This window comes from Zalophus californianus, chromosome 15 (genome assembly GCF_009762305.2).
Source record: "Zalophus californianus isolate mZalCal1 chromosome 15, mZalCal1.pri.v2, whole genome shotgun sequence".
Taxonomy (NCBI): domain Eukaryota; kingdom Metazoa; phylum Chordata; class Mammalia; order Carnivora; family Otariidae; genus Zalophus; species Zalophus californianus.
Window position 1 is genome coordinate 23,184,755 of NC_045609.1, and position 288,358 is coordinate 23,473,112.

The 288,358-nt window shown below is 38.3% G+C and overlaps 1 protein-coding gene across 2 annotated transcripts; it reads left to right on the top strand.

Moving 5' to 3' along the window:
• The first annotated feature begins 53,529 nt into the window (after nucleotides 1-53,529).
• Nucleotides 53,530-188,440, top strand: CABCOCO1 (ciliary associated calcium binding coiled-coil 1). Of its 2 annotated transcripts, XM_027597036.2 has the most exons (9): nucleotides 53,599-53,736; nucleotides 62,563-62,741; nucleotides 66,696-66,799; nucleotides 71,658-71,827; nucleotides 86,608-86,752; nucleotides 91,063-91,135; nucleotides 181,762-181,884; nucleotides 182,292-182,432; nucleotides 188,047-188,440. In XM_027597036.2, exons 3-9 carry the CDS (start codon nucleotides 66,768-66,770, stop codon nucleotides 188,119-188,121), a joined length of 759 nt encoding a protein of 252 aa, XP_027452837.2. In that variant the 5' UTR covers nucleotides 53,599-53,736; nucleotides 62,563-62,741; nucleotides 66,696-66,767; the 3' UTR covers nucleotides 188,122-188,440. The 2 variants fall into 2 exon arrangements, with proteins under 2 accessions (XP_027452836.2, XP_027452837.2); XM_027597035.2 differs by lacking the exon at nucleotides 62,563-62,741 and having other exon boundaries at nucleotides 53,530-53,736.
• Nucleotides 188,441-288,358: the final 99,918 nt, after the last annotated feature.

Genomic DNA, 288,358 nt, shown 5'->3' on the forward strand with positions numbered 1-288,358 from the left:
ATGATCATTATAAATGTTTAATTTCACAAAGATTATGCTCTAGTAAGAAATGTATTTTATTCTTCCTTCCATTGGTATAAAGCTTAAATATTCTTTTCATAAGTCTGACTCCTTGTCATCAGATAATCTATTTTAAATGAATTTTCCTTTTCTTGGTTCCAAAATGCAAATTGAGGCGGGCACTCAGGAAAGATTATTCCTTTGTTTTTAAACTGCTTTTTTCAAATAAGATGTAGCTCTATCTTGCCACCCATCAGGGCCTTTAAGAACACTGGTCACTTCTCCGATAAGTATTGTGACCAAATGCTGACAGTCTAGTGAAGGAAAACTACAGTGTGGTTTGAATTCATCTTGTCTTCCTGCCCAAATCTGTAGTTACATGTTCTCTCAGGATTGTGTTGTGGATCATAGCACCTCTGTGACTGGGTGAACTGCCTCATCAACATGCCAGACATCCTGGGCACAATGTTTTTTATAAATAGTAAAGGGATTAAGGTTGAGAAACATTCTCAGTGTCAATGTGAAAAGTCCAGTCAATCCCCTGAGATGACCAGGGTTAATCTCTTGATATTATCTATATTCTACTGTCTTTAATGGCATCACACTCTGGTTTGGGGGGACAGAAACTCCTGTCCTCCTAATGAGTTAAGAGAAGAATTAAGCACAGAATTACACAAATAACAACAATCTCAGAGAAAATGCTCACTCCAGAATTTGACTCTATTCTGAGTTTCTCCAAACAATCCACCTTACCAGATCACAAAATACTCTGCATTTGCAATAGTTCCTCTCTCTGAGAAGGTTAATGGAGGGTGGATAGGTGGGTCCAAGTTCCAGCCCGCCAAACACACCTTCTTTTCATGTGAATTTAAATTATCTCTAGCGTTTTCCTCAGCTATGGATACAGAGCCACACAACTGCATCCTTAAGAGTAACTCTAAAATCTATCCATTAAATCTTAAGCACTTCCACATTAGTGATGGTCTACAAGGACATGGGACCTCTGGAGTGTTGAGTCCCATAAGGGTCATATAGTCTTCTCCTTATACTTATGCCTCCTATTGAACACTGAAGGTATTATTGGGGTCCTCAGTAGAGCAATTAATAAATAATCATTATTTGATTTGACCCAAATCTGAGAGAGAGTAAATTAAGGGAAGTAGGCATTTGTTTACTTTATTCATTTATTCATCCAACAAATAGTCATCCATGCCTGGCCTTTTAAAGTTTCTGACCAGATAAAAACATATGAAAAAAAAAAAAACATTTTCAAAGAACTTCACTGGCTTCTCTTGTCAAACCCTTAAATCACTGGTTTGTAACATTATAGAGGAGAAGTCTCACAGATTCCTTAGAGACATTGTTGAAAGCTATGGACTTTCCAAAAAACAAAACTAAACAAAATACCTAAGTCCAGACAAACACACAAAAGTTTATTTCCAAGGTTTTCAGTTGTCCCTAAAATTTACCAAAAGATACATGCCTAAAAATCACTGCTCTAGGTCAAAATCCTCCCAATTAATAAACTGCTGATAGTCTGTATCCAGTCAGTGTCATAGCTTCCCTGTCCTATGTAATCGCTTTAACACACACACACACACACAACATTCAATAAATTTACCACTAGTTAGGCACATTGCTCTATTGCAGGACAAAGTATACATCCTCAGTTACTATAACCATTCAGTACAAAAAGTAAGAGAAGAGTAGTTCCTTTATTTGTATAGGTTAGATAAACACAAATTTTTGTGTGTTGAATTATAGAGGCCTTTACAAACTATTTTAAAGACTAAGTTATGATTTCAGTGACAAATAGTACAATTTTTCTACGTAAAGTTAAGAAGGAAACATCAACATAAGTGTATATTGAGAAAAATCAATCAGTCCCCATTTTCTGCCTGAAAAAGCAGATTATAGCCTACCTGGAGCATTTGATTTCATTAATTTCCCCCATCTAATCTAGTATACTGCTCTTCCACTTCCATGGCTGTGGCTCAGGCCCAGACTATGTTCCATTACCTGGATATACAAATAGGAGTCCTGGCTGACAGATGATTGTTTCTACAGCAGATCAATATCCCATTGCTCCAGTTCATGGAGACTTAGCCCAGTTTGTCTCTGTCAGACCTCAGCATTTCTCATCTCTGAGATCTTGGTTTGGGTGCCTCTAAACCTGGGGAAGGGCCTTTGGGGGACCTGGGAGTGACAAGCAGGAGCAGATTCTGCATGTGCTAACTCTAACCATGGAAAGTATTCATGTCTTGCAATTCCAAAGAAAGGAGCAGCATTTTCCTCTAGCACAGTAAATGATCCTAAATATAAATCAGTTGGCTTTGACAAATTTCAATATCCACTAAGTAAATCAAATCTAATGTATGAAGACAAGCATCTTGATGAACATTAAGGTATTAGTGAAACATATATTTGATAGTCTTAAGGAATTATTATATTTTTAAGAATGATAATGGTGATTTTTTAAAAGGTATTCTTAACATTGACAAACACATACTAAAACATTTATGAATGAAATGTTGTGATGTCTAGGGCTTGCTTTAAATAACCTAGAGAGCAAGGGAATGCTGAAATATAGACAGATGAAACCAGGTGGGTCAGAAGTTGATAACACGAAAACTATGAGATGCTACTTGGCAGTTGATCACATTATTCTCTCTCTTTTTACATGTTTGAAATTGTTCATAATAAAAAAGAGTTTTTTAAATAAAAAGGAAATCACAAAGAAGTAGAAACAACCCAAATTTCCCTCACCTGGTGCATGGATGAATAATATGTGGTCTAACCACACAATGGAATACTATTCAGTCATAAAAAAGAATGAAGTCCCAACACATGCTACAACAAGGATGAACCTTGAAAGCATCATGCTACATGAAAGAATCCAGGCACAAAAAACCACATATTATATGATTCCCTATGTGTGAAACATCCAGAATAGGTAAAAATCTCTGAAACAAAAATTAGATTAGTAATTGCTGTAGACCGAGGAAGATGTGGAGACTTACTTGGGTGTGATGGCTAAGGAAACTAGGGAGTTTTGGGCAGTTAATGACAATATTCTTAAATTTATTGTGGTAGTGGATGCACAACTCTATTGATTTAATAAAAGCCATTGAATTGTACACTTCATAATGAAGACATATGGGGAACAATTTAGAAAAAAATTAATATCAACTGTGTGTTTGATAACATTGAAGAAGTAGTATTAATTTTATTAGAAGGGATAATGGCATGGTAGATATGTATGAACGTTTCTTATTTATTTATTGTTTGTTTGTTTGTTTTTAATAGCATACCAAAGTATTTAAGGATGTCATATTATGATGTCTGGGATTTGCTTTAAAAATAATCTCAAAAAATAGGTGAAGCAATGTGGTCAAATCTAAATAGTTGTTATATCAAAGTGATAGGTATGTAGACTCCATTATACATTTCTTCTTCTTCTTTTTTTCTTCTTATGTATGTTTAAAAGATCACAGGATAAAAAATTAGAAAACAAAAAGAAATTAATGAGATGTGGGAAAGGAGACTTTTTGTACCAGAGTGGCTATTCTCATGTGAAGATTGTCATCTTCCACAGAATACTAGTTCTGTTAATAATGATTACTTAAATGTTAATAATGATTACTTAAAATGGGAACATGTGGCCAAATAAGCTTGAGAAACACTGTTTTACAAGACAGTAAAACTTTTTAGCATCTTTACCGTGTGAAGAAACAAGGTGAATCTCCAAAGATTGAAGATATACTATGTTATCCCAAAAGTTATTTTCCATGTACATGCTGTTTATTAGATAATAAAAACAGCAAGGCAAGATCATTCTGTAAAACACAGCCTATCATATTTTATACAGTGATGTGTCTTCCTGCAGGCAACCCAATCTCCTACTGGTACCTATCCTTCCATTTAGAGGCAAGGGACTAATAATAAACTAGTTCAGTTTCTTCAAATATCTCAAATTCCCATTTGTTTGAAAATGTGTCTACGGCCTAGAACCAGCCATAGTCCAGACCAATGGTGCAAGGTCAGAATCATACATTGGATATTGCCAAGCTTTACCCTCACTGAATTCCTAAAATTTTGTCTTGTTACATGTGTTCAATGAGCTGATGTTTTATGATGTTGGAGGAGTACCTGGTTTTGGCTGACCAAATCAGCAATGCATGCCTCACAACTCCAGTGTTCCAAGTAATTCCAGTCCTTCAGAATATAGTATATCCCATGGCACTGATTCATGGAACAAACCCCCTAGAAATTTCATCATCAACTCATGGCAGAAACTCTCCTGTCAATAAAGAGATGAGAACCTTGAGGTGCTATTCTATGAACTACCGTTTTGCTTTCAGCTTCTTCCATCTTTTGGTAACCCCCTTAATATTCAAGCCTTTTGGAAGAAGAATCACAAAATTTGAATTGCAAATTAATGCTGCAGTTAGTACAGATGTAATAAAATACATCTAAAAGACACTAAATCTTGGGTACATTAACATTTGCTTCAAGGTGATTCCAAGAATGGATATCAACAATTCACCTTTCACATTAAAATTTAGCATCAACTAAACTGACTAATCATAGAAAATAATTGTTGAGGCCCTCTAGACACACTGTTGAGTTACAGAGTTGAAAGTATCAGGTCTAAAATCAAACTGCATTTGAAGTTCAGCTTCACTGTAGTTTAGCTATCTAGAATGCCTTAGCTAAACTTTTTAATCTTCAATGATACTCTGAAAAAGAATATAATAGTACCTACTTTTATGACTTTCATGAGGACTAAATGAAATGATATGGGAAATATAAAGTGTTTAATGTAGTATTTGCACATGGTATATCTAAATGTTAGCTGTCATTATTGGTTTTTTTTTAGATTCCCACACTTATTTTTCTCAAAAAATTAGTATTCTAGGGGCGCCTGGGTGGCTCAGTTGGTTAAGCATCTGTCTTTGGTTCAGATCATGATCCCAGGCCCCTGGGATGGAGCCCGAAGTCAAGCTCCTTGCTCAGTGGGGAGTCCGCTTCTCCCTCTCCCTTTGCACTTCCCCCTCCACTTGTGCTCTGTCTCTCACTCTCTCTCTCTCAAATAAATAAATAAAATCTTAAAAAAATGGTATTCTATTAAACACATTAGGGGATAACATTGATTTAAATAGAATCAACTTCTGTTCTCCATATCAAGCACAGTACCCTTACATGTGAGTATTCAAAAGTTTATTACTGAAGATGATGGATGAATGATTAAATCAGGGTCTTCTAAGCCTATAGAGGAAAGTTTGGTAGACTTTTTGAGCTGGTGGCAGGAAAGAAACCTCGCCTCTTTTCACTGAGGATCCGTAGCGTATCCTGCTAAACAGAATTGGAATATGTTTCTCTAAATAAAGTTTAATATGTTACTGAAAAGAGTATCACGACCAAATTCCATGCTACCTTGGCATCAGAATTTCTTTGAATCTGATTATTATCTTAAGCCACATTCTAATGAGCCCAAGGTGTCCTGTGGGGAAAATAATTACTCAATTCTAGTAGTTGGCAGATATCCCACTTAAAAAAAAACAACACTTTAAACTTGCCTTTGCATTCCTCATTTCAATACCAGTTAAATCAAAGGTGGATTGTGATTAAAATGAAGGCATTTTTATGCACTAGCATTTACTGTATGCATTTCCTAAATTATATTCTTTTTGGTCTTGTTTAAGAAAAGGTTTGGTTCTTTAAGGTTTTCCTTTCCACATGAATTAAATTTTAAGCCTTTCTTTTCCTAGTGAGAAAAGTATGAAAGCTCTACATATGACCCTTGATGACATATGATCTAGCAATGACTTCATTTCTCTTCATTTGCAGACTTTACATTCAAGAAACTACTTAAATGGAGACTTATTGCTTAAAAACTGACCTCTTTGTTTAAAATGTTCAAAAAATACACAAATTTAAGAAGTACAAGTTTGTTTCAAATTCAGAGGCACCAACATAATGATTTGTTTTTAAGTTACATTTTTTAAGAGAAGTCACAATATAACATCTTTAATTTGCAGTTATTCTCAGGGATTTCTAAACATCTTTCTGGGTTAAATTTAGAATAGAGTATATAAGCGAAAGAATTTTTTTTAAAAAGCTCAAAATATTTTGGTGGTCAACCATGTATTCAAGCTTGGAGGGGCCTGGAGAAAATGAGATCTGCGGTTTCTCCCTAGATTTGCCACATATTAGTTATATTAGTAGCATTGGTCACAGGGTCTCGCAAAGGTTCAGTTTCCTTATTTCTAACACAGGGGGACTGGACATTTATGACCTCTATAGTTCCTTTCAGGGCTATGACCCTATGTTGGAACCAAATAGATTATGGGAAAATCTAAATCATTGTGAGCTGAAAGAAATGTGAAGGAAGTTTTTGATAGTAAAATATTGTGAAATACCCAAACTTTATTGAAACAGAATCAGACTATAATGCAAACAACATCTGGATGTTATTTTTAGGAACCAAGTGCAAAAGGGGAAATCCAAATTATGTTAATGTTACACTGGCTAACATCAGAACCTTGGGAAAAGAAACACTTTAAAGAAAAAACAAGACAGAAATGACCCATAAGAATAGTGTAGTAACTATAAACCAGAGTATATTCAAAATAGGGGAAATGAAGATACTCAAGTCGAGGAAACTGACAAAACTCTATCAATATAACCCTTTATATCAATGCTGGCCTAATTGACTTTATAATGTTGTATCTTAACTATAATACAAATTTATATCTTTATGAAAGTCTACGTGATAGTCATTTCCCAGACAAGAGTTCTGCCTTAAAAAATATTAAATTAGATTTACAGCTGTATTTCTCAGTCAGTTGAACATTTTTATCTACCCTTTCCAGTAGAAACATTTTTAGTGGTTGTGGCTACTAAATGTTCCCAAATTAGCTGGGAACATTCTCACTGATGGGGCTTAAATTTTTGCTAAAATTTTCTTTGCTCTCATTTGACTACATTGAAAATCTCTCTGGGGCTATTTTCATCCACACATCACTCGAAGTACCACCACAGCAGAATCTTGTGAAGCATATACCAAGGCAAAACCTCAAGGTTATGTGAAAGCATAGTAATAATAAAAATAGTGATGGCTAGTACTCCTATCATTTATTGAGAACCCAAAATATAAGCCCACCATAAGCCCACATACCAAGATGTACCAGGATGGATGTTATCTCTGTATTTGAGCTGAGGAAACTAAATTGAAGCTCAAAGATGTTAAGTAACTTACATAAAGTCAGGGACCTGGCAAGTAGCAGGGCTAGGATTTCAACCCAGGTCTAGGAGCAGCTGGGTGGCTCAGTCATTGAGCGTCTGTCTTCGGCTCAGGTCATGATCCCAGGGTCCTGGGATTGCGCCCTGCATGGGGCTACCTGCTCAGCGGGAAGCCTGCTTCGCTTCTCCCTCTCCCACTCTGCCTGCTTGTGTTCCGTCTCTCGTGGGGTCTCTCTCTATGTCAAATAAATAAATAAAATCTTTAAAAATAAATAAAAAATAAATAAACCCAGGTCTACTAGCCTCTAGAGTCCACAAGTAGGCAAAAGATGCCTGCTGAAGCATCTTCTGCTTGGAGTTGCTCTGCCTCCCTTCCTCCATCTATCCTATGGTGCAGAGCGGTGACATTTGCCTGGGGGAAAACATTCAGGTTTGTGGTCCTATGAAGGTTATGACCATCTGCATACTTTTCTATTTGTTCTATAGCCAATTTGAGCAATTAAATCTCGATAGCCCTGCTAGGGTCATCTGAAAACCAATGATCAAAGACACTGCCTCTAGTCCACTGCACATTCCAAAACATCAAACTCTTCCAAAAGCTGCCATTCCAGGTTTCCATCTTAAGAAGACAGAAAGATCAGCTCTTGAGTGGCAAGCCCATAATCAGGGCTTCCCCCTTGTCAACATGTCAGAAACATGATGTGGGATATCTGTTTGGCACAGCATCCACCCATGACCACTAAACATTTTCACTGGGGGAATGTGACTCTTAGATTCATGGCTTTTACAGACTCTTGGGCATGCCCTTAATTGGTTTAATTGGTTCTCTTTAAATAAGTGAAAATCAAAGCAGACTAATTTAAATTTGAAAAAAAATCCCAATTATTACTTCTTAATAACCAGACTTTGTCTTTAAGCTCTCACTTAAGGTGGTACCTCTAATCTCCTTCAATCATGCCCCCTTCTATAGCCCTCTCACTCAAATGCATCATTCATTTTCCTGTATAAACTTCCCTAGTTCCTGTCACTTGTTCCTGGGCTGTTTACAAAAACAGATAAAGGAAATGACTCCTTACTTTGTTCTTTTACCCATATGGCATAGATGTGTCTAAGAATGGAAGTCACAGGTCCCATGGGCAGAGAATAGAGGAAGGGAGAAAAATGATTTATGATGGTTAAAGTGTGGGATGGTGCAGGAAGATAAGAGAATAAAGCAATCTCTTGCATGAGCCTTGTTCCCAAGGATGATTAAAAATAAATGGCTAATCTTTCCTTCTGCTTGAGTGAAAGTCTTGTACTGACATGTGGGTGGACGAGGCCATTCCTTCTGTAAGCATCTTGAAATAAAGTCAGTCAAAACAAATGTTTATCGAATATTTACTATGATCAAGACTCTATGAATAATTTCACCTTCTGTACTTCAATTAGTTCAGTTTTAACTAACGCTTAGCTAAATTTTGCCTTTCTTCTTATCCCTCCTGGATCTTGTAACCTAGAATCTTGCTCAGCTCCTATTTTCCCATTTAATTCTAAGATAATATGAGGTTATTTTAAGCATCTGCTGTTAGTCATCAAAACTTCTTTCTCACCCATATGTACATTGGGGAGTTATTTTGGCATGTGTTTACCAAGCTATACACTATGGTTCCTGGCACATCGTTTTTACCAGAAAGCTGATTAAATATGTTTTTTGTGCAAGCCTCAAAGGACAGGAGATTCATTGCCCAAAAGATTTTTCTCAAGAATGGCCATGATTCTACAACTTCAAAAATTGTAAACTTCTTAATAATATGACTGTGTTTGGAATTTCACTTCTATTCTTCACAAGCACAGGGATATAGATAAACTAGAAGCTCAATAGATATGTATTAAATAGACTTTATTCATTCTTCTTCTAGATGTTATTCTTTCTCAGAAACTGACTTAATTTTCTCCCTTTCTTAGCTGGTATATAAAAGTGATTTCAATTCAGCCTCATGGCTGGTATTATCTGAGATTTGTCCAACTAGAGTAGCCCAGCTTCACGAGAGAAAGGATAACTCTCACTGCGGTGTGTGTATTATATATTTACATTATATATTACATAAAAATATATGTGTATCATAAATAAGCAAACAATCAAGAATAAATAAACAATAGCTTTGTGGTGGGCTTGCTAAAGAAAACACATTGAAATGGCAGACAGTGGAGCTATAAGACAAGGAATGAAAAGAATTGTGATGGACAAAAGAACCCACATAGAGCATGTTCACTACCTCCCTCAGTATAATCGGAGCAGAGACTCATGGGAAGAGTTAAATGAGATAATACATGGGAAATGTTTGGAACAGCACCTAGCACATAGTAAGCACTCAATAAAGCTTTTTTATTACTATTGGTTTTGGTGTGCGTACTATATGCTTGGCATTATGACGTGGTGTTAGGGATACAATGGGGGACCAGTACCACAGAGCTCATAGTGTAATGAACAGAATAAACATGAAACAAATATACAAGTATTCCCTGCTTTCCAAAAGTAGAACATTCCTCTGAAACATTTCTTAAGCTGAAATGGCATAAAGCAAAGAAACAATTACCATTAATTTATGTGGAAAAAAATGTTGAGCATTCTCAAACCCCAAAAATAACCTTTCTTGGGCTTTTCAGATACTGTAGAACACATTTTGCTAAAAGATACACAAAATAAGTCAAGGTAAAGCACAGATGCTCAGAGATAGTTCAAAGCTATGGTGGCTTGATGCTGAGATGCTGAGTGTAGTTCCCAGGGAAGGAGCTTGGTGGGGCCACCCTTGCTGCTCGGGGTGTGTGGCCTCTAGAACAGCTTGCTGCAAAACAAACACTGATTGTTATTTTCACTTTTTGCCTTTTTTCATAAAAGTGAAAATCCTTGGGGTGTCTAGGTGACTCAGTCAATTAAATACCTGACTCTTAATTTTGGCCCAGGTCATGATCTCAGGGTCATGAGATGGAGCCCTGCATGGGGTTCTACGCTGGGCATGGAGCCTGCTTGAGATTCTCTCTCATTCTCCCTCTGGCCCTTCCTACCCCTCCCCCCAACTCTGCCCCGCTGCTGTCAAATAAATAAGTAAGTAAGTAAGTAAATAAATAAGTAAATAAGTAAATAAAGTGAAAATCCTCTTCAGATTCCTTTAGCTAGTGAAAACAGGTACTAATGTAGATTTTTTTTTGTAACAGTGAAGTGGTGTAACATGAACTTTATAAATGCTGGGGCAGAGGGATTCCTGTATATATAAATGAAAATTTTCAAATTCTGACAGGTCATATGATAGGAGCAGAATGCTAGGAGAAAAAATAATGAGCAGATGCTCCTTTCAATAAAGAGGCAAAGGAAGGTCTGAAGAGGAGACATTTACACTGGTTTGGGGACCTCAGCTGGGAAGGTATCTTCCACTCATGATCTCTTTGTGGTCCTTCTCCAAAGAAAAGAAAAATACTGTCTTCTCTATTTTAATTATATCATCAATGTTACCCGTGAGCTCTTTTCCCTTAGTTATACTTCTGCATAAAGCAAGCTTAGTTCTCAGTCATCCCTGTATTTTTTTCTAACTCGTGATTAAGTGCTACAGCTTTTGGCATCAGACAAATCTGGGTTAAAATCCCACTTATGAGCTGTATGCCTCTGGCCATTTTCCTCATCTGTAAAAATGTGGAAAGTAAAATTGCCTCCTTCAGAGAGATGGAGTGAGATAAATAAAATACTTTTGTAATGCCATTATCACAGTTCCTGACATAGGCTAAGTGCTCAATAAATAGAGACTATAATAAGATTTCCAAATTTTGGATTATTCATAACATTTTAGTGGGTTTGTTATTGAACAACCAGGGTCCCATCACCCTCTGCATTATTCTTGATTATATCTAGTTCACCTTCATCAATCTAACCTCCTCCAAAAAAAAAAAAAAAGAAAGAAAGAAAAAGAAAGGAAGAAAGAAAGAAAAAGCTCAAAACTCATATAAGTAAACATTCCTCAATTTGCTTAGCTATAAACTTAATTTGTGGACACCTCAAGGAGCTATGTAAATCTCATCTGTTTTTTGTTTTTGTTTTTGTTTTTGTTTTTAATGTGGATGTCAATCTCCCCAATATCACCAAGTAGTTGCTGGTCACTAGAACAATCCATGCCTTATTCACAGAAATGCTAAAGTTTCCCAAAGCAAAGACTGTAAAAAGCAGGGGAAAGAGATCATTCTCTCTGCCAACTCCTTTCCAGCTTCTTCCATTTTGTTAGAATGACAACTAACGTACTCCTTCTTTTACGTTATTTTCTTAAAAAACATGGATAAGCATTTGCATTTTAAAAAAGTGGCAATTATCACTGTGAGGCATTTGGATTCCATGCCAACATCCACTGCTGCCATATTTCACAGTGTGCCTGAAGGCCTTCACTCCCCTTTTACAGTGCATATAGATTCACCCTCAGACAGTTCCATCTACAATGACTGTAACAAATTAAATTTTTATGAATAGTTGAAAATACTGTCCAGTATTATGACTCCCAAAAGATCAGAACAATACCCTTACCAACAAGAGTTCTTTAGCTCTCTGAACTTATCTAGGCTTTTTGGTTCTACTTCCTTATTCAGCCTTCCCAGTTCTGTGGAGAATGGCAACTGTCATAGTCCCAATTTACAGATGGAGAGAAACCAAATTCTAGAGTGTTTAGAGATTTCCAAAAGCCACTATCAATAATATTTATTATTTACAAGTCGCTCATTAACAGGCCATCTGAAAGAGTTTAGCCTGGAAAGGTCTCCTCATTTTGATGAAATAGGAAGCAAATGTTTTCAATCAATATTCAATTAGGATATGTGCTTACAAAGCAAAACAAAACAAAACAAAACAAAAACACCAAAACACCAAAATTTATGGCATATACACCAGTGTAGTCCTCAGAACTGTTGGTGTTGTCTGGTCTGGACACCCCATTGGTTTAAAGTATGGAGATAAAAAGCCTGCATCACAGTTGTGATACTCTCCCGAGTGAGGTACATTCTCCCAGTGCAAGATGTCTCCCTTCTAGAAAGTTCCACCCCTTGGGACCACCTGGCTGTTTCATAAATCCATGTTTCTCATCATAGGAGTAGCTAGGTGAAACAGTGAGACCACTTCAAAGCAAGCACATCACTTCCGGACGTCTCTAAACGCATGCCCTTTTGCCTCTTGGCCATAGGTAGGGGCAGAAATTTTCAAATACACCAGAAGAGAATGTAAAATCTTTATTCACAGAAGCCTTCCCTTAAAAATAGAAACTTGTAGTTCTTTTCCATCACCATGAATGGGGGCCATTTAAAAAACGCTGTAGAACAACAAACCACAGCCTGCCATCTATTTTTGTAAATAAAGTTTTATTAGAACATGGTCATTCCATTGATATATGGTTCCTCTATGACCTTCATGTTACAATAGTGGAGAATGTATGGCCCACAAAGCCTAAAATATTTACTACCTGGACTTTTATGGAAAAAAGTTTGCTGATCCCTACTATATAATGTGGTCCCACAGTTTGAGGCAGAATAATGCCCTGGTTTAAAACTCAGGCTCCGAAGTTGGTATTCTGTTTAAAGCCTGGTTCTGCTGTTGAGTAACTGAAACCTTATGTAAACTATCCAACTTCTCTGGGCCTCAGTGTCCTCATCTGTAAAACAGGAAGATTAATAGCATCTACCTAAGAGAAGTGTGGAAAAGATTAATTGAGATAATACATCTAAAGGTTTCAAATATTGCTTGGCATAAAACATCTTTATTAATATCACATTGGCAACAGCTGTATAAACTGAACTCCAACAGGAAAGCTTCAGCTGAGTTGTAAATGGCACTTAAACATGCTTGTAAGAATTTCCAAGATTCATCACTGTGTTATACAAAGGGGATTCTCAGCTTATTTCCACTGACAAGCAACAGGCTGACATAAATGACAGCTTAGGAACACAGCCATTTTATATCCTTCCCTCACTCTATCCCCAAACCATTGCTTTTGATTTCAATAGCTTATGTCTACATATGTCATACATTAGTCTGTAGTCAGACATTCAGACTTCAAATTATTTGATCTTCAAACTTGTCATTCTTCATGTATTTTGTCTTCATCCCATCTCCCTTGGCTTTTTTTTTAATGCCTAGCATTCATTCCTTAATACTGATTTTACAACACCCACAAATTCTAGAGGTTATGGAGGATGATGGGAGGAGAACCCCCACACTTCCACTTAAGCCAATGAGACTCACAAGATAGTGTACCAAAATCCCTAGGGAGTATTTAAAATGCAGGTCCAGCCCCCACAGAATCTTATTTTATAGGGCTTGGATGGTTCTAGAAAACTGCTTTAGTAGGACATGACACAAATGATTCTTACATTGGATAGTACTTTGAAAAGCATTAACCTACTCCTCCTCTTTCTTTCTTCTACTTTATCAAGAGATCGGCTTTTTGAAATCAGTACATGCATCACCATGTCCCCTTTCTCTCTGAAAAACTGGCTTGTATATTGGGGGCTGGCAAGGGTGGGAGTGGGGTTAATATTTTTATGGGCCTACATTGGTCCCAGTAGGATAGCGTGAATGGACTTATTGAAAAGAAAACAGAATTTTATGTCTGCATGTAAGAACAGTATAGATTTTTTGAGATGCGTAATGATGCATACCATGTACCAGAGGGTAAAATTAAGCTCATAAGACTTTTCAGCTATATTTGATACTTCGGAACATGAGGGTCCTTATAGATCAATTTAAACTATCTGGTTGAACTATCTGCTTTAGTAATTACATGATTTTTTTCTGACTTTGCCAGTTTTGATTTGTAACTCCAAGTTTGGGAAAACCATCTCAAGTTAAATGTTGATTTTTAAAATCATTCTGTTCATCCCTACCCGCCCCACCCCCAGCAATGGGATGAATTATTAGTAATATGTTGAGGGTGTACAGCTCTGCCAAGATTTACTTCCTGTTTCTACTTGGGCTGGTTTAGTATTATTTTCCAATGTTCTGAAATTGCATGTCAGAATTTATTTGAAAACATAATAATTTGGAAATGGGTATCTTGCTAATTGGAGCATCTGTCTCTAGCTACAGCTCTTTTCTTCTCTTTGTAACATTCTGATTTATAATGATCATCTCACCTTTGCAGATATTGCAGTATTTAGGAATAATGTTCAACCCTGTTCTGTCTCTGGAATAACATAAAGTCATCCCGGGTTATGCTATTATTCTACCACCTACGAATTATCTCTGTGCTTCATTCCCTATCGGTTTGGTTTGTTGCCAAAGTAGTGATTTATGTTTGCTTGCTTCTGGACTATATTATTGCAATGCTTTCATATACAGACTAACTGATTAGACTCTGCACAGAAAGAAAGGAATACAGTTCACTTAATCGAGTGTGTTACACACAACTCCCTGCTTCCTTAGACTTCCTCATGGTTTCCTTTTCTGAGGTGGGATACGGAAGCCATGCCACCAAAGCCAAGACCCTGACAATTTCCATTAATGTCTTCGAAGCCTATAGATCTTAGTTTTCTAGAATTGCAAGTACCACTTACAACTGGTATAGCAAAAGAGGGGCTGGTATTTTGATAATTGGAAGTTTTATCCAAATAGATGTATAAACCGGAGCTGATTCTGCTTTTGCTCTTAGTTTTCTTTCAGATGTCATTTAGTTTCAACATGATGTATACAAACAACCTTATCCTTATGGAGTTGGGCCCTTTTGTATTGCCTGGCATGAAGGAATGATGGTTCTGGAGAAGAAGGAGTTTCTCACATAGTCTGACATTTCTCCCCATATAGCTAACCTTTATCCAGCATCCCCGGCCAATAACCATTCAGCATCCCTTTGGTCACCTTCAGTGGTTGGGGCTTCAGGATTTTAAACACAGCTGGTAGCACTGCTGCATATTTCTAGTTGCTGGTTCCTTCTTCCTTTTCAGTAGGATCCCAAACCTCCTTTGAGGGAATCACCTTGGAGCCTCGTTTTGTTTTTCTTTCTTTTCTATAGCACTTGCTATGGACTGGTTGTTTGTGTCCCCCCCCAGATTCGTATGTTGAAACTCTTATCCCTAGTGTGATGGTATTTGGAGATGGGGACTTTGCAAGGTAATTAGGTCATGAGGAGGGAACCCTTATGATGGGACCCTTGGGCTGGCCCTTATGAGAAGACACAGGAGAGAGTTTGCTTCCTTTCTCTCTCTCTACCAAATAAGGGTACAAGATGGACTTCTATAAACCAGGAAGAGAGGCTTCACCAGGAACCCACCATGTTGGCACTGTGGTCTCTGAATTCCAGCTTCCAGAGCTGTGAGAAAGAACTGCTTCTTGTTTAAATCACCCAGTTGATGCTATTTTTATGATAGCAGCCCAAATGGAGCAAACCAGCAGTCATGAAGTATATTCCATAGGGCTACTATGCAGATAAAAAGACAGTTATCCAATTTGTCTTAAGCCCCTTCACCAACTAAACATACCAAATTTCTTTTGCTATCCCTCACCTCGCTGGTTTTCAAATATTTCACCTTTCTGTTCAAGCTTGTAGGAAATACTTCTCTTTGTCAATTTCTCTCTGTGACCAGCCCATGTGGTCCTGATAATATAACAAACCACTTGTACTACAACAGACATGCATAGGCCATATCTTCCTACTCAAAAACTTGAAATTCTAAGAAACTCACAGAAGAAACCCAATGCAAAGAAAAAGACTTATCAAACAAAGTACTCTGCACAACTCTATGGGAGAGAAAAATATTAAATTAAATCTTATATATATATCTCCACAATGACTAATGGATCAAGTTTCCCATTTACTTCCTGAAAGAATGGACATAATATTAATTTTTAAAGTTTGAAAGGATATAATCCAAACGATAATAATACTAATTCTTTTGGAGTATAAGTATTACAGATACCTTTTGTTGCTTTTGCTTATTTGATACTTCTAATTTTTTTCTACAAGGAGCCAGCATTGTTTCTGTAACTCTTTTTAAGACAGCCAGCATTGTTTATGGAACTCTTTTTACACTCAATATTCTAAAACAATTTGCCAATTAATTATCATGGTATAGATGACTTCCAAATGTTTAAACTCTGGGCATTAAAAAAACGTGGAAATTATATTTTAACATCTGTCAGTATAAAACAATTATAGTTTTATAATTAATTGAGACAGAATCATGAGAAATTATCCATGACCCTAAAGTAGAGGCAAGGATTCTGAACAAAGAATTCATTGGAAACATTCAAGCAAAAGCACTGCCTCCAGGCACATTGTTTTAAATCCATTTCTTTTGGAACCTTATTGTGGAAGATACACATGCAATGATGTTAGCCCAGGGTAACACACAACAGAAAATGTATTATTAAACTTGGAATACTTATAAGCATCCTTAGACAAAAATGCCCAAAGTAGCTGCCTGAATTGAGACATCTGGAAAATGGAGGCATTATGTGTTGACCTAGGATAATTTGCTATGATGCTGGTGATTTTCTATTCATTTTCTTCAGTACTTTTCAAAAGACTATTGTATTTAAAAACCAAATTGCTGGCACTACGCAATTTGAAAAAAAAATACATCAAGTACACAAATTACTGGAGAAAAATGCTGCCTGTAGTTTCCAACCAAGTTAGATCCACAGAAAATGTCATGTCAAAATCCTACAGGGTCATCCTTTATACATTTGAGGATGAATTTATTACCTTACTACCCAGACACATCCCAGCATTATAGAGCAAAAGCTGCCTGTGTAATAGAAGCTTATGCAAACAGTGATTTCTTGTGGTTAACTTCCAAACGTCTTCAGATTATTCTTGTGCACTCTTGGAGCTTATCTCTTCACCCAGCAGCAGACAAGTGAGTTAATATGTGGTGCGTGTGTGTCCATTTCTGTTGACACAATGCACAGGCTATCAGTCGCTATTAATTCCAGGAGAGTAAGGGCAGGGCAGAGGGCAGGCAAAGCGGAATCCCAACAAAACAGAAAAAGAGAATATGCGCTGTCGGATCTCTTTTTGTTGAACAGTTCAGTTGGGCACCACTGATCTTTTAAAGTCTGTGTGCTACCTTCAATTACTTGCTGAAAGCAGCACAGATTGGCTCATACATGTCATTGTTTGGATAGCACAGAAACATGAATTAAATCTGTCAGTCTTTTGATCTGCATGCCAAGTCAACAGTGTAGTCATTGTAAGTACTTATCCAAAAAAACCCACCCCCCCAAAAAAACCCCACTTTGTATTCGGCCATGAAGAAGAGAGGGAACAGTTTTTGCCCTTTTGCCTATTTTTATCACTCTTCCAGTAATACTCCTTTTTAAAATGACATTTTTTTTTGTCAGTAGGAAAAAAACTCTTGTTAGATACAGTTCTTAATTACAGATTTTGAGATCTGTGAAGGCTTGCATTACCTCCTTCCATTCAGGACATAACCACACGAGCAATAGAGAGAGAAAGGTAAATAGTAACTCAAGGAAAATACTGTTTTGCATTGGTCCCGGTACAATGGTGTACAATTCCTTCCCTTAGTACTTTTCATAAAATTGAATACTCTGGAAGTAGAGAGCACATAAAACAACCTTTCAGGAAGAAAGGGGAGGAGACACTGAGTTTCATTCAAGCTGAAGTTCAACGTTAAAAAACATAATCGTCTCCTGGAAGAAATGAGGTTGGCACTCTCCTTTTGTTTAATCACCCAAAATAAACATTCTTATCATGTAGAGTGCTTCAAGAAAGAAGGAAATGCTTTCCAAATCATGTCATTAAAAGCACAAAATTTGAGAACCAAGATTAAAAGCTCCATAATTTTTTATTTAGCTTGTGTTATGGTTAATATTAATAGAAAAAAGTGCAAAAGTTTACATTTGAATAGCCACAAATAATTAGAAGGAGATGGATAGCACTGATGGTTGAACAATCCCTAAATCTCAGAGTAGTAACTGTTTCTTAGGCATCTAATAAGTAGGAGATTGACCCCATCTAGCCATTTGATGTGGAAAGCAATAGGGCAAGCTTTAAGGAAGACAAGCGAGGTAGAGCAAAGGATCTCAGTAATAACCTATGTGATCAAACTCTGAACAATAGAGCAACTCTTTCTGATTGAAAATCATTTTGAATTCATATCCCCACAAAGCAATCTGGAGGTAAACCAATCAGTCTCCAGCATGGAGAGTTAAGTCTCTGGAGCTTCTGGGTTAACACCTTTTATGAAAACTACATTTATTTTATTTGAGGAGCTTAAAAGAACTCCCCTATCTGACCAACAATTAATATCCAAACCAATGATGGGCTGAAAAATTGCGTTGACCATAATTGGGAGTCACTACAAGTTCCTTTTTCTAGACGGAGAGGAGAACAAAGATGCTACTGAATGTGTTGTCTTGGGTCTTTTTGTCTGGCTGACCTCTCTGTAGATGAAAAATCGGTGACAGCTGTAGCTGTGTGCGGCACAAACATCGCTCTCAGTATTCTGTGTAACACACACACTTCAGCTCGCTTTGCTTTGTTTCCAGAGGCGTTTTATTCTCGAGTTTCAAAGCTGAGACGCAAGAAAAAGTGCCAATTGGAAGTCAAAAACAAAACAGTGAGGAGATACACTTTAATAGATTCATCTGCATCGCTTTGTTAGCAATCTGTGGTTCAGACTTTCACTTCTCCATCACTCGAATGAAGCACGTCTGAGTCACATAAAGACATAGTCTCTGAATAGCAAATTGTCATAGGAGAGGGAATCATTTTTGGCCCCTCATTCCTGCAAATAAAGTTTGCAAGGAGCAATGGAAGAATTGCAGGTTGTGTTTGGACTGGTTCTAGTGTCAGCTTCCAATGTTTGATTATCTGCATAAACCCAATATTTCATCCTGCTAAAGTGGGAGTAGAAATCTCCTGAGATCATGCCTTTAAACAGTATTTCTAGTACTTCCTGCTTTCAAATGTGTTCTTTCTCCCCACACCCTCTGTCTCTGCTCTCTTTGTCTTTTCTCTCTCTCTCTCTCTCATCTCTCTCTCTCTCTCTCTCTCTCTCTCTCTCTCTCTCTCTCTCTCTCGTGTGTGTGTGTGTGTGTGTGTGTGTGTGTGTGCATGTGTGGTTTTCCTTCACAAATTCTGGCCGGATCTTAAAGCAACAGGAAACTGAAAAATAGTTTTTTGTGCTTTTGTCCATCAACAATGCCTCTGTTTGAACTTACTTGCTAAATATCATGTGTCTGAACTCTGTCATATAAGGACAGGAAGTATTACAAGTATTCAGTATGACTGAGATGTGGGGCCATGTAAAATTTCAGAGTTAATAATCTTGCACTGTTTTTTAGTGAATGAATACCAATGGGTTAAAGGTGCATTTTTACCAAAAAAAAGAAAAAAAAAAAAGCCTATCCAGAGAAAATCAGGGTACTTTGAGTCTGAAAATGAAGGTGATGCTCTTTTCCATGCCTTGATAAAAGGCCAAAAATATAACAAACAGATCCTTCTATGTAAGTAACAAGGAAAACCTGGCCTTTAATTAAGACAGCAGCTGTCATGTTTGTGGTAATGTTCTCCAAGCTTCATGGTCAGCATCACAGTGGAGATTTAGTAATCAGCCAAGATTCTGGGGAGTCTTGCTGTAACAGCCCCTTCCTCAAAGTTTTAGGTGGAGTGAGGCCCTATAGCTTAGCAGTTATAAATTTGGAACATGGAGCCAGACAAACCTGAGTTGAAGTCCCAATTCTGTCATTTACTGGCTGGGCGGCCTTGGGCAAATTACTTTACTCTCTGAGCCTGTGTATTCAACCTTTAGAAGTGGAAAATAAAAGAGCCTTACAGGTTTGTACAAGAGAGCTTCTAAATTTGCTGGAAGGATTAAGAGAGAGAATTCCTATAAAGCCCTGGCAGGTAGTATGTGCTCAATGGAGGGCAATGACTTTATTTTATTATTATTGAATTAAAGGTTCTATCAGCTGTCAGTTAGCCCCGGGGGCATTGGCTCATTGATTCATCCCAGAATAGAGTTCTTCACACTGAGTGAAACTTCCAGTGGATCCCAGAGGGGAGAACACAGCAGAGGGAAGCAGGGAGAACAGTGAAGGAAGAAGGAGGTGGAGGCAGGAGAGAAAGTTCTGCTCATCAATTAATGTGCTGTTGTCTCTGAACCTCCCCACTGAAGGGAGAAAATTAAGCATCAGCCTTTGAACTCTAAACTGTGAGCTAAAACTATAGGAGTGTCTTGGACACCTTCCCACTTGCCACTCCAGAGATACTGAAGAAGACTGGTGGGAGTCTACGTGGTTTCAGAACATAAAGCTGCAATGAGGGAACCAGAGATGGACAAAGTCTAAGCTTCATGAAGATTATGCAGAGTGGAGGATGGTACGGGTGAAGTAAGGGGCGACTTCGAGGTCCCTCTTGAAAATTCTAGGCTCTGCCCTTGAATGTCAGTCCTGCAAGCAGAGCTCGGTAGCCTAAAGAACCCACTCTGTGTGAACAAGACATTCACACTTGCATGCACACACACACACAAACCCAAGTGCCCTTCTGATTTCAGAAATGCTTCCAGCATAAGTATTTAATTACCTAATAGACAATTTAAGACTTAAACCTAAGAGTTGGACCCCAAACTAGCACTTAGCCCACAGTCACTTTAATATCAGTAATTAGCCCAGAAATGCCTTCTGATATAATACCTAACAGCTCACCAAATGGCTTCTCAGAAAAAATTATTATAATAAAATATCAGTAAATGTCAAGGCAGTAAATAGCACCTAGTTGTTTAAGCCGAAAGACAACTTATCTTTCCCTTGCCACATCCAAACTATTGGCAGCCCTGTTTTCTCGGCTCCAAATAGATCCCAAGTCTGGCCCAGTTTCACCATCTCTCATTCCCACCCCTCGTCCAAGCACCATCACTTCTCACCTGTTGCTTCTCTCACCCTTGGGAATCCACACTTTACACAGAAGTCAAATAAATGGTTCTAAAAGTCAATCAGAGCACATTGTTCCCTGCTCACCTTCCTCCAGTGTCCTCCCCCACGGCAGATGAGTAGCCCTGCTGCTCTGCTTTCCAGATGCACACCCCACTTGTCTCCCCAGCCTTTGGTCCCTTCACTAGAACCTTGCTCCTTCTTTGGCTCCTTTGCACATTCTGTCCCCTTTGCCAGGAACATTGGTCTCCATCATTTCCTGTGGCTATCTCCTTAATATTATCCATGCCTGGTTTGAAGTGACACTTCACAGGATTCTTCGCTGACCGCTCAGGGAAATGGCCACCATTCTCGTGGCCACACACTCACATCCTGGCTTCATAGTTCTTACTGCTATTTGACTGTGTCTTGGTCATTTCTTTGTCGACTTGCTTGGTGTCTGCCTTGCCCAGTCTGAAGGATAAGCTCTGTGAGGCAGATGCTTTCTCTTATGTACCACTGATTCTCCTATTCCTAGAACGCTGTCTGATGCAGACTTTTGTTGAATAAGCATATGTTGAGTACTTCCTATGAACAAGTATGATAGTAAGCTCTTTATATGGTGTATTTTATTTGATGCTCCCCAACATTTTGAGGTGGGCACAATTAGTGTCCCCATTTTCACAGAGGAGTATGAGACATATAGATTAATAACTTGCAAATGAATGATGGCAACTGTCTTTCAAAATCAAGTGTATTGAGACATAATTTATCAAGAGTAAAATATTCCCATTTTAGGTATAGAGATTAATGAGCTCTGATACATGTATACATCTGTGCAATCAGCACTATAATTAAGATATAGAATATTGCCATCACCCCAAAGTGTTCCCTTATGTCTTTTCTAAGCTACCCCTAATGAACTCTGGCCCCTGGTGATTTGCTTTCTAATTGCTATCGATTAACTATAGCATAGACTCCCTTGTGGCATCTATATTTAAAGCCAGTTTAGAAACCACGCTCAGAGCAATGTCCACAATAACCAAACTATGGAAAAAGCCAAGATGTCCATCGACAGATGAATGGATAAAAAAGATGTGGTATACACACACACACACACACACACACACACACACACACACACACACAATGGAATATTATACAGCCATCAAAAGGAATGAAATCTTGCCTTTTGCAATGATGTGGATGGAACTGGAGGGTATAATGCTGAGCGAAATAAGTCAATCAGAGAAAGACATGTATCATATGATCTCACTGATATGAGGAATTTTTAATCTCAGGAAACAAACTAAGGGTTGCTGGAGTGGTGGGGGGTGGGAGGGATGGGGTGGCTGGGTGATAGACATTGGGGAGGGTATGTGCTATGGTGAGCGCTGTGAATTGTGTGAGACTGTTGAATCACAGACCGGTACCTCTGAAACAAATAATATATTATATGTTAAAAAAAAGAAGACAATAGCAGGAAGGGAAAAATGAAGGGGGGGAAATTGGAGGGGGAGACGGACCATGAGAGACTATGGACTCTGAGAAACAGAGGGTTCTAGAGGGGAGGGGGATGGGGGGATGGGTTAGCCTGGTGATGGGTATTAAAGAGGGCACGTACTGCATGGAGCACTGGGTGTTATGCACAAAAAATGAATCATGGAACTCTACATCAAAAACTAAAGATGTAATGTATGGTGATTAACATAACATAATAAAATAATAATAAAAAAAGAAACCATGCTTAGCTACTTTATTTGGCCCTAAAGGCATTTTGAGCATTATCATCTTCTTTGATGCATGAACAGGTGACATTCAGAAATTTAGATCAGATTGCTATATATTCCAAAATTTTTATAATAAAAGTCAATTGTGCAAACATAGCTATAGATATGTATCCATAAATATAGATAACTAAATAGCCATCGTTTGTTAAGGTAAAAAAAATACTCAAAAACTAGGTTCAAATTCTGGTTTTGCCTCTTATTACAAGGTTTGTGACCTTGAATTAGTTTTTTACATACCGAGTTTTAGTTTCCTGATCTACATGTAAAAATGCACATAATTATACCCACATTGCAGAGACAGTACAAAGATGGTGAGAGAGCTTGTAATTAACACAAAGCTCAGGTACCTGCACCAAACAGAGCATGGGTAACCATTACTATTTCTATTCCGCAGCTGGGCCACACTGCCTTAAATTCTTAGTGGTGTTTGTCTTTTCAAAGTGTGACGTTTGCCTGTTGAGACTCGGGCATCTCTATGAAATGGGTAGAGAAAGGAATTATTACTCAGATCGTTCAGATGGAGAAGCCACAGCCAGAGTGATGGGCAGAGGCTGCAAACAGTGCTGTTGGCAGAGTGAGGTCAAGACCACAGATTTTCCCAAAGACTCTCAAAGTAATTCCTGTACATTATTTATTGCCACTATATTTTTGTTAAGCTGGCAGAAGAAAACTGCCCTCATGGCATTTGGTAAGTGGGAGATCTCAGGCAAGAGTGTGTTAAATGCCTTTTTGAATTGTTAGTGTTAAATGACAGAGCAAGGATTAAAAGTTTAGCCTGTGGACTTACCCTTTTCTTATCCCTGAGTGTGCCTATTCCACAAACTTTAAAACTGGAACTTTACGTAAATGAATTACTAATCAGAGAAAATGAAGAGAATAAAGAGACAGAGGGAAGTGGAAAGAACTCTTAAGAAATTTGACGGAATAAAGATAAACACTGAAAATGGTAGAAGTTGTGAATATGGTCCATATGTTCTTCTGAAGCCAGAAATTACCCAGACAAATAGGTGGGAATATATGCCTGCTAGACAGGCAATGTACCAGAAATATCCATTTAGGGATAGAGCAATCAATATGTTATCAAGAACTGTGTCTTCAGGATCACGGAGAATATGCTGTTTGAATGATGACTCAGAAATTTCAAAATTCTTGGTCTGTGGCTGCATAAAATGAGTTATTGGCTTGAACCAGAACAGAGAAGACAGACTTGTGATGCAGAAAAAAACTGTACTCCCTCTTAGCTAGCTCCTTGCAAAAAAATGTTGTGATAGCTGATGAAGAAGCACTTTCTAAAATAAGAATATCTGTTTTGGGTACAGAACAATTCTTAATATTTCAATGTTTAAAAGCAGTAGTTTGCAGCAGTGTTTAAAATTAATAGAGTATGATGTTCCAGAATTCTTGTGCCCCTTTTCTGAAGACACAGAGTGGGGAGGAGGGTTTTGCTGCTATGAAGTCATGAGCTACATAAGGCATACTTCTTGAATACTTGCTGGCACAGACCTAATTCTACTCCTTACGTTGCCAACCTACTTTTCCTACCCTTTAAGATATAGCAGAGTGAAGGTTATACTTTCATCTTTTTGATGGAGGTATAGAACTTCATTCTTTAAGAGAAAGATACTTTCTGAGTATTTGTAAGGAGATCTTATTCCCAGGAGGGCTTAATGAATACCACAGGTGCTCAGATGTCAAGAACACTTTAGGAACAGTCCTGCCTAGAGGCAGAATGACATATCTTAGTGGGAGGTGTTTGAATTATGCTGGAATTCAGAACACGAAATGACACACTATAGTATTTTATATCAGTTCATTCCTATCCCTGGCTCTTAAGTAATAAAAAGAGCAAAACAACACTCCATGTTTCTACATGCTGAGGCTGTGTGGGATGCATGTGCATATGTGGTTAGGTTTGGAGAGAGAATGTCTTTACTCCTTATTGAAGTGCCCCTCTCGGTGTTTGAGCCCCATACTTCAATTTTAACTGTCGATCTAAGAGAGAATATATAGCTAGGAAAAGATAGGCACTCAGCAAAACTGGTGAATCAGTAGAAGTTATCACCAATGTCTCTTTATAGGACCACAGTTACCTTTCTCCCCCACTGTGTGACTTTGTGATTCCCTTTATGTTCAGTTTTCCCATCCTTAACCACCGCACCCTACCATTACCCAAAAGCAGTATTGCCAGAACTTTCCTGAGCTCTTGTCAAAACATTGAATTGGACCCTTTCCCCTTCCAGGCACAATGACATGTGACTGCACGTGTGTCTGTCGTGGCTTACACAGCATCTTTTCAGATGTGATTTAGTGCCAGTCGTGAAAAACGAAGAGTGTTCACATACAAGTCTGAATTTTGTACTTCTCCAGAAGAACTGGAAGATCTAAAGATACTCGGCTCACCATCCTGCAACGCAACAATCCCCAGGCGCCGAGGGGCCGCTGCCCCCGCCCCCCTCAAACAGCATAGGCACGTTGCAGTTCCCCAAGCTCGCAGAGGGGGGCCTGAACCGTTTGTACTGTTTACCGTGGGGTAGGGTGTGTGGTTAGGGACTTCCGGCCACTGCTAGCCTCTGCCCTGTGCGAGCGTGGTGGGGAGGAGTTCTCCCTCCAGAAGCACAGAGGGGAGCTGAGAGGCTGGGGGAGGGGACTCTGTGGCCAGCAGGTCTGTCATTACGGGCTGTTCACCCATAGGCACCACTAAATCCACACAGATTTGGGGAAATCCTTTATGCCTGCTTTGCTATTTTACCTTAGAGCAAAAACTAAATTAAAATAACACAAAGAAGGAATCACAAAGACTAAAACTACCCACAGCCTCATCACCCAAACAAATCAGTGTGGTCTTTGAATGTGTTACCTGGAGACCTTTTTTGTAGGTACATTCAGTGATTACCCGTTTGAGGTAATGTTGTAGATTGAACTGCGTTATTCTATATGGTTCCTTTACATCACACTAGGAACCTACTTACCTTTTTGCCCTCCTTTTTTAAAAATCTCTTTCCAGTACCCAACGTAACTCTACAAACATGTAACAACATCTATAAACGTAGATCTAGGAGCGTTTTGTAAGGAAAAAATGGGATCGCGCTGTGCACATTTCTCTGCAACCTGCTTTTGTCATCTAACAATATACCATAGATACAGGGGAGGTTTGTGTGACTTAAAAACCTGTGGCAAATTCTCACGGAGTGTCCTAGGAAGTCTTTGTCTCTCCATAGAGGTTCTGTCCCCACCCACATGGCTGCCCCCAGTGACCCGCGGGTCTCCGTGAGTTACGCACACATGCGCTTAACCTCCCTCTTTCTGTCTCCTCCTCAAATCCCTTTACAGTGTTCTTGGTCGTTTTCGGCATCTTTGATACCCTGCTCTCCACGGCCAGTCTGAAAGCTCCTGGAGGGCAGGAACCGAATCCCTCCGTCCCCTAAGGTTTCTTGGACGGAAGACTTCTTGTAGCTTCTACTCACACACTGGGAGACACACAGCACAAGGGAACATGGGGAAAGAAAGCAGCTCCCCAGTACAGGTGCTGCAGGTGGTTACTGGCTTCATCGAGGGTGTGCTCCCTCTGGCCTCGTTTCCCTCTGTCCCTTCTCCCCGTGGTGCCTCTGGCTATTTTCTCTGCCTACAGTCTGCCTATCTTTTTCGGCTCGGGTGTTGGAGTACAAGTGTTAAATGCCTCCTTGGTACCTTATTGCTAGGGACTCGGGAGAGGAGATGCCCTGGAGTGGTTCCTAAGACTACAGACCCAGCTTGGGCTGTGGCAATGGGGCAGGGCTCTCAAGTGGACGCCAAAGCAAAGGATGTTGCAACTTTGTTTCCATCCCAGCTGTTGCACCTGCTTTCATTTGGGGCTTTACCCAGGTTCCTGATGCACAACCTGGCTGTGGCTTCTTTTCCTTTTAACGGGCCAAAGTGTATTCTTTATGCACTGTTTAAAAGAAAATACCGCCTTCAATACTCCATCGAGTATCTTTATAGCTTTGTAGTTACTGAAAATAAAATTAGGTAGCTGTGCAATGTGCAAAAAAAAGAGGTATAAGTATTTTAAGATTTAAAAAAAATTCATTGCTGTAATTTGTCTCCTAAATAATAACAATAGAATGAGCTATAGCCTCTTTTATCTGAATTTCTGCTGTCTTCGTTTACTCCATGACACAGGGCCCAAGACCTACATTATTGCATTAAGTTTGCAAAGCTATCGAGATGCCCTTGAGTAAGATTCATCATCTTGTCCTAAATTCTCCACACGCTCCACTAAAAGCCTAGTGGCAGACTGAAGGGATTGTCAGAAAGCATAAAAGACAAAATAAAAATTTTATGCTCTTTTAGGCAAGTGAAGATTTGCCCTCTAGCAATTTCTGATATTAACTCATTAATCCTCACAACCTATCTAGAGGATAGATTTCGGGCAGGAGCAGCCCCTGTCATCTCAATCGCCTTGAAACTTGCACCAAACAGAGCACTGACCATTTCCCAGGGCTTGGTCTGAACATCTCCTCAGAGCCCAGGAGGAGCCAACACTGGGACAGACAGGATTCAGGCGTGTCTCTCCTACTCTCCTGCTCTGTCACCAGGACTGGCAGTGGTACAGGACCTGTGCTTGGTTGAATGCACTGCTGCTGTCATCCTGAATTTTTCTTCAGATGAATGTTGATCAAGAAATCCTGCATTTTCATTTGGCGCTGGGCCCCCCAAATAGCCGATCCTGTTTCCCACACCTCCTAGAAGAAAAGACATGGGTTCTGTAGCATTTAGGTCAAGACATGTGTCCTTGATCTTCAGACTGATGCCAGGGATGCAAGAGCGAAGTCCACATGTCCTGTGCCTCATCCATACTCTAGTTTTGCTCTGCTTGTTCAAAACTAAATTGGGACATGTGCTGAGAATGGTATCTAATGCTGAAGTCTAGATATTTTCCTTCTCGATTCTATTTATGCCACATTGACTTTATGTTTTCTTGGTTTGAAATCCTGTTTACTTTACTTTGTAGTGTTTTTAATTGTTGCCATATAACACCATACCTTCTTTGCGTGTGGCATCTCAACAATGTGCAATTTCTAATAGTCAGCATGAAATCATAACTTAGGAAAACATTGCTGAGCTAATTACAGGGACTATCAAAATAAATCCAAATCTTTTCTGGGCCACAGTCCACATCTGAATCATAATAAGTGTGAAAATGTTTACAAATCATTACAAATTTTCCACATAGTTTCGCTCAATGTTAGGACCAATCGTGTTTTTTCAGTCATTTGAGTCGATGTGTTGGATCATCTCCAGTGAGAACACTGATTTTAGAAAAGAGCTTCTTAGAGATTGTAAAAATCAAAAGACAAAATTAAAATATCCCTTAAAACGCAAACCATAAGGAACATTATTCACAGAACTTTTTGAATACACCCATGAACATAATCTATTGTTTATTTTGGAAAACATTACACTGATGTTATAAAGGCAAGAAATGGAAGTAGGGTATCTAGATAGGTGCTTTAACTCTTTTGTATATTTTAATGAATTCACATATGAAGAAAATCCTATTTATAAAAATTAGGCAGTAGTGAAGCAGTTTGTTTTATGACAAAATAAAGAGAATTATTTTAATAAGTATTTACCTAACGTTACTTTTGTGACATTGGAATTGAGCTGCTACCTCGGCATAATTCTAAGACGGATTTTTTGTTATTTTATTCAAGATTCATTGTACCTACTATGTGCAAGGCATTGGAAGAATCCATTACTGTTCCACATTTGTTACTCTATTTACATGTTCTTAGTCCTACCAGGCTGAAAAATTAGAAATATATTTTGAGAAACAGTGAACTCAGTTCTTCCAAATCCCTACAGCTATGCCTGTAAAAAGTCAAATATTGTATTTCAAAATTCAAGGAAAGGGAGTTTAGCTTTTGTATTCTGATAAAAATAGTTTATGTGTGCTTGGGTCTAAAAATGAGTTTCAGGGAGTCCATGAACCTTTGAAACTGTATGTGAAACTCTGGGTGGAGGCACATTGTCCTGGTATGAGCATTTGTAGCTGTCACCTGATTCTTACAGAATCCATGACTCCAAGCACTGCCAGACAGCCCAAAGTATTGCCTTCTGCTAAGCTGCTCAGTTACTATCATGAGACCCTGGTGCACTCAAAAACCATGAAGTCCAAAATAAGTCATATTCTTTATTCTGAAAATTCTCTGGGATTCTATAGTTGCATCATTTTGTTGTACTTGGCATCATTTGGTTCTGTGATTATTTTTCCTGTAAGTGAGGTGTATATTCTCCAAGGGGATACAAACTAATTTTGAGCCATAATTATTTTTGGCTACTGCAGCTTAGATACATATCTTATCCTCAGATATTCATGCAGTGTGATCCATAGTGTTCTGAGAATGACAGAATTGAGAGCATAAATTTCTTTGCTAGAAACAGAAAAGAATTTCCAACTTGATTAGTATTTTGTTAAGCAATATGTGTGAAAATAAGAAGGATTACATGTTGATAACACTGTGAATTGCTAAAAGTGGAAATTGTGATTGTGGTCAAAATGATTCAAATGAATTCACTCCAATCTCATTTCTATCTTGCTTAATAATATTTTTTTCTAAAGAAGAAAATTTGGTTACATGGTAACACAAAATAAGACAACTACTCTGTTTTTGAGTAAAGCTTTAAATACCACCCTCCAGAGATTCTGCAGTGTGCTATATTTAATTTAATTGATCTACACCTCCTGTCCAGTGAGAGTAAACTTTCCATATGCCACTGTTTTGGGAGGAGATTGAGAAAATTTGAATAGAAGTAATTCTTTAAATATCTTCATGATGACATGCTTATGTCTATAATGATTACTAATCTGTGAAAAAGCAAAGAATTTGATGATATATAAAATAAAGAACTATGGTTATATCTAACATTTGATCTCAAACTTGGGATACACCACTAGCTTTGGGGACAGATAGCAGACATTTGGGTTTTCTCGTTATCCATTGTTTTTTCCTCTTAGTAAGCATACGCTAATTTCCTTTTGAGTATATTTTCCTCCCAAAACAACGTGTTTAGTAATAGAAAGCTGACTTATCTGCAACACCAGAGATGGATCCAGACTGGCTGAAATGAGTCAGTAAATCCACTCTCTGACATAATGACCAGAGCCCACTGAGGGTCAATGAAACACAAGATCTTTGCTGAGAGTTTCTGAAAAAATAAGTTTATACCCTTTTCTCTGAGAGTTACCAGAGGAGACCTTCTCTCTTTTACTGCTTAATGTGAATTAGGAAGCATTTAGTTCCCCAAAGCTGAGCCTTTCTTGGATGAAGCAGATACTTTGCAGCCAGAGAGGACAGTCAGAAAGAAAATGGGATTTTTGACAACATGGTTTAATTTCTTTGTAAAAATTTTTTATTGAGGTATAATTGACATATAACATTATATCAACTTTAGGTGTACGACATAATGATTCTGTATTTGTATATATTGCAAAATGATCACTGCAATAAATCTAATTAATATTCATCACCATACATAGTTGCAAAATTGTTTTTCTTGTGATGGCAACTTTTAAGATCTACTATCAAATATACTATGCAGTATTATCAACTGTAGTCACCATGCTACACATTACATCTTTGTGACTAATTTATTTTGTCTTTCTCTGTCTGACTTATTTCATTTAAACAGTGCTCTAAAAGTCCATCCATGTTTTTGCAAATGGCGAGATTTCCTTTTATATGGTTGAGTTCTATTCCATTGTATATATTCCACATTTTCTTTATCTGTTCATTCATGATGGACATTTAGGTTGTTTCCGTACCTTGCCTATTTTAAATAATGCTGTGATGAATATGGGAGTGTGTATATTCTTTGGGTTAGTGTTCCCATTTTCTTTGGATAAATATGCAGAAGTAGAACTGCTGGATCATATGGTAGTTTTATTTTTAATTTTTTGAGGGACCTCCATACTCTATCTTTCATTTATTTCTGAGTCAAAACTTGCTTGAACTCTGAGCTACTTTTGACTCCCCAGGTAGTCAGTAAGTTACCTTTTGGTTTGTTTTTCTGCATCATACAGATGAGGTTGTAAAGTCTACAAATCTAGAAATACCAACAAGGGACAGTTGAATACATCTGCAAATTTTGTCTCTAAATACTATCACTATCACTTTTTTCATAATATGGAATGAGAAATATTTTTAGATATAGTAATGAAGCCTCAGAAATGTTTCCTAGATTCCAGTGATGAATAAGCATTTACTGAATGATAATAATGAGAGCAATATTTATTGACTACACACTATGTTCACAATAATAAACAAAAGCTATTTTGTCTATGAGGAAACTGAAGCTTAGTTTAAGTAACTTGTCAGAAGTCACCAAGTACATGGCAGATCCAGGACCTGAATTCATGTCTGTCAGACAGCAAAGCTTATGCTCCGAACACCCACCATGTATCCAAACCTCAGTAGACTAAACGTAATTATTGCTTAAAAGTAGTTGGCATCCTCAAGGAGATACACGCTTTACTCACAAGAACAATACTCAAAAAGTCAAATGATACAAAGCACAACAAAATGATGGACCTGTAGAATCTTAGAGAGTTTTCAGAACCCCATGCCCTCAAGCACGTGGCAGAGGGGAACCAGGAAGAGCTGTGACCTACTTGCAGGAAGTTGAGTAATGCAGGAATGTAATGAGGAAATCCACCCTCTGGGTTTAAGGCTCCTCATCTTGCAAATGACCCGGTGAACTGAGTAATTTTTAAATTCCTTTCTATCTCATACAATCTTATAAGCCTTGTCAGAGGAAGATTTCAGAGCGACCGCATGTGAAGTTTCAGTTTTAGTCTTTAAATTCATCTTTCAGATGAATTTGGAGCTAAGTTCATCTTTTGGGTGATATTAGATACTCCTTTTATAACCTCATTAAAAGGATTCTGAATCATGGCTAGACAGTTTCAATCCCCAGATAAGTTAGTCCGTGGAATAACACAACCAGGAAAGATGAGATTCTGTTCAAAGAAATATGGCTGATGTTCTTCCATGTATATAACACTGTTTGGTCTAGCTCGGATTTTTCTGATCAATTGTTGGCTGATTCTGTTATATTACATTACGTAGATCTTTAAAATATGTTACTTATAACACTGGGAGTTTTCCTGCCAATAACTTTATGATTTTGAATTTCCAATAGGAAAATCAGGAAGAAGATGAGTACTTGTTGTTGAGTCTTGTGATTCTCATCTTAACACACTGTTTTCCAAATCGGCTCAAGAGCCTGAGGTCAGATTCAGATGTTAAAGGGAAACTCTACTTTGATTACTTTTCAAGGATCAGGGTTGGATAAATGTGTCAGTGTGCCTTTGACAATGATGTTTTAGATGAAAAACTAGTATCAAGTCACTGAATTAAGGCCTGATTTCACATTTTCAATAATAACACTCCATCTTTGTCAGACATCTACAGTTTGCGTACAAACCAGCAAACCTGTCTGCACCTTCTAGCCCCAGAGCTCTAGCCCTCACCCCATCACTTCTTAAAATTACTAATGCATGTGTATTTCACAGAAGCTATTTAGAAGAACACAGTCTTTCAGAAGAGAAAAAAAATCAGAAATATTTTGCAACATTACAAAGAATGACCCAATCTGACAAACTGGCATAAAATGTAGCAATGTAATATTGCCCCTAAGCAATAAATAAGCACAAGAAGTCTGTGGATGACTGGAAGCCACATGAACAATTTCAGGTCTCCTGGGTCCTATCTAGTGCACAGAAGAAGTAATTTATTAAATGGACCTCCAGCCATGTAAAATCTTTTTTTTTCAGCTATGTAAAATCTTATATGACTTTGAAGAGTAAATTACATCCTAAGAAAGTAAGGCTAATTGAACCCCTTTATAAATGGGGGTCCTATTCATATCAATGAACTTTGTAGAATTTGAAAATGACCCAGGGCCTGTGAGATTGCTAGTAATTTATAAATTTGGTATAATTCCTCCCTAAATTTGCACCACAGTGTGCCACATAACACAGAGACTTATTAAGGTGGTTAATAGTAAAAATTAGATTGACATGAATAGCATTCAAATCTCCATTAAAATAACATCCAAGTGGCCCAAAACACTCAGCATTAACACATTAAATGGCAGGTGCACATAGCAAATGATAGCTCACCTAAAGGCCTGAAAGAGTTAATGCAATTGCCTCAGTCACACTAAGGTAAGACTGAAAACTATGAGAATCTGATTCTTTAGCATTCATTCATTGATGAGAGGGCCAGCTGTCATTATTTCTAGAAGAACCAGATACAGTAGTCCTTACATCCTCCCACTTTCCAGGAACGTATTTGTCAAATAAAGTGCACATTGAGTAATATTTTTGCATTGACTTGCACTATTCTCCCATAAAAATGTTCTTTCCTAGACAGATTGTTCCTTGTTGTCTGCCAAATACATTTTACCTTTTTCTATCACTAACCATATTGCTTAGTATTCCGCACCTGGAACTATCTCTCCTCAACCTTTCTACCTTCTGCCAAGCCTTTTGACCCCCTCCAATGTTGCTACCAATACCCCACACACACATACACACACCCAACCAACATCCTCTCTTTCATTCTGTGATCTTTCTATGTATGTGGTCCTCTCCACAGTGAGTTCGTAGGCAGCTAGGAGATAGAAACCATGCCTTACCTCTCTGGGCATCTCCCACTATATATAAGACAATTTCTTTCTTACAGTCTAGGCTCACAATGTAGATACTGGGAGGCTGACTTAGAAAGAGGCAGCATCTTCTTTTTCTGACTGACACTCAATTTGCAATTGATCCTGGAGTTGCTGAACACACCACTAAAACCTTGTATTCATTCCACTATGCCATTCGTTGTTTTTCAAATTATGTGACATTAAGGAGATGGCTCTTTTAGGAAGTCTGGTTATGAAGGAAAGAATAAACTTAAGTCAATTGCATAAAGAGAAGGTGGGATCAGGAAAGGTATTGTTTTATGGATGGGGCTTGGAGGGAGACTGAGACTGTCCATAGGTTGCAGGCAAGAGGATGGTGGAACAAGAGAGCCTGAAGTGATGGCTGATGGTGCAACGTCTCAGAAATGGTGAGAGAGGATGGGATCAGGTGGAAGAGTTTCACATACTTAAAAAAGAAAATAGGGGTGCCTGCGTGGCTCAGTTGGTTAAGCATTTGACTCTTTTTTTTTTTTTAAAGATTTTTTATTTATTTATTTAACAGAGAGATAGAAGCACTAGTAGACAGAAAGGCAGGCAGAGGGAGAAGCAGGCTCCCTGCTCAGCAGGGAGCCCGATGCGGGACTCAACCCCAGGACGCTGGGATCATGACCTGAGCCAAAGGCAGACGCCCAACGACTGAGCCACCCAGGCGCCCAAGCATTTGACTCTTGATTTCAGTCCAGGTCATGATCTCAGGGTTGTGGGATGAAGCCCCACATTGGGCTCCATGCTGAGCGTGGAGCCTGCTTGAGAATCTCTCTCTCACTCTCCCTCTGATCCTCTCACCCCTGCCCCGGCTGGCTCTCGTGCATGCACATTCTCTCTCTAAAACAATAAATAAATACATAAAATAAAGTAAAATTTTACAATACACAAGGGAAGGCATATCCAAGTTTTCAAACAATACAGTTTAGGTGGATGTCCATTTGAATCTCAGTATATGATGTGGACATGGTCAATAGGCAGCATCACTGATGGATATTAGCACGTGCTGAGTGTTCACCACCTACCAGGCACTGTACCAAAGCTCTCACATACATTATCCCATTCAGTTACCACCCTGGCAATTTAGCATGCTAACACCATGAAATTAATAAATGCATCAAAAACTTCCACCAGGAATGTTTATCAAAAGGGTCATTTTGTTTTTTAACTGAGTGGTAGCCGAACGTCTTGGTGCCATTTACAGGAATTGAAGGAATGTGTTTATTTACATAGTGACTGCCTCCAGAATAACTCCCTCCACGAAAGTTCCCACGAGGCAGTTACAGTGCTGTTCTGGAGTTGTAATAAAGCAAATGATTCAGTAAGTTGAATCCTTCCATTGTGTGATTAACAAAGACACAGAACATTACACATATCACCAAACTGCAGTGTGCTCAGAGTGAAACAGCCTTAGTCTGAGAGCCTTGAGGACTGGATATATACTGGATGGAAACGGTTGTCCAGAGGAAAACCAGCCTTATCTGGACCTAGAGCTAAGCCCAGAAATGGGGTTTTCTTATTGTTTTGTTTTGTTTATTTACCTTTTTTTTAATTACACAGGTAAACCACGCATCACTTTAAGGCAATTTTTTAAAAAACAAGGTGCACAATTTTCAGACAACACTTTTACATTTTTCAATAATATTATGGAAGAATATCGCTGAGAAATACCACAAAAATATGAACTACCTGGATATCATCCACTTATGAGTCTCAATCATCACAGGTATTTATGTTCTGAAATCATGAGTTAATTTTTTTTTCCTAATCATCGGGATGAGTTAATATGTGGAAATACAGCAAAGCGGAAAATGTTACTACTACTACTAATAAGGCTAGGGAAGCTACGGAATATTTCAGACCATACAGAAAGAAGTAGAAACAAATTAAATTAAATTTTAAAAGATAGCCTAAAGCCAAGAAAGCAGGCTTAAGAAGCACAGCGTCTCATCAAGATTGCTTCACTCGTGACATCAATGTCCATGCAAACTGCCCTATATTCCCCTAGATTCTCCCAGAGAGCCTAGAGTTAAAAAGAACTAAACTTAAACTCAAGAGGACAGTCTCACCTGACCGCCAAGATACCACTTCTCTAATCAGTGCATGGGGATTCTTGAAACATAATCAAAACAGAGAGTCTGAGACATTAAAACACAAGGAATGAAATATGAGTCTCGACAATACCTATGGCATTCCAAAATCCTAAAGAAAAAAAGATTACATTGTGATGGGACTGACAAAAAAGAATATATATATTTATTTGTTGCTTTAACTCATACAGTAGAAAGATTATATTACAGCCAGATTTTATTATTCTATTCAACACGCATAGATTTTTGAGGTACTATATCTACCTCATATCAATAAATAACATTAAATGAAGTAGGACTGATTCATGGCTGGCATAAATTTTTTCAATATTACTACTTTCCACGGACATTGCTGCTTTAGTGTTTGCTCTCTGATACAGCACACACACACACACTGCAATCATAACCATGAACTAAATGACTACATACTCAGAATAGATGGCTGTTAGAAAATACTCACACTAATTGATAATGACATCATGCTGGTATGCACATTACAATGTAAATGAGGCTTCCAGACTCATTTATGGCTCTTTTATTCAAAGTTTAGTACTTAGTACTTTTTTTTCATGGTTTAGAAGGTTCTTCTTAAGGCTGTGGGATTACTTATTCCTGCTGGTTTTGCCCCTTGGAATTGGACCAAGAGTACCAATTTTTAACTGTATTTTAAAACAGATGCTTACCAGCAATGAAACAGAATTGAAATGTCTAATGGAAACCACATTACTGAAAGAAAACAAGCAAAGAGAAAAACTGATTAACAGATTTATCCAGGCAGCCATTTGGCTTTATTAAAATTTTGAATTATTCTCTGCATCAAAATATAATAGCAGTTTCCATGCTTCTGTCTGAGTGCCTGTGAAGAGAAAGCATCCAAATGAACACTCTTTGCTACTGATACATTTTGAAAGGTGGTTTAAAATCCATCTCAAACACATCTGTACACTTAAGTGACTTCTCAGGGTCATATGAAAGATCAAGGAATAAGATGTAGAACTCTAACCTTTCCCTGAAGTGTTTGTAAAACTTAGTCAGATTTAGCAAAACCTGGAAAGAAAACAATGCTGATATAGGGCCCAACTTTCCTTTGGCTCTCATTTGTGATGATTCACAGCAAGACCACATGGTTTCCCTATGTCTCAACTCCTTCTTCTAAGAACTCATGTTTCTAGAAGCCTCCATTATCCTCAACACTAGGAAGTAGAAAGGAATATTGGAGGAATGCAGAGTTGGAGTCCTAATGGAGATGTAGAAAATATTTTTTTTCTTTTTCCTTAAGTTGTGGAAAGCAAATCAATCACATCTTTTGGTAGTAAATTCTTAAGTGCAAGGAGGCTTATGTTTAATCCACTTATAAGAACATTCCTCCACGTTTAAAATAATTGCACTTGACATATATAAATCATAGCATGCAACTCCTTGACTAGATATTTTTTTACCAATTACATTCTTCACAATGAAGGTGGGAGAAAACTTCCTATGTTCTCATTTTCAAAGAGCTGAGTAAGTTTAAAAAAAATTAATATAAGGTCTACCAAAGTGAAGGGGGATCAAACACTTCATTACCAAAAATAAATTACTGAGACATACATCAGAAATGATGGAAACATTAAGAGAAGTAGACTGTGATGATCTCACCAAGTGATATCACTGCAGTCATTCTTCAGTGCAGTAGTCATTTGGCAGAGGGATGGTCTGACAGTAGCTCTGCATTTTGCTTAGCTGAGAGTTTCCCTTGTAGCATAATACATCACGGAATTGAAAGCATTCAGCTTTGTTTTGCAATTCACAATTCAGCCCAGGTGGGCCACTATTACACAATAACCGTGCAGCTGTTAGCATCATTGCCTAAATTGGCCTTCCTTTTTAAAATTTACAGTGTAATCTGCTCAACCAATAGATACTAATGTCCAAAAACTCAGCTCTTATTTACCATTTACTCCCTATAAAGGTCCAAAATAACTAACAAATCATTCTCAAAGGAATTCCAATTATGCTGCTTGTTCCCTTAAAGAGTATAAAGGAGTAAAATGTCAGCATTGTGTGTGAGAAATAAAGTGCTCACAACACCTGCTAACAATACATACTGTATAAAGCACTTACCCTGTAATGTGTTTCTGGAAATCATTTCAGAAATTTACAAACATAATTTTTGGCCTATCTTCCCACCATTGTAAAGACTCTTCCATATGCTGCAATTTTTATCTGAATTGCATGATTCTCCATTCCCAATGTTAACATGGAGGGAGTGTTTTACAGATATATAGGTTACGTCAACTACATAGATTTTTGTCAGTTAATGCTCATAAAAATTAACAGATTCTGCCAAAACTTCCTGATCCCAGTGAAGTTCATTTTTTAACTGGTCGTGTTTGTATTCATCCAAGAGCTGTTGAGCACATCCAAAGAGCTTTGTTCAGTTTGACAAAATGATAAGTAGAGCATGTGTTTACTCATTTGTTTTCAAGCCTTTAAAAACATTTTTTTTGATGTTCTAAGTGCCTTCAGAAAGGATAATAAATTAAACAAATTAGCAGGCTGAGGACTAAAGGGCCAAGCCCAGGTATAGTCCATAACTTGTCAATAGATGATAGCTAAAATAACAGACTAATAGTCTATATTTTACTGGTGATACTGATTACAGGCTAAAGAAGCTTTTAGCCAGTTTTGGCAATTTTTGTGGGATTTATCAGAAGGGGAAGATTTTTTTTCATCAATTTCTGTAACATCATATTTAAAATTAGCTCATATGCAAACAAACTTACTCAGGCTCTTGCCCCATACAAGCATCTGGCTTTATTGTTCACACTGTCCATGTGGCTTAGTATCTATTTTCTGGAGTAATGTTTCCCTCTGACATGGGTATTTCTACTCCAAAGTATTTTACTAACAAGCATTTGAATGAATACACCTGACACAGTTTATGACTATAATTTCCGTGAGCAATTTCTCAGTTTGTGTCGTTAAAAATGATCTGATCCTTATTCTGTTGTTTTCTTCTTCTCCAAAGTAGCTTTTATTCATTAATTATTTATTTTATATATATGAAATGTGTTCACTGCCCAAGGACTTCTGGGCTTGCGCATAAAATTTAAACTAAATCCAGCAGCTAAAATTCTTCTTAAACTATAATGAAATTACCAAGTTAATGGAGCGTTGTAATCAAACCAGAGTTAATAAATATGGTGTGGCCTTAATAGATGCCATAAGAACAAATGTCAATAGATATTGACAATTTGCCATGTGAAAACATGACATTTATTATGTTTATACTCATGTTGTCACACATTTATTATTTTTATGGTCCAGTTATACTGAGTGCATTGAAACCACAGTATTGGACCTTATGGAAATAAAAGAAACAATTTTCCACTCTCCAAAAGCAAGTTGTCCAGGATTTTTAAAAAATAGTGCACATTAAAGTTCGCCAAAGGGGTTAGTCCATCAAAATGCACATACTCCTGCTGACACACAGTGTGAAAAGGTGTCTTTAAATCTTGGTACAAAATCAAGACTCTAGAGAAAGGCTTTTAGTTGTAAACATACTGGATGGTGGTTTGATGCACCTCTTTGTATCTTTTACTCTTTGGTGGGGAAAATATTTCAACTCATGGGAGTCTGTTTTTTGCATGAGAACACATAATCCTTTGGAGCAAACATGGCTCTTCACTTCTCCTAGAAAACCCTGGTAAACATCTGCTTGCACAGCACGTTCTGTGTTTCAGCTTCTGAATTCAAGAATGAAAGTATGCCCCAAACTGATGGCAGAGTATAGAGACCCTTTAACTTAAATGTGCTTTACCAAATTTTGCCTCATCCCTAACTTAGAAGAAGAAACACATGGCAAGGACCACACACAAATGGCCACATCCCCTTTTGGATCTCATTGTTCACAGGCTCCTTGTTCATATATTCAAAGCAGCAATGATAAACCGCCAGAAAACAGAGATGTGTTTTTTACTTTGATAAAAAAAATAAGAAATCGTATTATTGATTTACTATTTTTGTTAACAACACTGAAATGCTTTTAGCTTTCCTTTACAAAAAAATTTGGTGACTAAGCCAATGTTTTGGAAACAGGATTTGGGCTGTGGAAACAAGTTATTTTTCAAGGGAAGATATGAGAAATTCTTTATGAAGAATCATAATTAATAAATAGCTCCAGGAGGTTTGAGCACAATGGTTTGTGGGTAATTTAACTTTTAAAAAAGTTATTTTAAAAGGACTTTGGTTGATAGCTGTTGAAATGGAGTAAGTAATGTAGATTCATTATACTATTCTCTCTTGTGCAAGTTCGAAATTTTCCATTAAAATAATGGAAAATGATCTTGCTTATTTACTATAGAAAATTTACAAAGTATATGTAAGCAAAAAAAAAGAAATTGCCAAAGGCACTAAATATTTTAATGAGCATTTCTCCAGTTCTTGTATTAAATACGTATGTATAGATTATATATGATTATTACGCTGTATTTCTTTGTACTATACTCTCTTTTAATTTATCATGAATAATTTCTGAAACATAATACTTCATAACCATATAAAATTTCATGTTATGGATTTAACTAGATTTATTTTATCTTTCCCCCATTATTAGACATTACATTATTTCTCCCCTCCACCCTCAGATTATAAACAATGTTACAGCAAAAAGTACAGATGGGATTTGCAGACATTTACGTTTATGTCCTTAGATTACATTTATAGAAATGTAATTTACAAGTAAAGGAGTGTGCAAACCTTTATACTTTTATGTATATTGTCATATGAACTTCCAGAAATTGTATTAATTCACATGTCCATAAAAAGTATGATATGTCCCCCCCTTATCCATGAAGCATACGTTCCAAGACTTCCAGTGGATGCCTGAGACCAGGGATAGTACCAAACCTTATATATACTATGTTTTCCCTATACATACATACCTATGATAAAGGTTAATTTATAAATTAGGATCAGTAAGAGGTTAACAATAACTAATAACAAAATAGAACAATTATAACAATATACTGTAATAAAAGTTATGTGGTCTCTCTCTCTCTCCCTCAAAATAACCATATACTGTACTCACCCTTCTTGTGATGGATATGAGACGACAAAATGCCTGTGTGATGAAATGAAGTAAAGTGAAGAATGTAGGTGCTGTGAGTGACATAACACCAAGCTACTAATGACCTTCTGATGATATGTCAGAAGGAGGATCATCTGCTTCCAGACCATGGTTGATGGAGGATAAACGAAACCACATGTGTAAGGGAAGACCACTGTACCTGAGAGTGTGCATTGTCCCAAACATTTGTGAATCTCGATAAGCAAGACATGTTACAATTGCTTTAACTGGTATTTCTTTCATCATTAGTGAGGTTGAACATCTTTCGTGTGTTTCTTTTCATTAATATTTCTTCATTTGAGATGTGCCTGTATACACCCTTGTCTAGTTTTCTTCCGGGGGTGGGGGGTGCATTTTTCTTTTTCATACTATTTCACATCCATTTCAATAATTCCACTAGTTCAAAACAAAATAAGTTTTGGGTTCATATTGTATGTCTTGATTTTTCCACATTAAAACATGGTTTCCAGATAAATGAAACCATTTTCAACTTCTTAATCAACCGCTGAAGACAGTTCACTCTAGTGACCAAAGTAATAATTATGGAAATGACATTATTAATGCCTACGTCTCATGTTAGAACTGGCGATAAACAGCTTACATTACACCTAAATAAGAAGGTGAACTTTAGGTTTAAGTCTGCAAGTGAGTTGAGGGGTGATGAGGTGAAATTATAGGGGTCTGTTGACATAGCAGTGGCAATCTTAAATTCAAGTGAATTATCTTGCCCCCAACATCCCAACAGTAATGTCCCTCCAAGTTCCGTCACCTAATAACTGAGTAATGAAATTGACTGAGTAATGAAATTATGAAGGTTTTTATACTATTCTACTTCCTTAATGGCATAATTATATAGATTAAAATAGGTGAGAGAAAAAAACTGTTTTGATCATTGAACTATTTATACTCACAAAAGGAGCAATATTTCCTAGTTTCATCTGGGCAACTATGGGCACAATCTATGCTATTTCCTAATTCCTTAGGTAGCTGCCCTTTTAGAATCATTTCCATGTTTACATCAATGGATTTCGACCTATGAATGCCCCTTCCCTTGATATTGTTAAAATTACACTTCAAAAACATAAACAGGTGAAAGTGTTATATTGTTTATATAAATATACTGCCTACAGTCTATTTTAACATATGATTATTATAACTATAAACATTTATTTGCTGATTATAACATATATTTGTTTATAACTATAAAAACTAGCATAATGAGACTATTCCAGCCATGTCACTCTTAATATTAAATGTATTTCAATATTCTAACTTGGTTTCATAGTGTTAAAACAAAAACAAAACCTTTATCTACATAAGAAATTTTAAACGGTAAGTTTAAAAGGCAAACAAAAAACAAGCTTCCCTATAGTCTCAGGATATTCTTCAATTAAGTAATTCAGAACTTCAGATAAACTCAAGGTTTAATCACTAATTATATCTCAGCTTTTCTCAAATATAAGTCAGGCAAAGAGCATCTAAACCTAACAAACAGTACTAAATTACCTTTCATATCATATTAGATAAACATGTTATGGGTTCCCTTGTTAATGAATTGTCAGCAATTCCATAATGGTGAGAACACATACCCAGCAGACATTTCTGATACTACCCTGTGTTACACATGAGCTATTTTACAGTTTTATGTTAAAGAGACATGCCAAGACATTATTTTTTCAAAAAATCATGCAAAATTTAAACATACCTAACCAATGAAACATTTATGCAGTGTTCAAATGTTTGCAGAGGTTGAAAAAAGTTTGCATGCAGCCATGCAAAAATTTCCTAACCAAATTTTCAGAGGTCAAGGATCCTCCAATATGTTAACATGTGGATTACAGTATTGTGAATACACATTTTAAAACACAGTTTTAAAGATATGGCTAATAATAGATGTTTTGAAGAACTAATGTCCCATCAAATTTCGGTGCAACCTCCAAACACAGTTTGTGAACCACTGCCTTGAGACACAACACAGTGTCGTGTAATTTAGGCTCTTAATCAGATAGTCCTGAGTTTAAGTTCTATCACCTTTACTAAACAGCTGTGTAATCCAGAGTACATAATTAACTTTTTTAAGCTTCAGTGACCACATCTGTGGTGAGATTCGAATAAGATATTATGCAGAAAGCAGTTAGGCAGAACACTAGTTATGATAACGGCGATGAAAAACTTTGCTCAGGTGTCATCTTTTCTGTACGGCCTATCCTGACCATCCTACTTAAAACTGCAACATGCCCAGATTCTTCCAGCCCCACCCTTTGGATCCCCCTTCACTCTGTTCTATTATTTTCCCATGGCACTTAACCACTTTCTAACAAACAATTAACCATCAGCCAGTAGGATATGATTTCCAGTTCAAGAAACATCTCCTATATCAGGCTCTTTGAAGATCTTAAATTCTCAGACTCACATAGACAAAAAGCTTTCCAAAATACTAATTAGTGGGTTCTTATATTTGAAATAGAATCTAGGTTTATTAACTCACTAGAGTGGAATTTGAGAGGAAAGAGGGCTTTTGTTCACCAAATGCTCACAATACTGCCTGCCCCTAGTCTGTAGTCAATAAACATTTGTTGAACAAATGGATGAATGAATGGTATAAAAATGCCATAGGCCACATTATCAGCAGTTTTAAACTGTCCTAAATTGTGGAGAAAATTCCTTTCACTCCATTTTCAGTTCTTACAACTCAGAATAATCATATAATTAAGCACTATTACTGGAGGTGGAGTTAGAAGCAGGACTCTAGCATTGTGTTTGTCTTTCCATGAATGGATACAACCCAAGCAGGTTTCATGGACACCCTCATCTAGGTTTCAGTAGGGAAGAAAGGGAAGCCTCCCTAGGCAAAGAAGAAAGTTAAAGTTTATAGTGGCTCACCAGGAAGAGCCTAGCACCTGATGCTGGAGAGGAGTAGATAGAATTTTTCCAGTAGCCTATGGAAAAACAGGACCTTTTCTGTCAAGAGAGAACAGTAATTCTGCCATTGGGTTCCAGAGGACATGACAACAATAAGAAACTAGAAGAATGTTCTGCCCTGTTGTCTTAAGGTGTTCTTGGACCCTGGACCTATGACCACTGGACTCTACCACTTATGAAATCCAGGGAGAAGTCCAGCTTCTCAGCTCTTCTTGAGTATGGCCAAGTGAGAAGGCTGTCACATAGAGGATGGCTAGGCATTCAGAAGTGGGTGGGCTTAGCCCACTGGCCCTTTCAAAATCTGCAGTTCAGTCATATTCCTAATAGTTACTCGAGCTGCTGAACTTTAACCAACTTGCATCAGTCAACTTAGCATTTATGCCCATGGTGGCAAATATTTTAAGAGAGAGTTTAATGGTAGAAAGAAAAAAATTATCTCATTTGCTTAGAGGATCTAGGTCCCAAAGATGGGATTGTCCTAGCAACACTTCTACCAGGGGAGGGTAATTCCAGAGAAAGCAGAACCTATCAAAAGACTCTGGCCAAATCTCCTATGAGCTCACTCCAAAAGACAGTAGTATGGTTCCGCATTGTGGTGGTTTCAAATAACTGTGTGTTTTTTGTTTGTTTGTGTTGTTTTGTTTTTTAATTTTTTTAATGTTATTATGTTATATTAATCACCATACATTATATTATTAGTTTTTGATGTTGTGTTCCATGATTCATTGTTTGCCTATGACACCCAGTGCCCTCTTTAATACCCATCACCAGGCTAACCCATCCCACCACGCCCCTCCCCTCTAGAACCCTCAGTTTGTTTCTCAGAGTCCATAGTCTCTCATTGTTTTTTTAAATAATTTTTTATTGTTATGTTAATCACCATACATTACATCATTAGTTTTTGATGTAGTGTTCCATGATTCATTGTTTGTGCATAACACCCAGTGCTCCACGCAGAATGTGCCCTCTTTAATACCCATCACCAGGCTAACCCATCCCCCTACCCTCCTCCCCTCTAGAACCCTCAGTTTGTTTTTCAGAGTCCATCGTCTCTAATGGTCCACCTCCCCCTCCGACTTACTCCCCTTCATTCTTCCCCTCCTGCTATCTTCTTCTTTTCCTTTTTTCTTAACATATGTTGCATTATTTGTTTCAGAAGTACAGATCTGTGATTCAACAGTCTTGCACAATTCACAGCGCTCGCCATAGCACATACCCTCCCCAATGTCTATCACCCAGCCACCCCATCCCTCCCACCCCCCACCACTCCAGCAACCCTCAGTTTGTTTCCTGAGATTAAGAATTCCTCATATCTTATACTCTCCTTTTTCTAGGCAAACATTCTAAGTTTAGATGACTTAGCATGAGGAAATATTTAATGATTTTCTAAGAAGAACCATTGATGTTACATGAAAATAAAGTCATTTTTCCTGAGGTTACCTAGCTGGTCAAAAGCCTCATTTGACAGGATTTACTGTACTACCCTGTAATCAAGCTGTCTACCAGGACATACTCGTGTCCATGAGTGGGCATGTGGAACTATTATCACAGTTAACAAGATGGAAGTTAACCAATAGTTACAAATAGCTGACACTGAGTTTGGGAACTACCACATATAATCTTCTCATACTCTTTACAGAACTAGCTTCCCAGCACATAGAGACAATCAGCTCTTTCAAAAAAAAGTTAATGACTTCTATTATAAAATAAAATAGAAAATGGCATAGAAAATTCTGTGATAGCTTAGTGTACTCCTCTGAAAGCTGCATGATGATATCATGAATTCCTGCAGTGTAAATGCTTAACCCAGCTTAGAGGCACACAAAGATGCATCTCATCTGAAAGGACACACTTGAGCCTTTTGGTGAAATAGAAAAATAATGTTTAATATTATACCATTTATTGCATTAGAATCAAGCATAGCTACAAGAATATTTTCTATTGATTTGTTTACATTTTCACCATCCTGCTCTACCTATTAATTGGATGCTTACCTGAGCACTGCAATAGATGCTGTGGAGTATAGAAGAAATCACAATATCTTATGACTATAGTAAATGTAACTAAGCTGTCTCTAGGTAAAGTCTAAGAAGACACCAGAAGAGACCTTCTGTTTCCAAAATATAAACTCCACAATTTGGCAATCCTTTATTAAAACCTCATGCATTTGAGTCACCAAAGAATTTTCTATCTGTAAGGAGTCTCCTAGTAAAATACAAATATACCTTAGTAGGTGCTAAGTCATATCACCTCACACTTTAGTTATGACTATATACCTTGGTTAATAACCTGCCAAGAATAAAACACTAATGAATTAGCAATTATTGTGAAGGTACTGGGGAAGCAGGGCAGGGATGAGAGGAGAACATGGAGGGGTAGGTGGAAAGTTTCCAGTGATGAAACTCATCAACCCACCCAGGCTCTTGAGTGCACAGCACAGCTGAGGTAGTGTGACGCAGTGGAGCAGAGTGAGTGGGATGTGCAATCACAGGAACTAGTTCATACTTGGGCCTGCCTGCTATATACTTAGCCACAGACATTAGGTCAGTTGGCTCTCTGAGCTTCGTGTCCTCATCTGTAAAACAAAATAATACCATTGTATTAGGGTTCTCCAGAGAAACAGGACTGATGGGATATGTATAAATACAGAGAGAGAGACAGAGAGACAGAGACAGTTATTATAAGGAATTGGCTCACATGACTATGGAGACCCAGAAGTCCGCCATCTGACATCTGCAAACTGAAGGCCTAGGAAAGCCATGGTCGAGTCCAACTCCAAAGACCTGGCAACCAGGGAGGCCAATGACATAACTCCTATTCTGAGTCCAAGGGCAAAAGAAGACTGTTTCAGCTCAACAGTCAGGCAGAGAAAGCAAATTCTTTTTTATTCTACCTTTTTGTTCTATTCAGACCCTCATGGGATTGGATGATGCCACACCCACATTAGGGACTACAATTCACTTTTGTTTCAGTCTACTGATTGAAATGCTAATCACATTCAGAAACACCCTCACAGACACACTCAGAAAATGTTCAGCCAAATATTTGGCTGTGACCCTGTGACCTCATTAAGCTGTCACATAAAATTAGCCTAGGGTGCCTGGGTGGCTCAGTTGGTTAAGTGTCCGACTCTTGGTTTCGGCTCATGTCATGATCTCAGGGTTGTGAGAAGAATCGCTCTCTCCCTCTCCCACTGCCCCCCCACTAGTGTTCACTCTCTCTCTCAAATAAATAAATAAATAAATATAAAAATTAGCCATCAAAAGTCCATACCTTGTCAGCTCGGCACCTGTGTGCATCTCCTTAAACCATACTTAATCTCCAAATAAAGAAAATAACATTGTCATAATTCTGCTTCACATGATACAACTATCCTGTGTGCAACTGAAAATGCACCAACCCCTTCCCCAGAAAAGAAGGTAAAGTCCTGGAGTGACATTTTGTCTTCTCCTCGATTTCCTGTAACTTAAATACCATGATGTAAAATTAATAATACATAAATACTATAATGTAAAGTCAACACATCCTATGTTACACAAGAGAGAAAGAGAGGAAAGAAAACATACATACACAAATGTATTCATAACAAAATAAAGAGAAAATACTCATGACAATTACAGTCTTTGTTTCTCTAACTGATCCTTGGTCATAGCTAGCATTTATAACTACTTTCTTCCACTAACTCATTATGTATTCCCTTTGCCTTCAGCAATTAACTTAGCTGGGTCATGGTTCTTTACCTGGTGGGATGACCTGAACCTTGATTCCTGAAGAGCTTGGGTCATTAGTAGTCCTCCCTGGTTAGGGTTGTTGTAGTTTTCCATTGACTTCAATCACAGGGCCTGGTAATACTAAGTGAGGACTTAGGGGTCTCCTGTATACCTGACATACTCTTCTTTACCTCCATTATGGAGTAGAAGCCCAATTTCCCCTTGGTGTTAAGTATCAGTCACCCCAGCCAACAGCATAACTCCCTTCTTTGCCTGTTGATTCAGGGACATGAGAAGCCCAAAGTAGTCAGGTGGCAATTTTAACTTCCAGTTCAATGGGATCTTTGTCTCCTGGGATGTTATGTCTCCTGGTAGAAGCCTTCCTCCCTTTGGAACTAATACCTATAGGCCAGCAGAGCAGAAGGTCATGGGAACAGGAAGCATGAATTTTGCTAGTGGCTTACTAGGGTAGTAATAGTGAATGTTGTCACTACCATTTCCACTCCTCGATTCCTGGACCCAGGAATCCTAGCTATGGAAGAAGAAAAACCATATACTGGATGCTCATCCAGAGCCTTTTGGAGAAACTTGCCTCAACCCTTTCGGGTATTGACACTTCTCTGATGTCTTCAGACTGAGTGACTGAGCTTTCAAGAGGCCATTCCACTGTTCCATCACATGCTCCACTTCAGGATGAGGGGGAGAATTGTGAAGACCAATGAGTGTGGGCCCATTGCCATGCTTCTTTTGCTGTGAAATAATTTCCTCGATCAAAAGCAATGCCATGTGGAATGCTGTAAATGTGGATTCAGATGATTAAATGACATAATGTATGTTATTTTACTTTCTTAGAATCATAAGCATGCATATACACCAGAAGTGTTTAATAACGGTAATATTGCCTATTTGCCAAAGTGAACATTTTAGACAATGAATGCTTTGGTAAATTATGTTGTAATAGCATTTTCAGAGATGAAGATTCCTTAGAGATTATCTAGTGACTTCCAAACTTTTTCAAGCTCACAATCCTTCCTTCTAACAAAATTTATAAGAAAGCTATTATGTAAAACAGGTAAAATTAGACTTGCTATATTTAAAAGTAGAATGGGGTGGGAGGTAGTGAGAGAAGGAGGCAATGCTTGCCTGCCCAGTCAAGGCACTTCCCAGAATCCCCCAGGAGAAGCTTTCTCAAAAATACATTGAAAGAGTAATGGGGTCCCCTGCCATTAATGGAGTGGAACCCAGTCACTTTTAGGCAGTTTTAGAAGGGAAAAACATCAATGCAACTATCCTGATCATACATATTTCACAAATGTAAAATATGGGATGAATTTTGATTTTTACAAAAATTCTTTATGGCTAACTCAAATCATGTGTTTAAAGATTTTGCTTGCACTTTAGGAATTTGGGTCAGGCTGCCTTGGCTAACATTCTGGAAACAGGATGCAGTTTTTGTCAGCTGAAGCATTTCACTTAATATGTATGCCATTGCCTGGGTTTAACTTGTGTTTTGGCATTAAATTACCAGTCCACAAATATGGATCGATGATTCAAAAGTAGTTCACTGAAGCATAAAAGGAATGATGAAACTATTAGCATAAACGCTACAATAAAGAACAATTTGTAAATGAAAATAATTAGTAGGACTTGTGTGCAAATACAGATTATAAATCTAAATGTGCTGGGAGGAGTGAAGCTGTGAACCACATGCATTCTCACAAGCCACTCCCCTGCCTGTTGTGGCCCTCCTGGTTTCCAGATGAATTCCATACCACATGGTATGGGAGGTTTTATTGGGAAAGGTCAAACATTCAGGGCCAGGATCAGCATGAAGAGAAGAAGGCACTGCTCCTCCCCCACACTTCCCACCATTCATGGAGAAAGCAGGACCTGGGCCAAGGCCCAGGTGATCTGTTATTTTGTGTTTTTATAGGACAAATTTTAAAGAAGTTTTGTCAACAGGGGAACTATATAGTCTGCTTGGCATCCAGAGGTTAGAATTTGGAGAGCCAGGAGTTTATACGGGCTGTCTGAGACAGACAGCTGCTTAGGACATGGATGACACAGGTCCCATGGGTAGTTACAACACTCCCCTGCTTGCCATCCATCTTGAGGGTAGTGGAACTTGGGTGCAACTGTTCCGGGTAGAGAATGGGTGAGGGTGGGATGCAGTCCTACCTAAATAATTGTTTAAGTTGTCTTGTAGATGATACTGCTCATTGCAAAACAACTAAATTGTGGACAACAGTGGTGTTGAGCAAGCCAGGCTTAGTCTTTTGTGTTAAATGTGCTGGAGTTAATTTTTGGTGATATCAGCCCAGATACCAGCAGGAAATAGATGGCAAAAGGTGGGAACTGAGGAAAATTTAGTAAAGGAGCTATTTATAAACATATGGGCAGACATAAGGGAAACCAGCAAGGGATGGGGAACCATCCTGGGGCTAGGAACAGGAGGGAGACATTATTGCTTCTAGGCCTGAAGGGGAAAGGGGAGAAGGTTACCAAAACCCAGAGAGAGCTATAGCTCTGGAGAAGCTAAGGGATGGGCTGTGGCCTTGAGAGCCTTTGGTGTAGGAACATAATACTTCCAGCCTACTATCCTGCAGGGAGGAAAGAAGGGAGAATAAATGACCCTCACCTCACTCTTCCTCCCTCCAACCCCCTGCTGGTTTTTCCATTGGCCAAAATGAACCATAGGTCAGAGGGCAAGGCATGTAGTAAATCCAGCTGTTGGAGTCCATAATGGTCAACCTTCCAGATCACAAGGCTGAGTGGAGAAGGAAAAGAATGGATATGAAGGGCAAATAGAGAATGTCCACACACCAAGGAAGATAGAGCCTAGTGGCAGCTCTTGAGGTGGGACAGCTTGAGGAGAGCAAAGGAAGTAAGGGCATGGAGTGGTTTAAAGAGAGGTGAGGAGTAAGATCCCACTTTTTCAATAAATTGATCAGGAAGAAAAAGAACAAGTTACAAAACTATCTTAAAGCTGTCTCTGGATTAGGAAAAGAGTATCTTCTGATTAGGGAAAGAGACTTGGAGTTTTCATTTGAAGAGCATAAGGATCTACTGTAACTGGAGAAAGAGAGAATAACAGATAAACCCACAATGGAGAGTATAGAGTTTTGAAGACAAGTTGCAGGTAATGAACAATGTCAAAACTGTATCAACTGTTTATTGAAAATCATTATCAGCCCCCATAGTTAGTCAGTCTTAGAACTACTTAAAACTAGTACAATAGGTTTACTATGCCATCTCCTAAACATGTTTTATTAGGCTTTAAAATGTTCTCACATATGACTTGAACAGATTAAGGCACTTGGTTGAAATAAGAAGGCCAGATTTGAAGATTAGGTAAAGGCAAGAAAACTGAATAGATTTCAAAATTGATTAGCTATTGGAATATTTTCTTGGCTAAAATTGAATATGTAACAGAGAATGAAGGCAATTACTCACAAATTAAATGCTTTTTATATTTTTTCTTTCTACATCTAACAATTTTAACATATTTCAAGGCTAAGATATAACATGTTATCTGAATTCCATCTACAGAATGTTGTGGTGTCTCAGAACCACTTAAAGGCCAAATTGGAATTTTCCAGCTTGATCCACTTAAGATCATCACGAGTGTTAAAAGATTGAAGACCTCAGGAATCACATTGTTTGAACTACTAGTATGTCATTAATCACATTAGTGACATTATTTCATTTGTTGTTAAAGAACTTCATTCATACTTAAAAGAAGCCAGTAACATGGGCACCATGTTATGTTTCCCTACCTAAGAAGTCAACTAACATCTCGCTGTCAGAGCTTATTGCCATATATTGCCACACTAGACCATCAACATCCATCATAGCATTGTCTAGTCCTTTCCTAAATGTTTCTCAGGTATGTAAACGTATGGTTTATTTTAAACACCCAATACTTGAATTGGCAAAATTGTGAAAATGCCTCTCTTCTAAAAAGCACAGGTTTACAGGTATATGGATGGGAATATTTTCATGAGAACAGGGCCAATCCAATGGATCAAAATAGCAGTATTGAGCTATCCTGTATTTCACTGTGATGTGGTAAAAGTCAAAGGTCTTTTCAAACAATAATTGTAAACTACAAGACCCATATGTTTCCTTTTCTCTTCCATGCTACAACAATAAGATAAAAAATGGAATTTTACAGCCTTTGGTTAGAAGCCTTTATCTTCAAAAGAGACCTGAGAAGGAAGACTTAACTGACCTTTCCATGTAAGAAAGCACATCACCTACTGAGATTTGTCTTCCTTGTTGGCACCTCCCTACAAAAGAAGTGGGAGGCTAAAATCAGCTTCAACTTGTGCAAATTAAAAGTAACCTTCAGGCTAATGGGCTTTCAACACCGCTCCTTACTGGGCAAAAAATTTTGTGTCCCATAAAATTAAATTACCTCCTCAAAAATGACTTCTCCAATAAATTACGCCATTAAATACAGTAAAACTGGAATTCCTACAAAACAATTCTCCCCTCTCTGAGGCAACTCTCCCATCACTGTGAAAATTGATTCCATCTTTAATGGAGTATCCATCAGGTCCAAAAAAGGGGCACAAAACCCCTAAAAACTGCCAAAGAAATAGCAGGACAATTAGAGGCCAGAAAAATAAATCAGACTTTTGAGGAAACAAGAACTGCAGCTTAGAGAGATCAATGCTTTAGCACTTTACCAAATGCTAAATTTAAAGAATGTGGAGAGTTGTCACCTAGCAGAAGGTGACTTGTTATTTTCAATTTCTTTGAAGTAGCTATCAGAAGGAAACAATCAAATAATTAAGCATTGTAATGAGTTTGTGAGGTGGTAGCTCTTGTATTAACTCTGGCGATCACTATAAATCGACTATATTTTCACTAATTGAGGAAGTTCTAATGTAGTTCTTTTTAAATGGGATTGGGAGTCATAGATACATTGTTAAATGACTACTCTGTATTAGGAACTCAACCAGTTTCTTTAAGAATGAAGATATCAAGGAAAGGACACTACAATTCACTTGAAAGATTGACCAAATATACACAAAACGGGAGAATTCACGAACACAAATTGACAGTACAAACTGTGCACATAATTGAGCTGGGAGGCAATTGGGCACAATTATGAGGTTATGTAAAGCTAAAGTGTTCAGTTTGACCTGAAAGGCACTGGGCAAATATAAGAGGTCCATGATGAAATATTACCCTGGCAGCTGTGTACAAGGTGGATAAAGGTCAGGAGAAGCATAACACAAACTAATACTAATCTTAATAACATCTAACACTTATAGGTGCTAGACACTGTTCTAAACAAAACTCATGTATTAACATATTAAATCCTCACACATGAAATCCTGTATATTAACATGTTAAGTCCTTTATGCTATGAGATGCTGTTACCATCTCATTTTATAGATGGGGAAACCGAAGCACTTTCATAACGTCTGATTTTTACAGTCAACTTTCTGCAGAGCAACCCCACGCAGGTAAATACAAGGTGAATTTTCAAAGCAGGTGTTGTCATACTAATACGGCCACTAGATATATTATTTTCAAAAGCTTTTATTATGGAAAATTTCAAACGTACCTAAAATAGAGAGTAATGTAATGACCCCGCCCCCTCCATGTACCCAATCTTGATTCACCTACCATAACTCCACTCAATAATCCAAACCCCTTCCCTCATTATTTTGGAGTAAATGCAAACATTATTATCACTTCATCATCACTAAATCTTTCAGTATTTATCTCTAAGAGGACACTTCTTTTTTTCTTCTCAACATGACAATAACATCATATCGCCTTAAAATTACAATAACATCAAAAATCAATGATCAAGTTCCAATAATATATCTCATTTTAATATTTATTGAGAACTTGCGATGTTAGCATTAGACACTTGCCCACATACTAATTCATTTAAATTGCTGTTATTTAAATTGCCTTTTTTTCCTTCTTGCTTTCACTCTTACTGAAAGGAACGAGTTTTTCTCTACCCGGTGATCCATAGCCCTGCTGCGGGGGATCTCCTCCGCAGAGGAGCCCCGCGGCGGCCCTGGCCCGCCCTCCACCCCTGCCCTCTCCCGGAGGGGCCCAAGTTCCAACCCGGAAGCCTCTTCGCGGAGGGATCCGTTCCCCAGACTCGCGCCCCCGGCCCCGCCCCTGTTGCCTAGGCGACGAAGGGCCGCGGCCCCGGGGCGAGATCTTGAGGATGTCGGTGGGGACCACTCCCGGGGGAACGACACCCGCGGCGACGACCCCGGCGGGAACCACACCCGAGTCGGAGGTACGCGGCCCCTTCCTGGCACCCGCGACCCTCGAGCGCACGCCCCGGCCTACGGGGCCTGCGGCTGAGGCCCGTCCCCGGGGAGGCATCCCGCTCCCGCCTTGGGAGCGCGGCGCGAGCTGGCGGCCCCGGCAGGGAACCGACCCGAGCGGCGCTGGGGTCCGGGAGGCGGGCGGGGGTCGCTGGGGCACCGCCCCGCGTTCCCCGAGCTCTGCCGCCGGCCGCGCCCCTGCCCAGGCATGCCTCCCGAGGTTCCCTGGAGTAGAAACTGTAGAAATTCCTCCCTTGGTCGGTTCCAGGTCCCAGCGACCTCACAACACTGTGCTTCTCCCAGATTCTCTGCACTTGAAAGGGGATCTTGGAAAGTACTACTAATTCTTTTGCAGTGATCATAGTTCCTATTGCTCAAAGGTGTCGTGGAATAATAACTCTTCATTGTTAGTAGATTGATTAATATTTGAAGGCCAGGGCTTGGTGTCTCCCTGATTATTTTACCACTTCTCTAAATACAGAGATACACGATAGGACAAAGGAGGGGCCTGGAAAATCCACCTTCTGGTTATGGCTTAGATGCTCATGGTCACCTTGTCTCTTTAGGAAAGTTATTTTTAACTTCCTTGGGCCCCAGTGGTTTCCTGTATGTGGAAAAGAAAAAGAAAGAAAGAAAAAAGGATTTATCTTTAGGCGCCTCCCAACACCAGCTCTCAATAATAAACGGGTTTTAGGTAACTTTAATTATTCATAAGCTTAGTACCCTGAGATTTTAATTAAGAACATATCTGCTATTCCAGATATAGCTAAAAGCAAATGTTTAAATCTTCACACAGAGTCCATCATGTTGTTCTAGGAAGTTTTGTCTTGAGTTTTTTTTAAGACTGAAGGTGAATAATAATGTTATAATTAACATTGCTATGCTCAACTCCCTTATTAGTCTAGATAACATTTTTTTTGTGCAGAAGCTAAGTATTAACTGCTATTTTCTAAATGTAGAAACACACAGCCAATAATCTAGTGCCTTGCTGCAGAGATATATACAAGTCGTTCCCAATCCAGATTCTTCCCAATACTGCAGACGGCTAAAGCAGGCTGACTGTCCTATGAGCCTTTTGAAATTAGCATACATTAAAAATACGTTTAATGTGATAAACTGGTTACTAAGCTAGTTAATCCCTTGTGATCTCTAATGTAAGTAATACAATTTCAAAAGTGGCAGAGAAAATTTCCCAACTAAGTCATGTTATTTAAATGTATACAAAAACTTACTTAAGAAAATGCTCAATTGTCAGTGTACACTTGCATATACTTACTTAGCCATGTAGATATAGATATGTCCTTTCTAAGAAGACTCTGATAATTTAGGTTTAACGAATCTGCACTTTAAAAAATAAAAAAGGGAAGAAAAGAAAAATACCCATAATTTTCTTTTGAAGATGTGAAGAAGTGCCATGCCCCAGGGGAAAAGAAAATCACTTGTTTTTTGGATGAGTCAGATGAATTGAGTTAGTTATAGACCTTCGGTGATTATCTGCCATCTTAGCACTGTCAGTGGGTACTTTTGTTAACTTCTTGGAGGAGCAGGTATTCCCTGTGACAAGCAATTCAGAAAATGCTCAGGCTTTTAGTTAGTAACAAACTGAAGAAATCAAGATGGAATTTGGACTCACTGAGCTATACTCACTTAGCCTGTCCTGAGATGAATAGGCTGATACACTGCATGTTAGAAACACCATTTTCCATTCTAATGAAAGCAGAGCTCCTGTAGGTCACAGAGAAGCCAGTGGATCCATAGGGCCTTCATTCATTAGAGTGATAAGGCCTCCTGGCCGCCCATTTGTGCCCACGATTGTTTTAGGGGTTAGATGGAAAAAATGGCAAAGACCCCTGTCTCAAAATCTATGCTCCCAAGGCTACTGATTTTCAGTTAGATACTGGAAGGTTCTTCTCAGATCAGAGTGTTTCCAGAGTTGATCCCCCAAGACCTAGTCCATATGGTGTCAGTTCTAATAAATTCTGTATCCAGATTGACTTAGCCAGTAGACCATCTAGTCATCCTGGCCAAGCAGTAGTGAAATTTTTTTTTTTCTTGCCAAGTCAATCAGAAATAAAGCATAAGCTTCCAGTACTCTGAGGTTTCCTGACTTATTTGTTGCCAGTACCTAGAACGAAAACAACCAATTATCCCAATCACATAGTAGGCACTTAGTAAAATATGATAACTAATTAAAATCACAGGTGGTCTGATGTATGCCAGGAAAGATAGTTATCATAGACCAAAAGTTATTGAGAAACTGTGAACAAACACACATGAGATGCAGATCCAGGAAGATATATTTTTTCTGTAGCATTGCATAAACTCTTTTTGCCAGCTTTCTGAATTTTACATTCCGGGTTCTTTAGTAACATGGGAGTTAATGCCTCCCTCTAAAAAGTAAGACTAAATGTTTGGGAGGTATCTGTATAAATGCATAAGACTAAACAAAAATGACAAAAATCTGAAAATATTTACTATGTATAGATCTGTAAATGAAAGGAATTTATAAATGTTTACAAATTAAATCATAAATGAATTTATAAATGAATACTTAGAATTTAATCATTAGTCTTTTATCAGTAGTTGGTTCATAAACTGACTTTCTTAGTGTCTTAAAAAATATTATTTGGGAAATATCATTTAAATAGCATATACAAAAGGACTATACTTAAACTTACATCAGAGACCTAAAAGAAAACGTAAATGATTATTGCCCAGTTGCTTCTTCTGAATAATGTCTCGAAGTGTTACCACATTCCCTAATAGATGACATTTACTCAGTGCCTTCGAGACTTTATCAGGATAAGAGGACACTTACATAATCTTGAGTAGAAAGGCGGTGTCTTGTCTTGGAGATCTTCAACATGTCCAGGAGGAGGCCACAGATGATTCTCTCTACATTAAGTGGTCTCCCTAACAAACCTTGAAAACAGCTCCCACCCCATCATCAACAGGTTGGAGAGAAACACTTAGGGCTCAACTTGAGCAGCAAGATGATCAGGGTCCTTCTGTTTCTATATCACTCAGATATTTATTGAAGCCATTTTCAGCACCTACTGTAGGAAAACCTGAGCAGGACCATGGGGAGGATGCCAAAAGTATTACATAAAATATTGTTAAGAAGACAGTACTAACATTGCTCAAAATGTTAATATACAGAAGTATTATTTATAAAACATTTAGAACCTCTGGAGTAGTGGCTGTGGGTGTGGAAAATTTGACAGATATTTGAGCTTGTCTTTCTTTTTACTAGTGGTTGGGGTTTCTATTTTATTTTAAAAGTCCTGCGTCTCTTCAGCCTCCCTTTCAGATTATGCAAGTAATCTTTACTCTTTTTCTAATATTTAAAGTGTTATTTTTTCTGCATGGAGCACTGGGTGTTATGCACAAACAATGAATCATGGAACACTACATCAAAAACTAATGATGTAATATATGGTAATTAACATAACATAAAAAAAGTTAAAATAAGATTTGCAAAAAAATGAAGTGTTATTTTACTAAAGTTAGGTCTTAACATGGCTAAAATTAATTTCTGATAGATATGTTTGATATATTTGATATGAGGATCTAATTTTATTTTCTTCTAGACTTGAACCATCAGTCTGCCAGCTTCATTTACTAAATAAACCATCCTCTCTCTTCCCATTGAGAACGGACTGACTGCCATTGTCACATTATGTGTATATACATGTGAATGAACACAAGGATGGGCAGAATAGTGGAACAGCATAGAGACTCCAAACATTTATATATATATGTATACATGTGTATGTATAAATTTATATGTATGTATACATGTATATGTATTTTTGAATTTCCAAAAGTTTATATATATTATTACAGATATATTTTCAAATATCCTTTTCTTTTCCACTGACCAGTTTGCCCATTCTTGTGTCAATGCCATACTATTTTATATTTAGCTTTAATATCTAATTTGGAAAGGTTCCTCTCACTATTTTTCTTTTTGAAAATATATGTATTCCTTTAACATAACAATAAAAAATTTAAAAAAAAGGAAAAAAAAAAAGAAAATATATGTATTCTTCCATAAGAATTTTTTAAAAATTATTTTATCAAGTTCCAGAATGATACAGTTGAGATTTAAAATTGAGATTTATAATGTGGGAGGGATCTAATTTTTTTCAATTTGAAGGTTTCCAATAAATCTCCTTTATTAAGTTTTTTTATTAAACTTTTGATAAAGCTTATAATTTCTGTAGGTCCTATACCTTTCTTATTATATTTATAACCAAGTATAGTTTAATCAAGTTTCTGCCATTTCCATTTCTAATTAGTTTCTAATATAGAGAAAAACAATCGGTCTTTATGTATTTGTGTTATGTAACCATCCTATCAAAGTTCCTATTAACTGAAACCATGTTAGGACAATGTCAGGTGTCTTAGGTATGCAACCATGTAATCTTTAAAATAAAGATTCCTTTATTTCTTCATTTTTAATATTTAAGCCACATATTTAGTTTTCTTATTATATTAGTTAGAATCTCTATAGCGTGTTGAATTACAATAATGTTACTAGCCAGAATCCCTTTTTGGTTTCTGGTTTCATGGGAATGACTTCAGTTTCTCACCTTTCAATCTGATGTTTTGGCAAATAATCTTTTTTGCGTTTATTTTTTTTCTATTCATGTTTTATTAAGAGTTTTGCTGCTGAATTCTAGCAAATGCCTGCTTATTATTTCATTATTATATCATTTTTTATCATTTAATTTGACATAAAAGTATGTTGTTTAATGATGATCCATCCTGGCATTTCTGAAATTAACCTTATTTGATCATAATGATAGTTTATTTTTCTTTTAGTATGCTGTTGGATTCAACTTTCTAAGATAATATTTTAACTAAAATTTTTACATCTGAATTCATGAATGACTTTGGTTTATAATTTCCATTTTGTGCTAGTTTAGGTTTTTGTGTGTAGACTCTGCCGGCTTCTTAAAAATGAATTGTCTACAGTCTGTAATTATTAGACTAACAGAATTTATGTGTTCTCCATTGTTAGGTAGAACTTCAAGTGTACAATATCTGGGCATGGTGACTTTTTAAAAAGTAGACTTCCAGTTTAGTTTATGTTTGGTCAGTTCCATTCTCTTTCTTACCCCTGTTCAAATTTGATGACTTCTACATTGTCTTGTAATTTTCAAATGTATCTCTATAGAATGTGGCATATGTTTATTTTTTCTTTTAATAACGTTTGCCAAATATTTTTGCCTATTTTATTCATTACTTTAAAGAACTAGTTCTTGTTTTCACTTATCCTTCTTTAATCTGTAATTTTTTAAAAATATTTTTCTTTTTCTTAAATTGACTTCTTAGCATGTCCCGGACCATAGTGAGGCAAGTGAGGTGGTCTCCTTGGGCATAAAATTTAAGGGATGCCAGAAATTCAGTAGTCAAGATAAACTTCAGTTGAAAGCATTTTTTTTAAATTGAAAGTTAATACACTGGTGATGGGTATTAAAGAGGGCGTGTATTGAATGGAGCACTGGGTGTTATGCACAAACAATGAATCATGGAACACTACATCAAAAACTAATGATGTAATGTATGGTGATTAACATAATAAAATAAAATTTAAAAAAAGAAAGTTAATACAAAAAGCTCATAATGGATGAAAATTTTAAATAAAGACAGAATCAGTAGTCCTGGTTTTTCTTTTTGCCTCAGGCTCTGACATGGCTCAACACAGTGCTGCTCCTTAGTTCATTTATTTTCATGCTTGAAAAGAGCCTTTCTAAGTGTGGAAATTGTAGATTAGTCTCTGTTCTCTATGACTGTGAAACCCCTTTTAGTCATCTTTGATGAACTGTGTTATCTTTCTTTTAATGAACATTTATTAAGAATCTTTTGAGATACTACCAGTGATGGATAGAAAGATACCCCAAAAGTTGAAATTCTAGAAGGAAGACATATACAATGTGGAAAGTTTAGGTGAATAAGAGAAAAAATTCAGAGAAAAGATTATCTGGCAAATAATATTAGGTTTACAATTTTATTGCTTCTGGAATAATTGCTAAAATCCACCAGGTGGTGGAGTAAAATGAGTTACAGTGAAGTTTAGCTTACGTATTTTTCTAGTCAGAGATGAAATTTTACAGAGAAAACCAAATTACATATCACATTTTTATTAGCCTATTCATGAATTTTGTATTGTATCTTTAATTTTTATAAGTCAGAATATATGTGTTGAAAGATTAAAGACTTTTTACCACCTTATATCCTTTCAAGTGCAAGGCGGTATATAAACAAACAAGAAAGAGCACTAGTTTAAAATAGGTCCAGGAATTCCAATTTAAGACAAAAGAAAACAAAACAAAAACCAGAGGCAAACCTTCCTACAAGGTGATTATCTTAAACTATCAAGTTTTAAAAAATGCACTAATATTAGGCATCTTAGCTAGAATTATTATGGTACCAAAGTTTAAGATTATTGTATTCCCTTTCATACAGTTCTTTCTTCTATCCGGAAAAATTTCACATCAAATAAAATTGATCTGAATGTCTGTACAATGTACTTTTCATGCATATTTTTGTTAATAATGACAGCAAATTTTGTGTATTAAAACATTTAAAAATGATTTTTTAACATGAATTCAACGTAGGTTCAAGTGACTTGCTATAAGTCACAAAATTAATCAGTAGTCAAACCCTCTGAGTCCTCCAAATCCAAGTCCTACTATTTATCATTCTCCATCATCTAATAATGTCATCAGATGATACAGATGAATTCAGACAGTCGATTAACAACCTATGTTGACATAACTAGGATCTGCAGAATTCTAAAAAGAAGTAAAAGATTGAATGACTGTCCCTGAGGAATTTACAGTCTAATGGAGTTGACAGTACAGGAATAATTTTACTTTACTGCTAATAATAAAAAAACATAACCAACAAACATTTAACAAATATATAGTCCTATGTTACGGACTAAAATACCATCCTATCTAAAAACTGAGTTCATACAACTCAATTTACAAGTATCTGAGTGCCTACTAGGTGCAAGGTATTCTATTAGGTACTAAAATATTTTTTTCTTACTGAGTTTATAAACTAACTGAATGGCCTAGTTTAGGTTACTTTGCTAACCCTAGGTTACAAAAAGATAGCTAATAAAGTAGCACATTTTATGTCTAAATTAGATTTTTAAAAATAAAAATATAGTAACCTAATATTAAATACAAACATTAAGTCGTTTACCATTACCAATAAATGTTAGCTTTGGGATTTTTCTACTCCTGGAAAGAAATACAGAAAATGTGGGATGTGATCTTGTTAGCTGTAGCAAAGCATTTTGTTGCTCTTCTTATTCACTGCAACCCATTGCATGGAAGGATAAATAACTATTTGTTGAATTGAAAACATTTGTCCCCTCTCTCCCCAAAATCTCACAGTTCTTGATTTTTATGGAGCTGCTGCTTTTTACCTCTGCTTCTCTGTCTCCTCTTCCATCCCCCATTCACAGCTGTTCTCCCCATGCTCTGGCTCCGGGCAGTTTCATCCATTCTCACACTTGGAGTGACTCCTAAACCAACATTTTTAAACTGGACCTTTCTGAGTCTAGCATTTCTAATTAAGTTCTAAACATTTCTTCCTCGATATGCATATTCCACCTTAAACTCAACCACTGAAATCAAACTTGTCATGTTGCCTTCTTAAAATGGGCATCATCTTCCAATGCTTCTGTTTTTATTGGTGTCACAAGAGTGCCACATATGGTTTTTACAGACTGTACTCTGAACAAAAGGACTCAGCTATGGGAGGCACTGAGAATCACCACCTTTCTCTTTTTTCAGTCATCTATTTCAGATATCATACTGTCTATTCTTCCCACTTTTAGTCCCCCAGATACAATATGTTGCATTCACCCCTTTCTTTTCATGCACGCTGCTAGGAACCCAGTGCAGTCCCATGCCTCATTCCTGACCAGTTTCAAAGATATTTTCATTGAACTTTCCTCTGTTGTCCTTTCTTTCACCCTCCTAAAAATTGCGCTTCCTTAAAGGACAGTTTTATCTTGTCTTTTCACTGCTAAAAAACTTCATAGGTTCCTTACTGCCTGTATTATTAAAAACAAACTCTTCAGCCTGTCATTCTTTGACCAGTCAAGGGTCTAAAATATTTGTGATCTCTTGTGCAGTATCTTGCATTTTGTAATCATTCAGTAAATATTTATTCAGTTATTATATTTGAGATCTCCCACAACATGTTCCCAATGCCCACTTCCCACTTAGGTCCAACTAGTCCCTGACTTGCACCCAAAGCACTATTGTGTGAATTACTTAATATTTACAGAACCAGTCCCCAAGTGTCCTGTTGCTGATTCATTCCATCATTCTTGTCCAGACTCACCCAAGTCCATTTCTGGACCTCCTCTCTATAGGTTTTCTTTGTCCTGTCTCTATTTTTGTCCCTTTATTATGACTCACTTATTTTATTTTCTTGTTTTAAAGTCACCCTTGGTTTGTTCCTTCCACTAGATGTTAAGTTATTGAGGCTAGCAAGTTTTTTTACTTGTCTTTGCCTCCTCTTGAGCCCCAAGCTCAATGAGGAATATGTAGGTATTTTTAAAAGTTTTTAAATTGACTCATTCTTGTTTGATCAGTTCCTGGATACCTAAGAGGACACATACAACCAGACCACTGTCCTCCATAAAAACTCCAGATGCCCAAGCAAAGATGAGACTCATGTTCCTTTTCCTTTCCGAACCTTCAGATGCTACAGCTGTATCTGCTCTATGTCTTCCAGTAAACTCTGCTCTTACTTCCTCTTAGCTTGCATTTGATTTCCATCCTGCATGAAGCAAGGACCCACTTGGCTGGTCCTGTGGGACCCACTCTGGGTCCTCGGACCTGGCTTGCTGCATCATCTTGGTGATTATGAAGTGACCCTCAGAGGAACAGTTGTACCCCAAAATTAAGTCTGCACAGCACAGTTTGACCTTTGGGGATTGGTAAGTTCCTCCTCTGTGAAACAGAGTTGGTTTGATGCTGATGTAACTTCTGTCTATGTGCTCCTCTGTGTAACTGGTCTATTCTCTGGGGAAAAGGAAAACTGGGAGAACTGATATGGGACCTGTTCTCATTCACTATTCTCGCTCCCTATGCTCTGAATTGCTTTAGCTGGCTCCAAAACTTTACTCTCACTTTAATTGTAAGACTCTCTGGTTCAGTTCTTGGACAGTTTTTTTTAAGGCTGTTAGCTGGCGTAAGAGACTGAATCACTCAGCTCCAAAGAAAAGGGACACTTGTTCCTTCCCATCAGAAAGTGTTTTTAGGTGAAGGGAAGTGTCAGAGGTTATTCCTCATGTAGTAGTCCCCATAGAGGAAATCTTCATGATAATTTATTTGTGGCTTGCTGGGAACACACACGTAAGACTGATCATACAGTGCTCCAAGCCCCCACAGTGGTTTTAGACTGTCACCAGGAGAAACCAAGACACTTTTGGGGAAGATCAGCCCATTGATGACTCTCTGGGAAGTTCTCCCCATAAGCAGCTCATTTGATCCACCACATGTTTTCCCTAGAATAGAGTGCAGACTTCTAAATCTTTCTTTTTCATTGCTGGGTGGATGTCTCCTCATGGTAATTATGGGATGCTGGTATTACATTGAGGATTGGTGGCCAATCCTGTTGAGAACTAAAACTCTTAGAATTAAAAAGTGGTCCTGCTATACCCCCAGTTGCACTGGGTTTTCTGCTTCTAGGGCTGAAACATGTGGCAGGCTGGTCACTGCTGTGTAGATGTTGCCTCCTTGAATGAGACATAGTGGATGTCTCAGTGAGACAGGCAGCAGGCTGGTCACTGCTGAATGAATGTCTCACTGAGACACATGGCAGACTGGACACAGCCAGGTGGATCTCTGTAAGACATGTGGCAGACTCATTACTGCTGGGTGGATGTCTCCTAGTTGGTTTCCTAGAGACATGTAACCTACCAAAGCTAAAGCAGGAAAAAAAAAAGAAAATTTGAACAAACCAGTTACTAGTAATGAAATTTACTCAGTAACCAAAAAACTCCCCAAAAACAAAAGTCCAGGACCAGATGGCTTCACAGGCAAATTCTACCAAACATTTAAAGAAAAGTTAATACTTATTCTTCTCAAACTATACCAAAAAAATATAAGAGGAAGGAAAACTTCCAAATTCATTCCATGAGGACAGTATCACTTTGATACCAAAACCAGATGAAGACACCACAAAAAAAGAGAACTACAGACCAGTATCTTTCATGAATAAAGATGCAAAAATCCTTAACAAAATATTAGCAAACTGAATCCAACCATACATTAAAAAAATCACACCACAATCAAGTGGGATTTCTTCCCATGATACAAGGATAGTTCAGTATTCAGAAAACAATCAATGTGATAGATGACATCAACAAGAGAAAGGATTAAAAACCATCTGATCATTTAAATAGACGTAGAAGAAGCATTTGACAAAGTACAGCATCTGTTCATGATAAAAACCTTCAACAAAGTAGATCTAGAGGGAGGATTCCTTAACATAATAAAGGCCTTATATGAAAAACCCACAGCCAACATCATACTCAATGGTGAAAAACTGAGAGCTTTTCCCCTAAGGGCAGGAACAAGACAAGGATGTCCACTCACCACTTTTATTCAACATGGTACTGGAAGTCCTAGTCACAGCAGTTAGACAACATAAAGAAATAAAAGGCACCTAAATTAGTAAGGAAGAAGTAAAACTCACTGTTTGCAGATGACATGATACTATATATATAGAAAACCTGAAAGACCACCAAAAAAACTACAAGAACTGATAAATGATTTCGGTAAAGTTGCAAGATGCAAAATCAATGTACAGAAATTTGTTGCATTCCTATACACTAATAATGAGGTAGTGCAAAGTGAAATAAAGAAAACAATCCCATATACAATTGTACCCAAAACAATAAAATATCTAGGAATAAACTTTACAAAAGAGGCAAAAGACCTGTAATCTGAAAATTATAAAACACTGATGAAAGATGACACAAAGAAATGGAAAGATATTCCATGCTCATGGATTGGAAGAACAAGTATTGTTAAAATGTCTATACTACTACCCAAAGCAATCTGCACATTTAATGCAACCCCTCTCAAAGTACCAACAGTATTTTCACAGAATTAGAACAATCCTGAGATTTGTATGGAACCACAAAAGATCTTGCATAGCCAAAGCCATCTTGAAAAAGAAAAACAAAACTGGAGGTATCACAATTCCAGATTTCAAATTGTATTACAAAACAGTAGTAATAAAACAGTATAGTAGTGGTGTACCATAGACACATAGATCAATGGAATAGAACAGAAAATGCAGAAATAAACCCACAATTATATGGTCAATTAATCTTCAACAAAGGAAGAATGAATGTACAGTGGGAAAAAGACAGTCTCTTCAACAGATGGTGTTGGAAAAACTGGACAGCCACATACAAAAGAATAAAACTGGACCACTTTCTTTCACAACACACAGAAATAAATGCAAAATGAATTAAATATCTAAATATGAGACTATAAAAGTCCTTGAAGAGAGCACAGGCAGTCATCTCTCTGACATCAGCCATAGCAACATTTTTCTAGATGTGTCTCCTGAGGCAGGGAAATAAAAGCAAAAATAAATTATTGGGACTACATCAAAATAAAAAGTTTCTGCACAGTGAAGGAAACAATCAACAATACTAAAAGGCAACCTACTGAATGGGAGATGTTTGCAAATGATATATCCGATAAAGAGTTAGTATCCAAAATATATAAAAAACTGATACAACTCAATACCCAAAAAACAATCCAATTAAAAAATGGGCAGATGACATGAACAGACATTTCTCCAAAGAAGACATCCAGATGGCCAACAGACACATGAAAGGATGCTCGATATCACTCATCATCAGGGAAATGCAAATCAAACTACAATGAGCTATCACCTCACACCTGTCAGAATGGGTAAAATCAAAACACAAGAAACAATAAGTGTTGGTGAGGATGTAGAGAAAAAGGAAACCTCATGTACTGTCTGTGGGAATGCAAACTGTGGAAAACAGTATGGAGGTTCCTCAAAAAATTAAAAACAGAATTACCCTATGATCCAGTAATAGCACTACTGGGTATTTACTTAAAAAATACAAAAACACACACACACACAAAATACAAAAACACAAATTCAAAGGGATACATTCACCCCTATATTGCAGCATTATTTACAACAACCCAACTATGGAAGCAGCCCAGATGTCCATTGAGAGATGAATGGATAAAGAAGATGTAGGAGAATAATATATTACATATAATATGAATATGTGGGATATATAATAATACATATAATAAACTATACATAAATATTATTCAGCTGTAAAAAGAATAAAATCTTGCCATTCACAACAACATGGATAGAGCAAGAGAATGTAATGTTAAGTGAAATAAATCAGTAGAGAAAGACAAATACCATATGATTTCACTTGTATGTGTAATTTAAGAAACAAAGCAAATGAACAAAGGCTAAAAAAGAGACAAACTAAGGAACAGACTCTTAACTACAGAGAATAAACTGATGGTTACTGGAGGGGAGTTGGCGGGGGGGGATGGAGATTAAAGAGTACACTATCATGATGAAAAAAATAAAATACCAAAAATGAGTTTGTTAATTGAAAGCCATCACCCTGTTTTAAATATGCATAAAAGACAGTTTAACTAGACATTCAACTTTTGAGAGGTACCATTACTTGAAAACTGACGAGAAAAATGATTATCTACAAGACTGCTGCTGTGTTTAAATTTTATTTCTGATAGCAACTAGAACACAGTAAACAAATTTTGATATCATTGGATTAATATGTAAAACATGATTGAAATAACTCATTCCAGTTATTGCTTTGTTTTTGTTTTTGTTTCTGTTTTGGTAGAGAGATGCTGAATTCCAGGAGCATGAAAAGATTCTGTCTCCGGATTTTCTTTCAGTTGCTCAAATCACTGAAATGCTAGCAGAGGACGTAGATGGAGTTCAACAGTAAGCACTTCAGTATTACAACCAAATATAGAACAGTTCTAGTTCTGCATCTATAAATGATCATGATATGCTATTACATAATTTAAACTTTTTTTCAAAAGAATTGTTATTATGTCATGCAAATATATACATATATATATCCAAATATATATAATATCCAGAGTCTGGAACACCAAAATTCTCAAACAACTGACTTTTTACACTGCTTGGCTGTCTTCTTTATGGGAGAAATGCATTTCAGACCAACATGCAAATGTTAACAGAGAATAAGGATTTATTGTTAAAAGCAGTCTTTAACATATGCTGTCTTCTACTTCTTTTCTCTTTCATTCATAAAACTCAATTATGCACAATAACCTTTAGGTCTTCTGTCTCATCATGACAAGAATAAGTTGTATTTTCTGCAATATTAAGAATTAATACATTTTAATATTTTGGAAACCCTGAGTATTAGCCATCCACCTGTGATTTTTATTGGATATGAAGCTATACTAAATACTCTGATTTCATGTATTTTGCCTAAAAATGTGAATGTAACTGAATTTATGGGAACAATTCTTCTATGTGTACATCTCATTCTTAAAGCCATTGATTTCTACAGCAAATCATTTACTTAGTAGTCAGATATAACTAAAACACAAGTTCCTAACATGTGTTTTTAGTAATCAGTCATCTTAAAAGTTACCTTGCTCTAATACTATGAAGGCTGATTGACTATAATGTGTAGAGAGCCCACTCTACAATGATGTGATGTTCTGGACTGTAATGTCTCTTCTGCAGACCAGTCATCTGGATGTTAGGAGGGTATTGTGGACCATAATGGACAAATAGAAAATGACTCTGTCAGTGGCTATCATTTGCAAATCTTTCAAATATTGTGGAATAGAGGTGATTTACTACTGAGAAGGAAATATGACAGATGTACTGGCTGGAAGAGAAATCTGAGAAGGGAAGACATATTAAGAGCAGGCAAATGACACTGACAGGCCTTTTCCCAGGATGCTCTTCACCTTCAGGGCCTGCAAATCTTGCTAGAAATCCTGGTGACCTGTGATTTGGCCATACTGCTTACCATCTATATCTTTATAAGTATTAGTCAATTAAAAATTTCACAGATTTTTAAACAAGTATATCATAGTAATTTTAGCATTTTTATAGAAATGAATGCCTATTGGAAATTCTGATTTTTTGTATCAGAATTATTAGTAAAATGCATTCATTGTATTAGTATCACTGATGATTTATGCTTTAAGTAAAATATTTTCCATTTCTAGATAATCCCAAATGTTGATCATTAAAGTGCAAAAAATAGGTATTTCATACTAGGCAAAATAATATGATGCAAATGAAAGATATTTAATATAGTTTACAATTTATTTGTATTAAATATCAAAGATGTTATATTAAATGCAATTAATATTAAATAAAAGGTATTGCAAACAAATATTTTATACTTGTTTATTTCTTACAACATCTTAAGTTGTACTGTGTACCATACCTTGTGTGACAATCTTTTTTTACCACTTACTGGCTCTCTTTGTTGTCAAATATTCAAATTCTAAAAGTATTTTTAATCTTTAAGAGGTAATGTCTAGGATAAAGGAAATAATACAGAGGGTGATACAGAAGTTAACAGTATAGAAACAACCAGGTTCAACGTAGGTTGACCTTTTAGATTGTCTCATTAATAGAATTCACCTGAAGTAATCTCAGATCTTAAGATATCAATTTTGGATAAATGACAGTGTTATGTCAGGAGCCATTTCTTTGCAAAGTAATTTTCTTGAAGTTCTTCATATGATTTTTGTAACAGTAATCCTGAAATATTTGCAATCAATCATTCACTTCCCATTTAAAATAGCATTATTATAAATGGGGATTATATACTTTTCAAAATGACAGAAATATAATTTAGGTATCCTGTCACCAAGTGACAGAAGTATGCCAAAATCATGCAAATCATGCAAAGTTATATATATATTTATAGTCTACAAAGTTATAAACTTATTTAAATACATTATAGGAAATCAGCACATTTCCCTATGTTTTAAAATTAAAAATTGCATTTCATGAAAGCAGCCAACCAAATGAAACAATATAGTATCATTAAAACATATTTTTAGAGTACACTTCAAGTAAAGTTAAATGTCTGAGTACATTTCTCATGATCTCCTATTATCAATAATTCATGCTTTTAATGTAACCCCGATTTTTTACAGATACACCCAAATCCTTTTTGAAAAAAGGTTAAGGACTAAATTGAAAATAACTATTTAAACACAGAAATAACCCTGAGAGATCTTTTAATAACCTTTCATAACTGGGCCTCCATGAGCTGTTCAGCTCTTGCCTTAAGGCTTATTCCTGAATGTCATCATATTTAAAAAATAAGATGCACTCCAATTTCAAGAGCATGTAGGAATAATGTAATACCTTTACTGGAATTCTTGGTGAGACAAAATAGATAGTTACATCACCTATCACTATAGCACAACTTCCTAAATCCCTGTTAAGCATCTTTCTCTTTCCCTGTAGTCTCTAATGCCATCTCTCCTCTCCCATGTCCCATCTTCCCTTATCCCAGAGGAAAAACTTAAAGATTTGCCAGTAAAATGCATGGAAACTTTGCATTCAAATTGCAACAGCATCTTGCTCCAAATGCCTCCCTGCATAACCTCCTTTGGGGTGAAATATCTGAACAAAGAATAGAAGTGGTGAATATCCAGCCCTGCAATTCAAGTTGAAGGTTAAGATTCAAATGGTACTGAGGGAAGTGGTGGAGGGGGGATGGGGGAGAGCAAAGATAGAGGATGTCAAAGAAGTTTCACTAAAATACTCTTAGACAAATAGTTGGCTTCATTTACATATAATCAGACACTGAAAAAAATGAAAGAAAAGCAAAGAGCACATGCAAATATTTAAGTCAAGTATTTAATTTTTTAAAAGAACAGCATGGAGATGGCAGATGAAAAGTACAGTTAGAAGGAAGACTAACTATTGGGAACAGAATGTTCAGAGATAGATTAACTCCAGAGTTGATTGACTCAAGGCCTCAATAGTATCATCAAGAAATGATTATAATTTTAGAATTGATATTTCTTATAAGATGGCTGCCAGTAACAATCAAACCTACTTATTTACTCTTTTGTATTTTGATTCCACAGAAGAAAATAAGCCTTACCCTTAGTTAGGAATTAGAACAATTTAGTAGGGAGTGCTCACCATAGACCAGTAGTTACTATAGAGAATACCATATACTGAATGCCATTATATGGCATTATGGGAAGAGGGAGAGATTATCATAATTGTTTTAGAGGAATCAGAACTCACTTTCAGGGTTGAGGTCTACCTTGACACCACTGTAGATGAGATGGATGTTAGAGAGTTAAATACAACATCAGCTCTATTTTTTCCCAAACTTGTTTAATCCTGCTGTATTTATTATTCTGATTATAGAATCTATTTCAATATTATGAGTAATAAGGATTTCCTTTTTTTGAAAATGGCAGTATAAAGTTGTCACACACCCACACACAGTTCCTCAGAAACCACATATAAGCAACAAGGAAATACCAATAACTTCTTTGTCCAAACAAGGAGAATCCTGTATGCTCAAACCACAAAATAGAGGATGACTGCCAGAAGCATTATAGATCAAGCAGAAGTGGAGGAGAAAGAACAAGAAAGATACACATAGTTGAAGATCTTAGAGTGAGTTAAAAAATATAAATTATTCTCCTGGGTGAGAAGAAAACCCTGAAGTGCCATTTCAAGAACTCTTGTTTGCAACAGCAGGGCCAGGATGTACAGGCTTGGAACAGATAATTCCCATATTTACAAGAAATAGATTGTTTATGTGATGGTAATAAGAACCTATCCTACTTTATTTTTCTTCCCCCCACTAATTGAAAAAAAAAGAGTAAAAAACTAGAATAAATGACACAAACTTATTCTGTACAGAAAATAGTTTGTCACATGGCCAAGTCTGAGTACAAAACAAGGAATATGCATACAAAGCCATTTTAAGAAAAAAAAAGTAATTAAAGAATGGGGGGAAAATACAGGAAAGAAAATACAACCAAATGAATATAGCCATGAGCAGATACTGTCAAACATTTATCATGAATTAAAAAAAAAATTTATGAAGCAACCACAACAAGAGCATAAAACAGAGATATAAAAACTCAAGGAAGAGATAACAAGAAATAAAGGTGATAAAGCATGTAAAAAAACAAAGAGTAGAAAAGATCTTACAGAGGTGAGCTCTGTAAGCAACCCAAGGGAGAATTAACACTGCTGAAAACACTAAGGGACCTAGAAGACAGTATTGAGAAAAGTATATAAAATGAAAAGGAAATGATTTGAAAAAATTTTTGAAGGTTAATAGAAAATTATAGCTATAGACAAAATGCATAAAACAGACATAATTTGAATTTTTCAAAAAAGAAAACAACAAATATTTAACAATATAGTTCCAGAATGTCATCAGAAACAAACTTGATTATAAACGGAAAAAAGATACTAAAGGAAGGAAGAAGAGGAGGAAGGTGAGGAGGAGAATTACAAGAGTAGAGGAAGTGGAGGCAGAAGACCAACAAGAATGCTCATGATTGCTCTCTTCATTTCTTCTTCCTCTTCCCTCTGTTTCCTTTTGAATGTCATTTGGACTTAGGATTTTGATATAACTTCCCCCTTTCTGTTTCCTTTTGAATGTCATTTTAGACTTAGGATTTTGATATTTTTAGATGTAGGGAATTACAGAATTTTCATTCAAGAAAAATATCTGCATTTTCAAAATTTAGAAAAGGAACTGTTCACTAATCTGATTTTAATGTCTGGATTTTTCTTTTTATTACAGAAAACTGAAAAAGTTTTTGAATTTCAAAAACCTTCACACCTGTTTAAAGGAAGCCATTCTACTGGATTATTATGTATCTGGATTTTTGTGGGCTAGAGGAATGCAATTTTCTGTTATTCAGTATTCAAAATTTATGACTTTACTAGATATGTTACTTCATAATCTTAGAAGTAAGTACATTATTTTTCTTTTTTTTAAGAAAAGAAAATTTAGTCCACTGTTTAATGTTCTAAAGCAAAAGTTCCTAATTTTATTGTAATTCCTTCAGTGAAAATTATGGGATTTTTTTCTGGATAGAGCAAAGATATATAGTCCACACCTTCATTAAGTTGTAAAATCTCAAACAGTATTTAACAGGCTAAAGTTCTCTTAATTAACTTGCCAAAGATATGTTAGCTTCATTTAAAAATCTTATCAATGCCATCCATCCCCAAAATGTCACATAGTTCACATTTATTTAGGTATTTTTTCATTGTTTGAACTGTTTTCATTTCATCTTACCTACTAGTATTACTGGGATTACTCAGAAATGACTAATGAGAGGAGGTACTTTAGTCGATATCTAAGCCCCATTAAATAGACATTGCACACATACACTTAGATTTTGTGACTTTTTTTTCTTATATATAACATTGGAATGAGTTACTATAGGAAATTTGAAAATTCTTCCTTAGAGCACTTTTCATTGTGATAAATTTTGTTTCAGAATAAATACAATTGCTTCTTGGAAGAAAGAAATCTATCACTGATATATCGCCAGCTCTGTGTGCTAGGCACTGTTTTGTTCTAATCTTTAACATGCATTATTGAACCTCAGAGCAACTCCTGCATGGGAGGTATTATAACCACGGTCTCAGAGCTGAGAAAGGAGTCCAGAGGACAAGGTTGCAAGCTGGGAACCTACAGAACTAGAACCTGAATCTCAAAGTATATAATCAAAAGGCGAGAAGGGAAGGGGTTGAGGGGATTGGGTAACCGGGTGATGGGTATTAAGGAAGGCACGTGCTGTGGTGAACACTGGGTGTTATACACAACTAATGAATCGTTGAATACTACATCAAAAACTTATGATATACTATATGCTGGCTAACTGAACATAATAAAAAAAATAAAATTCCAACCCCCAAAATATTTTTTTTTAAATAATAATAATAAAGCTCCATTAAAAAAAAGCCCATGAGCACTATAAACCCAAGGGTATTTGTGTCTCAATTGAAAGATGTGGATAAAGAAGATGTGGCATATATATATATATATATATATATATATATATATATATATATATATATATATACACGCATACACAATGGGATATTATGCAGCCATCAAAAGAAATGAAATCTTGCATTTGCAATGACGTGGCTGGAACTAGAGGGTATTATGCTAAGCAAAATAAGTCAATCAGAGAAAGACGATTATCATATGATCTCACTGATATGTGGAATTTAAGAAACAAGGCAAAGGATCATAGGGGAAGAGAGGAAAAAAATGAAACAAGATGAAACCAGAGAGGGAGACAAACCATAAGAGACTCTTAATCTCAGAAAACAAACTGAGGGTTGCTGGAGTGGTGGGGGGCTGGGAGGGATGGGGTGGCTGGGTGATGGACATTGGGGAGGGTATGTGCTATGGTGAGCACTGTGAATTGTGTAAGACTGATGAATCATAGACCTGTACTCCTGAAACAAATAATACATTATATGTTAATAAAAATAAATTATTTTTAAAAATTAAAAAAAAGACATGCTTATGTCAGTGGAGAGCTTGCTCCTTCCTTCCTCCCTCTCTCTCCCTCCCTCCCTTCCTTCCTTCTTTCCTTTTTTTCCTTTCCTTACTTTTTTTAAACTTTTCTTTGCTTTTTGGTTGTTTGCTTGTTTTTACTTTCTTTTCTTCTTCTTTTAATGAGCAGGTAGAAGACCTTGCTCTCCCTAAAGAATTGACAACAGAATTGTCAAAATATGTGGGTGCCTATTTGTGGCCACAAAAAGCCTATTCTGTTCTGGTTGTCAGTTTCTAGCAGGAGAAATTTTAAGTGAACTAGCAAAACTAATAGAGAAGCCACTCATGCCTTATACACCCTTCCCACTCCTAGTCATCCTTACAAGGGCAGAATTGGTAGTTCTTGTATGTGAGGAGAAAAAAGCGTTATTTTCCTTCTCTGCAAGTGGCAGAATCTTATCTTTGCTTATATGTAAGTATGTAGTGCCATGTTAAATAACTGGGGGCGCCTGGGTGGCTCAGTAGGTTAAACATCTGCCTTCAGCTCAGGTCATGATCCCAGTCTCCTGGGATTGAGCCCTACGTTGGGCTCCCTGCTCAGTGGGGAGTCTGCTTATCTCTCTCCCTCCCCTTTGCTCATGCTCTCTCTCTCTCACTCTCTCTCTCAAATAAGTAAAATCTTTAAAAAACAAAAAGATAAATAACTGATAGAAGAAAAAATAATTAAACTTGATAATGAAACAAATTTGTTATGAAATTAACTGATCAGACAGACTTTGGTTGTTTTTTTTCCCCTAATGAACAAATGAACAAATATATTTCAACAACATTGCCAAAGTTACTTGGCAAGCAAGGAACCATGTAAATCTCAGCTTGCGTGGAAAATAATAATAAATAGATGCCAATAATGAGATTAAATGGATATTGAGATTATATGTTAAAGACTTTGAAACAGGTATTACAAAAGTGCTTAAATGAACAATTGTGAACATCCTTGAAATAAATGTTAAAATAAAAAGAATCATGAAAAAAAATGGAAGGTATAAAGAAGAAACAAATGGAAATTTTAGAATAAAATTATACAATAACCAAAATTAAAATCTCATTAGATAGAAATAATAGCAAAATGGAGAGGAGACAAAGGAAAAAAATCAGTGAACTTGAACATAGAGTGATAGCAATTATCCAATCTTGAACAATACAGAGAAAAAAAGATTGGCAAACAAATTAACAAAACCTCACTTTGGGGACTTGTGGGACAACCAAAGTTCTAATATACATATTGTTAGAGTCTCAGAAAGACAGGAGAAAGAGTATAGTGCTAAACAAACATTTGAAGAAATAATGGCTGAAAACTTCACAAATTTGGCAAAAGGCATAAATATATAAATTCAGGAGGCTGACTGGACTACAAAGAGACTAAACCAAAAGAAAAACACCATCAACCAACTGGGTCTAATTGACATTTACAGAACAGTCCACCCAAAACAGAAGAGGCACTGTTTTCAAGTGCACGTGGAATATTCATCAAGGTGGACCGTATTCTGGGTCATACAACAACCTTAAATTTAAAATAATTGAAATCATACAAATATATTCTCTGATCATAAAGGTATTGAACAAGAAATTAATAACAGAAATATATCAGGAAAATCTTCAAACACATATGAAATAACACAGTTCTAAATAGTATGTGGGTCATATATCTCAACAGATATTAGAAAAGATTTTTTTTAAAAGATTTTATTTATTTGACAGAGAGAGAGAGACAGCGAGAGAGGGAACACAAGCAGGGGCAGAGGGAGAGGGAGAAGCAGGCTTCCCGCAGAGCAGGAAGCCTAATGCGGGGCTCGATCCCAGGACCCTGGGACCATGACCTGAGCTGAAGACAGATGCTTAACCACTGAGCCACCCAGGCGCCGGTAGAAGATTTTTAGGTGAAAATAAACGTGAAAATTTATATGGTACAGCTGAATCAGTGATAACAGGGAGGTTTCTATCATTAAATACATAGAAAAAAATCTAAAATTAATAATCTAAACTTAAACCTTAGGAAGCCAGTTTTAAAAAAATAAGCAGAAATCAGGCAGAAAAGAAAGACATAATAAAGAACAGAAATCAATGAAAGTGGAAAAAAAAAAACAATAGACAAAATCAACGAAACCAAAATCTGGATATTTGAAAACATCAATACAATTGATAAACATGAAGCAAAACTTGACTGAGGAAAAAAAAGATACAAGGCACAGATTATCTTCATCAGGTATAAAAAATATCACTAGACACTCTGCAGACATTAACAGAATATTAGGAAAAAACTACTTATATACATAAATTAGAAAACAAAGAGGAAATGAACCAAATCCCCCAAAATCACAAACCAGCAAAACTTGTGCAAGATGAAATAGATAACATGATAGTCTTATAACTCTTTAAGTGATTGAATTACTCAACTTCTAGGAAACAATCTCCAGGTCTAGAGAAGAATAGCAACAACAGCAAAAGGAGGAGGAGGAGGAGGGAGAGAAACTACAGACCAATATACCTCATGAACATAAACTAAAAAATTTTTCAACACAGCATTATCAAAATGAATCAAGCAACATATAAAAAAATAGTACACATGACCAGTTAGGGCTTATCCCAGAAATTCAAAGCTGGTTCAATATTTGAAAATCTCATCAATGAAAATAATCTAAAGAAGAAAAGCCACATGATCATATAAATAGATGCAGAGAAAGCATTTGACTAAATATGACATCCATTCATTATTTTAGAAAAGAGTCAGAAAACTAAGAAAAGAAGTGATATTCCTCAATATCATAAAAGACATCTATGAAAAAACCTAAACCTATTGTTATACTGAGTGGTGAAAGACCAGATGGTTTCCCCATAAAATCAGGGTCAAGGCAAGAATGTCTACTCTTACCACTTCTACTCCTATTCAACACGACTGAAAGAAAGTCTTAGGAATAAGTGCAGTCGAGTAAAAAAAAAAATAAAGGGGAAGGAGGAAGTAAAACAGCCCCTGTTCTCAGATGAAAGCATTGTCTATATAAAAAATGAAACAGAATTTTAAAAAATCCTAGAACTAGTAAGTTAAGCAAGATTGCAAGAATAAGGTCAAAACACAGAAGTCAATTGTATTTCAATGTGCTAGCAATATACATTGTATTCCAAAATTTTAATAAATAGCATTATTTACAATAGCTCAAAAAATAAAGGAAATACTTAAGTATAAATGTAACAAAAATGTACAAGATCTGTATGCTAAAAACTACAAAATGATGACAAAAGAAATGAAAGAAAACCTAAATAAATGAAAAACATACTGTGTTGTTGGATTAGAAGTTTCCACATGGTAAAGATCTCAGTTCTTCCCAAATTGACCTGTAGATTTAACGCAATATCAATCTAAATTCTAGCAGGATTTTTTTTCTAGACATACTCAAGCTGATTTTTAAATTTATATGGAATGGCTAAGGAAATAGAATAGCTAAAACCACTTCAAAAAATAAGAATAAAGCTGCAAAAATCATACACCCAATTTTAAGACTTACTATGAAGTTATAAAGTCAATGTTGAATTAGTGAAGGGATAAAATATAGATCAATGGGGGTGCCTGGGTGGCTCAGATGGTTAAGCATCTGCCTTCGGCTCAGGTCATGATCCCAGGGTCCTGGGATCGAGTTCTGCATCGGGCTCCCTGCTCCGCGGGGACCCTGCTTCTCCCTCTGCCTCTCTCTCTCTGATCTTATGAATAAATAAATAAAATCTTTAAAAAAAAATAAACTATAGATCAATGGAACAGAAGACAGAATTCAGAAATATACTGATGCAAAAACGGTTATCTGATTTTTTTGATAAATACGCAAAAGGAATTCAACAGAACAGTGTAGTCTTTTCAACAAATGTTGGAACAACTTCTATCTATATTGAAAAAATATATAGCTCAGCCTAAACCTTTTATTTGATACAATTAGCTCTAATTAGATCATAGATATAAAGTTAGAATGTAAAACTATAAATTTTTTAGAAGAAAACTGGGAGAAAATCTTCATGACCTGGAGTTTTACAAGAAGTTCTTAGACATGACCCCCAAAACATGCTGCATATAGGGAAAAAATGATAAATTAAAGTTCATAAAATCATAAAACTTTTGTTTTATGAAAAGTCACTGTTAAAAGAATGAAGAGACAAGCTACAGACAGGGAAAAAAATATCTGTAAATCACATCTTTGACAAAAGACTTGTCTCTATAACATATAAAGAGCTCTCAAAACAATAAGAAAACAAACAATCCTGTTGAAAATAGGCAAAGCTATCAAAACCCATAACTTGTGTCAACCATGAGGAAAACATTAGACAAACCCAAATCGAGGAACATTGTACACACTCTCTGACTGGTGCCTCCCAAACTGACAAAGTTATCAAAAACAAGAAAAGATTGAGAAATGATCACTCTAGGGGAACTTAGGAGACAGGATTACTAAATATAACGTGGTATCCTAGATGGGATCCTTGAACAGAAAAAAAATATTAAGTAAAAATTGAGGAAATCTAATAATAATTTTAAAAATATATATTTATGTAGAAAAACAAAGGGATTTATTTTTTAAAGGTTTTATTTATTTATTTGACAGAGACAGCGAGAGAGGGAACACAAGCAGGAGGAGTGGGAGAGGGAGAAGCAGGCTTCCTGCGGAGCAGGGAGCCTGATGCGGGGCTCAATCCCAGGACCCTGGGATCATGACCTGAGCCGAAGGCAGACGCTTAACGACTGAGCCACCCAGGTGCCCCAAAACAAAGGGATTTAATGAAAGAAAAAATATATATGCTCTGACAAAAAAAAAAAAAAAAAACAGAATAAACTTTAAAAGGAAATGTACAAGTCCTATATGAAAAAAACTTCAAAGCACATTTAAAGGTCACAAGGAAGTTTTCAAAACTGGAGAAAAACCAACATTCTTGGAAACACTCCACATCCTAAAGATGCTAAATCTCTCTAAGTTAATGTATAATATTAGTATTGCAGTAAAAATACCAACAGTTTTGTTGTTGTTGTTGTTGTTGTTGATATTTTTGCCTAGAGGTGACTTACTGGCAAGGTGATTCTAACAAAAATATGGAAAATAAGCAAATACAAATTGTCTTTAAAAAGTGTAATAAGTTATAGCATATCTTGTTATTAGCAGTAGTAGTAGTGTTATAAAATCTCAAATATTTGAACACAGTGGTTAATGACTAAATAGACCAAAAGAACAGAATGGAAAGTTTAGAAATAGACCCAACCATTGGAATTCAGTATTTGATAAAATGACATCTCAAATCTATGATGAAAATATGTACTATTCAGTAAATAATATTGTGTCCATCTAGAAAAAATAAAATTGGATCCAACCCTCTTTCTGTCCATAAACCAGAATACATTCCAAGTTGATCATTTGTTTATTTAAATGTAAAATAATTGGAACTATAAAAATGTTGTAGGAAAACATGGATTAATTTCTTACAACCTTGGATGGGGAAGATCTTTATAACTATGCCTCAAAATTCCAAAGCCATAAAGACAAAGATAATTAAAGTTGGTATATAAAAGTCCAAAGTCTACAAAGAAAAAATACTAAAAGAAAAATCAAAAGAAGAATAAGTTACTGGGGAAATTATTGCATCTCAGACACCAGCAAACTATTAAGTTCTATAATATAAAAAGAGCATGCAGAAGCACGAAGAAAAAGACCAACAATGCAACAAAAGAGTAAGCCAAGGATATGACTAAATAAATACAAGAGATTCTTTTTTTTTTTAAGATTTCATTTATTTATTTGAGAGAGAGAGAGAGAACACGCACGAAGGGAGAGGGGCACAGGGAGAGGGAGAATGAATCTGAAGCAGACTCCCCACTGAGTGCAGAGCCTGACACAGGGCTCAATCTGAAACTGAGAGTCCTGAAACTGAGTCAGAAGCTTAACTGACTGAGCCACCCAGGTGCCCCATACAAGTGATTCTTAAATGAAAAGTTTAGCATTAAAGATAATAAGGAAAATGCTAATTAAAACTACACAGAAATGTCATTTGTTATATATCAAATTGACAAAACTGTAAAATTTTGGTAGCATTTTGTGCTCTCAAAGCTATAAGAAAATAGGTACTATCTGATATTTCTAATGTAAGTATATATTTAAAACCCCCTGTGAAGTTTAGGTTAGCAGCTATCTATCAAATTTACAAAGGTACTGTCCCCTTTGACCCAGCACTTCCATGTTTGGGAATTTATCCTATATATCCACTTACACACACATATATAAAGTTATCAGTTGCAGTAATGTTTGTAAAAGCAAAAAATTAGAAATATCACCTGGAGACATTAGCACGAACTCATGTTTAATTTAATGTAGATACAGATGTATAGTTCTATGTCAAGTTTACACACATATACTTCTTAGCTCTGTCCACAGAGAGGGCCTAGAAGCAATGACAGTATTAATGAGCATACCCAGGAACCAGGTCTTGGTTTATAATTTAGTTCTCAGATAGAAGGAACCAGGGCTCCTTAGAGGAATGGCTGATTGTAGACCTGGAGCAGGGAATACAGAAGATGAGCCTGGGGCATATTGTAGTGGCTAAGAGTAAGTGCTCAAAAAATCAAAATGATGGTGGTATGTCAATGGAATAGAGAAGCCAAATGAAAAGCTTCCAATGTCTAAAGTTGGAAAAATTTGAACAAAATAACATAGTATATTGAATTATAGTCCAAAGTATAAAATTAACATCCACAAATCCATACTGATACAAATTAATGATTTGTATAAATAATCAACTGGGTAAAATACAAATCTCCCATACAGAATTCTTAATAATTTATGTAAATAATTCACCCTTAAGAAGTTAAAGCACAATACTTCACCCCTTCAGTATGGACTACACAGTGACTTTCTTTCAAAGAGGACAGTATGGGAAGGGGGATAAACTGGAACTCTACAGTAAAGAACCCAAATAAATACTGTCTCAGGTGACTAAAGCTGGCAACATTAATGAAGAGCCATGTTGAATATCATATGCCCTTGATATAATGTGATAAGAATGGCACTGTGGTCTTCCTCCCCAAAATCATTAACCCCTGTCTAATCATGAGAAAAATATTAAACAAACCGAAATTGAAGGACTTACTACAAAATATCCAACCCGTACCTCTCAAAACTGTTGAGGCTTTCAAAACTAGGGCAAGTCTGAGAAGCCGTGAATCTAAGGAGACATGATGACTGAATGTAACGTGGTATCCTGGATGGGATCTTGGGACAGAAAAAAAGACTTCAATAAAAAACTAAAACCTAAAAAAATCCAAAGAAAGTATGAACTTAGACAATAATAAAGTATCAATATTTGTTCATTAGTTGTGCCAAATGTACCACAGCAATGTTAGCAATATGGGAAACTGGGTTATATGGGAACTCTCTGTGATATTTCTGAAAATTTTCTGTCAAGCTAAAACTACTCTGACATTAAAAGTTTATCAACAGGGATTAACTCATCCCTAACATGGAATACTATGCAGCTGTAAAAAGAAAAGAGTGAGGACATTTTCTGCGTGTTGTATGGGGAATTGTATATTGTTATTGAGGTAAAGCAAGGTGTAGAATTGTGTGATTTTGTTTATGAAAGACAAACATGAGAATTTATGTTTTTGTTATATATACAAAGAAATACAGGGTGCCTGGGTGGCTCAGAATTTATGTTTTTGTTATATATACAAAGAAATACAGGGCACCTGGGTGGCTCAGTCATTAAGCATCTGCCTTCGACTCAGGTCATGATGTCAGGGTCCTGGGATCGAGCCCCGCATCAGGCTCCCTGCTCAGCGGGGAGCCTGCTTCTCCCTCTCCCACTCCCCCTGCTTGTGTTCCCTCTCTCACTGTGTCTCTCTCTGTCAAATAAATAAATAAAATCTTTAAAAAAAGAAATACTAGGAAAACACAGGAAAAAAACTAATAAAAACTTTCCATAGGTATCTAAAATATATAAAGAACTCCTACTACTCAATAGAACAAAAATAAATAACCCAATATAAAAATAGGCAAAAGACTTGAATAGATATTTCTCCAAAGAAGATATTCAAAAGGCTAATAGGTTCATGAAAAGATCACTAGTCATTAAGGAAATGCAAATTCAAACTACAGTGAAATCTCACCCCATGCCTGTTAGAATGGCCATCAACAAAAACAAGAGATAACGAATGCTGGCACGGATGTGAACAAAAGGGAACCCTTGTGCACTGTTGGTGGGATTGTAAACTGGTACAAACACCATGGAAAACAATATGAAGTTTCCTCAAAAAACAAAAATAGAACAATGATATGATCTGGCAATCCCACTTCTGGGAGTATATCCAAAGGGAACTACAACACTAACTCAAAAAGATATCTGTACCCCCACGTTGGCATTATTTATAATAGCCAAGATATGGAAACAACCTAAGTGTCTATTGATGAATGAGTGAATAAAGAAGTTGTGGTGTTTATATAACAATGGAATATTATTCATCCATAAAAACCAAAGAAATCCTACCATTTGTGACAACATGGATGGAACTTGAAGGCATTATGCTAAATGAAATAAGTCAGGGAGAGAAAGACAAATACTGTACAATCATACTTACATGTGGAATTTAAAACAAAAAACAAAGAAACAAAACACCAAACCTATAGAAAAGGAGATCAGACTTGTGGTTATCAGAGGTGGAAGGTGGTCAAGTTACAGACTTCCAGTTACAAGATAAGTACTAGGGATGTAATGAACATGATGACTACAGTTAACACCACTGTGTGACATATAGGAAGGTTGTTAAAAGAGTAAATCCTGAGTTCTTATCACAAGGAAAACATTTTTTTCTTTATCTTCTTTCCTTTCTTTTCTTTTTATTGTATCTATATGAGATGGACGTTAGCTAGACCCATTGCAGCAATCATTTCACAATAAATCATGCTGTGTGCCTTAAACTTACACAATGACATATGTCAATTATTTCTCAATAACACTGGGGAAAAATTTTCTGTAGGGAAGGGTGTGGGAACTAGGCATGTGTGTAACAAAGGTTGAGGAAGTCTTTTCACAATATATCTTCACATATGGTTTTTGAACCATGTGAATATATCACCTATGCAAAAATTAAATTGTAAAAAAGAAAATATGACATGAACAGTCCTATGCTTTGCAACCTTTTAGCTGAGTGTTCACAAACTAGAAACAGAATAAAGAGAAGTAAAACATTTTCATGAATCTCACATTCCAAATTTGACAAGATATTTCCATTTTAAATTGTTTCCATAACTTACAACTGACTTGAAAATATTTCTTTTGTGTTAAATTTTATATTGTTGATATCAGTTAAAAAATGAATTTTAAAAACTTGAGCGGGATCCATCCAGCTACTCATAAACTAGGAGAGAGTGAAAGTACATATGTAAAACCTAACCAGAAAAAAAAGCCAGGGATCTAGTTTCTCCTTTTGGCAGGGAAAAAAAAAAAAAATCCCCCTAAACCTTTAAACCTAACAAGGTTATAACTATCATCAGGAAAGAATATAATTTTAGCCAAGCATGCCAGAGAAGGAGGTAAAGTCTGTTTACACTTAAACTAAGAGGTGGTAGTGGCCTGAGCCCACAGTGAACATTCCCATCCAGCAACATTTGAATAGAAAAAGCACTGAAGAACGTAGCTGGGGCTGTTAGCTGTAGCGTGGTTGCCCATTAATAAAATTCTAGTGAGGGAACTGCATTTTCTACTGATTCAGTTTCTGATCTGTTCCTTGTCTCAAACTTGTGCTACAAGGCATACTGCAGACAACCCACCTGGAATCAGAGTGGATCAAACTAAAAGATTATGCAACATGGAAAATATACATTTTGGGGAGCCTGCGTGGCACGGTCGGTGGGCAACTGACTCTTGGTTTCCACTTAGGTCCTGATCTCAGTATCCTGAGATCAAGCCCCAGGTCGGGCTCTGCGCTCAGCATGGAGTCTGCTTGAAGATTCTCTCGCTGTCTCCCTCTGCTCCTCCCACTCCTGTTCTCTCTCTCTCTCAAATAAATAAATAAATCTTTAAACAAACAAACAAAAAACAGTATCGATCTTGGGGTCTAGTTTTTCCAGAGCCTGACCGAGGACAAGCTGTCAAGTATTAGACGGGTGTTTGACCTCTGTCCAGGTCCATGGGCCTAGTTTTATTCCCCTGTACATAACATGACTATTAGCAAATAACCATAGAATACCTTTTAGTTCTATGAAATTGACTGTTTTCCCCTAAATAGGAATGATAATAATAGGTAACATTTTGGTAGGATCGACTTGTGCCAGTCACAGTGCATTTGCTTTCCAAATTCTGTCTTGTTTAATTCACACACAACCTTGAAATAGTTCTATTATTCTCCCCATTTTAAAAATGAGAAAAATAAATGAGATTTAGAAAGATTAAATAACTTTTTAAAGTCACAAGCATCAGCCCCAGTGAGTGAGAACTCACCCTCCCTACTACTATATCAAATGTTGCCAGATTTAGGCTGATTCTAGAAAGCACTACACATACATAATATACTAGTGTACATATCATTTCAGTTTCCCAAATATTTGGCATGCATGTCTTATTTAATCCTCACAACAGCACTATAATTTTGAAAATTGATCTTATTCTCATTTATAGATATAGAAAATGAAACTCAGATCACTTAGCTAGTCAGTAGCAATTATAAGGTACTATCTTAAGTCTTCCAACTAATTATGTCTAGCATGTTCTTTCATTACCCTAAATTTTCAAAGATAAATTTTATTTCTAACAGCCCTTACTATTTAAATGGTTTAATCTTTCATATTTTAATCACATCACTAAATGTGATTTTTAAAAGAGCAAATACTTCAGTTAGATAAGTGAAATGATAACTTTCTTATTTTTAAAGCTGTTATCTGTAGAAAGACATGAGAATAGAAAAACAGTTTTAAAGTGTCAATTATATTTCAACATAAGGAAATAGTCATATAAATGTATTTTTGTACTTGGTAAGTGTAATTACATCTAGAATTATAATCAATTATCTAAGAATTTCTTTTTTCTCTGCATCTCTAATTAATACCATTTTAGTAATAAAATGATTCAGATTTTTAATCCATTCATTTTTTAATTTTATTATGTTATGTTAATCACCATACATTACATCATTAGTTTTTGATGTAGTGTTCCATGATTCATTGTTTGCATATAACACCCAGTGCTCTATTCAATATGTGCCCTCCTTAATACCCATCACCAGGTTAACTCAACCTCCCACCCACCTCCCCTCTAGAACCCTCAGGTTGTTTTTCAAGGTCCATCATCTCTCATGGTTCGTCTCCCCCTTCGATTCCCCCCCCTTCATTTTTCCCTTCCTACTATCTTCTTTTTTTTTTTTAACATATAATGTATTATTTATTTCAGAGGTACAGGTCTGTGATTCAACAGTCTTACACAATTCACAGCGCTCGCCATAGCACATACCCTCTCCAATGTCCATCACCCAGCCACCCCATCCCTCCCACCCCATTTGATTTTGAATTGCTTTTATCCAACAGATATTTCATTTCTGAAATTATCCCAAGAATGTTTCAAAAGAAGTTTATTATAGGAAAAGAAATATACAATAATAATTGAGCTCCCCTTAGAATGATATAGGAAAGCCCAGTTATCCAGCAATAATTCATGTATCTGACATATATAAAAGACGATCTGGAGGGAAGCTATGAAAAAGGGACCAATTGCCCCCCATTAAACCAGTTTTTAATTGTTACATAGTTTGCTTCATTCTAATTCCTACAGATAGAAAAGAATCTAGAAGAAACAAATTGCAAATTAGTGCTTATAGTGTCTTCCTAAAATTTTTAATTGCTTTACTGTCATTTTATCAGTAATCTGGGGTCATAACACATCCCAGAGTGAAAGAGTAGCTGTGTAACTGGAAGCTCTGTCCAACAATCAGCTTATGTTCTCATAAATCCTGTGCATTACCCCCTCTTGCTGCCCTGAAAAATTCGCTCCATTAGCAAGAAGTGGAAAGTTTACTGATGGTTTCCTGGGAGAGATAGAGGTTTGATTGGGACTGACTGGGCAGGTGGGGCTCACATAGAACAGCACAGTGCTCCCCAGAGCCTTCCTCCAGGCCCCAAGCTGACACCTCCTCCAAGAAGCCGGTGCAACTTCATCTTTGCTAGAGACTTTTAGCTCTCCACCTCCAGACTCTTCAGTTTTACCTCTACACTCGTCACCTGTCAGTGTGCGTGCGTGTGTGTGTGTGTGTGTGTGTGATGTAATATTTTGCCTGACACAAGTAAAAATGAGCATAATTAAATAGAAAAAGAAGATGGAAGTTCCTGTTTGTATTATAGATGCTATAAATGTTAAGTCTAAGGCTCTTGACATTTATCTACTTTTTTTTCAACTGGACATATGCCATGCAAGATACTTTTGCTTTTTTGTTTGTTTTTAGTTGCAAGAAAAGAGACCACAATCATTGACTTGTTTATTTTTGGTAATGGTGGCAAAGTGGTGTCAGCGTCACTCGGCGCTGTCATCTGGCTCTCATCACCACCACCACGCATACATTTGAGAAACAGCTTACATAAGTTATAAGTCTGTAGCTTGGAAAAGAAAAAAATATCTTGATGTTTTACATAAAAATACATATTTCTGGCATCTATTGAAAATCTTCAGTCCCAAATTCCCACATGTTAACAATCAGCCAAAGCCAAGTGTTGGTTGACTGTGTTCTTTTACATTTTCAGTTCTGAGTTCAACTCTCCTGTCTACAGTAACTGAATCTACCATGTAGGTCTTCCTCACCAGCTAATCCAAACAACTTTTGTGTCATTTCCATATATGCTCTTGTTCTAAGATCATTAAAAATTATATTTTCCATTTTAAAGTAATTTTTAGGTAGATTTTAAATTATCTTTGCATCTTAAAATGGAAACAAAATCTTTAGACAATTGTGTAGCATTACAGTAATTTACAATTGTTGGGTGTGTCAGCTGCTATTCTTTTACACAAAATGTAATTATTAACTTATTAAAAACATTGCTATTACCATTGTCCTCACAAATATTGAAAAAGTAAATATTTGCACATTAAGGACATCTTGGATTGTCCTTATGTTTGATAGATCCAACATCTATCAAAATAATGCTTAAGACTTCTCTGGATCTTATTTTAGCACTGCATATGTCCTTGGAAGACAGCATAAAATGGCTTGGAGAAGTTATGGCTGAAATAGGACCATCCCATTCACAGAAAAATGAGGAATGGAATGTCTTTAATATAAAACAAGCCAATGCTGTCATCGATTACTTAAAAATCAGGTATGGATTTTTTTTCAGTAGCATTTATGTTTTCATTTCATTATCTTTTACAAAATGTCTATTAAATAGAAATGAATTCAAATTTTAGACATTTACAGAATTTATGCTGTAATTAACTCAGCCAATGAGATAATATTAAAATTTTTCATCCAATAAATAAAATTCAGGACATTGAGTTTTTGGCTAACCTTCCAGTCTTAAAAAAAGGTTTGTGTTTAATAAGTACAATTTCACCTAGAATTATAATAAATTATCCAAAAATTTCTTTTTTCTCTGAATCTGTAATTAATATCATTTTATTAACAACATTATTCTTTCAGATTAATCAGACTTGATTACAATAGACTATATATTTTAGTAGTTGGCCTTGAAATCAAAATTTTACATTTTAGAATAACATTCATTTCCATTTAAAGATTTATTTTAAATGTTTTGTATTAGAAATTAAAGAGATTTATGTGCAAGCTTCCTCAAGTCTATTCTGTGCCCTGAAATATTTTGTAGTATTGATCAATTAAACTCATTAAGTTTTTCTTTATGCTTAGAAAATGATGGTGAATGGAGGGAAAGTATTTTTATTACAGTGATTCTTCATGGGTGAACTAAGAAATCTGTCTTTTTATATAATCCGTCACAAGGTCTGCATTAGGGCATGCATCTCTCCCAAGGGACATTTTTAGAATTAGCAAATATTTAAACAAGAGTTGGTAAAAATATTTTTTTGCCTAACTAAAAGCTTCTGGAGAATACCTTTTTTTCCTCCATTACTATATACTGCAGTGTTTTCCAATTTTAAGTTTTAAAATTCCAAAATAAAGGGTGCTGCATGATGTCCTAGACATTCTCATGATTTGCTTGGCAAGGATCCTGGCTGTAGTCTGGAAGCTTTTTAAATATTAACATGTTTAATTTGATAATGCTTATATACTGGTTTCTGGCATGAATTAATAATAGTATATGATATAATATGTTTTTATATGATAGCACTTGATATAATTTGATTTCATAATATAAAACATATACCTCCTAATGAGTGTCTCTCACTAAAAGCTACAGTACTCTTCATATCAACTAGAATGAAGCAAGGTCCTTGTGTGGGAGGAAGGAAGGGAGTGGAAATCCAGAATTGGAGAAACCATTCCCCAAGGTCTTTCTGCCCATCAGAATCACTGGGTGAGAGGAATTCTCTGCACATTTGTATAGCATCCTTCTTTCCCTCCTTTATCTATTTGAGACCACCAGGTCTCTCTTTGAAGAACACATTACATCTGAGCTCTAAGCCCTGGAGGTTTATAATGGGCACCAGGACTGATAGTTAACCATAACAGCTAAACCCATGCAGGCACCCTAATCACACCTTCTAGGTGGTGAAAGATGGCACTTTTCTCCTTTGTCTTGTCTCTCTGGACAAACACTTATCAGTGAATTTCTTGACATTTCATTTCAGAAATCCCTTCAGAGGAAGGGATGTCAGTGTTAGTCACCATTAAACGTTTACCTGGGTAACTTTACTTACCAAAAATTTCTAGTTTCATTTCTAAAAACAACAACAAAAAAGTAATATTTGAAAGATTACTAATCTCCCATGTAAAGTAAATAAGAACTATTTTTGATGCATTAAATCTTCATACTGTGATTTCAAAGATATTGTACATTTTAAATGCATCTGTTACAGAAAATAAAATATCAGCTAGTATGATATCTAGAATTGATACTGAAATTGTGTAAAGAAAAATGTCCTTTTCTACAATTCCTATTTAGAATGACTCATAAGTCCACAAATATAAATTTAATGGCAATTAAATCATAATATTTTTCATTTTAATGACTACAAAGAAGTTTTATAAATATGAAGCTAACTCAATTATTGAAAGTATAAGCATGTTTCAATTTAATCTGATATTAAATTTACTCAACCAGTGAAAGCCCTCATCAATTTAGGGAGAGTAGTTTTTAGAATATGACCTATAGCACATGAAACTTAACTGGCAATAAAATTAAAATTTTATTTGATACTGTTCATAGAATCTAAATTGTATATTCCATCATGTGTCTGTGATTTAAAAAAAACTAATATCAAAATTCCTCTCTAACATTGCTGTAAGTACTGACCAATCTACTCATGCAATGTATACATTGATATATTTTATGTTGTATATACAAATATAAACGCTACTGCAGCTTTTCAATATAAGACATCATTTAGATATATCTGGTCCACATACGTTTCTGTCATTGTGTATTCTACCTCTTCCTTGGGAATTAGGTGAAGGTAATGTGCACAGGTATTTACTCAATATAAGAAAATCAAAACTGTCCCTCTTTGCACAACAGGGTATCTTACTTCCTGGAATGGAGCCCAGATGTCTTGACCCATTTTATTTCTCCCTTTGATTTAGAACTAAGACAAGTTGTTTGACAAAATAGTCTAGAGGCTTGAGTCAGCTGGAAGTCTTCCTAGCAAAGGAGAAAGAGGAAATGTATTCCCATACAGAAGTGTCACTTTGTTCCCATAGGAAGTCATCTAATAGTTCTTTGGTAAAGTTAGAGAACCTCAACCAATATGGGGACCAGAGTGAGGCAATGGAGGCAAATTGACTTGGCCCTGAAAAGTGCTTCCTCCTTAGGTGTCCCCCTCCCCTCATCTGTTTTACCCTAGTCCTGGCCTTGGCCGAACTTGCATCTTTGACCATTGCATCCAAGTCATGAATTTTATTTTCATTGTAAGAAGGGAATTTCCCTTTTGGCATGAGACAGTCTAATTCCTATATGTAACGAGGAGAATAAGGCTGAAAGATTATAAAATTGCAGGAAGGAAGATTTATGAATTAACTTCTTTGTGTAACATGAGATGGAAGGAAAATTTTACACGAATTCACTGAGAGGAAGCCAAGTTATTTCCAAATACTCTACAGTCTTTAATTTTTCTACTCAAAATCAGTTATTGCCAGTGTAATATTTTTAACCTTAAAGCTTTCTCTAGGTAAGCGGTGTAAGGGAAGGAGAACTTGAATTTCTTTTGCTTCATTGAATCATCAAACTTCACTAATTTTGATGTATTTTCTAGCCAATAAATCAAAGTAATGTCAAAAGCTAAGTTAGTTTTCTGAGAGTTGATGAGTAATTTGAATACATGAGGTTTTTCTTTTCAAAAACAAACAAACAAAAAAAACAAAAAACATGACTGAGTCTGCATACCCATCATTTTTTAATGGATTGTGTTAGTAGTGAAATCAACTGCTGATATACCTCAGAGAGACCCATCTGCCTGAGGATTTCTTCACTGATTTCAAATGAATTGAAACTTTGATGCATTACAGCATTCCAGAGAAGCCATTATTATACATGCTCTGTAGCTACATTTTGCAAATGTTAATTTCTCAGTTATATTAAAATCAATTTTCTTAAATAGCAAAAGGCACCAGAGTGAAAGAGAAACCACTAAGACAATTTTTTTTGTTCTTGGGCATTTTGCTGTATTATGAGTCTATTAATTTTCCCAACCAGCAGGAAGAGAATTAGAAAAATTCAAGTATTATCACAAACAGGATATTAGAAATCAGCCCTTCAGTAAATTTTTAACTCTCAATAATACATTGCTGAGATCTTTAAACTTACTAGAAAAACTTGTTTTAAGACTCCTATCCTATAGCTCATCACAGTTTTTATACACTGACCACCTAGTCTTTGGGTGAAAACTGAAGAAATTATCTTTCTTAAATTAATTCCTCTCTTTAACATGTGATCAAATGTTCTACAAGAAAACCAGACAACTTCTAAATGGATTTCAGTTCATGTTGCATCATTTTCAGGTGTTATCAGAGATTAATTTAATCTTGAAACAGTTTGAGAACATGAGAAGTAATTGATAATGGAAGTAGATTATAGAATTCGGTGCCATTCATTCCAGGGGAAATTGACCCCAGTTTGAAGCAAAACATGAAAAATAATGTGAAATTTGGTGTTATTTAGGGGCAGTGCATTACACCCACTTTATTGTCAACCAAAACAAGTCAAGATGCAATCTAATTGCTCCCTTACCCCAAACCTATCCACTCATCACAGATTAATTTACCGATCTTATATTAGGTACTGTGTTATACTGTCAATGTCTCAAAAAAGTAAATCATTAGTTTCTCACCATTTCTGGACAATTCATTTGGAATAAAAGATGTAGCTAACTCTATATTAGTGTTTAATGTCTTTCGCTTGGTCACTATGAACAACTTTCCTTTAATAAATACTCTTACATATTTATTTTCTTTCCTAAAATAAACTTATCAGAGTTGCACATTTATTTTGTATTTCAGCTTATTTCAACACTACAAGCTATATGAGTTTCTATTCTACTCTACCAGAGAAGAAATTGTGATAGGAACGGAGGTAAGTAATTTATCTAGATGGAACCAATTAAGCTGAATCACTTAATGCATGCTGATCAGCATCTGGATCTTTAACTGCTTAAAGCAACTTCTTGTCAAGATTACTCAAGTGTTATAACCAACTACTAGTTTGCAAAAAGAATAATTACATAAAGTGAGCTTTGGATTAAGAAAATAAGCTGTCTTTTGGCATTAAAAGCATTGTTAATCACATATACTTTATGTATTTATGGATTATTTGACAAAGCAAAATTGAATGGGTTATGTGTATGTCTTCATACAAAACTGGGAAAAGTGAGATAAATTAATTCAGTTAAATCTCTTCTAATTTCGCATTTTTTTCAGTCTACTCATTTTTTAAGGTCTAATTCAAATCCCACTTCCTCAGTGAAGCAAACCTTCCTTAATTCACAGCATCTCAAAGGAAAGGTTTAGACAAAGTCTTTAATCACATTCTGTTATTTTATTCTAGTTGATCTCTTTCTGGTGAATACTGGCTACTCTTACTATACCAATAAGCACATAACTATGTCCTATGCTATATGGTTTTCTAATTATTTTTTGTGGATTAATATAGTCAACACAATTCAACTGTAATTTCCTTGAAGGCAAGGATGAGGTGCTGTTTTTCTACCAAAGCACAGAGTATACTGCACCATAGTGGCCCCTCAATTAATACTATGTGATTCAGGGATGTTGAATACAATAACATTTCTGCAAAAAATGATCTACCTGAAGATACCTTGGAACAGCTTTACATATTAATTACATATTCATGATTGCTATAAATTAATCCTGGGTAAGAAAACATCTTAAGGAGGCTAAAGATGCCATAAAAAGTTCTCATGTTCTCGGCTACTGGAGGAGGCTATGTTGGCTAGAAGTATCAGACATAGGACTTGCCATGGTCACAAACAGTGAATAAGGGTATATTTATGTGAACTTTATAATTTTCTGATATTAAGCACCAGGTGGAATGTGCCAACTTTCTGTCTGCCAGAGTGTTGTTATTCTGGAGTTTATAAAATGCTTACTTCATAAAAATCTCAGTCACTGTTACTCATCCTCCATGTGGGTACTTGTTCTAATGCTGGCCTTTTAAGTGAATTGAAGGAAAACAAGGAGCCCTTTTTGCTTTTGACTTTCCTTAAAATTTCTTCTTTGTGGTTGCCTCATACTATATTTTAAATTGGATGTCACTTGACAGTTTTACTGAAAACATTTCCACTGGAGAGTTACATCACGTAGTGCAACAGTGTTGCAATAAAGATCAGTATGGAATACAACCCTATCTCATCTATTCAGCAAAACTTTGGGAAAATGATAATGGCTTCAACAGCAGCATAAGCAGATATTTAGAATCAACAAGAAAAAATTTCATAAAGAACTCCCTTTTCCCTTTGTTAGTTGCACAATTGTGCCTTTCTTCTTTGTTGTAAGGGTATATTTAGGTGACATTTATGCTTATGGAAAGATAAAATGGAGAAAGTAGACTGGGATTGGCGTCTTTATTTTCCTTTGTCTTTTGTATTTTCTCCAAGCTGACCAGAGCTATAAAAAAAAATCTTTAATGAAGCGATATTGGGTCTTCAAGAATTAGACCACTCATGGTATTTTAAAGGATTAACCAAAGCAGGTATTATATTACAATATTTAATGGCAGTGTAGAAGTGTCTGATAACCCTTAGTGCAAATATGTTTTTTTTGTTATGTTAATCACCATACATTACATCATTAGTTTTTGATGTAGTGTTCCATGATTCATTGTTGTGCATAACACCCAGTGCTCCACGCAGAACGTGCCCTCTTTAATACCCATCACCAGGCTAACCCATCCCCCCACCCCCCTCCCCTCTAGAAACCTCACTTTGTTTTTCAGAGTCCATCGACTCTCATGGTTCGTCGCCCCCTCCGATTTACTCCCCTTCATTCTTCCCCTCCTGCTATCTTCTTTTTTTTTCTTAACATATATTGCATTGTTTGTTTCAGAAGTACAGATCTGTGATTCAACAGTCTTGCACAATTCACAGTGCTCACCATAGCACCTACCCTCCCCAATGTCTATCACCCAGCCACCCCATCCCTCCCACCACTCCAGGAACCTTCAGTTTGTTTCCTGAGGTTAAAAATTCCTCATATCAGCGAGGTCATATGATACATGTCTTTCTCTGATTGACTTATTTCACTCAGCATAACACCCTCCAGTTCCATCCACGTCATTGCAAATGGCAAGATCTCATTCCTTTTGATGGATGCATAATATTCCATTGTCTATATATACCACCTCTTCTTTATCCATTCATCTGTCGATGGACATCTTGGCTATTTCCACAGTTTGGCTATTGTGGACATTGCTGCTATAAACATTGGGGTGCACGTACCCCTTCGGATCCCTACATTTGTATCTTTGGGGTAAATACCCAATAGCGCAATTGCTGGATCATATGGTAGCTCTATTTTCAACTGTTTGAGAAACCTCCATACTGTTTTCCAGAGTGGTTGCACCAGGTTGCATTCCCACCAACAGTGTAGGAGGGTTCCCCTTTCTCCACATCCCCGCCAACATCTGTCGTTTCCTGACTTGTTAATTCTAGCCATTCTGACGGGTGTGAGGTGGTATCTCATTGAGGTTTTGATTTGGATTTCCCTGATGCCGAGCGATGTTGAGCACTTTAACATGTGTCTGTTGGCCATTTGGATGTCTTCTTTGGAAAAATGTCTGTTCATGTCTTCTGCCCATTTCTTGATTGGATTATTTGTTCTTTGGGTGTTGAGTTTGATAAGTTCTTTATACATTTTGGATACTAGCCCTTTATCTGATATGTCATTTGCAAATATCTTCTCCCATTCTGTTGGTTGTCTTTTGGTTTTGTGGACTGTTTCTTTTGCAGTGCAAAAGCTTTTTACCTTGATGAAATCCCAATAGTTCATTTTAGCCCTTGCTTCCCTTGCCTTTGGCGATGTTTCTAGGAAGAAGTTGCTGCGACTGAGGTCGAAGAGGTTGCTACCTGTGGTCTCCTTTAGGATTTTGATGGACTCCTGTCTTATGTTTAGGTCTTTCAACCATTTGAAGTCTATTTTTGTGTGTGGTGTAAGGAAATGGTCCAGTTTCTTTCTTCTGCATGTGGCTGTCCAATTTTCCCAACACCATTTGTTGAAGAGACTGTCTTTTTTCCATTGGACATTCTTTCCTGCTTTGTCAAAGATGAGTTGACCATAGAGTTGAGGGTCCATTTCTGGGTTCTTGACTCTGTTCCATTGATCTATGTGTCTGTTTTTGTGCCAGTACCATACTGTCTTGATGATGACAGCTTTGTAATAGAGCTGGAAGTCCGGAATTGTGATGCCGCCAGCTTTGCTTTTCTTTTTCAATATTCCTCTGGCTATTTGGGGTCTCTTCTGGTTCAGATTTTAGGATTATTTGTTCCATTTCTTTGAAAAAAGTGGATGGCATTTTGATGGGGATTGCAATGAATGTGTAGATTGCCCAAGGTAGCATTGACATCTTCACAATGTTAGTTCTTCCAATCCATGAGCATGGAACGTTTTTCCATTTCTTTGTGTCTTCTTCAATTTCTTTCATGAGTATTTTATAGTTTTCTGAGTACAGATCCTTTGCCTCTTTGGTTGAATTTATTCCTAGGTATCTTATGGTTTGGGGTGCAATTGTAAATGGGATCGACTCCTTGATTTGTGTCTCTTCTGTCTTGTTGTTGGTGTATAGGAATGCCACTGATTTCTGTGCATTGATTTTATATCCTGCTACTTTACTGAATTCCTGTATGAGTTCTAGCAGCTTTGGGGTGGAGTCTTTTGGGTTTTCCACATACAGTATCATATCATCTGCAAAGACTGAGAGTTTGACTTCTTCTTTGCTGATTTGGATGCCTTTGATTTATTTTTGTTGTCTGATTGCGGTGGCTAGGACTTCTAATACTATGTTGAATAGCAGTGGTGATAGTGGACATCCCTGCCACGTTCCTGACCTTAGGGGAAAAGCTCTCAGCTTTTCCCCATTGAGAATGATATTCACTGTAGGTTTTTCATAGATGGCTTTTATGATATTGAGGTATGTACCCTCTATCCCTATACTCTGAAGAGTTTTGATCAAGAAAGGATGCTGTACTTTGTCAAATGCTTTTTCTGCATCTATTGAGAGGATCATATGACTCTTGTTCTTTCTTTTGTTAATGTATTGTATCACGTTGATTGATTTGCAGATGTTGAACCAACCTTGCAGCCCAGGGATAAATCCCACTTGTCATGGTGAATAATCCTTTTAATGTACTGTTGGATCCTATTGGCTAGTATTTTGGTGAGAATCTTCGCATCCATGTTCATCCAGGATATTGGTCTGTAATTCTCCTTTTTGATGGGGTCTTTGTCTGTTTTGGGGATCAAGGTAATGGTGGCCTCATAAAATGGGTTTGGAAGTTTTCCTTCCATTTCTATTTCTTGGAACAGTTTCAGGAGAATAGGTATTAATTCTTCTTGAAGTGTTTGGTAGAATTCCTCTGGGAAGCCATCTGGCCCTGGGCTTTTGTTTGTTGGGAGATTTTTGATGACTGCTTCAATTTCCTTAGTGGTTATAGGTCTGTTCAAGTTTTCTATTTCTTCCTGGTTCAGTTTTGGTAGTTGATACATCTCTAGGAATGCACCCATTTCTTCCAGGTTATCTAATTTGCTGGCATAGAGTTGCTCATAATATGTTCTTATATTTGTTTGTATTTCTTTGGTGTTGGTTGTGATCTCTCCTCTTTCATTCATGATTTTGTTGATTTGGGTCATTTCTCTTTTCTTTTTGATAAGTCTGGCCAGGGGTTTATCAATCTTGTTAATTCTTTTAAAGAACCAGCTCCTAGTTTTGTTGATCTGTTCTACTGTTATTTGGTTTCTAGTTCATTGATTTCTGCTCTGATCTTTATTATTTCTCTTCTCCTGCTGGGTTTAGGCTTTATTTGCCGTTCTTTCTCCAGCTCCTTTAGGTGTAGGGTTATGTTGTGTACTTGAGACCTTTCTTGTTTCTTGGGAAAGGCTTGTATTGCTATATACTTTCCTCTTAGGACTGCCTTTGCTGTATCCCAAAGATTTTGAACAGTTGTGTTTTCATTTTCATTGGTTTCCATGAATTATTTTAATTCTTCTTTAATTTCCTGGTTGACCCATTCATTCTTTAGTAGGATGCTGTTTAGCCTCCATGTATTTGAGTTCTTTCCAACTTTCCTCTTGTGATTGAGTTCTAGTTTCAAAGCACTGTGGTCTGAAAATATGCAGGGAATAACCCCAATCTTTTGGTATCGGTTGAGACCTGATTTGTGACCTAGGATGTGATCAATTCTGAAGAATGTTCCATGGGCACTAGAGAAGAATGTGTATTCCGTTGCTTTGGGATGGAATGTTCTGAATATGTCTGTGAAGTCCATTTGGTCCAGTGTTTCATTTAAAGTCTTTATTTCCGGGGGGGCGGAGCAAGATGGCGGAGGAGTAGGAGACCTAGATTTTGTCTGGTCTCAGGAATTCAGCTGAATAGGGATCAAACCATTCTGAACACCTACGAACTCAACAGGAGATCGAACAGGAGAGTAGCAACAACTCTCTGAACAGAGAAGCGACCACTTACTGGAAGGTAGGACGTCCGGAGAAGTGAATCCGAGGCGATATTCGGGAGGATAGACGGCGGGGGAGGGGCCTCCGCCGGCCGCTTCTGGCAAGTGCTAGAGCCGCGGAGCACAAAATCGGACCTTTTAAAAGTTGGCTCGGCAGAGGGACGCCGCTGCAGTGGCTAAGCGGGGGGTGGAATCCTCCCGGGACAGTGTGGTCTCAGGACCCTTGGGGTCACAGAGAGACCGGGGGTGCCTGAGTGCGGCAGAGCTGCCAGGTGTCGGGGCGGGGAAGCCGGCTGCAGAGACGGACCAGAGTCGCGGGCTCTCAGCTCGGGGTTGCCATAAACTGTGATCTGCGGCCCAGTCGGGGCACGGCTCCCCCAGCAAGGACCCAACAAGCAGCAGATCCGGGGAGACTCCCCTTCCTTCCCGGGGAGGAGCGGTGCGGGAACGCACTGCAGGGATCTGCTGGGTTTGGAGACTCCGAGCGGGGTCGGGTGCCAGAGATAGCAACGCTCGATCACAGGCCGGGTGAGCACGGAGGGCGGCCGGAGACCGGGGACACGGGAGTGACTGCTTTTCTCTGGGGGCGCACTGAGGAGTGGGGCCCCGAGTTCTCGGCTCCTCCGGGCGGAGACTGGGAGGCCGCCATTTTCGCCCTGGTCCTCCAAAGCTGTACCGAGAGCTTGCAGGGAACAAAAGCTCCTGAGCAAACTGGAGCAGCTTCCTTAGCCCGGACCGACAAGGGCGGGGCAATTCCGCCTCCGGCAAAGACATTTGGAAACCACAGCAACAGGCCCCTCCCCCAGAAGATCAACACAAACAGCCAGCAAGCCAAGACCAAGTTGATCGATCAAGGAGAATAGGAGAACTCCAGCGCTAGGGGAATACTGCACATAGATTCATGGCTTCTTTTTTTTTTTTTTTTTTTTTCTTTTTTTTTTTTTTTTACCATGATTCATTATTTCATCAAAGTTAATTTTTGTTGACTTTTTTTTATTTTTCTTTTTCCCTTTTTCAACCAACATCTTATAAATCCCTTTTTAAAAAAAAAAAAAAATTTTATTTTTTTTTTCATTTTTAGAGTCATATTTTATCCCTTCATAGTAGTTATCCTTGTTTTTGGCATATATATATAAGTTGTTCTCTCTTTAAAATTTTGAGGTACAGTTTCTTCTAACAGATCAAAATATACCCTAAACCACTAGTGTATGGCTTTGTTCTAGTCTCCTGCCTGATCACATTCTCTCCCTTTTTCCTTTTTTTTTTTTTTTTCCTTAAATCTTCTTTCTTTTTTCAAACAACTTATCTTACCAAGTCCTTTTATAAAATCTTTTATAATTTTCATCTTTACAGTCATCTTCCATCCCTTCATTGTATCAACCCTTATTTTGTACATATATGCCTTTCTTCCTTTAAAATTTTAGGAGGCACTTTTTTCTAACAGACCAAAATACGCCCAAAATCTAGTGTGTGGCACTGATCTATGCACTAGCCTGATCATATTTGATCATATTCTGCCTTTTTTGAATTGTTTTGTTTTTGTTTTTATCTTTTTTTTTTCTTTTTTTTTTCTTTTTCTCTTTCTTTTTTCTTTCTTTCCCTTTCTTTTCCCCTGGTTTCAGGTCTTTTCTGATTTGTATACAGTATATTTGCTGGGGACGTTGTAAACCTGTTAGCCTTTTGTTCTCTCATTCATCTATTCTCCTCTGGACAAAATGACAAGACGAAAGAAATCACCTCAGCAAAAAGAACAAGAGGTAGTACCGTCAGCCAGGGACCTACTCAATACGGACATTAGTACGATGTCGGACCTAGAGTTCAGAATCATGACTTTAAAGATACTAGCTGGGCTTGAAAAAAGCGTGGAAGTTATTAGAGAAACCCTTTCTGGAGAAATAAAAGAACTAAAATCTAACCAAATCGAAATCAAAAAGGCTATTGATGAGGTGCAATCAAAAATGGGGGCACTAAATGCTAGGATAAATGAGGCAGAAGAGAGAATCAGCGATATAGAAGACCAAATGATGGAAAATAAAGAGGCTGAGAAAAAGAGAGAGAAACAACTACAGGATCACGAGGGCAGAATTCGAGAGATAAGTGATACGATAAGACGAAACAACATTAGAATAATTGGGATCCCAGAAGAAGAAGAGAGAGAGAGAGGGGCAGAAGGTATATTGGAGCAAATTATAGCAGAGAACTTCCCTAATGTGAGGAAGGAAACAGGCATTAAAATCCAGGAGGCACAGAGAACCCCTCTCAAAATCAATAAAAATAGGTCAACACCCCGACATCTAATAGTAAAACTTACGAGTCTCAGAGACAAAGAGAAAATCCTGAAAGCAGCTCGGGAGAAGAGATATGTAACCTACAATGGTAGAAACATTAGATTGGCAACAGACCTATCCACAGAGACCTGGCAGGCCAGAAAGGACTGGCAAGATATCTTCAGAGCACTAAACGAGAAAAATATGCAGCCAAGAATACTATATCCAGCTAGGCTGTCATTGAAAATAGAAGGAGAGATAAAAAGCTTCCAGAACAAACAAAAACTAAAGGAATTTGCAAACACGAAACCAGCCCTCCAAGAAATATTGAGAGGGGTCCTCTAAGCAAAGAGAGAACCTAAAAACAGCAAAGAGCAGAAACGAACACAGACAACAGACAGTTAACAGTCACCTTACAGGTAATACAATGGCACTAAATTCATACCTTTCAATAGTTACCCTGAATGTAAATGGGCTAAATGCCCCAATCAAAAGACACAGGCTATCAGATTGGATTAAAAAACAAGACCCATCAATATGCTGTCTGCAAGAGACTCATTTTACACCCAAAGACACCCCCAGATTGAAAGTGAGGGGGTGGAAAACCATTTACCATGCTAATGGACGCCAAAAGAAAGCTGGGGTGGCAATCCTTATATCAGACAAACTAGATTTTAAAACAAAGACTGTAATAAGAGATGAGGAAGGACACTATATCCTACTTAAAGGGTCTATCCAACAAGAAGATCTAACAATTGTAAATATCTATGCCCCGAACATGGGAGCAGCCAATTATATAAGGCGATTAATAACAAAAGCAAAGAAACACATTGACAACAATACAATAATAGTGGGGGACTTTAACACCCCCCTGACTGAAATGGACAGATCATCTAAGCAAAAGATCAACAAGGAAATAAAGACTTTAAATGACACACTGGACCAAATGGACTTCACAGACATATTCAGAACATTCCATCCCAAAGCAACGGAATACACATTCTTCTCTAGTGCCCATGGAACATTCTCCAGAATTGATCACATCCTAGGTCACAAATCAGGTCTCAATCGGTACCAAAAGATTGGGATCATTCCCTGCATATTTTCAGACCACAATGCTTTGAAACTAGAACTCAACCACAAGAGGAAAGTCGGAAAGAACTCAAATACATGGAGGCTAAAGAGCATCCTACTAAAGAATGAATGGGTCAACCAAGAAATTAAAGAAGAATTAAAAAAATTCATGGAAACCAATGAAAATGAAAACACAACTGTTCAAAATCTTTGGGATACAGCAAAGGCAGTCCTGAGAGGAAAGTATATAGCAATACAAGCCTTTCTCAAGAAACAAGAAAGGTCTCAAATACACAACCTAACCCTACACCTAAAGGGGCTGGAGAAAGAACAGCAAATAAAGCCTAAACCCAGCAGGAGAAGAGAAATCATAAAGATCAGAGCAGAAATCAATGAACTAGAAACCAAAAGAACAGTAGAACAGATCAACGAAACTAGGAGCTGGTTCTTTGAAAGAATTAACAAGATTGATAAACCCCTGGCCAGACTGATCAAAAAGAAAAGAGAAATGACCCAAATCAACAAAATCATGAATGAAAGAGGAGAGATCACAAGCAACACCAAAGAAATACAAACAATTATAAGAACATATTATGAGCAACTCTATGCCAGCAAATTAGATAACCTGGAAGAAATGGGTGCATTCCTAGAGATGTATCAACTACCAAAATTGAACCAGGAAGAAATAGAAAACCTGAACAGACCTATAACCACTAAGGAAATTGAAACAGTCATCAAAAATCTCCCAAGAAACAAAAGCCCAGGGCCAGATGGCTTCCCAGGGGAATTCTATCAGACCTTTCAAGAAGAATTAATACCTATTCTCCTGAAACTGTTCCAAAAAATAGAAATGGAAGGGAAACTTCCAAACTCATTTTATGAGGCCAGCATTACCTTGATCCCAAAACCAGACAAAGACCCCATCAAAAAAGAGAATTACAGACCAATATCCTTGATGAACATGGATGCAAAAATTCTCACCAAAATACTAGCCAATAGGATCCAACAGTACATTAAAAGGATTATTCACCATGACCAAGTGGGATTTATCCCTGGGCTGCAAGGCTGGTTCAACATCCGCAAATCAATCAACGTGATACAATACATTAACAAAAGAAAGAACAAGAATCATATGATCCTCTCAATAGATGCAGAAAAAGCATTTGACAAAGTACAACATCCTTTCTTGATCAAAACTCTTCAGAGTATAGGGATAGAGGGTACATACCTCAATATCATAAAAGCCATCTATGAAAAACCTACAGCGAATATCATTCTCAATGGGGAAAGGCTGAGAGCTTTTCCCCTAAGGTCAGGAACGCGGCAGGGATGTCCACTCTCACCACTGCTATTCAACATAGTATTAGAAGTCCTAGCCACAGCAATCAGACAACAAAAAGAAATCAAAGGCATCCAAATCGGCAAAGAGGAAGTCAAACTCTCACTCTTTGCAGATGATATGATACTGTATGTGGAAAACCCAAAAGACTCCACCCCAAAACTGCTAGAACTCATACAGGAATTCAGTAAAGTAGCAGGCTATAAAATCAATGCACAGAAATCAGTGGCATTCCTATACACCAACAACAAGACAGAAGAGAGACAAATCAAGGAGTCTATCCCATTTACAATTGCACCCAAAACGATTAGATACCTAGGAATAAATCTAACCAAAGAGGCAAAGGATCTGTACTCAGAAAACTATAAAATACTCAGGAAAGAAATTGAAGAAGACACAAAGAAATGGAAAAACGTTCCATGCTCATGGATTGGGAGAATCAACATTGTGAAGATGTCAATGCTACCTAGAGCAATCTACACATTCAATGCAATCCCCATCAAAATACCATCCACTTTTTTCAAAGAAATGGAACAAATAATCCTAAAATTTGTATGGAACCAGAAGAGACCCAGAATAGCCAGAGGAATACTGAAAAAGAAAAGCAAAGCTGGCGGCATCACAATTCCGGACTTCCAGCTCTATTACAAAGCTGTCATCATCAAGACAGTATGGTACTGGCACAAAAACAGACACATAGATCAATGGAACAGAATTGAGAGCCCAGAAATGGACCCTCAACTTTATGGTCAACTTATTTTTGACAAAGCAGGAAAGAATGTCCAATGGCAAAAAGACAGTCTCTTCAACAAATGGTGTTGGGAAAATTGGACAGCCACATGCAGAAGAATGAAACTGGACCATTTCCTTACACCACACACAAAAATAGACTCCAAATGGTTGAAAGACCTAAACGTGAGACAGGAGTCCATCCAAATCCTAAAGGAGAACACAGGTAGCAACCTTTTCGACCTTAGCCGCAGCAACTTCTTCCTAGAAACATCGCCAAAGGCACGGGAAGCCAGGGCAAAAATGAACTATTGGGATTTCATCAAGATAAAAAGCTTTTGCACAGCAAAAGAAACAGTCCACAAAACCAAAAGACAACCGACAGAATGGGAGAAAATATTTGCAAATGACATATCAGATAAAGGGCTAGTATCCAAAATCTATAAAGAACTTATCAAACTCAACACCCAAAGAACAAATAATCCAATCAAGAAATGGGCAGAAGACATGAACAGACATTTCTCCAAAGAAGACATCCAAATGGCCAACAGGCACATGAAAAAGTGCTCAACATCGCTTGGCATCAGGGAAATCCAAATCAAAACCTCCATGAGATACCACCTCACACCCGTCAGAATGGCTAAAATTAACAAGTCAGGGAACGACAGATGTTGGCGGGGATGTGGAGAAAGGGGAACCCTCCTACACTGTTGGTGGGAATGCAAGCTGGTGCAACCCCTCTGGAAAACAGTATGGAGGTTCCTCAAACAGATGAAATTAGAGCTACCGTTCGATCCAGCAATTGCACTACTGGGTATTTACCACAAAGATACAAATGTAGGGACCCGAAGGGGTACGTGTACCCCAATGTTTATAGCAGCAATGTCCACCATAGCCAAACTGTGGAAAGAGCCAAGATGCCCATCGACAGATGAATGGATAAAGAAGATGTGGTATATATACACAATGGAATATTATGCAGCCATCAAAAGGAATGAGATCTTGCCATTTGCAACGACGTGGATGGAACTGGAGGGTGTTATGCTGAGTGAAATAAGTCAATCAGAGAAAGACATGTATCACATGACCTCACTGATATGAGGAATTCTTAATCTCAGGAAACAACTGAGTGTTACTGGAGTGGTTGGGGGTGGGAGGGATGGGGCGGCTGGGTGATAGATATTGGGGAGGGTATGTGCTACGGTGAGCACTGTGAATTGTGCAAGACTGTTGAATCACAGATCTGTACTTCTGAAACAAATAATGCAACATATTTTAAGAAAAAAGAAAAAGAAGAAGATAACAGGAGAGGAAGAAAAGGGGAGTATGTCAGAGGGGGAGACGAACCATGAGAGATGATGGACTCTGAAAAACAAACTGAGGGTTCTAGAGGGGAGGGGGGTAGGGGGATGGGTTAGCCTGGTGATGGGTATTGAGGAGGGCACGTTCTGCATGGAGCACTGGGTGTTATGAACAAACAATGAATCATGGAACACTGCACCAAAAACTAATGATGTAATATATGGTGATTAACATAACAATAAAAAATTTAAAAAAAAAAAAAAAAAAAAAAAAAAATAAAGTCTTTATTTCCTTGTTGATCTTTTGCTTAGATGATCTGTCCATTTCAGTGAGGGGGTGTTAAAGTCCCCCACTATTATTGTATTGTCAATGTGTTTCTTTGCTTTTGTTATTAATTGCCTTATATAATTGGCTGCTCCCACGTTAGGGGCATAGATATTTACAATTGTTAGATCTTCTTGTTGGATAGACCCTTTAAGTAAGATGTAGTGTCCTTCTTCAACTCTTATTACAGTCTGTGTTTTAAAATCTAATTTGTCTGATCTAAGGATTGCCACCCCAGCTTTCTTTTGGTGTCCATTAGCATGGTAAATGGTTTTCCACCCACTCATTTTCAATCTGGGGGTGTCTTGGGTCTAAAATGAGTCTCTTGCAGACAGCATATGATGGGTCTTGTTTTTTAATCCAATCTGATAGCCTGTGTCTTTTGATTGGGGCATTTAGCCCATTTACATTCAAGGTAACTATTGAAAGATATGAATTTAGTGCCATTGTATTGCCTGTATGGTGACTGTGACTGTATATTGTCTGTGTTCCTTTCTGATCTATGCTTCTTTTATGCTCTCTCTTTGCTTAGAGGACCCCTTTCAATATTTCTTTTAGGGCTGGTTTTGTGTTGGCAAATTCCTTTAGTTTTTGTTTGTCCTGGAAGCTTTTTATCTCTCCTTCTATTTTCAATGACAGCCTAGCTGGATATAGTATTCTTGGCTGCATATTTTTCTCGTTTAGTACTCTAAAGATGTCATGCCAGTCCTTTCTGGCCTGCCAGGTCTCTGTGGATAGGTCTGTTGCCAGTCTCATGTTTCTACCATTGTAGGTTACATATCTCTTCTCCCGAGCTGCTTTCAGGATTTTCTCTTTGTCTCTGAGACTCGTAAGTTTTACTATTAGATGTCGGGGTGTTGACCTATTTTTATTGATTTTGAGAGGGGTTCTCTGTGCCTCCTGGATTTTGATGCCTGTTTCCTCCCCACATTAGGGAAGTTCTCTGCTATAATTTGCTCCAATATACCTTCTGCCCCTCTCTCTCTTTCTTCTTCTTCTGGGATCCCAATTATTCTAATGTTGTTTCGTCTTATGGTATTGCTTATCTCTCGAATTCTGCCCTTGTGATCCTGTAGTTTTTTATGTCTCTTTTTCTCAGCCTCTTTATTTTCCATCATTTGGTCTTCTATATCGCTGATTCTCTCTTCTACCTCATTTATCCTAGCAGTTAGTGCCCCCAATTTTGATTGCACCTCATTAATAGCCTTTTTGATTTCGACTTGGTTAGATTTTTGTTCTTTTATTTCTCCAAAAAGGGTTTCTCTAATAACTTCCACGGTTTTTTCAAGCCCAGCTAGTATCTTTAAAGTCATGATTTTGAACTCTAGGTTCGACATTGTACTAATGTCCATATTGAGTAAGTCCCTGGCAGACGGTACTACCTCTTGTTCTTTTTGCTGAGGTGATTTTTTCATCTTGTCATTTTGTCCAGAGGAGAATAGATGAATGAGAGAACAAAATGCTAAAAGGTTAACAACGTCCCCAGCAAATATACTCTATACAAATCAGAAAAGACCTGAAACTGGGGGAAAAGAAAGGGAACGAAAGAAAAAAGAAAGAGAAAAAAAAAAAAGAAAAAGATAAAAACAAACAAAAACAGAACAAAACAAAAAAAGCAGAATATGATCAAATATGATCAGGCTAGTGCATAGATCAGTGCCACACACTAGATTTTGGGTGTATTTTGGTCTGTTAGAAGAAAGTGCCTCCTAAAATTTTAAAGGAAGATAGAGTTATATATGTACAAAATAAGGGTTGATACAATGAAGGGATGGAAGATGACTGTAAAGATGAAAATTATAAAAGGTTTTATAAACGGAATTGAGAAGATAAGTTGTTTGAAAGAAGAAAGAAGAAGATTTAAAAAAAAAGAAAAGAAAGAAAAAATGGGAGAGACTGTGATCAGGCAGGAGACTAGAACAAAGCCATACACTAGTGATTTAGGGTATATTTTGATCTGTTAGAAGAAACTGTATATCAAAATTTTAAAGACAGAAGAACTTATATATATATATGCCAAAAATAAGGGTAACTCCTATGAAGGGATAAAATATGACTCTAAAAATGAAAAATAAAAAATGTTTTTTTAAAAAAGGGATTGATAAGATGTTGGTTGAAAAGGGGAAATAGAAAAATTCAAAAAAAAAACCCAAAAAACAGTTAAAAAGAATTAACTTTGAAAAACTAATGAATCATGGTAAAAAAAAAGCCATGAATTCTATGTGCAATATTCCCCCAGCGCTGGAGTTCTCCCATTCTCCTTGATCGGTAAACTTGGTCTTGGCTTGCTGGCTGTTCGTGCTGATCTTCTGGGGGAGGGGCCTGTTGCCGTGGTTCCCAAATGACTTTGCCGGAGGCAGAATTGCCCCGCCCTTGTCGGTCCAGGCTAAGCAAGCTGCTCGGGTTTGCTCTCAGGAGCTTTTGTTACCTGCAAGCTCTCGGTACAGCTTTGGAGGACCAGGGTGAAAATGGTGGCCTCCTACTCTCTACCTGGAGGAGCTGAGAACTCAGGGCCCCACTCCTCAGTGTGCCCCCAGAGAAAAGCAGTCAATCAGTCCCGTCTCCCTGGTCTCCGGCCGCACTCCGTGCTCATTCAGCCTGTGACCGAGCGTTTTTTTCTCTGGCACCCGACCCCGTGTGGAGTCTCCAAACCCAGCAGATCCCTGTGGTGCACTCCAGCGCCACTCCTCCTGGGGGAGGAAGGGGAGTCTCCCCGGCTCTGCTGCTTGTTGGGTCCCTGCTGGAGGAGCAGTAGCCCAACTTGGCCACGGATCACAGTTTATGGCAACCCCTAGCTGAGAGCCCGTGCCTTGGCTCCGTCTCTGCAGCTGGCTTCCCCGCTCCGATACCTGGGAGCTCTGCTGCACTCAGGCACCCCCGGTCTTTCTGTGACCCCGAGGGTCCTGAGTCCACACCGTCCCGCGAGGGTTCCACCCCCCACTTAGCCACTGGAGTGATGTCCCTCAGCGGAACCGACTTCTAAAAGTTCCAGTTTTGTGCTCCGTGGCTCTATCACTTGCCAGAAGCAGCCGACGGAGGCCCCCTCCCCCGCTGTCTAGCCTCCTGAATATCGCCTCGGATTCACTTCTCCGCATGTCCTACCTTCCAGTAAGTGGTCACTTCTCTGTTCAGACAGTTGTTGCTACTCTCTTCTTCGATCTCCTGTTGAGTTCATAGGTGTTCAGAATGGTTTGATCCCTATTCAGCTGAATTCCTGAGACCAGACGAAATCCAGGTCTCCTACTCCTCTGCCATCTTGCTCCGCTCCCGCAAATATGTTTTTTAATTAACAACCTTTCATAAAGGAGGCAGAGGTCTGCCCCCCTAATATGATTATTCATGCTGACCTCAATGCTCTGGGACCAAATAAGGTTCACACAACAATTATATAAATGTTCCAAGTTTAAGTCTCAGGCTAGTGTCCAAATTAAAGAACACTGACAAAATTTAGTTTCTTTCTTAATTGTGGATAGGCGATTATAACAAAACACATAAATCCCCTCTAAGCATAATTACTAAATGCTAATTTCTATTATGAAAAGAATATAAATAAACCATACTCATACTTTTCTTGGGTTTTAGTTTAAAAGAATTGTTTGTTTGTTTTTTAATTTAGCGATCATTTCTGTCTATCTCTACTCACCTTTTCCAAGAAATTTCATGTTATGCTTAGATCATAGAGGCACATTTTCAGTAAATCATTATTCTTGACTGGAGATGCTTCATAATCTAGAAATATTTCTATAGATACAGTTCTGTAAATAGCATGTTTTGTAGTTCATTCAGTGGTTCACAGATCATGTATGTTGAAAGGCAGTAAACAACTAGAATGAGCTAGAATAATGACAGAATAGAAGCAGCAAATTCCCTTGGTTGTAGCCTACTGAGAGGATAAAGTATACGAGTTTCACTCACTATCTAAAGAGATGAGTCACTGAATTCTACTCCTGAAGCCAATATTGCATGGTGTTAACTAAAATTTAAATATAAATAAATAAGATGGAAACCAGCTAAATAAATAAAGAGACGAGGACTCCCTTTTAGTCACTTAAGCCAGGAGTTCTCCAAGTCTTCTTTTGACAATGCAATTAGCCCACAGGTCCTCTTACACAAGAACTGTAAGGTAATCAGATTCTCCTTTGGGGATATGTATCTTCCTTGACATAAGGCCACACCCAGAAAGAAACCTGGAAACTGCCATGTTCTTTGCTTTTGTTACCTAAAACTACACAAAACATTTAATAATTGCACACAAAGAACACTATCAGATATTAGCAATGGTGATGACCAAAAACTCATAGCAGATACCCAAAGTCATGGTTCTAGTCAGGTATCTACCACCAGGCATCTGTTAAAATGAGATGATACAACTATAAAATTATTTGTTTATTCGTTCAACATATGTTACCAGGTCCCTATTACATTGTAGGTTTTGTTAACTTCCAAGGACACACAATGATAAGCAACAATTCTTGTCCTCAAGGAGTTGGCTGTCTAATGAGAGGAGAATGGTGATTAAATAATTAATTATAGTATAGGACCCAAAATGTTATGATCCTATGGGAACAAATAGAAGACAAAGAGGAACATCTAACCTGTAGATTTAAGGCTTATAGAGGTTTCTAAGAACAACCCTAAAGGTTGTGAATGAGTTAGGCAGTGTACTGTAATTTCTTTTGGTGCCATGAAAGAAATCCCACTCAAAATAGTTCAAACAATTAAAAAAAATGGAAGGGTATATTACTTGAGAAAGTGAGCTGGACTAAGGTTAACTGGCTCTAGGTAGTCAAACAATGTGAACATGTGAATGTGTGTATGTATGCATGCATATATCTCAATTCTCATCTCTTTTAGACCTTTTTCATCTCTTTTCTCTGATTCTTTTGTTTTGGTCTCATTGCCCTCTACTGCACACAGTCCTTCCCCCAACTGGTGGGAGACATGACAGAGGCAGCTCCAGTTTAGCAACTCCAAGAGAAAGGGATATTCCTCCTCACATTGTTGACATTATTGGCTATGCTTCTGCCACGTGTCCACTCTCAATTAATCACCATGGCCTGAGGAGTGGAGTAATGCTACTAGAAGATCCAAGGAGGCCATATTGAATGGGTGACAGAGGATGAATAGATCCCCAAAAGAAATAGAAAGAGCCTTTGCAAAAGGGAAGAGTGACTTTATTAAAAGAGTGAACTAAGCAGACATGTACGACTCTTCCATCCAAAATTCCACGAAAGGTCAAAAATTTCAAAAATCCATAATGCTATGATAAAATATTTTATGACATGTAAAATTATAGATTGCTGTTTAGATGAAACCACAGCCTCATACATACAAAGAAGATGCTACAGAGTTAATGAAGTTTCCATAGGCATCCCTGACTGATACCGAAGTGGGAGAAAGCTTTAGAAGGAAAAAAGCATGTAAGGTACTGCTTTCAGAGCAAATGCACTATTCAGCCCCATCATCCTCTGCTGCTTGTGCAGAGCACAGGGACTCCATAGTATTTGCTCCCAAACTAAAGAAACTAGTATGGACATTGACACCAAAGAAGAGAGAGTTCTGACATTTCCAGAAGAAACGACGAATATACTCTGAGTATAAGGTACTGGCACATCTAACTACCACTATTATTTCCTATAGTCTCTGGTGGCAAGCTTTGGCAAACAAACATCTCCAGGCAGCCCAAAATCACCAAGCAGTTGAGGAAATTAAAATCACAGATAGACGTAAAACTCTATTAACAAATCAATGAATAGCTAAGGAACAGAGTTGATAGAGCAAATGGTAGAAGACTTTAAGCCTGATTAATATTCTCAAGAAAGTTTGAAAGTTTATTGTATTCTTGAAAAAGGAACTAATAGAGATCGTGGAAATTTAAACTCGGATTTGAAAACTTTTAATAAGGTATCAGGTACAATTTTATGTTGAAATCTAGAAAAAAACATACTTGGAACTGTAAATTACCAATATTTACTTGAGGGGAGGTAGAAAATCTTAATAGAATGATAATTATATAAGACATTGAAAAATCCAAATGTAAAAAATGGCTTCAGACCTAGAAGATTTTACAGGCTAGTTTGACCAACACTTTCTAAAGTAGATAATTCCCTTTTATATAAAAATCATGATAGAGGATAGAAGGAGTTGATGAGCTTTCAACTCATTCTTTGAAGTTAGTATAATTCTGAGAATGCTTTCAACTTATTCTATGAATTGGTAATGATTTGTAACCAAAAGTGAAAAAGAATAATGCAAACTATGGGCAATATCAGGTATGATATAGATGCAACAATCTTAAATAAAATATTAGGAAGTGAAATATAGCAGAAGATTAGATGTTCAAATAGGATTTATCCCATATGTGGAAGGGTTGTTTAACAGTGGGATATCTATTAATGCAATTCAGGACATTATCAGCTTCAGGGGAAAAAACCCAAGTGACCATCTCAATAGATATGGTAAAGTATTTGATAAAATTAGACACCCATTTTTCACTTTAAAAAAAAAGTCAGGCGCCTGGGTGGCTCAGTCGGTTAAGCGTCTGCCCTCGGCTCAGGTCATGATCCCGGGGTCCTTGGATCAAGTCCTGCATCAGGCTCCTTGCTATGCAGGGAGCCTGCTTCTCCCTCTCCTCCCCACTTGTGCTCTCTCTCTCTCTCTCTGCTTCTCCCTCTCCTCCCCACTTGTGCTCTCTCTCTCTCTCTCTCTCTCAAATAAATAAGTAAAATCTAAAAAAAAAAATTAAAAAAAATTCAGTTAATCAGTAAATATAATTATATTATTTTTTTAAGATTTTTTATTTATTTGATAGAGACACAGCAAGAGGGAACACAAGCAGGGGGGGAATGGGAGAGGGAGAAGAAGGCTTCCCACTGAGCAGGGAGCATGATGCGGGGCTCGATCCCAGGACCCTGGGATCAAAACCTGAGCCAAAAGCAGATGCCTAATGACTGAGCCACCCAGGTGCCCCAATAAAATATAATTATATTCTTAACTGAGAATATACCAACACAGGAAATGCTCTAAAAATATCTAATGAAGATATTAAAATACCCATAAAGAATAGGACAAAGCTGATAATTATCACCAACATTCCTTTTTATTTTTATTTTTTTATTATTACTGTTATGTTAATAACCATACATTTCATCATTAGTTTTTGATGTAGTGTTCCATGATTCATTGTTTGTGCATAACACCCAGTGCTCCATGCAGAACGTGCCCTCTTTAATACCCATCACCAGGCTAACCAATCCCCCCACCCCCCTACCCTCTAGAACCCTCAGTTTGTTTCTCAGAGCCCATAGTCTCTCATGGTCCGTCTCCCCCTCCGATTTCCCCCTTCATTCTTCTCCTCCTGCTATCTTTTTTTTTTAACATATAATGTATTATTTGTTTCAGAGGTACAGATCTGTGATTCAACAGTCTTACACAATTCACAGTGCTCACAATAGCACATACACTTCCCAATGTCTATCACCCAGCCACCCCATCCCTCCCACACCCCACCACTCCAGCAACCCTCAGTTTGTTTCCTGAGATTAAGAATTCCTCATATCAGTGAGGTCATATGATACATGTCTTTCTCTGATTGACTTATTTCACTCAGCATAATACAATCCAGTTCCATCCACGTCGTTTCAAATGGCAAGATTTCATTCCTTTTGATGGCTGCATAATATTCCATCATATATATATATATATCACTTCTTCTTTATCCATTCATCTGTCAATGGACATCTTGGCTCTTTCCACAGTTTGGCTATTGTGGACATTGCTGCTATAAACATCAGGGTGCATGCACCCCTTCAGATCCCTACATTTGTATCTTTGTGGTAAATACCCAGTTGTGCAATTGCTGGATCGTATGGTAGCTCTATTTTCAACTTTTTGAGGAACCTCCATACTGTTTTCCAGAGTGGCTGCACCAGCTTTCATTCTCACCAAGAGTGTAGGAGGGTTCCCCTTTCTCCACATCCCCACCAACATCTGTTGTTTGCTGACTAGTTAATTTTAGCCATTCTGACCGGTGTGAGGTGACATCTCATTGAGGTTTGGATTTGGATTTCCCTGATTCCGAGCGATGTTGAGCACTTTTTCATGCGTCTGTTGGCCATTTGGATGTCTTCTTTGGAAAAATGTCTGTTCATGTCTTCTGCCCATTCCTTGATTGGATCATTTGTTCTTTGGGTGTTGAGTTTAAGAAGTTCTTTAAAGATTTTGGATACTAGCCCTTCATCTGATATGTCATTTGCAAATATCTTCTCCCATTCTGTTGGTTGTCTTTTGGTTTTATGGACTGTTTCTTTTGCAGTGCAAAAGCTTTTTATCTTGATGAAGTCCCAATAGTTCATTTTTGCCCTGGCTTCCCTTGCCTTTGGCGATGTTTCTAGGAAGAAGTTGCTGTGGCTGAGGTGGAAGAGGTTGCTGCTTGTGTTCTCCTTTAGGATTTTGATGGACTCCTGTCTCACGTTTAGGTCTTTCACCAATTTGGAGTGTCATTAGCATGGTAAATGGTTTTCCACCCCCTCACTTTCAATCTGGGGGTGTCTTTGCGTCTAAAATTGAGTCTCTTGCAGACAGCATATCGATGGGTCTTGTTTTTTTATCCAATCTGATAGCCTGTGTCTTTTGATTGGGGCATTTAGCCCATTTACATTCAGGATAACTATTGAAATTTATGAATTTAGTGCCCTTGTAATGCCTGTAAGGTGACTGTTACTGTATATTGTCTGTGTTCCTTTCTGGTCTATGTTGCTTTTAGGCTGTCTCTTTCTTCGAGGATCCCTTTCAATATTTCCTGTAGGGCTAGTTTTGTGTTTGCAAATTACTTTAGTTTTTGTTTGTCCTGGAAGCTTTTTATCTCTCCTTATATTTTCAGTGACAGCCTAGCTGGATATAGTATTCTTGGCTGCATATTTTTCTCATTTAGTACTCTGAAGATATCATGCCAGTCCTTTCTGGCCTGCCAGGTCTCTGTGGATAGGTCTGTTGCCAGTCTCATGTTTCTACCATTGTAGGTTACATATCTCTTCTCCTGAGCTGCTTTCAGGATTTTCTCTTTGTCCCTGAGACTCGTAAGTTTTACTATTAGATGTCGGGGTGTTGACCTATTTTTATTGATTTTGAGAGGGGTTCTCTGTGCCTCCTGGATTTTGATGCCTGTTTCCTTCCCCAAATTAGGGAAATTCTCTGCATAATTTGCTCCAATATACCTTCTGCCCCTCTCCCTCTTTCTTCTTCTTCTGGGATCCCAATTATTCTAATGTTGTTTCATCTTATGGTATCACTTATCTCTCAAATTCTGCCCTCGTGATCCGGTAGTTGTTTATGTCTCTTTTTCTCAGCTTCTCTATTTTCCATCATTTGGTCTTCTATATCACTAATTCTCTCTTCTGCCTCATTTGTCCTAGCAGCTGTAGCCTCTATTTTTTATTGCACCTCGTTAATAGCCTTTTTGATTTTGACTTGGTTAGATTTTAGTTCTTTTATTTCTCCAAAAAGGGTTTCTCTGATAACTTCCATGCTTTTTTCAAGCCCAGCTAGTATCTTTAAAATCATCATTCTGAACTGTAGTTCTGACATCTTACTAATGTCCATATCGATTAGGTCCCTGGCAGTCGGTACTGCCTCTTGTTCTTTTTTTTTGAGGTGATTTTTTTCTGTCTTGTCATTTTGTCCAGAGGAGAATAGATGAATGAGAGAACAAAATGCTAATAGGGTAACAACATCCCTAGAAAATATGCACTAAACAAATCAGAAAAGACCTGAAACCAGGGGAAAAGAAAGGGAAAGAAAGAAAAAAGAAAAAGATAAAAACAAACAAAACCAGAACAAAACAAGAAAAACAGAATATGATCAAATATGATCAGGCTGGTGCATAGATCAGTGCCACACACTAGATTTTGGCCATATTTTGGTCTGTTAGAAGAAAGTGCCTCCCAAAATTTTAAAGAAAGAAAAACTTATGTATGTGCAAAAATCTGCTGCTCTTTGGGTCCCTGCTGGAGGAGCAGTGTGCCGTGATCCGACTGTGCCATGGATCACGGTTTATGGCAACCCTGAGCTAAGAGCCCGCTCCTTGGCTCTGTCTCTGCAGCCGGCTTCCCTGGTCTGATACCTGGGAGCTCTGCCGCATTCAGGCACCCCCGGTCTTCCTGTGACCCCAAGGGTCCTGAGACCACACTGTCCCACGAGGGTTGCACCCCCCACTTAGCCACTGGAGCGACGTCCCTCAGCGGAGCCAACTTCTAAGATTTCCGATTTTGTGCTCTGCAGCTCTATCACTTGCCAGAAGCAGCCGATGGAGGCCCCCTCCCCCCACAGTCTATCTTCCCGAATATCATCTCAGATTCCCTTCTCCGCACATCCTACCTTCCAGAAAGTGGTTGCTTTTCTATTCAGAGAGTTGTTGCTCTTCTTTTCTTCGATCTCCTGTTGAGTTTGTAGGTGTTCAGAATGGTTTGATCCCTATCCAGCTGAATTCCTGGGACCAGACAAAATCCATGTCTCCTACTCCTCCACCATCTTTCTCTGCCCCCCTCAACATTGCTTTTTAGTTCCTAGCCAATGTAATAAAGCAAAAAAGAAGTCAAAAGTAGAAGAAAAAGAAAAATATTAAAACAAGACACAAAGTTTTCATTGTTTGCAGATGGTATGATATGAAACCATCATTAAGCAAATAATATTTTTTATATATTAGTAACAATCCAATAGAAAAGGATCACACTGATAATAATAAAAATCATAACATTTTTAGAAATTACCCTACCAAAAACATGCAAGGATAATACAAAAAAATTAAGTAGTTTTAGTAAAGATGATTCTTTTTAATTCTGAGTAAAATGGAAAGTAAAACATGTTCCCAGTTGAGAAGACTCAATTTATGAAGATATCATGTCATTCCAAATTGGCCTGTAAACTCAGCATAATCACAAAGTGCCATGATTATTGTGGCACTTTACCAAGTAATTAAAAAATATATATATTGTGGAACATTTCAATCGATTATAAAATAAAAAGAATAGGATATTAACCCTCATATATCCATTACCTAGCTTCAACAGTTACGATCTTACGGCCATAATGGTTAAGTATTTTAATATGTGATTCTAAAATACAATGAATTTAAAGTAACTCTTTAATATCATCACATAAGCAGCTAATGTTCAGAAGCCCCTTAGAACCTCTCTGTATTTGTGTTTTATTTATGTATCCAAGTGTTTGTATGTTTGTTTGAAGTAGCACCCAAATAAAATATCCATGTTGCAATTAGATTCTTATGTCGTTTTAAATTTATAGATTCACTATTTGTATTTTTTTATTTCCTTATAATTTGGTGAAAAATCCACATCTTCTATCCTATAGAATATTCCACAGCCTAGTTTGCCAATTGTGTTCCTGTGCTATTCTTAACACTTCTCTATCTTCCATATTTCTAGACTTCAGTTCAAATGCTTAGAAAGAAGAATTTATAGGGTTTTTTTTTTAAGATTTTATTCATTTTTTTTTTCAACAGAGACAGACATAGCAAGAGAGGGAACACAAGCAGGGGGAGTGAGAGAAGGAGAAGCATGCTTCCCACTGAGCAGGGAGCCCGATGCAGGGCTCAATCCCAGGACACTGTGATCATGACCTGAGCTGCAGGCAGACGCTTAATGACTGAGCCACCCAGGTGCCCCTAGGTGGTTTTATACAATTATATTAGGAGGAAAATAATGTCTGGTTTTCTTTTTTTGTGATGTTAGCAACCACTGATCATCATTACTTAGATCTATTATTTTACTAAGGGCTAAAAAAAGGTGATATTCTACTTCATCATTCTTTTTTCATTTGTGAGCTGCATACTTCTATGAATAGAAACTTCCACTCTTTAATTATTTGATTAAACTGAGGTACAGTTCATATAGAAAAGATTGTTCTCCTCTCTTTAATAGTTTTCAAAACAATAAGTTGGATTTTTAGTATCTTCCAAAAGTGACTGTGGTGGACTGAATGATTCCCCCAACCACCTCAAGATGCTTGATACTAATTCATGGAGCCTCTGAATATGTAGCCTTACATGGTAAAAGGCACTTTGTAGATATGACTAAATTAAAGGATTTGAGATGGGGAGATTATCCTGAATTATCTAAGTGGGTTCAATGTAATCATAACGTTTCTTAGAAAAATGAAGAAAGGAGAGTCAAAGTCAGAGACAGGGAGAGAAATTTAAAAGATGCTATTGCTACTCTTAAAAATGGAGGAAGAAACCAGGAGCAAAGGCATTAAGGTGGCCTCTAAGGGGATGGATAAAGCAAGGAAACATATTCTCCTCTAGAGCCTCTAGGTTGAATGCAGCCCTGTCAACATGTTAAGTTGAGAACTTCTGACATCCATAACTGTAAGATAAATCTGTGTTGTTTTAAGCCACTCAGTTTGTGGTAATTTGCTATAGCAGGAATAGGAATCTAATATAGACTTTGATTTAATAGCACACATTTGTTGAATTTTGATCTATTTTAATAACTATTCTTATTAACACTCAAGTTGTCTCATCTTTGACCAATGATCTCATTGGTCTTTTTGACAATTCCTGTCTGAATACCATATTGTTTTAACTACCATAGCTTTATAGACTGTTTTGGTATCTGCTATGGCAATGCCTTTTCCTCTTCCTCCTCCTCCCTTACTCTTCTTCCCCTCTCCTCTTCCTCCTCCTCCTCCTTCATCATCATCATCATCATCATCAGTATTTGGTTGATTATATAGTTCATATATGATAGTTTATTTTTCCTCCAATATGAAATTTAGAATTAAATTCATGTGTATGGGGGTGCCCGGGTGTCTCAGTCGTTAAGTGTCTGCCTTCGGCTCAGGTCATGGTCCCAAGGTTCTGGGATAGAGCCCCGCATCATGCTCCCTGCTCAGCAGGGAGCCTGCTTCTCCTTCCCCCACTCCCTCTGCTTGTGTTCCCTCTCTCGCTGTGTCTCTCTGTCAAATAAATAAAAATCTTTTTTTAAAGATTTTTATTTATTTATTTATTTGAAAGAGAGAATGAGAGATTGAGAGAGAGAGAGCACATGAGAGGGAGGAGGGTCAGAGGGAGAAGCAGACTCCCTGCTGAGCAGGGAGCCCAATGCGGGACTCAATCCTGGGACTCCAGGATCATGATCTGAGCCGAAGGCAGTTGCTTAACCAACTGAGCCACCTAGGCGCCCAATAAATAAAATCTTTAAAAAAAATTCATGTGTATGTTTCTAGTATGTAACATATAAAAGTATTTAGAAAAGTGGCATTTAAAACCAGTCAGGAGGGGGATGGGGGAGTGGGCTAGCCTGGTGATGGGTATTAAAGAGGGCATGTACTGAATGGAGCACTGGGTGTTATATGCAAACAATGAATCATGGAACACTACATCAAAAACTAATGATGTATAGTGATTAACATAACATAATAAAATAAAAAATATAAATATAGATATAAATACAAAAAATTAAAAAAATAAAACCAGTCAGGATAATGGGCCATGTGTTTGATTTAAAAAATTAGATTTTTACCTCACACCAAACTTGAAAATGAGTCTAACCTATTAAGAGATCTATTTCCTATAACAGCAGACATATCCCACAATGACAAATTATAATTTGGCCCTACGCTTCCCCTGAGAACAACTAGAAAAACTGGACAAGTTTTTTTAAAGACTTAAATGTTTGAAAGTATTGGAGCTAGACAAGTTAAAAAAAATGGGGGCAAAGAAGTGAGCCTGGCATTTGGAAATGGTTTGGTAGACACATGGTGCCAGGAGAACATAAACTGGAGGAAAACATAGTAAATCTGACAAGTTACATGTTGGGACTCCAAAGGACCGTACTTGAGGAAATCAGCCTTGTCATAAACTGAACTTCAGCTTCAAATTATCTCAGGTTTTTGTAGATTTAAGAGTATCCATGTGTAGTTACATTAACCTTGTCTGTAGAGTAAAACAAATTCATGCTATACTTCAGATTATATCAACAGTTTTTTTAATAACAATGTCTGCCACTCAGTAAAATTATGAGACACACAAAAAATAGAAACAGACCCATAAGTGTTTCAGATGATGGAGTTATTAGTCATGTACTGTAAAATAATTATGCTTAAGAAGTAAAATATTCTGGAAAATAAAATACAAGATAGTGAATTTCAGCAGAAAATTAGAAACTATTAAAAATACTAAATGGATATCCTGGAATTAGAAAGTGTAATAATTGAAATTAATAACCAAATGGATGTGTTTAACAACAGGCTAGTCATGACTACAGAGAAAACTGGTAAATTGGAAGAAAATCAGAAGAAAATACCTAAGATGAAGCATGGGTATGCAAAAGCATAATAAACACAGTAAGAGATATAGGAGAATACTGATGGAGTGAAAAGGGTATGCCACAGAGTAACTGAAATAATTCCACAATGAGAAGATAGACATAACATTTGAAGAGTTAATTTTCTAGAAATAATTAACTTTACACCATTTTAAATTTTATTCGCCTCTAAACATACCATAGTAAAATTCACATCTAAACATAACATAGTAAAATTTTTAAAAACCATAGGTGGGAGTACTGGTTTCCAGATCTGTACATAAGGAGTTTGAATTCTCCACTCTATCCTAACAAAGAGTAAAAAGCTGAACAGACTGAAAATCAACAGCTTTTCTGGGATACATATGAGAGGGAAGGACACAGGGCAAATGGCTGCCCCCAAGATTGGAGAGACAGGCAAATTCGGGTCACTGTGGTTTATTGTAACAGATTTATGAGTAGAAACTGCCACAGGATCCAGTGCCAGGGTAAGAAAACTTGAAATGTAATTGATGAATTGCTGGAGGCTCAGTGCCAACAACTCTTGAGAGTTAAAAACTCCAAATGGACCCAGTCATGAGGGCCCCCACTACATTGTGAATTTATCTCCCAGAGCTTGATCAGAAGTCCACAGTAAATATTGAGAAAAAATGCCATTGTACTTCTGGCAGGGGGAGAGGAAAAAGAACCACTTTGAAATATGCCAGACCACCTAGTTACTCTTAACAAGACCTGCACTCAAGGGAAATGAGTTAACCAGAGCCTAAACTGCTGAGGTATTATCAGTCTGACCAACCTACGCAAATGGAAACACCCAACTCCAGCTCACTCTAGCCATCCCGTCCCATCGAAAGAGGAAGAAAAAGCAGAAACTCTTGTGAAGTTTGCAGTCCAGAGGCACAGGCTCCCTAAAAGACTGATATGTTATCATAGAACCATAGAACATGTTCTCTACCCTCATGCCTTACCACCACATTACTAAAGGCCTACATACCACTTTACCATTTACATTAGCTCCAAAGAATGAAATACTTAGGTATAAATTTAAATAAATAAGTACAAGATCTATATGAGGAGAACTACAAAACTCTGATGAATGAAATCAAAACTAAATAAATGGAAGTTATAGTCCAATATCATGGATAAGAAGACTCAATATTGTTATGATGTCAGTTCTTCCCAACGTGATGTAGAGATTAAATGCAATCACAATCAAAGTCCCAAAAAATTATCTTATGAAGATCAAAAAACTCATTTTAAGGCTTATATAGAGAGGCAAAAGGCCCAGAATAGCCAATACAATGTTGAAGAAGAACAAAGCTGGAGAATTGACACTACCCGACCTCAAGACTTACTATAAAGCTAGAGTAATCAAGACAGTGTGGTACTGGTAAAAAATGGACAAAGAGATTAATAGAACAGAATAGAGAACGCAGAAATAGACGTTTATGAATATACTCGTTTGATCTTTGACAAAGGAGAAAAGCAATACAATGAAACAAAAATAACTTTTTGAACAAATGGTGCTGGAAAAACTGGATATCCACACACAAAGAAATGAATCTAGACATAGAAATTATACCCTCTACAAAAATTAACTCAAATGGATCACAGATCTAAATGTAAAACAGAAACTATAAAACTCCTAGAAGTTGACATAGGAGAAAACCTAGATGATCTTGGGTATGGCGATGACTTTAAAATACAACATTAAGGTACAATTCATGAAAGAAATAATTGGTTTAGCTGGACTTCATTAAAATAAAAACTTCTGCTCTGGGAAAGTCAGTATCATGAGAATGTGAAGATAAGCCATAGGCTGGGAGTAAATATTCGCAAAAAATACATTTGATCCAGAATATACAAAGAACTCTTAAAAATCAACAATAAGAAAACAATCTGATTATAAAATGGTCCAAAGATCTTAACAGATACCACACCAAAGAAGATATACAGATGGCAAATAAGCATATGAAAAGATGCTCCATCATATTTCATCAGGGAAATGCAAATTAAAACAAAAATGGGATACCACTACACACCTATTAGAGTGGCCAACTGGAACACTGACCACAGCAAATGCTAATAAGGTTGTAGAACTCCCTAGTGCATTCCCAAGAAGTATTGAGGCACATTTTGTAAATTAAGTGGAGGCATATAAACATGTTTCCATACTAATACATTGACAGAGAGAGATCATCTGGGTGTTTACAAAATAAAAGACTGAAAAGAAGAAATAGGTGCACTCCCAATCCATAAAATTAAATACTTTGCAAGTGTGTTGCTGCCACATTTTCAGTATAAATTAGGTTTAGCTGAAAAGTCATTTATAGAGTAAAAATCTGGTGTGCTATAGCATCCCAAATTTTTCCTAAGAAAATAAAAATGATATCATGAATTATGTATACATAGTACATTTTAAAGATATTTATCCATTTTAATTTTACCAAAATTACAACACATCAAATCTTGGATCATTTGTACTTTCAAAGGATATATATATATATATATATATATATATATATATATATACACACACACACGTACATATTTGTGTTTGAATATAAAAACCTCATAAGATTGCTTTGATAGTTTCTCTAATTTACAAAATGTAATAGATAGATACAGTTTTATTTTTGACTGTTTAAGCCAGCATACTTGATATGTTTCAGAATTTTACTTTATAACATGGACATCTTCACATAGACCCCCTCTGCACAACTCCAGGAAGCACCGTTCACATTGTAGTCTATGTGATTAATGGAATTGTGCATTGTACAAACTGCTGATGGAGGCCCTGTTTTCACAAGTGGTACTGTAGCAGAATCTGATTATTATAAATATGGTATACTTAGAAAGATATTTAAAGAGAATGATAAATATACCTAAGTGGTTACTTGCCTAGAGTCATGTTTTGGCAGCCTTTCATAACCCAAAATAATACCACTTAGCGTCAGCAAATGTAGAAAATTCAGACCTCTCTAAAATCAGTGAATGTCAATTGTATATAATTTCATGTTATGAGCACTTATTCCTAAAGCAAAAACAAAATAAAGAAAACACTTTTTTCTTCCTTATTTCAAAACCCACACAGATTATGGGTGTTAATGACACTGTACTTACAATTGTTAGCTTTTGGGGGAAAAAATAACTAGATAGGAACATAAATTTTATTTTCTTTCTTTAAACTATAGTGTTACAGTGTCCTGAATAAACCAAATATGAGACTTATGTAAACACCCTTTTAAGGAAAAAAAAAGCAGCAAAAACAACATTGCATGTCTGATCAGATTTTGAAAAGGGGAAAGGCAACTGAAGCGTAGCTATAAAGATCTTTTTTTCTATTCAGTTTACCCTTGAGATGTACCTATCAAAATAATCTAAACTTGTCCAGATGATATTTTTAATCTTGAAAAAGGCTTTTTTTTTTCTTGTTGGATGATCTTATTAGCAAACTGCTGGAAGGGAAAATCATACAGGACATAATTTGTAGTTTGACCTACTCACATTGGGTGTTGCTAAAGAAAATCAATCAGAAATTGTTGTGTTAAAATAACTCTATCTGCTCTACCTGGCATGTGTGACTGACTTTAGAATCTATCATTTAAAGAAAATGGTTGACGTTTGGGTATACAATTTATCAAACTTCACTCTAGTCCTTTTTCTTCAAAGCACAGAAAAATAATCATCCTTCCCTAAATATAAATCTTTTAAGAGAAATTCAGGGATCTGTCTTCAGTAAAATAATTGATAAATGGCAGAGCATAATTTAAAAATGGTTTCCATCACAGATCACATGGCGCCTAAACTCTTGAACCTGTCACTCAAGTCTTTTCATCAGTTGGCCCACTAGCATTAATATCAGCTCCTTTGTAACCAGTTTTCTGATTGGTCTTTTCATAATTACAGGTTTCCTACTTACTACTGCCATGAAGGAAACTCTTCCTACTGCCTGAAATGCTCCCTAACCTCTCTTCTGCCAACCCAAAGCTATTATTCCCTTACAACTCAGTTTGAGGGACACTTCTCTTAAGGAATCAAAGATAGAAAAAGAAAAGAAAAGAGAAAGGCAGGGAGGGAAAGTAGAATGGGTGGAAGGAAGGGCAGGAGGGAAGAGTACTTTCTCTAACATTACTTTTTTATTTCCTCATTATTAAATGTCTTCCAAAGATAGCACTACATCTTGGGAACTAATTACATAGTTCTGTGAGATCAGGGCAACTGACATTTTTTTGTCTTGTTTTTCTCAGTGTAGGAACTATATACATTCACCTAGTGTTTGATAATTGTTTACTGAATCAATTAATGTAAAAGAAGGAACATTTTATTTTATTGACTAAACCCAAAACATTATATTTGGAGAATATTATTTTCCTGTGTAATTTTAAAAATCTGAATCAACCCTTTTAAATATCAGTCATTAAACCCATTACCAGAAAATTAAATGTTGATATAGAAGAAATATGCTTACATTACTCATTTTTAATTATGAAGATTCTGCTTTATATGGACCACCTTGGGAATGTTTGTTGTATAATTGGAATGCCCATTATAAATTGACACTCTAAGACACCAGAGGCCACTAATATATTGACCACATCAAAATGTATAGTTTCTATTTTAGGGGAGGGAATACCACAAAGAGAAATTGAACAAACTCTAAAAACTAAAATTTGCATTGCAGATGACAAAAAGCATAATAGTCTTAATATTATATGTAATTTCTTATAAATCAATGAGGAAAAGGTGACCATACTAATGGAAAAATTAACAAATCATATTTAAAAGAGAATATATATAAAAAGCCAATAAACATATGTAAAGATTTTCACACTAGTACTAAATGAAATGCAAATTGAATTAAACGATCAGATTCTCAAAAATTACAATGGTAACACACTTGTCTTGCGAAAGTGTGGTGAACTGACATTCTCATATACTGATGGGAGGAGTGTAAAATGGTAAACTTTCCAGAGAGCCGTTTGGGAAGATATAACAAGCTTTAAAATGTGTTTACCTTTTGAGCCAACAATTTGAGTTTAAGTTTATCCCAAAGAGATAATCAGACAATGGGCAGAACTATGGATCCATATATTTGTATACAGTAGAAAAAAAATATAAAACCCAAACTGTGAAGTACTTAAATGTCTATCATTAGAAAGCAGTTTTAAAAATGTGTGGGACCTCCAGGGGCGCCTGGGTGGCTCAGTCATTAAGTGTCTGCCTTCGGCTCAGGTCATGATCCCAGGGTCCCGGGATCGAGCCCTGCACCGGCTCCCTGCTCCGCGGGAAGCCTGCTTCTCCCTCTCCCACTCCCCCTGCTTGTGTTCCCTCTCTCGCTGTGTCTCTCTCTGTCAAATAAATAAATTCTTAAAAAAAAAATGTGTGGTACCTCCATATAATATAATGCTGTCATTATTAAGAGCACTCATATAGCATTGTGTTTATGATGGAAAATTATTCACACTATGTTAAGTAAAAAAAAAAACAGACTACTAAATGTTTTTATTGTGATTGCAGTTTATAAGTTTGTATCCATATATATGTATATATAGAGAATAGGCCCTGAAGGACAGACATCAAATCGTTAGCTATAGTCATTTGATGTTGATAGTATAGCACATAATCTCTGCTTTCCCTTTACACTTGTCTGTATGTCCTGAAATTTTTTGCAGTCAGCATGTAAATGCTGTAGCATATAGCTGTTTTTCTAGAGTAAAGACTTAAACTATATGTTTTATCTCATTTCCTTTTATTTTCCTTATTCAGCAATATTTCTTTTTTTCTTGCTTATTTAACTTTATAAGATTGTATAACATTATGAAAATGTCTGCTTTATTTTGAAAAGATGCATTTCATGTTTATGTGATTAGTCAGTGTTCTTTTTCCCTAAAGCAAAAGGTTCTATTGCAAATGAAGATTTAATTGTTACTCGAGGATGAGCACCTTATTATTCATGAGTTATATAAATCACCAAAATGTCCACAGTGATCACAACAAGACTTGGAAAACAAGGATGCTAGCTACAGGGATTTATTGTATTATTTAAGATACTATCTGGCCAATAGATGGCAAGAAGTGGCAGGATGAACGGAGTCTAAGAAAAATCAATATGTCTCTATTCTGTGATTACATACTCAGCAGAATCCATTAATAATCCAAGCTTCTGGTTTAAAGAAAAAGTGATCTTTTCATTCTTCTCTAAGATGTGCAGACATGTCTAAAATAGATTATATAATGTTCAGAGCCCGCATGTGAAAAGGAGCATATTCAAATCACAATGTGTTCAGAGAAAAATAACCTGGATTTTCCAAGACCAGAGGACTGACTCTGAAGAAGAAAAAGTTCAGAGAAGATATAATAACTGTCTTCAGATCTAAAGTTCTGGCAAGATAAAAAAGAGATTTGTCTTGTCTGTATAACTTCGAGATGGCAGACCAAAGGCCAGTGACTAGCTATTCTGAAGGAAGATTTTTGACTACTATATGCAATCACTTTCTAAATAATAGACATATCCGGGATAAGATGTAGGAAGGCAGGGGCTTATGCCTTCCACACTTTGATACCAGCAACTCTTAGCACAGGTCCTGGCAAACAAAAGGCACTTACTAAATTTTATTGAGTGAATTGAGAGGCAATAAATTATATCTTTATTGAGTATATTCTGATTCAGCTACATGATTTTTGTGGAAAGATATTTTGTAAAATAGTTTAAAGCATTAAATGGGAAATTGAGTCAGATCATCTATAAGTGTGTGGCCATCCATCCCAGATTTTTCTAGGATTTTCTAGTATAATTCCGAATTTAAACTATTTTGTCCTGTTCTTCCCTGGAGTATACTTACAAATGTTGTTCTCGTTAGTAAAGTCCAAAATTTATGATGAGCCAGTCTTACTGTAGGTAGCATAACTAATAGAATGACAAAGTAGATTCCTTTCTGCGGGCTGGAAATCATGTTGGACTGCTATAGTCGGTATGGATAGAGAACTACAGTTGTTTATAACTCGGAAGTCATTTGCTATAATTGTATAGCTAGCTCTATCTTGGTGAATGCAGACTTAACAGTTATAAATTTCTGTAATCAAATGAAGTCAACCAAGATTGTATGTAGAGTAGCATATTTTTATTGATTGTTTCCTTTAAGAAGAAGATTTTGGTCACAGTTCTATACTATTGGGCCATATATATAACAGTGTTTCCATAGCATTCAAGTTCGATTACGAGGCCAGACTTAAGTCTTGGTAAGTGTTTGACAGATGGCTGGGAATATGCAAGTAAGTGTGCATTATGTAGAAGTGCATGCAAGTGAAGAGTCAATCAAGAGAGAATAAACATGCTTAGAAAGAGGCCACCTTATTGGTGTTCTGACTACAGAATCAAGCAACTTTCTATGCAAATTACACAGCTGCATCAGCACCATTGACACTATAGGAGTAAAGAGGATAAAAACCCTGAAGTTTTCTGTGGCAAACTAGCTCTGTGCTTAATCAAGGAAATAATATAAGGGTAGGTGAGGTAGAGTGGTTTTTGTTGGTTGGTTGGTTTTTTTTTTTAATCGCTTATTTCTTTTGTGTACTTGAAGCACTAATGACCATAGCAAACGTGGCAAGTTTAACTGATGAATATAGAGTTTCATAGCTCCCAGAGCATGGCTTTTGGACTACTAAGAATTTAGATGGGAACAGCAGCCTACTTTCAAGATTGGCATGCCTGCTGGTACACACAGAATTATCCTAATATTTGTGGATGGAGTCTCTCTCTCTGTCTGTCTGTCTGTCTGTCTTTCTGTCTCTGTCTCTCTCAAAAGAAGAACCAAATGGGTGCAACTATCCATTAATCAGAGAATGTTTTTCAGTCCTTATTCAATACTCAGTAACTTAAAGAATTAAGGCCTTTTAACTAAAGAGATTTAGAAATTTAGACGGGAAAAGACACATACAGTTAACAAATGAACAGATATTTTTGCTCCATCTAAACAGCAAGAAATCTAACTTGAATTATCTTTTCTTCAATAAAAAACAAAATATATAAACATCTGTCACATATTAATATTTACAATTTGAAGCAACTCGTGTGTCTTCTATGAAGCCATTCCTGAGTTCCATAAGCCACACTGACTCCTCCCTTCCTACTGACTACTGTTGGGATTTGACAGTAAGGCATTGTGCCTTACTGTGTTAGTTTGTATGTCACCTGACTATAAGGGGGCTCCTCTCAGGCCTGCCCCTGCCTTTTGAAACACACACACACACACACATACACACACACACATACATATATACATACACATATACACATGTACAGACACACACACACACAGTTGATTCCTAGAAGCTGGAGGGAAATAGTTAATCCTATTTTATATTGTAAGCTTTCATTAAAAGGTCCACCCAGACATTTCGCATAAGGTACCACATCTGGAAATCTCCCTGTCCCTTCGTGTTTCCTCTATCTTTCTTAAATATATGTGCACAAGTTCCTTAACATTTCTCCATTCGAGAGGTGGAGCTGAATTTCTCTTTCTTTAATAGAGGCTAGATTTAGTGACTCTCTTTAGAGAATAGAATATGGCAGAACTGATGGGATGTCACTTCTAAAATTAGGCTATAAAAAAACTGTGGCTTCCATCTTGTGATTACCATAAGGCTTGCTTGCACTCTCCTGCTACCTGTCTCTTGAATCATTTGCGCTGGCATAAGCCAACTGCTGTGTCATAAGGACACGCAGGACGCTTCTGGAGAGGCCCCCTTGGCAAGGACCTGAAGCGTGCCAATGGCCCCATGACGGGTGTAGGAAGAAGATCCTCCCCAAGGTGAAATGATCACAACCTTGACCGATAGCCAGACTGGTGAAAGCCTGTGAGCCGGAACCTCCCAGATGAGCCAGCTCCAGGTCCTGACCCACAGAATGGTTGACTTTAAATGTTTGTTATTTTGAGCTGCCACATTTGGGGTAATTTACATAGCAACAGAGGAGTAACATATTTCCCATTTAGAGCAATAGCTGAAATCTCTCTCTTTTACCCCCTATTTCAGTCATCCTCCAGTGCTCACTTCATCTTCTTTCGTTTTCTCCTCCCCTGTGTCAGGCTGCTTTTGCATAACCCACTCTGCCTACTCTGATGGCTCTTCACTCTCAGGAGGCCTCCCGGAATTGTAAAAAATCAAATTCTCCACCACGAAAGGCTCATATCCCAAACTGGATTGCGCATAATAGATGCTTAATAAATATCTCTTCATAGTATAACCAAATTTCCATTTCTTCTGATTCATGCAAACAAAAATCATTCATTTGAAAAATAGTATTTTCTTATTAGTTCAGACTAGAGTTATAGAGAGAAGTGTTAGTGTTTGAAACTGGGCCTTTCATAAGCAAGGCTTACTACTGGTAACTGTACAACCTCACCTGGTACCTGAGTCAAGCAGATATTGGACTCGGTGCACTCTTTGGAACGAGGGATAGTGTGCATTTAAGTTCTGCATGGGCAAAGCCCAACAAGTACTTTGCCCTGAGGAACAATTGTGGCTTCAAGATCACTGTCTTATAACTGCATTTCCAGTTCTAGGTATTGCCAGTAATTTTCAGATTTGTGTCTATTGCCACCTTAAATAATCAAGATAATTCTTAAACAATTGTGATATGCCTGCCATACTAAGTTCTCCGAGTCAGTTTGTTTACAAATACTTTTTTCACTATCAGTTTGTGATGTGGGTTAACAAAACAAACACAGTTACTCATAATGCTAAATAGTCAGGCAAGAGAAATGGACAGTGATTTAATGAACCCACAGGCATGTAATTATAAACCAAGTACTGTGAAGGAAAAATACAGATTACCGTAAAGACCTGAATTAGAAAGCTTTCTCTAATCTGAGGCATAGCGAATCACAAAAAGCTTCCCTGAGCTAATTATCTTTGGGTGGAGATCTAGGATAATAGGAGGTAAGTAGGCAAAAGTGTAGGGGGGATGGGAAGCTAAATTAGCTGAACATTTACAATATGCCAGGAACTGTCTAAGCACTTCAGGTATCAACATAGGTAATCTTCACTATAGGAGATGGGCCCCAACTTAACCACATTTTAAAGCTATGAAACCTGAGGAACTAACATCCACATGCTTACTGCTGTTCCACACTTTCTCTGCAAAGGCTTTGATTTAATCCCTAGGGGCACCAAAGAAAACCGTGAATGAAAGAGATTATTCAGGCCACCTTCAAGCTAAATAGCATGTCATAATATTGATTACCTATAGAAGTTTCAACAATTAAAACACCGACAAATAGGACATAGTTTTTTATTACTTTCTAAATATGTAGTCTAAAAAAATAAGATATAAATAATATTACAAAAAATTGTTTTAAATTATTAATCACTTTTATAATTTTCTTGATTTCTTTATGCTTCCTATATAACCCCATGATATTCTTTTCTATATAATAAATACTGCTAACCAAATATATATATACTCAGCTTATATATAGTTTATGAAAATGGACACTGTTACTGTATATTAAGTTTCAGCCAACATTGAGAAAAGAGAAGGGAAAGTACTTTATTATTCTTTATTAAGTAATGAATGTTTTGGAGTAATGTGATCATTAAATGCAAATGAGCATAAAATAACTCTGATATAAATGTAAATTTTTTCAAACTTGAAATGTTCCTTAAGATAAACTCTTTGACTGAAGTTCTGAATATTTAATTGTTCCATTTTTACAAAATGAATGCAGTCACCTATTCAACATAATTAGTTATCTAGGTAAAAACAATTATAATTGAACATAGCTGTTTCCTAAATACATTTTAAATACCATAGATAAGCCTACATTAAATATTTGGCCTAGTGTTTGGATAGATTTTGTTTGCCCCTCCAAGATCCATTCTCCCTTTTCTACCCTACTCTGTGCTTCAGAAGGCCAGCATTTCTGAAAATTATCGGTAAGCTCCTTTAGCCTTTGACTTCTAGCTGGACCAGTGGCAAAGGGGGCATGAGTGGGAGGAGAAAGGCTGAACTAGTTTTCCTCTCAGCTCCCTTTCTACTGGGTCATGCCCTTTCTATTGGGTATGTCCTCTACAGAAGGTCTATACAGCCCTTTTGTCTGTATTCTGGAAACTATTCCATCCCCTTCACCATTAGGCCCAAGGACAAGAACAGATGGAGTGCTGAATCATCCTTGTTACTTTCTCCCAAACTAGCCTGCATTTTTGTAAATAGTCCCTTTATTAAGCCTTCTTCAATTACCTAGGGCCAGGGAACTGTTTTCCTGTAGATGCTTGACCGTATAGTAATTGACAATAGGATTGGCCTTAGAAATTTGCCTTCATGGAGTTCTGAACTGGGTTGATCACACATGTATGTGGTATCCAGATAACTTACTGGACAGGAGTAGGGGGGTTAGGAAGGTAACACCAAGGAACATGGTATTCGACAAAGAGGGTAAAACAAAAGGTGAGAAAATAGAGGTTGAAGAGAATGAATGTATTGATGTGGGTGCACTTACTCAGGTTTCAGGACTTGACAGTGTGGCTCAAGTACCCAGAAGTGTCTTTATTAGTCTGCTAAGCTGGCTAACTAAAGATTGAACTCAACGGTGGCCTACAGTCAATTAGGATGATGTGCCAGAATTTCCCTGCTATAATATAAAGAGAGAATTCAGATAGCTCAGGAAAAGGAAATAATGTATGACCTGTTTAGCCACTTGCTAACCATTATTCCTGGGTGGGTCCAGAGGACACACTCCTTTCATCAAGGCATTAAGAAATGCATTGGTGAGGGAGTCAGTACCATCACTGCTCACCCTGTGGTGGCTGTTCTCTGTAGGCTGACTTTGAGCAGGAGAGTGAGATGCTGGGAACCATGTTTGGAATGTAGATCACATTTGCCATTCCTATGACACGTTTATACTTTCTTAACCACTAAATGAATTTTTAGTAACATTAGTGAGAAAGGAATGTTACAATGAAATCCCCTTTTAAAAACTCTCCCATAAAATCTACACTGATCACTAACACTTTAATGAATGTACTCTGCATAACTGATACAAAAAAAAACACTGAGTCCTATTTCAGGTTTGGCACAAGGTGAAAACAGAAGCTGATATATGAGCTTGGTTCAAAGTAAGTCACTTACTAGTTGGCTTATCATTGACAATATTCTTAATCTCTATGAAGCTCAATTTCTTCATACAAAATGAGGGGAATAATATCTGCCTCTCATAGTTGTGAGGATAAGCAAAATAGAGGGCAGCAACTCAATTAAGTTTACCATCTTCTGGGCTCCAGCACCTTGGGCATTTCTCTCTCATAGCACTTGCAACCTAGTACCACATGTTGTACTGCAAACCCCTTAAGGTTGGAATCCATGTCTCCTTATATCATTTTAAATCCCCAGGGTCAACACCTAGACACAAAATCAGAGGCGAACTGTGTGAGCAGTTGAATGAATGAATAAATGTCTTATTTTGATAATGAAATAGAAGTGGTCAGCTTATGATTTACCTTCTTTTCTGTTCCTCTCTGTGTTTAAATTCCATTTCCATCTGCTCTCTTTATAATCATGAACAAATTACTTAACCTTACTGAGCTGTAGTTTCCTCATCTTTGAAATTGGGAAAGCTTTGTATCTTTATGGAAGTGTTTTAAAGAATAAATTATAGGGGCACATGGGTGGCTTAGTTGGTTGAGCATCTGACGCTCGATTTCAGCTCAGATCATGATCTCAGGCTCATGAAATAGAGCCCTGCATCCGGCTCCACACTCAGCAGAGGGTTTTCCTGAGATTCTCTCCCTTTCCTTCAGCCTGTCCCCACCCCATGCTCTCTCTCAAATAAATAAATAAATAAATCTAAAAGTAAAATAAAATAAAATATATAACAGTTAAAGTATCTGGAAAATAGGGAATACTTCATAAATTTTATTTCCCTTTCTCTCCTCCTTTGTATCGCAAGTGTATCTTATAAGCACTGAAATCATGTTGTTTATGATGGATCACACATGAAGTTCTAATTTCAAAGCTTATATACCATTCATTCCTTTAAAAAAATTCCTAAATATCAGATTACTGCCCATGGGATTGCAAAATATTTTTAAGCCTTTTATGGTTCAAATGCTCTAAGACTTTGGAAGAGGCCCCACTTCTGAAACTTATTTCAATAAATCCAAAATGGATAGATGTGGAAAACATTTAACATTCAACAGTTAATTTTGAATAGAGAGGATATATAGTTAATTTTTCCCTTTTATTTACACAAATCATAAGAGACGGTTTAGATAGGTTACTCAAAAGAAGCTCCCCAAATCATTTCTAATGGGATACATCAACTCAAGTGTTGCCCAAAGATTATTCTTAACAAATGTACATACTGTTTGACTTTACTTGGAATAAACAAAAAGCTTAAAATTAAATTATTGCTTAGATATAGAACCATTAAGTTAAAATAAGTCCAGACATTTGGAATTAAGTCAGTTTAAGATAGTCACCTTTGATTAAAACATGGCTACAATGTTTGGATTATATTATTAACTTTATGCCATAACCATAAAAACTCAGTTAAATTTTAATAGTAAATTCATAGTGCTTTACACAAATTCACAAACACAAAAAACCAGTGCCTTTACACAAACTCATTTTACATACCACAAGGGACTCCAAGAATTACTAAACCACTAAAAAAAAAAGACAAAAAGAGAAAAAAACTTTTTTAAAAGATCATTTAAATCACTACTGGCCTGCCTTTCTTTCTTCCCTTCAAATAGAAAAAAAAACATATATAATTGACAAAACTCAGTGCTATTTCACTCATTTTTTTGTAGGGCTCTAGCACTGCATCATATCTAAAATATAAGTAATTTAAACTGATTTAGAAAAGGAAGCTTAACTTAGAGCTTTATTTGTGTTGAGTGGCTTTTCAGAAATCACATTTTTCAGATTAAACGGAATGTTTGTGGTAACATAAGCTGAACTTGCCATTTCAAAATTATAAAATGAATTAAAGGATGAAGGACATGTTAAAGTATGAGTGACTTCATAAAATAAGCATTTTACATAACTTGTATATTTTAATTTTTGATAACTTGAAGACAGAATGATTTAAAAATGTAATGCATTAATTTGCCAAAGAAAAAGAAGAAACTTACCTACTTACTATCTTAAAAGAAATTTCCAGGGAGATTTTTGTATGTAGTCAATGGAAAACTTTTGTTCTATGCCATAGATTTCCATTTCCTAATATGGCATTATGGCTGGAGGCTTTAGATACTGAATCTGTGTGTGTGTGTGTGTGTGTGTGTGTGTGTGTGTGTGTGTGTGTGTGTGTACATAGATATAGAGAGAGATAGTGATAGAGATTTCATGATAATAGCCTTTTTAAGGAGCTCTTAGAGTTAACTAGAGAAATCCTAAGTTTCTCTTGAACAGTTTGGATTCTAAAAGCAGTTGTGATGCTGCTGATACTCCCTGAATATACAGTAAACTGAGATTCTCCCCTTAAGGACAGTGACAGGTTTTGGCACATACATCCTCAACTACTGGGAAACATTAAAAATATAATAGGTTGCTTGGACAAGCACAAACGTTTGAGACACAACAAGGAACTGAGGCAGAGTTGAGTGACAAGGATCATCGCCTACATAAGGCCACTCCTTCAAAACTGGGAACCATGGTTATTTCATCCAGAAGCCAACACACAGTCAAGCAAAAGGAAGAAACAGAGGAGTATGTTTCAAAAGAAAGAACAACATAAAACCTTAGAAAAAAACCTTAATGAAATAGAGATAAGAAATTTACCTGATAAAAAGTTAAAAATGATGGCCATAAAGATGCTCATGAGGTAGGGAAAAGAATGAATGAGTACAATGAAAATGTCAACAAAGAGATGGAAAATATAGGAAAGTACCAAATAGAAGTCACAGAGCTGAAAAGCATGATAACCAAACTGAAAAAAAAAAAAAAACACTAGAGGGGTTCAACTGCAGATTAGATGAAGCAGAAGAAAGGATTGGTCAAATGGAAGAGAAGGTGGTGGAACTCACCCAGTCAGAGCAGTAAAAGAATGAAAAAAAGTAAAGATCACTTACGGGACTTATAGAATGTCAGAAGACTAACATTCATTTCATAGAGTTCCCAGAAGGAGAAGAGAGAGAGAAAGGAGCAGAAATCTCATTTGAAGAAATAATGGTTGAAAACCTCCCTAACCTAGAGAAGGAAGCAGATATCCAATCCAGAAAGCCCATAAAGTTCCAAATAAGATGAACCCAAAGAGACCAACACCAAGACATGTTATAATTAAAATGTTAAAACAAGAAGAGAATAAAACAACTTGTTACCTACAAGGCAACCCCTCTAAGGGGTTAAATGTTAAAGGGACTTCTATGAGCTTAAAAGAAAGGATACTAATTAGTAATAAGAAAATGTAGAAAAGAATACATCTTACTGGAAAGGTAAATATATAGTAAAGGTAGACATGATATTATATATAGAAAATGCTAAATAGTCCACCAAAAAACTGTAAGAACTAAAAATTCAACAAAGTTGCAGGATAGAATGCCACATATACAAAAATCTGTTGTTTCTATACACTAATAACAAACTATCAGAGAGAGAAATTAATGAAACACTCCAATTTACAATCAGATGAAAAAGAATAAAATGACTAGGAATAAATTTAACCAAGAAGGTGAAAGACCTGTATATTGAAAACCACAGAATATTAATGAAAAAAATTAAAGGAGACACAGATAAATGGAAAGATAGTCCATGCTCATGGCTTGAAATTATCAAGGTTGTTAAAATGTCCATACTACCCAAAGAAATCTTACAGATTCAATGCAATCTCTATCAAAATTGCAATGGCATTTTTAATATAAATAGAACAAATATTCCTAAAATTTGTATGGAACCACAAAAGACCCCAAACAGCCAAGGCAATATTGAGAAAGAACAAAGCTGGAAGCATCACACTCCCTGTTTTCAAAATCTATTACAAATGATAGTAATTAAAACATTATGCTATTGACATAAAAACAGGCATATAATTCTGATCAATGGAACAGAATAGAGAGCTCAGAAATAAACCCACACATATATGGTCAATTAATTTATGACAAAGCCAAGAATATACAATGGGGAACATTCTCTTCAATAAATGGTGTTGGGAAAACAGAGCAGCCACATACAAAAGAATGAAACTCCACCACTATCTTACAGCATACACAAAGATAAACTCAAAATGGATTAAAGATTTGAATATAAGACCCGAAACCATAAAAGTCCTAAAAAAATCATAAATAGTAAGTGCCTTGAGATAGGTCTTGGTGATGATTTTTTGAATCTGACACCAAAAGCAAAAGCAACACAAACAAAAATAAACAAGTGGGACCAAATCAAACTAAAAAGCTTCTGAACAGGAAAGAAAATCATAAAATGATAAGGCAAGCTTCTGAATGGGAGAAAATATTTGCAAATCATGGTTCAAACAAGGAGCTCATATTCAAATATATAAAGAACTCATACAACTCAATAGCAAATAAAAAACACAAACATTCTGATAGAGAAAATGGGTAGAAGATCTGAATAGATATTTTTCCAAAGACCTACAGATGGCCAACAGGTACATGAAAATATGCTCAACACCATTAATCATCCGAGAAATACAAAACAAAATGACAATAAGATATTACTTCATACCTGTTAGAATGGTTATTATCAAAAAGACAAGCGATAAGAAGTACTGGCAAAGATGTAAAGAAAAGGGAACACTTGTGCATTGTTGGTGGGAATGTAAATTGGTGCAGCCACTATGGAAAATAGTATGGAAGCTCCTCAAAAACTTAAAAATAGAACTAGCACATGATCCTGTGATTCAACTTCTGGGTATCTGTCCGAACAAAGAAAATACTAACTTAAATACATATTTATTGCAGCATTATTTACAATAGCCAATATATAGAAACAATCTAAGTGTCTATCAACGAATGGATAAAGAAGATGTGGCGTACACTTCTCCCTCTCTCCTGGACCACTGGGCCATCCCTGCCATATCTTAACACAGGACTCTTGGGCAGATGTCCCCCCGCACACTCTCTGTGGGTTAACCGGTGCGGGTGCTCACAGAAAACGTGGAGGCCACGCCAGGGGGTCAGCTCCGTGCTCGAGAGCAGTGAGGGAGAGAGGCAGATGAGGTTGGTGTCATGGTTGGGTTCCAGCCTCTGGCCTGTTGGTTGACTGCTGGAGCTTAGGGGCATTTTTAGTGTAATCATGACAGAATTTCTGTCCTGGACTCTGTTAAAGCCAGTGGACATGCTGACCATGGGGCAGCTGAGGTAAATCATGGAGATACAGAGTCACTGGTGTTTCCCGGCACGGCCCGGACGGTGCGAGCTGACAGCACCACAGGCCCCGTGCAGGCCTCTGCGTCTGGGGCTCTGGCACCTGGGGGCTGCTGTTTGACCCACACGCCCTTCCTTGAAGCCTTCCATAACATGCCCTCCTCCTCTCCTCCTGAGCCTGTCTCTTGTCTGGATCCTCCTGTCCTGCCAACTTTCACACAGCTCACCCCTGGAAACCGTGAGGCTCCCTCACGGGGGGGGACGGGCGTGGACGGCTGTCTGATGGGGTAGGCGGCAGAGGCGTGCGGCCCGGAAGGCTGCTCCCACCGGCAAACCCGGGTGGTTGGGGCAGAAGGGCCTGAGCTGGGCTGTGGGCAGCCTGGGAGAAAAGTGTGTAGCAATGCCGCTAGCAAAATATTTGTGTGAGTCATTTAAGAAAAAAAAAAGAGGAAGAAGAAGAAGATGTGTGTGTGTGTGTGTGTGTGTGTGTGTGTGTGTGTGTGTGTGAAAGAGAGAGAGAGAGAATATTATTCAACTGTAAAAAAGAACAAAACCAAGATTTTGCAACAACATGGATGAACCTCAAGGGCATTATGCTAAGTGAAATAAGGCAAAGACCAATACTGTATGATGCTTCTTATATGTAGAATCTAAAAAAAAAACAAAAAACAAAAAACAAAATAAAACCATAAAACAAAAACAAAACCAAGCTCATAGATAGAACTAATTGGTGATTGCCAGCAAGGTGCGGTGAACATTAGGAGAAATGGGTAAAGAGTATGAAAAGGTAAAAAGAAAGAAATATATTCTCACCTTTCAAAATAGTAGAAATATGTTCTTTTGGGGCATTAAACAATAAAGCATAAATTTTACAGATAATTACAGATCTCTCCAATGTGAAAATACTTCATTCAGAAAATAATTATTCTGGCACACATGCTTCTGGCTCTGAGTGATTATCTTATAATGGATCATGTACTAATCAAGAACAAAAGAAAAGTGGATACATTTTTAGAAATCCATTTGAAGGCTTTGGAGATCTCACAAGGCAGTTAGGACTTAAGAGGCCACAATCCCAGGAAGACGTGAACCCAATATTTTTGTGCTGCTTTTCCCCTAGGGGCATTTGTTTTAGGAAGTACAAGGCAAGAAGTTCAGAAACAGGTAGAGGGCAGCCTTTAAGAAGCAAAAAAGCCAACAGAACTTTTGGCAATTTTATAAGACTAGGAAAACAAAGATGAGAGTATGAGTATGCCAACGTTGTCAGGATTAAGAGATAGAGATCACAAGTAGAAGGTAGGTGTAGAGAGTGAACCTGATACTCTATGACAGCTCTCCACTCCAGGCATGTGCTGATTCTTAAGCTTTGACAGGCAAATGACTCAAATGTTATGCAGATAGCATCTGTATAGTAAAGCAGATCTTTTAGCAGTCTTATGGTATGAGGGGCATAAAAAAAATAAAGTTCAAAAATCCACTGGTCAGTTGGGATCTTGGAGTGATATATCCTAAGAATGGGGTGAATTGAGGCATACCTAGCCTTACAGTGTTTGGAAACCAGCTCCATTATTTTCTAGTCCATGATTGGATTGAAATTACTCGTACTTTGTGCCTGTCTGGAGGAAGATAAAACAAGTCAGTGAGCTGAAGGACAACTTCAACTGGCCAAATATATGTGTAATGGACTCCTAGAAAGAGAAAGGGAGAAGGAGAAAATTTGAAGAAACAGTGATGATTTTTTTCTGAATCTCATGAAAACTATAAACTCACAGATCCAAGCAAGAAGCTCAAGAAACCCCAAACATGAGACACATAAAACTAAACTATGAAATATCATAACCAAATTGCTATAGAACAGCTGTAAAGAAAAATCTTAAAAACAACCAGAGAATAAAAATACACCACCTTTTTTTTTTTTCACATGAAGGAAAAAAGATAAGAATGAGAACACAGTTCTCACTGGATAAGAGCAAAGTTCTCCTTGGCAACTTGCAAGCCAGAAGACGGTGAAGCACTAAAAGAAAATAAACTGTCAACCTAGAATTCTATATCCAGTGAAGATATCTTTCAAAACTGTAGATGAAATGAATACTTTTCCAGAAATTGAAAAGCTTAAAAATATATCATCAGCAGACCTGCATTACAAGAAATGCTCAGGTGAGTCCTTCAAGTAGAAGAAAATGATATGAGAGGGAAATCTGGAGCTATACAAAGGCATGAAAGCACTGGAAATTGTTAACATGTGAACCAATATAAAATAATGAAAAAAATTTAAACAGTTGACTATTTAAAGCAAAAATAAAGACTATATTATTGGATTTTTAACATATAAAGAAACTAAAATGTGTGACAACAGTAGTACAAAAGCCAAGAGGAGAGAAATAGGAGTATATTGTCATAAGTTTCTGTACATGAAGTGATACAGAATATTACTTAGGGTAGACTGGATTAAAGGTATATACTATAAACTCTAAATCAATCACTAAAAATACACCAAGAAATATAGTTAATAAGCAGAACTGAAATGAAATAAAAATATGCTCAGTTAATCCAAAAGAAGACAGAAAAAGAGAACAAAGGACGTATGGGAAAAATAGAAACAAATGGCAAGATGGTAGATATAAACTCAACTATATCAATTATCACATTCAATGGAAATGTAAACCTAACCATATCAATTATCACATTAAATGTAACAACCCAAATAAAAGGAGAAGATTATCAAATTGCCAACTATATGACCCAACTATATGATGCCTATGATAAACACACTTTGAATATAAGGACACAAATCAACTAAAAGTAAAAAGATGGACAGTGTATATGTATATATATATGTGTATATATATATACACATATATATATACATGATATATATATATATATATCATGCCAATAGTCATAAAAAGAAGGGAGGAATAACTTTATAAATATCAGAGAAAGTAGTTATCAGAGCAAAGACTTGGCTAGTGAAAAGGTCATTTCATAATGATAAAGGGGTCAATTCAAGAGGACAAACAATTCTAAACATTTATGTGTCTAATAACAGAGATTCAAAATATGTGAAACAAAAACTGATAGAACCACAAAGAGAAATAGATAAATCCATAATTACAGTGGGAGATTTCAACCCCTTTCAATAATTGATAGACTAAGAAAACTAAATTAATAAAGATATAGAAGACTTGAACAATACTACTAAATAACTTAATATAATTGACATTTATAGAACAAAAACAGAAAACATTTCTTTAAAGTGAACAAAGAATATTTACAAACTTGTCCATATTTTGGACCATAACACAAGTCTGAATTAATTTTAAAGAATTAAAATCATGCAAGATATGTTTTCTGATTATAATTAAATTAAATTAGAAATCAGTAACAGAAAACTATATCTGTATAAGCTAAATAACACAGTTCTCAATAATCCATAGATCAAAGAAGAAATCAAAAAGGAATTTTAAAACTATTTTGAATGGGGTGAAAATTAAAACAAAAAAATATCAAAATTTATGGGATAAAGCTAAAGCAGTATTTACAGGGAAATTTATACCATTAAAGAAAATGTCTTTATCTCCGACCTCAACTTCCACCTTAAGAAATTAGCAAAGAAGAGAAGACTAAACACAAAATAAATAGAAGAAAAGCAGTAGTTAGGAACAGAAACCAATAAAACACAAAAGCAGAGCTATTTCTTAGGAGATCAATAAAATTGATATCTTTGTGAAGCCTGAGCAGTGAAAAAAAGAGAGAAGAAAAAATTACCAATATCATCAATAAGAGAAATGATATTACTAAAATTTCTACAAATGTTGAAAAGACAATAAGGGAATATTATTGTCAAGGAACTGTGAGGGGTCTGAGATTTTACATACTTTACAGTTTAGCTATCAGTTTCATGGATCCTGGCAGAAGACCCCAGACTCCTGAGCCAGAGACAAGTTAGAGAAATAAATGTAAAAATACCAAATTACACTGAAAGAAAGAATAAGGAAGGAAATTAAAAAGCTAAGAGCAGATATCAACAAAATGAAAAATATCAACCAATAGAGAAAATTAACTAACCTCTGAGGTTATTCTTTAGAAAGACTAATAAACTCAATAATGTTTTAGCAAGACTATTTAAGAAAAAAGAGATGGCACAAAATACAATGTTAGTAATAAGTTGGAGATCTTTAAAAATCATACAGACGTTAAAAAGATAGTAAGATAATATAAACAGCATTGTATTTAAATTTTCATACTATGTAAAAATTATAAAATTTGTAAAATTCAAATAACTATATCAAAGAAATTGAATTTAATTAAAATATTCTTAAAAATAGCTTAAAATATTTTCCATAAGGCAATTTCCAAGACCAGATATCTTCATATTTAAGAAAGAAATAAAACTAATCTTATATAAACTGTCCAAGTTTAGAAAAAGATTGGCATAACCTTAATTTCAAAATCTGACAAGGACATTACAAAAAAGGCAAATTCTTGACATATCTCTTATGAACATACATGCAAAAATTCTAAACAAGATGTTAACAAATCAAATGCAATGGCATATGAAAAGATAGTCCACCATGAACAAGTTAAGTTTATTTCAGAAATGCAAGGTTTATTTAATATTTGATAATATACCAATGCAATTTATCACCTAAGAATAAAGGAGGGCAATCATATAATCTTCTCATTAGGAGCAGAACAATCATTTCATAGATCAGACACCTAGTCATTATAATATTTGCTAGAAAATGTGGAATAAGTATTATAATTAATGGTCAAATATTGAAAAATTTATCCCTGAAGATGGGAATAAGGATGTCTGCTCTCACTACTTCTATTCAATATACACTGGCAACGAGAAATAGATAAATTTAGCCAGTGCAATAAGGCAGGAAAAAATCGGAGGTATAGAAATGGGAAAGATTGAAAACTACCATTTTTCACATTTGACCTGATTGCATATGTAGAATACAAAAGAATCTACAGAAAAATTATAGGAACTTACAAAAGAATTTTGTAAATCAATGAGCAAATAACCAATATACAAAAATATTTTTTCTATATACTAGCAAGAAACAATTAAGAAATAAAATTTAATAAAATGACATTTATAATAACATCAAACAAGCATGAGATCTACCTGGAAGTGCATAAAGCATATATACATAGAAGACTATAAAATCTTACTGAATGAAATTAAAGAACATCTAAACAAATGAAAGAATACATGGTGGCCATGTTTTGGAGGACTCAATATAATAAAGATTAACAGTTCTCTCCAAATTAATCTACATATTCAACATAATCTTTTAAAAATTCCAGGAGGTTTTGTTCATGAATTGACAACTTGATTCTATAATGTATAAAGAATAGTGAAAGACAAAAATGGGCTAAAACAATCTTGAGGAAAAAAATTGAAGAATTTATACTATTATATTTTAAGATTTGTAAATCTGCAGTAATTAAGACATCGTGCTTAATTTTGGACATATAGACCACTGGAAGAGAATAAAAGAGTCCAGAAAGAGACCCACAATTACATGATCATTTAGTTTAATGACAAAGGTGGCAAAGTAGTGCAGAGAGGAAAACATGGTCTCTTCAGTAAGTGATACTCAAGCAAGTGTATAATTCCATAAAGAAAATAATGAATCTGGACCCTTAGCTCACAATATAAACAAAGATCAATTTCAAATGAGGTGTAGATCTTAATAGGAAGGTTAGCCTGGGTGGCTCAGCTGGTTGGGCATCCAACTCTTGATTTCATCCAAGATCATGATCTCAGGGCTGTGAGATTGAACCCCGCATCGGGCTCCCTGCTGGGAATGGAGCCTGCTTAAGATTCTCTCCCTCCCTCTCACTCTGCCCCTCCCCTCTCTTAAATAAATAAATAAATAAATAAATAAATAAATAAATAAGGAGGTTAAGCATTTAGGCTTATAGAAGAAAACCTAGAAGAATATCATAATGGCTTAAAAAAATACTAACCATAAAAGAAAAAACTTGATAAACTGTACTATATTAACATTACAGACTTCTTTCCAACAGAAGACACAATTAAAAGGACTAAACTTCAAGTAGATTGGGAGAAAGTATTTGCCATAAAATGTATGGGAGAAAAAGACATCTGCAATAGATAAACAGCTACAAAGCAATAAGATATGAGACGGATAAACCAATAGGAAAAAATGGGCATACTTAACATATATTTCACAAAAGATATCCAAATGAAAAGATGTGTCCAAATTTGTCAGTCATCAAGAAAATGCAAACTGTTGGAAACTGACCTCTCTCTATAGGCTCTCTCAACATTGTCTCTCCATGTGGCTAGCTGGGCTCATTACATGGTGCTCATTATATGGATCCTACAATGAAATTTACAAGAGGGAGGAAAGGAAGCTGCCAGTCCTCTTTGAGGTTAGGCTTAGAACTGGTACAGTGTCACTTTGACCATGTTGCATTGGTGAAGGTAGTCACAGAACCAGCTAGAATTCCAGAGGAGGGGAAATAAATTCAACCGCTCAATTCAGGAAGTGACAGAATTTGCAGCCATCCATAATCCATCACATCTTCCCACCTCCCTCAAATTTATGCTTTTCCAAAACTAGCTCTATCATCAAAGTTCATTTCAAATTCTCTCTCTTTTATGAATTATTAACCCCCTAAACTGAAAATAGCTCTTCCATTTCCCCCTGTGAACTCTCATTTTATCTGTACCTTTCTCGGGGCACTTTTAACTCTCAACCTTGAATTATTTATATAAGTCTTATCTCCTCTACATTTCAAATAACATTATTTCTAGTTGCTGAAATACAAAATTCATATTGGAGAAAATTATCAGGATATATGTCTGAATTATATGTGCCTCCCCCACACTGCTTTACAAATTTGAGATGATTAGTAAACATTTATTAAGGAACATTGGAATAAAATCCAAACTTTCTAATAGGCCAATACTAGGGGCTTCTGAGAGTATTTGACTTCCTACTTTCTTCTTTATCCTTAATCATATTTTTTAGATACAAATAGGCAAAATAATACTAACTAATGTTTGTGTATAGTTTACCAGGCTAATATGGGGGGGAGGTCATAATAAAGAAACAAAAGAAAATAACACAATGGTTAACTGAGCTCTTAGCTATGTGCCAGGCACAGCTCTGAGAACTTCATCCTAACAGCCTTACAAAGCTTAAAGAAAAGGAAGAAATAACCAAAGAATGAAGAACAAAGGAAACAAAAGAGTCAGGAGAAAAAGTATCCTATAGAACCCTGACAGTTCTAAGAGTTCTGAAATTCTGACATAAGTTGGCTTACTTGATGAGGGAAACCACTCTAAAAACATACTCAGGAAATGGCTTTGGGGAAAAAAAGGCATCTTTCCCTCTGATTTAGATTCTACATTTCCCATATTTATATGGAATACAGTGTATCTCAGGAATTCTTATTTTTGAAAACAAAACTATCAATTTTCTGCCTTCCTAGAATTTCAAAGACTTCAAATTACCTTAGTGTAGTTTTTAATATAATATTAAATCCTTTAATCATCCATACAGGAAAAGCAAAGCCTAAGAATGACTTAGTTTTAAAAAATTGTGCTCTACCTAGAGGTAATAGTCCACTATTGTAATTAGAGAAAATTAAACATATTTCTGATACTTTTGTTTAACAATCAGAAAGTATTATGTGCTCAGTGCCATGTTGAAAAATTTTAAAAGAGTGTAATATGGTACCCGACATGAGAGAATATGCAGTCTATTTGACAATATAAAATTAAATAATTAGGGACTTAACCGAAAAGCTTTAGTTTAAAAAAATTAGATAAAGGGGCAGGAAAGGGAGTAATCACTGTGGAATATAACACCAAAAAAAGTTCTGTTGGAGGAGTTGGGAATTTAGGTGGGCCTACAAAGAAATGCAGAATTTGAAAAGGTTATCAAAGAACATTCCAGATTTGAGAAGGTGGAAATTAGTAACAATATGAGCAAAGCCATGGAGGCAAGTATGTCACATTTTAACCAGATAACAGGGAAGAGACTACTCATCTTGAGCAGGGCTATGTATTGGAGAGTATTGGAAAATATAATTTAATGGGTAAGGCAGGCTAGATTATTATAAATGGATGCTAGTCAGTGTGTGTGGTTCAGACTTGGTACAATAAACAACTCGAACGCATTTTGATACTTCGCTGTGAGAACATTTAATGAACTAAAGGGAAATTGACTGAATTTTAACATAGGAAAATTCTTCCTGAAGTACAGTTGGAATGAAAGATTTCTACTTGTTTGCTATAAATTCAGCTCCATTTATTTTCCATAAAGAGATTAATATTTTTGACATGAAGCAAAGGTCAGAGTTTGGGTGTGTATTTGTGTCCATGAACATGATGATGTGTGTAGGTGTTTAATTTATAAAGTCAGGGTCAGGAGGCAGGTTAGAGCTACATGGTGTCACAGCAAGCTGTTCATTTCAGTCCAGAAAGTAGTCAATTTACTGGAAAATACTCAATCAACTGAGTTTAAATTAAAATAGTTACAAATTATTTGTGAAAAGCAATCCCAATTTATTTAAAGAAAGGTATAAAAATAAGCATTTTTCCATAAAAAGATTATTATTTAAACATGAAGCAAAGGTCGGAATCTGGGTGTGTATGTGTATGTGTATGTATGTTTTAATTTCCAAAGTGTGGGTCAGAAGACAGATTAGTACTACACTGAGTCAACCCAGCCAGTCAAGTTGGTCATCTCAGTCCACAAAGCAGACAAATTACTGTAAAACATTCAAAAAACTAACTTTAAAACAATATATTTACTAATTCATCATAAAAAACCACTGTAAGTTTATCTAATGAAAGTATTAATAAAGGTATTATTTGTTGAGATCTAACAGCTTCCCATTCTGTCAACAGAAATAAATTTGATGAATCAGATGGGATACATTTCTCACAAAAAATGGTTAATTTCTACCCAATGCCTGTATCTTCTAGGTGCTTAGAAACTGATGTCCAATTCATTATAAGAAGTCCAGCAAAACTACCAAATGAAAAATTTTCATCAATTACTTTTCATTTCATAAATATGCTTTGAAAACACTGTTAATTTTACAGAAAGTCATTAGGTTAAATAAATTACCACTTGGATACACTTACTAATGGAGTAAAATAATTCCAATATACAATTTACTTCTAAATGCCTCAAAGTTTCAGAAAGTATTAATAAAGCCCTGACTTCCTGTATCTTAAACCAAACATTAAGTCTGATCATTGCTTTCCTGGGTCTTACTAAAACAAATTATGAAAATTATAATGGGCTTCTTGGAAAGGTAATGACATGAGTATGTTTACAAAACTCTTTGATTTCCAAATGAAACTAAGAGAAGTTAGGCCACTACTATAAATGCTACAGAACAGCTACTAGGTACAATACTATTTAGACCACCTGAGAGAGGATACAGAGAGCCAAGCTTAAGCTTTCCAGTTTATGACATATTAGAGTTGCAGGTGACATGTGATAGAAAATCTAAAGATTCCTACTTTTTTGTTATTGTTAGCTTCAGAAAGCCAAAAATTACTCGGCATAGGGTGTACTCTTCTACTGCAGATGAGCAAGATTGCCAAAAAATGGGAGGTGGTTTCTCCAAGCAACACACTGTTATCTCTGACCTGCTCTTTTAATCAGAAGTGGTGCCATTTTGGGGCAAACATTAAGTGGTAGGGTATGAAAGCCTTCCTTCTATGTTTTTCTCTAGATTTTTTGACACTTCTAAACTGGAAGATGCTTCTCTCTGTTAGGAGTTTGTTCTATTTTGTGGTTTGCTCCCCTAGCTTTCAATTACTGATTTAGGGTGATGTTAATGGGCACCAGAAAGAGGGTCCTTCGATCAAAAATAAGTAAGCAGTTTTTAAAAAATGTATCTATAATTAACAACAAAAAAATCAGAAAGAAGGAAAAGAAGGAGGAAGAAGAGGGAAGAAAGAAAAAAAAGAAAGAGGAGAAGAGGGAGAGGAAGGGAGAGAGGAGAAAATGAATGAAAAATATACATAGGCTTATTAAATACATGAAGAAAGAGGCGCCTCGGTGGCTCAGTTGTTAAGCATCTGCCTTCAGCTCAGGTCAGGATCCCGGGGTCCTGGGATCGAGCCCCGCATCGCGCTCCCTGCTCAGCGGGAAGCCAGCGTCTCCCTCTCCCACTTCCTCTGCTTGTGTTCCCTCTCTCATTGTGTCTCTCTCTGTCAAATAAATAAAATAAAAATCTTAAAAAAAAATAGATGAAGAAGACTAACTTTAGAGAAAAGATTTTAAACTATAAATGTTTCATGCCCCCAAAGAAATTAAGGAAACATGTTTGTATGACAATATAAAGATATTGTCTTTACTCTGTTTTAACAGAGTAAAATGAAAAAAGAACTGATACTTTAAGGAGAGAGAAAATGATGACATCAAAGAACTTAAAATATTTAAAAATAATGAAGAGTAAAAATGACACTAGAAACACTGACCTATGACATAGAGAACCAGCTTCAGAAAATCACACAAGAAATATGTGGGAAAGGACAGAGACAGGGATTGCAAGAGATCCAGTGGAAACCCAGTATATGGAAGACTACTGCCTCTGAAGAAAGCAGCAAAATTAACAGAATAAAAAAATCAAAAACATAATTGAGGTAACATTTCTGAAGTGAAAGAAGACAGGATTTGAAGAACAAAAAGAGTCACTGTTCTAGAAGAAAAAGGTAAAGAATGACAAACTCTGAGACATATATAACAGGTGAAGTTATTGAACTTCATGGCTAAAGCATTCAAGCAAAAAAAAGAAGTCACCTGGGGTGCCTGGGAGGCACAGTCAGTTGAATGTCCCATGCTTGGTTTCCATTTGGTCGTGATATCAGGGTCGTGGGATTGAGCCCTGCACTGGGCTCCACAATCAGCAGGGAGTCTGCTTGGGATTCTCTCTCTCCCTCTCCCTCTCTCCTCTCACTCATGCTTGCTCTTGCTCACTTGCTCTCTCACTCAAAATAAATAAATCTTTAAAAAAAAATAAGTCACCAACAAAGGACGAAGTAAAAATAAACAAAAAAACCCCACAGATTTAAGAATTATCCTTAGCAGTTTTAGATGCAAGAATATTTTTTAAAGACTTTATTTATTTATTTCTCAGAGAGAGAGAGAGAGAGAGAGTACAAGCAGGGGGAGCAGCAGGCAGAGAGAGAAACCCTCTAAGCAGGGAGCCCAAAGCGGGGCTTGATCCCAGGACCCCGGGATCATGACCTGAGCTGAAGGCAGACGCTTAACTGACTGAGCCACCCAGGCACCCCTAGATGCAAGAATATTGTGAAACAATGTCAATGGAGTTTGGGGAAAAAAGAGATTGGACTCTAAAATTGCATAGTCAGTCAAATTAGTACTCAAATGTCCAGACAATATGAAATAATCTTGGATGTACAAAGTTCGAGGAAGCATATCTCCTAGGTATCCAGGTAACATTTTTGAAAAATCCATTAGTCAACACAATCTAGTCAATATAGAGAGATTCATCCAAATAAAAATTACAGAAATGGCAAAGTCACAGGGTGAGAGATGGTGAATACTGAAGTTGGTTGAGCATAAAATTAAGGCCAAATTCCTAACTAACGAAGCATAAAACAATGTAGTCATTATAATTTCTAAAAGAAAAACTACATAATGTGGAAGGGAAATGATGATAAAATACTCCGTGAACACCACAGTATCTATCAGGGTTCTGGGCATGAAACAGACAGCATCCTCAAAAAACTTTAAAAAACTTCACTTACATAGGGATGAGAACCCCCATGAGCTGGTAAGCACCTGTGTATAAGCAACAACAGGAAAGACATTAATACTTCTGGTAGAGTGTATTACTGTTCATCCATTTCTGCTTCTTCCTCGGGAGGCTTATACTTCTGTGCTCCACGGAAGTTAGTGCTACCCATTATCTGGGCTAATAAAATGTGAGCCGCAATGTCATGAAACAGATGGGCAGAAACTTTTTTTTAAGATTTATTTATTTATTTGAGGTGGAGAGGGGCAGAGGGAGAGAATCTTTCAAGCAGACTCCCCATTGAGTGGGGGAGCCCAATGCAGGGCTTGATCCATGACCCATGAGATCATGACCTGAGCAAAAACCAGGAGTCGGATGCTTAACCAACTGAGCCACCCTGGTGCCCCATGGGCAGAAACTTTTAAAGCTAGTTTGTGCTTCTCCAGCCCCTGGCTCCCAAATTGGACATCAGATAGCAGCACCACAATGAACAATAAATAGCGTTTATAGTTGTAAGTCACTGAGGTTTGGGGGTAATTTTTCACAGCAGTAAATCTAGCTTTGTCTCACTAGTATACTATCCCTAAGCCTGAGGGGAGAGGAAAGGGCAAGTTGTCACTACAGTCTAAGAAGGATGGAATCATGGAAAAGGAGCCATAAAGCTGGAACGGAAGTCAAAAAGAAGGACAGTGTAGGCCAAAACCATACCAAAGCAGTAGGAAATGAGGCAATAAATACATCAACTTCTCTTTCTCTTTCTCTCTGCCCTCTTATATTCTCCTTGTGGCTCCATTTGGCCAAATCCAACCAGAAGCAGAGGACTAAGGAATGATGCATTCTATAGAATTCAGTGTCACAGTTGGGTCTCCTGTAATCAGATGCTAAGATGGAGTTTGGGTGCAAAATCTTTACTAGGCATCAACACATGTGAAGAGAAGGGGGATGAAGCAGGATTGGACAGAGAAAGACATTAAACAACAATGCAGACAATGAGCTACAAAACCTCAGCCACCCTGTCGGAGAGCTCTGGAGTGAGAATTATTTCGTCAGAGCATCCCACGTAGGGCCAGCCATCTGTGCCCATCATGCCAGCAATGGGAAGCCTGGTAGCAAAAGCTAGTTGCTGTCACCTGGCTGAGTCATTTTGTCTATTTGGTCGTTTAGGTCTTCCATGGTGGATGGCCTAGGGTAGATATTAACATGTGATACATATACACACACACAAACTATATATTTCATCTATTGTTTACAGAGAAGACATTACTTTAATCAGTCATCAAAATATTTTAAATGCAATATTTTAGTCCCCAAAGAAAGCCTCCACAAATTCCTGTATTAGAAATAGTACATAATACACTGACAATAATTCATTAAAATTAGGAATGAAAAACAAATGTATAAAGAAACAACACAGCAATAGGTGCTTGCAAATGTTAAAATTCTCTGAAATGACTACAGCCAAAGGCTAAATCCAAACTAAAATTGCTAGAAAAATAAAAATTTAAACACCAATTGCCAAATCCACAGGATACAACCAAAAAGCTCTACAGAAGACCTGAAAATTGTTTTACTATGAATCAAAAAAGAATTAATAAAGCTTTCTATTCAAGAATTTAGGGAATAAACAACAGTAATAGCAAAGAAATCAGAAGAGAGTTAACAACTTAATATTTTTAAAGTATGCATTTCCCAAACTTAAAGCTAAAGTACAAATACTACAAGCATTCCCATTAAAAATAGTGCCGAGAGTTCCTGCTATTATTTAACATTTTTGATGACTTATAGCCTGTGTAATAAGAGAATTAAATAAGTCCATTCATCTCCTTGGCCTGCCATAACAATATACCACTGACTGGATGGCTTAAACAATAGAAATTTATTTTCTCCTGGTTCTGGAAGCTAGAAGTCTGAAGTCAGTGCCACCATGGTCAGTTTTGATGAGAGCTCTCTTCTTGGCTTGGAGATGGCCACCTTCCTTCTGAAAAAGATAAAGAGATCATGGTAGCACAATAAAGAATTTAGAAAGAGCTGTGAACATATATGGGATCTTAATATACGATAGAGATGGCATTCAAATCAAAGACTGAAATATGAGGGTGCCTGGGTGGCTCAGTTGGTTAAGCGACTGCCTTCGGCTCAGGTCATGATCCTGGAGTCCCGGGATCGAGTCCCGCATCGGACTCTGCTTCTCCCTCTGACCCTCTTCCTTTTTGTGCTATCTCTCATTCTCTCTCTCTCAAATAAATAAATAAAATCTTTAAAAAAAAAACAAAGACTGAAATATGAAAAAATAGGAAAATGTCCATTATCAGCTCACTCCTAACAACAAAGAAAATACCAGATAAATAAATTATATAGTTAAGAAATTAAATCATAGTAGAACTGGATGAAAATATGAGTGAATTCATTTCTGATTTCTTTATAATTCTGGATGGGGAGGGCCTTTGTAAGCATGGAGGAAAAAGATTGGTAATTGTAAAAAAATGTCACAATTACATTTTTAATAGAAAGAGATAACAGAAACAAGTTTGAAATTTTTTTAAAAGAGAAATATTATTTGTAACACATGTTAAACAAAGAATTAATATCCCTAGCATCTTACAAATAAACAAGAGAAAGAAAACACCCCAACAGTAATATAAACAAACAACGTGAACATTTCACAAAAGAAGAAACAAATGGGTCAACTAGATATATGAAAAAGATATTCGGGCTCACTAACAATCACAGAAATACAAACAAGATAATGTGATACCACTTCCTTTATTAGACTGGCAATCCTGAGTGTTAGCCCATGTGTGAAAAACTTTCCTGCACTGTTTGTGGAAATTTAAATTGGTACTCTGCTAGAGTACAATTTGTTAAAATGTATCAAAATTTTAAAAAGTCATATCCTTTCACCTGGCAATTCCAATTTCAGGGCTTTAGTCCAAGAAGATAATTCAACATGTGCAGAGATACATCTATGAGGACTTTTATCCTAGTGCTGCTTTTTACAATCATGAAAATTTGGAAAATAATGTTCCTCAACAAGAAATTGATTAAGCACATATGGATACAACTATCCAATGTAAGACTGCATAATACCCATTAAAAATAATGAGCTCATGAATTTTCACACAAGAATGACAAGGAAAGATTACAAAATACCAATATCATATCACCCAAATTCTTAAAATAAATATATATATGTGCAATATTAAATGTAGCAATATAAAAGATATGGATTTGTTTTTATGTCATATTTGATTACATAGAATAATATATGGGAAATGTTTACATGTTAAAGATTTATGGAATTTGAATGATTTTTAGTTATTTTTCTTTTATATTTTACTATTTTGTATTGCTTGACTTACTTCAAAATGATTCTGTTCATTTTTATGATTAAAAAGCAATAAAATCATTTTCATTGGTGGGAAAAATACTATGATAAGGATATGTTACTCATTCTGATAGTTAGAAAATACTATTATTAGTGGAATCACATATGACTGCCCAGAATTGGATAACTTCCTTTGAACTGCCACATCACTTCATTTATGACACTTGTATAAATTATAATAATGAAAGACAAAATGTGATTTTTTTTAACTATCATCTTCCATCAGATTATAAATTCTTGAAATTAGGACTATTTCTTATTTAATTGAGTCTCCTACAGATTTTAACATAAGGATGTACTCAGTAAACATTTATTGAGTTGAACCAATTAAACTTATGCAACCATTAAAAAAAATCATGATTTTTATACCTATTATACTAATAAAACTGGAATTTTCAAATGTTTCTAGTGTCAAAAACCAAACTCTGCATACTGAATAAAACAAAGCAGAAAGATGAATTTATCACAAATTGACCTGCAATCCAGGAAATTCAAGGATACAGGAACAAAGAGTTACAAGTTGCTCAAAGACTAAGAGATTTTTGTGGGATAAGTGCGAAAGTCACTGGGCTTTTTCAGCTGATGGGTTGCCTGGTTGTCTTCTTTCTGATTTGGATCAGGGTAGCTGAATCAAAGGAACAAGGAAGTGCTGGGATGGCATGAATGAACAGATCTGGCATTTGGGTATTGGCTAGTGTCCTCTGCTGGTTCAGAAAGCTGTAAATTCCTGGAAGGTTAGGTTAAGTTTCCTTTATTTACCTGCTTTGACTGTCTCCATTTTGTCCTTGACATAAGTGACTTCATTTTAGTTTGTTTCTACACTAGTTACAAACAGAAAGACTTAAGAATGGGCCATTGCATAAATCTCAAGAACAATTTTTACAATAGTAAGATTTTTACTGGTATTCTCAGAATATTGAAGAAAGAGATTTAAACTGTTTCAAGTTAATTAAAATGCATCTAAAAGAGCTCTAGAGTTCAAAGAATGTACAACCAAGCCCCTTGCACACAGCATTTCTTTCCAGTAAAAAAATAACTAGAAATGTCTGTTTTCACCTATAACTCCGCAAATAGCACAAGCTCAGTTTTAAAAACTGATTTTTGAATGTATCTAGTATAAAAGAAAAGCAGAAATGTTTTTCTGGTAATTGTCTATCATTCTGTTCCTTTTCTGTATTTTCTGTAATGTGCATCTATAATGATCAAGAACATTTTCTAATTTTGTAAATGATCAGCATGACTCAATAAAAAAATAAACCGAAATAATTTTGAACACCTAACTGGTAATATTTTTAAATATTCCTTGAGCTGGAACAATTAGATGTTTGAATTACTTACTCTGAATGCTAATGTATGAATACTTTTCTCCTGTTCCACATTCATCTCTCTATATATAAACTATTTAAATCACAGTATAATTATGGAATATGTTAGTAGAGGGAAGGCACAGTGTTTTATCAATGCCTGTAAGCATCACTTACATTAACATCTGTTACAGAATTGGTTTTAAATTTATTTCTAGAGCCTTAAAAATCTGTGGGTCACACACATTCAGTGTTTTTAAACTATAATGTCATAGGACTAAAACCATTTTTTCAACCTTCCTTTGTTTAAACATGCTTTTGAAGGCACCTGAAGATATGGGTATTATATCTTTCTACCTAATTTCTTTAAATCCTTTTACCTCTGTAAGTCTTCTTATGTGTTGTTGTTTTCTATTTTTGTTGTTTGTTTTTCTTTTAAATATACAAAGTTAGTTCTTACTCATGTTTATATTAGGGCTTTTAACACTTGGCATATCAATTTCAGATGTTGGCAATAAAAGTATCTTTCTTGAAATATGGAAGTATGAGACAGATCTGCCAGTACTGCAGTTGGCCTATAAGTATTTGCAAAACAGCACCACATGTCATCAGGTGATTGTGGCTCTCTGGGCAAAAACGTATCAGTGGGGAACTAGCCTCATAAGTAAATTCATTAGATCTCCCCTTATCAGTTCAAAAGAAAGAATAATCCATAATATTTCTATGCATTTTATATCTTCCTTCAACGATGAAAAATATATTGAACCCTTGAGATTATAAGGGAAAGAGAATATAACAATGTTAGTTCCTTTTATAAACTTAGATAACTAACCTGATTGTTTCAATTAATATTGAATATACTCCAAAAGATTACTTCAGGATTTGGAGTTTCAAAAATTTTGACCAAGCTAGGCTTCTGCCAGCACACCCTGCAGGAGGCTGGGGAAATACAGCTTATCCATCCAGAATCCAGAGTTTCATCACTACAACTAGCGGCAGGATGGGAGATTGATGTGGCCAGAGCCAAGATTCTCAAGCCTTTCCTCCTTCTTCCTCTCTTCATCCATTTCCCTTTCCCCTCTTGGAGCCTGACTGGGGCCAATGGGGAGAGTGGATAGCATATGTCTAGGGTTGAACTTTTGATTGGCATAACTTTGGAAAATGGTTGCATGGGATGGAGGGTGGGTATTGAGCAAATAAGTATGTCAAGAAAAATGAGTTTTGTCACTCTAAGAGAAGGAAATTATGTATGTGGTAAGAGAGAAGGCTACAACAAACCACGTGGTGTTGGAGTTATCAGTGTGAACTAATGGGTTTTAATATAGATAGATGATAGATAGATAGATACATAGATACATAGATACATAGATACATAGATAGATAGATAGATAGATAAAGTATAATATAATGATAATTTTTTTCCAATATTGTCTGCTGAGAGGACCCAGCACAATGATACCTTGGTAACAATGAGCACACTAAGGGCCGGAGCTCTTGGTTTCTAAAAACCATTGTCCAGTAAAAGAAATGGCTGACTTTGGGTTTGGGGGGGAAAAAGATGGGTCTAGAATATGTTGACATACTAGAAGGCAAAGAAGTATACAAAGGGTGATGGGATCTTCTTGTCCAGAGGACACAGGATTCAGCTGAAGGGTCTCCTATTAGCCAATCTGAACATCAAAATAAATTATGATAGTAACAAACTGTAACCATTTGAGTAAAATACGTATCCATGAAGCACGACTGTTATAAATATATGAATTTAAAAAAAAAGATATACAGGGGAAATAGGATGCATCAGTAGAATGACAACAAATCCAAAAAGAATAATGAAATTAGAATATTACTATTTGGTAATCATCACAATAATAATTGATTTCAGCATGAATGATCAAAGAATGCTAAAAAAAAGGTGTAAGTTTGATAAGGAAATGAATATTTACATAGTCTCAGTGTATCTGCCCATAAAAATTGTTACTAGTTATTAAATAATAAGTATACTATGCTGAATAATTAACTTCACAGCAGAGAAACTAAGCCAATGCCATCTTATCCAAGTAATACACATCAATATTATAAGAAGTTATGCAAATTAACATTGTTGTTTACTGATAAGCTGCACTGAGAAGAATATAACATCATGGGGTACTCCCGTCAAAAATGCGTAGATCATGAGGAACATCAAATAAACACCAAAAGAACAATATCCTAAAAACTAACTGTTTTAGGCCTTTCAAAAATGTCAAGGTCAAGAAAAATAAGGAAAGACTGAGGAACTCTTATAAATTGAAACGGCATGCAGAAACAGTTAAATACCAAACATGGTTCTTTGGGATTGGATCCTGGACCTATAAACGACATTATTAGGATACTTGGCAAAATTCTATTGGAGTCTGGGGATTACATGGCAATATTAGATTAAACTTAATTTTTTAAAGATTTTATTTATTTATTAGAGAGCATGCAATATAGAGCATGAGCAGGGGAGAGGGGCAGAGAGAGAGGGAGAAGCCGACTCCCTGCTGAGCAGGGAGCCCAATGCAGGGCCCGATCCCAGGACTCTGGGATCATGACCCAACCTGAAGGCAGACATTTAACCGACTGAGCCACCCAGGCACCCCTAGATTAAATTTAATTTTAATAGCTCTTCTGTGATTATATAGGTAAATGCCATTGTACTTAAATGTACACTGAAGTCTGATAAGAAATGCAACATTAGTCTGCAATTTAATCTCAATGGTTATACAGGAACTCTATATATTATTTCCATAATTTATGTGTAAATTCCAAGTTATTTTAAAAGAAAAATATAAAACAAACAAAAAACTATTTTGACCAAAGCTCTATATAATATTTTCAAAATCTTAAGGTCTGAATTATGGGAGCCCTGGGAATTTATATGGGCCCTTCAAAGAAGCTGCTTCCTCATGTTATGGCTCCTGTTGGATTTTGTTACATAATCCTGCCCAAGGAAGCACAGTGTATCATTTTATTTACCTAAAGATGAAGCCCATATAAAATCCAGGGCTGTAAACTTCCCATTATCTTCCTCTTTTTAACTATTGTAGTGTGACGGTTTCTAGAACTCACCTAATGTCGTATTTCACCTTCTGATTGTTCTTTTCTTAAAATCAAAATGACTATCACTCCTCAAGATACTGATTTTTTAGTGGAGTCAAATTTAGAAATTAAACAAATTTTGCAGCAAAATTTTGCTTAGTGCTTAAGAAATGGAGCATTTTGGTTAACCAAACCTTGCTTTTATTTTGACATGTTAGATTTTGTGAAAAATCTGTCAATATCTCTTACTGACTTCGGTAAAAATAATAAATGCAAAAGGAAGGAAGGAGGGAAAGGGAGAGAGAGGGAGAAAGAAAGGAGGAAAGAGAGAAAGAAGGAAGGAAAGAAGAAAAATAGTTTCCTTAATAAAACTCTTTTTAAGGAAGACACTTTAGTATCCAAGAGTGATATAAAATTCAGTGGAAACTTGGCCCATCCCTAATATAGATCCCCAAAGTTGCATTTTTTGAGTTACTAACATCAAGTCTTTTGACTACAACTGAAATAATCTTCAACAAGAGTGCCAAGAATACACAATGGGGAAAGGATAGTCTCTTCAACAAATGGTGTTGGGAAAACTGGACACCCACATGCAAAAGGATGAAATTGGACCTCTATCTTACACCACACACAAAAATCAACTCAAAATGGATTAAAGACTTAAACATAATACCTGAAACTGTTACACTCCTAGAAGAAAGCCAAGGGGAAAATCTTCATGACATTGGTCTTGACAATGACATCATGGTTAGGACACCAAAACCATAGGCGACAAAAACAAAAATAGACAAGTGGTAGTACATCAAACTATAGACTTCTGCACAATAAAGGAAACAAAACAGAGTGAAAAGGAAACCTACAGAATGGGAGAAAATATTTGCAAATTATATATCTGATAAATGGTTAATTTCTGAAATACATAAGAAACTCCTACAATTCCATAGCAAAACAAAACTGATTTCAAAATGGACAAAAGACTTGAAGAGACATTTCTCCAAAGAAGTCATACAAATCAACAACAGGTATAGTAAAGGTACTTAATATCACTAATCATTAGAGAACTGCAAATCAAAAACACAATGAGATAGCACATCACACCTCTTAGGATGGTTATTATTTAAAAGAAAAAAGATAATACAAGGATATGGAGAAATTGCAACTCTTGTGCACTGTTGGTAGGAATGTTAAATGGTGCAGCCACTATGGAAAATAGTAAGGATGTTCCTCAAAAAATAAATAAATAAAATAGAACTATCATATGATCCAGCAATCCCACTTCTGGGTAGGTAGCCAAAAGAATTGAAATCAGCACTTTGAAAAGATACTAGCACTCTCATGTTCATTGCAACACTACTCACAATAGCCAAGATGTGGAAGCAACATAAATGTCCATCAATGGATGAATGTATAAAGAAAATGTGGTATGTATGTATGTATACACACACACACACACACACATATACACACACACACACATACATATATAATAGAATAGTATTCAGCATTAAAAAAAGAAGGAAATCCTACCATTTGCAACAACATACGGATGGATCTGGAAGACATTCTGCTAAGTGAAATAAGCCAGTTACAGAAGGCCAAATACTGCATGATTCCACTTACATGGGGTATATAAAATAGTCAAACTCATAGAAGCAAAGAATAGAACTGTTGTTGCCAGGGGATGAAGGGGGAGCTAGATGGGGAGCTATTCAATGGGTATAAGGTTTCAGATAAGTTGTAGAGCTCTGCTGTACAACATAGTGCCTATGGTTAACAATATAGTATTGCACATTTAAAACTCCTTAAGAGGATAGATCTCATGCTAAGTGATATTACCACAAAAAATAAATAAATAAAAGAAGCAAGGAGATACAAGAAATCTTTTGGAGGTCATGAATATGTTTATTACCCTTATTGTAGTGATAGCATCATGAGTATATGCATATGTCCAAACTCATCAAAATGTATATGATAAATACGCAAAATTTTTAAATATATAACAGTGTACTTCAGTAAAGCAGGAAAATATTTTTGAAAATAGATGTTCTAAAAAACAAAAAGTCTAATAAATGGAATGTTCTGGTTGGCTAGATTCCAGATTAAAAAGCAAAGAAGGGCGCCTGGGTGGCTCAGTTGGTTAAGCGTCTGCCTTCAGCTCAGGTCATGATCCCGGGGTCCTGGGATCCAGTCCTGCATCAGGCTCCCTGCTCCTTGGGAGCCTGCTTCTCCCTCTGCCTCTCTCTCTCTCTGTCTCTCACGAATAAATAAGTAAAATCTAAAAAAAATAATAACAATAAAAAAATATAAAAAATAAAAAGCAAGGAAAACTTTAATGGTATATGATTCTTTTATGATAAGTATTTGATTATATAATTTACCAATTTTACATAAGAATAATATTTAAAAGTCATTTTTTTATTGAATGAGAACAGTTTATCCAAGTCTTACTTTATTTTTTATTACTCTTAAATCTACTTTTTGAGTTCTTTATTGGCTAAAGAATCTGTAACTATGAGCTAAAAGAAAAGATATTTAAATTAAAACAAGCTGTCTTGAATCCCCAGGGGAGTGATGAACAAGCATTTTAATTACCAACAAATTTAATTATTCAACCCAGGTGTGAACCATCAAAAGTTGTAGAGAACTTCTCTGTTTTAAGTAAGTTCTTTGCATTTGTGTGAAAATATGATGCCATCAATTTCTAATATAGAATGTAGATTCAGAAAGTTATGAGATTTGAATTGCAGTTATATTATTTTGCTTCAACTATAAATTCCCAGAACATTAAAGCTATTTGTATTTGACCATAAAGAGGGATATGTACAATCTGAAAGTTAAGCAGGTTGATATAGTGACTTTTTACCACTTTAACTTCATACCAGTCTTTCACTCCATTATTAGGATTTACCCAATTGCCTGCCATTTTTTGGTAAAACTATAATGAAATGACTAATTTTCTTAATGGAAATAGATTTGTTATATACAGTTATAGAACTATGTAACTTTATAACCTTTGATCTTCTTACTCTTCATATTTTATGAAACTGTCTATTCAGTATAGCTGTTTTGGACTTGTATGGCATTCTGTTAGTTCTCAAATTAACAATGCAAGGCCCACAAAAGGTACATGGCAACTGGCAAGAGCACAATTATTTTCATATCAATTTAACTCTGCTAAAATATCAAAATATTTTATCTCTTGGAGAACAACTTGAAAATACACTAGTGAAATTGAAAGTTAGGACCAGGGGCATTTAAAACATCTTAATTTGGACCAAACCTTCTATCATTATAGTGCATGTTTTTAAAGCCTTATTGGGAGGAGGTGAACCAGTTTGGAAATGCTTTGCTATTTATATTTTGATTCTATTTCTATATTCACTGAGACTGATTTATCTACCTACTGTCTAGTTAGCTAGGCATACCATTATAAGTAATATATATTATTTGTAATAACATTTACATATAACATTTACATATGCTACTTATAAAAATGTACTACTTATAAGTAATAATGCATTTATCCATTGAATGTCTTTTGGTTTTGATTGCTTAGCCCTGATAGTTCTAAAATATTCCTGTTATTTATTAAAATAGGATATAATTTTAACCAACTTAAATTTTGCTTCATCCAGACCATGCATCTTACCAAGTTTGCTGTATTTTGTGATAAGATTTTATGTTGAGTGTATGCCACAAAAGAAAGATTAAATTACCTATATTCCTTTTTTACCAAAGAAAATGTATTTGCCACATGTGAAATCTACCTATCTTGAGTTTTGAAAACTAGGAATTTTCCAATTAAGGACAAGGACTCACTCTTTTAGATGTTTAATCAAGGACCAGCTAATGACAGAATGGGTTGCTGTAGTTGCAATTTATACCAGAGTCACACTACAGTGCCCTCCTGTGGAGGTTTGGTTAAAACTTCACTTTTATGCCCATGAGAAAGATTTTCAAACTTAAGTGACAAAATCATTACATTCAAATTACTGAAGTTTGATATAATTTGGTCACTTTTTTTCACTTGTAACTAGATGTTAAATTACTTTTAAAATATAAAAGCATTCACAGTTCAGAAGATTTGCAGTTGAAAATACAAATTGAAGTATGTCAGCTTTTTATCTATATTTCTTAATTATTTTATTGAAATAGATTTCTTTCCTTAATTTTTCCTTAAATAATTAAATAATGAAGAAGAAAGAGCATACTCAAATCTTTAACTAGAAAGATAAATTATTCGTCTAAGATATTTTCAGATTTATGTAATAAGAGTTTTATTGTTAGAAACATAAGGACTAATATTTTTAAACTACAAAAGAAAAAAATGACAATAAAAGTTTAGTCTAGAATATAAACATTTATATTTGCCCAAAAATATGAAAAAGGCAACTTTTTTTCAAACTCGAGCTTTTTTTTTCTTTCCCAATTCAAGATTTAAACTTTTTTCTGAGAATAAGTTAATGTTACATATTAGGTATTTATTTCAAAATAATTTGGTTTGTTTGTTTTTCCTCTCAGCCCTAAACCTTCTTTTACTCTTAGTTCCCAGGGTTTCGAACTGTTGTTAATTACCATGTGTGGCACCCACACGCACACGCACACATGCACTCATATGTATTCATATCCCAAGCCCTTTTTACTCTCGGCACACATTAATAATCAAGTTCAATGTGTACAAAATCCTCAGATCCGCGGATTTAGATGTCTCATTAATCCTATTGTATTTAGTCTTTTCCTCCAGTAGCCTACTGCTTTACTACCCAACCTTTTCCATTTGCTAATGTTAAGGTACCTGCTAACTACTCAGAGCCTAAATCCCACCTTCCTTCTTAAATGGGAAATTAGACAGGTGTTAAGAACCACTAGAACCTAATTAAGACTTTCTTGAAGAAGTAGGAGGGGGGAAAAACATTAAAAAGAGTTGAGACAAAACCCAGAAAGCTATCTGCAGCACTTTATATCAACAACAAACACAATGGATTTTTGTCTCTTCACATAAATCTCTTTAAATCTGTCTCCTGCAAATGGGATGGGAAAAACACTGGTTTTTCAAAGTTTAAACGTCTGTAATTACAGACTATTAGGTAACTGGCAACATTCATGACTAGAGAAGTAAGTGGAGCTCTTTCTGAAGCAATAGCCATGATCAAAGGGATTATAAGTAAGCTCATCCAAACTAGAAGTGTTGGATAAAATCTTAAAATAAAAATAGGATGAGATAATGTGGAACAGAGTGGAGGATGGCATTCATTTTCTTTAGTAGAATGAGATTAGAACCACAGTTGAGAAACTCAACCTAACTTAAAAGTAACTTTAAAATTTTAGATGAAGCATGCTTAGTACAACATATCCTTGCTCTATGTTCTGAAGAGAATCTAGGAGAAAAATGGGATTTCCCAGGGCCAGGAATATAGGAAGTTCCATTGACAAGGAATGATGTAATCTGAAGTATCTTTGTAGAACAGTAAAATCAGCGGAATAAAATTGGGGTCCAGGCAGAAAATTTCCCTCAAAGGGATCCAGGATAAACCCCCAAAACTGTTTACGGTATGAGCATCACATGGTCCTCAGTCAAAAAGGAACATGTGGGGCTCCAAAGATAACCTCAGAAAGCTAATTCAGCGCAGGAGGAACTGCGTCTCTCCTTCTAGACTCCAGGCAGGTTTCTGTCACAATAAAATCAGATAAAGTCAGCCAACTGAAACATCTAAGACTAGGTGATGGTAATCCTTCAGTACTGAGTCTTAGTTTCCCACCAAAAAGCCCCTGGAGCAGCTACACTATGCTAAACCTGTCTAGTACCAATACAGTTTAGTATTCCCTCACATCAACAGTTTTTGAGCCTCTACCATGCCATAGGCCCTGGAGGTCCTCTTGGAAAAGATGAAGGCCTTACCTTCAAGTTGTTCATTTTATAGTTGTAAATGTCATTATCTGTCACCTATGTTCCTTAGAGGAAACTTTTTTTTAATCCTAAATTCCTTTTTTTTTCTACATCCTCTGTCATGTGAGCTGTAGCAAAATTGCTCTGAGGGCTTGATGACAGGTGGGGAACAGAAGAATGGGTGACGAGGTCAGATAAATGGGGAAGAAAAATATTTAGAGAGATGTTCACAGGGGCACCTGGGTGGCTCAGTTGGTTGATCAACTGACTCTTGATTTCAGCTCAGGTAGTGATCTTAGAGTCATAAGATCGAGCCCCACATGGGGCTCCATGCTGGGTGTGGAAGCTGCTTAAGATTCTCTCTCCCTCTGCCCCTCTGAACAGGCTCACGCTCTTTCTCTAAAAACAATAATAATAATAATAAAATAAATAAATGAAAAGATGCTAACAATTCTAATCTGACGTTTCCTATACTCCCTTCCCTTATTAGCTCTTTTTTTTGACACTTTAAATTTTTTTTAATTTTATTTTTTTATGTTATGTTAATCACCATACATTATATCATTAGTTTTTGATGTAGAGTTCCATGATTCATTGTTTGTGTATAACACCCAGTGCTCCATTCAATATGTGCCCTCTTTAATACCCATCACCAGGCTAACCCATCCCCCCACCTCCTCCCCTCTAGAACCCTCAGTTTGTTTCTCAGAGTCCATAGTCTCTCATGGTTCGTCTCCCCCTTCCATTTCCCCCCCCTTCATTTTTCCCTTCCTACTATCTTCTTTTATTTTTTTAACATATAACGTATTATTTGCTTCAGAGGTACAGGTCTGTGATTCAACAGTCTTACACAATTCACAGTGCTCACCATAGTACATACCCTCCCCAATGTCTTAGTTCTTAAATAATATCCCACCAAGGGATCTGTGCTGCTGTCTAAACCTGACCATGTACCTGAATCATCCATAGTACTTTCAAAAATTAACTCTTGATCTCTCCCATCATAATTCTAGTTCAATAGATTTGAACTAGGTCTAGATTAGGGCTTGGCATCTCTACTTCTTAAATAATAGCCTTCTATTGCTAAACTCTGGATTTTTATGTGAAGGGAAGGTAAAATCGTATCTTGTTAAAGCTGTTGAATTTTGGATTTTCTGTCACTTTAATGCTAAATGCTATCCAAGTACGCCAATATCACTACTTTATATTATTAACAAACAAATGTGACCCACTTTTAATTTTAAAAATTAAATTAAAAGTGTTTTTAATGATAGCCCCAGAGTCAAAATGTTATATTTTATCCTCTATGGAAAATTCTAATAATGATCAGCAGTGTAAAAAGTTATTCAAGTCTTGCAATAAGAGTAAAATGACATTTTAAGAACTCTAAAATATATTTTTGAAGACTTGGAAGAAAAACCCAAGTGCAAATGAAATGCAAACATTTTATTCAATAAATTTTGAATATACCATTTTAACTGCAATTTGGGCAGACTTTTGGAATGTTTTATTTCAACAAGTGAGAAATTACAGCTTGTGATTTGGACTTATATTCAGAGTACCTTCTTTTGTCATCTTTAAATTGATTTATTAAAGAACTGAGAAAAATTTAAAGTATAGTGGAATGTGAAACAAGGGCAATACAGATGAGCAATTAAATCAGTAGAAATTATTCTGACATCAGTGACTAATTGTAAGCCCCCAAAATTCAGATCAGAACAAAAGTAGTAATCCAATAAGAAGAAGAAATACATTTTAAATCGAAGCAATGAATAGGCTTCTAGATTGCTTGATATTTCAATTAGTGAAGAGGAGTGAATCATAGGAACACATTGTAAAAAGATTTCAGTTTCTTTCATTTTTACAAAAAAATATTAACATCAATGAAGATAACATCAAACATATAATATGCCTCTACAACGAAGACATTGACACAAATTGATTAATGAGTGCCATCCATTCAACAAGTAAAGATTATTTTAAATTGTTCACTGCAGAAGAGAACCTGAAAAGCATCTTAAATTCTGCAAGTCATATACGAAAGGAAACTTCGATACAGGTTTTCTGACATTTGACATCAATCCTCAAATGTACATGATACTACCGATAATGAGTTGCAAGGCTGAAATTCCAATAACAAGCTAGAGGAAAGACTCACTAATCTTTACATTCTTTCTATGGAGGATAATATTACAAAATCATTGTCATGTGAAGAGCTGATTAGAGTATGAAACCCAAAAAGTAAAATATCTTACAGATGTGAGGTCAAGCAGTTAATAATCTTTAACTTATTTTTCTGTTTTGTTTTATTTGTAGAATTTGTCAGCTTTTTTTAAAAGATTTTATTATTTGAGAGAGAGAGAGAGTAAGCGAGAGAGAGCGCAAGCCGGGGGAGGGGGAGAGGAAGAGGGAGAAGCAGACTCCCCGCTGAGCAGGGAGCCCACCTCCCGCCTCTATCCTGGGACTTATGGATCATGACCTGAGCGGAAGGTAGACGCTTGACCTACTGAGCCACCCAGGTGCCCCTGTCAGCTTTTTAATATATGTAATTTCTCGCTACTATTGTTATCATTCTATATATTTACTTTTGTATGTAATTTTGTATCATAACTCAGCTTCATGGTCCCCCAAACCTATTCTGGCTGCCCCTTGTACATGGTTCTTACTGAGTAAGGGAGTAGGGATGCTTATTTTCCACAGCTAGAAGGTGATGGCTGCGGTCCCGGGAGCTTGGAGAGGGTAGATGGAAGTAGATGTCAGATAGATTTCAGAGCAGATCTGACAGGACTTGCTGAAGAGCTGGGTACAAAGGCTGACGGAGAGGGAGAAATCAGGGGTGGCCCCAGGATTCGGATTTGAATAGCCAGATGTATATTAGCACCATTACCTGGAAGACTGGGGAAGGAACCGGTTAAGGGACGAAACAAAGAGTTCCTTTGGACATGGGGAGTTTGTCATGATTTCCCCCACTATACCACACTGTCTTTCATGCTGCTTATCATACTTCATACTATAGTCACACCCACATCAGACTATAAACTCGAATAGAGAACTCACTGCTCTTTGCCCTCATGAGCTTAAAATTTCCGTTCAATTGAGTTTAACATGTATTACACCTCAGACGTACAAGATGCTCTACCAGAACTAGTTTTAAATCCTTTGAATGAAACTCGTCCTACCAAAAAAAAACGCAAATGGATGAGACCCCAGGTTAAGAATGAAGTAGACCAGATTTAGCACCTCACTTCAGTCTCCTGCCAATTGTGTCATCTTGGAAAAATACCATAACCTCTCAGAGCTTCTTGTTTCTCAAGTGAGCAAGTAGAAATGAGAAGAATTATCCTTGCCTTGTAGGATCATCACAAGTAAAAATAAAACAATGTATGCAAAATGCTTATCACAGTGCCCAGCATCCATGAGGACTGAATAAATGGTAGGATGCACTTGCATTTGGTTTTCTTGCTAATATGGATAATATCGATAGTCACAAAATCAGTGTACTAGAAAATGCTGAGAGAGAAAAGTTACACTTTCAGCACAAGAACATATTTTAAATTATTTCAGGAAAAGATAATCGGCTTCTGCACTCTTTCAGTCCCAAAAAGGGGGAGGAGAACTAAAAGGCCCCATGAGCAAAAATAGAATGAATTTACCCAATTCTTTACTGCAGTATTTAACCTCTGCTTTCTTAATGATATGCACAGCAGGGGAAAGGATGTGCTAAAACAATTCATGTGTCATGAACAAAGCAGCCGCAGATTTTAGCTCAAAAATCACACTAGGAAAACCACCAGTTGGAAGTAAAGTAATAAGGCCAAATTTATTTTTTTAATTGAGTCTGGAGTTACAAGCGACCCTTTAATTACATTAATCAAGCAGGCTTCCTCTCAGCAAAGAATGAGGGAACTGCATTGTTCTAACTTTTACTAAACTTGTTTTAAAATTTGCTAGATATTATTTGGACATATGGAAAATAAATCCCTTGATTTCTTTTTAATTTTTTCCCATCGTTTCAATGTAGCTCTAGCAAAAGACAAACACACACTTACTTCTTAGACATGACTTACTCTAAAAGAGTATAAATCACATTTTAAAGTTAAAACATTTAAATACTTAAAACATTAGCACTCCTCAAATAAAATTCCATTTTGTTGTTAGACTTTTACATCATAATTTTTATTCCCATTGCTCTGCGCTTTGAATTTTTGATATATGTTCCCATAAAGTCCCCAAGAAAATGGGTTCTATCGATTAAATGTCAGTCAGCTGGTTACTTGCCCCATGTGATAGGTGGCAAATCTAAGGCATGTTGGAAATTAAATGACTTGCCCAAAAGTTATGTAGTTAACAAACACCCTCCCCTTGTGACCCCGGCTCTTCACCAACACTGAGTGCATTTCTTGTTGGAATGCTTTTTTTGCTCTCTCTTTTTGTGTAAATGCCACTTTCCCTGTCTTTCTGTCTGGGATTTTCCCTCTCTGTCTGACCCTGTCTGCTTGCTAGCCCTATTTCTTCTTTAAGATTTAATTCAGGCACCATCTCCCTTTTACATTTTCCCTGACTCTCTTCCCCTCTTCCCTTCCACCACAATGAAGTGGCTCTTTCCTATAAGTTTCTAGGACACCTTACATATACTTCTAATAAGTATTTCACACTCCAATTACTGTGTGTGTTATCTCTACCAAGCCCCCCACCCATGCACTAGATTGTGACCCCCCTCTAAGTATGTTGGTAGTGTCTGAATTCCCAGGGCCTAGACAGTGCTTGGCTTGTTAGTACAGACTCAGTAAAGGTATGCTAAAAATGACTGTATATGTGAGAGTTTTAGAAACATAGAGTGCCTTGTTTTCTGGGAAAAAAATTATGAAAGCTTTAAGGAGGAGATGGGAGTTTAGCTGAACTTTTGAAGACATGTAGGATTTATATTAACATCTTTACAGGAAATGTAAAGAAACTATATTTCTGTCATTGCCAGTCATACTTTGAGAATGCAAGAAAATAATTAATAATTAGCAGTAAGAGCCCTAAAAGTATACATTAAACATTCTATGTTGTCTCATCTTTAAAAATGATTATTGTCATGTAATTTACACTTTGTTCAAGTAAGTATGACAAACATGGCATATTTTTAATCGATGTCACCAAGCAGCCCAGCAACAATTCATTTGATCTAATATTTTATAAATTAAATTTGATTGAGCCAAGTGGTTTCTTTCAGATAACTGAGGGTAATCTTAGTTCATAATCAAACAAAACTAGTCCTTCAGTGGCACTCTTGTGTTGTACTGGCATTTCAGCCCTAGGAGGCACTACAGAGCCAGAGCTGATGGCCTCAGAAAGGAGATGCCATTGGCCCTGGTCCTTACTCACTGCCATGCAGCAATCATAAACCAGCTCAATCTCCATCTAAGAAAAAAATATATAAACACCATCTGTGTCTTAGTAAAAAATGGAGTTAAATAAAACCACTAATTCAATAAGGTTGAAATAAAATATGACAAATGCTTTGGGAGGGAGGTGCTGTGGTGTGAGTTTTCATTTCCAAATGCACACCTATATTCTGTAGACTCATATTTAAGTAGATCAGCCATTTGCTACTTTTCTCTTGAATCAACATCTTGTCCTTTGAAAGAGTAGCAGCATTTCAGTTCTATTCCTGTATGTGTATAGTCAGTAATGTTTGTCAAGAGCTTTGGGAGAAAGGGACTACACAAATGTCAGTAGTTATTAATATTTGGATTTTTAAAATATATTTAACTATCAATGCATTTTCCATAATCTATGACCAGAGGCCTATTTGTATCCCTCCAACTATAAACATTTTAAGTAAAAATAACCATTAGCCAACAATAGTATTTCTTCTGTTCATCCTTACAAGCAAAGTAGTATTTATCAGCAATTAACAATTATGCACAACTTCTTCAAGAGCCAAGTTTATTTTAAAATGTTTTTATAGTCAAGTGGTTTAATGCCACTTATTCCTCTGGCTTTGGATAATTATTATGAAGAGGAGCTAGCTAGCTGACAGTGGAAACACCCACATACTCCAGCACGCCCTTCCCTTCCTGGCTAGTGTCTTCGTCCGGCTGATCCCCTAACTGGTACATCATTCAGTCATCAGCTAGATAAAGTATGACTGACCCAGCAGTCCCCTATTCTAGCCCAGTTGTAGCCATTTCCACATTGTTATAATTGATTTTGTACCCCCTTCCTTCTAACTTCACCTCCGGATTGTAACCCCTGTGAGCGCAGAAATCCTACCCAGATGGAATGTACCCAGCTCAATTGAACTGAACTGAAATCTAAATCTTATTCAAGAGGCAAAACTCTTCTTTTAAATATGAGATCTGGTACAGCATACAGCTTACTAGCAAAAAGTCATAGCAAAGCCAGCAAAATGTTTTTTTACTTTTCTGCTAAGTGGTATTTCTACTCTGTTTTCTTTGAAAGATCCAATGTATTAAAAAAGGGGACAGAGGATAATGGAACAGTTGGGTTGACCTACAGCTGGTTCTCAAGTTCTCTAGTTCAAAGTCTAGTTTAGCTTAAAAAACAAAATTGATTTGAGGACCTCTCACCATGTGCCCCATCCACTCATGCATTTTTAAGAATTATACAAATTCCCACATTTGGCATTGACTCATAAAGACAAGAATAGGTCAAAATGTAATGCCAGTGCTACATAAAGCAGTCTACAAATACAGATCTACCCTCTTTCTGGCTCAAGCCAGCAACATTAGCCCTTCACTTTTATGTGCACTAAATTTCACTCTAGTTTTAATAATAATAACAATAAATATAATAATAAAACCTTGTTTATATAAGAGGTTCATCTAGTTAAAAATGCAGTGAGATTCATGGTACTTTATATGACCCAATTTATATTCCCTTTGATGATTTGAAGGTGATAACGTCGTGTGATTCATTGCCACCTGGTTCTGAATTTTAATAACATAATGACTCATCACGATTTTTACATTTCTTAGAGAACCAGCTTGGCCAAACCATGGCAGTTGTTTTTACTGGGGTCATCTGAACTACGGTTCCCAGAATGCTCATGAAAGGGATATGCTTATGTGTTCAGAACAGCCATAATCCATCATGGCTGGTGCCAGGTCGACACATTATGAGTTTACAGTGTCAGCCCAGTAAATTAAAGCTTTGTTGTAGCCCAGCTTGCTATGCAATTATTTCCAGTTCATATCCTATAAATCATCACTCTTCACATGACAATCAACAATTCCCATCTAATATTCTAAACATCCATGTTTTGTGTTAATTGTGCTGTCTGATTCTGCACCTAGAACAATGTGACATGACTGGTACTGATAGCTTGGAAAATAAATTTTACTATCACTAGAACCTATTTAAGGAATATTCTACCTCCTCACATTTTTGTCGAGCTGTTTTGTATTTATGTTGAAATAATAGGAAATGAATTTAAATAGAAACACTTCTCGTGTCTTATCTCTGCAAACAAAAAAAACATAATTTACAATAAATTAGCACCGCAGTTGTTAGTGTAGCTTGGCTCTATTTTGCAATTCTCACACCGAAGCTCACAAGTTGACACTTTTTCTGATAAGGTAATTTTTATAAGGTAGTTCTGTAGGTGATTAAATCTGACAGATGCTAGTGAGATGGTGAAGTTCAGAGATGTAGCAGCAAACGCTTTAAAAAATTCTTGCTAAAATAATAAAATGCCTTATGATCTACCAGCAGGAAAATCGATCTAATAAAAGGATAAATTAATTATAAGGCTGTACTTCTGTGTCTACAACCAAAAATAAAATTATTTGCCAATGAGCAAGTAAGGAAACCAATTGAAACAAACTGTGAGGAAAATGCTATTTTTTAGAATAAAGAATGACTAAAATATTATCTTCCCAGATGTTTCTTCGTATTTACCATCATTGCTGAGATGAACAGAATAAAATGTTTCAAATACAACTAGAAGCTTAAGAAATAGAATGTGCCTTTTCATAACATTTTGATATTCTATCTGTTCTTCAAAACATGCCTTGAACCACCAGATCCCTCAAAGGTAAAAGCTTCATCTTCTCTGAGGGCAATGATGATAATCAGGTGGCTGATGTTTACAATGATACTCCAATCCAAAATCGGTTAAGGCTCAGTTGTAGATTGTATAATTAGATTAACCCAATTAATACTATGGCTTAGTTTTGCAATTTACCTTTATTATTTGAATGGTTTTAGTCCTGGTTTCTTATTTCTAACAGGATTTCAAAACAGTAGCTCATTGTCCTTGCTTGTTTTTGATTACTTAAATGATGTTAGCTTTGCAGGAATCGATTGATACTACAATCTGTTGAAGCACTATATTACAGCATGTGCTGTTTTCTGATTTTCTTATCTAAATATCAGTTGCCTAATGTATGGAGTTCATTTATAAATACCAGGAAGTACCCTGCATCAAGTAAATTAACATGCTGGGCCACATTCTCTGGCTTCATTAGCAACCCTTCATGCCAGGGCTGTGTTCATACAAGTGTGAAAACCAGAACGATCCTTCAAGGCTTTTCCTGGCCTGAATAATTTCTTCATCAGGGAAAAGGCTACACTCATCCTAATATTCCAGTCTTACCACCACAATCTATTCATGTGGCATAACTCCATCTCACATGGATGCCTTTTGGAAGAATTGAACCATTAATAGGGGGGAGAATATGTCCAGTCAAGAAGCCAGTCTGGACACCCAGATGAGGAGCAGTCTGAGTTATAGGTCATAGTAGATGGCCAAAGTTGGGGGCATGGGCTGCTGGCAGGGAGGAGATACAGAAAAAAATCGTAAAATTTGGGACCTTGTAGGTCAGTAGACTTCTATGGCAGGGGGAAATGGTGGTAGAATGATCTATTGACCACAGTGATTTTCTACATTTAATTATTCAATAAATATTTATTACTTCCCCATTATTTATCCACCGCCTGGCAGGAGGTGAAGTGGGGAACAAAATAGACCAAGTCCCTACCCTCAAGAGATCTTTGTTTATCGTAGACATAAATAAGTGACATGGAAATATATATTTAAAAAAAAAACAAGCTTCACATGTTAAGCTGTCTCTACATGCCTGGCATTGTGTAAGTGCTTTACACATATTGATTTAATCTTTACAAAACCCATGTGGTGGGTAACTACTATTATCCCCATTTTCTAGACGAGGACAGTGGCCTTTGTTGTAGGATCACATATGAATAAGCATCCTCAGAGAGCTGCAGTTATGCCTTACGACAATGACTGTGTTTCAATATAGCAGGTGATATTTTGGTGCAAAGAATTTTAAAATAAAATTTGTGCCTTCTGCTTTTCACTCAAAAGAAATGAATGATTCAAACTATGAAAACAGGTGTCTAAAATCTGTGAGACAGAACAAACACTATAGTCCCTACAGGACAGCTGTTGAGATCAAGCCAAAGCACCACTGGGTCTCTGCTAGAGGAGTAACTTGGTACAGCTGTCTAATTCCTTTCATGAAATGGATGGGACTGATCAGAAATTAGAGCCACAGGATGGACAATGAAACTCGTCCACAACAGAACGAATATCTCATTCACCCAGGTTTGACTTTAAAATTATATCAGCCATGAAAATTATTTCACTGTCTTCTGTCATGAGTAATTGGGCTATATTTAATTTTAATCATTAAAATGTAAAAATAATAAAAGCCATCAAAATAGTCTATAGTCAATTTTCTGATAAAGCAAATTTGTTTTTTCCTCCATTTGTGATTTAAATGGCCTCCAGAAAGTTTTTTGGAACTAAGTGTTAATTAAAAATATGGAAATGGATTTAAAGCACATTACAGCACACAGTGGAAGAATAATCACAAGAGATTTGTTCACACAACCATACTCATTTCTCAATGTGTTTTTTAACTGTCTAGGTTATTGGTTGCTTTTCTGCATGTGCCTATTCCTAGAAAAAAACTGTGATTCCAAAGAAAACAGTAATTACAATTACAACAAATGAGACAAAATGCTATTTGAGCGGGAACATGCAGTTTTAGTCACCAACAGAAAACTGATGCTCCTATACTTTCCTGCTTACACAAATGAATTAAGCATGTTCTCACATTTGTTTATAAAACAAATGTCTTTTACATCTCGCCATCTTAAAAAAAATTACAACCTCCATGTCTTACTTTTGTTGAGTTAATTTGGAATTATGCACAGTAGGGCTGCGAGGAACCAGTGAACAAATTCTTTCTGAAATTCCCTGAGAACTTATGCTTTCAGATCCCTAGTGTGCATATATCATTTTACTTTCCTGATCCTGTATTTTTTCACCTGTAAAGCAGAGAGAAACATTTTTGGGACTCCACAAAAAACAAAAAACAAAAAACAAAAAACAAAAAAACAGTGGGTTGCACTTGCCGCCCAAGGATTAGGTGCATGGGCTTTGGAGTCAAATAGATCTGGGTTCAAGTTCTGCTGGAATTTGCCGTTCTCTAGTTAGTTGTGTGACCTTGACCGAGTTACCCAACCTCTGTGAGCTTTAGGTTCTTCATTCAAAAAATGAGGTCAATAAAACCTCTCTTCACAGGGTAGTATGAATTGAAGGCCCTAATATTTATAATGTGCTTTCTAACTAGCTCAATGCCAGGTTCAGAGTAGATTCTCAATAAACGAGAGGTTTCTTTTCTTTATCAGCAATGTTCATTTTCCTGGATGGTGGCCAGTGCTGCCACAACACCAATGGGTACCGTTCACATTTGTTTCGAGGATTGGAGATGCCGGTAGGTGGCCCATGGAGAGCAATGTGAATCATGGACCCTGGAATTGAGCAACTCAGATCTAGAGATTTTCTGATGTTAATGTTACTTCCATCAGGAGCTGTGGAGGGGTAAATGGTATCTCTGAGGAATTCTCTAGAATTTTAGACTATACTGTGTAAAACAACTCTTAGTTTAAGCAATGCATTCATGTCAGTGAGAGGTGGTTTTGTTGTTTGGCACTACAGTAATCAAGCAAATACTCTAGGACTCATTCATAACAGAGAAATACATGTATTGCCCTGATGCAACAATAAACCATTAGATTTGCTTCTCCAGGTGGTACATTTTTTCATGTTAAACTTTTAAAACTGAATCATAGCAGATCAAACAAATTGGCAGCCCTGAAAATTTTTAAATGAATCGTTACCCTAATGGAGTATTTAACACCTAATGAATGCCACCTTTGTACAAAGACCTGAGCTAGGGTCCCAAGATGAATGACACGGTCTCTGCCCTCAAGTCATTTCCACAAAGTGGTGGGAAATCCCTCCTGCATGGCTATAACTCCCGAGTACAATGGAACAAATACTCTGCAAGGGGAACAAGCAAAATCCTTTGAAGCACAAGGGAGACCAAGGAAAACATCCCTGGAGTGAATGAGCTAGCCTGGCAGGGCAGATGGAATATTGATTGGCCAGGATTCGGAAGAAGTGCCCTCCAAGCAAAGACGCCATCACAGGCAACACTCATGGCTGGGAAAGCACCTCCATTCACCCTTGCTGTCTGGCTGGCTGGCTTTCTCTTTTCCCATAGCAAATATTTATCGAGACCCCACTATGTTGTAGGCAGTGTGCATCGTAGGAAGGTAATAATGCGGTATGGCTGGAGTTCACGATCTCTGAAGGCAAGATCTTGGCTCTGGAGGCTACCCGGTGGGCACGGTTAAGAAAAAGAAGGGGGCAGGTGTGACATATCACAGAGGTGCCCCCAACACCTGATTTAATATTAGGACCGAGGGAGAGGGACCAACTGAAGACAACCCTAACATTTTGAGTCCAGAAACCAAGAAGCCGGTGATGTCATTAAGTGATAAAGAAAATGAAGGAGGAACAGGTTTGCGGAAGATAATTAAGTAGAAATAAATGGACAAGCTGCAGCCTGTCTAAGATTCCATTAAGTACTGAGACTGTCATCCAAATATTCTACATCGCGACAGAAAAATACGGAATCTGAGGATCTGCAGAGCCTGGAAACTCTGAGGCTTGTATAAATACAGAAAAGGCCACTTGAAATTTAGTAACGTAGGATATAGCATCTGTAACTGAACTAGAGATGACCTAGCCTCACCCCCTGATTTTACAAATAAAGAAAACATGCTCCAGAGATACTCTCTACTGAGTGGCAGAGCCAATCCAGGACTCTGACTAAACATTTAAGGGGGAAAAAAATTCCAGATTTCTAAAACATTCAAATCTGGAATACAGATACCACCTAAATTTTTCAGAGTTGCCATGATTTCAGTTTCTTAACAGATTATAAGCGAAAGGTCTTTTTTGCAAAAATCTATTGCTATGTGTGCCATTGTTCACAAAACCAGTTTTGTAATTAATTTCCAAGAATTCCAATTCCATGAAAAGCCTCAGAAACTTAGAGGACCTAGAGCTGTTCCTGGGAAGGAAAGACAAGACTCTTTTTAGATTATTGAAATAATGACATACCCATGTATATAATAATGGGCTGCCCGGCATGGAAGGAAGGGCCTGGGTGCTCCGTGAAAGAACCCTGTTTCCAGAACGCCAGGGACACAAGAGTAATCAACGGCAGTTTTCTCAGAAGCACGAAAATCCTGCCCTGCTGATCAAAGAAGAATGACTACTGCACTTAAAGAACCAGTTAGTAGAGATTTTAAAAGGAGGGCTGGGGGAGGGATGGTGGAGGGAGCTAGGCTGAGGGGGAAATATTTATAACTGTGACAACATGTTTCCTTGTAATAATTTATGAGCCCACTGGGGAAAAAGGAAACACACAAACTATGAATAAAATATCCAAAATGTAAACATCATGCCTTCTGTGAATTTTCTTTAGTTAAAAATTAAAGTTGAGGTTGACTAAAGTAAATGACTACATTTTCGTGGTCTCTTATTTCCTTGATGCTAAGGGTTACCAACTGATTTACAACTTCCTGTGTTGTTTTTTAATCTATATTTGCCAGCACATTTTTAATGTCAGATTACTTAAAATAGACATCTTGGTTCTAAGAGGTCAGGAATAATAATATTATGTTGACTGCTCTAAATACTTCATAGCACTCTACAAACATTCTAGTTTGGCCTAAAAAAAAAAAGCTTTATATTTCTAAATGAAATTAATTTCAATATAGTTCTTAGAATTTTTTTTGTTTTGGAGGGTTTTTTTTTTGCTTCCAACGGATGATGACTTCAGGACTGAAGTGCAAGTCAATTAGTATGCTTTGAAGTTAAGTAAATTACATGGATAGCTTTATCCAAATAGTTTCAGTCTCCTCTTACTCAGGTAATTTAAGCTGTGAAAATAACAGGAAGTCCGTGAAAAGAGAAAGACTAGAACCGAAGACTTAGGGTTCCTTCATTTACCGTAGTTTCTCTTCTATTCATTATGACTTATTGTCTCGGATGATTTCTGCAAATTCCAGGTACTTGTTCAAAAAGAGTATTCACAAATATGAAGGCCATGAAATAATTTCATCTTCATAGAAGCTATCATAAGATATAATTAGAATGCAACATATGTAAAATCAATTTTTTAAATTTATATTTGAAAATTCAACACTGGCTTTCCGCAAAGATAATTGCATAACTCATCTTTATCATGCTGACTAATTTACAGATACTGATACTTAATTCTTGAAACAGGAGATAATTTAGAGTATTTCCTCCATTTTAAATATTAAAAACCATCAAGATTTAAATAGAATGCCAAGATGAAGCCAAAACGCATTTATCCATGATCAGAACTGTTTGAAATACTTTACACTGAGTTCAAGGATATGCCTTTTAGAGTGTAACTTAGTAAGCTAAGCAAATATACTCTTGAGTGGCTTTTTAAAAATATCTTGGATCTCTCTCCCACTCCCCCTGCTTGTGTTCCCTCTCTCGCTGTGTCTTTCTCTGTCAAATAAATAAATAAAATCTTTAAAAAAAAATATTTGAAAAGCATTAATTATTTTCCAATTATTTATGATAGAACCAACTGTACTTTCCCTCTCTCACCCTGAGGAAGTTGCAAGATAAGGTCAATCTAGGAACCAAAAGTACAATATTGAACTTAGCAGTTTCAAGAGCTCTGGTGTTTCAATTTTCACAAGAAGGACACGCAAAAAATGTGTCTTATAGGCCCTAACTCCTTACCTTTGACGACATCTGTTAAAGGGAATCTTTTGGAAGTGAGCTCAGTCTGGACAACCACAGACCACACTGGATGCTGAAAAACGAAAGGTGAAAAAAGTGATAAATTGGGTGGGGAAGGGTGGAGGAGCAGCTTTTTCTAATTTTGAAAGTTAGATGTAAACATTCTCTTTTTCTAAATACGTGGTTTGCCTCAGTCCCGATCGTGCCGCAGAACAACTAACTATGTCATGTTCTCTAGCTCTCCAGAGAGAAGTTATTTGGGTCCAAGGAATTCTTCAAATACGATGACATTGGATTTATATTTGGTAATTTAAAGGCTGTGACTATATGAAAACAGGGTGATGGCGTGCCCTTATAAACAAACTCTTCTGCATTAGCTGGACTCTTGGGGCAATGTTAACAATTTCATATAGAAATAGCATGGACGGTATTCTCAATATGGCTACTCTACTCTGTCTTCCAGTGCTGGCATTAGAAAGATGATCCTTTCAATAATAACAGTAATTATAAATAATAATAATAATACACCTTTGGGTTTAATAATAGTTTCCCTTTGAAGAACTCCCAGAATTTTCATCCACATTATCTAATTTATGCTTGAAACAATCCAATGAAGTAGCCAGGTAGCAATTATCATTATCCTACTCTTACAGATAAACAAACTGAGGCCTAGGGATTTTCTTAGCATCACACAATTAGGAATAGAGCCAAGTCTAAAGCCTATAATTCAGTGGTCTTTCTTCCAGATTATTGCCATCTTTAGAAAATATCTGGGTATCTGAAGAACTGTTCTATCCCTCAGGAAATGTTTACACCAGAGACAGATCAAAACATCTTTTCCTTCTAAATCGCATTTATACTACAAGAAGGTACTTTTTTTTTCAAATTCATTAGAGAGGATTTTGTTGTCTGAGGTCATTAAGATAGGAGTACTCAGATTTCTTTTCAAATTGTAATGTTGGCCTTAAGCAGAACCACACTTGGAAATACTAAAGATGTCTAAAATATTCTGGAATTGGTTTCTTTTGTTATTTCACTTTTTAAAAAAATTTCAAGCCCAGGTTAAACAAGATCAAATCAAGAGATATAAATAAAAATGGGCACAAGGTGTTAACTCAAGTGTCCTAGCCAGACTGCAATTTGGTTTACTGTGGGCCTGCCAACTTAAATTCCTCCTTGCCACTTCAGCTGGAATGGGTAGTCTTCATTTCCTGTCCTAACTTGTCCTGTGTCAAAGGTCACTGTTGAGGTGAGCAGCATGTGGATCTGGTGGTCTCAAAGCTCTGTTAAGTTATAGATGTTCAAACTGCCAGTATGTTGTGGATAAAAATAGAAGTTGTTATTAGATGTCTATTCATACCCTGCAGAAGCCTGGCAACATTTTGAACCTTTTCAAAATGTAAATACTGCATATTAAGCACAGGAAAGAAAATTAATATGCTGCATTTGCAAATTTATTTCCAAGTCAAAAATGCAAAGGGGGAGGAGGACTGTTGTAGCAGAATTGACATTCTACATTTATGGGGTATATTAAGAAGTCTGTAATGGCCTGAACACAAAAGAAAACACTTTAGAAATGGATTAATTGAAGTTTCTCTGATAATCTGAGCTTTTGAATTTCCTCTCTTTTGATTTTAAATTTATGGCCTCAGTATGACATTACCAGAGTTTATTGCATTTTGCAGGTGGCATTCATGTGTTGTTACTTTTTGTGTAGTATATTGTGGGCAATGGGTTACAATTTTTGTTAAAAATTTCCAGAACCACACATGTACCTCTTCATTAGACTTGCAAATGAGTAATGCCTTTTTCAAGGGGAGAAAATAGTTAAAACATTACAGGAATTTTTGTGCCTTTTTTCCTTAGTTAGTATTGGGAAATGTTTGCAATAAAGTTTGCTTTTTGAAACTTTCACATTTTGTAGTGAGTTTTGATTTACATATGAAGTCATCATCTGACAATTTGAAACAAATGTCTTTTTAAAGCATACCAGTTTTTTGTATGTATTTCTATCACTCCAAAAAAGTTTTAACAGATTTATCTTGCTTTCTGCCATTCAAAACAGTGGAAAGTTGTCATTTCAATGGCATTTTTTAATATCTTGAATATTTTAATAATTGGATTTAATCATTTAGTAATTGCCACCTTGATCATAGATTTCGTCAGTACAACCATAACCCACAAATCCATCCACCATTTTTTCCAAAGAAAAACAATAAAAAAATAAGTAACAAAAAAAACATTTAAAATACAACACAATAACAAAAACAGTAAGCCAGAGTTTGTACTATCAATAACACTAACACATAAAATAGAAAAAGAAAGCATGAAGTAACACAATTTTCAGATATAATTTTTATACTTCTTCTCAGACACAGTAAGATCTGAAGCAGATTCTAATTCCTATAAGCATTCTTCAAACCTACACTGACCCTGTACTTAGTTCCAGGAGGACTCAAAATTCCTATCACTTATTCCCATGATAGATGTCCATTTTATATTGAATATGTAACATCTTAAAAGTATTCTAGTGATTTCATTTGGCTTGTAAAGATCTTGGATTTTTTAAAACCTACATAATGTTTCAGTGATGAAATTTTGTACTTACGAGTATTAAATTATACCAAAAAGCCATTTACTTGATATTCTTTAAATACCATAGCACAATTCAACTAAAGCTCAGATTGTAAACCATCTTAAATAACACTAATGCAGTGTGCACGTAATGAACAATATAGCCAACTTAAGTTAATTTTCATGTAACAGATAACATCTGGGGGAAATGTATATTGGTAAGTTATGCAAAACTAATTTTCTAGCGACCACATCTGTAGAAGTTATTTATTGTATGTGCACTTAACAGTCCATTATTCTGTTTAGAAATCTATTCTCTTCTTTATTAGAGCTTTTAATGTACTCACCTTGGTTCAAATGGTCTGCTCATTATCAGAAAAAATATAAATGGCATTCACATGGAACAACATGATTGTTTTTATTATATCCATTTGTGTGCAAGCATTCAAAAATGGCAAGAGAAACACATTTATTGCTTTACATTCAAAGTAATATTTAGGGGGTATTTGAAAGTCAAGCAAAACCAATCATTTGGCCAAATGGATGTATGTGTATAATCAGAAACTCCTGATTTTTAATCTCAGCATTAGGCCTCAGGCAAGTCACTTAAAGTCTTTTCCTTTGTTTCCTGATCTAAAGATTATGGGTGCTATTCTCTTAGAGAAGAAGAAAGGGTACTTGCTAAATCAGGGTACGAAATAGGAGTATTTTTTTAATAAACATACTTGATCCTTTTTCTGTTTTTATTTTCCTAGGTTTAAGAGGTAACATATTAGACTTTTGAGGAAAAAAATATGAGACAATTACAATGCTACAGGAATGTATAAAAATAGTTATAAAACTAGCTTTATTTAATTTGCCTCAACTATTCATAGACTTGAGGAAATTATAACGTTCTTTCAGAAAATCTAACTTAATAAAGCTGACCATGTCTTTCTGTTTTAAATAGATTTTATTACAGAACCAGTGATGTTGTAAAACATGAGGTTTTGTTAAAAAAAAATACAAAGGCCTAATTGTATTTTTTCAAGAAAGTATTGCATCAGACGGTTTCATTTAAACATATTTGCTGGCTCTGTGCTCTCACCACAATTATTGATTCTAATTTTCCTTAAACTTGTTTTTTAAAAAGATTACTTAATGGGGGGAAAATTCACTATGATGCTTCTGGTGCTAGGTTTATTTCAAACTATATATCTGACAGTATGCCTTCTTATTATTAATGAGATGACTTTATATTTACCCCCCTCTGAAATTGGGACATTTCTTTCCTTCGTAGTATCTTAGTAACAAAGCCAAATGTAACTCTCTGTGAAAGAGAAAAATGTAGCTATGATCTGGTTCACTGATAGTATGCAAAACACTCTGAAGAAATTCTCACCCCCAGTTTTTGTGCAGGAATTAAATCAAATGAATACCTGTATGAGCTATGAGCTATATTCATAAAAATCAAGCAAAAGAGATTCTTGGGATAAACAGGAGTTTCACTCCACCAAAAAAAAAATAATAATAATAACGTGGGGCTGGGAGTAGTCCAAGTTCCCGAGTATGTGCCCAGTACACACATACGCATACATACACACACACCCAATGCCAAAGACCAGGAAAACTGGATAGTTGGCAAGTAGTTCAGATGAGCCTTGTAAAGAAATGTGGACCACAGAGGTGTGAGGGACAAAACTTGCACACAAATATCTGCTTGCACTCACGTGTATGATCCGATGGAAGAAAGGGCACAAGTGGAGGCGGGGGGAATTGGCTACCACCAGGCTGCAGAGGCCATCTGCTGAGAACTTCCACCAAGGGCTCAGAAACAATTTGCAGAAAGAGCCTGTGTGCAGAAAAGCAGAGCTGCAAGACAAATTTGGCAAGAGCAACAAAATAAAATTCTGCTTCATTAAAAGAAATATTTTACCTTGAAGTTTTGCTCATGCTTTCTTTCTCTGGGTCTACAGTAAACGCAGTAAACCCTATTGGGTTCTTTTCTCTCTGCTTTCCAATGGCTAGCTCACCGCCACTTCCCCCAAATTCCTATTCCTCACCCTCTGTGAAAGTCTATACCACTCAGTATATGCCTCATCATCTGCCCTCGTCTCTAGATTCTCACGTGCAGCTTATTTATTTTACTGATAATGTTGCAAAGGACACTAAATTATATTTAGCTGTTTCATTTTCTTAGCTTGGTAAAATAAAGAGCAATATAAGTTGTGGGAGGATGAAAAACAAGCATGATGAAAAAAGGTACAAATAATTTTGTGGGAAGAAAAAAATGTTTGTATGTCCCATTTAGGGGAAAAAATGACTTATGAATATGATGACAGAAAAGAATTGTTCTTATATATATATATATTTTAGATTCTATTTTGATTAACATTTAGTCAACTTAAGAAGAATAATCTGGAATGATGTCACCTAACAGAATAGAGATTAAGTGATTAATAATAATCAATAATTTCCAAGTATGGCAACATGATGACATGGATATTGAAAACTGCACAGGACGAGAAGTTGGCACAGCAGGGTTTAACTCCCAGCCCGGGCACTAAGTGATGATTTGACCTTAAGCCAACCATTTAATCGCTTGGTTTCCAAATTGCCTTTACTACAGAGTTCTAAAACTTCAGTTCTTCTCTATATTTATACTAAGCAGCAGCTTCCTATAAAATCGAATTAAAGTTAACAATATGAATTCAATGCAAATACACTGGGACAACCAAGGAATAGCTTGAGCTTTCAAGACATTCCCAAACCTATCTAAATAAAAAAACATTTGAATACTAATAATACTAATAAGTATTCAAACGATGAAACATTACAACCTATAAGTTGTAATGATCACATGTTCAACAGGTAAGTTAACTTGAAATATTGTAAAGAAGTTAGAAGGGAATGGATGATGATTTCAGGTTTTTCCAAGTCCTGTAGGATGGTAATTAACTGGTGATTTTATGCATTTCCAGAGTTTTGTCTTTAAACATATATGTTCAGGGGCTGTCTTTGTCAGCACATGGTGGGTGGCTTCACCTCTGGGCCTCAAAAGAAAGCTCACTGTATAAATGAGAACATCAATATACCAATGTACAGTGAGGAATGTAATAGGCGTGAAGATCAAAGCACTGAACTGGGTACGTCTTTATAGATCAATGGAGATGGGAAGTCAAATTATGATCAAGATGTTGCTTGTTAAACACAGAATCAGAACAAAAGGAACTAATTAAGTGATTCAGATGTTTGCCTTAATCAGTACCCTCCTCTCTTTCTCACCTTCAAGTCACGGTGGGATGGACACTGCTTAAGTTGACTTCTTTGACTCCTGTTTCTTCATTTCCAGTGTTGACCAACCATCACCCTCCCTCAGATTTGCACACTTGCTACAAAATTCTGAAGTGCTCACAGTGAGGTCTTGCCTCACCCTCTGTATTTTTGGTTGGTTTTACAGATCTCCTCTCTGATTCATAGTGCACTGGCTTTATGCATTAACCTTCAGAGTCTTTATTGTCCTCATCACCAAGTTCTTGGTGGCCACTTTTCCATTGCCCCCAAGAATGGCCACACTCTGCTGAGTAACACTGATCACGATTAGGCTGTTGGTGAATGTTTTAAGCACACAAACCCTGCCAGAACTGGAGAAGGTATACAGAGGATCTAAAGCACGGTCTCTACCTACAGAGAGTTTGTAGGCAACAGGAAGGGAACACTGACACATAAAACAATTAAAGATCAAGACAGTATAAAATGAAGTCCTTTATACACAAACAATGAATCATGGAACACCACATCAAAAACTAATGATGTAATGTATGGTGATTAACATAACAATAAAAATTTTTAAAAAATGAAGTCCTAAGCCACATAGTATAGAAAAAGAATAAGACAGTGGGAAGAATAAAATGCTAATTATCAGATACAGAGATACAGAGAGCAAAAAGCAATAGAGAACCTAAGAGGGCAGTGGTGTCAAGAATTTAGAGGAAATAGCACTTAAAATATAATAGACTTGGCACTATATATATGCATATGCACACTTATATAAAAATTATATGCACATTAATTATACATAATTATATATTATCATATAATTTTAATTAATTTAATTGATAATAGGTTGTATGATATATGTTATATAATATGTGCTGTGTATTATATACTATATATTCATTACAATATAGAGAGGGAAATGAATGAATTGGCCGAAATTGTGGTTAGTCACCATGATACAGCTCTTTTCTTCCCCTCCAGCAAGTGTTAGAGGTTGTCAAGTCTTCAGGTGGTCTCTTCCCGGATCCTCTAGAAGAAGGAATCTCATTTGATACTTATTCAACATTCATAGAGCCACCCCCAACATTGGATACAGAAATGAAGGTAGGTTTCTTTCTGTCTCTTAATTCACCTTGTCTCAGCATTTTATTCTCTATGGGCAGGAGGGAAAAAACTAAATGCTCTTCCATTTTCTTACCCTCTGATTTTTTCCAGCTCAATATAAATATTTCTTTTAGGGTTGACTCGCTGGTGGGCCAGCTGAGGATGGCTCAGCAATTTCAATCTCTCCACTTCCACTCTCCTCAAAGTAAGCACTGATTAGCAGCACCATGGCTTGATCTGTCCTGATGCTCATGAATAACAGAAATGCAAGATAACATCCAATCAAAACCTTCTTTCAGATCAACATCATTCCTTGTAGAAAAGTACCCAGGGGAAGTTTTAGGTTACATATAAATCACTGAACATTCCAGAAGTCACTTGAGTGTTCTTTATTTTTAATATTCCAGGGATTGGATCAAGAACAAGGCCCTGATGAATCCCAGTCAGAAGCCAACACTTCCGATGTGGATCCTTTAGTGGGTTTCACCATCAAAGATATAAAAGCAGTTCTGGATCAAGTCACAGATGATATTTTAATCGGCATTCAGGTAGTCAGCCTTGATAGCATGCTCACTTACTTTATTATTACTGGTTAATTAGCCAACCTGAGCCTTAATGTCTGTAAACGCTACCCACACTCTGCCAGCAAGAGTGATGCTTATGATGGAGGACTTCAATTTCACATCTCCCCGTAATTCACAGTTGAGTCATCTAAGACTCAGTAAGATCACAAAACAGGTTCCCCAACAGCACCTAGAGTGGGGTGTGTTGCCAGTTGCCACAATCATCCATCATCAAAACCCAAAATGTGAAACGGTAAAAACTGCGTGCCCATCATACTGTAAACATGGCTCATGCAAGAGTAAATGGAGTATCTTTCTAACAGCAAACACGGAAGATCAACCATAATTCTTAGGTAAGTCTCCTCACCAAATTTCTAAAGAGAGGCCTTCAAATCCTTGAACTCCCTCTCAGAGAGTTTGTTCCTTTTTACGTACCACTAATAGCTAAGCAATGTACACCAAAGGCTGCATGGAAATGGTGATGGGACAGCCATCCCGGGCAACTGCCACTCATGGATCAGTCAGATTAACTTTATGTCTAACCTTTTTTTCCTGTCAAAACAAAACAAAACAAAAACCCATCTCTACCTCAACACAAAGACTTGCATCATTTTTCAGGCAAAATGGTTAAGTAAGTGAATTGCCTATTTTAAGAAGATTTACGATTTTTTATAGAAATGACCATGAATCAATAGAACAACATACTACATGTTTAAAATATTAATGCATCTCAGGGAAAGATTTAATTGTTATCTGAACATGAGATGATATATAAAAAGCACACTATATTAAAAACTAATTTAGAAAGAGCAAAAGATTAGCTTGGCGTAAGCATACCTTGTTACTTGTCTAATCATCAAACTTTAATGCATTATTTACATGAACATTTAATGATTTGATACCAACAGAATCAGCCAAAGTCCTCAGCTTAATAAGGGGTGTTTAGTGTTTACCAGAAATAGTGGTAGAACACGTTTTACACAAAGCTTTATTGTTAACAATCCCATGAATGTAATAACTGGTTACTGTGTGGAAGGGCAGAGTGCAGTTGAATTAAACTGAGTTCAGAACATATCTCCTTTTTAGATTTGATAACATTTCATCTAAATATAGTTTATGTATAATCATGGCCCTGGGCTCCTTTGCCAACCTGCAGCTCTGAAATTATGGCTGAGGAACTACTAGACAGTAATAGAATTGTTTGCAGGCTCCCAAAATTGAAAACATCTTTACCAAGGCCATGTTCCATGTACTGAGCAGTATATTCTTAACTGTTCATTGAATATTTTTTTTTTTTTTACTGTTAGAGTTTGCAACATTTATACCACTACTCTATAACAGAAAGAATATGATTGTTGTATATGTGTGTTATTGTCCCTTTGGCCTAAAGCCAACCTTGCTGCACCTGGAAGTTCATTAGCTGGTTCGTCTAAATGCAATCAGACATAGAAAGGACTTGGACCAGAGGTGGGAGATGCAGATCCTTTAGGTGCCGCAATCATTTCCATTTCAAGTGGATTCATGGACATTAGTCTGGGCCAAATTACTGCCAATCTTTCAATAAAATGGCTTGATGATGTGGATTTATACAATGTTTCAAGTTCTAGCAACCCCTTTATGTCTTTTCTCTCAATAATCCTGGTAAACTACATGAGAATGAGCCAGGCACTTCCCTGATAAATAAATTGAAAAATGATAGACACGGAAAGACTAAATCATTTATCCAGCGTTTCCAGGGTCAGAAACTGTTGAAAGACCCTGAATGGGACCTATGACCTGGATTCTCGTTCTAATCCCAGTGTTATCCACAAAAACCACACAACCTCTAATATCACGACCACACTACTTTGGACTTTAATACTCCGGTGGTATGGCACGATTTCAGTGTTTATCCTTGTGTCTTGGTCAGGTCCCAAGTTTAATTACTCTCTGCCTACCTAAATTTTTTCCCCTGTTTTAGATAGGTAAGTTATTTTCCCCTTCTAAACCCTGTCTTCCAATGTTGCTGGCTCTTGAAACTGCAGCATCCCTGTTCAAAGGTAGCCACATGTCAGTGGTCAGTGTAGGAACACACTGACTTGCTGTAGAAACATTTAATGAATTAGTTTTTGCAAGATGTTTTCAATTTTCCAATAGTTTTTTTTTCTCCTTTATTTGAGAGCCATGCTGTTATTACAATTTTTGGAGGAAAAGGCAGTAGAGAATTCATGTTTTGAATACAGATTTTTAGAGCTCCTTCTCCAGTGTGGTTTCAGGCATTTTTCCCTTTCTATAATTCAGAAATTTCAGAGAATGTAGTGTGAATTTTTAAATTTTTTATGTTAATCCACTTACTTTCCCATTGACGAACTTTATAGTTCTAGAGATTTATTAAGAATGAAGTTATCTTGGCCCTGAGATGTTAATTAAAATTATACTGAATAGAGCAAACATTTTAGGCTTATATAGTTTAGGTATTTTAATTTTAAAGATACATTCAAAATGAAATTATTTTGGCCCTGAGTTGTATAATAAAATTGTACCCAATGGAGCAAACTTTAATATATTTAAAGAATTACATTTCAGAAAAATATGAATACTAACACTAAATTCTTACATTAAATGCTGGCTGTTGGCCCTAAGCAACAGGGTAAAATAATGTAAAAACCTTGAGGGAAGTTTGCCATCTTAGGACGATAGGTATTTTTAGGTCAACTTGAATTTCCAGGTTAGAAAAGCTAAGTGAGAGAACACCTCAAGGTAGTCGTCAGTGAGAGGCTATTGAGCCCAGGTCATGAGTTTTCCATTCTTCCCTTAAAGGCAATAGAAGCTTGTCCTATGCTAGTGGTTGGTGGGATAGCTAATCAGCTTAGCAGTGTTCCAAGGAATAACAAGGAGATATGGTAGACTAATGACAACCTCGTTCTTGACCAGAGCAGGAGGCTTTTCGTCCAGGCTCTGCTGGTCGGCCCTGAACCGAAGTACTGATCACCATAGGCTAGAGATCTGAAATGTAGCTCTCCTCTGTCAGCACACAACGCTATTTGGCATGCACCTCACCCTCATGAACCTCCTCCCCCAAGCCCACACCTGTGTCAATGAATTTTGTTTCAGTGAAATACCAGAAAGGTCTCCCAAGTTAATGTGCAAACACTGGTGACACCATGAAACAGAAGCTGGTAGATGATAGTACCTGTGTCCTTAGTTGAAAGAAAGGAAATTATTAGTGGACATTGAACACATTAATTGAAAGTGGGAAGAGTTAACTGTTTAGTTAGAGTGGTGCTTCTCAATCCTTTGGAATTGTGACAAGATTATTTCTTCAAACCATTTCAATTCTTATACGGTCTAATAGGGTGCACGCCAGAAAGAAGCAAGAGTAACGTATTTTAAAAATCTTTCACAAGGCCATACTACTGAAATATAACACTGGTGAATATATCAGAAAATTAAGAGTTGGAATTATGAATTTAAAATCAGCATATGGGGCGCCTGGGTGGCTCAGTCGTTAAGCGTCTGCCTTCGGCTCAGGTGATGATCCCAGGGTCCTGGGATCGAGCCCCGCATCGGGCTCCCTGCTCAGTGGGAAGCCTGCTTTTCCCTCTCCCACTCCCCCTGCTTGTGTTCCCTCTCTCTCACTGTGTCTCTCTCTTTCAAATAAATAAATAAAATCTTAAAAAAAAATTTTAAAAAGTTAGCATATAATGTTAACATACTTAATTTTTAATTACTTAATTTTTCAGATAAGAACTAATCCCCAGGGTGCCTGGGTGGCTCAGTTGGTTAAGCGACTGCCTTCGGCTCAGGTCATGATCCCAGAGTCCCGGGATCGAGTCCCACATCAGGCTCCCTGCTCAGCGGAGGGTCTGCTTCTTCCTCTGACCCTACCCCCTCTTGGGCTCTCTCTCTCTCTCTCTCTCTCAAATAAATAAATAAAATCTTTAAAAAAAAAAAAAAAGAAGAACTAATCCCCAAAGTGGCTCAGTGACTTGTCCAAGGCTACATAACTAAATTAATCCCTATGTCTCCGTCTCCTAGACCAATGTTCTTTCCACATCTACTAAAACCATGACAAAGGAGATTAGTGATTCCTGAAAAATGACAGGGTTCATTTGTAACCTGGAGGACCATGTTCATTCTTCTTTGCCTCCTCCACCCAACCACCAAGAAAGGAAAAATGAAAAAAATGAGAAGCCAGAGGCCAGAGCTTCATCTAGGGCTTGATAAAACTTGAGCCAGGGGCACCTGGGTGACTCAGTTGGTTAAGCATTGTACTCTTGATTTCAGCTCAGGTTAGGATCTCAGGGTGGTGAGATGGAGCCCCACGTCAGGTCTACGCTCAGTGGGTGGTCTGTTTGAGATTCTCTCCCTCTCCCTCTGCCCCACCTTACACATGCATGCTCTCTCTCTCTAAAATAAATAAATCTTTAAAAAATAACAATGAAAAAAAGCTTGAATCAAAAAGATGGGTACTCACATAAGGATCCAGAATTGTTGACACCAGTGTGATCTTTTCAGAAATATTGATTCTTACCATGAAGGTGAAACAAAATCTCATCAGATAAGGTAACCAGGGTGTACACTTCAAAACTATCTATTACAATTACACTCATAAATAAACAAATAAGAATGAAAATTTATATGTAGCCCAAAACAGTATTTGATTTTTTAAATTTATTCTGTATAAATTGAAATAACAGAAGTTTCTCAAAATACAGTTACCCCGAAGACATCAAATTATGTTATAGATGTTAACATTCTAAACTTCAAATTGCTTATTAATAGTTATGTGTATAAACTACTCCTCATACACTCGTAAACGTTTTTTAAATCACCTAAACAAAACACCAGTTTTGCCACATCGTTCACCACTGGCTTCTCTATACATAATTTTATTACCCATCATGAAAAAAAGGAAGACATTTCCGGGACTACTAATGTTCAGATAATGTGGAAGGGTTTCTGGAATTGTGCGGGTAGCAGTGTCAGCCCACAGAATATCACTGCCAGAGGCTAAATGCTATCACAGCTGCAGCAAACACTAAAACCTGTCAGCAATCACATACTTTTTTCTACCCAAACTATACCACAAAGTGGCATAATTCCAAGAGTTATAATGTCTGATGAATATTCTTAATTATGAGAATTGTTCTAATTGTGAGATTATTTGTGTTGTGATTTCACAACAGAAGCTTTCTGAGATCCCATTTAGAATGTATTACACAGGAGACAAAAACATCATTGCAAAGGGTTGGGGGGGACACACAACACCGCACTAACTGAGACCAGAGCAGTTTTTCTGATTCGGTGCTTATTGGTAAAGTCTGTCTGAAAATACAGATAAATTATCCTATCTTCCAACACAAGGCTATGTGAAAAATGGCTGTCCAAATACCACTTCCTGTTCATAGCAGCCATGCTATACATCGGGAATGTGCAGAGAAATATGATAAAGTGTTATCACATCACTACAGGCTGAAACACGGCTCTGTCTGCAAAACAGGAAGGTGTGTGAGGGATAATGTCTGTCTTCAGGCACTATAGTATGTCAAAACCACAAAGACAATGTGCAGCAAAAGATAGCTCCATCATAACCACTTTTTTATGATTGTCTTCACAGACCGAGATAAACGAAAAGCTGCAAATACAGGAAGAGGCCTTTAATGCACGAATAGAAAAATTGAAAAAAGCCTGAGGACTCAGTACAAGGAGAGTCATGCTAAACTTCACAGAAACAAACACAACCAGCCAGAATAGTAGACTCTCCAGAGCAGCATATCTCCTTCATTTCATTGGGAGAGGAAAAGCAAGCCTTACATTTTATTATCCTAACTAATTAGAAAAGTATTGGCCCCCCTTTTGCTATCTCCTGTCCCGTAACAGCCTCCGAATTTATGGCACTAAGTGTAATAAGAACATTTTGTATACAAGAGTTTGGAGAATTATATATAAAAATACAATTACTTTTACGATACTCCTTTGACATTTTGACTAATAAATGCTATTCATCTTCAGGGAGAGTGAAGTCAACTTTTTTAAATAAGGAAAAATAATAATAATTTTATCCATATTGACCCAGTGAGTTGCCACATTACTGGAGCCCTGTGAACAGATACCACACTGCCAAGGATAAAACTTGCTAACAATAGCAATTAAAATGCATATACTATGGGGCGCCTGGGTGGCTCAGATGGTTAAGCATCTGCCTTCGGCTCAGGTCATGATCCCAGGGTCCTGGGATCGAGTCCCGCATCGGGCCTCCTGCTCCTTGGGAGCCTGCTTCTCTCTCTCTCTCTCTCTCCCTCTCTCTCTCATGAATAAATAAAGAAAATCTTTAAAAAAAAAAAAATGCATATACTATGGTTCCCCCCCACACCTTAAATCACTTGGTTTTCTTATTTAAATGTTTCAGTGTGAAACTAATTTTCTGAAATTATATAATGCAGTTTGAAGCACTTTAATTTATTCTGTACTGTATTTGTTATTTCTAATCTTGCTACTCTCCCAGGAGAATACATGACCTATATAAAAAGAAGCAATGTATAAATGGTTATTAAAGACCAACCTATATATAGATTGTAAAAATCTTAAATACAAATCAAACTCACAGAGCTCTTAAAATTAACCATTATATTGCAGTAGAATGATTGAAAACATCTCAAGCCTTTAAATACCTTTATTAAAATATGATTTTAGAAGAAAAATATCTATTTGCCAACTGATTGTTTCAGGTTGGATAAATTAAATTAATTACTAGCTAGGTCCTTTCCAAATTTCTTAACTTCAGAGTATTTGAGAATGGAGAGCATTACTAGGAAGGGGAGAGTTCCTTCCAGAAGTTTCCAGTTTAGGGGTGCCTGAGTGGCTCAGTCGGTTAAGCGTCTGCCTTCGGCTCAGGTCATGATCTCAGAGTCCTGAGATCAAGTCTCACATCAGGCTCCCTTCTTAGACTGCTTCTCCCTCACCTTCTGCCTGCCGTTCCCCCTGCTTGTACTCTCTCTCTCTCTATCTCTCTGATAAATAAATAAATAAAATATTTTTCTTTTCAATTTGAGTTGATAAAAGAATATACATACTCAGTTAAAGGCAACAACAACAAAGTGTAGACAAATGAAAAATAAATTTCACCAAAGCTGGGTACCCCCATTTCTCTCCCCATGAGGCAACCATGGCTTCCAGTAAATTCTTTTTTTTTAAGACTTTATTTATTTATTTGACAGAGAAAGAGAGCACAAGCAGGGGGAGCTTCAGAGGGAGAGGGAGAAGCAGACTCCCCACTGAGCAAGGAGCCCGATGTGGGGCTCAATCCCAGGACCCTAGGATCATGTCCTGAGCCGAAGGCAGCCATTCAACTGAGTGAGTCAGCCAGGCACCCCCCAGTAAATTCTTGGAAAAGTATTTTTTATCCATTTAAATAATTGGATGCTTGTATAGAGTGATCTTTTTTTTTTTTTTTAAAAAGATCTTTACATTGCTCTTTCATCAAATATTTTGGAGATAATTCCCTATCAGTGCATTTTAATGACCATACAGTATTTCATTTTATCAATTCCATAACTTTTTTAACTAGTCTTATTGATGAACTTTTTATTGCTTCCAGTAATTTACTATCACAATGCTACATTGCCATTTTTATGAACATGTATGATTATACCTGTAGGATGAATTCCTAGGAAGGGAAATTTCTAGGTCAAATTTAGTGCCTTTCAAAGATATTTCACCAACAGTGAAATGAGAATGCCTATGTCTCTCTACATTGTTACCAACAACAAGCATTGGTCAACTTTTTATCTTTGGTATTCTGATAAGTAGAACATAATGTCACGCTGTTGTGTTAATTTGCTTTTATCTTCTTACTCCATACAGATTGAGCAACGTTCATATGTTTATAAACAAATGCGTGTGTGTGTGTGTGGTTAATCCTCCTAATAACCCTAAGGCAGAGAAAGAAGGTATTATTAGCCTCATGTATGATAGTACCTGTTAGGGAGCCTGAAGCTTAGGGAAATTATTAACTTGAACCAAGTTGCACAATTAGTAATTGATGGATCAGGGCTTTAAACCCAGGTCTGACCTATTTTATAGATGAGGAAACTGGAACACAGAAAAATTTTAGGTACTTTTCCCATGATCGCACAGCCAGTAAGTGGTAGAAACAGGTTTTGAACTTAGGTCTCTATGATCGTAAAACCCACATTCTTCACCTTTATCTTCATTGAGCTATCTCATTGTCAATATGAAACAAAGTGAAAACTGGCCTTTCTTTTTTGTTATTAGTTATAATAAAGGAACACACTATTGTTAGCATATTAAGTATTTAGAAAAGTTATGCAAGAAAGGAAAGTATAACTCAGCTCCTTTCATTCATTCATTTATTCATTATCCAGTATGTAGCATTGAGTACCTACTATGTACCAGGGCATTGAGTAGGGAGCCAAACAGACATGGTCTCTGCCCTAATAATCTAGTAGGGGAAATAGTTAATACTAACTGTGATAAGGACAAGCTTTGGGGAATTATGAGAATATTGAACAAAGGAGTCTGGGAGGTCACAACATGTCCCACTCGTTTTGACATTTGGGCTAGGAACTGAGGGGTACCTAGAATTAACTAGACAGAAGAAGGTGAAGGAAGAGGAAATTCAGACAGTGCAAAGTCCCTGGGACACAAGGAGAGGCTGAACAATTTAGACACAGTCAGAGCTCTCGCAGGGTCCCATAGACCACATTACAGAATTTCATTTTTAAGCTAATAGCAATGGAAAATTGTTGATAATTTTAAAGAGCAATTGACATCAGATTCGTATTTTTTAAAATGTCATTTCCCTGGTGCTAGGACTTTTATCCATGGAGACAAGGAAAATAGTATTTTCATAAAAGGATTCCTACTTCTAATGATGCTAAGCTCTACTTAGCAATTCCTACGAGTGAGGGAAATAAAGAAAAATTTTGACTTTTTGAAGTCATAGGGTTCACCTACTCTAAGCAGTCTTTGACACAGAGGCAGCCTTCTGAAGAACCAATTAAAAACCAATACCAACCTATTAGACAAGCAGCACTCTTTCTCTTAGCATCCACAGTAAGATATCTTTCTTCCATCTGCAGGAATAATTTGGGGCACTTTTTTTCCTCACCTCCATGATAAGTTTCAAAGGGAAAATATATTCATTATGTTATGAACAAGCCACAGACTGCCACAATTTCAGGTATTTGTAGGCACTGTTGCGCCTAAATATAGCTGTGGAGTCATTTTTCCAAAATCCGAATATAAAGCCCCTATTTCTATCCTCCATTTGATTGGAACCATTCAACCATCCTGGTAGATAATAAGTTTGCATGTTCTTAGATTGCATTTCATTATGCTTCAGTTCCCCTAGAGAATAAACGTGCTCCTTTTCCCAACAATTGTAGAGGAGAAATACTTCTGACATCTCAAATTTCAGAGAGCCTCAGGAAGACGTCCCTCTTCTGGACATCAAAGTCTTTTTTTTTTTTTTTTTCCTGGACATTGATTTGTTAAATAAGAGAAGTCAGTACTCCTTCGTGGCAGCCAAAATACCTATTAATTTAAGTTTCCCAAGCAAAAAGTAATCTAAGTCAAAATAATACCATCTTGTTGGAATTCAAATTCCAAGACAAAGAAAGAATACTAAAAATCTCTTTTGTTTTTAGGATCCCTCCTTTTTCCATGGAAGTACCAGCAGTGGAGATTGGCTTATCTTTCCTCTTAGTTAGAGTCACCAAAGAGTTTTGTGTTATTTTACTTAATTTTTAGCCTCAGAGAATGTTCAGTGCAGATGTCTCCAAGGGTCATTTGATGTTTGTTTGTTCTTTTGAATATATTCAGGGCACTTTCTAGCTAAGACAAAGAAAATAAGACAGATAAGGTCCTTGACTTGCTGGAGTTCATGGAATTGATAAAGTTTATAATCTAGAAGCAGATAATAAACAAGGGAAGAAATAAAAGTATCTTAGATAACAATAAATCATGCTAATAATTAATACAAAGCCATGGGATAGAAGGTTGCGGGGTGTGGGAGAGCTACTTTTACCTGCGGTGCTCTGAGAACTCTGCTTGGAAGGGGTGGCTTTTGAGCTGAGACAAGGGTAGGAGAAACCAGCCATGGGCCACACCAGGGAACATCTGTTCCAGGCAGTGAGGGTAGCAAGTAAAGTGACTTGCCAAGTAGAACCTCCGATCACACAAAGCAGCTCTCAGGGAAGACAGGTATACCCATGTCTCACTTCTGGGAGGTACCTGGCTGCTCTGCAACCTCAGACCCTCATATTCCGAATCTAGTACCTTTTCCACTCTGTCACGTTGCCATGGTCGTATTGCCTTATCTAAAAAAAATATACGTAATTATAACCACAAAATACTCATTGGGATAGCCCAAAACCCAAATAAGCCCATCTACTTAAAAGAAATCTTGGTCCAAATCTCTCTTGCAAAAGAATTTCAAACAAATTATGTAGATACTCTACTCCAAAAGGCAAGGAGCATAACTGCCATCATTATGTGTGGGCTATGCATAATGACTTCTTTCTAAGAATACAGTATGTAGGGAGTACCTTACAGTTAAGAGACCTGACAAATGCTACTTCCTCCATATAATCAATATCAACATCAATAGTCAAAAATCATGTCGATGGCATATACACTTGATATGAGTTGATGAAAATACTACTTTCCTCCCAAAAACCCATAACCCTGGACTAATCATGAGAAAAACATCAGGCAATTTCCAGTAGAAGAGCCTACAACATACCGGATCAGTAGTACTCAAAACCGTCAAGGTCAGGGTTGCCTGCTCAGTCAGTTAAGCGTCTGCCTTCGGCTCAGGTCATGATCCTGGAGTCCTGGGATTGAGCCCCAGATTGCATCAGGCTCCCTGCTCAGCAGGGAGTCTGTTTTCCTTCTCCCTCTGCCCCTCCCCCTCCATTCCTGCTCTGACTCTTGCTTTCTCTCTCAAATAAATAAATAAAATCTTTAAAAAAAAACCATTGAGGTCATCAAAAACAAGGAAAGTGTGAGAAAATGTCATAGCCAGAGGGAACTTAAGGACACATGACAACTAATAAAATGTGGAATCCTGGATGTGATTCTGAAACAGAAAAAGGGTATCTAAAGAAATACAAATATGAACTTTACTTAATAAAAATATATCAATATTGGTTCATTAATTGTACCAAATGTACCACACTAATGCAAGGCTAATAATAACAGTAATAATTCGTAATAATAGGAGAAACTGTGGGGAGGGAGGGAAACAGTATACTGGAAGTCTCTGTACTATCTGCTCTATTTTTCTGTATATCAAACTTTTAAAAAATCATGTATTAACTTAAAGAATTTCAGTCAAAACAAAACTAGAAGGAAAAATGCCCCTAGTTAAATTTCACCACTGTTGTAGTGACATCCCCTTCCTAGTGACACATGAAAAATCAGATATAGCCATCTTGCAAACTAGCAGGAAAAAGAAATGCTCATAAAGAAGATCAAACTGATATATCCCATTTTTAGAGAAATTGCAAACATCCTCAGTCTTGGGCCTAAACTTACCTTCTCAGTTCTGTGGTAGATTTTGATACTTTCTAAAAACGTGCATTACTCATAAAAGCAGAGTGTATAGGGTTCCTTTTAATACCCAACTCTGCAATATAACATATAATATGGTCTATCAGCTAACCTTCAATAAAGACATCAACCATTTATAGAATGGTCCCAGTCTCTCAAGCTGTTCTCAAAGAGGTCAATTTCCTCTAGATCCTACTAAGACTTCTCTCAGTGAGCATTCCTTGACTTATATAATATAGGCATAATATGGAAAATGCTGTTTTTAAATAGAGAGGAGATATTTGATAGATTAGATAGAAGAAACATAAGTGATATCCAACAACTTGAAATCGGGCATGGCAATGATCTCCTGCCATTATGTCACACACAGAAAAAGGCTAAAATAGCCTGGATATTAATCTTTTTATTGACTATCAATCTTAAAATCAAAAAAAGGGGGGGAAGCCCCTGTTCATATACCAATGAAATTTTATATGAATGCATTGTCAATACATGACCTTTCTAAAACCAACTTTTAAATTCAACCAGAATAAAAGTAATACGGTGCTCATCTTCCAACCCTAGACAGAAGTTAATCTTACAATGATCAACAAAATATTTCTGCCTTTTATTTCCTTATCTTTTTCTGCATAATAACTGATACTATTATTTTTCATGAACTTTATCCAATCCCCTTTTCAGTTGTTACTGGGTTTCATGGGTTAGGATATAGTTAACATTTGTGCTGAAATTCAAAATGAAACAATAAGAAGTGTTCTCACTCTACCTTGCCAGATCCAGAACTTGTTGCATCTGCTTAAGAAATGTAACTGAGTTTGTTTCTCAGAGTCAAAAACTAATCATGTATTGTATAGTGACTAACATAACATAATAAAATAAAATTTAAGAAAATTTAAAAATTTAAAAAATTTAAAAAATGTTAAAGAAATGTAACTGAGTGACTGGACAAACATGATGACCCACAGGATTCAATTTCAAATAGTAGGACCACAGGACCATGGTGCTGAAGGTCTTGAACATCATCTAATTCAACCCTGTCACAATGAAGAAACTGAGCCCTGACAAGTGAAAACTTGGTGATCATAGTTAATTTGTGGCAGGACCCAAACTAGAATACAGATCATTCATTCATTCATTCAAGCCTGCTTATGTTCAACACATGTTTAGTATCTTCTGGGGGTAAGAAGTGACACTGAGCACATATAAGCTAAAACAGACATAACTGCTGACCTCGTGGAGTTTATAGTCTATCGGGAGAGGTAGATTTTAATCAGTCACACAAGCAATTATAAAAGCATGCTATTTAAAAAAAAAAAGATAAACTCCTGCAATGAGAGCTTATTTAGAGGATTATGAGCAAATCAAGGAAGGTTCCACTGGGAGAATCACATTTAAAAGATCAGTAGGCACTAATGAGGCAAAGAGGGGAGAAAAGAGTTCTCAGATCAAGGGAACAGCAAGTGCAAAGTTTCTGTGAAAAGAGAACACAAGAAGTAGAGACTGAAAAGCAGCGGGTGTGGCCTGGGCCTCAAAAGTGAGTGGGGGCATTTTCCCAATCTGAAAATGCTTAGGTAAGTGGAAATTGGATTATGGAGAGCCTTGTATGTCAGGATAAAGAGTTTTGTCTTTGTCCGAAATACAATGAGGAGTTATTGAAAGGTTTCAAGAGATTTGGAGGTGGTTGGTGAAGGACAAGCCCATTTGCGCTATGCCAAGATGATTCTAATTGCAGTAGGGAGAATGGAGAAGAGACCAGGGAGGATGGGGTCAGAAGCCGTCCACCAGAATCCACTCTCCCAGAATGGTAGGTCACCATTTCCCAGGTCACGTGGCAGTCGGATGTGACCATGTAACTAAGCTGCGGCCAGTGAAATGTGAACAGAAGTGAAGTGGGCTTCTTGGAGGGTGTTGCTCAAGACCAGACAACACCTCTCCTTGTTCTCTCTTCCGCCTTTCTGCTGGATGGCCATAAGGACAGTGACATTTTGAAGGTAATAGAGCAACTGTCTGCCTACGTTCCTAAATGCCCCCACCGCAGGAGACACTTCCCAACCTAGATCACGTGTCCAGACTGTCTCAAGAGGCAGAAATGAGCTACCACTTCTTAGGGTGATTTCATTCTGGGGTCTATCTGCTACAGCAATTTAGCGTGCACTTATTAACTCAGGGAATATGTCTGTCTGTGTTTGCGCATATGTACTATGTCTCATATGGGTCAATGTCTATAAACTGGGAAAACAACTAGCAAATTCATTAACTAGGGACCTGCTTTAGTTTTATTGCATAAGGTAATTACTTCTTAGTTTATATAAGCCCACGGCCCCTCCTAGACTGACATTCTATGAAATAATTGACTGAGCCTTACAAGTGTGATGAATTGCACACTCAGGAATTTCCCATGAGAGGACACACCTTAAACAGTTTCTAGTTTAAGCAAGGCCAGTAAATGTTTAAATATCTATGGTTAGTTAGGGATTATTCTACTATAATAAGAAAAGTATAAATAAGACTCTAAATTATTAATTTGCTAATAGCCTTTTCTTTCCGCCAAGGTTATTTCCTGAGCTGAAATACTCTTTAATTCCCTAAAAGTTATTTAGTAGGGCGCCTGGGTGGCTCAGTTGGTTAAGCGACTGCCTTCAGCTCAGGTCATGATCCTGGAGTCCCAGGATTGAGTCCCATATCGGGCTCTCTGCTTAGCAGGGAGTCTGCTTCTCCCTCTGCCCTTCCCCCTTCTCATGCTCTCTCTCTCATTCTCTCTCTCAAATAAATAAATAAATAAATAAATAAATAAATCTTTAAATCAATCAATCAATCAATCAATCAATAAAAGTTATTTACTAAATACTTCTACAGGAACCTCACTAAGGCCCACATTAGAGCAAATATTCATATGTTGGATGCTATCGATATTAACTATATTTATTCCTAAAAACCAATATGTGTTTCTGAAGTATTATTCTGGTTTGGATAGTCTACAAGTTAAAATAAAAGACACGCTCAGATCATAGACAGAGTTTGGAATAGAAAATTTGAGATTCTGTCAGAAAAAAAAGAATGGCTATTGGGCGGGCAACTCCGTGTCTACTCCATCTCCACAACACCTCATACTTCAGGATGTCCTACCATGCTTGGCATTTTCCAATTCCAAATTTAGAGAGACTGATAGATAAGAGAGAGAGAGAGATTTTTCCTCCTTTTCCAGGATTATACTGCTGGTGCTGATTATTTTCTCTACGGGTGGGTGTGGTTTTTAAAATGTTTGCCATAGAAGAAGCTAAATCCATTCCAACGTGTCTATTAAAAATAGTTAGAAATTGTTGAAACCAAACCTTTTCAGCTCTTAAGGTACTGGATTCATATTGAATTATTATTACCATTTCCTTTCTGCTGAAATTTTGATGACATGGTCATCATTCATTCAACCAAGTGTGGCCATTTCAGATTCAGTTAAGTGTCTTTATTCAAGGTGTCCTCATAGGCTCCTTTATTTGTTAGAACTATTTCTAAGTGAATAGCCAGATGAATCACCAGAGCATTGCAAAGCAAAACTCATGTGTCAGGACTAAACTGAGGAAACAGAACAAACAAAAAGATGAGGCAATTACAGACTTGGGAAATTGTTTATGGTATAATATTGAATAAAAAAAGGAAAAATCTATCATTTAATATGAAATGTGTGTTGTGGAGAAAATCTGATAGGCAAAGAAAAAGCATTCAAAAAAATGGGGGTTATCTTGTGGTGGTAAGATTACAGGTGATTCTTAAATTTTTTGCTGTAGTTTCCATACATTTTATATTAACTATTCTGTAACTAGTAAGAAACAAGCACTGCTTCTAATAGGTTTAAGCTGTCCCCTAGCCTGCACTGTTATTGCCCTTTTGCCACCTTCTGGGCCAACCCCCTGGAAGAGGGTTAGAGTTGGGGCAGGCATGGAGTCTCTCCACAGCAACCATTAGAAGGTAGCAGGTACCGTTTGGAGCAGGGCCAGCACAGAGAGCTGCCCAAAATGGCTACTGTTCTAAAAACGCTCCCATCTTAACATTAGCAAGCCTATGACAGTAGGTAAGTGGACACATTGACCATGTAGTAGTGAAGTGACTTCTAGAGCTGGATTCCACAGAGCCTTCTGTCGGAAGGAACCGCCTAAAGGCAGGCATGTTGCATAACCCCACTGTGCCTCTGGTTTATTGTTTGTCAAATGACTGACAGTAGGTAAAAGGAGGTGACATTGAAAAGCCTTTTCCTAAAACTCCCTGATTTTAAAAAACTAGAAACTAGTCCTAAAGGACCACAGCATGTTCAAGAATGTCTCATTTTGGCTTAAAACTGAAAGACCAGATGTATTCCCATTTAAGCCAAGAACGAGACAAGGGTAGTAAACAATGAAGTAATTATATGAAGACCCGTCTAATATCTGTCTCCCAGTCCAGGCTCTAGCTCTGGGAGGGCAGGGACCGTGCTCTGTCTCCAACATCCAGCACCATGCCTGGCAGAGTAGGTATTTCATGAATATTTTGTAGAAGGGAGAGCAGAAAGCAAGCAGACACACTGGCTGGCTGGCTGTTTTCACCACCGGTATTGAGCTTTTCCTACCACTACAATAAGACAACATACGGAGATTAAAAGTATAATTAACACAAAGCTAAAATTATTATTGTTTTTAGATCATATGCTTATCTACTGAAATCCCATGATAAAAACTATTCTAAAAAATAAGAAATCAGCTGAAAATAAATATTAAAAATAGATTTGCTATAAATTAATAAGGATTCCAAAATACAATGAAAAAAATCTCTTATAGTAGTAACACACATACCAAATACTTCAGATAAAAATAGGAAATGTAAAGGACCTGGCTGAAGAAAAATATAAGACTCTCCTACAGGGCATTTTGCTAGATGCAATGTTTAAATATAGTAGAGATGTCTTTTCTTAAGTGTAATTTCACTGAAAATTTCAGGGTCTGTAATTGCGAATGCTAGTCTGCGATCAACATGAATGCTGAAAGAATAAAAAAAGGCGAAGGCTTTCCAATTTTAAAACGTGAAAAAGCTAAAATATTTTTAAGTATGATATTAGTGGAAAAAATAGCCGTCAAATTAAGAATTTGTTTTACAGTGAAATTTCCCTGGGTGGCCGAGTCTATGAATTTAGAGTCACTCAGTCCTGAGATCCATTCTTAAATCTGCCCCCTGCAGATAAAAGCAGTGTCAGCTGCCTCAGCCTCAGCTCACTCATCTCTAAAATGGGGATAAAAAGAACTCTGTTTTCACAGGCCAATGGAAAAATAAAGAAATCTATAAGAAATGATGATGAGACTATAAATTGAGGGACAATGTTTATTTGTTACATATTCATATTCTGTATATTACATCTTACAGAGTATATCAACAGGTTAAAGCATTAAATGCAAGTGCAAATGTTAAAACTACAGAATAGCTAAAAGAAAGTATAAGTGATTCTTTTCCTAATCTTGTGATGGGGAAGGCTTTAACAAATAAAAGCAATGAAACAACATCACAAGGAACAGGCAAAAAGTATCATTTTAACTACAAAAAAAATTTGAAATGCTCCATGTAAAAGAAAATTCACTGTAAGTAAAAAGAAAAAGAAAAGAAATAAAAAGAAAAAATAAATAAAAGAGAAAAGTACTTTCAGCAAGACGTATGATAGATATGGAGTTAACAACTTTAATATATAAACAACTCTTTAAAATCAATACAAAGAATGCTAACAACTCAGTAGAAAAATTGCAAAGGATCTGATCAACTAATTCACAAATTAGAGAATTAAAGAATAAATGCAAATTGTCAGAATAATGAGAAAGTGTTTAATTTCATCAGTTCTAGAATTTCAAAATGCTATATATTTGATGTATTTAGAGTCAAAGAAATCCATAAAGAGAAATGCAGAAATGAAAGCATTTTGTGTACCATTTATGCCAGAAATTGCCTAAAACTGACTCAAATATATGAAGCATTGTGAAACTCCCTTTTAACCTTGGTGTGTTAAGGAGTACTTCAAAAATTTTAATGAGATATTGGAACTCAGTTTTGATAACTTGGAGTATGCCGTTTGCTCACTCTCTCTGCCACCTCATGTTGTTCTCTACTTTTCTAACACGGCGCATGTAGCTTTCAGACCTGACCATGTCCACATCATAAATATCAATGTGGAAGAGCAAGAACTAATTGGATGATGAAAGATCCCTGAGGAAACAGTTGAGAGATCTAGTTTTGGGTCTTGCTTTCTTACCACGAACTGTGAGCCAGACCATGGAAGAGGCACATCACTTGTCCAAATGTTAAGATGATTATTAAATCAGTGTTTCTCCTAGTGACGTCTAAAATTCTTGCACCTCACTTCATCCCTTCAGAATCAGAAGGCAGGACCTGGAAATTGGCATTTTTAACAAGCACCGCAATTAATATTTAGGGACTTTCTAGGCGCCTGGGTGGCTGAGTCGTTAAGCGTCTGCCTTCAGCTCAGGTCATGGTCCCAGGGTTCTGGGATGGAGCTCCACATCAGGCTCCCTGCTCGGCCGGAAGCCTGCTTCTCCCTCTCCCACTTCCCCTGCTTGTGTTCTCTCTCGCTCGCTGTGTCTCTCTCTGTCAAATAAATAAATAAAATTTTTTAAAAAATACTTAGGGACTTTCAAGTTTGAAAATCACTGTAATGGCCGACCACCCAGTCCCCTCTAATGCCCCAAATTGGATATTCTGAAGGGGAAAAAAAATGCATGCTGAGTAACAGCCCCACTCTGTACATCCAAGAGCTTGACACCCACCTCAATTCTCAGATCCTTGTTATATTTGAGTTGATGTCTCTTTAGGTTTGTTCTCCCAGCCCCATGCATCAAATTACACTCATCGAAGCTGCCAGTCTTCAGAAGTGCTTTCAGAAGGCACATAAATTCAACCCTGACTCCTTATGATTCAGACATTTAATCACACCATAAACTTAATGGAATCCAATTTGAATGTAGACACCTCAACAGCTACACTGTATTGAATTCACAGCCTTCATAAAATGTGGGTCTCAAAATGAATCACCAGCTTAATGAAAAGTTCAGAGGAGAACGCCGCCTCTCATTGGTCACTGTCCTGGGTCTTCAGTTGCCAGGAAAAGGACTGGAGCTGTCAACACAACACTGTAGTCCAGGCAACCAGCCATGCCACTGGGAACTTTTCAACACTTGAAAAAAATAAAAGTTACCATCGAAATTTTCAGATGCTCTTTAGATTGTTTGGACAGCCCATGGTTTATAACAGTGATGATGCCAGGGTCAGATTTCACCTGTCAGTTTAGGACCTCCCCTCATTAACAGCCCAGAAATGGGTTGCTTCTGGGGTTCTCCAGACTCTTGTCTGATTGCGACCATAAAGTGTGTTCCTCCAGTGGTGTGTGTTCTCTGGGTAAGAAGAAAGGGATACTATGTTTCCAAAAGCCCAACAATTCATTACTTAAAACAACAGGAAATAAAAATATGGCTGGTTCTCCAAACATCCAGATGTGTTCTCAATGATGTTTGGCATCTGCTAGGTGAATACAACTGGGTGATCGATTCTGAGCTTTCCAACCAGATGCTTAACCATAGTGGCAACTCAACTTTGAACTGAAGCTGAATAAGGTTTTTTTGTGTTGTTTTGTTTTTAAGAATGAGACAGAGAGAGCATGAGAGAGGGGAGGGTCAGAGGGAGAAGCAGACTCCCCGCCAAGCGGGGAGGCCGATGCGGGACTCGATCCCAGGACTCCAGGAGCATGACCTGAGCTGAAGGCAGTCGTCCAACCAACTGAGCCACCCAGGCACCCCTGAATAAGGTTTGCAGTTATTACAGAACTATCTGTGTGAGCTCTTTATATTGGGAATGTCTTCTCACATTAGCTTTTCTACCTTGGGTAGGGTGGCTTTGCCTGAAAGAACTTCAGGATCTGCAGAACCACTGAGATCAACCTTCGCAATTGTGCTTTCTCTTCTTTAAGCTTTAGTTGTTATTGCTAAGCTAAGTAGAAGGGAGACCAGATCCTTTCTTAATTTTTTCTGAGGACAGCTGATCGAATCTACCTCGTCTTAAGAAGTTATTTACCTGAAGTAGGAACCATGTCCATAAGGGAAGGAGGCAGGGCTCTCAAAATGTCTTGTAAACTTTTTGAGTCTAATATGCTGAACTGCAAATTTAATCCACTGAAGTGGTTTCATGCAAACACTCCTCTCAAATTCCTTTTGTACAAAATCTTGATGCATAATGTATAGAGTCTGAAAATGGATTAAGCTACATTTGGAGATGGTTTGAGTTTTTTTTTTTTTTTTTAAGCAAGCAAAAACAAGCGTTTTTTTATTGTTGCCTTGTTTAACCCTTCCTGCTCGAGCAATCACACATGGATTGTGTCTTCTCAAAGCTGCCTTCCACACAATGTTTCTTGGTTGTTGTTTTTTTTTTCTGTCAAAAAGTTTGAAATGTAAGAAGTTTTAATTAGAAATGTAAAGAGTGAATTAGACTCATTTCCCTCAGATTTCCCGACTCAAGCAAGCAAATAGACTGGTAAAACCTTCTGATTTACTTCTGGAAGACAATTTAGCAACTGAGTAAGCAAATGAGTGGAATCTTACTGAATAAAATGTCTCCAGGTATTCCCGGATCTTAACTACCCCGAGGACTGTGGCCATAGATGGAATGCTGGGTCTGTATGTTGTTGGAAGAAGGTGTGGTAAATGCTCAGAGACACATGTCCACCAGGGCCAGTCAGGGCCCAAATGGTGGAAAAGGAGACAGCGGGGGAATTGCCGAAGCTTTGAAAGGAATCACAGATACTAGGAATCTCACACTTACGCTTCAATGAGTCAATACGTTTGTAATGCTCTGTTTCATCATTTGCTTATTTTTACATATTGTTTGAATATTATGTAAATTGTACTGAAAAGAGAATTGTGGCTAGAATGAGATTTGGGCTGAAGCCGTAGGTTTGACCCAATGTAGTTCTGTGACCTTAAAACCACTTGCTCTTTCTGGGTTCCATTTCATCATCTGTCAAATAAGGAGAACCACCCTCCCTCTGGCTGCCCACCTGCATCTGGGCCATTGGGAGAGCAAATGAGATGGGTGGGAAAGTACTTTGTCAAGTCTCAAGCCTTGTGGACATGGCTGAATTCTCCTCTGTTTTGGGTTAACTACTGTCTTCTGAGAGAATGGTGGCATCCTTGGCTCTTCTGCCATATCCTTCTTCACCAGACTTCTCCAAATCCAAGTGTGAAAAGAACAGGTGGTTCTCAGACTAGCAGCTGCTGTACAGCTGGCCACTCCTAGGGGCTCCGCATCCTGGGTCCCAATAGGAGTTTTTATGCTCGCACAAGGCTCCACCCATGACTCTTAAAAACGTGGCTTCAGATCAATACAGAGAACCAACACCCCCCCCAAACCCGACATTTCCTGCCGTCCCCATTCTGAATCCTCACCTGGACCCACCTTGTTCCTGACCTCATGACTAGCCTTTCTGCTATTGTTTACCTTGCCTCTCCTGCTTCCAGACCATTCCAGTTTAGTTACCCGGTTTGAGCCTTTCGAATCTCTTCTCCATCGTGATTCAAGTGATTCATATACTCACACTCCCTTTATCTTGTGCCCAGCACCTGACACCCCAGGCCAGGAATGGGACACAGAAAAAGAGCATGTTTTATTGGCAGGTGTAAAAATTGAGATGTGCCTCCCAAAATAGGCCACGTAAAGGCTTCTGCCAGCACTACAAACATTTTCTCTTTTGGAGCTACGGGCTTAGAACAACTGGACAATTTCAAATTCTGTGGGGGAAGACGACAGAGGAAAAAGGATAGTTTTTTCCCCAATTCACCTCCTCTTCCTACTTTAAATGTTAACACACACTAGCATATGAGAAAACACAGAGGAATCATATCCTGTTTGTGCTTCTCCATATAGAACTTGATTTGTTGGATGCAGTGTCGAATGGGAAGGGAAGACTAATTTAAATTCAAATTCATTCCCCATGACTTCACAATAATATGGACTTACTAAACATTTTTTTTTAAATTTCTACAATGTAGTAAGAGCAAGACAATGCCTGTCTTGTTCATTGGAATATTTTTAGGACCCAGCACGCAGAAGGTGTTTAAAAAATATTTGTTGCCTGAACAAATACATAAGAAGAAAAAACAAAGTAATATTTGAAAGATTTCTTATTATCTGATGCTGATAGAGAGTAAAGTTAATGATTTAGAGAACAAGTATCCAGCAGTACAGCCCACTAATACCTTTTAAAATGTGTTGATACTCATAAATCCAAAATAAACGACCTGTAAAATCACTTAAGAAGAAATAATACCCATTTAATCAGGCTTCCAGAGGAAAGTCTCGGGAAAAAGCTGAGAATTTCAAGAATTATTAAATCCCTTCCAATTCAATCACTGACCGATCACAGACACGCCGCATGTCCCTCTGCCCACAGGGCTGTCACATTCGGCAGTCCTGCTCAGCCCTTCGTTATAAAACTCCCAAATTACAGCCACCTCCTGGAGCCAGAGGGAAAGGCTTTGGATCAGCTGCAAAGCGTAAGTCCTCTTAGAGGTCTACCCAGCACGCTTTTCCACATTCCACAGAGGGATCTTCAATCAAGGGGGAGAAATTGAACACATCACCCACATCCTAAAGCCAGCATCTTCAAAGTCTTACACACGGCTTTAGCTTCAAGTCAAAGGGCTCTTCCTCTGGCAAATAAAATTCAAAATACTGTGAAATGCCAGTCTGTGCTTTATAATCCTGTTGAAGTTTTTGGAATTTAACAGTATTCTGGTACCTTCCATTCCATCCTGGATTTTACCTCTTAGTCTGCTAATGAGAGTTACTTTACCTTTCTCAGAGTTTGATTAAGGTCCTGAGGGTGGTAGTAAAATGGATCCATCTTTTTGTTACAAACTCAATTAGCAGAAGTTGGAATTGCTCTCTTCAACAAAGTTAAATAAATTGTTAATGAGAAATTTACCTTCACTTGATTCGTTAGTTACCTTATTAGCTTGGAGTCAACACTATTAAAGGAGAAGATGTTTATTAAAGCTTAAGGTGTTTGCTGGATTGAATGTTAAAAAGAAGATGGCAGTATGGCAATTCTGACTGCCTGCTTCCAAAACTCAGAGGGGTTTCCATGATCCATCCAAAATGAGCAAATATGAGCCTTCATTTGGGGTCTCCTCATCAGGGAAATAGAGATGTATCTGGTAGGTAAAAGTGCCACACATCCATGGGTAGCATCTCATGCTTCTCTTTTGGGCCACTGTGATGAGATGGTTTTCTAAGCCGAATAGACACTGGCCTGAAGGAAGGCCACTCAGTTGCAAGTGAGTCTGAACACCTTTCCTCCTCTGGTAAGGAGGGAACTAAAACATGTTGGAGGAGGTCATCGAGGGGACATGACCACTCGTTGACCTGTGAATGGGACCCAGACAATCAAAGTTTCCTCAATCCCTCCCCTGTCCTTGGAAGGAACATTCCACCCACCGTCCCCACAATGGGAGCCAGTTTCATGGAAGTAGCCTTGAGAGAGCAATGTGTTGTTGAGACCATCTGGACGGTATATGTGAGTGAACCCAGCTAAGACCTCTATATAAACGTTGAAGATTCTGGCAGGGGGGTACAGAGATCTACTTATTTTGCAACTTCCCAAGACAAGCCTCATATGTAAATTCCCTTGTTTATTAAACCTTCCACCTACCAAGCTGGAGTGGTTTACCACCTTCTTGATTCTCTCCTTGCCCTTCTTGTATGGGAGCCAGTTTTCAAAACACCACCCCACCATAAATGTCAGGGGCATAGGAGAAGGAGACTATTTACTCAAGGCTATTTACAAACAGATCTTAAAACCATCTACCCAAAGAAAACCATAATGTCTCCCTGATGTGGCATTTCTAAATCCCTCACCTTGATAACCAAGACTAGCTCTAAGCATAGTTGTGAGGTCAGTCATTGTTGTTTTCAGCCCCTTCTCCATTTCCTTCTTAAAAATGCTCCCCTACACCCTCACCACATAGCCCCTGTGCTAGAATCTGCAGGCTGGTTCACTCTAGTCCATCTCAATGCCTTCACGGTCATTGGGATGGCCCTGCAGAGGCTGACAAGCTAAGTGGTGTCATTTCCCAGAGTGGCCTACAGCTTAGGTTCCACACGAGACCTAGCTTCAACCAAGCAGACACTCCCCCAGGAAATATGGAAGTAGACTTCAAAATGGAGGCCATACTCTTCTACTTCCTCTAGCCAGTAAGTGTGGAGACATATGGGAAATCTAACAGAGGCCCCGGGGTCCAGATCCTAGCCCCGCGGTTACTGAGAGGCAAGCCAAGAAGGGCATGTGTTTTGTTGCTGTGGGCTGGGACAGACACAGTGAGGTACAAGAGTCAGCTGTTGAAGAGGTAACTTTCTTCTTTACCCACTGGATCGTGGCAGCAGTTGCCTCTGGGCATCAGTTCGGAGGTGTTGTTCTAGAGTGTGATTCCTGTAAGGTCTGCTGAAAGCCTTTTCCCCCAGCTTTTTTCGGGGTTTTTGTAAACTCCTTATTCCTGGTTTGAAATCCATTTCTGCTAAAAATAGCTAGACTGAATTCTGTTACCTATAACTAAACTCCGACAAAGACGCTTCTTTCCCTACATAAACAACCAAGTGCCTTAATGCTGGCCCCCCAAATTCTCAGATGAAATGAGTTGATAAATTAATTCACAATAATGTAGTGAGTAACTACTAAAGTAATTTCTTTTACATACTTGCCTCAACCCAAGCCAAAAGATTCTAATGGTGAATTTCCAAACATGAGTCATTTACAGTGCTGATGGGAATTTTTTGTTCCTAAATGGGGAGGAAAAGGTTTTTTAAACTGTAAAGTAGCTGTTGCTAGTTGTTAATGATGACAGAGATGATAGTGATAGTGGTGATGTCTAAAAGCGTGAGAGCACAAATCTAACTTGTGAGGCTCACTCGGCTGATATCCCCAACCTCCCCTACACCCACTCAATCCTCTAACCAGGGCAGGAAACACCATGGTGACCACCAACTTCTCACCCGTCACCACAGACCTCTCAGAGGGAGTGCTCTGTGAAGTCATGACCATCCCAAGAGAGAGAACACCTACATCAGAAGGGGATGAACAAGTATCTCCCTGAAAGTCAAGAACATACTCTCAGAGAGAAGACAACGACTCAAGTAGGGGAAGAACGGGCAGTAGGGTGGAGAGATGATTGATGATGTTCATCTGCCCAGCCACAGAACTTTCTGGAACACCCAGTCTGTGGAGACGCTCTCCCTACACTTATGGAGTCCATGGTACCGGGGAAAATAGGGATTGCCACTTCTTGATCATTTTCTGTGCCTCAGACTTTCCTCCATTAATTTCATTCACTCAACAAACACTTTGCTTGTGTTTTTGTTGTTATTGTAGATACTGGTGAATAAACTCGATTTCCTAATCCTTTATAGGGGGAGCCAGATATGACACCAGCCAGATATGACACTCACACGGACTTTTCTCAATCATAGTTGAGGCCAGTACTACAAAGAAAAACCACGGTACACTGCCTGATGCTGGAAGGCGAGTTGGCATAACTAAGTTCATGGGACACTTTCCAGAAGAAAAGCCATTCCAGCTGAATCTTAGGGGCTGAGCACAACTTAGGTTGAGGGAACAGCACAAGCAAAGGCCCTGAGGTTGGAGGGAGCATAAACCAAGGAGGTACACATTATTATCCCCACTTTACACAGGAAGCAACAGAGACATAGAGAGATTAGGTAACTCCCTAAGCTTATGCAGAACGTGGGGTGGTAGGAACCCAAAGATAGCCTCTTTACATATAATCCAGCTTCCGTGAGAGGCAGAGACAAAAATAACAGGCAGGCTTTAAAAACAATTATCAGGAGACCCTCTCAAGCCCTTCAAGGCCACCCCTCCTCCTGAAGGAGCTGAGGACAGATTTTCATTTTCTCACTCGACTGGGCTCGAGACTAAATTAAATGAAAAACCTGCTATTTCAGACGCAAAAGTCCTGGGTGTTTTTCGGGAATGAAACCATCTTCCCTCCTCCCCGGGGCCTTTCATACCATTATGGTGCAGTCCCAAGCTATCAATGATAGTAAAAAAACGGGGCTTTGCGGTAGAGGAAAGAGGCTATTCACACTGCTCCTGATTTCTATAAAAGAAAGATCTTTTGATCTTTGAAACAGCCAAAAGGGTAGTTTGATCTTCCTCAAACTCATTTATTTTAGATTCTTGCAAATTTCTTTTCTGTAGGTTTACTTCCTTAGAAAACTCAATATTCAATTGAACAGTGACTTTTATATATTGAAATGCAATATTGAATAGCTGAAGCCTAATAAATGCCATCCTGGCCACATAGGATATTTTAAAAATCATAAAAGGCCCGATTGAGCGCGATCCAGGCAAAGATGACAAAGCGAATTCAATGCTTCTTTTGAAAATGAGTCATGGTCAGAAATACTCACTTTGACCAAAAGCATTTCTTTGAATGCCAGAGGTAAATTTGCTCACTTTCATTTTCTGCCTGGATTTCAAGTCGGCCCTGCAGAACTGAACAAAATCAACTCCGAGAGGCCCTGGCAGCTGTCCCAGATGTAAATGTGAACAGGATCGTGAGGTTGGGCCTATTCCCTTCAATGCCTCATTTTCAAATTATGTAGATGATATTCGAATAGGAATTGATCACACTTTGTATATTTTTCAGGGAGGAGTAAATCATTGCTATTTTCTGCTGCTTTAACATTCCCCAGGACCACCCTTTCTTTTACGTAGGCAAAAGATGTTTTATTATCATGAGCTTCCAAAGTACTGGCAAAGGGAGAGTCTGACATATGTTCCCAGTCATGGGGGACTCGGGGGAGGACAGGCACAACATACTCAATCGATTAGCCAAAAGGAACAGCCTTTGATGTCAGGGAACCTTTCCAAATTTCATTTAAGACTCAAACAATCTGTGGGAAATCAAAGTTCTCAATCAGAACCTCTGCCCCACTCCTCTGGGTGCAGCCGTGGCGGGAGGAACTTTTGTTTTAACTATTTGTAGATGATGACTCAGCCTGAAGATGTGTCCCTCCCGTGGCCCTTTCGACATTAGGCTCGTCAAGAAGACGGATAACTTCATTCTCCACTTTCTTTTTGTCACGTGCGCTTTTTCCCTCTTGCGTGTATGTTTCAGGAAAATGCACATTAGCACTGCCAGAGAGCCCGTTGTGCAGAAGGCCCACCTCAGTGTGACCTTCCTAGGTCCGATTGTGTAAAGTATTACAGGAATGCCCTACGTTTCGCAGACTCCCAGTATCAGCCGAAAGGCGGATCTGAATTGGGAGAGGAACCAGGCCCAGAAGAAACAGTATGGCCCAAGAAATGGGAATCATAACCATCAGCAAGGAGGTGAGGGAGATTAAGGACAACTCAAAGATGCCTGGAAGAATCTGGCTTTCACTCTCAGAAATAGCAAAGTCAAGAGGAGGATCCGAATGTGGTGTCTGTTTAGAGATCGATTTTGAATAAATTTGATTATACGTGGTTCTTTGGGTATCCAAGCAGAACTGTGGTATCTCAGGCATTGCCTATGAGCCTGGATTACTTTGGTATTCAGAGGCAGAAGTTTCTCCTATAAACAAGAACATGAGAACTTTCCAGAAGGAGATCCCTGAACCTTCGCCTGCTCTGCATTTGGTCAGACCACACCACCTTCAGTATGGATATTACAAGAAGGTAACACGTCTGGACAGCAGTTAACATCCTAGAGATGTTTAGCCCAAGAAAGAATGACTTAGAGAAGATAACACCGAAGATCTGTCATGTGAGGAGGGATTTGATGGGCCCTTTTCTAGGAGGGATGGTCCGTGGGAGCTACTGGGGGTGGGAAGATAATCTTCACCATTACAGAAATCCCAAATAATGCCTTGCTAAAGTAGTAGGTTTCCTATCATCCTTCCTATCCTTTGAAGATCTCCTTCACCTGGAAGGGAAGTTGTTGAAGAAGGAACGCGCACATTCCTGGATAATATCGAAACTGTAAGGGACCCTCAGTTGTCCATGTGTCAGTAAACCCAACTGTCCACGGGGTATAAGAAAATCCTGAAAATCTCCCTTAGGGCTTGCTGCCCTACCTGCAAGTAGACACTTTCCTTATGGTGTCAGGACTTACAGAAAGATCTCTGGGAGCCAGTTACAAAAGTGGCTTCAGTATCTCAGAGTCTTTTGATTTGAGTCATTTTCCATCTTGAGACAATCAAAACAATTCCTACAGAAGAAAGCTTCTCTTGATTCAGCAATCCCATTCTGGGTATATATTCAAAGGAAATAAAATCAGTATCTTGAAGAAGTAGCTGCACTCCCATGTTCATTGCAGCATTGTCCATAGTAGCCAAGATAAGGAAACAATCTAGATTCTGTTGACGGGTGAATGGATAAAGAAACCATGATATAGATGGATTAGGTATCAATAGATACATAGATATACAAATAATGAAATGTTATTCAACCATAAAAAAGGAGAGGAAAGCCTTCCATTTGTGATAACATGAATGAACCTGGAGGACATTATGCTAAGTGAAATAGGTCTGACACAGAATGACAAATATAATCTCACTTAAGTGTGCAACAAAACAGTTGAACTCCTAGAACTCAGGATTAGAATGGTGCAGGGGCTGGGGGTGGGGGAAAGGGAGAGATGTACAACTTGCATTTATAAGATGGTTAAGTTCTGGAGAGGCTAATGTATAGCATGGTGATTAGAGTTAATGACGTGGTAGTGGAGACTTGAAATTTGCTAGGAGAGTGGATCTTAAGTGTTCTCATAACCAAAAATATTTAAAAAAGAAGTATCTATGTGAGGTGATGGACATGTTAATTACCTCGATTGTGGTTATCATTTCACAATGCATACGCATATCAAACTATCACATTGTATACCTTAAACATATACGATTTTATTTGTCAGTTATACCTCCATAAAGCTAGAAAGACATAAAAGAAATTCCTCTTAGGGGTGGGTAAACTATCCACAGCTTCAAAAACAATGGTTGATAGTTAATGTCCATGAAAGAACTTGAAATAGAGGATACCAAGCAGCTCAAGGACAAAATTCGGAGCGGAGCTAACTGAATATGCATAAACAAGCCCACACCTCTTCCTAAGGCTGTTAGTTCTCCAATTTGGGGAAAGGAACTATTTTTTTTTTTCTTAGAAACAAATGGGGGCTTCCCTTCATTTCCTCATAGAACACTTTAAGACAAATTAACAAGAGAAACAAAACAATACCTGGATTTCTTCTCACTCAGATAGGGTTCTTACAAGCCAAGGGCTAGACATAAGTTAACATGTTCCAAGAGAAACATAAGATATAAAACAGGTAATTTCATTCAGGGCATGGTAATAAAAATCAAAGACAAAACGGCACCACCCACGTCTCAGACCAGGCACGTGCTCTGCATCCAGGCGAACACTGGTTTGAGTAACACTAGTGTGACAAGATTGCCTTTGTCACTCAGTTAGCGCCTCTTGTCTCCTTTTATTCACTTTGCTGCTTTCCGGTTGTAATTTTATCAGGAGATTGAATCAAGCTGTAGACTTCTTATGGAATAACACCCCCAGACACTCACCTAAGAGTAGTTTGGGCAAAGTTGCCAGTGCCAGGAATAAAAAATGTTGGAATTGAAAGAGAAGTAGAACCAAATGGAAATCTGTAAATAGCAGAGAGGCTGCCCACCTAATTAGAGTGGCGGGGGGGGAGGGGAAGAAATTGCAGGGCAAGATTCTAAATACCACAAGAAAAATGGAGGAACCTGGCTTCAAATAAGTAGGACCCACTCTCCTAACGGCATTTTTCCCATGCCTCCTCCATCCTCGGCAAGACGGACCATCTGCTAAATGCTCATCGGCGAGAGTGTGTCACCAGGCAGAATGGGTTCATTGTACAGCTATTTGTTGTACTCATTAATTCTAGGATAAAGTGAAAGAAAACCCTTCCAATGCAGAAGTCAGCACTGATCTCAGTGGCTGCCACTCTTACGTATCCAAAGATCTTCTAGGAAAGCAAGAGAGAAAGCAGCAACAAATTTGCAAAGCAAAAACATAATTTTGCTAAGCACCATTTGTGAACTAAGCAAACAGGGTACAGTTTGGGGGAAATGTTCACTGATAATAAACCAAAAGCTAGATATCTGTTCCCCGAAACCCTTCTCCCCAAACTTGCTATCAGTAAAATGCTATCAAAACAAGCAAGGAAAAATACATTCCTATTTCAATTTCTATTTCAATGCAAAATACAGCTCTCAAAATGTCAGTTTCATCTAGCCTGGCCTTTCCAAGGGTGTGTATAGTTAAACTTCACTGACCTGGAGTGTTTGGAGGAGGCTCTTTAATTGAATTTTCAAGTTAACTGGGGGTGAGGCAGAAACCTTTTTTTCCTCTTTTGGTTCTATTAGGAATCAGTATAAGATGCTGATGGAACGAAGATGGTTTTCTTAGAGATCCAAAAGCCTAGATCGGTGGACAATTTCTTGGGAAGTCATATGCAAGAAACTCCCACGAAAGAAAATACCTAACGCCTCATTGTCAATTGTCCTTGTGTCCTGAGCTCTTAGGCGGGCCTCTCGGATAGGGTCAACTGGAACCCATGCCCTAGCTCAGGACTTCTGGGCCCTCTCCCTGCCCATCTGCCTAAACCCTAATCTTATCATTAGGACATCACAGGACAAAAGGACCTTGCTAAGTCCCACGCGGAAGTGAGCCCTAAACTTTGCTACTTCAGCCTCATGAAGGGAGGAAACAGACCTTGCTTCTTACTTATAAATATGGTTCATAGAAAAACTAAATTTCACTTGTTGGGCAGTTTTATGTCTTTTGCTAATTGCAATTCTGTTATATGCAGGTGACAACTTGCAGGTCGCTTCTCCATATCTTTACCAGGTTCGGGGAGTGTAACACCACCTTCATCTCTGTGATTACCATCATCATAAATAAGACTTTTCTAAAACATTTGGTTTACCCAAAAGACCGGTACATCCATGCTTACCATAGGGAGATGTAAAAGAAAAGGCCAGTTCAATGGTGAGTGGGCAGTGGTGTATCAATCTAAATCATCCAAAACATCCTCCTAAAACCCTTCAAGGTTTCGGGTGCATGGGTGGCTCAGATGGTTAAGCGTCTGCCTTTGACTCAGGTCATGATCCCAGGGTCCTGGGATCGAGTCCCGCATCAGGCTCCCTGCTCCTTGGGAGCCTGCTTCTCTCTCTCTCTCTCTCTCTCTGTCTCTCATGAATAAATAAATAAAACCTTTAAAAAAAAAAAACCTTCAAGATTTTAAGAAGATAAGCAAAATTAATTTAATTCTAAAATAAGAATACTCTCAAAAATTAACACATTGCTAAGAAAAAAACACATTTTTGTTTACATTATAACAAATAGATTTTTATGTGACATATGAATATTTCACATATAATTGAGGCACTTATACAAACATTGGGTAAGGAATATACATTTCATTTAAAACTTGTGGTTTTAGATTTTTTTAATTTAATAGGAATTAAATCGCACTCTCATTATTTTAAGATTTTGCAGTTTGTATCTTGAATTTGGTGACAATGAACGGTCATCTCTAATATATTTGAAGCTGCAACCTTGTTCAGGAAAACAACTCCCAAATACAACACTTTGAATGGAAAATATTGTCCATTATACAGTGATGCGCCCAGTGATCCAGTTTCCAGGAATATGTTTGGCAAAGAGCTCGGACTGAGTCCGTGCCTCCCTGCTTTAATTACTTATATGCATCCATGAATCAGGGACGGAGAGCAGTTGATATATATTGAGTATATTGCCTATGGTAAACAATTGCCATAGGGATCTTCACTGGCCCTTCATCAAAGGCTTCCAGGAAAGAGAGATGTTTCTATCCTTCCATCCACAGAACCCGTTCCATGGGTGGAGCCACCAGAGCACTTAGAGACCGGCATCCACCAACCATGAAGTCCAAATGGCCTGCAACTCCTTTTGATTCTCCAGCCCCGGAAGGGGGCAGAAAGTGGTCTCCAAGGAGAATATGAAGGCCTTTGCCTGTCCATTGTTGGGCATGAAGCTCATTCAGATTCAGTTCTGAGGCCCTGCTTCTATAGGCTCAGAAGCTCTGTGCTACTTTGAGATCAGAGAGCACCCTCCCAGCCCCCAGTGCATTCACTCTCCCACAGTTCAGCCTAGAAGACCAATAGGTAAGGTCTGGACATGTGGTCAAATCTGTGTAAAACTGTCACCACTCCTAGAAGGAGAATCCCAAGCATGTGCTCAGCTCCAACACGAACCAGGGCACATCCTAGAGGATGACATTGGACTTGGGGAAAATAAGTCAAAAACATGCTGATTTTCTTTGTTCCCAATTGAACACCTAAGACAAATTACATGGATGTAAAACACATATGAAGAAGTGAAAGCATAAGGCAAAGCCACAAAGGACCAAAAAGCACTGATGTCAATAATAAAAATACCATGGTATTTTGTTTTCCCCTGAATTAGTCAGAACTCTATCAGTCACTGGTGACTGACCAAAATGCAACTCAAACCAGTTGCAACCAAAAAGGGAGTTAGTTTATCAGTTCATACATTTAGAAATTCAAGGAATCAGGTGCTGAATCCATGTATTCAATGATGTCTTTATCATGCCTTCACTCTATCACCATCTAAAACCAGTTGTTCCATCCTTGTTTCTATTGCTTGTAACCTTCAAAGGAAAAAGAGACCCTCTCTTACCTAAGAGTTTCACCAGGAGTCCCACAGTTACCAGCTTGAGCTGAGTGCCCATCCCTAAGCTTGTCCCAGCACCTGGGGGATGGAATATGCTTATGAGGCCTACTCCTGTTCCCAAGATGGGGGCAGCCCAACCTGCAGGACACTAATCAAAAGTGGGAAAGGGAACAGTTCCCCAAGGGAGAAGCAGGCAAAGTAAGGGAAAAAGGATTTCTGGTTTCATTTTATTTTGTTTTGACAAACACCAACCAACCACATTAGTTACCAAGACTCAGATGGTATTATAAAGAATGAACTTGGAAATATCCAAAATTCTCTGGTACCTCTTGGGGCCCTCTGTGGCATTTGTTCTTGAACTCAAGGATCCAAGAACTACAACCAGAAGACACAATGTGCATCAGTTATTCATTTGACAACTGTTTATTTAGTGCCATCCCAGAGCTAGGTACTGGGGATACAATGGAAAGCAAGAAATCCTCACGTGGTAAGAGGTGGGTGGGGAGTGTTAACAGCGCATGCTTAACCAGTGTTCATCAGGGGACAGACACTGTGATCAACTTATGTATTTTTAAGGGTGTTATGGGAGCCTGAAGGAAGAAATCCTCGCTTAGACTTGGGGGACCACAGAAGGCTTCTAGAGGAAGTGAAATCAAAGCTGACATTTGAAAAACGGGTAGGAGTTTAGCTAGTCAAAGGGAGAAGTCAAGTAGTTCAAGCAAAGGAAGTAGCACATGCAATGTCCCCCAAACAAGAAAAAGTACAGTGTTTAAAAAGAACAGAAAGACTTACATAAAACCAAATCATTTATTAATATAAATATCCTCAAGAGCGAAAACTGTGTCTTACTCAACTCGCTTTGGGATCTCCAGCAGGTCATTTGAATCCTCTGGGTCTCCTCACAAAGTTGTAATAAGGATCAAAAGTAATAATGTATGTGAGCGACTTTGTGGGGCTTAACTCCTCTACAACTGTAAGGTACTTGTAGAGAACTAAAAGAAACACACAGAATCATAAAATCCTGAGTGATTAAGAAAGATGATTGGCTCTACAGAAGTGGGCTTCTCAGGAAAAACATGATCCAGCTTTAAGATGTCTGTTTGGTCACTAAGGCCTCCTCTGACTCACTGGGGGTTTAGCCGTTAGTCTATCTACTAACTATAGTTAGTAGATACATATCCCAGTGTCTGTAAACTATGAAGCCTGGGATCACGTGTTCTCTTCATCAGCAGCCAGAAATATCACAAGAGGGAGTGGGCAACACGGAAGAGTGTGCTCCCTAAGAGAAACAATGGAAGGGCTCAAAAAATGTGGGTTTGATGCAATATCGTGACAGCATCACTGACAGGATAAGGGGATCCTGGGATTTTAAAAGGAAAGGAAGAGAAAGTTCCTTTGCTAGTGTTCTAAGAGTAAAATCGATGAAAAAGATGTACTTGGAAGATACCTGAAAGGGGAAAAAAACAAACAAAACAAAACTACAAGGCATGAAGTGATTTCAGCAGGTCACAAACTATGAGAAGAAGTACAGGAAATGGTGTGGGGACTTGTACTCTTAAAACGTCAACATAAGGTATGTTTAAATTGTAACCTAGGCCAGAGAGTCATGAAAAATCAGTTTGTCTTGGAGAATTCTGGAATTATAAACAAAAGGATACAAAGCATTGCCCAAGGTAAATATTGACATGACTGAAGAGGAACTAGAAAAACTTTTAATGAAGCCAAAAATACTGCATCTGGGGAAGATGTTTCACATTCTTATAATAAACACTCAGATACAAGAAGTTTAAGGACGACAGGAAAGAATGATTGTCCAGGAGGTTGAAAAATTGAATTAGAACAAAGGCTTTTTCCAATTGAAAACAGTAATACTATAAAAGCATAAGCATTCATTTTTATAGCCATGTTATTTCTTAAAATAAAGATAATTCTCTCTGCCAAACACCTATTTGCCCCAAATACGAGAGGATTAGTATTCATATCCTGAAAGAGCCACCCAATTTATGGGTGGCAGATGTGCGGTGGCTTCTTTCTCAACTCCCAGCTGCCCCAGGGTCAGGTGGTCTGGGAAGACCCTCCTCGCCGAGGCCCAGGCCCCCAACCCTACCCTGACCAATCTTCTCCTCAGCTCATCCCCATCAAGGAGAGCGAGGGAAGGACTTTTTTCATTCCTCCAGGTTCATACCTTCCTTCCTTCCAGAGGATGTTCAGGTGGGGTAACCTGAAACTTAGAATAAACAGAAGCCCATTATTGCTGCTTAGTGGGAGCCAGTGAAGGATCTTGTCAGCAGAACAGCACCATGGCAACCAGATCTTCAAAGCGTTTTTTAAAAAATACAAGTCAAATTTCATCTGGAAACATCCCAATTACCCAATTAGACTAAGCTGCGAAGTCTTTTTAGAATAATCTCAGATCATAAGTGAGTGAATAGCTCAAACCCAAACCATCGCTTTCTGATACTCAGAAAATGCAAGTTGTGGGTTCTGTATTCTGGGAGGAAGACAGTCCTTTATTAGCAGGAGAAGTGAAGCCAGTCTGCATTTCCACAGGGTTCTCAATGCTAACGTAATACATAACTATAGCTCGTTGGGAGCCATGAGATTCTGGTTTTATTTTTCTCACCTTACAGATGGGAAAACTAAGGAACTATAAGTAGTCTCATCCCCAACGGGACACAGAACGAGGCTGAGGTGTGGTGAATCTGGCGTTCTCTTGCTTTGTGTGTGCGTGCATGTGTGTGTGTAGCAGCAAGGAGTTGGTGGAATCAGGCCCCAAGCTCTGTAGATTCCACCTCTGAGACATCTCTACCTTTCATCCCTTCTCCCCACCTTTCCCTTCACCAGTCAGACGTTCAGTGTTGACAGCCTGGACCGATGCAATCTTCTCGCATTCCTCCTGGGCATGCCTATGAATGCACAGGTCAGATCATGGGCTCCCCTATGCTCAAAGGATCAAAGCTTCCCTGGAGCCTGAAAAAAAAGAAGTTCACTATGCTAAGGATGCAGTCAAGGTCTCCTCGATGTCACAGATTAATAGAATTAAAAGAATTGTCCGCTACACCCTCCCCCACCACCCAGCACACCATGAGTCACCAACACACTATTATACCTGAGATGTTCCCTGTCAGCCTAGAATTAACTTATCTACCTTGGCTTCTTATCACTCACCCCTCAAGGCCCAGGCCCAGACCATGAAGTGTCTCCCTAATCCCTTGCAGGTGTATTGCTAAGACCTGAGAGACACTTGCATATGCCAGGCTCAGTGCAAAAGCATTTTCCATGCACTGTCTCATTTCATCCTCATAACTATCCTATAGGATGGATACTCCTGGTGATCCCATTTCATGGATGAGAAAACAGAAGCATGGAGACGAGAGGCAAGGTGGCTGTCCAGAGCACCTGCAGTCCCTTGGCTGTGTTCTCCCTCTTTGGGGGTAACGTTTGCTCTGCATGCCCACTCTACTTGGACCCTCAAAGGGAGCACGTCTACTTTGCTCTCCTCTCTTTGAAAGGGACGAGGCACTGTGCAGAGAGCCAAGCCTCTCCGGGCCCCAGAAATGGAGATAATAACTGACTATATATTATTGTTTTCTAAGGACCACATGAGCTACTGCATTACAAGGAAACACTTGGAACTATGCCTGGCACACAGCAGGTACTGGATGAAGGGCAGATATTGATTGATTAGCTCCTGTTTCTCCAACAAGAATTTGAGCTCCTCCATCCACCTTATCTTGGTATTCCTCAAACCTCCGAGCCGAATGGAGTGCTCTGCATAAGCTGGGCACTAGGTAAATCGCTCTTCAAATATTCAGGGAATTTGTCATTATGAATGGATACAATGTATCCATCTATCCTCTTCTCATCACCCTTAAAATGAAACCCAAGGTCTCCAACCCGCCCTACGAGGCGCTCTCCCCTCTGGCATCGGACTACTCGTCCCACCTCATTTCCTCCATTCTCCCTCTCCCTCCATCACTTCAACCACTCTGTGACCACCTCGCCCTTCCTCAAACATGCCTAACATATTCCTGTCTCAGAGGCTCCGCTATAACCTCTCCCTTACTCAGCTACATTTTTCTTGAAACTCGACAGTTCCTTACAAGTCTCTCTATGCATGTATCATCTGCCCTCCCCATTAGAATGGCAGCTCCATGATGCCATCAGCTTTGTCGGCTTCACTGCTCTGTTCCCGGTGCCCAGACAGCGAGGGGCACACAGCACATGTTCAGTAATGACAGAATGAATACACGGATGAACAAGTGAATCTCCGAACCCCACAACAATATTGAAAGGTACACGCCATTTTACAGATTAAAAACAAAAAAACTAAACGAAGATGCAGAGATATTAAGTAATTTTCCCAGAGGCCCACATTTAGTAAGAGGCAACGCTGACATTTTACCCACGTCTCTCTGATTCCAAAATTCATTCCAGTGTCTCCTGATCTTAAGGCACTCAGGTGCCACCTTCAAGAGATTTGCCACCGTCCACATAACATCTGAACTAATATTTACCTCGCATATTTATTTAAGTCACTTATATCTTATGCAAATAATTTTATTTTAAAAGAAAAGCAATCATTCCCATGGAATAAATCATTCTGAAATAGATGTGTATCCATTAAAATTCAAAATATTCATCAGTGTATTCTGAAGTGGGGATAGGCCTGCTGCATTTGAAAACACAGAGCCTGCCTCTTTTTGCATACTCCTGGAGCTGGTCCTGACCCCCACCACCCAGGGCTCAGCCTCCTCTACACCCCACAATTTGTACACTCAGTTCTCGTTCACTCAGTCTCCTGCTCACAAATCATTCTGCTCTTTCATGGGACATTCCTCATTGAGAGAAAGCCAGAAAGAAGCCTTTAAAATATACACCCATGGGGCACCTGAGTGGCTCAGTCATTAGGTGTCTGCTTTCCCAGGGTCCTGGGATCGAGCCCCGCATCAGGCTCCATGCTCCGCGGGAAGCCTGCTTCTCCCTCTCCCACTCCCCCTGCTTGTGTTCCCTTTCTCGCTGTGTCGCTCTCTGTCAGATAAATAAACAAAATCTTTTTAAAAATAAATAAATAAGTAAGTAAGTAAGTAAATAAATAAATAAATAAGTAAGTAAAATACACACACACACACACCCTGTGTGGGAAATTCAGGAGAGCCCATGAACCCTCCAGCTCCCCAAATGAAAGCAAAAGCAAGATGCAGGAGGTGGGAAGAGAGAAATTAATTGAAAACAAGGTTGTCAAGCCACACTGAGGAAAATCTCTCTGAGTTAAAGATCGGGGACATAATCAAGGAAAGTGGCTTCTATAAAAGCTTGATTGGTTGATCGAAATCTCTAGTCATCCTGAAAATAATTGCCTGGAAGAAAGCACCGAGTGACCTGTCTGCTTGGGAAGGAGCATCCACACCAACAGTGGCCGGCCCCCTCCGGCCGTCCTCCCCTTCTGCCCATCGGGGCCCTAACCAGGATGCACTGAATCTGCTTAAGGAGGTATAGCACCTCATTATTTTCTGCACCAACATGCATGCATATTTCTCATGGATGTTAATGCTCAACAACATAGAGAAAGTGTTTGTGCTCTTTGTTTCTGCAGCTTTTTCATCTCTGTGTCAGTGTTTTATAAATATTCAGTCTGTACTCCTCTTGGCAGAGCGGGAGGAAAAAGGAAGAGGGCCGCGGGCCTGCTGTGGGTGAAGCTCCTGGAAACAGGCCGGTGCCGGGGCGCTCCTCTGAGTCCCCAGAACATCCTCCCAAGCGCGGCTTCCTCTGCCTGCACCCGCTTCCATCCTTTCTCCTTCCTGGCACCAGGGTGCCATCAAAAACACAGATATGACCACAATTTCTTTTAGGCGAAGAGCCTTCGGTATGTTCTCCCGCCGGCGGAAGAAAGCTTTGTGGTCCTCAGTGCCATGTGCGAGGCCTTTCAGGAGCTAGCCCTGGCCTACCTCTTCTGAGCTCTTCTCCCAAATCATTCCTGCACCAACTCAGAGCCCTTCCTGTTCTCTCACACCTTTGTGCCTGCCTAGGTTGTTCGGACAGGGCCTGCTTACCTCCTCTCCTCAAACCCCTTGTCCACCTTGGAAACTCCTTTTCATCCTGTAAGACTCGGCTCCGTGAAGCCTTCTCTCACCAAACCCCTGCCCAAGTCCACTGACCCGTGGAAGAGAGATGTCCAGAGCCTTAGAGAAATGTCCCCACATTGGTGCTCTAGCCCTGTGTCCAAGGCAGGTTCATCTTCCACCTACCTCCTTAAGGAAGTCTTCCCTGATTGTTTTTTTTTTTTTTAACTCAGCCCACACAGATCTCCAACTTTTCTGAGTTTTTATGTTATTTAAATCTATGACACACATCTGAACACTTTTCTTCTACCACGATTTGAAGTCATGCCAAAAGTTCTGACCAAGTCATTCTCTTCCAGGAATCTATCCCAAGGAAATAATCAAAAAAGTTGATTAAAGATTTATGAACACAGGGGCTCATTGCATCATTTTTTATAATTACCAAAAAGGGGGGGGGGAGAACAACCTAAGTGTGTAACAGTGGGAGGTGGTTATATAAAATATAACCATACGGCCATTAAAAATATTTTGAAGAATATATAAGGACATGGAAAAACGCCCATGAAATAATGTTAACTTAAGAAGTAGAATCTAAAGTTGCATGTAAAATGTGATCCCATGGACGCCTGGGTGGCTCAGTTGTTAAGCGTCTGCCTTCGGCTCAGGTCATGGTCCCAGGGTCCTGGGATTGAGCCCCGCATCGGGCTCCCTGCTCTGCGGGAAGCCTGCTTCTCCCTCTCCCACTCCCCCTGCTTGTGTTCCCTCTCTCGCTGTGTCTCTCTCTGTGTCAAATAAATAAATAAAAATCTTTAAAAAATATTAAAAAATAAAAAAAATAAAATGTGACCCCAGGTTTATAAAAGATTATATACATCTCTTTTAATGTAGAGGTGGAGTATCAGCAGGAGTAGCATGGATCCAGAACTGGGCTGCCTGGGGAGGGTTCATCCGTTGGTCTTGGGAATATTACTTAGCCATTCTTTCCTTTTCCACAACTTTGAGATAATAATAGCACCCTCAGGTCGGGTTACTATGATGATTAAATTAGTTAATGTATGTGAAATGTGTGAAATTACTCCTGGCACTGCTCAGGTGCTATATACATGTCAGTCATCTTTGTTCTTATCCACTGAAAAAATCTGCCCTTTCTGGATGATGGAACTGTTAGTGATTTTTATTTTTGCCTTTACATTTCTCTATCCTTCCCCCCCCAATCACCTATGACTTTGTAGTCATTTTTTTAAAGATTGATTTATTTATTTTTAAGATTTTATTTATTCATTTGAGAGGGAGAGAGAGAGAGAGAGAGAGAGAGAGAGCACAAGAGCAGGGGGAGGGACAAAGGGAGAAGCAGGCTCCCCGCGGAGCAGGGAACCCGACCCAGGGCTCTATCCCAGGACCCTGGGATCATGACCTGAGCCCAAGGCAGACGTTTAACCAAATGGGCCACCCAGGCGCCCCAAGATTTATTTATTTTAGAGAGTGAGAGTATAAGCAGGGGGAGGGAGAGAGGAAAAGGGAGAGAATCTCCAGCAGACTCCCCACTGAGTGCGGAGCCCGATGTGGGGCTTGGTCCCAGAACCCTGAGCCGAAACCAAGGGTCAGACACTTAGCCAACTGAGCCACCCAGGCACCCCAGAATCATTTTTTAATCTGAAAAATACATGATGTTTTTAAAGAATAAAACTCCATTCATAATCTATGTTATTCTTGACTCCTAGGGTTCAGGCATGGGTCTTTTCCTTCTCTCCTTCCTTCCTGCCATCTCTCCTTCCTTCCTTCCCTAAGAGATAGAGATAGAATGTGCCATCAACCAATCTACATTGCCCAAACCTCTATTCTCAAGAAGAACACAACCCCTCGGACTCTGGGAAGAAAGGTTGGCTATAGAATCTAGCTGCTGGGAACAAAAGCATTGGGGACCAAAGAGAAAATGGTACTGTGTCACCTGGGCAAGTTGCAAACTTAAGTCTTAGATTTAAGTCTCAGATTTCTTTTCTGCAAAATGGGGAAAAATAATTTCTGCTTCGTAAGGTAGCTGGAGAAATACATAAGCTTGAACGGGGCCTGGCACATACCAGGGACTCAGGAAATGTTAGCCATAATAGTCATGATCAAAACTCAGAATAGAGTTGCCCAGTTGACACAAGTATAATGGAAGGAACATCTTTGGCGACAGACTAACTTGGGTGTGAATCAAGGCTTTGGTCCCCTTGCACTGTGCATTCAAGGTCAAGGTCAAAGTCAAGGTTCCTCTCACTCTGCCCCTCCAATTATTCTCTATCTTAACACACTATTTGAAGCCTTTGGAGCACTTACCACCATTTATTTCCCATTGATATATATTTTTTAAGATTTTATTTGTTTGAGGGATGCCTGTGTGGCTCAGTCAGTTAAGCGTCAGCCTTCAGCTCAGGTCATGATCCCAGGGTCCTGGGATTGAGTCCCACATCAGGCTCCTTGCTCAGTTGGGAGCCTGCTTATCCCTCTGCCTGCCGCTCCCCCTGCTTGTGCTCTTTCTCTCTCAAATTAATAAATAAAATCTTTTTTAAGAAGATTAAAAAGATTTTATTTATTTGAGGGAGAAAGAGAGTGAGTGACTGAGAGAGAGAGCACAAGCCAGGAGCAGAGGGAGAGGGAGAAGCAGACTCCCCGCTGAGCAAGGAGTCCAATGTGGGGCTCAATCTCAGGACCCTGGGATCATGACCTGAGCCGAAGGCAGATGCTTAACCGACTGGCCAACCAGGCGCCCTTCCCACTGATATATTCTTTGTTTAGTTATATTTTATCTGTCCTCCCAATTAGGTTGCAAGCCCCATAAAGGCAGGGATCAAGTGTACAACATTCAGGATGCTATCCCCAGGGCCTAGAGCAATGCCTAGAACAGGATAGCGCTCATTAAATAATTTTGTGGTAAAAGAAGGGGGCAAGTGAACAAATTAACTTGGTAAGTTGCTCTAGTTGCCTTTGCCTTTACAAAAACTAAATAACAGAAGGCAAATGTGGTGCCTGATATATACTAGGTGCTCTCTCAATATTAATTTCTTCTTTCTGGCTATTGACAAGGTTAACTTTTATCAGACCCACACATTTTCTAAAATTACTTTGACTGTCTGGACAAATGCTATTCGGACACATCTTAAACTATTATCCCTTGTGCCTGAACAATTGCTCTCTGATAAAGGGACTTTTTCCCACAGAACAGAGCAAAAGAAGCTTTGAAACCAAAATTTTTATAGTTCACACCCCATGCATGCCAGACGCAAAAATCACTTTGAGGTGCTAATTGGTGACGTCAAAAATGAAAAATAAAAATGTAAAAATGCAACAGTGGGTTTTGGCAGCAAGGAGTTCTTTTCAATCTAAAAATGGTTGTCCTCTCAATTCTTCCTGCCTTAATTCATTTCTTAAGCAGAGGGCAAAAAAAAAATTGATGATTAAGATGTGTAATGGAAAATTTTCAGAGCAGAATGAGGAGGTGACTAGAGACCATATGTTGCCCAAGAATGGAGCCTTCAGCAAACATTGGAGAATAAGTGTTGATTTGCATACTATTAGTGATTATGTCCCAGCTAAAGTACATATCCCATTAGTACTAATGGGCATTATATACACATATGATTAAAACACCATGTAACCTTTCCTGAGACCAAAAGCAAAGGAAAAGCCGATACTACATTGCTAGGGGAAAAGAAAAAAAAAAAAAAAGGAAGAACAAAATAAACTGTTGGATAAGCGTATTTCACACATGTCCACATTAGAAAAAAAACAAAAAAAAATTTTTCACCAAATTCTTAATATTAGCAAAGCAATGCGGATCCTAGAATCCTACGTGAAATCATCTCATTTCTGTCAGAAATGCAGATTGCGTCATGGCTGTGGCAATGAACAAACCTGCAAAATAAGGTATAATGGGCCTTGTCATTTACTTTGCTTCTTGGAGGTCAACTCAAATAGTAAAACTTACAGTTAAATCATGCAGTAAATATAAGCTCAACACTCACTAGAGTATTCAGCAAACAATACCGGCACAAAATACCAGGCAAAGTTCAATGCAATTCACCCAAGAGTGGTTTGAGCGAAGTTTTCAGTGTCCGGAATAAAAATGTGGCCATGTGCTTCCATCAGCCGGTGGTATAAATGCCAACAGTCCTGGACCATAAATTTCCACCCAAGCCAATGGTCAGGGTCCTTGGCAGTCAGAAGTTCAGAAGTCAAACCCAAAGTGAGTCAGGTCAAGGGCCACAGAGAGGCTGCCCTCAGTTATTTCTGAGAAGAGGAGGGCAAATTCAGAGACACAAGTCAAAATGAAGTTGCAATCAACACCTGAGGAAGGTGTCCCAAGGTTTCTATAGATGTTTCCACGCATCTGGATTGGGGAAGACATAGTGTGGCAACATGTGGAACAAAGCTGTGGCTATCTTTGGTCCTGGAGAAGGGCACTTCTGGCCTCAGCATGGTCAGCAATGACCTGGCTTGGTGATGTGGTTGTAAACATTTAAAATATTGTGTCCAAAGGAAAGACCTGCTTGAGGACAGAGGCCATATTGTAGTTTTGAGTTTCCCATCGTGCCCATCACTGTGCTTTGGTGAGATTATGAAGCTCACTGTCCATCAAACACCTACCCTCTCCTCAGCCATTGTCCCTCCCCCCACAAGTGTCCCTGTGCCCTTAAAAAATGCCACTTAGGATCTTTGCCAAAGCCTAAGAACCCAGTCAGATCCAAGTTTAAATCTCATTCAGTACGTAATAGTAGTAAACACTTCTACCATGCCAAACCTGTAAGAGGCACTATTCTAAATATTTGTACATACTAACTCCATTTATTCTCACAATAACCCAGAGGTAGATATTACTATTAGATGAAGAAACTAAGTTACAAAGACAGATGTTAAGTATCTGGCCAAAGTCACAAAACTAGCACTCTGGAGCCTGGGTTCAAACCCCAGCTGTAATACTAATTAACTATGTGACCTTGGACAAGTTACTTAACCTTGCTGAGCCCTATTCCTTCATTCAACAAATATGTATTGAATGCATACTATGTGTCAGGAACTGTTCCTAGCACAAGGGATAAAGTGCTGAATAAGACAAAAATGTCTCGGGCGCTTGGGTGGCTGTCAGTTAAGCGTCTGCCTTCGGCTCAGGTCATGGTCCCAGGGTCCTGGGATCGAGCCCCACATTGGGCTCTCTGCTCAGCAGGGAGCCTGCTTCTCCCTCTCCCTCTGCCTGCTGTTCCCCGTGCCTGTGCTCTCTCTCTTTCTCTCTCTTACTCTCTCTCTTAAATAAATAAATAAAATCTTTAAAAAAAAAAAGACAAAGATGTCTCTTCTCTATTAGGTGAAGAATTATCAAAGACACAGGCAACACAATAAATAGGATTATTTAACATAAGACCAATGGAAAAAATAAAACAAGGTGATATGATAGAGTAGAGGGGGCAAGCCCTTAGTTAAGGTAATTGAGGAAGTTCTCTCTGAAGCAAATAAGCTGAAATCCAAACAAAAACCAGCCAACCTATTGGCCAAAGCCCAAGATTCCACAGTGAGAAGGTTCTTGGTTGTTAGTGTTGGTTTAGAGGTAGGTGCTCTCAGATGGGGGTTAACATATCATACAAAGACCTTCACCCTTCTTGCCCACTTTCCTAAGTCTCTCCACATGCTTCGTGCCCAAATCTTGTCCTCTGTCTTGTAATCTTGCTCATTCCAGGCCAACCATTTGCCATAACTCTGAGTCTGTGTATATGCATTCAATGCATATTCTTACCTTGGACCACTTACATTTTCACACAAAGTGGCAGCCTGGTGTACCCCCCCGCCCCGCAATGCTCTGCCCATTGACAGCATCTCCTCCAACTGCTGTCTTTCCCTGAGCAGAACTGTAGTGCTGCAACAGCCCATTTTTGGCTTCTACCCACATATGGAGCAGACCCACCTGTGAACCAAGCTCTGCTCTTTCCTCCTCTGACAGTTAGTCATAAGGAACCCTCCACATGGCCATATGTGTGCTGAGGGAGAAGGACCAGGGCAAAAGTAAGGATGGTGCAAGAGTCTGGCCACTCACCTGTGAAGCTTGCTAGTCCCTTCTGACCGTGCCATGCCCGAAGCCAGCTGATGATGATGACAATGAAGAGGATGGATTGCTGATAGGTCCACCCAAACTTGATGGATCTCAGAGAACCCAGTTTATGATGGACAACTCTGGCCACAGGGTCTCTTGATGGTACAGGGTCAGATGTTCCATTCTCCCAAGGACAAATAGCATGCAAGGAGTCACTTTCTGAATGTTACATAATCCTCTGCTGTGAATGGAATGGCCTTGCTCTAGAACCCGAAGGGTCTACACTTTGGTTGTCCTCTGGGAACGAGCCATAAACTCCCCATGGAGGCTTTTAGCCTCCCCCAGACTTCTATTATCATAGGGTCTGCCAGGCCTTACAGTGCAAGTGGCAGGGCTGCTGGGATTGCAGCCTGGACCTGCTACAGAGCAGAGCCCCTTCCCGCTGCTGGCGCACTCGGAGCAGGCTGCCGTCTTTATCACATACTACAGAGACTGAAGCAGTATTCCCAAGTGTGGAATACGCTGCAGCAGAACCCAGAAATGCCGACCAAACATGGTTCTGCTTAGTGGTGGGAGGGAAAGATGAGATAATTTGTTCTTTAGAGGTGAGGCCTTGGCATGACCTAGACTTTCCGACCTTGAAAAACTTCCCCAGTTTACTGTCTTACCTTCATAAAGTCTTACCTTCATAAAGTTTATATCTCACCCTCTGGAGCACATAGATCTTATTCAAACCTCCACTTAGTTGCTGCTTTGGCTTATCTGATCCAATAAACATGATGTCATCAAGGTAAAAGACCAATGTGATGTTGTACAACACGTGGAGAAAGTCCAGAGCCCTTCAGATTATTTGGTGATGGTGAGACAGAGAAATAACAAAGCCCTGGGGCAAGAATGTCCTTTCTCCATAAATGAGAAGTATTTCTAATCTTTCTTTTTGATGGGGGAGGAACGAATACATTCATCACACCAATGACCACACACTGGTCTACACATCTGAGGCCACGTTCACCTGCCCTAGCAATGACATCATATCCAGCATCACATTGCAACTGGGACTCTTGTTGACCACCAGAATCCACCTAGTTTTTGTTGGGGTCAGATTGGTGAATTACAGGGGATACCAGCAACCCTCTATCCTTTAGATATTTAAGGATAGCCCTAATTTCTGCCATGCCTCCAGAGTACAATATTGGTTTTGATTCACAATTTTGAAGGGGAGTAGGGAGGCAGTTCCAGGGGATTCCTCCTGAACTTCTGCTCTAAGATAACTTTGGCCTCCAGACCAAAGAAACCAACGTGATGGTTCTGCCTACCACCAAATACATCTGCTCCAGTTATATATTTGAGGTAGAGGGGAATGACCACTGGGTGAAACTAGCGGATCCACTATGGGTCAGACCGAGATAAGATTCCATTTATTACTCGCCCCCTAAACTCATGCTAATCCATGAAGTTACTCTTTTCTTCTGAGCCTAGATAAGAAACTTAGAATATTTCTCCACAAAGTGCTCTGGGAAATCACTAGTAATTAATTAATATTGATACTGAACATTAGAGCTACAGACCACCTCCAGACGAAAAGTTCCCTTCTTGTAGCCACAGCCATGATTGCTCAGAGCCATGTCTGGAGACTCACAAATCCACAATGCCCCAGTGACTCTTATGTGTAGATGTCCTAGGAGAACATGGCATCAGCAGGACCATGGACAATGGCTCAGGCGGAAGTCACAGACTTTTTCCAATGCCCTTCATCCTCTCTGCCTCTTGGTAGACTAGGGCCAGGGTTCCAACCATAAGCTTAGGCTCCAGCCCCATTTATCCCTAACGTGGCCCAGTAAGGAACTTTTCAGTAGGGGTGGCCTAGGGCATGCCAAGCAATCACACCGGGTGAAACTATCACATAGAAAACCAATTTTAGCACGAGTCCTCCCTTCAGTGCAAATTAGCTCTGATCTTTACTTGTCCTTAATAGGCCTTTCGTTTTACAGGAATTAAATCTTTTATTTCCACAAGCAACATAAAGACAAACCAGCCCCAACCTCTCTTACCCTCACAATTTCATGATCACTTTCCCCTCTTCCCAGCAAACACACACTAATAAGAAATCACCTGACCTACTAAGAGCAAGAGTAATAGTCCTCTTTCCCAGTGCACTTGAGTCCTGTCCTTCCCAAAGCTCTCCTCTCCTCACATGTCCCCCCTCATTCCATCTCCCTCGGTCTTTCAGTAGCTCATTCTACATAATGAGGGTTTTACAAGACAAACCCCGTGGTTCTTAAAATAATCTACTATCCTCATTAGGGTCCATCTTTTAAGGCCCTTTAACTATTTTGAAATTCTTAATACTGTCCTTGTTCCCTGATTTGTCAGTAATGCTGCCAGATACAATGTATCATTCAGTAATCCAACTGCTTGTCAAAAAGAGCCACTGAATTCCCCATATTGCCAACACAAAGCCTGATCTCTTGAAGCCCAGATCCAAAAATATATTAAGCTCCACTGGGTTCAGATTGCATTTGGAGATCTTTGGCTGATAGCTGCCAGTTTCCAGGACCCTAAAGCCTAAAATCAAGCATTAGGTGAAAAGTATGGCAGAATATACGACGTCAGGGCTAGAGGGGACCTCAAAGATTATGCCATCCAACTCCCTTGTTTTACAACAGAAAATATGCCAGGAAGTTTAAGTGATTTACTCAGGGCCACCCAGCAACTTAGAGACAAGGTAAGAATTGGAACCCTTGCCTGGTGGGCACCGTACACACATGCTTGCACCTGCCCATCACCTTTTGTTATTCCAGATTTTCACAGCACATCCTCTTTAGGGGGCCTACAGAACAAATGGGGCCCAATTTCCAATACCAACTCTCCTCTGGCAATGTTATAGTTTATATGTTAACATCCTACCCAATAGCCATTTCCACTCCACCTTATTTTCCCTTATCCTGAAAGAATAAGAAAATCCAGAGGGGAAAAATTTTTTTTTTAATTTAAGTATCAAGTTTTGTCAAGGTCATGGGCAGCACAGACCTTACAAGAAGAAGGTATAGGCTGCTGAATTCATGTGGCTTGGGGCACCTACTGAAAAGTCTCTTTGGATCAATATACTTCCATTTGCTGGTTGTGGTGTCTAAGGGAAAGGTGCTTCAGGAACTAATGGGTGTTAAGGGAGGACCTCCCCACAAAAGCAATAGTTGAACAGAGACCCAAAGGAGATGAGGGAGGAATTAGGGTGGATATCTGGAGGAACTGTTTGTTCTAGGCAGAAGGCATGGTATCTGCAAAGGGTACGTGGCCAAACTGAGCAAAACAAGCCAAAGGGAACATGGCAGGTAAGAGAGCGGGATTGGGAAGGGTGGGGAGCAAATCACACTGGAAGGACTTCGGATTTTACTGTGAGTGATGCCCCATCCGGGTACTTAGAAAAGGTGGGGAGGGGTGACACGATTTGACTTACATGTGTAAAGAACATCTAAATAATGAGAGACCACTTCACACTCACTAGGGTAGCTATAAGCAAAAAGTCAGATAAAAACAAATGTTGGCAAGGATGTGGAAAAATTGTAACCCTCATACATTGCTGGTAGAAATGTAAAATGATGCAGTCGCTTTGGAAAACAATCTGGCAGTTTCTCAAAAGGTTAAACAGAGAGTTACCAAATGACTCAGCAATTCCACTCCTACTTATATACCCAAGAGACATGAAAACATATGCCCATGCCAAAACTTGTACATAAATGGTCATAGCAACATTATTCATAATAGCCCAAAGTAGAAACACCACGAATGCCCATTAACTGATGGACAGATGAATAGAATGTAACCTATATAGAATACAGTATTACTTGGTAATAAAAAGAAATGAAACACTGATCCATGCTATAACATTGATGAGCCTCAAACACAGTAGGCTGAGTGAAGAGAGCCAGTCACAGGGGATCACATATTACGTGATTCTGTTTATATGAAAAATCCAAAATAGGCAAATTTATAAAGACAGAAACTAGATTAGTAGCTGCCTAGGGATTGGGGGTGGGCAGGGAATGTGACAATGAAATAAGAAGTGGCCACTAAATGGTCTGGGGTTTCTTTGGGGGCCAATGAAACTATTCTAAACTTTATTGTGCTGACAGCTTCACAACTCTGTAAATAAACTAAAAGTCATAAAACTGTACATTTTAAATGGGTGAATTATACAGAGTAGGTGAACAATATCTCAATTAGGCTGTTATAAAAATGAAAATCAGTCCATCATCGGGATCAGCGTGGCGTGGGTAACACAGAGTGTCAAGGGCAGAAGCACAGAAAACAATTTGGAAGCGATCTCCAAAACAAGGTATGAGATGATGGTGACTGGGACCAGGGTGAGAAGCAAAGGTGGGAGAAATCAGTAGGTGTTATATACCTTCTGAAAGATGAGTCTATATCCTTCGTTCTGATGGATTAAGCATGAAATATGAGTTAGAGGTAAATGTCATTTTGGGGGTTTAAGCAGCTGATAGGGAGAGTTAGCACAGACTGTGAAGGGGCCACTGCTGGAGGAAAGCCTGCAGGGGGGACCATGAGACCTGGAGTTTACTCTGGGCTCTGTAAACCTTGAGAGTTGAGTGTTGAGTGGGCATCTGAATCTGGCATCCAGGGAAGAGGTCAAAACTGAAAAATAAAATAGGGATGATAAGCATTTAGGTATTCTGAACCAAGAGATGAAATATCACCTAAAGCATGAGATCAGTACAGAAGGTACGAATTCTAAGGACCAAGTCCTGGCACTGTGCCAGCAATTCAACAGTTTGAGAAATGAGGAGAAAGCAATCAAAGGATATGCAGAAGGAGCGACTATTGAGACAGGAGGAAAAACAGGTAAATAAGGAATCTTGGGGCCAAAGAAAGAACATACCTCAAGGAGGAGGAATTGATCATCATGTCAAGTACTTCTGATAAGTCCAGGAAGTTGAGGACCGAGAACTGACCAATGGACGTAGCAGTTAGAGAGCATGGCTGTGACTGTCACAGATTCGTTTCAGTGGCATTAATCTGGAGGCAAAAGACTGATTGGAGTAACTTCAAGAGCGAATGGAAAGAAGAGAAAAAGCATAAAGACAATTTGTTCAACTCAGTTTTTTGTAGAGAAGTTCTAAGAAATGAAGTGGCTGCTGGAAGGAGTGTGTGTCAGGAGAGGGTCTTTATTTAAAATGTGAAAACTGGGCGCCTGAGTGGCTCAGTTGGTTAAGCGACTGCCTTCGGCTCAGGTCATGATCCCGGGGTCCTGGGATCGAGCCCCGCATCGGGCTCCCTGCTCAGTGGGAGGCCTGCTTCTCCCTCTCCCACTCCCCCTGCTTATGTTCCTGCTCTCACTGTCTCTCTCTCTGTCAAATAAATAAATAAAATCTTTAAAAAAAATAAATAAATAAAATGTGAAAACTTACAGCGTTTGTATGCTGATGGAAAGTATCCAGCAGATGAGGAAACAGGGAATGTTGGCAATATAGGAGAGGGGAGAGGAGGGGACAATGGCAAGAGTCAACTTCTCCCTAAAGAAGGGAGAAGAGCAGAGGTCTGGCCCCTAGGAGGGGGGGCCGGACTGAGACAGGAGCATGGACTGCCCGTCCACAGTAAAAGGAGGTCAGAGAGGGCAACAGCCAGATTCAGGGAGATGTGGAAACCAGAGCTTGCAGACATCTTCTGTTGATTGCTTCTCTGTGAAATAGGAAGCAGGTCATTAGCTGAGAGGGAAGAGGGAAGGGGAGAGGCAGGGTTACCAGAATTCTGAGGAAGGAGAAGAGGTAAAATCATCCTCTGGAAAGGGAGGGAATGACTAGGCCAGCTATTTCAGTGGCCATTAATTAAAGCGTTATTGTTCATCATGTGTGTTTTCTCCAGCCACATTTAATTGTATGGGTAGAGGCAGAGAGTGGAATTTAATCAAGGCTGAGGTTTTCCAGAAGAGAATAATGAAGGGAGAGAGGGTGAAGTAGTTGATGGGATGCAAAAAATGACGATAATGATGGCCCAGGGAACCTAAGCTAGTAGAGTGAACCGAGGACGTGGAGGGGATTGAGGGACAATGAAATGTTGGCGGGAAAATCGAGTGTAGGTCCCAGTGGGGAAGAAGAGATTTGGAAGCTTGAGGAGGGAGCAGCACATTAAGCCATTATCAGATATCACCACCTCTGCCTGAATTCATTTACAGGCACTTGTTAGATTAAATTAAACTTTAATGCATTAATACCATCGGCAAATTTGCATGTTGTATTAGGTTCCTGGGGCCGCTGTAATTGGGTGGCGTAAACAACAGAAATTTATTGTCTTGCAGATCTGGAGGCTAGAAATGCTAAATCGAGGTGTTGTCAGAGTTGATTCCTTCTTAGGGTTGTGAGGGAGAATCTGTCACATGCCTTTCTTCTGGCTTCTGGTATTCCTTGACTTAAAGATGGTGTACTCCCTGTGTCTTCAGTAGTCTTCCCTTTGCATGTCTGTCTCTGTCCAAATGTCCCCTTTATATAAGTACATCAGTCTTATTGGATTAGAGCCCATCCTGGTGACCTCATTTTAACCTGATTACTTCCGCAAAGACCCTGATTCCAGGTAAGATCACATTCTGAGATATGGGGGAGTTAGGACTTCAATATATTTGTTTGGGGGGGATATAATTCAACCCATAACACAAGTATCCTAAGAGGTAATATACATAAAGAAAAGGAAGTAATATACATGTTGAGGACATATGCAGGCAGGTGTACCAGCAGGATATTTTAAACTGAGAGTGATCAAATTTGAACCTTAAAAAAACAAAACAAACAAAACAAAACAAAAAAAACTGTGTTCAGTTGTTGGATGTTCATTTGAACAGGTACCAAGTCATCCATTACCCTTTACCTCTACTGGTGGCAACAGGAAGGTGGGGGTAGAAAGGTGGGGACTGAGGGAATAGGGAAGCCAAAAATATTACCTGGATAATGGTCCAAACAGAGGCCCTGGAGAAAAATCACACAGAAGCTTTTAGTCAAGTGGCCCCAGCTACGGATCTGAAAAACATTTCTCCACAGAGACTGAAGCTCCTTTTCCTTCCTCAGCACTGTACCTATGAAACAGGCTGGCCATTCTGTATGATTGGCCCAGGGATGGACTGGCATTCTCCCAGCCTTAGGAAATGCGATGCTAACCGTTGGGTCATGGCAAACCACGTAAGCCCTCGACACAAGGCACTTCCCTCTCAGGACTAAAGCACCTGGCAAAACAAATGCATTCTCAGAAGTGATCAATAGATCCCCAAAGATCTTTTTGAAAATATATAGGAAGCAGATGCCCAGTGCCTGGGCCCTCTCTTGTGGAGGTATTTGCCAGAAAATCTATCTAAATTGGGGTCTAATTAGAAAAAGCCAGGGAATCTGGCTCACCAGACTTCTAGAACTGTGATTATCCAACTAAAACCAATGAGACCCATTGATCAGCTGCCATTTCAATGGAAGAAAACCGGTCCTGATTTAATTCATAGACATAAGGATTATTTATTACTATGTGGACAATGAGAGGTCACTAAATTTTAGTCTTCATAAATTAAAGTTAGCACATTGCAAGTGGATCGAGGATGTTAATTCATTGCTCTGCTAATAAGTTTGGCTCCCACACAATGCTTGGCAACATTGCCAACTCCAACGTAAGCTCACACGCACACAGCTGGAATTCCCACAGGTTTCAGGAAGGATCCTTTGTTGTCAGTGTACTAGCAATGTTGCTTTGGGTTGGTTGGTTGTGGTTTTCAAATTGTTGCTATTCTTGTTTTTTAATTACAGATTACTGTGGTTTCATTATATTATTATTAATTGTATTTATTGTCAGTTGTTTGGTAAACCCTACTGTGTGTAATGGTGCACATTTGCACCAAGAGTATTTTTGGCCTATTATTATCCAATAACTAAACTTTAAGGCATATGTATGTATTGTGGTTCAAATATGAATCATCCAGACCATTATTTCTAAAGCAGATTTTGTGTATATATATATATATATATATATATATTTTATATATGTGTGTGTATTTTATATATATGCATGTATGAATACATATACATAAATGTGTACATATAAGCATACATATATTCCCCCAAATTTGCTTGCACAGTGGCATTTTGTTAGTGATAAATATTTGTGCTTTTTATTCACATAACTTCCAACATACTATCAAGTTAGTAGTTTAATACAATTATTGGGTTATTTTTGTAGGTGTAGGGCATTATTTTATAATAAGAAATCATGTGTATATGGATCTTGTCTTCTCTTATATGATAAATAGTAGGTTTTTAAGTTGTAAGCAACAGATTAGCGACACTTTCTTATTTTGTTCCCCAGGTTATGGGAGATCATGCCTTGCTATTGCAGGTGTGTTCCCTGCAAGGATCCATGTTGGAGGCATCTGAGAGTCAGAAGCCTTGGCACATGCGTGGGATGACAGCTTGACAGAGTTATTGGGTTGGGGATGTACAATAAGGTGAAGCAGTTTAGAGCAAGAGCCAGTTCAAGTGACATGACCACAGTCTACATTCTAGTGACATGACCCAAGAAACTTTTTCAGTCTGACTTCCAACTTCCTCATCTGCAAAATGAGGAGACAGATCTACCTTACAAGGTTGTTACCAAATTAAATGAGATGGAGCATGCAAAATCCTTAGCACAGGATTTAGCTACCCAAAATGGCAGTATTCTTATTGCTGGGGTTATTACCATCACTAATTTGTCAGCCAGGATGGGCTAGATTATATGACTCTAACAAACAGCACACAGAGAAAAACTTAGTAGTTTCCAGCAACAAAGATTTATCTCTTGAATTCATTACATATCCATTGCAGGTTCGCAGTGGCTTTGCTCCAACTCACCTGTGCTCAGGCACCCAAGCTGGAACATCGCTAGCTATCGTGGCAGGGAAAAACATTGCTGGCTCTTAAAGCTTTTGCCCAGGAGCCATGCGTCACTTTGGCCCATATTTTATTGGTGGACGCAAATCATACGGCCACCGGTACATTTAACAGGGTGGAAATGTGTAACTGCCCTGAAGAAAACGTCCAACAAGGAAAATGGAATATTTGGTGAACAGAGATACCATCAACCATACTATGAGAGCACGGTCCTTGGCCCCACTTCCTCAGTCGGAGAGTCGACCCAGCTTAACTATTAGGGTCCAAAGTCCCTGCCAATGCAATGCAAGCTATATTGAACAATTGTCTGAAAACAGACCCCACAATTAGGGCCCCTCTCCAAATTTCTCTCTTATATCCAGATCCAAGTATGAGACACCTTCCGCTGCCATTTCACGAATGCTCAGAGCAGTCAGTTCAGGCTGTCCTCACTGCTACCACTTCATTTTCAGCCAGATTCTCGCCATGCCAAAGCTACTCCAACACCTTAACAAATGCAAAGTGCTCTTCCCCTCTCAGTTTCTCTCCTCCCCTGCTTCCTGAAGTGGCCGGTCTTGTTGAACCATAAAAGTCCCCAAGGAATAAGTAACTAAATTATTTGTGGGGAAGAGTGGGGAGACATATAAAAAGATAATACAATTTCCTGAGAGCTGAACTTAGAGAAGGAGAATAATGTCCACTCTCAAGGGATTTGTTTCTACATCCATTATGGGCCTACCACAAGCTAGACTGGGAGCTAGACTCTGAGCATGCTCACATCTCAGTCAGCTCACTGTCTCAGAGTGAGTGGCCAGTAACTCAAAGGAAGGAGCTAGGGATGTGAAACTGAGCCAGGGAGCAGACCCATACTGAGAGCAAATCAAAATTTGAGCTTATATCATTTAGCAAATGCAAAAATACACCCAACCATGATGAACCTTCCCCCAAAAGCCACTCAGATGCAGACTGATCCTTGGGGGTCAGATATTTAAAGACTGATCCTTGGGGGTCTGATACTTCTTGGACTCGGTTGAGTGATGAGGATGAATAGATTAAATTCCCCCCAAATTCACAAGCCGTCTTGGCATGTGTGGCAAACCATCTAAAGTGTCACCTGGACAGTACAAGAGATCTAGTCTAGACCATGAGGTTGAGGTCCATTGAGATAAAGACCCGGTGAGGAATGAGTGAAGCTCTGGCCTCCTGTCTCTATGCAGGAGCTTTCCCAAACTCCAGCCATTCCTCTGCTACATGCAGAAACCATGCCACAGCTATGTGCCACCTGCCCTATTAGTAACTTAATCCTTTTAATATTGAATGACTTTTTAAACAGAACTTAAATTTAACCTTTTCCTAAGCAGTAGTAGCTGTGAATTCACAGCTTTGATGTGCTAATTATTTTGTCTGATATACTTTAAAAATAAATAACCTTTAAATTATTTTTTAAATGTGTTCATAAACCCCTAAAATCACTCGGGCCCCACGGGTGATGCACACACTGAGCTCAGAGGTTGAACCCTGCAACCTGCTGCCCGCGCACAATCCCACTCACCTGAGTCTCCGTGAGGCTGGCCATTCCTTTATTTTTTCTCCTATTCTTCCCTTTATCCATAACACAGACCCAAGCCAAGACCTTTTTTTGTTTGTTTGTTTAACTCAGAGGTGCTTCAGGGAATGATTTGACAACTTTGCCTTCTCTGGTGGACTCCTGAATTTCTTTTTGAATGTTTGGCTCACCTGAACACCAACATGTACATTGGGGGATTCCCCACCTTATTAGCCCATCTCACCACAAAGTTGATATCAAACTCACTTTACCAGGCTTCCTGCAGGTAGGGTGCAACCAGTTAGTTCAGATTCAGCTCATCTGATGATCCCACATGAGAACATGAATTCAAAATTTAGTTACACAAAGAAGTCCCACCAAGAGCCCATCTACAGAAGGTGACAGGTACATCCATCCCTCTCCTCATCAAGTTCATGATTTAGTGTGTTCCAAATAGATGTCATTGGATAATTGCAATATAGTGAAATAACTATCTCTAATTAGGGCAGATGCAGAACACTCAATGCAGAGGTTACAGGAAAAATTGCCAGGGAGGAGATGCTTATGTTGGCTCATGAAGGATGGGGTTTCCCAAGAGAGTAAGGAAAAAGGTAGCTCAATTAATGTTACCTATTATTATTACCATTCTTACCAGATTTGAGTCAGACAGACATGGATTCAAGTCACAGCTCTACTAGGAAGGTCAGCTTCCTCATCTCTAATCTTGCCCTATTTGGTTCTGCAAAGAATAAGTAAGATGATTTAAGTAAAACACAAACTAAGATATTTGACACACAGGTTCTTCATAACTGTTCTTTCTCTTCCCAAATCTAATTTTGTTTTGTTTTGTTTTTCTTTATTGGAATGTCCTTCACCTCTCCATTTCCAATCTAGAAAAAAACCTATTATTCAAATTGTACTTGAAATACTGCCTCTTCTGTGAAGCTATTACTTACCAAGAAGACACAATTTTCCTTCCTTTGAAACCGCTTTGAAGTTCATCGTGACCTCCGTAATGCTTGGTTTGTGGTTGGTACATGTTTGCTGTGATAAATTAAATTGCCCCCCACCGTTCTGACTCCTGTTCATAGTCTTAACGTCTGCTTGTTCTTTGTTTGTTTTTTCAATTCTTTCTATGTGCCCAGCTAGCATTATGACCATGCCAAGGCAAAACTCTGATTTTTGAAAGGCTTGACCAGCAGTTGGGATAACTAAACTACAACGTGTCTTTGACCCCAAGGTTCTCCATGTCCCTCCACTCTTGGTCAGTCTTGTTCCAAATCTGTCTTCTTCTTTCCACATGATACATAGCTACTGAGCTCCTTTCACATACCAGACAGGGTCATAGGTACTTGGTCTATGTCAGTGAATAACACAGACCTTGTTCCTTGTCCATGCTCCCAAGGAACTTATACTCCAGTGTGGCGAGACAGTCAGTAATCAAACAACAACACAAACAATGACATGATAATGATGCTACAATGGAAAAATACAGACAGACTTGTTCTAGGCCCAGTCTGTTTCTTGTCTTGCTTCACCTAGCCTCTCCTCCTAGCTTTTCTTCCTCTCCACTCTCATCCCAGTGTCTGTAGGTCCAAATTCCTATCCGTTAAGGCCCAGTTCAATGCTATCTTCTTCATGAACATAGAGAAAGACATGTGCACCATGTAAATATACAGAGAGCTTTTCACATGCAGCTTCTCACCCATGCTACAAGCTCCTGAGGACAAGGCTTCACATACCTCATCTGGGCGCCAGGAGCTCCCAGCAGAAAGCCAGGAAAGAAGCACTCAGTAGCTCTTTATGAAATGAGCAAAGGGTCCTGTCCCTTGTCCTGCCACACTGTACCTAAGGAACCCACAGCCATGTTCTTCGTAGGAAACCTGTTCCGTTTCTGCCTCCAATTCAGGAATATATTCTTCACAAAAGGTAAATAAACACTTGCAATCCAGAGATGCCAAGAACTTAGAACATTCTGCATCATGATTTCCATGGTAACTGAGGTTGTGCGTAAAGAACTCTGCCATGATAGCATCTTAATCCAGAAAGGCTGAGCATTTTTCAAATTGTGAATTCTGTCATTCTGGCCATAATAAATGGTTACCTGTATTGCAAGCTGCTGAATAGATACTCTGCATTTCTAAGCCCACTGTCACCGTCCCACGGCATGGTCACCATGAATGTAAAGTACTATTTATCAACAGATCATCTGAAGTTGTTTATGGGAGCCCTGGATCAAGTCAACCCTTACTGCCATCAATAAATAAGCAAAAACTTAAAGAACGTTAGGTTAGGGTGTACACACAGTATTCCTCTGTTCATACAGAGTTTACTGCTTTTCACCATATTTTGATTTTTATCTTAGGTGCTATGCATAAACAGAGCCAGAGGCACTGCTGTGAGGGCTGGTGAATGTGCACGCCTCTGTTTATTTGGGAAATAAGAGCTGTGGGGTTTTAATTACCCTGAGCTGGTAGAGATCAATTTGAAAAACAAACATATTAGTAAAAAAAAATCAAGCACTCTTTTGCTGCCAGAGGATTACAACTTGAAATCATAGCATCTTAGAGCTTTACAGCTAGAAGAAACAGAGACTGGGGCGGGGGAGGGGGGGAGCCAAGCCCCTCATGTTACAGATTGGAAAACTGAGCGCCACAAGGTGAAATAGCATGAAGAGTGTTTAAGACCTTGGGTTCTGCTATGAGATCTTGCTCAAATCCCAGGTTCATGACTTACCAGATGACCTGGAAAGTCACTTGACCTTTCTGGGCTTCAGTGGCCTCATCTGAAAAATGGGGACAATGATAGAGTTGGGAGGATTAAACGTGGTAATGGATGTAAAGTGCTCAGCATGGTACCTGACATAGTCAATAATCAATAATGTGAACTTTAGTCATTATCATCATTATCACCATCATCATCATCTAAGGTCACAAGGCTTATTAGTGACATTGTTTTTGCCTGAACTAATACCTCCTTACACATACCTGAGTTTGTTTCTATAGATATTAAGAAATTAAGATGTTATAAATCTTGTCCCAATAATCATATGGTCCAAATTAGTTTCCAAATCAACTTTTATAGTAATTCAGTGTTCTCCAGTGCCCATTGAATCTTCCAGTAATTGTACATTCTACATTGTCACAGTTCTGGAAATATCGTTCACTCAGCATGAATATATTCTTGTCCTGAAAGTGTAGCCACTCAAGAACTATGATTTACCAAGATGTTTTACTTTGAAGAGTACAGAATCTCAGAATATTTGGCTACAATTCTTTTACCCTTTCCAAAGGCCCCAACTTAACAAAACACGATGCTCTTCGTGGCTTGATCTAAATGGATAATCCATGACTCAGAAAAAGATGATTTCAGAGCATGACATGCAAATGCAGAATTCATGGCTGTTTGTTTAAAATCTGGGCCCTTTTCCTTGACTGCATTTACTATAATTAGAAGATTGGCCGTTCTCACAAGGGGTTACAAACACACCATGGGCAATGTTATATGTGTGATGCCAGAAAAAAGATTAATACTTTTATGCTGAAGCTGTCGGCCCCCAACACGACTTGCTATCTAAAAAAAAGAGAAAGAGAGGCACCTGGGTGGCTCAGTCCGTTGTCTGTCTTTGGCTTAGGTCGTGATCTCAGGGTTCTGGGATCAAACCCCGCATCGGGATCCCTGCTCAGTGGAGAGCTACTTCTCCCTCTCCCTCTGCCCCTCCCCACCGCTTGTGCATGCTCGCTCTCTCTCTCAAACAAATAAATAAAATCTAAAAAATAAAAAGAGAGAGAGATTCCAGAGAAGGAAAACACTGGGAATTTGGATGATGATTAATAGCCAGCCAAGAGAAGAGAACTGTCTACTAGACTCTCTATGGGATGGTGGGAAATAAGAATGGAAGGACTAGACTATGTGATGATCCAGCCTAGAATAATATGGTGCTTTCAGTGGCAGGTTCAAGTTTTGTGGGGTCCAAAGCTCATATAATTGAGGAGAGCTTCTTTGAGTAAAATAATGCAAAGTTATAAATAAAAACTACTGGGACCTCTCCCAGAGTCTTACAAAGGGCCCTGGCAAGTGAGGGGCCTTGAAGCTTAAGCTTCATTAGTAAATTTGGGTTTTGGTGCTTTAAAGTTTATACCATTTTCACATAGGTCAGATTTAGTAAATTGATTGAGAGCCTTAGAAGTTGGGGAACTGTGGTTTGACTCCTGGGTGGACCATGTATAAGTTGGCTGTGTCTGTCACCTTTGTAGGCAAGTGTCTTAACTTCTCTGATCTTCATTTTCCCCAATTATAAAAGAGAAAAAAATAATATCAACTTTGTATGGTTATGCAAATATTTAAAATTCATGTAAAGCACTGAAATAAGCATCTAGTTAGCATTTAGTAGGTGTTCCATAAATAGTAGTATTGTTTTTATTTCCTATATTTCTCATCCAGTTCCCATCTTAATCCTGTCGATATAGTTTTAGAAAATAAGGTTTTCCCCTTCAGCGTCAACCTTTGATAATTTGGGGATTACAGTTGTCTAAGTCTGTATCTCTTGCTTCTCTGTTCTGATGCGTAACTTGTCCTCTTGACTGTTTGACCCCAAAATGAGTATGGGGCAGGATGAGAAATGGAATTCAAATCAGCTAGTTAATATTCCTGGAAAAAAGAAAAAAGAAAACGATACCTAGTGTTCCAAGTATTTAACCCCTTTCCCCCAGGTCAGCTGTTCTAGATCAGCTATTCCCTCCCTGTTATGGTCACAGATGTCAGGGAGCAGGGTTGGGATGCAGGTACACACGCGTGGGCTTCTGCATCTTGTTCCTTCCTCGGTCCAATTAAGAAGATGGAACAGGAAACTGAGGGGTTGTCCAACTCTATCCTTTCTCCTGGAGATATAGACAGTGTTTTCAAGTTTAGAAATAAGGGCGTGTCCTTCTCTTTCCACAGTTTGCTATTGTGAACATTGCTGCCATAAACATTGGGGCAAACCATGAGACTCTTAACTCTAGGAAACAAACTGAGGGGTGCTGGAGGGGAGGTGGGTGGGGGATGGGGTAACTGGGTGATAGGCATTAAGGAGGGCACTTGATGTGATGGACACTGGGTGTTGTATGCAACTGATTAATCACTGAACTCTACCTCTAAAACAAATAATACACTATATGTTAATTAATTGAATTCAAATAAAATTAAAAAAAAAGAAAGAAGGGCATGCATTTTTCATTGAAAAGAACAACCTTACTTCCTAGGGGTGCCAGTCTCACATTTCTGACTCTGCAGGCGGGGACAAGCTTCAGCTCTGGGAGGAGACACATGGTGTAGATTTGAAGTCAGTTCCACTACTGGCTGCTGGTGGGACCTTGGGCAAGTTAGTTTCAGGAGATGTAATGATCACACCTACCTCCCAGGATTCTTGTGAGGATTCAATAAAATATGTATGTAAAACACACAGTATAGTGCAGGGGCAGAGGGGAGTGGGGGAGGGAGATGGAGAGGGAGGGAAGGAAAGAACCGGAAAAAGCCCAAAAGAAACTCAAAGCATTCAGTTGTATCTCAAAGTATGAAGAACTGGGGCATGTCCCAATGGCTAAAGGGACTTCCAAGGGCAAAAAGACTTCATCCTTATGTGCCAAGACAAGCCCTGGCCACTTACCACACTGTAATAAGAAGAATCTTGAGGCCATATCCAGGCATAGCAGGAAAAATTTCCATGATCTATAAATAATGTCTGCCCTAGGCATGGGACAGAGCGTCTTGCAACATATAGTCCCCACCTACTAGCTCTGCCTTCTCTTCTCCTGGGGATTCAGATCATTTTTCCAGGCTCTGCCACTAGATAAATATATGAGGTCACTATTTTAGGTAAAACCTCAATCTTCAGAACTAAGAAAACCTACCATTTACATAAAATTAAATCGTTCTTCACAATAAATATGCCAAGAAATAACCCAAACAAAAGGAATCTCCATTGTTCTTCCTATTGCTTTATTATCTATCTACTTGGATCTTCTAATTCCATTTAATCTCTGCAGTGCTCAGCAAAGTCTGTTAATTCTCTTTTGAGACAGAAAACAACAACAACAACCTGCCTGACTTACAGACTTCTAAACATTTCAAGACAGTTGGTGTTCATTTTAGTTCTGCACTGTGGATCTCACCTGGCTCTAGCTTTGGTACATAATAGGTGCTCAATAAATACTTTTAATGAATTAATAAGATTTATTTTATGCCAGCTTCTTTATTCCGATATGTGCTTCCGAAACACAGATATGATATATTACTCATGATTTGCTCCCTTGCCTCCATTCCCTAGAGTGATTGGCATAGTATCCAGTACATGGTAAGGGCTCTATAAATATTTGTTAAATGAAGTATTAATGGCAGGACTGTCAACCTCCATAGCTGCAAATTCCTTCTGCTATCTCGTCAGACCTCTTGCTACATAAATCTTTCATATCAGCGCATTACAGGATTTGAGAATTCCACATTTGAAGAGCTCACCAGAGAATGTTCCCCATAAAGAGGAATGGGCCTCTATATCACCTTATTACTCACTAATTTCATCAGAAGTGCCATTTGTTGAATTCCCCCAAGCTACTTCCTTTTTGTTTTTTACTTTCCCTGCCACTCTCTGCTTGCTTCTCAGAGGGGCTTCTCATTCTATTAGAGCCACAGACAGCCATCAGGAGCCAAAGGCCTTCTGGTCCCACTGTAGCAAATGTCCTGAGCTTCCCTGCTGCACCTCTGGGCTGGAGGAGTTTCCATTTACTGAATCCAGTAAGCACCTTTGTATATCGATGACTCACTCAGCAACTAAATTTTTTTCTTTTTTTTTTTTTTTAAGATTTTATTTATTTATTTGAAAGAGAGAGAATGAGAGAGGGAGAGAGCATGAGATGGGGCCAAGCAGGGAGCCCGATGCGGGACTCGATCCTGAGACTCCAGGATCATGACCTGAGCCGAAGGCAGTCGCCCAACCACCTGAGCCACCCAGGCGCCCTGAGCACCTGACTTCTAACACTCAGTCAATTCATGCTATGTTTCCATCATGTGTTGGTTAAGTTTAATTTAAGACAAAGATTTCTTCACACTCTTATTCCATTTTGCTTCCACTTCCAAGGCTATTTATGTTTGTGTAGAAACCAAACGTGCTTTTCTGCAGGCAGGTGGATGCTGGTGTTTTATTCAACAGGTGTCTACCTACTACCTACCTATCTTCTCATCTTTCTAAGTCTTGTTTTTTCTCTCTGCAGAAACCTGTTTTATTTTGCTTCAGTTCATTTCATCTCATTTTATTGCATTTATCTTTGTTAGCTCTTCAAATCTATTTGAAATAATGTGGTTTATACAACTCAATGAATGTATATATATTGTGTACACACACACACACACACACACTCACTTGAGGAACAACGCAAGAGAGTGAATGGCAGACAGCAAGTATAGGCTAGTATGCAGAAGGTTAATTTGAAGGGACATTCGAAATCATCCCGCTGAGGTTCGGGCCCTGGCCTGAAGTCACATGACTATTTCGTGGCAGAGTTAAAACAAGTTCTCAGACCTTCTAACACCAAACCTCATGCTTGTTCAGGTCCTCAGTACCTTACCCAGTGCTTAGTGTTAAGGCAAATATATGTAGTAATCCACTTGGGCAGGTCATTCAGCAGATGTGAAATAATTTGTCATCATAGGGCAAACACTATGTATCCTCTAAGAGTTATACAAGCAAATGTCTGCCCTTAGTCATAAAGTCTTTTTCAACATATTTCTTTAGTCTAACGGAACTTAGGTTACTATTTGATTGGCTGAAAAACTCTCTAATTCTGAATCAATTCAATTTAAATTTATGTTTTCGAAACACTCGTTTCTCTTTAAGAAGTATTCGAAGCAGCTTATAGTAGGAAAAAGAAAATTAATAAAACAGGAGCAAAAAGGGAGATTCAGTCTTGAAAACATTTGGTACTAAGTGACAATAGTTGTTATCTTTGTGCTTTAAACATGGCTCTGAGCTTCCTGGAAGCCCAATCTAAAAAGAAAACACAATTAGTTGTGTGGTTCTCTTTAGCTGAGAAACAGAATCATATTTTCTCAGAAGAGAAGAAATTTCCTTATGTTAAATTCTGAGATAATTTTCTCACAGGGAGCAATATATGGGGGAATATAATAAATAGTATTTTCAATGACAACTCTCAGCTAAATCAGGAGAAAAATCCACACAACTTTTCTGTAGCAATTCCAGCAAAGAGACCAAGATGATGTCTTAAATTACATAAGAAAGATTCTGTGAGGGACCCAGCAGTCAACTCGATCAAAGGAAAAAATGTAGGTAATCTAGAGAAAAGGGCAAATTACGTGAGCCTTAAATTATTCTTCCTCAACTTTTCTTTCTTCCAGGCCCTGAACCGATTGTAGATGTTACAAGGTTTCCAGACCTTACTCTCTAGCAAGAACACGGAGTGCAGTTATCCAGAAGACTGCTAATTGCTGGCAAAGTTAAAATTTTGAAAACACCTAAGCGGGTTAAATTTGGTATTGCCTCAGGCAAACTGTCAAGCCTAAGCAAACTTCCTGCTTGCGTGGCAGACCTCCACCCAGAGACTGGTTAAACTTCCTAGTCAGGAAAAAGTAAACAACTCCATGTTGCCTTACTCAGGGCTGCCTCAGTTTCCTCAACTGTAAAATGGGAATAAGCATTGGCCAACTCACAAAGTTGCCAGTGGAGAGTGACAGTGATAACATGCAAACATACTTGGCACCTAGTGGATTCCCAGTAAAAGGCTACATGCATGAATAAGTAAGTTTCAGCAGATAGTATAGACTTCCACTGAATATGGAACATGCATCACTCCAAAAGAGATCTCAAAATCGGCTTTAAAGGACCTGTGTGTTCTCTCTCCTTTTAACGTGTGGTTGTATCATACCTGCAGTTATCTAGAGCAGAAGTCACCAAACTACTGCCCCTGAACTAAATCGAGCCAGCTGCTTGTTCCTGTAAATAAAGTCTCATTGAAGTACAGCCACGCCCATTCATTTACATATTGGCTATGGCTGCTTTCCTGATGGACCAGCTGCTGAATAGTTACAACAGAGACCATATGACCCGTAAAGCCTAAAATATTTCCTACCTGGCCCTTTAAAAAAGAGTTTGCTGACCTCTGAACAGAACACATGTCCTCTTAGATGCTGCACATCATTTTAAACACGGAACATTCCCAACTATGATTTTCACCTGAGCATGCGCATCGATGAGCATTCATGCCGACTTACCCTTCTCAACCTTAGATCCTGGTTCCTATCACTAATGCTCCCATCTTCTGAACCCAGTTAATGAATCAAATCCTACCATCTTCTTTTCCCTATAAAAATTCTCACAGCCTACAGCCTTTCCATTCTACTCCCAAGGTAGCCCGGAGGGCATTTAACCGCCCCCTCCCACCCTTTCTTCTCCTCCCCTCCGCGCCCCACAACCCTGCGGCTCTGCTGACAGACTCTGCAATTCGTCCTCCATACATCTGCCTGAGCCAGTGGCCTAAAATGCCATTTTTACACTATTCCAATCCAGCTCAAGAGTCTACAGTGGCTCCCACCTGCCTTTTACACCAAGTTTGACTTTACTCTCTTCGCTTTTAAAACAGTTTACAGCCTGGCTCCACAGTACATGTGAAAATCTAAGTCCCATTCCTTCCCAGTCCACACCGAGCACTGTGGTCTGGCCCATCTCCGTCAGCACCCACCTTGCTAAATCTCACCACTGTTCTTCATTCCCACCACGGCCTCTGTTCTGGGTTGCATGGAGTCCTCCAAAATTCATATGTTGATGTCTGGACCCGGAAAGCCTCAGAATATGACCCTACTTGGAAATAGGGTCATTGTGGATGTAATCAATACTGGAGTAAGGTGGGCCTCATAAGGGTTTTTATTTAAAAAAAAAAAAAAAAAAGGAGAAATTTGGAACCAGAGACACAGGGAAAACACCATTCAAACATCAAGACATAGATCAGGGGGATATATCTGTAAGTCAAGAAATGCCAGAGGTGGCCAGCAAGCCACCAGAAGCTAGGACAGGGGCCTGGAACAGATTCTCCCTCATGGTTCTCAAAAGGATCCAAATCTGCCAACACCTTGCTCCTGGACTTCTGGCCCCCAGAACCGTGGGACAATAAATTTCCACTCTTGAAGTCCCATCTTTGCCAGAGCAGGCCTGGCAAGGTAATACAGCCTCCTACCTGCCCCAGGCTCAGAAGCTTTCTGGAAGATGTCTCTGAAGGCCCTGTGATATGTGGCCATACAGAGGTGACAGGCAGAGAGGTCTGTGAACGACAAGGGAGCAACTAGGGAACCCAGCAGACTGGGCCCTCCCTTCCCAAAGGAAACCCAGCCGACTTCCTCACAAGCCTGCACGCTTTCCCAGACTTCACCCCATTCCTACTGGGTCAGAGGGCGAGCAGGACTGAAGAAAGCCCAGATCCGGAAATGCACTCCAGGGATCCGCCTTCCTTGCCTTGCTTCTAAATGTCTACTCTTCCCCTCCCTTCCTTTCCTCACTGAAGACTTAAGCCACAACTTTTATAAAAAGCACGTTCTGAGCCAAGCAAATCCACTTCAGGAGTCCAGTGCCCGCCCTCCCCCTGCTTCTGTCCTGGAAGTCTGGACATCAATCTGGAGAGGCCACAGTCCTTGAACGAAGGCTGCCCGCGAGAGACTGCCAAGACTCCAGCTTTATCCAGGAACTTCAAGGAGCTAAATTGGAACCTATCAAATCATTAAGGAGACTTCTTGCAGGGAATGTGACCCCGGGGAGTGAAGAGAGGCAGAGTGGAGCTCTGCGGCCGTTTCGCTCTTATATGCAAGCCCATGTGACTCTGACTTATTGGCGGTGAGAAAACAAAACCCCCTCCAAGTCACTGGACTCCAAGAGGCCAAAGGCCAAACCAACCATTCAGCCACCGAGTCATCACAGACTGTGTGTCTGTAAGTGTATTACCCTCTTCCCCAGAGACATCTGGTGAGTCCAAATGGCTTGATAAACTTCCTATCTCAAAGGATGTAGAGTGAGCAGTGACCAGATTTTCTTGATCCCAGAGAAGAAAGAAGGACATGCACTCCAGTGAGGACATGGTTGATTAGGTGGAGGGAGAAGCAGGGCCAGCTTCATAGGTGTGCAGTGTGCACAGGCGCTGTGCATTTTTATTCTGCTCTGAACCCTAAAAATTATGTAAGCAGTTCTGGGGAGAAGTGTGTGTGTGTGTGCACACCTGTGTGCATGTGTGTGTGGGGGGGGTGTGTGTTTAGCTAGAAGGTGGGGGTTGATGATGAGTGATGAGTAGAGAAAGAATGGCTCAAATTCAACCTGGGAGTAAAGAATGAGAAGTCCAGTCTATTCTCAGTGTTCGTAGTACTTGGGTTCAGTAAAGATGCTGCAAACACTGAATTCATGAACACTGAACCATTGCTCCTAGGGGAAATACAAGGTTAGGTTCCTGTGAGCCTCTGGTCCCAACATTTTCATCAACTTACCAACATACAACCTACTTTTGTACGTGTTTCTGTTTAAAGACACCTTATTAAACATATATTATTGATTCGTTAACATAAAACTCACAGCCAACAGCTCTATACCTCCAGTGGGAACGAAACTTATCTAACACATTTTCTCTACAAAGCACATTACAGACATTTTGCACTTTGGAACACCAGACAGCACTTCAGCATGGTGCTCGGGGGCCACTTTAAATAGTGAAATCACCAGCAAAAAGCACAAAATTGTGAAAACACAACACTAAACACACTGTGAAAAGGACGTAACATGAGAGAGGAAACAAGAAGGCAGATGTTGCCTTGTTTGACCTCCACTGGGAAGATGCGTGCCCAGTGACTCAATTCACCACTCTGCACAGGTCCACAAAAAACTGCAAAAATGCCCTAAGTATTGGTTTGGAGTTACAAATAATTCACAACTATGGAATCCACAAATCAGGAGGATTGAGGAGCTTATCGTACAGTTTCTGTTCCATCACTGCTGTCTGACACTCAGCAAGTTATTTATCCTCTCTGTTGGTTTCCTCTTCTCTATCAACTGAATTTCTATTCAACCTTTAAGACACAAGAAGCACCATTTCCTCCATGAGGATTTTCTAACAACCTCAGTAGAAAATGAATTGTTTCTTTCTTTGTGGCCCCAAGTCACTACTTTTCTATGACATCTGCCCCTCATCTGTCACCGTGCCTCAGATAATAGCCATGTTGTTGGAGCATGGGGCAGCTTTATCTACACATACGACACTACTCCGTCTTCCTCCTCAGCTTCTTTGGTTCCACTGACTGCCACCTCCTGGCCCTCATGGCCTCTGACTGCCGAGTGGCTATGTGCCAATCCCTGCTTTATGTCACCATCATGACACAGAAGGCCCATTTGGGTTTTGTGGCTGGCACTTATGTTTTTGGTATCTTCAGTGCCTTTGTGATGAAATTGTTCCTTTCTCCTCAATATTCCTCATTTTTGCCTATTCTGCTATTATAAAGATGATTTAATTATGCTTTACTGCAATTCATTGTTGATCTTCTATTATTCCAGTAAGTAGATTATAAAATCTGTTAGGAGAGGGATTATATCTTATTCATCTTTATAGCCATGACACTAGTGAGCCATTTTCCATAGTATAGGTGGTGAATAGGGATTTATTAACTTGAAATGGGAATAATAAGCCTGGCCTTACCTATCATCATCTTTTAAATTGTAGTAAAACATACATAGCATAAAATTTATCATTAAGAATATTTAGTACTTACAATGATGTACAACCATCACAGAATATTCAACACTCCAAAAAAAAAAAAAATACAACAACCCTATACCCATTAAGTAGCCATTCCCCAATGTCCCCTTCCCCTTAGGGCCTGACAAGTACTAATCTCCTTTGGGTCTCTATGGGTTTGCCTCTTCTGGACAGTTCATGTAAATGGAATCATATAATATGTGGCCTTTGTGTCTGGCTTCTTTCACTTCGCATGATGTTTTGGGGGTCCATCCATGTTGTATCATTACTGATACTTCATTCCTTTTTATAGCTGAGTAATATTCCATTATGTGGATAGACGACATTTTGTTTATTTCATTCATCAATTGATGGGCACTTGGGTTGTTTCTACTTCTGGCTTTTATGAAGAGTCTGCCATAATATTTTAATATTATAATTCACTATAGAAATGTTAGTGATAATGAATATTTTTGTTACACAAATGGACTGCCTGTTTACCAGTCCCCTACCACATCCCTACTAGACTATAAGCTCCTGAGGGCAGGGACTTTATCTTGTTCCCTGTGGATTCCCTAGGGCCTTGGCTAGTTCTGGCGCAGAATACATGCCTTAGTAAATCTGCTGACTGATGCATGATTTCTGCTTAGAGGACTGACTGCCCTATCACAGTAGATAGGAGACATAGCAAAAGCCACACCCCTAAAATCATAGAATATCAGATCCTGAAGAAGAAACCATCTGGTCCAAAATTGTCATTGAATATTCTTGGCACCATCACTTTCTAGCTGTGTGACCTTGCATAAGTTTCTTAATCTGTTATTCAGATTCCTTATCTATAAAATAGAGGTAATAACTTGATCTACCTCATAAAAGCTATTTTGATGATTAAGTGACTTAATACATATTCAATGTTGATTATTAAGAATGAGGAATTAAGATCAAAAAAGGTAAGCAAATTACCTAACATTGCACAGCTACTTAGAGGCAGAGCTGGGACTAGAACCCGTATCTCTTAGCTTTCCCATCTTCCATGTGGTTGTTTGAAGACTACTCAGAACACAGGAACAGAGCTTTCCCCTATAATGAGAGCAGTACTGCTTCCACAGTCATATTCTCTGCGGCAAACATCACCTTCCTTGAACAGGTGGCCTCCAAGCCCTGTTAGGTTTTTTGTTTTGTTTTGTATTGTTTTGTTTTGTTTTGTTTGGGGGGGTTGTTTGGTGGTGGTGGTGGTTTTTGGTTTTGTTTGTTTGTTTTTGTTTTTGCCTCCTTCCACATTCCAAATCTAAGTTTTTGCCCACCTCAGGAAGATAGGACATCTCTTGGAAAGGGACAATGCAAACTAGCACATTAAGTCTACTAAGAAGTTCTACATCTAGATCCCTGCTCACGCAGCAGTTCCAGAGCATACGGAAATATGAAATCTTTTCTCAGCAGAGAATCTCTATCACCATACTTGGAACGCCAGGAAACATAGTGTTTTGGCAAACGCTGGCCTCATTTGTTACCCTTGACATCAAATGAAAGGGTTTTGTCTAGTTTTTTCACTGCTAGAACAGTACCTGGCAACAAATGATTATTTGTTGAAGAAATGAATAAATTTTAATAAAAATCCCTGAGGGAATTTGAGGTATTGGCCACTGGTAGAGAAGAAGCCAACACATCAGCTGCTGGGTCTTCAGTCTAATTGTCCCCACGCAGAAGATCCCCCACTGAGTTGGCTTTCCCATAAGAAGAAGGCTCCCATCCACTCAGTACTGACTTCTTGCTTTCCAAGATGGCGAGTCCTTGTCAGAGTAACCCAAGGTTGTAACTCCAGTCACTGCTGCCTGGTTCACTAGACTCCTTCCCCAGCATACCGATGTTTCAAGGGGCACCAGTCTTCGTGACTTCCACACAAAAATCAGGTTCCCTTACAGATCTGATATGAGTCAACAGGCTCTAACCGGAACACTCATCAATGAATGAACTCCCTTCCACCAGCCCCTGCCAGTCCTTCTGGTCTTATCTAGGCAGTAGCCAAGAGCACTAGGAAAAGGGAAGGCTGCTTCAACTTTTCCTGGCAAAGGGGCCTTCCTTTTCAGAAACTTTAGCTCAGCTAAGTGGAGACACCTGGTGTTTGTTGTTGCAACTTCAAGAACAATACATCAAAGACTCCAGGCAGAAAGTCGGGCTCCTCATAAAAATTGCATCATCACAAAGACAGTTGGAGAAGAGGAAATGCAAATGGTAGCCATCTCACTCCTAGGAGACTTTCTTCCCTCTCAGATTTTCTACTGTCTCTAGTTTTTCTCCATACTTTTGCCTTTAAAACATGGGGAAAGACACAATTACACGGCACCCAAAATTTGTGAGTAGCCAGGAAGGAGGAGAAAGCCTCATTCCTGATTGCTTCATTTTGTCAGGTGTTATATCAGAGTGCTAACTTCTGAGCAATAACTGTTCGGCAATACTTAATAAGTAGCTGGTGTACCATAGTCCCCCTCCCACCCCAAATTTTTTAAGTCATACAAGGCCAAAAGAATATTAAAGTTTCACTGTGGAAGAAATATGGCCACTGCCAAGAACTGATTAGTCATAAAATCCACAGCATTATCATCATCCATCACTGCCTTTCTTTTAATGACTGAATAAAAAGAGAGACATCAAAGTTTTCAAAATAAGGTTATAAAAACGCTGTACACAGATGAGGCCTCCAAATATTTTGATAGAACCTGAGCGAAAAAAATACAGAAAAATCATTGAAACAAATCACAAAACATATGTTGTTATGTTTTGCTCTAAAAACCATGAAGTTTATCCAGAACCCTATTATGGTAACTGCTTAGCTTTTCATGCATTCCTAAATTACCATGTAATCTAAAACCTTGTTTTCAGCTGCCCTATATTGGAAAGTCCCTTAAAATAATCAGGATGATTACAGGCTAGTATTCAGAAAGAAACTTGCTTGTATTATAGTAAATGAAAGTGTTATTTATCAGGCAGGCTGCTTTAAAAAAAAAAAAAGAAAAGAAAAAAAAACTACCTCAGAAACACAATGTATTCAGGAAATACCTAAACCGAGGATTGCATTTTGGGCTCTCTACATTTTCAAACACATGGATAGTTGGTGTAAAAATATGTTCTTTTCCTGCAGGGACTTGACTGTAATTAGTGTATGCCAAAACTCTCTCACAGAGATTTCATTGTCTTATCTACTTACATCATCTTAATGCGATTTTATTTTACTTTGTCAAAGTCATATTAATGTAAATGTGTTCTTGATAGCAAACAGAGTTCTTTTTTATGCAAAACAGGATTCAGCTGACTCTAATAAAACAGCTTGCAGTCTATTAGACTATAACAGTAATGTGCTTATTTTGTTTCTCAAATCAAGACTGTGTCAGAAAGCTATAGACGGAGATTTGTCTTGTTTTTCACAATAATTGCTAGGGTGGGGTTACATTATGATCTTTAAATGAATAGTATCGCTTAGAACAAACACTTCATATATCTTTTATCTTCCCCTGCATACAGTTCTGAGTTTTCTTTGAAAATGCTGCGCTACTTTTCCACATAAGTCATCAGAATGTTTCCAAAGAATTTTAACTGCCAGATTAATTATATCTTGCAAACAAAGATAGATTGCTTACATTCTTTATTCAGAATTCCTGCCAGTATGGAGCAACTGGCAACAAATTAATTTCTTTTGCAACCATGCAAAATGTTTTGCTATGAAAAGCTCTGGAAGGTAAATGGATCCTTCAAAAAAAAAAAAAAAAAAACCAGGTTGCTCATTCTGAAAGGCTAATCTGTAAGCAAAGAACAGAGGACTAAATGAACTTCATGCTCTCCCCGCCCCCCCCCTTGCTTTTTAGCATCTATGTTATAGCCTTCCGTTAATGTATTCAGTTAATTAAGTATTGCTGTGACCTGGTGGCAATTTTTGCAATCCAGGGAATTTTTCCCCCTCTAAATTCTGCCTCCCCCACAGAGCAGAATATAATCTGTTTCCAGTCAGTCTGTTTATGTCAGCTGCGCTTCTACTACAAGCCTCTAAGATGTTTTAATAAATTTATCAACCAAAAAATATTACAAACATTTCATTTCCTTTGATTCAGACACACACACATACACACACACACACAGGCCTCTGCCTTCATTGCAAATTCTTGCTGGTATGAATCATGCTAAGTAATATTTGCTTTAACTTTCGTGTGGTTCTACAAACAACCTTTATATGGCTGGACTTCAAAGCTAGGAGAAATAAAGGTTAGAAATGTGATAGGAGTAATCTATTATTAGGCATGAAACATTAAACCACTTTTAGCTATAAGTCTTAAAACCGGAATAATCTAGGTTTTTTAATGTAGTGCATATTTATTGTGCTTCCCTTACACAGGCATTTATCACAGAGAAGTGTTTGGAAGAGGAATATTTTCCATTGCACTACAGGCCACAATTTGGTTTAATTTTTCCTAATATTTAATTTAGAAAAACGGTAATATTATAACAGGGTTCTCATGTTTCCTGGCCAAAATGCTTGGTGTTCCTCACAGAGTAAAATTAATCTGTTACCAGCCTGCTGACCTGTAAGTCAGGTTTCAGTAAAGTAGGCATGGAGCGGGGAGGGCAGAGGAAGGGGGTGAGTTAGGGTGGGTAGGGAGATAAGATCTCTTTCTTTGACTAGAAGGAAAAAAAAAAAAAAAGCTTAGAGGAATGTCTCAACCCACCCATGCCATCAAATGACAGAAAATAAGCTGAACGTGTATTTGAGCTGGGTAGTGTTTGAAATCATTTATTAGCTCCATCCAGAACGACTTGCACTGCAGGAATGTTAATTGTTAAAATCTGTACTGCAGTGATTTCTTGAAGCTGGGGGGCTGCATGGAGTGGAAATTCAGCTCCCTGTTTCTCTTTTTCCTCCACATATATTCGCACTTAAAAGAACAAAACAAAACAAAACAAAACAAAAAACAAAAAAACTAATGTTATGAAATAAGTCAGATGTCAGATGGGGAGCTTCCTAGCACAAGGGAATGCAAAACAGTGTTAAGGGTATATGCATATGCAGGAACAAATAAAACAACATTGGTAACATTTTGTTCTGGATTTAATTTGTGCTCCTAATACAGTAGATTAAAAATAAGTCCGACTGTTAAACACATTAATGTTCAGTCAGTGCCCATGTGCCAGGAAAGCAGCTATCACTCCGGACCTGGCCGGACTCTCTCTGGAGTCTTGAGGAGACAGGAAATCTGACCCCCAGGAAATCTGAGTACCCAAGTCCATTAATGACCCTACAGTTTGAGGATTCCTCATTTTCATCCACTGATTAAATCCCAGAAGCTTCTTCATATCTTCTCACACTGTGTCAAAACTGGGGTCTCTCAACAAAGCTGAAAGAGAATATTAGCTTGGAAAGATGGAGGAAAAAAATGGCTAATAGCCAGCCACAAGCAAGACACTCTTTGAGGAAAATTGGGCAATTATTTGTGAGACTTGTGTCCTTTAAGAAGATTGGTGTAAGCCCCACCTTCCACTCCCCTGGAATTTTATGACTGGGGCTAAAGATAAGATTGAATCCCTATATGCCTGCACTGGAAGACATTCCAGAGATCATAGCACTACTCTTCTGTGGGTGATGCCCAGTGAGATTAAGGACAGGGCATGGCCAACGTCCTACAGTGAAGCTGGCCCTTATTAGACATGAAAACCAAGCTTTGGTTTCCCCAACCCTGTTTGATGTGTCATACCACACTGCCCTTTCAGTTTGTTCAACAACAAAAACAAAACAAAACAAAATAAAAAAAAAACGAAATTAAACCCATAGGTAAGAAAAATAACGTATTTCTTCAGGTAATTACACGAATGGCTCTTCACCTAATCTGTGTGTTATTGCACCTGTATGGTTTTTTTTTAATTTTTAAATTTTTTTTAAGCGTTGTTTATTTTTTCTACAAAAAGAGAGAGCAAGCTGCAGGAGGGGCAGATGGAGAGAGAGAATCTCAAGCAGACTCCCCGCCAAGCATGGAGCCCGATGCAGGGCTCCATCTCACGACTCTGAGATCATGACCTGAGCCAAAATTAAGACTCAGATGCTTAACCGACTGAGCCACCCAGGTGTCCCACACCTGTATGTTTTTTAAGAATATGTATAGTTTTTTTTTTTTTTAATGAAAATACCGACTCTTCAGTTCTTACCCCCTCCTTCCCTTACACAAATCCTCCACTCCTAGCTTCCCCTGCTCCCTCTCCAGTGTACTTTTTTGTGGTCTTTGGTCAATCTGGTTTAATAGGTTACCTGTTGCTGACACTCACTTCACACAGAAATGAAGCTCTCTGCTGTGACATGCTTTCTGGAAGCAGAAGGGTAGGAGGCTGTGATATTTGTAAATCTAGGAAGTAATAGCTCCCCCAAAAGCAATGCAGAGAGTTACAGATCTTGCCAGAAAGGAGAAGAGTTAATTGAAACTATTTGGGGCATGCAGTATTGAACAAGGAGATGGTTTCTGAGCAACACATATCTAAACATGGCTTGCCAAAGACCTGCACACTTTTAATTTGCTCTACAAATTTGGTTAGCCCTATAAAGTGTAAATATCAAACACTGGTCATGGAGAGCATTAAACATTAACCAACTGAGACCTTAAAGACTTGAGTAGAGAAAGATAGACCAGGCAACTCTGGGAAATTAGGTTAAAACTCCAAAAAAGAATGTTTGTTGGCTGAGTAAAACTAAAGTAAAAACTATTTTGAGATTGGTAACCATTTGTCTCTGTAGACAGGCCATTTCCCCCTCTGAGATTATATTTTTAAAATCAGGCAAACTTACCAATGTCTATTTGATTTTCTGATTATTCTTTAAGATGCAATGTATTACCACCTAAATGAACCCTGAAGAGGGATATTTCAATTGCTCTTCCCAGACCCATTACCTTACCTGGAACTGTGCATTTTATCCATTGTGTATTCCATGTTGCTTCGTCTAGGGTTCAAATCCCGTAAAGGTTCAATAAACTTTTGTTGAGCAGCAAAATAAAAATGCCCTTTAAGGCAGTAAGGATGGCTCCCAGGTTCACCCATTCAGATTTGTTGGATAAACACCAACACAAAAACCTGCTTGAGTCCAAGATGTACTACCTTCTCCACGAGGGCAATAAGCGCTTCCTTTGAAATAGTAGGATTCAGAAAAAGGAGAGTAATACCATATTCAAGTACCTTGTTCTCTAAGTATCCTTTGGCCCAGCAGGCCTCACAAAGTAAACCCCTACAAGGTAAGAATAGTTCTCTCTCAGGAGAAATTTGGTACATTATTTCTTTGCCATCTACTAAGAGTCTAGGATAAAGTAGGTGACAGCTCTCAATAGCCCCACATAAGACATGGAGAGGCTGAAGTAAAAACAAATTAAACCACTACTAGACCAGGAATTAACTCCTAAGACAATTTAAATATGGCTGCTTATCTTCATAAGATTCAAAATACCTACTCATGATAGAACAAAAGAAGACTTAGGAGCCCTGTCTTAACTCGGGTTGCCTGAAAAATAGCCCCTGAGACAAGAATTTGAGTGAAGAAATTGATTTGGGAGGCAAAAGAAAAACCAGCCAAGGAGAAGGCAAATGAATGAGACCAGATAGGCAAGGCAGCCAGATTGAGACGTATTGACAAGCCAACTACCACTGTGGGCAACGGGAGCTTGATCTCAGTAGAAAAATTCTTAGAGCCAGTATAGAATACACACTTCGGTGTTATCCCACCAGAGAGATGGGAGCCAGGGTATTTATATACCAGCTGCCATCAGTCTTCAGATGAGGTGTTTCCTGAGAGGCACTCACTCTGGGGCACAGACAGCTGGTCACACAGGCAGACAATGCAGGTTTTGGTGACCAAAGGAAGCTCTCCAAGCAAAGAAAGGCAGGAATGGCAGTTATCACGCAAGCCAGAATGCTCTCAAGTCACCAGGGGAAGAGACTATGGGTAGGGCCCTAATAGACCCCTTTGGTGGAATCTAAATATCAGCAGTAATTTCTAAGAAGTTCAACTGCAGTTCTTTCTTGTGTTTAGTATAGTGGCTAACACATCCTAGGGCTTAATCAATATTTGTCAAATAAAGGGGGTACCTGGGTGGCTCAGTCATTAAGCGTCTGCCTTCAGCTCAGGTCATGATCCCAGAGTCCTGGGATCAAGCCCCGCATCGGGCTCCCTGCTCAGTGGGAAGCCTGCTTCTCCCTCTCCCACTCCCCTTGCTTGTGTTCCCTCTCTCGCTGTCTCTCTCTCTGTCAAATAAATAAATAAAATCTTTAAAAAAATTTGTCAGATAAAGGAAGGACAGAATAAAACATCAGTTAATGATTTTTTTTAATGCTTCACATAAACGCCTTATGTTCTGTTCAGTATTGCAGTTTTTTTTTTTCTCAGGAAGCTATATAATATGAGCTCAGGCTTAGTATCAGACAGACCAGAGTTTACACCCCACTTCAGTCACTTTCTAGCTGTGAGAGCTTGAGCAAACTACTTCTCTTCTCCTCGTCTTGGTTACTCCATTTGTAAGATGCCTATTTCATAGTATCAAATGATAAAAGGCTAGAAAAGTAAGTGATACAGGGATTGGTATAGTAACTGACATATAGGAAGTACTCAGTGCTACTATGAGGACTCAAGAGTCAGTTCTCTGACTTCAAATCCCACTTGGGCCACCAACTACCCATCTTTCTTCAAGCAAGTCACCTAGCCTTTTGGTGCAAACTTCCCCATCTTGAAAGTGGAGACGAAAGTTACCTGCTGCTCAGTTCCCGAGAGAGAGAGGCTCTAGGCACATATCATGACAGGGATAAGTCACACTGAGGAAGCACTTCATAGGTTATACAATCCTTACATATGTGTCATCTCATTTCTGAACAGGCAAGGATTCTGGACTTACCTATCATTCTTCCATTGTAGGGAAGTGCTCCTCCATTTCTCCAAATGCCCCCTAGTCTGATTATGTCATAGACCATGAAATGATCCAGAGACCTATAGGAAATGCACACAGGAACCCTGAGGAAATGGGGTTTGACTCCTCAGTGCTTGCTGAGGCAGTCAGGGTAGGCATGAGAGTCGGCGTCCAGTGGGGCCATGCCCAAATGGATCTTGTAAGTTTATGTCGGGATGGAGTGTTAATAAAGATCCCAAACGAGCCAGGAGTAGAATTTATACCAGCAGCCGCTGAACCAATGAAGTCATGTAGCTGGGGATCTGAGTGGGCTTGTCTGAGATGGGCGGATAAGGTAGGCCTCATGCACACCAAACCAGGAAACAGACGTTTAAAACTTAGCCTAAGGATGATCCCAACACAATGTCTGAGCAGTCATTATGTGTCAGGTATGATAAAGGATATACAGATGAATCTCCTTTTATTATCCCTACTTCCCAGTTGATAAGACAGAGGCTTAGAAAAGTTATTTGCCTTGGTTATGCAAAACTGTGACCCAGATCAGCCTAATGCCAAAGAGAGGTTGTTTTCTTTAGAGAGAAAGAGAGCAAGCATGGGGGTGGGGGTGCAGGGAGAGGGGCAGAGGGAGAGGGCGAGAGATAATCTTAAGCAGGCTCCACTCCCAGTGAAAAGCCCAACACAGGCCTTGATCTCACGACCTGAGCAGAAATCAAGAACCAGACACTTAACCAAAGGAGCCACCCAGGTGCCCCTCAAAGAGAGGATATAAACCACTGCATGACATTGGCTTTCCACAACATCATAGCATTTTGATATCATTCAAAATAAAACTATAATAGATAAACACCAAATAAAGAAAACCTACTTGATAATATATATTTTTTAACTTTCAACATCCTGAGGGAAAAGCATTTTACAACAAAGCATTGACAGGCACCAGACTGAGCACTTGAATCATGAATACGCTCCACAAGAGAAAACAAAGTCATGGGCCACAACTCTCCAGATGCCCTTCTTCTAAGGCACTGCTAACTAAGGCTTGCACAAGAATTCAGCCAGGTTAACGCGAATAAATTTAAATAATTAGTCCTATTGGTGATCAGTTTCCTTCATTGCATCTCAATGAGCTCACTTTAATTTAAGGGAATCTAAGAATCAAATAATAATTGCTAACTTACTATTCATTTGCTGAGCACTCACTCCATGTCAGGCACTGGCTCAATGCCCTACCGAGCTAGTTGCCTGTATTCCTCACCACATCCTTCTGCGGTAGGTGCTCTGAGTTTCCCCTTTTATAGACGTGAAACCGAAGCTCAGAGAGGTTGAAGAACTTGTCCAAGGTCCCATTAAACCTAACGAATGGAAGAACTGAGATCCAAATCCCGACTCCTTGGTTGCAAGACCAATGCACTCATCATCCACAGTGCTTGGCTATCTCTGGAGCCTTGAATCCTAGTGATGGAAAATTACCCATTTTTATTTAGGCATTCCCTATTACATGGGACAAATATGGGCTTTTAAGTATTATAAACAACTTTTTTTTTCAATGTACTTGAGCAAACTCAGTTCCTAGGAATTCTTGAGAACAGTTTACGTTCCAAAACAAAACAAAGCTTCCTAAAATGAGCCTGTTCATGACATAATTGTATAAAAAAGTCAAATATACAATTGCATACAATATATGATCCCGATTTCATACACATTTTTAAAACTTTAATAAATACATATTTGTAAAAATACGCTTTCAGAAAACACCATATTTCATATGCAAGTTTACAATCCTGACACTTAGCCTTACGTTATGAGTATACAATCTCCATAAAATTCAGCATGGAAAAAAACTCTAGAAAGAAATACAGTAAAAGTCAAAACATGATGTCTATTTCTTCTTATCTAAAAGAACAACTGTTATATTATTATCAGGGACAAAATGAACATTAGTATTTTCTCATTCCCATTATTAGGGATAGAGCTGGGCTTTTTTTCATCTATTATCTCAACTAATATCCACAACAAGCTCATGATGTAGCTATTGTTTTATCCATTTTATTAATAAGGAAGCAAGATTCAGAGAAATTAAGTGATTGTCCCAGGGTCATATGACTGAAAAGGGGCAGAAGCAGGATTCTAACTCTTTCTTACTCCACGCTGAGAGTTCTTTGCACTACAATATGACCCATCATACAAATTATTTATGTTGGCATCTGTACATGTCTCCATGACGAGACGATTTCCTGAGAAATTAATTTATGCTATGTTCCTGATTTTATAGGAGACTGAAAGGAGAAAGGCATTTTCCCCACCCGAAATCAAAACTGTGGAGAGGTATCTTCCCAAGACAGGAGAGATTCCTAGGGCAGAGGTGACCTACAAGTGGAAAGGGATGGATGGGGTGCTGGGTTTGCTGAAGGTATGGATGGGGTGCTGGCTTCCCAGGGAGGCTCCCCACGAGGCCCGCAATCCAGGCATTTTGCCCGAAGATCCTGCTGCTCCGGCTTAGCCCATGGTAAATAAGGCTGCCCATCTTTGAAACAAGAAATCCTAGGATTGCTCAGAGCATAACTTGAAAACCTCCAACCTGAAAAATTCAATGAATGGAACTTTCTCTTTCTCTGTCAGGTCAGGGCTCAGACTTAGTAGCAAGGAATTTACTAAAACATAGGCACAAATCCCATTTCACCAAGGCCTCTGAGGTGTTGAACTCATTGGCACCATACCGGGGAATTCATCCTCTTTGGCAGGGACAGAACGAGAAGCAAACTGTGGTGAAAACAGTCCACTGCTCATGTTTCTTTCGAAAGCTTCTCCTGGGGCAATATGGCTGCCCTTTGGAATGGCAAGAGCTGACCATCCAGCAGAAAGGAGCCCGATTCCCGGTAGCTTGTGGGCCATGTGGGCCATGCCCTCCCCTATCCTAACAGAAGCCAAGTTTCAGTCCCATCAGCTCCTCCTCTAGCTGCGGCCTCCAGCGTGGGCTCCACGTCGATCATTAGCAATAAATAGAAAATGCATGAAAACTCCCCCAGGAGTCTCCTCTTCATTTAAGACATGGAGATTTCATTGCTCGTGCCATGGCTAATAGCAGACCACAGAGTGGCACAGCAGTTCCCCCAGTCCATCTTTTTGGCGGACTCGTTACACTTGGGAGTGGGGCTTGTCCGTGGTACGCGCATTTGTTTTGAGGCTGTTTTATGGCACATTGTCAGGAACTCAGGTGCTGGGCCTCTTTCACTCTAGCTTTCAGCAGCTGCCTTGGCACTTCCCTTTCACATAATTAAACACCCTATGGTACTTAACAGAGTCATAAGTAGCACATCAATAAAGCAATAAATAATTGTATTCAGGAAAACTCCAGAGCCATCATCCATTAACCAGCAGCTGTGAGCAATAGTTTTGATTAATCAATAAAGTTATATAATAGGAAAGCAAAAGTCAGTCAAGGCCGGGGGAGGAATCAGCCAGACTCTGCAGCCATGAAAGGAGTCTTATCTCTGAGGTAACTTGCAGACAGAATATCATTTGGAAGCACTAGCCCAGGGACTAAGTGCAGCCACAGGAAGCCCCACCTCCAGAAACTAGTTAAAAATGCTAGTTAAAAACAAAGAAGCGGTACCATTCAGCTCTAAGGCAGGAGGGCTGCCTACTGAGAATATGGAGGGAGGGTCCCATAAAAGCAAAATACTTCAACTTCAGAAAACAAATCCTGGCAGCTCAGCCGAGGAGCAAGGAGGAGGTTCAGGACAGGCCCGCATCTCCATCGACGTGGCCACTGCGAACTTGCCCAGGTGCGTACGGGAAGGTGATCAGCCTCCCGCCAACAGGGAGGCACTATGAGCACATGATCAGAGCACTGCTCTGAGGGCGAAGGCCAGGACAGGGCTGAGGAAATCATTTGGTGAACTGCGTATAGCCCTCAGAATCAGCTGTGGAGTTTTGGTTACAACAGCTTGCCCGGGCCCGGTGCCTGCAAATGGGAGTCTGAACCTGCAAGTGAGGCCCGGGAAACTGTATTTTTAACACACTTCCAGGTGGTCTTCCTGCACGGCCGATGGGGAGGCCCTCAGGTTTAGAGACCTCCATGGACCTCATGGGCTGGGTCAGGCTTGCCATGGGAGCCATGAGGCTGTCAAAGTCCTTAGCTTGCCAAGCAAAACCGATTTCTGACATTCTAGTTTTGTGAATGAGCCACGAGCTTATTTGTTTGCACCCATAGTGTGGGGCCCATGCAGCACAAAATCTCAGGGGTTCATGTCCAAGCCTCTGTGATGTAAGATGTTCCCCCGTGATTCTGATGAAACTAGCCCAATGCCACCCATGTTGAGAAACATACGTCGATTCCACAAAATAGTGAGGACCGTCTACGTGCCAGGCACTGTTCTGAACTCTGGGGATTCTTCAGAAATAAAAAGTAGCAAAGATCCCTGCTCTCAGGGAGCTTCATTCCAGTGGTGCCCCAGAGGATGTCCCCGTGTCTCCGTGCGTGAGACTGTGGGGACTGAGCCCGTGGATATCGCCCACCCAAACTCCAGTTTAGCAAGACAGCCATGTTTTCACTGTAGAACCATGAAAGTACATAGAAAAGTAGGTGCGTGGTATAGTGAACCTCCATAGACCTCCTACCTGTTTCCACAACTATCAGCTCATGGGCAATCTTCTTCCACACTCGCTGCCACCCCCATCACCCAGGTTTTTCTGAAGCAGTCCCAGACAGCATATCATCTCATCTGTAAGCATTGTCAGCATGCATCTCTAGGACACAGATAACCTTTTAAAAAAATAATACTTATTTTCTTACCTAAAAAGTTAACATTAATTTTGTAATATCATTAAATTTACAGTCAGTGTTACTGTTCCCCCAACTGTCCCATATTTCTTAAGTGTATGTATGCAAATCAGGATCAAAATAAGGTCCATATATGGAAATTAGTTGATACGTCTCTTAAATCTCTTTGGCTCTAAAACATTTCCTTCCTCTCTCTCTCTCTCTCTCTCTCTCTCCCTCCCTCTCTGTTGAAATTTGCTGGAGTAACCATGTCCTCTGTCCTGTGTACTTCCTGTAATGTGCTAGTTACAGCCAGACATTTGCTGAGAGTTGCTTCTGACTTTCTGGCAAGAGTATTTCAGAGGTCTCTCAGGAGGCTTTTCATATCTGGTTGATGTTGAGCTCTTTGTGAAGTGAGCAGCCATGTACAGTCACTGCCTAGATCCCTTTATTTCATTAAGGGTTCATGAAATAATTTGTGACTCACTAAGAGAATTCATCAGAATCATTGCTTTAGATCCCTTATTCAGTTGCTGATATTCTAATTTTGATAACTTTATCAGCTGAATACTTTTATGATGAAACCTTCTCATCAGCTTTCTGGTTACTCTGAGGTACAGGAAAGACAGGATAAGTGTTCGATTTCTTTATTATCAGTTTTCAAAATTAGTTGTTGCTTATCATCAATCAAAGGTTTTGATAAGTATCAGTATAAATCCATGGATTCAAACAATTTGATGTGTTTTACTTCATTGCAGTTAATGTCCTTCTGAGTCTCACATTTTCACATCTTTAAATGTGATATGTCTGGTGGAGCTAACTTAGATTGGCTTCTGGGTCCTTGCCATGTGACTCAGTGTAGTCTTTGATAACTTTTTCTCTTCTATACCTAGATGGTCTAGGTGCTTCTTGCACCTTTACTGCCTTAGGTCTGGAATTAGCCACTTTTCCAAAGAGCCCTGCTTTATTTTTAATGAGCAATGGTATTTAAAGACCGTATTCTACAGCCCCACTTTTATCAATTGTATTCACTGGGCTTTGGCATGAGATCCCATAGAATAACAGGTTTTTGCTACTTAAGCATTTCTTTGAAGGTCACTTGTCTTGGGAAGAAAAAGTTAATAAAGGGTTAATGTGGAATATATCACGAGTTCCTGAAAATTAACTTAAATTACAAATAACTCAATGGAAATATAAGCAAAAAATGTCAATAGGCAATTAAGAAAAAAGAAAAAAAACACACAAATGTACAGGAAACACAGAAAATGTCCAAGCTTCGAGCTGTCAGGGAATTACAAACTAAATCACTAATGAGGTACTGGTTTTCAGCCTTCAGTTTGGAAAAATTTGAGAGTTACACTTTAAGGGGTGCCAGAGGTAACAGATATAGACACTCTCATACACCAATGTTGGGAATATTAATTGACCCAACTTTTTCTGGAAAGTAAAATTTTTAATGTGTATAGCCTCTGACCCTGTAATCTCATTTCTAGGAATCGAGGCTACAAAAATGAAAGCACACATAGCATATATTTGGATTTTGTCACAGCATTGTTTACAACAAAATTGAAGGGAAAAAATACGTAAAAGTCCACTAGGAGGGTACTGGTTGAAATTATGACACATGCTATAGAAAATTATGCAGCTATTTTTTTAAATGTTATACATTTATATTTACCAATATGTAAACATATCCACAATATATCCATAGTTCCCAATTAGTAGACGTAGAATAATCCTATCCATGTATATATGGATGGATATATATACATATGTACATATAATAGATGGGTGATAGGTAGAAAGACATCAAAATGACTCAGAAAGGATGCTCAGCAAAATGTTGAGTAGTTACCTTTGGTAGGCAGAATGCGATGAGAATGCCATTTTTAATTTTCGATGCTTAATTTCATATTATTGTTAAAAGGCGATGGCAATGTGAGTAGTTTTAACTTTTTTGGGTTTTCAATATAACACCCCTAACAAACCAAAACCAAAATAAAACAAAACTCACCACAGTAGCACCAGTTAAGACAATATCATTTATCAAAGAGTTTGACGTGGGTCACCAAATTCCATCTTCATAAATCCATGACAGATACTTAAGGAAGCGTGTGGTGCTCAAGGGTAATTGCTACTCACTTCAACCTTGGCATTTGCACCATGATTTAATTTCTGTGCCCTCCAAGCTTCTGTGATCGTTAGTAGGATGAGATGTTCTTCAAGGCACTCCTTTTCTTGAACTGAGGTGGATTTTTGTGCTATTGTTTCTTTCTGTTCAGGTGTCTGGGATACTGTTCCCAATGAAACTGTTGCCTCTGACAATAGAGCATGGGATGCTGAGGGCTGCTGCTGAACTGTAAATCTATAAATCGTTACTGGTTTCCTGGGACTGTCCCCATGACACATTGGCACTGATCCCCATGGATTAGTCAAATGAGGTTTTTACCAAGGTGTTGCAGAAACTAAGAAGGATGTAAAATGTAATCAAAAGCATTAGAAGGGCTCATGGGTGGCATTAAGTTTAATGCTCTCCATTGGGTGCATGATAGCCTATCCTGGCTTCCTCTCTAAGTCCCACAAATTTTCTGCAAGAGAAGATGGATGTGTGGCTCATCTTGCTTGAATGTTTACAGAGCCATTGGTCATGATATATGAGGTTAATCAACCCAACACCCCAAGGACATAGATCACAGTCACAATCTCAGTGTAGAAACCTAAACACTATGCTGCAGGTTAAGCCACTTCCCTGAGTCCTACAACATTCCCTAATGTGGACACTCCTACCAATATTTGATTTGTTCTTGACATCCCCAGGTCAGTAAGTCCTCAGACACTCTTTGGCCTTATCTTTAGGGTTATCTTCTCATTACCAGTCATGTCTCTTTGAGTTCCAACTCAAAGAGATTTCCATTTATAAAATGCCATTTAGAAAATACCAACCGCTTGCAAATTCAGACACCTGCCACCATGCCATTGCAGTGCCTTTCACAGGACCCCACGACTGGCCTCCAGCTCTTACAGGAAAGGCCATAAATTCATTCCTTTGAATTCCCATTGTGTTCCAGGTGCTGTCTCTGTCCAGGTTCCCTTGTCTTGTAGGACACTGGGCATTTGGGATCTAGAAGGAAACCTGATTACAAGCTCGTTCAGCCCACTATTAAACACCTGAACAAGTAGTTAGGTGGCCCATGACTTACAATGTATCGTAAAGATCATTTCATAGCAGCCGGGGCTAGGGACCCACTAACATGTGGCTCTCCTGGCTTGGTCTAAGCATATATTTTCCTTCAGCACGTAAATTCAATGCCTTCCCTAGCCTTTCCTTTTATTTAAATGTTTTCAGGTTTTCTCCATCCTCTTGATTCAGACTTAGCTGCAATATTTCCTTCCTTCCTTACAAGCATTCTCGAAATCCAATTTTTTCCCAGCAAAACTCTTTTTGGGCTCATCATTTCTTCTATGATGATATGACTGAGGGCGATTCTAAATAACAGGAAAAGTGACTTCTCCGGATGCCTTTCCTTTTGCAAATTCCTAGTTACCCTTCAATACCTTATCCAAGTATTATGCCCCCTCTTAGCCTTCCCTGCCACACACTTTATCCTCGGCTGGGCAGAATTATTTTCCTCCATTTGAGCTGGAGTGCTTAACAACATGCTGGCCTCTCCTGCTAGACTATGAACTCCCTGAGCAAGTGACCACATTCCTTTACTACCCCTGGGGCCCAGTACGGTGTCTGGCACATGAAAAGTGTTTGGTGAATGCCTGTTGAAACAAAATAATATGGGTATCTACCATCTCTCTTAATGAACCCCTCATTCCCTCCCAGTATTTCTTTTTTTTTTTTTTATCTATTTAACTTATAATCTCTCTATAGTATGACATAGTTTCTGCTCTTAAATACTACATGCCACCTAAATGTGGTTGGGGTTGTAAACATTTCTCATTATGCAATATCATCAAATAGTGGGGCATTTCACATAATAAAATTTTCCGTCCTCTTTTCAAGATTAATAGTTCCTTCTTTTATTTAATTGTTGATACCCTTTGTAAAAGGTATTATAAACTTCCCAGCGTTCTTAAACAGAGTACAATGATTATAATGTATTGTTTTCCTGATGAGCTAAGTAACTTTAGGCACATCAGTTTTTGTACTCTGATATCACGTAATGAAGCCCGTGGGGGCTATTAAGGAAAGTAGATTTGTTGGTCCCCCCACACCTAAAGACCCTAAGGTTCAGTGTTATTACTGCTTGTGTCTCATTTTGGAGCTTTCTGTGTCCTTATTCAAAGTGTAATTGTCACTCTGTTAGCATCAAAAAGTGAGACTTGCCACTCCTCGTTCATATTGTGTTTTCAATAAGTTATTGTTGAATTTGATGAATTGGTTAAAAAGCAAGGACTTTTTGACAGCTACTCAGCGCTTGTTCCTGCTCTTCAAGTAAGAGGGGCATTATTGATGGGAGGACAGCCAGGCAGCCACAGAACAGGAAAAATATGATGTAAGGATTGGGTGTGGGGCTCATGAGATGAGAAGAATCGGAGACATGCGAGACAGCAGCAACATTCTACAGGATTCCAAGGGAAAAATAGGCAGAACTAGCAAATGAACTGCACCAATGTTTTCATTCACTGAACTCTGGGGCCCCCCATCCCTCATGTCGCAACTCTTACAGCATGGCAGACATCACCAAGTCCTCTTGTCTTTCTTTCCTATTGGAGAAGGCCTTACAATCTTTCTGAGCATTGGTCTCCAGAAAGCCACAGTTGGTCAGTCTTCAACTAGAGAAGAGAATACTTTCCAATAGTCAATCTAGTAAGTAGTTCTCCTCAAAAAATCAAAGGACTACCATGTATTGGGTGTGGGCCATGTGCCAAGCAAAGTCACAACCATTTTATATCTCATTTAAAGTCCGCGATCACTCTATGATACAAGCAACATTATTTCCCCATTTCACAGACGAGGGAACAGACCCACAGAAGTTATACAACTTCCAAAAAAGGCAGAGCTTGCAAGTAGTGGCACTGGGCTTTGAACCCTGGGTCTTCCCTACTCCAGAGTCCATGGTCTCAAACCCTATCCTGTATCTCTTTTCCAGGGAGGTGCATTTCTTATCACTGAAGATATTCAAACACATACTGAGTGCCCACTTGGCAGGGATATCGTTGAAGGGATTTAAATATCATATGAAATTAAACCAAATGACCATTTAAATCCCTTGCAATTCTGACAGCCTTATATTTCCATTTGCTCCTTGATAATAGAATTACTTACATGAGGCAAAGTCTCATAGATCCCAAATATCAGTAGATAATTTCAAAGGTTTCTGTGTTTGCAGTTTTAAGATAATACTTAGGAGGACATTGTTAATGACGTTTATCTGAGAGAAGCCCACATTTATCGAATTCTTTTACCAGTGGAATATGATGAGTTAAAGCAGGTAATTAACCAGGAGCCAGAGTTGAACATTCTCTAAAGTTGGCTGGGTTGTAGTAAAATCACAGAAATGTCAAGTTGGGTTGCAGAAGACCTTAGAATCTTTGAGTGGTTGACCAGCATCATTGTTTCTCTCCTTTATGAGACAAATACTTATTCAGTGCCTATTATGACTGGCCTCAGGGGGTGCAGTAGAGTTTCAGATAGACAGGACCCTGCATCTGCATCAGGACAGCTCAGGTAAGCTATGAGTCCTGGCCTCCCTTTTGAGGAGCCCCCGGAATGTATCTGCTGTCTCATCTGCATGGTCACGCGTCATCTACTAGAAGTCATCTGTAATGTCTCCTTCAGGTCTTATTTTGGGGGCCTAAGCACTCCCAATGTATCAACCATCTCTCATACGATGTGGTTTCCAGCCTGCCATCCAGAAGGCCCTGTGCTGGATCCATGTTAACAAATGGATTTATGACTATCATATTCCAATTGTACTTTGACCAATAAAAAGGATGCTAGGCTTGCCTTCTCCCTCATTAGTTTTCCTACTTTTCTTACGGACCCAAGAAGAAAACAGTCAAGATAGCAGGTAACATTCTAGTGATAAAAACTATTGTCTATTGAGTACCTACCATGTGCCAGGCACTATGTTAAGAATTTTCCTTGCATTAACTCATTCATTCTCAATTATTTTTCCACTTTAAACATGAAGAAACAGAGATTGTGAGGGGCTGTAACTTCCTCAAAGTGACATTGCTAGTAAGTACTGCAACTGGGATTCAGAACCAAAAACCGGAGTTTGCGATCTCCCAAGGTCATGACATTATGGTCTGCATCAGGTGCATCAATCAGACATCACACCTTCTCTGTCCCGACATCTGGAAAGTGGAAAACTTCCATGAAAAAGTGCTAAGGTGGACATACCTTAAACTCCCTGCAATGCACAGTTGCCCTTCCCAAACCTCCATTTACCCAAGTAGCAAATGGGGCTTATTCTCTCACTAATTTATTTCCCAAATATTTACCGAGAGAATACTACATAACAGGTACCATTCTAGGTTCTGGGCCATCAAAGGATTAATGGGACAGACTAGATTCCTACTCTCAAGGACATACCTACATACATACATATATAAATGACAAACATATAGTAATGCTTTCGGGTAGTAATAAGTACTCTAGAGGAAAGGAAAGCAAAGTAAGGAAATAGAGGACAAGTGTTGGTGTTTCAAAATGTACTTGGGATTTTGGTTTTATTCAGATACGGTGAGGACAACAGATCAGGAGACAACTCACAGTTCCCACTCGGAGGGGGCCCACCAGGTCAGGCAAGGCCACCCAGGGAAGTACCAGGATCAGTCAGAAGGCACGAGGAGGGAAGAGGGAGCAAAAGCCCCCATTGTGGTTTGAAAGGAAAGGAATGGGAGACGCAGGGCAAGCAGTTGAGCTGTGGGCTCTGGGCTACAGGATGGTCACTACTACCCGGCCCTGGGTGATTTAGTGCAAAGGGACAGCTGTCTGTGACTACAGGAGCTCGGTAAAAGGAGATAGGGGGTAGTAAGGGGGAGTAAGGCTAGGATTGGTTGGTTTACATAGCAAAGTCAGGCTCCTACCCCAAGGCAAGTGGTTTGTTCTCTCTAGGAATTAGCCAACCCTGGGAGGGGCAGTCTCCCCCAAGGTCCTGAAGACCCTGAGATACCAAAGCCTCTCAAAGTCTAGAAACAAAAAACAAACAAACAAAACATGATTAGTACAATGAGGTTTAGGGAAAGACAATACTCTGTAGACTCCTCAGGGACAAAGGAGGATTTGAGCAGAAGCCTATAGGAGGCGAGGTCTGGGGAGAAGCCTCAGACAAAGAGCAGAGGAAACCCCAAAGCCTCAGGGAGAACAGGGTCTGTACCTGAAGAGCAGCCAGACGGCCAGTGTGGGGCCTGTGGAATGCACAAGGGACAGGACTGTAGGAGCCAGACCTCGCAGAGCTCTGGAGGCCATTCTAAAAGTTTGAGCTGTCTTAGTGTAAAGGGAAGATTCTGGAGGGAATTTGGGGTTTGTTTGCAAGTTGACTTATTATAGAAAATTTCAAACATTTACCAAACTAGAGAAAAATAGTATAACACATCCCCATATTCTTATCACCCTGCTACAGTCGTCAATTCTGATGGCCTAATTCCATCTAAGCCCACAGTATTATTTCAAAAGAGATCCTAGGCATCATGTCATTTTATACTTCAGCATATATCTCTAAAAAGTAACTCTGTGTTTAAAAGCATGACCATTATATCATAATCAGACCTACAAAATAACTAAATAAAAACAATACCTCAATATCATCAAACACTTACTCGTGTTCCCCCCCAACACACACACACACACACACACACACACACACACACACACAATTTTTATTTAAGTAAGATGTAAATAAAGTCCAAATGTCTGTGTCTTAGGCCTCTTTTAATCTGTGGGATTTTCCTCTCACCCCCACCCTCTCCACCAGTGCTAAGGATGATTAGCCCTTCAGGTTTGCGTGGGATTGAGTGGGTTTCCAGGATGCTGGGCTTTCCAAGAAATCCTGGGAAAACAGGTACAAGTTGGTCCCCTCTCTGCTTTACCCCCTTGCTATTTATTTGATGAAATGGCCAAGTTATTTGTCCTGTAGCATGTCTCATATTCTGGATTTTGCTAAGTGCATTACCACTGTGTCATTTATTATATATCTCTGTCCCTTGTATTTCCTATACGTTGACAATTAGATGTAGAAGCTAGGCCAGATTTGGGTTTAATATTTTGACAAGAAAACTTTGTAGGTGGTAGTACATACATCCACACATGATACCAGGTTATCTCTCTTTTTTGGTCTAATTTTAGCAGACACTACCATTAGCTGGGTATGTTTTTTCACTAGAGAGTTTTTAAATGGTGGTTTTCTAATTCTATCATTGTTTCTTTATTTATTAGCGGAAATAGTTTTATAAAGAGAAAATTTTTCTCATCCATTCTTGGTTACCGTGAGATACAGTCACTGAGGGATTCTGAGAGGGGAATGATAAACATCTCTGGATGTTTTTCTAAACATCACTCTGCTGCTGTGTGAACAACAGATTGTGGGAGTTTAAGAATAGAATCAAGAATGGGGCGCCTTAGTGACGCAGTTGGTTAACCCTCCAACTCTTGATTTTGGCTCAGGTCGTGATCTCAGGGTCATGGGATCGAGCCCTGGTGTGGGGCTCTGTGCTCAGCACAGAGTCTGCTTGAGATCCTCTCTCTTCCTTTCCCTCTGCCCCTCCCCCCACTCGATCTCCAAATAAATAAATAAATAAATAAATATCTTCAAAAAGAGAGAGAAAATAGAATCAAGAAAACTCTTTGGAAGCTAACCTGATGTTCTAAGAAAGAGATGATAGAACCAGTGGAGGTGAGAAAACATGGTCAGACTTGGGATGGAGAGCCTGTGCTGAAGGGTTGGAAGCAGAGTATGAAGGAAGATAGAGGAGACAAGAACGACTCTAAGGTTCTGAGTAACTGAGTGGGCAACGGGACAGTTACTGAGATGGAGAGAACTTGAGGAGAAACAGATTTGAGCTTAGGAGAGACAGAAAATGGTACAGTGAAACAAAATCTCGATGCCTGAATTGCATTAAGAGATTTGAAACCATTCCAGAGGATCTTAATAATACCACATTCAAGAGACACCTAGTCCACTAAAAATATGAGTCTTCTTTTTTAATTTGTGGTTTCTGCATCAAATAATTTGGCTCTTCTAAATATTTAGAAGTTGCTCTATTTCCAGTCTACCACTAAGGCTATACCACCAATGCCATTTATCAGAGCTACAATGCCCATGTAAGCCCCTGAGGGTGAGCCTTGAGGTTACAAGCATCACATTCACACATCTATGTTAAGCAGCGAAAGCTGTAATAGGAAATCAACTTAGTCTAGAGGCTAAACTAATATTTCATGAAGGCCAAGAGCAGCCACTTTTCTCCCTGCTGACGTAGCCTTCCTTTCCAGAACCACTGTGGATGGTTGTGCAGGTACAACTCTAGGGAACGCCCTTCACACTGCAATCCGTGTTCTTCCTTCCCGATGAAATCTCTCACTTCCTCAGAAAACTCCTGAAGAGAAAGTGAAAGGCAACTCACCTCAGTAAAGATGGTGGCTGTTCTCTAGGCAGCCAGAGAAGCCCTGGGCAACTGCTCTTCCTCCAGTTTGCTCTCCCTGCATCACCTGCCTTTAGTCATGCTTTGTGGGCATGCTTTTTCAGATGAAATATCATCACTCATAAATTAATACTCTTAAAAAAAGCCATTCACCCAGAGCTCATCTACAGGTGTCACTCCCCTCCTGCCTTTTGTTCAACATAACGTGGCTTTTTGAACTTTACAATCTCTGGCGCATTAAACCAAATGTGAAGTATAAGCCAGCTGATATCACTGGGGGAAAGAAGAAAAAGCAAACACACTTTTCATGTTTGTCAGTAGGAATATGTGACACACTATCGTTGTTGGTATAGGGATTGAGGGAGGGAGGGAGGGATGTGGATGGGTACATGCATAGATTTATTTGTAAATTTATTGACACTGAATGAGCCTACAAGTTTCCCACCATGGGGTGGGAGGTCATCTTAGGGAGAAGCAGTGGCACTGAGCTAAAAACTGTTACAAGACAAAGGTAAATAATTACTCAGAGGTGGGAATACTTTACCCACAAGGAAGACCATTCACATCATCTCTTAAATCCTGCATCACCCTCACCTGGTGAGTTAGGCAGGGCATGTAGTATTCACCCCATTCTTGAAATGAGAAAAAATTAGGTTTGGGGAAGATAAGTGATTTGCATGATCCCACCGCTTATTAAAAACAGCAAAGCTTCACATTCATATTCTGAATTTAGGGCCTTTGGCTTACCCAATAGCAAGTAGTGGACTTCAGGCTTCAGTGGGGTAGACACTTCAAGTGTTAGTCTTTCCTAGAGCCCCTCTTCAAAACCTGTGATATGAATGACTATTCTCACCCACCAATGCATGAGGCCCAAGTGGACACTCCTTCCCCACACTCTGGACTTAAGCCGAAACCCAGTTACCCATCTTCACTGGGAACCTTTATCCTGGAGGGCCGATGTCTACCAAAAATGGCTGTTTTGGTTTTCTTGTACAATGTACCGTTTATTTTCTTCTAATTTTAAGAAGTATTACAAGTTCATGTTTTTAAAAGTGGAAAATATAGAAATGCTCCCTCATTTCAAAGGAAAAGTAATTAACATTATGTTGTAAGTCAACTGCAATCATATAATACAGATGATTCTATAATTATATGCACTGAAGTTATAATGCTATTCTATTTTGTAACCTGCATTTTTCCCTTTCTGTATCATGAGCATATATACCAACCATTAAATATTTTACTAAAATATTATTTTTTACTTCTGCAGAGTAATTTTAGCTTACCATATGGAAGTACTGTTATGTATTCAACCATTTCCTTTTTTTTGGATGGACTTGTTTGTTCAGTTTCAGTTTTCTTTTCCTTTTACCTTTTATCATAAAGGAGCAGGTTCATATGTACCCCAATATTTGTCATACACTTGAGTCCTCTCTATCCCTAATGTCATACATCTGACCAATCAGCAGACTCCTGCTGCCTTACCTCCTTCCTTCTTGCCTTCTGTCTTTCCTCCTCCACCTCTACCACCAATGTTCCAGTTCAGGACCTCACACATCTCTCTCCTAGACTGGGCTCCCTAAAATCCATCTGGGCCCACCCTTATCCATTCACCAACTCCAGCCTGAATAGTCTAAAACTCTAGTTGGACCATTTCGCTCCCCTGCTTATAAACCATTCAGGGGCCTCCTATAAGCTAAAGCTAATGCCCAGTGTCCATTACATGGAATATGGGGCCCGTCAAGGTCAGGCCCTTAGAAGCCTGTTTTCAGTATAATGTCCTGCTACTCTCAGGCTCCAACTCCCCAAACCAGGTGTAGCAAATGGCCCCCAGCAACCACTCCTGCCCTCTCAAGAGTCATACTGTGCATTTTTCTAGATCTACCATCTCTACCCATGCTGTTCTATGGCTCCTAAAAAGCTTTCTCCTCACCTCATCTCTTCACCTGGACAGCTCTTTTTAGTTGTTCAAAACTCTGATCAAGAACTTTTCCTCAGGAGAAATATCCCCCCCCCCAATGCCTCCCCTCATCACTTCACCTACCCCCAAGCCTGTGCTAGGAGCCCCTCCCCATAGGGCTCCCACTGGCCCCTGGGCACATATCCATCAAATACTACCACACACTGTTTGCAAGGACATGCACACCTGTATGTATCCCTTGCTAGACCATAAAATAATGCAAAACTCTCTTTTACATTTTAACACCCATAGGCCTATATACAACACTTGGCACAGCACAGATGCTGAAGAAATGGTTAGTGAATTCAACCAATTTATTCCAAGGAAGTGAGGCTTGTTGTGTACTTAATCTCAAACTTGTCCTACCTACATCGCTTCTGAGTCTCATTTCTTGAGATTGACTTAATCTGATTGTCTACTTTTGATCATTTGCTGATTGTCTACATGCTGTGCATTTTCACACACGATCTAAATTTAATCTCACCACAAACTGGCAGAGGTAGACAGCTGGTATTTCTGCCTCCTTCTAGAATTCACTCTTCTTTCATCTTATAAATTTACTCCAACTTTTCGCTGCAGAACAATCCATCTCCTACTCCAGAACCAAGTGATTTTGGTGGAATGAGAGGTGCTAACAGCCCACAGCAGTGAATGGGCAGATGACCAAGACCAAAGCCAAATAGCACAGCACATGGTCTTTGCCACAGCAATTGTTTCAGGGATGAGCACGTGACCAAACAAGACAATGAGAGGCAAGAAATGCAGTTGGGCTGTTTCGATAAATGTACATCCTCTTTCCCAGAAATGATGCCAGAACTGCGATAGCCATCTTGCCCCACCTGAGCCTCCAAATGACACAGTGAAAAGAAAGGCAGAGCCGAGAAAGGGGAGACATCATTTGATGATGTTGGATTAGCCCTAGATGAACATGGGCTGAAAGCCACTCCTGTGATCTGGACTCGTCACTTGCATGAGCAAATCAACTCCTTTTATCTACGTAAGTCGATCGGAATTAGGTTTTCTATAATCCACAAACCAAAAAAGTCTTAATGCATATACCTATAAAGGAAGTATTATTGGAAATAATTATTGTAAATTAAGACTCCAGAACATTACTGTTGGCAAATTATAGCTAATAAACAGCACAGCTGAGATTCAAATTTGGGATTTTGTAACTCTATACTTTGCTATTCTCACTCATGTGATTAAAAACCTGACACAATGTAGATAAGGGAAAGCACACACAAGAACACACACGCACACACGCACACACACCCACACACAAACACATGATCTCTATACCCTATCATGAGATTTTAAATGATATCTGTGAGTCATTCTGCCCTTCTCTCCAATTAAGACATGTTAGTACGTTAAACAACTTTGAAGGTCTGCCTCACAATACAGAAGAGTATTCCTAAAAATGTGTGTACTCATTACTTTTAATTAGTCAAACTTTATTGTATAGAAATATTCTTTATTTAAAGGGATTTGATGGTAATCCTTCTGCAAAGTGAAGAATCTTAACGTTGAGAAGAAAACGAATGCCATAATTTAAATCTGGCTGTTGATCAATCAGGATTGCTTAAAAATAAGTCTGATTTACAATTTAAAGAGAAAGGGAATCCTGACAGCATGCAGGTCATGTGTAAAAGAGCATATCCTACACTCTATTTCAAAAGTTTGGAAAAATAGATCATTCGAAATGTCCAAAATACTTCTAAAGATCTCCCAGGGTAGAGATTCTCAACTGTGTAAGGAAAATTTGATAAAAACAAAAACAAAACCCACAAAGACAAACAAACAAAAAAATACCTTCTGCTGGAACAATTAGTTTATCTAGTAGGCATTAATTAAAAAAAAATTTTTTTTTTGAGCCCCTCCTAAATTCCAAGTACTGAGCTAGGTACCCGGGGTATGACATTAAGAAAAGATAAAGAGAGTCTGTTCTCTTAGAGGTTATACTATAAAAAATGTGTTCTGTATGCTCAACTAGAAACTGGGTATACAGAGATAAATGAAAGTGACACCATCCCTGTCCTCACAGAGCCTCATCAAGCACAGTATCTCTAAACTATTTTGATCGTTTCACCCCATTATTACAAAGACTCTTGAGCAAGCATCCCTCAGAAATGTATATTTACTTGTTTATAAATTGTAGCTTTGCTCTACTTTCAAATATGTGCTGTATAACATATACACATCAAAACCAACCAACAAACAGAAAGCAAGAAGGATGAGACCAAAATTTAATATAAAGAGTCCTAATATTTCCTTCCCACACCCTTCATTGGAGAACACTGGTCTAGTAGACTGGGCCTCCAATGGCCAAGCATTACCCTGACGGAATTACAGCCCCCCCCCCCCCCCCGCCCCGCCCCGTAGGCACAGTCAATGACGGACCTGCGCTCTGGGGCTGGGGCTATGTTGAGTATTTCTTACTTTGGTCCAGAAAACCACTGATTGGTGCCTGGCCACTCTCTGTGATCCTGTCTGGGATTCACAGACACCTAAAACCACTCTTGAAAACAGGGCAACCATGGTCAAATCAGTTGAATTTTTATTTTTCCAACCCTTGGCTTTGGCATTGAGTAGACACTTTGCTTGAGTGAATATTCCTCACAAAATATCTCACTTACACACCAAGAAGAGCTGGTTTATTTGGCCAATGCTGGAAAACTCACAGACTAAGTGTCCAGTGCATTCTCTCCAGAACTACATGACTTGGACACAGCTGGCTGCATAGTCCAACCAGGCCTTCAGTTACGAAACACCAGTATTCTTGGCACCCTCTACTTCCAAGGCCAACGTGTAGAGCCCATAAGCTACAAGAAAACAGTGTTTCCTTACACCAATTTCTATTCCTGTTGCTGCAAATTAACTCAATCAACATTTTCCGAGGGCCTACCTTGAACTAGACACAACAAATAAAAACTTAATTTTGCCAAATGACTTGATATGTTGGTGAAGAGACTTGGTTATAGGCAGAGCTTCCACTTTAAGGAAATTATTTCCCAGAAAAATGAATGCTAAGTAGAGTTTTCATGCCCATCCCCTGGCATCATTGTGAGCATACATTAGCAACCAACAGCATGCTTCATTCCCGCATACGCTAATGAAAAATGATTGCTTGTCTTTCTAAAACCAAACCAATTATTCTTGTTTTTGTTGAATGGAAATCTAGCTTGTGTTTAGTGACAGAATAACTAAATCAGTCTTATTTGGAACCCAAGTGTCAATGTGGATCCTGTCACTTTGCTGACAGGAAATGTAACCCAGATAGCTTATTTGATAAAACAGGGCTATTTTGGCTTTGAAACAAAAAACTCCCCTCTTTTGACTTCAGAATGAATGAACCATGTGCCCTCACCTCCATCCCTCTCTTTCCCTGATGCCTGTCCTCACATAGCACATACCGGGGCAACATTTTACATTACCAGCAATATCTGCTCTGAGCTGGTACACGAACGCCTACCTGATTGAATATCACCATTTCAGAAGTGCTGCCTAATCACATTTTTTCAGGCTGTGTGAACAAAATAATGTTTCTTTAATTACGTGAACTCTTTATTTTTGATATTTTAATGGCATTTTAGAAGATAGAGCGGCCACTTCTCTTAGATCGGGTGGTATTAATCAGGTGTGACAGCTAGTTATTTGATACATTTTTAAATCCCACTTGTGTTTTCACACGAGTAATCTGGGACTTGATTTCTCAGTTCTGAGCCTGTAATGGCAACTTGTGCTTCTGCCCATAATGAGCAAAATAATTGAACCAAATTAGCACTATCTATAATTCAGTGGCAGCTTAGAGGCCTTATTTTATTTTATTTTTTAATGAAATTAAAAAGCACTCTTCCCCCTCCCCCCACCCCAGGATAAATGTTAATAAATAAAGGTCAGTGAGATCAACATTCTTCATCATGTCGGTCCAACATGTCTTCCCCTGGGGCTGCACCCAGCGGCCACGCTATAAACGTGGCAGATCCCTTTCTTCACTGAGCATGTTTTGTGCCCGCGAGTTGCTCAGACACATGTGGGGGCTCCGTTACCTGGGTCAGGATGCTGGGGACCATTTAGTGCATCTTAGATGCTGTTTGGGGATCACAGAGTATTAACATGGAGTACAACCTGGGCACGCATTTGTCATAAGTGCAATAATTGTTAATTTGTTTGTCTCTCTGGTATCCTGAACTGAGAGGTCCCAGACGACAGGCCTGGGTTGCCTCTGCCTCATTGGAACCTCAGAGCCTCCACACCCAGCGTTGTTCTAGAAGCGCTTATCCAGAGGCCACACTGTTAGTAAGTTAAGTGTTTTTGTAGAAGGCAAAGTATAAATATTGCTCAGGCCTCTCATTTGACAGAGAAAGATGAGGAGGCCCAGAGTAGACCTGATCAAGTCACAAAGCCCATATACTTGAATTCCATTCACAAGTCCCAGGACAGTCTCCCATTTACTATACTGGCCTACTCCATAAAGCTGAGGGTCCAGGGTGCCTGGGTAGCTCAGTCGTTAAGCATCTGCCTTCGGCTCAAGTCATGATTCCGGGGTCGGGATTGAGTCCCATATCGGGCTCCTTGCTCAGCAGGAAGCCTGCTTCTCCCTCTTCCACTCCCCCTGCTTGTGTTCCTGCTCTCGTACTCTCTCTCTCTCTCTCTCTCTGTCAAATAGATAAATAAAATCTTAAAAAAAAAAAAAAAAGCTGAGGGTCCAGTTAGTATTCAGTTAATAATAAGAGCAGGGGCTCCTGGGGGGTTCAGTCAGTTAAGCATCAGACTCCTGATTTCAGCTCAGGTCATAATCTCAGGGTCGTGAGATTGAGCCCTGAGTCAGGCTCCGCACTCAGCGCAGAGTCTGCTTAAAATTCTCTCTCCCTCTCTCCTTCTGCCCCCCCACTGCTCACACTCTCTAAATAAATAAATAAACAAACAAATAAATAAATAAAATTTTCAAAAAATAATACTTAGAACAATAGAACAGTCTTTCTCAAACGTAAATGGGCATATGAATCACCCATGGAGCCTGTTAAAGTGCAGATTCTGATTCGGTAGGTCCAGGTTGGGGCCCGAGATGCTACCTGTCTAAAAAGCTCTAGGTGACCCCAGGACTACTGGTCTGTGGACCACACTTTGAGTAGCAAGGCCAGAGAACAGAGTGATTAATCCTGCTGTCTCTGGAGTCAGACTGGCAGGGCTCAAACCCTGATTCTGCTACTTTGTGCATTTTACCCATAGGCCAAGCACAGTGCCGCTACTGTACGCCAGACGCCATGCTGTAAAGTCTTCAGAAACCAGGGAAACAAAGCAAGCAGTAGGAAGTTGAGGGGGGGGGAGGGCGGAACTGAGGCAAACTGGAACTTTCGTGTGCTCTCTGGGTAGTAGCTGCACTCTATCTTGATTTGATTGTTACATCATGGGAACAAAAGTCCTTGCAGAGAAAATCTGCATCATTGATTTCATATTTGAGGAAGAAAAAACTGTAGATGATAGATGTTAGATAGATAGACAGGAAGACAGAGAGTTCAATGATACCTCTTAATTTTTAAAAGTTGGCAACTACTTAAAACATTTCAAAACACCTTGCAGGCCATCCATGGGCGGGATCCTGCCTCTATCTTGCTACTTCTTTACAAACATGTTCTCATTTAATCTTCAAAACAACCCCAGGTGGTGAGTATTTCTATGATTACCATTGATCATCAAGGAAACTGGCCTAGAGCCGTTCAGGAGCTCCCTCCCCTTGCCTGCTTAGAGACAGTGCCAGGACGGGAGCTGGGAACGCCTAATTCCAAAGCCCCATCACAACACAGCAGTGGCGATCATCACCAAGTCCTGCCCAAATCTCGGTTTCTCAAATGTCCCCTGGGCTGTGGCTGATGTGCCATGTTCTAGCAAGAGGGAGCAAACACCAATAACCATTAAAAGGAGTTTGCAAATCCAGCTGGCCCAAAAGATCAAACTTGTGATCTAGGCCTCCTGAGCGCTATGCTATCTTGTTTCTACCACAGGCTCGGTCCTTACATTGTGTGAAGGTTAACAGCATGAAATAACTAAAAACACCACCTTGAATCTTGGCACTGTGAGCCACATAACGTCCATAGGCCTCAATTCTCCTCAATGCCCACCTCACTGGGCTAGTGTGAGGGTTAAATGAGAGCTGAGCTCATGAAGCAACTAAACCAGGCGTGTAATCATGCTCAGTAAACAGCCACCATATGTATACACAGTCCCTGTTATCTCCAGGACATCTCCCCCGGGGACCCGAACATGGAACCAGAATGTCCCTTGTATGTCAGAGATCTGATTCACAGGGCACCTTTCTCAGCAGCTAATCAGGAGGAAATCTCAGGCCAGGTGAGCAGTGCCTGATGTCCCAGGATAATGACTTCTCGTCTCCCTCTATTGTCTTCTCAGCCCCCACCACCCTACCGCTACAGAAAAAAAGCCTACACACTTGGAAGACAAGACAACCTGGTCTGGATCCTATTGTGCCCCTGGCTCCCCCTCGGTCACATCACATAGGCTGCTGGAGACTCAATGTTCCCAGTTGAGAATAAGAACAATAATCGTTATCTCCTAAATTTTCTTCTGGTTTTTGCAGGAATTAGATGAGATGATGTATGAAAAATGCCCAATACATAGTAGGCACTTTGCAAATTTAAGTTCTTCTTTCCCTTCTGTCCAACCTTATCCCAGAATGTCACTGGGTAAAGAGTGAGCATATTACACATAACCTACACATGCTCTCTCTCCAAGCTCTGAAAAAAGCTTGTAAAGAAGGCAAAATTATAACACATTCAGCCCTGGACTGGGAATGGAGAACTTAGATGTTTGTTTATAAACAAACACGGAAACGCAAACTGTCATTAACCCCATTTTCAGGGTAGGGAAACGGGTTTAGAGAGGCTAGGTCACTCACTCAAGATCACTCTGCTATCAAGGAAGACTCAGTGTCTCATTCCTCAGTGGGTACACACCAAGACAAGTCATTTTACTTCACCCGTCAAATAAAGATCTCAGCAATATCCAACCATATAGGAAATTCATATTTTTGTCCTGTCTTTTGGAGAGTCTTCCCCATCAGATTCTTCACTGAGCCTAGACCAGGATGCAGCCCCTGCTGAAAAGGAGCCTAAGGCCAGTGGCTCGCCCTCAAACACATTGTTCCGTCATGTTAAAGACAAGTCATGTTTGGTGATCTGCCCCAGTCTCCTTTCAAGCGGGCCTGTGTGGACAGTTGGGTAGTCTCTCTCTTGGATCTAAACTATTTTCAAGTGGCTCAGATGTCCAGGATGGAAAAGATCCTTTTGATACAGATCAAGTTCAGCTTTGATCATTAAACCATTCCCTACTTCCCTGTGAATTTTCACCAAAGCGGGAAACTGAGCCAATGCATGCACATCAGCTCGGAGGGTGGGTGCTATGGATCAAGGCGGGAGGGAGGTAGGGGCACAGCTGTCTCCTGTAAGCTGCATGAAGACACCCTGTTAGGACCGCAGTCCAGGGAGAAAAGAGGCACTTTAAATAGAAATCAAATACTGCTACCCTTTCTCCCTCTCCACTCCCTTGCAAATAAACACATAAGGTTTACGATTGGATAACCATTTGGTTTCATTCCAAGTGTAGAAATGGGTTTAGAAGACTTCAGTTTCCTGTCTCCTAACTTCCCTGACCACAAATATTTTTTATTGTAAGCCATGAAAGCAAAGGGTTATTTAATAAATTAACACTTCAAATGCCTTTGGTTCAACTCTCAGTTAGTCCTAAACTCAATTATTGGCCTTCTATTCATTTAGCTCAGGCACTTAGACCTGCCTCACCTGTCTCTTAATTCCTTCACCTAGAAAGCTTTAGTTCCTATCCTTGCTAGATTTTATGGGTTTACAATACTTTATTCAATTGCTCTATTGTAATATTTCTGCCCTCCACCCTCACCCCAAATAATCCTTTATGAGGAAGCGTAGACACAGCCCGGAATGCAGTAAGGTAAGCACAACAGTCTTTATAGCATTTCACAAATTTCTCGTGGCCTCAGAAATCACAAAATAATCACATTAAACACACACAACAACCTAGCCCTTTGCCTGCAGGACAATGCATGTTTTTTTATTAAAAGAGGAATTTAAATTCCTTCTGTGCACAGACTGTTTTAACTAGAAAGACTTAGAAAATTAATTTTTGCCTATAATCTCTTATAGATAATGCTTTAAAAATAGTTCCTCTTTAAGAAGCATATTTCATGCAAATATCAAAAAGCCTTTTATCTGTGTTCAAGATTTCTTGTTCTATTTCTGTCCCTTGTTTCCTTCTCTCAGGAGAAGATCAGATTTCTGGGGCCCTGGATCCCAGAACTCAGTGCTGGGAGGCAGAGCGTGGGGGGGGCGGTGGGGGGGCGGGTAGGCCACAGGTCAGCCGGCCTGCCATCTCACAAGCTCAGAACCCCAGGTCCCCACTGAACTTCCTACGCTGTGCTGGGGCCGCAGAGGGGTGAAAAGGTGAGAGTTGCAGCCTTGCAGCTGGAAAGATCGCGAAGGCCTGGCCCTGTGGCACCCGTGAAGAAAGAGACAGAAGGGCAAGAAATAGCATCTTCGGGGGTGCCTGGGTAGCTCAGTAGTTAGGCGTCTGTCTTCAGCTCAGGTCGTGATCCCAGGGTCCTGGGATGGAGCCCCGCATTGGGCTCCCTGCTCAGGAGGAAGCCTGCTTCTCCCTCTCCCACTCCTCCTGCTTGTGTTCCCTCTCTCGTTGTGTCTCTCTCTGTCAATTAAATGGATAAAATCTAAAAAAAAAAAAAAGAAAGAAAGAAAAAGAAATAGCATCTTCGAAGCATTGTTGCCCAAACCGCCCTCACTCACAAACCACCTTCAGGGTTTCTGCACATCCTAATACCGCCTGTATTATTATTTATTTAATATTTTTTTCAGATGATTCACTCTTTTCCTTTAGTTCAGCCTCATCCTAAGCAATCGCATTTGGTGAATGTCACTGTCTAATGAACTGCTGTTATGTGTGTTTCTAATCTACATTAAAAGAAGGACATAGGGGTGCCTGGTGGCTCAGTCTTTAAGCATCTGCCTTCGGCTCAGGTCAGGATCCGAGGGCCCTAGAATCGAGCCCCATGTAGGGCTCCCTGCTCCGGGGGAAGCCTACTTCTCCCTCTCCCACTCCCCCTGCTTGTGTTTCTTCTCTCGCTGTCTCTCTCTCTGTCAAATAAATAAATAAAATCTTTAAAAAAAAAAAAAGAAGGAAATAACCATTAAAATGAAATGTTTATCCACGTGCCCATAAAAATGTTCTCAAGTATACCACCAGGCATCCCCACAACACACTTGGGGAAACCCTACTGTTATGGACTGAATATTTGTGTCCTCCCACCCCCCACCCCAAATCCATATTTTGAAATCTTACACTCTAATGCGATGGTATTAGGCGGTGAGGGCTTTGGGAGATAGTTAGCAATTGTGGGTGGAGCCCTTACTAATGGGATTAGTGCCCTTATAAAGAGACACAAGAGCTGGCTGAGTTTCTGCCCTCCACTACGTGAGGGCACAGTGAGAAGGAGCTGTCTGTGAACTGGGAATCAGGTCCTCACTAGGTATGGAATCTTCTGGTACCTTGATCTTGGACTTCCCAGCCTCTACAACTGTAAGAAAAATAGGTTTGTTGCTTAAACCACCTAGTCTATGGTGTTTTTGTTGTAACCGCCTGAACGGATGAAGATGCCTGCACGGATGAAGATGCCTGCACGGATGAAGAAGTCACCCACCTTAAGACACAGAGGAAGATACGAGGAAAAGGCAGGAAGGAGAAAAAAATAGCTAGGACTCAGCATTTGTAGAAAAAGAGTTTCCAAACTGTGTCACTTGGGTGGGGGGACTCCTCACCTGTGTACACACTCCCCAGATGAAGCCATGAAGTCAGATGCTCAAGATGCCTTCTGTCCTCTCCCCAGAGCCCCAGGAGATGCAAGGCCCAGACCCTGCAAACTCATACTGTTTGACAGGTGGCTGGGCCTGGAGAAATCTGCCCAAATCTATCCCGATCACCTGAACACCCATCGGAGCCCACCTCCTATCACTGTAGTCCATGGGATAAGCTCTCACCTCAGAGAGACAGTGCTCATTGTTAAGCTCCCTGGCCATTAACATGGTATGTTTATGGCCCACAAAGGCTATGATACCTACCCATGCCCCAAGTATTGAACATTTGGGTTTGCTAATTTTCTGAAGGCAGCTTTGGGATAGTAGAAAGAGTGAAGTTATGGAGTCAAGTCTCTCCTGCATTTCTTCCCAGACGTTGACCAGATGTGCAGTCTTGGGTCAGTTATGTAAATCCTGTAAATCCTGTGACTCCCAACTTCCATGTCTTCAAAATGGAGGTAATGATCCTTATTTGTAACAATTTTTTTGTGGAGGGGAGGCTGGACAAAAAGCCTAGTATATATAAAAACATAATACTTAACACATAATTTGAAATCACACAGTAAATATATTTTTAATATGAATTATGCAGCCACTAGAAACGATAAAATCATAGTAAAGAAGACTGGAAAAGCAATTACGAGAAACCCTTAAGATGATCGAAAGATATTCCAAATATTCCAATATTCCAATCTTAATATTATTCCTGTGTGTGCGTTTATGTGTGTTCACTCCAATTTCATGTGAGAAAAACAGTGCATATTTATGGACAAAGACAAATAAAACCATAGTAAAGTAAAACCTTTTGTGCCTTAGAGCTGAGAGACAGTCTGGCCTAGAAGTGAAATCCTGAGTCCACTACACTGGGCTTTAATCCCAGGTAGGCCCCCTCCCGAATGTTATCTTAGCTAAATTACGTAGTCTCTCTAAACCTTGGGTTCCGCTTCAGAAAAACAGGGATATTAATCATAGTATCCACCTAACAAGTCGGCTTAGCTGGTCTTAGTAAATTCTGGTATTGAGTAAATTTGCAAGAAATAGTACTGATAGTAAGGTGTTAGGATGATGGGTGATACTTCTACCTTTTAAGAAAGGATCTTTGTTCGCTATCGAAAATGGAAGTAGCCAAATTACAACTATATTCACTGTGTTTCTATTGTTCAACCCCAAAGCTGGAGTGTGGGAAAGAGCTAGAAGAGCAAAGGCCCCGCCACCACTAGGCTGTCTGATCAATGCTAAGCCACACCTGGGCAGCTTGTGACCACACCAGAGGGACAAAGGTTCCCTTCCCACCTGGCACAGTCGAATAGGACATAATGATCCAAGTGCTTTTTTGTCACACGGAACAAATGCATCTAAAATATCCCTGGGCTGTATATCTACCCCTGCCACTTCCAATTTTACTTCACAGCTACAACGGAAAAATTTAAACCCTCTTCAATTTAAGCTGCTTTTATTTGTATTCAGACTAAGATAGAGTGTGGGTGCCAGGGGATAACTTGACCATTAAAAAAAATTCCATTTGACTACATATATTTTTTATCAATTTGGGAAAGCTATCAAAGCAGGCATTTTCACTTAAATGCTTGGAAATAAAGCTGATATTATCCGGTTGGGGGAGGGCTGGGGAAATCACTATATATCAAAAAAAAAAAAAGACCCTTTTGTGTATCCAATTTCACATTGCTGTTGTCATGTACAGGATGTATATTCAAATGTGTTTGCATATTTCTAAACTGATCATACATCAGAATTAGAGCCATATTGTTCCTTTTACAGTGAAACTGTTTATATAGGAAATATTGTACCAAACATTCCCTGCCTCCACCCTGGATTGTGACTGATTGCAGAGTGAGATAAAAGCACTTATGTCCACAAACAGGGGAAAAGCCTATATGCATGCAAGAAATCAAAAGAAGGTGTGATTTTAACACAAACACTATTATCAACCAAGAAAAAAAAAAGATTACTGGAGTTTATGCAAATTCAGAGAAAGCAAAAAGCGTATACTTACACACTGACAGACTGAAAATTAGGGGTTGGGTTAGATAACAGAATTCAGTTGGGTACAGTTCAAAACAGCTCCTGGATGGCATTTTATTTCCATGTGACCCACAGAATTAGAGTCATTTACAAGGGCTAGATATGGCCCACCAAGGGGAATCCACTTCCTACTACCCCATGGGAAACAGTGATAGAAAGCCGGCCCCTTGATTCTTTAGTGTATTCGCCGGAAGAGCTGAGCTGGTTTCAGTAAGTTCAGTTGAATTTTCCCTCCTCCACACTCAGCCATTTTTTTCCTTCTTCTTGCTCAAAACCTTGCTCCAACTACAAAGTGAGGATGGAAGCTGGCAATTATCCTGTAAATCCAGGTTATGTTGTTTGGTCAACAGAATTGTAGATTTGATGCAGCTTAAAGGAATTTTAGAGATTATCCCATCCTGCAGCTTTCAGACTTTGAATAGTTTGTTCTACACATGAAATCATATGTAGAACCCCAACAGATAACTTAGATGTTAACAGTATTCCACCATAAATTTATTTTAAAAGCAGGCAAGAAAACGTCCTGATTTTAACATTTAACCTTCTATACAGTCGAAGAATCAGAATGGTAAGACTGATTTGATAAATATAAAATTGATATTTGGACTCACGAATGACAATTAACAGTCTTACAACTGCCTCAGCATCTAGTTTGTTGCTTTTGAAACCATCATTTCTCACACAAATAAGCAGCGTAAAAAAGTAACAGTTTTATATTTTAAACAGATAAACAGAAAACTTGATTTAAAAAATGTCAAATGTTGGCGTACCTGGGTGCCTCAGGCCTCGATTTCAAGGTCATGAGTTCAAGCCCCATGTTGGGCTCCATGCTGGGTATGGAACCTACATTAAAAAAATAGAAATAAAAATAAATTTAAAAAAATAAATAAATTTCAAATGTCAGAAGACACTGTATTCCAAGGCCTTCACAAAAACAAGGTAACCTGGCCACATAAATAAAAGGATTGATAGGCTGTAGTATGTAGAATTTGGGGTATTATGGTTTTTGTTATTATAATTCTTAAAATTGAATAGAAATCTACTTTAAAATAAAATTCAAATTAAATGGCTACAAA

Bases quoted from the DNA above. Each gene is read 5' to 3' on its own strand.
- CABCOCO1 (XM_027597035.2), top strand. From the start codon at position 53,662: ATGTCGGTGGGGACCACTCCCGGGGGAACGACACCCGCGGCGACGACC. The intron at 66,800-71,657 runs GTAAGCACTTCA...TTTTTATTACAG, and splicing joins GACGTAGATGGAGTTCAACA to AAAACTGAAAAAGTTTTTGA. The intron at 182,433-188,046 runs GTAGTCAGCCTT...TTGTCTTCACAG, and splicing joins ATATTTTAATCGGCATTCAG to ACCGAGATAAACGAAAAGCT.